General features: G+C 43.9%; 2 protein-coding genes across 7 annotated transcripts; both read left to right on the top strand.

The window, feature by feature from the left end:
• The first annotated feature begins 95708 nt into the window (after positions 1 to 95708).
• TMEM108 (transmembrane protein 108) lies at positions 95709 to 246591 on the top strand. Of its 3 annotated transcripts, none has more exons than XM_057431575.1 (5): positions 95709 to 95803; positions 163266 to 163347; positions 234762 to 235874; positions 244696 to 244847; positions 246253 to 246591. In XM_057431575.1, the coding sequence occupies exons 2-5, from the start codon at positions 163308 to 163310 to the stop codon at positions 246373 to 246375; spliced, it is 1428 nt and encodes a 475-aa protein (XP_057287558.1). In that variant the 5' UTR covers positions 95709 to 95803; positions 163266 to 163307; the 3' UTR covers positions 246376 to 246591. The 3 variants fall into 3 exon arrangements, with proteins under 3 accessions (XP_057287558.1, XP_057287556.1, XP_057287559.1); XM_057431573.1 differs by having other exon boundaries at positions 244693 to 244847; XM_057431576.1 differs by lacking the exons at positions 95709 to 95803; positions 163266 to 163347 and adding an exon at positions 228495 to 228842 and having other exon boundaries at positions 244693 to 244847.
• Positions 246592 to 250537: 3946 nt separating this feature from the next.
• On the top strand, positions 250538 to 271674 carry BFSP2 (beaded filament structural protein 2). Of its 4 annotated transcripts, none has more exons than XM_057431580.1 (7): positions 250538 to 251015; positions 259283 to 259365; positions 261115 to 261271; positions 263535 to 263696; positions 268914 to 269045; positions 270404 to 270624; positions 271435 to 271674. In XM_057431580.1, exons 1-7 carry the CDS (start codon positions 250560 to 250562, stop codon positions 271436 to 271438), a joined length of 1215 nt encoding a protein of 404 aa, XP_057287563.1. In that variant the 5' UTR covers positions 250538 to 250559; the 3' UTR covers positions 271439 to 271674. The 4 variants fall into 4 exon arrangements, with proteins under 4 accessions (XP_057287563.1, XP_057287562.1, XP_057287561.1 ...); XM_057431579.1 differs by having other exon boundaries at positions 268884 to 269045; XM_057431578.1 differs by having other exon boundaries at positions 261115 to 261322.
• Positions 271675 to 272584: the final 910 nt, after the last annotated feature.

The raw sequence follows: 272584 nt of genomic DNA, 5'->3' as shown, positions 1-272584 counted from the left end.
TCTAAACAGAAAAATTACACTCCTTCCCTATTGCTTCGTAGAATCATAGAATAGTAAGGGTTGGAAAGGCCCTTAAGATCATCTAGTTCCAATCCCCCTGCCATGGACAGGGGTTTCCCTAGTGTTCAGAGATTAGAATAGCTTCAGCATCTCATTTGTAAACTAACAATGGCTGCTTTAAGTCATTGATAGGGATAATTCAGAAAGTAATTACAGAATCACAGAATTATTGGGGTGGGAAGGGACCTCTGCTACTGTCATCTAGTAATTGGTTTAAAATCTTTGTCAGTCACATGGACAGTGGGATCCAGCACCCTCAGCAAGTTTGCCACCAACACGACACTAAGATGTGTGGTTGGTTGATGCACTGGAGGGAAGGGATGGGATCCAGAGGGACCTTGACACTCTTGAGAGGTGGGCAGTGCCAACCTCATGGAGTTCATCCAAGCCAAGTGCAAGGTGCTATGCCTGGGTCGGGGCAATCCCAGGCACAGCTACAGGTTGGGCAGAGAGAAACTTGTGGGTCAAGATAGAGACAGTTTAGTTACTGAAAGAAAGAAAATAAGAAGGAAAGAAAATAGCATCACTCACCACCTCCTAGACAGCAGCTGTTTTCTGGGAACAGCTGTGCTGGAAGGAAAACCCCTGGGTTTTGTTGCTGAGCATCGTCTATTTGTCAAATGAGAACCTGTACTTTTTAAAGGTCCTTCCTGACTTCAGCTGTAACAGAACCCGACTACTTTCCATCCCTGAATCCACATAATGAGGAATACAGTACATTGGCTGGTCCTCTGACAAATTTACTCTTCTACCTACCCCTTTGGGGTCAGTATGCAGTCTGTACTCCTGATCTGCAATGGAACAACTACTCTGCCAATGTTCTTAAAATCTGCTGGGCTACAGTTTAAAACCATTTATGTGGCATCTGTAGTGGTATTGCTTTTGTCTTTGATGTATCTATTGTATTACTACATGTTTTATTGTTGAAGATTCTTACTCTTGATTTCATTTAATTTTAGGAGTTGCTGGTGACTGTCAATGAACAAAATCTAATGATCTGTCCCATTGAGAAAAGTACAACTGCAGGAACTGGCCCTCTGAAAGAAGGTTGGTGTTTTAACATGCATTTTTAGGTTCAGTTCCAAGTCAGCAGGTGTTCATTTTATATGACAGTGTATCTGATATGTATTCCTGTAAAATTTACTATACAAGATCAGGATGCAACAAGATGAGAGGGAACTGAGGAAGATTTGAAGATAAAAGGTTGCTGCAGATTGACTACCCATTAAAAATAACACTTGCTATGATTAGAATGAATGTTGATTGTGACCTGAAAGCAGAAGATGAATGAAAAGCAGCTGACCCAACTTCTACATAACATCCTTTTTGTTAGCTCAGATGCTGTAGTTACTTATATATCTTGTATATAAGATATATAAATCACTTATATATTTATACATACCTTATGTATAACCTTGTATATATACTGTATATATATATATATATATATAAAAGGCGTATATATACCACAGGCATATGCAAAGTATGTTAGGAGCCCTTCATAAATCACTATTAAATTGTTTGTGCCTGCACTGAATCAAGTTGATAAGTTTTTATGATCTCATTCATTATTCAAAAATATCTGTGTCTGATGGAACATGATTAAGAGAGTTCTACAGAGGACAGTGACAAGATGCAGTATGGTAATTTTTAAAAGATTAGTTTTTGTCCTGGATTATATGTATTTTTTGCAAGGGCATGTAGTGGTAGGAGAAGGGATGATGGCTTTAAGCTGAAAGAGGGTATATTTAGATTACATATTAGGAAGGAATTCTTCCCTGTGAGGGTGCTGAGGCGCTGGCACAGAATGCCCAGAGAAGCTGTGGCTGCCCTATCCCTGGCAGTGTTCAAGGCCAGGTTGGAAAATGAAAACTTTGATCTAAAATGTTGCCTGCTATTGGGCTGTTCTTTATTAACTTGCTGGCAATCACCAGTAGTCAACCCTGTGCAGGGAGTGCAAGCCTGAATAAGCCAAATGACTGATCTACTTACTCACCTTCTTTCTATTACATGAGACCTGATGTAAACCACAATGAAGTCAGGGAATTTTTCAATTGAGATGATCTGTTTTGAATCTGGTACTCTTGCTGTTCCAGAGAAGCCCGAACCTGCTAGATCTTAGCTTTGAGCATGACAATTACTTTGTTGTCTCTGCCCTGTTAACGCCTGCATTTCATTCATGACAGGCATCTGCCTCTGTCCTTCTCTGAGACCTTCATGCTAAGCAGCAGCAGTTCCATGATTACCAGCCACTATGACTGATGTGCTTCTGGAGCTGAGGGGATGTCTGCTAGATGGTGGGCAGGTAGAGATCTTCTTTCCTTTTTCATGTGACCCAGCATGGCTGGAGCAATATCCATCATTATGACTGGCTTACACCTTGCACAGTCTTTCTGTGACCTGATGTACAACTGGGGTTTGAGTAATTTGAGGTGTTGTGAGTGAGTACAGGAGACAGAGTAACTAAGAAACTCATTACAGTTCATCATTAGCTCAAAAAGTTGGAAATTCACATTCAAAAGCAAGACTTTGTCATAAACTTATTTTTTAGAAATAGGACTGCAAAGTCTGTAGATATGTGCTGAAAATCCCATCTAAACTCTGTAGGCACGTTTATGAGAGTCTCTAATGCATCTGCTTTTCGCTTTCAAGCTAAAAATAATACAACATACAGGTGGTTAATTGTAAACTGCCTAACAAATTCAACCTTGGGGCATAATTCTGAGTTCAAATAGCTACTGAACTCACTGTTGTTTCACTCAGTAAACTTATTACAGGCTGTCAAGCTAAGATTATCAGCTTCTTTCAAAAATCTGTTTACTGAGAGACCTGAAATTCCCTGGAGCACAGATGATGAATATCGTAAGGAAGGAGAGGACTTTTAAATGCTTTTAAATGCTCCCATAGCTTTACGTGTCATAACCCTTCGCCACTAGAGGACACCAAGACCCAAGGAAAAAGGGGGTGTCTGAGGCGGAGGGAGAAAAGGAGAGAAACTTCTTGCACAAGAGTTAGGAAATTATTAGTTCAGAAGTTACATGCTTCTAATTTCTAATAAAGTAGTTTATAACAAAGTTTCTTAAAGAATTGAGACTATTTTGGAAGATATTTCCAGGCAAAATACAGATGAGACAGATAAATAAAAGCTGAAGCTTTAATTTAGTGGTTTGCTATCAGTCATAGGTAATGACGTTATTTGCAAAGCACAGTACTGACTAGTTTTGAGAGAGCTGTACACTGTTCCATTAAATTCATAGATCATTTTGTATTGATTTCAGTAAGAATAGGGCTTGGCTTTGCAATCTGAAGTAACTGGTAGGTGTTCTGATTTTTGACAAAGGAGTTAGATATCCTTATGTAGGAAGGCTGTTGCAGTCCATTATCTAGAATGGAAATAAAGATCTGAAACCACTGGAATCTTCTGTCGCCACAAATATCTATTACTTTAACCATGTTTATGTTTGTAACTTGTAATACAAGGACTGTTTCAACATAAGCTATAGGAAGTGGATTCAGAACAATGCAATTCATAATTGGAACCAAACTTTTCACCTTCATGGCTTCAGTGTGTCAGACAAGTTAAACTCCCTTAATCTTTATGGCAAGTCACTCAGTGATGTTTCTCCATTAAAAGCTTTGAACGACCTTAGTTTGTCAGAACTCTGAAATGAGTTTTAGCTGAAAGTTCCACAATAAGTTATAATCCTATCAACAAGAGAGCTCTTGAACATCCATTTTATCATCACTGAATTGTCACTGAACTGAGAAGGATTTTGATGTCAGATTTTTGCGGTCTCATGGCCATTTCATTCCAGACCAATTGGATTAATACTGTGTGTGGTCACTGTGCTGAGGAGCAACTAATCTTGCTCACCAGAAAAGTGGGGTGAAAGGGAGAGAAATGTCAAAATAAATATAAAACTGAGAGATATTAATGATAAGCAATTGTTTTGCTGTGCCCTTTATTGCTTCAGCCTAGAGCCACAGTACTGCAATAGTGCATAACAAGTGATGAATATAGAATATGCTAAAGAGGGCACCTATTAATTTGTAAGATCACTTAAGAGTGCTCTTTACAAAACCTTCCTGTGCTAGTGGGAATGTGAAACTCAATGGTACCCAACTGAAATTCCCTGAGTACTTTCATGTTCAAGGCCAGGTTAAATGGGGCTTGGAGCAACCTGGTCTAGTGCAAGGTGTCCCTGCCCATGGGTTGGAACTGAATGATCTTAAGGTCCTTTCTAGCCCAAACCATTCTATGATCCTATGTTCTATTGTCTGTGCCCAGAACATCTGCCTTCTTGGCAGAGCTGGATGTCCCAATAGTTTATCCTAATCTGTACTTGCAAATTAAGCATCCTAAATCTGAACAAAATTTTCTTCAAAAACAGAGGTGGAAAGGGTGCTGCCACCCAATCCGAAAGGTTGATACCTGAATGGGTTCACTGGCTTATTCAGACCACAGCAATTAGATCCTGCACCTTTTGTTTTCCAGAAGGCTGCCCGACCAAGAGGCTGTAGGGAGGACTTGTCTCAAACCTTCCACAACTGTCTGGGGAGAGCTGGATATACAGTACCTCATACAGGAGATAGTGCATGGTTTTGGGGGCCAGAAAGAAAGAACTAATTGGATCATAATTCTCTAAGTTGCTGATTAGGACTCCTCTCCCCTTCAGCAAGCTAAAAAACCAAGTCTTCTGTCTCCAGATGTACTCATCTATACCTATATGAAGTTGAAATGAACTCTTACTTTGTTTTAGATGTCTGACTTAGGGAGTCACCTGAGATCTCAAGAGTGATCAGGTATAAAACATAGCCATTCTTCATCATTCCTTTAGGTGGCTATCATCTTTGTTCAGCCTGTGGTACAATGGGACTGTCCCCCTATAGTGCCCAGAGCATTCAGACATTTAAAGCCACAGCTTGCACAATCAGGGCAAAAGGCTTAAGAGTTTGGTGTGGCAGTACTAGAAGATGCCATTCCTCAGTCTGTTTCTAGAGCAACCTTTATTCAATGATGCAAATGGCTTCAGTTCACTATGGTATCAGTTTAGCAGTGTCTAATCCTGCCTAATCTGTAATCATGTCAGTATTTACTTTGATATCCAAGGGGCTAACCCCTTCTACTATTTTTTCTTGTGGTTGGTGTCACGTTTCTTTCCATGCACAAGCAATTTTGCTTTTAGGAGCTATAAGGACAGTCACACAGATTTTTTCCTGCCTTGATCCAATACAGAAGAAATGATGTTCATATCCTATGAGAAGAAGGTTGTTCAGAAATCGCCATGTTGCTAGGCTAATGGTAGAAGGCATAGCATGTGGGATGCTAAATCCCAGCTTTAAGAAGACACATACTAGAAAGCTTCCCAGTTGTTCTTAGCATGTACATTTGAAACTGATTTTAGCTCTGAAGGGTCCCTACAAAGTCTTGATGCTGTGAACTCCTGCCTTCCAGAGGAAGGTCCTTTTCATCTAGCTGCAAATTAAATACTAATTTCTTTTGGTTTTCTATTGATGTCTCCATTTTAATTGGGTAGTTTGAAGTGCTCATTGTTGAGGGGGGCTGCTACGTTGTATTACTATCTTTCTGAGCAGGATATCATTTCAAGTAATTAATCTGGATAGTGTGGAAATTGTTGAAATGAATGAAGAATCTTAGGTATTTTCCATGGAGTTCATGGTATTAGAAATTACTTATGTGCTATATGAGTTTTGCATGTATGAGCTGAATCTGACAACCACAAGATGTAGAATTTTATTTCTAAACCATTGTGTGACATTTTTGTGGAGTCAGTATATATAGTTTCCTAAAACATTGCCTGGGCTATTGGGTTAGCAGGAGTTTTTAGCACTTCATTGTATATTGTGTTGAAATTCTATATCTAGGACGTGCATTGAAACCAAAGGATGTTCCTCTTTTTATGCAGCAGCTTCGAAATGTCCTGAGGCTATAACTGACTGGCACACAGAGAGATTAGATAACCATTGCATAATAGGAATGCCTGGAAAACAGTAGAGCTGCATATATCCCTTTAAACATGTGATTTGAAAGATGTGACTCGAATGAAAAAAGGCTTTGCGGTCAGGTATATATTGAATTAAGTTATACACTGAAACTGTGTTGTGGCATTGCTGAAGTGAGAGCAATAGGCTGTAATATGGCAAAAGTTAATTTTTCTCTGGAACATGTGAGGCATGCCATTACAGTAACTCCTCTGGGAGTACTTTAGATTGAAGGTGGAAAGGTCTGTGATTACATTCCAGGTTCATGCCACGATTCATCTTACTTCAGGAGTTTTGTAGCAATGAACTGTGACCAGAGAGAATGGGAGGAAGGAAAAATACCTTGTCTGTAGTGCAAAGAGCAGAAATGTGCACTTGTACAGTTTCTAATTGTATGTCAGTTGGAGCTTATGTATCCACATTTGGAGTGGCTTCAGATTATGAACTGAAAATATGTGTCTGGAAACACGTGGTTGTCATCTGGTGAAGATCTTCCAGATCTGCTGGAAGCCTGGGAGTGTGGAGTATCTCCACAGTGTCAAGTGGTACAAGTTCTTATCAGGTAGGTCCCACTGGCTGTTGTATAGGGAGATATGCTGAAGATTGCTCACTGGGCATGTGCTAAGAAGTTCCACTGTGCCTTTGTCTGAGTTGGATGTTGTATGAAGTGTCAACTTAACATACATCCATTCTACAGATTATCAGTTTTGGGCCACTCACTACAAGATGACGTGCTGGAGCACATCCAAAGAGCAACAAAACTGACGCAAGCTCTAGAGAACAAGTCTTATGAGTAGCAGCTGAGGGAACTGGGGTTTTTTAGCCTGGAGAAGAGAAGGCTCAAGGGGGACCTTCTCACTCTCTACAACTGCCTGACAGGAGGTTGTAGTGAGGTGGGTGTTGGTCTCTTCTCCCAACTAATAAGTGTCAGGACAAGAGGAGTTGGCCTCAAGTTGCACAGGAGAGGTTTAGATTGCATATTAGGGATAATTTCTTTCCAGAAAGGATGCTCAGGCATTGGAACAGGCTGCCCAATGTAGCGGTGGAGTCGCTGCCCCTGGAGGTATTTAAAAGACTTATAGACTGGTGCTTAGGGCCATGGTTTAGTGGTGGACCTGGCAGTATGAGTTTATGGATAGACCTGATGATCCTAAAGGTCTTTTCCAACCTAAATGATTCAATGATTCTGTCTGCTCAAGTGCAGTGTGTCTGATCCATCTGAGAGATACTGGATTTACAGAGCATGCTTTACAAGCTGCATTGTGTCCTTAGTACTTGTGTCTGGGAAACATGACAAATCCTTTTTCCACAGCAGTTCTATTTGTATGCTTTCTGTACCTGAAACTCCAGCTTCTCTGCAGTACACATTGAGGCATTTCACAATGCGTAAGAGATTACAAGTAGACATAACTGAAACTGTCCTGAAGACTTCAAATGAACGAACACAGTACATAATTTGTTCCTTCATTTCTGAAGAGCTGTTTGCCATGCTGTTTCTTTCTTTCCACAAACTTATTTTGTCATCTTCTCTGGTTTCATTCCCATCCCATTCCACTTTGCACCAGTGCATGCAACAAAGGAATAGTAAGACAACCAGACAGCTACTAGCAGGGCCTCTTCACTCCTGCTGCTCAAGTGTTGCAACAGCCAGTCATTTAGAATCACAGAATCCCAGACTGGTTTGGGTTGGAAAAGACCTTAAGAGCATCCAGTTCCAACCCCCTGACATGGGCAGAGATACCTCACACTAGGCCGTGTAGTCTAAGGCTCTGTCCAACCTGGCCTTGAGCACTGCCAGGGATGGAGCATTCACCACTTCTCTGGGCAACCTGTTTCACTGCATTCCTGTAAGTACTGTGCTGCACTATAAGCCTGACTGCTGTCTGTGCTTCATCTCTTTAGCTCCTAATTCAGTCTCCTGCCTCTTTATAAAACAAAACCAGAAACACCACCCCCACCCCTCCTCACTGGGCTGTGGACATCAGTTATGGTGAAAGAAGGGGAAGATAGTGAGATATCTTTTTAGCTTGGGGTCAGCGTAGATAAGAGTATCTTCTGGCAGCCATAAGACTGGTCTCATTCTCTTTTTTAGGAAGCAGAGCACAGGTGTTAGAAATCACTGGGAAATCAATGCAAAGTTCTTGGTGGGAGGTGCGGTCTTGAATACCTGCTGGTGTCTCAAGAACATCAGAAAGCTGTCATTGCAGTCATTTAAAAAGCTTCTGCTCTGCACAAAGCCAGAAAGCTGCAGTGAGAAGAGACCTGATTCCCCAGAGCACTTTCTAACAAAACCAAAGCAGGCAAAGTCTTTTCTACATTTTGCTACTTGTATTTTAAAGACCTTTTATATTGACTTCAAAGGAAAAATATGCTATGAAACACTTTTTCCACATATTTATAAACAGCAAATTGTCGCTTGATTCTTAACTAAGATAAACAAGGCCACGGAATGCATAGCTCAGACCTGTTAAAACCACACTGCCTTTAAATCAGCAGAAACATTTCACACTGCATCTTCCAGACAATTTTGCTGGAATTCCATCTGGCAATGAGACCAGTCTTGGAAGCAGTAACCCTACCTAGCTTTAAACTCTTCTGTGTCAGAGCTGGCCTTATGTTCACAATACAGCTAAATAATGAACAGCACCAATTGAGTGACCTTTATTGAGTAAACAATTTCTTGCAGTCTCTGGTGAAGCCTTTCCATTGACATGACTTCAGGTTGCGTGACATGTTAGGATAAACGTTACTGATATCTAACAATAAAGGAAACATTCAACATATTACTTGATTTCCCCATCCTCCCTGATGCCTGTCACTTCATTCTCATGCTCCTGCTAAAGAAAAGCTAAAGGCTACTTGAAACACTCAGAGTTTTCCATGAAAATTAATCCATCTGGAATTCTTCCTGCTGCACTTACGTTGTTGTGGTGGGTTGAACCTGGCTGGACACCAGGTGCCCACCAAAGCTGCTCAATTGCTCCCCCTCCTCAACTGGACATGGGAGAGAACATACAACAGAAGGCTGGAGTGTTGAAATAAGGACAGGGAGAGATCACTCACTAGTGACTGTCACAGGCAAAATAGGCTCGACTTGGGGAAATCACTTTATTACCAATCAAATCAGAGGAGGATTAGAAGAAATAAACTCGTCTTAAAAACACCTTCCCCCCACTTGTCCCTGATGCTTCTTCCTTGCCAGGGAGGATTCCTCACACTCTTCTGCTCCAGTGTGGGGTCCCTCCCATGAGGGACAGTTCTCCATTAACTTCTCCAGTCTGAGTCCTTCCCAGTGGCTGTAAATCTTCACGGGCTGCTCCAGCGTGGGTCCCTTCCATGGGGTGCATCCTTCAGGAACAGACTGCTCCAGTGCGGGTCCCTTCCATGGGGTGCGTCCTTCAGGAACAGACTGCTCCAGTGTGGGTCCTTCCATAGGGTGCATCCTTCAGGAACAGACTGCTCCAGTGTGGGTCCCTTCCATGGGGTGCGTCCTTCAGGAACAGACTGCTCCAGTGTGGGTCCCTTCCATGGGGTGCATCCTTCAGGAACAGACTGCTCCAGTGTGGGTCCCTTCCATGGGGTGCATCCTTCAGGAACAGACTGCTCCAGTGCGGGTCCCTTCCATAGGGTGCATCCTTCAGGAACAGACTGTTCCAATGTGGGTCCCTTCCATGGGGTGCATCCTTCAGGAACAGACTGCTCCAGTGTGGATCCTTCCATGGGTGCATCCTTCAGGAACAGACTGCTCCAGTGTGGGTCCTTCCATGGGGTGCGTCCTTCAGGAACAGACTGCTCCAGTGTGGGTCCCTTCCATGGGGTGCGTCCTTCAGGAACAGACTGCTCCAGTGCGGGTCCTTCCATGGGGTGCGTCCTTCAGGAACAGACTGCTCCAGTGCGGGTCCCTTCCATGGGGTGCATCCTTCAGGAACAGACTGCTCCAGTGCGGGTCCCTTCCATGGGGTGCATCCTTCAGGAACAGACTGCTCCAGTGTGGGTCCTTCCATGGGGTGCATCCTTCAGGAACAGACTGCTCCAGTGCGGGTCCCTTCCATGGGGTGCGTCCTTCAGGAACGAACCGCTCCAGTGCGGGTCCCTTCCATGGGGTGCATCCTTCAAGAACAGACTGCTCCAGTGCGGGTCCCTTCCATAGGGTGCATCCTTCAGGAACAGACTGTTCCAATGTGGGTCCCTTCCATGGGTGCATCCTTCAGGAACAGACTGCTCCAGTGTGGATCCTTCCATGGGTGCATCCTTCAGGAACAGACTGCTCCAGTGTGGGTCCCCATGGGGTCACAGCTCCTGCACTTTCAGAAGGGTGTGAAAGCAGAATATCAGCCTAAGAAGGCAGCTAACAGACACATGAGGAGAGCACAGATGGGATGCAGCGCTTGAAGCCCACAGGGAATGAGCAGCAGAACTGAGCCTGCATTTTCTTCCATGATGGTTGGGTAGAGGCTGTGCTTGGTAGCAGGGTCTGATTTTGTATTTCAGTGCAGTCCTGTGAATTTTTATGACGTTCAAGGAGCTACCTATTGAGTTACTCACACCTTGGGGAAATTTTCACATGCTAAATGTTTGAGTATCTTGCTTTCTTATAGCATGTTTCTACTTCCATTGTGGGAGAAGAATTGGAGTCTTCTTTTGTCAGTTATTTAAAGCAAACTGGTGAAAAACGGGTATAGAAAGCAATCAGGTCTGTGCTAAAAGTTCCCCTCTCCAATTCTATGTTAATAAATGGGGAATATTCTTGTATCCATGGCAAATTCAACAGAGGAAGTAATTGGCCCTTGTGTGTGGCACATAAATTATTTCTTTGTCAACTTGAAATGTAAGTTTATCAGGTAAAGGTAACTGGTTTAGACATGTTCATGCTTCTGGTACCAGTCTGGCTGTTTAACCCCTTCCATAGGTCTGTTCTTCATGAGCTGTTACATGCATAATTTATGATTTAGTTTTTCAAAGCAGAAAATTCTGCACATTGGGCTCCATCTATCTTCCTTTTAAGCTTTGCTGCAGAAAACTTAAGGATAGAGAGAATCAGACTGTGTTAATGGATAAACCTGCACATAGCGAGTGACTGAAAAAGCACTATACATCCCTGCAAACCAGCACTGTCACTTCACAGGTTTCCAGATGTGTGGAAAGGATGTGGAATGGTTTGTTTGATTTTTCTAGCAAGTGATGCGTGTATATTTGGTTACCAGAGACATGTAACATTCATCTAAAATAAGCTGTGCAAGACTCAGTCTATTTGGCAGGATGCTTGTCAGGTGGCTGGATGACCTGCCAGAGCTCTGGAACAGCTGAGGTGTTACAGGAGGACAAAAGGATGGTAAGATGAGGAGGCTGTAGGGGAGCAAAGGTGGAAGAAGGAACCTGCCCTGGGGCACCACATTTGGATGTAAGGGAGGAGGTGAGAAGTGGATATTAGCAGAGCTCCTCACAGCTACACTTCCATATGGTTAAGCATCTGTGTGCTTGCTCCTCTCAAAAACACATTTTCCTATTAGAGCTTGGAGCGGATTTATTCAGAGCTGCGCTCCAGGCCATAGCATAATGAAGCAAAGCCTTGCTTTGTACTTATGCTGTGATGTTTCAATTAAACACCAGGTAAAATATTTAAAAAGCTTCTGGGTGACTTAGAATTCTAATTTACTTGCTCATCAGATTTCTTAGAGCAATGTTGAATTGGTCTTAAACTCTATTTGAGCCAGTGGGAAAATGAGGCCTAAATACCTGTACCTGGTGTGTATCCATGTTTCTTTATTTTAAAGAATCCTTGTGTTTGTTAGGAAAGGTAGCAAATGAGAATTACTGTTGTTATGCTCTATCTTTAGATCACTCAAGCTGGCTTATGAAGCTGAATAGCAAGCAGTAGTATTGGCAGAAAAGAGTAGGAAATGAACTAAAAGTGTAAAGGAGAAACCAAAGGGGAAAGAGATTGAAAGCCCTGAAGATGTCTTCTTAATACATGATTCTTTCCTAGGCTCATAACACCACCACTGAGCAGACTGTTTTATTGTTGTATCTTCAAAGCCTACATGGTAATTCACACTACAGAGACTGCAGAACCTTACCTTGTAAATCTTCACTTATCTCTGCTGTAAATACTGTGTTTGCTTTCGATGAAAGAAATACTTTTGGTGTGTGTGCTACTTGCTTTTCTTTCGTTCTTTCTCTTCAGGCACTCTTGCTTTACTTTGCTATAATGCTTTAGCTAAGCATTTAAAAATAATTCGTATTGAGTAGATTTGAAACTGAAACATGGAATAAATTTGGAAGGGTTTAGGAGGATGATGACATTTTAAAAGCAGATAAGAGCTGTTTGCTGACACATGTCATTACTAGGTGACAGAATGTATTGGTTAACAAAGTCATAAAGAATTATGAGCTTATATTATATTTGGATTTAAGCTGCTCTTCTGGGCTTTTGGTCCTGAGGTAAAATATATTTGCTTTGGATATAGTTTCAATCGCTCTTGTTTTTGTCTATTTAGATAGAGATATAAGGCAGAAGTTCTTTCCCTGTGAGGGTCCTGAGGCGCTGGCACAGATTGCTCAGAGAAGTGGTGAATGCTTCATCCCTGGCAGTGGTCAAGGCCAGATTGGACAGGGTTTAGAGCAACCTGGTCTAGTGGTCTAGTTCCTGCCTGTGGCAGGGGATTGAAACTGGATGATCTTAAGGTCCTTTCCAACCCAACCCATTCTATGATTTTATGAGCCTATGGTTCTGTGATTTGTACCTAGTACAAACATTACTGAAGCATCTGTGTACACATCACTCATCCATGTCTTTTCTGCAAGGCTGGTACAGCTAGCACTGCTAGCAATCCACAGCCTTCATTCTCTAGGCCTTCCTGTCTTTATACAGGAGTAATTCCTGCAGATCAGACCTAGCCCGAAATCTGTGAGGAGAGAACAGTACCAGAAATGACATTTCACCTTGGAATGTGGCTGTGACAGGAAAGCACTGTCTACTGTTTATGTTTCCACTTTTGCAAAGGAAAAGCACAGTCTGGCTGTAAATACCTCTTCTACATATTGTGGGGGAGGGATGAAAATGAAAGTATAGTATCACACATGGCACCACTTTCATCACATTTCAAGATTCTTTAGGAAACCACATACTTCTATTTATCCACTTCTTTCAAGAAAAACATGCTTGAATGAAGATAAAAAGCAGAGCTGAATGTCCCTTTTGCTCAATCAGATTTTACTCAAAACCCTCGTTTGTGGGACAGTGTTGTACTGCATCAGTGTACTGCATCACCTTGTTGTACTCCATCAGTGTACTGTACCCCTTTCTAAACCCACTATTCATGTAGCTATATAGATTGTAGCCAAAAGAAGCTGAATCTCAAAGAAGTGATTCCTAAATGTTCCACTAAGATATGTACTCACTTTGCAAAGCACTGTGCTTTCGTAACAAAGCAGATTAAAAAATAAAAGCTGCCTGTCAAGAACTCTAGAACTTTTTGCAAAAATACCAAGAAACACTGGAAATATCACTGAATGTAGTAAAAGGCATAAAAAACCAGAGAGAACTGCTTTTCTTTGAAAAGAGAAGTAAGGAATTCTGTCCTCTTCAAAAAGAAAAGGTGGGATTATTTCAGTTACAAGTTCACATCATAAATTTTCCAGAGAAAGTGTAATCCTCTGTTAATGCAGCTTCTTTAACTTGACAGTACAAGGTTTGGTTTGAACCCAGAAGCCTCTTCTGGAGTTTTAATATCTCCCTGAACAAGCTCAGAATAAAAAGGGAAGTTCTTCAGAGGAGACATCTCACCAGTTATTTTAAGCCTTCCAAAAGGAGCTTCTGCAAGTTTCATACCTCAGGTTTTTTGTATTTGAAAAAGCCCAGACTTGTGAGCATATCTTTTTGGAGAACAAGTCTGGTGAGGAATGGCTGAGGGAGCTGGGGGGTTCAGTCTGGAGAAGAGAAGGCTCAGGGGGGACCTGATCGCTCCCTACAACTGCCTGAGAGGAGGTTGTAGTGAGGTGGGGTCGGTCTCTGCTCCCAAGGAACAAGGGACAGGACAAGAGGAAACGGCCTCAAGCTGCACTAGGGCAGGTTTAGATGGAGCTGAGGAACAATTCCTTCCCCAGAGGGTGCTCAGGCATTGGAACAGGCTGCCCAGGGCAGGGCTGCAGTCACCGTCCCTGCAAGTGTTCTCACAGCGTGGAGACGAGGCCTCAGTGCCATGGGTTAGTGGTGGCCTTGGCAGTGCTGGGGAACGGTTGGACTGGGTGAGCTTGAAGGGCTTTTCCAACCTGGTTGAGTCTGTGATTCTTTTTCCTTACCTTGGGCATATATGCTTCTAAGTCTCTTTTAGAGTTACTAATGATAAACTTGGACCCTATTACGACAAGCAGGAATGTATATAACTCAGAACCGTGTTTCCTGGGATGGCAAATTTTGCGTTACTCAAAATCTTCAATCAGCAGTAGAATTTTTTTAATCACTTCATTTCCTTCAATCACAAATTTGGGACTAGATTCAAGGACTGCTGTATAATACCTTGGAGAATTTGATTTCCATTTACAAGACTGTAAATTCTTTTCAGGTCTTAAAATGTTTCATTGTTCTCTGCATGGACACTGGATCTTGATAAAGAAAGAAGGGGATTGGGGAGGTGATGTGGGTAGAATTTAGAAACCGCTAAATGAAGGCAGAAGACAGAGTGGCATGAAAGGAGAAAAGTGTAAAATAAATGAGATAGAGGACAGAGAGGAGCATGCAGTTTCAGAAAACAGGAAGAATGTATCTGACAGACCAAAAAAGCAAGTGCAAGGGGCAGAGCTGATTGATTGGAGAACAATTTGCTGCATGGCACATTTTCATCAGAACCCAGCTTTGCACTTAGGCGGCCAAGCCCTCAAGGTACTCTGGCTCCATCCAGTAAAGCTGGACTGGTGCTGTCTTTCTTTTGCCTGGTTCTGATTGGGAGACAGGAAAACGAAGACATTTCTGAGGGCAGACAGGCTATGAAATGTGTTTTGAATAATGCAGCTACTTCTACAATGCAAAATAAAACTTATCAGCTTAGTTACTATGCCATGTAGCTAGAGATAGATCTTGCCATTAGGTAACACAACAGCTGTATATTTGCTGTGATTTATTTTGTTGCTTCTGGTAGCAAACACTGCTACATCATAGTGCCAGATTGATGTCTATAAAGGGATTTCTAGCTCACAGAAAATGTCATTATTCCACTGACTTAACTGCTATGTCGCAGTTTTAGTTGGGGGTTTGGCCAAAGTGATAGATGGTGCCAGGAAGAGGAACAGGAGTGTGGAGAAAAAGAAGAGTGATGAGTGGTCTTGTTTTTACAAAACATCCACTGATTTCAAAAGTTATTAAATGATAGATGCATGCTCCCATCTTATTGAGTAGCTCATTTACTTCTGTGTGCCTGATCAGAGAGTCCTGCACAGTTAACGTATGTTTCCATAACTTAATCTTACTGAAGGAAATCCTTTCAAATGCTTTTTTGTTTTATGTCAAGCAATGATTATAGTTGTCCATTGACTCAGAGAAACAATCTGCTGGCTTGTTTTGTAGTATTAATAACTTCAAAGTGACAACAACATAGTTCCATTGCTAAGTTTCCCATCCTAATTTAATAGAGATATAGTATTTGAACTTCTGGGTTTGGATCCATATCAACTCCTGTTTTTTCCTAAAGTTTCCAGAAAAATGGTATCTGGAGTTTCTGTAATTTCTGACTAGTATCAAAAGTCTATTTGATAATTTAGGTAGCAATTGGTTATGAATTTCTACAGACATTTCTGAGTTTTGAATCAAATCCACTTGAGATGGCACCTATGAACAATCACTGATTGTAGGAGAAATACTGAGCTGCAGTTCATAGACTCATAGAACTAACCAGGTTGGGAAAGCCCTTTAAGCTCACCCAGTCCAAACATCCCCCAGCACTGCCAAGGCCACTGCTGCCCCGTGGCACTGAGGCCTCGTCTCCACGCTGTGGTACTTGCAGGTACGGTGACTGCAGCCCTGCCCTGGGCAGCCTGTTCCAATGCCTGAGCACCCTCTGGGGAAGGAATTGTTCCTCGGCTCCAGTCTAAACCTCCCCTGGCGCAGCTACAAGTTACATCAAAACTGAAATGAATACCCAAAGTTGAACACAGCTAAAAAAAATTGGAAAATAAAAGAAAGAAAAGCCATCATACTGTAGGTAAACCAGCCCATGAACAACTCTTTCTTCTTTCAAGCCTTTAAGTGCATGTGGGCTTTGAGCCTGGTCTAGTGAATGGTTTCCCTGCCCATGGCAGGGGGTTGGAACTGGAGGAGCTTTAAGGTCCCTTCCAACCCAAACCATTCTATGATTCTGGGTGTCTAAGAAGGGAGTTTCTCGTGTGTATGCCTGTCCTGCTGATTTCTAGGGTGCCAAGGTCTTCAGGCCAGGTAAGGATACAGACCATCATTTTGACCCAAGGAAGGACAAGTCAGCAGCCCTACTCTACAGTAGTTTGTAATAATATCCACTAGTAAGAAAACAGCTTAACTTAACTGCATAGGCTTATTGACGCCAAATAAATGGGTTAATAGACTGGTTAAGAGGAATGGCTCAAAGTCCCCAGATTGCTTGAATACCAAGAGCTTTTTTCATTGATGAAGCAGATAAAATTGAAGTTTCCTGACTTGTGCTGACATTAAAAATGAATGATAGCTCTACAGAGCAAAGTGCCAGCATGAGAAAAAATTACGTATCATGTATTGGGCAGCTTTTTTTCTTTTCAAATTTAAGATTAATTGTGTTTGACCACAGTCAAGGACAGTGTGATTTTCAAACCTTACAGGTATTACTTGCAGCAGTGTTGGCAAGTACTTCCATAGATTCTGGTTTGTATTTCTAGTTACCATATTAGAGTTTTGATAGTTGCATTTTTCCTCTACTGGTGTTACCCTTTTTGAAAGCTGCTTCCCCCATCATCTGTATGAAACAAAAGCAGTTTCTGCTGCTGATTGTCAAGGTTCTTTATTCCTGTATTTTTTAACTGCATGGAAATAATTCAGCCACATACAGCAAGCTTTTGGCTTTCCAGTGAAAAGTCACTCCATCAAGACATTTAATAGCAAGTATTTAACAGGAGATATAGAGGCACTGTTATACTTAAGGCTTATACAGGTACCTAACTTCCCAGGGGACAGGAATAGTTGAAGTAGAGAGTATTTATCTGTAGTGTGTAAAACAAAATACATGCATACAACCTTTGGAGGAAAAAGGTCTCATTTTACTTTGATTTTTAATGCCAATAAAGAAGAACCCAGCCTCTTGTTTTAGGCGTCATCTCCTGTAAATGGCATACAGCCATGGCTAAAGAGAAATTAAGAGCGGATTTGTTTGAAGACAGAAACAAATTCTGAATCCCTTCTCTATGAACTGTTCTTTAGCCCTCTGTACTTTCTAAGGTGCAATGATCTTTGCTGCTGCTGTCTTCGAATGGAGAAGTGAACTTTTGAGGGGCACACAGAGTATGTGATTTGTAGAGCTGTTATCAGAAGGCTTGCAGAGTATGTTCACACCTCGTTTACAATGAGACAGCTTCCCTCTGAGTACTTCCCTATTGAAGTTGCAGTGTTGTGTAGTGAGAAAGATGTGAATGCCAGATAGTGTTTACTGAAAGAAAAATGCTTATGCTTTCCATCATGCTGAATAGCTTTTTGCTCATTTCTGAATTATTCTTCTGCATGTCCTGAAGCCCTGTGCTTAGCTGTGATCACTGTGATATTTCTCCACACTGTATTTTATTGGAAATAAACCATCTAATTTAATACTTTAAATAATGTAGCTTGGAGGCTGTGTCAATGCTGGTATAAATTAGATGGACTGGGAGCAGCCATTTCATTGCAGTGCCTTCAGTCTTCTTAAACATAGTTTGACCTAAGGGGAGAGCTACAATTTAACAGTCACACACTTACAGCATAGGAAAGAGAAACAAAACCCTTTTCAGTGCCTTTTCAGTGCAGAGCAGTTCGTGCAAAGTTTGTTCAGCATCCCTGTGGAATTACAACTGTGAGGCCTTGACCTTCTTCCTAAATATGGTAGCTCAGATCTCTGCATCCATGAAGAATCCTTTTTAGGTCATTGGTGTACACCTGAGTGCCTTTCTGTTTATCATCGGGCTAGTTGTTTTGAAAGATCACAAGAATTTAACTGAATTAAATCAGTCTTTATATACTTCACAAAGACAGTGCAGGTTAAAGAAAAGGTTGCTATCACTAAATAAGATCAGTGTGAAGCTGAATTTTTAATCTTGGTTCAAGCAATGATGAAGTGAAAACAGTGCCATCCTTGATTTCAGGTTCACCATTCATATGTTGCTGTTTCTGCCTGCAGAGAGAAAGAGGGAAGTGATCATACTTGCAATATTCTTTCTTCATCAGGATAAGCAGGCAATTGTACCTGCGGGCAGATGACATCTACTAGCTTGTATCTAAGAGCGAACTGGTACCCCTGCTCCTTGACGAAACACAGAATGAGCTCTTTGCAAGGTCCCTAAAAAAATGGTTTATTTTGGCTTTACTGTGTTCTGGTGGTTCAGCCACATACATCTCTTGTCCATCTACACTTGTCTTTATGTTTTTACAAAGAGAGGCTTCAAATAGCATAAGTAATGTGCATTCAGAAGTAAGCTACAGTACCTCAGCATAAAGGAACATTGAATTACCTTTGTTTAAAACCATAGCTTGTACAGAAGAGTATAATTATTTGCAGAGGGGATATGGAGAGTCAGCAGCTTCCTATTTGCAAAGGAGCATTTTAGAAATAGATGGCCTTAGTTGTGTAACATTAAGCACTAAGCAAAGAAACTATAGATTTTCAGCTCCAGACCCTCAGACATAAAAATACATTTGAGAAGCTAGGCTGCAGTAGTGAGAGTGTTGTTATGCTATGGCACCCATTTTGTTAGGTACTGTGCAAACAAAAAAGAAGAAATGTATTTTTATCTAGTAGATTAAGTAATAGTTACAAGTCAGTGTATTATAAAATGGGTCTAAATGAAGTCCAGAAAGGGAGGACATGGAATCAGTAGGCTGGTTTCAGTCAGTTTGATGCCCCTGTGTTAGCACAGCATCAGTTCTGTGGAGGATGCCTAAGCAAAGACAAATGTGAGAACAATGAGGCAGCTATGGAGATGTTGATGTTAACAGATGTCCAAAGTATCAGGGACAGCAGGGAAGGAAGCACAAATTATTTTGGTGTTTGCTTGCTCGTCTGTTCATTTAGTAAGCCTAAAATGAGTTCAACATTGGCAGATCACTATCTTAGTAAGAACTGTTTGATAGGGGAGAGGTACACATGCATGTTCTGGAAATATGTATCAGTCTTTTCTGACTTCTTTTGCAATAAAAGAGGAGATCCAGTGTAAGGATGCAAAGAGGCAGCTCTTGTAAATGAACTTGGAAAATGGCTCTTTCATCAGCTTTCTGGATATGTACGAGCAGAGACAGGTTGCACTGATCAGGACCAACGAAAGGGAGGTTACAGTATTGAGTAACAGGTAATGAGATCCGGATCCTATGGTTAGACAGCATGTACAGAATGTTGGAGGTGGAGTGGAGCTTTCTAACTTGATTGAAACTTACATGTAATGTGGGTGTGAGGATTTTAGAGGGAAGTCTGACTCAAAAGTAGTGATCAGCTGCTGTATGTGAATACTGATGAGAGACATTTAGTGACTGGTAAAGGAAATGCAAGGGAGAGCTCAAAAGAAAATGTACGAGTGTTAGTTTTAGCCCTGTTGATGAGTGGATGTCTGTGAGATAGAAGGAGGCAGTTGAATCATCCAGTTTTGCTAGTGTTAGTGACTATTACGGGTGACTGTATGGTTGTCCAGTGTATTCTTAAACAGTCTCCAATGCTGGAGCTTCTGCAACTTATCTACTTGGTCTTTTTTATTGATTCACTACCTTTGCTACTAAAATGTTGTTCCTAATGCCTAACCTGAATTGGTTTTACTGCAGGTTGAATGTTCCCTTCAACCCTTTCTTTAAAGACTGATGCCGTATTAGCCACATTCCATTCTTCTCATGCAAAAATGATACAGTCACTTCGTTCAGCCCCCAGTGGAGCTAAGAATATTGGATTCTTAAGTTTATTGAGGTTCAGTGTCAGTGTATATTCAAACTTTTTCTCCATTCCCTTTTGAGGACTGAGGACACTGCCATTTCTTAGAATCAAAGAAAGAGTACAGCTTGGATAGTACTTTTGGAGGTCCCTGTGGTTCAAACCCCTGCTCAGAGTAAAACCAACTTAAATCAGGTTGCTAATGGCCTGTTCAGTTTTTAATATCTCCAAGAATGGAACTTTTGTAGCTTCTTTGAGCATCCTCTTTCAGTGTTCAACTGCCTTCCCAGAGTAATCTTTTTTTCCCTAATACCCTCCTATGAAGACCAAGATGGAACTGTAAAGTCCTTTCAAACCCAAACTGTTTCATGATTCTGTGTTTTCTAGTTCAGCCTCCTCCAGTAGCTGCTTCCTTTTATTAGAAACAAGGAGCATTTGTGCGTAGTTCTTTTTGGCCAATGCATGTCAAGAGCTGACTAGACAAATCATGTTCCTTCCCCAAGAGATATTTGGGCATCCAACATCCCTCATTCCCACCACTCATTTTGGCTTGAATTGTTTTGTGAAAGGCCTACAGAAATCTTGGTTTATCTGATTTTGCTGATTCGGTTTCATAAGTAAGCTTTCCAGAAGATATCCCCTGATTCTTTTTCCTGTTCCTTCTTAGACTTCCAGTGGGTTCATCCACATTCCAGACTTCAGAGCAAATCCTTCATGTGCAAGCCAACATCACCTTCTATCTTTTCTCTCTTCTATCTTTCTGAAACAAACTAGATTAAATGCAGGGCAACCAACTGAGTTATACCATTGGATCTCTGCTTTGCCATATATTTCCCAGCTGTGATCATATGCTAAGATCTCTATAACCTCTTGGTTTTTCCCTTAGCGTGCAGACGTCGAAGATGATCAGTGATTTGTGGCATTTCCTCCTTTTGTCCTTCTTTTGCCTTCAGCCATTTGTTCTGACAGTGTTTCTTTTGCCCATAGTGTTGGATAAGTATTAGTAAAACTGGATTACCAGACACTTTTTAAAATACCGAGTTAGGAAGCAGAGCAACACATTTCTCACAAGGTTGTGTAGAAAACAAACTGTTCCCATCCAGTGGGTTTTCTTCTGACATGACCTGTAACAACTACAGTTTGTAAGGACTCACTAAATACAACAAGTACCGAGACTGCAATACAAAGATGGATTACAAAAGAAGTTAAGTGTAAGTGCGTTGGTAGTCATGGTGAGAGTTGATATCTCATGTTCCAAAAGGGTGATCATGAAGAATACAATGCTTTCAAGCATTTATTACTCTATAAACTGCACCCAGAATTTTAAATGGAGAGCTATAATCCTGTGATATTGCAACATATAGGATGGGTAAATTGAATTTACACGTATTTATTTCCAAGCATAACATGAGCAATAAAATATACAAGTACCATGCAATATGAATTGCACAAGCATGTTTATTGCATAGTTAAGGGCAAAACATGCCAAAGGAAGCAAAATAGCGTAAGCCTTAAGATTAGAATTACATCTGTCAGCAGGGGAAGTAGTCTAAAAATGGCTGCCTTGAAAAGTATTTTTGTCCATAGATGTTTAACATGAAGGTCAATGGGGACTCAGCTTTTGTTTAGCAGTGTAAAGTGGGTATTGTTTGGCTCTGATAGGCAGGGTTCCTGTGATCAGAAGAGATGATTTTAGAAAGCCAGGATTTGAGTACTGAAGGTTAATGACCTCAGTGTATTCAATTTCGTGTATCCACAAGGCAATTAAATTGAGTCTAAGACTGGTTTTAGTAGCTGCTGGACATTTTCCATTTGAGAAAGCACTTCTAGTAATTTCAGGGCATCAGAAGCCCAAACAAAATGAAGAAATTTAACCCATTTTACCCAGTCTGAGTGTTGTCTGGGTTCATTGCTGATGAAACCATCTCACTCCTGCTTCTCCTAGTTAGGTTAGGTTTGGCTGGAGAGAAATCCCTGTGAATGCAGTGCAGGGGGTGCTGGGCTGTCTCTGCTCCCATTGAAGTCCAGTAAGAGCAGAAATATTTTAACTGCTAATCTTGATCCTTAGCAGTTAGGATTAGTCTACTTCAGGCTTTGCTCTTATCTTGAGAAAGGAATTCTGGTCAAAGTATTTAGTGAGTGTTTTTAGGCCATTCTGGTACAGGGCATCTGCTTTCTGACTCCCATTTACTTCTGCAAAGAAAGTGCTCTCCAGGCAAGTATTTGGAGTAACCTTCATCTTCTCTGAAGTTCAAAAATCATAACAGTATTAGAGATAAATAGCATCCTTGCAGCTAATGTTATTGAGGATAATATTCCATCTTCATCCAGGAACCTTGTTGCAGACTAATGATACTAATTGGCGGCTCAAGGCGACTGTCCAGTAGCAGTCAAGGATGACTCTATCCTTGTCACTCCCCTTGACCTTCACATTCTGAGTGCTTTCTTCTAATGGTCTTCTACTGAGTTTGAACATCCTGTATTCCTGTAAGGATAACTTCTATGTGTAATATATACTCACGGGTTCACACGGGAAAAGTTCTTGTAATACTTGAAACAGGAAAGAAAGTTTCTTCTTCTTTGATTGCAGAAGTGGTCTTTTTATTTCCAGCTTCTTATTTGATTTTCTTGAAAGACTTTGCTAGCTGTTCTGGAGTACTCACTGGTCTCTCTTTCAGGTACCAACACCTGTTAATCACAGATGTACGAGTCGTCTATTTCAGGTGTGAAAAGGCTGTTGTGATCTGTGTCTAGCTGCTCAGAACACACATGTTTTAAGGAGCATCACCCTCTTACAGTCAGTCTTTCAGGCTTTAACAGCTTGCTGCTGTTGTTTCGTTCCACAAGCTTAGTGATGAGTTCTGCACCAGCAATAAGTATTTTCTGAAGAATACAGTGGATTACTAGAATCAAATCCTAATATAATCCTGTATTTCCTATAAAGAAACTGTCTGCGTCTTTCAATGTCTACAACATGTTTTTTTTGACGTGTGTCACATCTCTTTTGATCCTGATTTCCCATTTATACTGTAGCTGACAGGAAATTTGTAACAGCTACAAAAACTATTCTCGTTTGTTCTGTACTTGGAATGCCACTACCTTACTTGTGCGCAGCAAATCTCCTCTTTGATATTCCCTGCATATATGTTTAGTTTCCGTATATTTATAGATACGGAGATATAGTTCAAAGGGTTTAGAGAGTCAGTAACAAGACTTGAAATTTGAGGATGTACCTCTGTTGTAAAAGTAGATTATTGACTTCTAGCAAGCAGTTACTTGTTTTCTGTCATTCCAGTGTATTTTAGGTAATAGCTAAAGGAAATACCAGGTGTGCACCACTGCTTTGATTTTGGAAGGGTTTTATATTTCAGACTCTTCTCCCCTCTGCTTTCCAGTTTGGGTGACATTTTGTCTTTGTGATCTAAGACAGTATACTGTTTTGAAAGATTGTTTCCATAAACCAGTGGTTTGGAAGGCTTCAGTCGCTCATGTAGCTATCCATCTATCGCACACGTTAATGTATTGTCACCCCTTTATGTTTCCTTTGAGCAAGTGGATGAATTGCTCTGCTTCTAGTTTCAGAGTTATGTTGGTGGAAGCCAGGAGAGCTTTCCCTGTTTCTGTAAACTGTCAGGAAATAATTTATGTGATGATTATTACAAAATGAGTCATTTGATACAAAATGCTTCACTTCATGTAAATTATTATAATTGGATGTAAGTGACAAATTGTAACCGCGTTGAACTTACGAAGTTACATTGCCACTGAAATTGGTCCCATATCCAACAGTGATCCGTAACTGCTATATGCTCAACATGGTACAGCAACAGTTCTTTGTAAGGTCAATTGTTACATGCAGCCCTCAGTTAAATTTTTGTCCTATTCAGGGCCATTTCAAAAATGGCACTGACTGCTCAGAAACAGAATCCTGTGTTCTGGTTTCTGGGAGAACTACAGGACTTATTTTAACTGTTTCACGGAATGGCAGTTTTCACTTCATTGTGTTTTGGCCATCTGCAGTTTTACAAATACAGTGTGTGAGGCTTCGTTTTTTCAGGGAGTGTGTCAGATCATCCGCTTATAACTTAATTGTGGGTACCATCAGCATCTTGCCTGCTTCACTAGTTACCAATCTGCAGCAACAATGTAAAGGGTGAATTTAGTTCTTACACTGTCCTGAAGCTCATGACAACAGTTAAAAGAAAATATTCTATTAATTACAATGAAAAAAAAACCAAGTTGTTTCATTTTTTTCTGGGTGGATGGGGTGGGCAATACCACTGTTTAGTTATCAGACTTCTTTCTTGCATGATAAAACTAATCCTCTATGTCACTTCGGTTTATAATGTATTTCAAGGCTAACTGTTTTATGCCCCTTACAATGCTGTGAGTGCAAACCCATTATTGCTCTGTTTCTGCAGCTGTGTTCAGCACCATTCTGCGTCTTGGAGAGAAGAAGATACAGAAATAATTTTGCAGACTCTTGTGGCTTTATTATTTTAACTCTTCGAGTTTTGAAACTCAACTCTCTGACAAGAGAAAAAGATGAGAAAAATTTCTTGTCTACTTTCCCATGATGAGTGCTTGAAAGTGACTTCATTAGAATCATAAAATGGTTTGGGTTGGAAAGGACCTTAAGATCATCCAGTTCCAACCCCCTGCCATGGGCAGGGATACCTCACACTGGACCATGTCACCCAAGGCTCTGTCCAACCTGGCCTTGAACACTGCTAGGTATGGGGCAGCCACAGCTTCTCTGGGCACCCTGTGCAAGTGCCTCAGCACCCTCACACTAAAGAACTTCTGCCTTATATCCAATCTAAACTTCCCCTGTTTCACTTTGAACCCATCACCCCTTGTCCTATCGCTACAGTCCCTGATGAAGAGTCCCTCTCCAGCATCCTTGTAGCCCCCTTCAGACATTGGAAGCTGCTCTGAGGTCTCCACACAGCTTCTCTTCTTCAGGCTGAACAGCCCCAATGTTCTCAGCCTGTGAAAATTAAAGTGAGAATTAAAATAGATAAATATTAGTGAGAATGAACCCCACACTTAATGTGGCTGCAGCTGAATAAACAAGCTACTCTTTCAAGCAAGGATAAACTTTGAAAGTCAGAGGAACTTTCAAGTCAATGGAGACAAATTCATTAAAGCAAATTTTGAGGAGTTGTCCTTGCCATGTGAGGTGAGAAAAATGACCATCCATATATCACAAGTGACCTTAGTAATACAGTTGTCTGGATAGGGACTCAAGTATTACATTGCAAAATTTAAGACATTAGTGTGAACTAAAACTTAAAATCAGAATTCTTAATTCATTTATTACATACTTTATAGTTGCAGTAATTGAAGTACAGCAGAAATTAAAGCCATCATTTGTCTGACAATCTTTAGATGAATCTTTGCAGTTCCCCCTGTTGATGGAGATACATCACTTCTCACAAACCGCGGGATGAAAAGTAAAGTGCTTCTTACCTTCCCCCTGGCAAAAATGAGAGTTGCAAAATTCAAACAGGGCATTCCATTCATCCTTTGCACTTCTCTTGTGTATGTAGATGTTGGACAGGACAACAACAGGTTATAGAATCGTAGAATCATAGAATAATTAGGGTTGGAAAGGACCTTAAGATCATCCAGTTCCAACCCCTCTGCCATGGGCAGGGACACTTCACACTAAACCATGTCACCCAAGGCCTCGTCCAACCTGGCCTTGAACACTGCCAGGGATGGAGCATTCACAACCTCCCTGGGCAACCCATTCCAGTGCCTCACCACCCTAACAGGAAAGAATTTCCTCCTTATATCCAATCTAATAAGGTTATGACCGTATTTTCAACAGTATTTTAGCTGTCTAGTTTTTGATTTGTGAGTTAAAAGCCTTAGTTACGTATGGATCTAAGAAGCAATTCTTTGTTTCTTGCACTGATTCAATATTAACCGTAAGATGCTGCTTTACTTGAAGGAATACTTAATGTGAGAAGGAACTGTCATGAGTAAAATTGAATGGTATAATGGAGCATTTATTGTACTGTTGGTAGATGTTGGTATTTTCAAATCAGTTGGGGCTTCCGGAATACAAATAATGGTGAATATAGAAATTCTTACTCCCACTTGCCTTTAATTGAAAAAAAAAAGAGTATTAGATTTGGATTTAGAAATGTTTCTGCAATATTTTCATGAAGTAATGACTGTTACAAAGAAAGCTGTGCTGTAGGAGATAAATCTAGTCACCATGTAATTACATCGCAATCAGATTAGCAATAAAGACTTCATTTCCATTTTTTGTAATAGAAACCCCCACAAACTATTTAGATATTTAAGAGCTCATCACTAAAATGGTCTAGATCTCACTTTAAAAATTAGAGCTTTTAGCTTCCCTCTTGCAGTTAGACTCTCTTCTTCAGTCTACTAAATCCCTGTCAGATGGGAATCTTGAAACTGTTCTGTGTTGAAACTTGCTTGAATTCCATTAAGATACATAGAGGATAATTTTCTTTTCATCCCACTGACTTGTAGCAGTAATTTTAAATTGTAATTCTGCTCTGTCTCCTAGTAGGGACATCTCTTTACTTTCTGTGAAACATTTTCCTGCGTACTTACTCTCCTTAGTCTGTATACTTAATGTTAACACAGGAAATAGTGTTCACACAGGAAATTAGTGTGTATTAGCTGTTGAATTTCAAATTCACCTGTTAGCTTCCTCAGCTAAACAAGGCTAGAGAGGAACAAAACACCCACCTTCAGGTGCATTTTAAAATTGAATTTGCAAGTCAAAAGAGTCTCCCATCTCCTTCCTGTAATTCCATGAGCTGTCACAGAAATGAAGGCAAGGAGGGATACTCTCCTTTAACCCATCTCTATGCAAATGCCATAATTATAAACGTTCTGACCATTTTCACATACATTAAACATCATATACACCCACACCATATTTATAGTGCATCTAAATCTAAATATATGCACGTATAGGCTCTTTTATATGTGCCTAAGATATTATCTATATCAAAAAGATATAACGTAAAGTTTTAACTTGTTTCCTCATGGATTTCAGGATGTTAAAATGATCCTCATTAGAATCAAATCCATTTTGATGTGCATGCATACATATCAGTTATTGAATTTTAGTTATGGTTTCATTCCAAAATTAGCTCCAGCTCTCTTTCATTCTCTCACAAAGATTGTTACATGGCTGGTCCAAACTCCTAGCAAAGTCTGGCTGTTTGAAACCCTGATAGGATCATGCATCTTCAGTCTGATCTCAGTTCTAATGTGATCTGGGTTACAATTTTTAGTAATCCAGAACAAATTCTTCTTCCAAGATTGGTCATTCAGTTGACAACAGACAAATTGTGAGAGTCTTGTAAACGTGTGGCTCTCCTGTACTCTCTTAGAATTACTATTGGAAGAATTTTGTATTTTCTAGAAGAAGCTGTGGGATTTAAGGTCTTTCTTTTGCTGGCATACTGAATTTCTAGAGCAGAAAAACACCAGTCTATGCTATGTGGACTATACACAATATGCAAGTTCTATTTCTTCCTCTTGGAACCATATGTTGATTGTTTCTGTTATCCGAACAATTGACAGTGTAGCAAGCAATGGTATATAGCACAATTGCAGTCTATTCAGTAGGTCCTGTTTGGATTTTGATCATTCAAACACACTCTCAGAAAGGACAAAAGCAAGAATAAAACTTGGTTTTTGGGGTTAGGTTTAAGGAAAGGGATGTTTCTGTCTATCTGCAACAAAGGAAGGAGAACTGGTTACTACTTGCAGCCTTCATAGCTTCTGCAGTGTGCAGTGACGGGAGGGCTCACAGAGAATAATGCTGGTGCCATGAGGTTGGGGGGGTTGGATTGCTGCTGCAGGGGACATGCAGGCATCCTGCACTGGAACAGAGTGTGCCACGTGCACTTGTGAACAACAGAAATGAAATGCAGAGGTATGTGACAGCCCTTTGAGGCTATAATGCCTTTTATTCATGCAGCACATCATTTTAATTTGTAAAACCATTGTAAGAGCAATGTCAGGAGCTGCCAAATGCAGCTATCAGTCAGAAAACAGCGCGTACTGCTTAGCTGTATTTACCTGAGGCACAATGGTAGATCACAAACATCTTGTAAAATGACCTGTGAAAGGCACGGTTGTTTGTACACTAAATTAAGATCATGGCATACAAACTGCTTTGTTTCAAAGCAATACAATGAAAGTTCTGCCTGTTTTCATGTTGTCCCTATGGATGTTGCTGCTTCTTAGCTATTTATAATTCATTTCCCTTTTGTTCAAAAGAGGAGGAATTAAAATATAAAAGGGCAGCTCAGAAAAGGAGGCTATGTTCTAAACATAGTTGTAACAGGAGGAAGCCTGGTGTATAAACTCCCCTCCAGTAATTACTTGAAAATAAATAGTGAATGCCTTAGGCAAGGAGAGATCCTGAATTCCTCCTGGAAAAGAAGGAAATGATGTTATCCTGTGGTGTTTCACTCTTCTGAAGCCTATTTAGAATTTGAAAGAGCTCCTGAAATTAAAATGCATCAGTCAGAATGCAAATGCTTCAATCCTAAACTGAACCTGAGAGCCAATACCATATTCAAAGCATCTGAAGGGCATCATATGTAACATACATAGCTCAGCAACCTTACAGTAAAGTGTGAACATGGAATGAGCTGAACACAGCAGTATGATTTTAGCTCTTAGCTGGATTCTCTTCATCCAAACAAGAAAGGGGGCAGGCTTGGGAAGAAGTTGAGATAAGCCTCTTTCCATGTATCTGTGGAAACCATGTACTTAATTGAGGAAGAGCCATCACATGTTAGATGAAGGGTATCTTCTTTTCAATAGAGCCCTTCATCCCATGGCTTCATGAGAACTCTGCTGTCTATTTGCATTGAACTTGCAGTGGTGTTAGGAAAAGTCCTGGGTGGAAGATCTGCCCTGACTGCTTTGAAAATAGCCATCATCATTGTTGCAGCTGTAACAGAGAACACGACCATCCTAAGGGCCTGGACTCATCATGACACAGTCAGTATCTTCTGCAGTCGTGGTTGTTCCCACTTATCCACTTCAAAACTGGCACTTCAAAATTGGCAGAGTATTTACTTAGCATGTGATGCACTGGAAGGAGTGATTTAGACACATGATCTGGGGCAGAGAAGCTCGTGTAAGTCTATGTAGTGCTTCTGAAAGCAACTGTACTTCAGACCAGAAGTACTCCATTGCTGTGGTCCTCTGTTCCCTTTGGGGAATATTACACTAAAAAAGTGAGGATTGAAACAACTTAATTGAGAATTTTTCAGATTTCTTCTTTGCCTGGCAAGATGAGGGACTGGTAAACACAGCACTGAAGAAAGAATGATATGGGGAAGTACCAAGGGTTGTAACATAACAGGCCTGAGCAGAAAACAAACATGTAGGAGTGGAAGGAGATGCTGGAGATGCTCTTTGTTGGTTTGGTAAGAAAGGATAAGAAGGGCAACAGGGGAATAGGGGAGCTCGTGTGTGGTCACCCAGAGCTCTGGAAAAAATGTAATTAAATGAAGCAATTAAAAAACCTTATCTAACAAGAAGTCATCTACCACTGAATATCGTCTGCTTGGTGGGCTATGAATTCAGAACCCTCAGGGCGTATAAGAAATCCAAATGATGTCCATGGTAGCTGATGTTGCATTGGGGTCTCAATGTAACTGACAGATATGTAAAATCTCCTGAAGACAGACAGCTCCCCACTGGCTCTGCATCTGAGGAAGGTTCCTGTGCAGTGCTTTAATTAAGGTTATTTATTTCTCTATTATGATGATTGCGTTTTAATCGCTCGTGAAGCACCCCAGGGGTGGAGGTACCACAGAAATATGATTTGACAGTAAATAAAGGGAAAATGTTGCAGTTTTAGAAGAGCAACCAGCAGCTATACACTTCTGATGCAATTGAAGAAGCAAAGCAGAAATGCTTCTTTAAACTCTTTCACACCTTTCAAGTAAATAATGTTATCTGACTAGTCTATTTAACAGTGACTGGCGGTGTAACTCATAGTCTTGTCCACATCTTTGCTTAACTGATACACTAGCTAACCACATGGAAGCTGTCTGATGTGCATTTCCACTTGGAGAATGTAGTGGGACCTTTTGTATAGGGTCAGGGACAAAGGTCTGCCCTGCTTGTACAGCTTTATATAAGCCTTATGCTTTCCTTTGTCGTCTGAGCAATGGTTTTGCAGCCAGGTACTCAAGTCCCCTCTTTATACTTCTGTGTATCTCTAGTCACATGCACAGATTATTGCAGGTACAGATTCTTGCTTGTGGCACAAACTTGTGTTTTCGTGCATAACAAAACAGAATCCCAGACTGGTTTGGTTTGAAAAGGACCTCAAGATCATCCAGTTCCAACCCCCTGCCATGGGCAGGGACACCTCACACTAGACCATGTCACCAAGGTCCAACCTGACCTTGAACACTGCCAGGGATGGAGCATTCACAGTTTCTCTGGGCATCCTGTGCCAGCGCCTCAGCACCCTCACAGGGAAGAACTTCTGCCTTAGATCTAACCTGGCCTTCCCCTGTTTCAGTCTGAACCCATCACCTCTTGTCCTATCGCTACAGTCCCTGATGAAGAGTCCCTCTCCAGCATCCTTGTAGCCCCCTTCAGACACTGGAAGCTGCTCTGAGGTCTCCACGCAGCTTCTCTTCTCCAGGCTGAACAGCCCCAATGTTCTCAGCCTGTCTCCATACAGGAGGTGCTCCAGCCCCTGAGCATCCTCGTGGCCTCCTCTGGACTTGCTCCAACAGCTCCAGGTCCTTCTGATGTTGAGGACACCAGAGCTGCACACAGTGCTGCAAGTGGGGTCTCAGGAGAGCAGAGCAGAGGGGCAGGATCACCTCCCTCAACCTGCTGCTCTCCCTGCTTTTGATGCAGCCCAGCACACAGGGGTTCTCTGGGCTCAAGCGCACACTGAAGCTGCTCATGTTCAGTTTCTCACCAACCAACCCCCCCAAGTCCTTCTCCTCAGGCTGCCCTGAATCTCTTCTCTGCCCAACCTGCAGCTGTGCCTGGCTTTGCCCTGACCCAGGGGCAGGACCTTGCACTTGGCTGCACTTCATGAGGTTGGCATTGCATTTAGCTAAAGTGGTGCTTTAGAGGTTGGGTGGTTGGTTGGTGGTTGTTTTCTATTAGCTATTTGTGCTATTTAATTCTTGATTCATAAAAGGTTCTTGTGCAGGGAGAGAAATAGTTTTTTTCTTTTTACTCCAGCTTTATTCTCATCACTTAATTTACAAATTTAGAAAGTGATATTTTTCAAGATATTTTGAAGCTGGGGTTTTTGGTTTGCTTCCAACATGGCAAATTGTTCCCTAAAGGAAAAGAAATAATAATAATTGAAGCATTTCTACAGCTTAAATTATTTGACATTGTATAACAATTTGAAATCCATTTGAGCTTTTCAGGTTTTAATATGCACTTTAATTAGGAAGAGATTTGGCATTTTTTTTTCACACAAAGACTTAAAAATAAAGGAATATCTCACTGGGATTATAACCAAGAAGTCTAATTCTGTCTATCTGGAGATACTTTTACTCAGCAGTCAACATAAAATCATATGTCTGATTTTCTCCATCTGATTATGTTAAGGCTTGCCACATGCATTAAGAAGCATGGCTTACTGTCCAAATTGCAGCTGGTGTTCTGAGCCTGAAGAGTACTGGTGCTTCTTATACCTGTCCAGCCACTTAGGAAGTTCATTTAAACTCTGGTTATGGTCATGAATTGGGTACTTTTGCATCATTTTGTGGTGGGATAGTTCTGTGTGGTTTCTGTATGTCTCAGTAATACTACGGTTTGATACTAATCCATAATTTGAAACTGGCTGCTTTGTCACTTACTTTTTCAGAACTAATTCCTGTATCTCAGACAATGTTAAGATTCTGCATGTGAGAATGTCCACTTGCTGCTAAAAACAGTATCACTGTTCATATGGCCACACTTTGCTGCACATATGTGAATAGCGTTCATGTACACAAATCGAAACTACATCTTCCAAAACATTCCTTAGATCTGCTCCCTCTTTATCTGCCTCCACTTTATCTGGCTGGCAACGCATCAGAAAGGATGTGCTACTGTCTGGATCTCCTCAGTCTCTAAAGAGAGTAAAAATCCAGTGGTGACAGGTGTTTTCTATGCTCTTTGTTACACCTGCATGTCAAACATCCATGTGAATGATTCTGTTGTCAAAAGTATTTACACTGATGCTCTCCCTTGGCCGCTCAGGAAATTGGTACAGAGCCAGCTCTTTACCACTGGGGATTATCTCCTATAGTTTGAGGGCTATAGGTTCAGGGTAGCAGGGACTTTTTAAGCTATTTCTGCATCACCCTGTGGTTATTCAGTCATTGAATGTTATTAATTTTCATATGAAAGCTGACAAAAATTCTTCCATCCTTCCCCCTTTGGTTTTTTTGCTCCATTTTACCTGTTTCCCTTTTTGTCTTTGTAAGCTCCATAGTTTCTTTCTGCCTCTTCCTCTGGTCTCTCTTCATCTTCCATTTCCTCCTACCTGTTCTGTTTCCATCCCAAGCCAATGCTGTCCAATGCAGTGTCTGCAGTACTCAGTCAGCTACATGGAGACGTACATGAGACAGCTTTATGCTAGCTGATTTGGGTATAGACAGTACTGTTTCTATTTTTGTCTAAAAGACCAAAGAGGTACCCAGCTCTTCACCAAGTACTGCCCATGCCATCATTTTGTGCTACTGTTGGTGTCTGAGCTAGCTCCCATGTGTGAAGGCACAGTGACTGCATTTTAGATGCACCCTGAGTGTAATGCATCAAAGGTTCAGGATATTCACTGCCTCTAGTTTTCAGCTGCTTAGTTATTTCTTACAGGAGAAAAAAGGCACCTAACTTAGTAAGGAGCTACTGGCTTTAATCAGTTACTTAGATGTCTGAAGGGGGCCTCTAAGGATGCTGAGGAGGGACTCCTCATTAGGACTTCAGTGACAGGACAAGGGGTAATGGGTTAAAACTTAAACAGGGGAAGTTTAGTTTGGATATAAGGAAGAAGTTCTTTACTGTAAGGGTGGTGAGGCGCTGGAATGGGTTGCCCAGGGAAGTTGTGAATGCTACATCCCTGGGGGTGTTCAAGTCCAGGTTGGACAGAGCCTTTGGTAACATGGTTTAGAGGTGTCCCTGCCCATGGCAGGGGATTGGAACTTGATGATCTTAAGGTCCTTTCCAACCCTAACTATTCTATGATTCTATGTTTTAGTAACTTAGACCTGTTTATTCTGCAGGAGTCTTAAATTCTGCAGGAATCATGGCATCTGCAAGGCCCTGACTGTATTCTTCTCAGCTGAGTATCTTTAAAGTGTATTCAGAAGGGTACAGATAGGGAAAATTTGAAGGGATTTGAGTTTTTTATTGATTGATAATTTATGGAAATGGTTTCTGAGCTTGAAAAAAAATGAAGTCACAAATGATGTTATAATTATCAGATATTTTATTCCTTTCCCACCATCGCCTCCCATTCAAAACAGAGCTTGATATGAAAGCATCTTTTTTGATTTATTGGTTTGTGCACCTGCATCATCAAAAGTTTCAACATCACTTTCAGAACGTTCACTGATGCGCGGTGTCTGCTACACGTGGGATGGACAGGGAGAAGGCATCGTGCTTAGCAGTGGTCAGATCTATAGCAGACTGCATTAGCTTTAATAGGAGTGGATGACATGAGTGGCAACATCAGCTAGACAACCACTTAACTCATCTGAAATAAACTAGCTCAAAGCAGTCAAGGATAGAGGTGATGCTTGATGGAATTTATGCAGTAACTTTAGGTAACGGTGGTGTGATCACAGTATCTTACTCATGACTGTACGAACAGTGCAAGATGCTCAGGGAAAAGAGCCTCAGTGTTTGGTAAGTCAGGATGTTTCCCTTCAATCCAGTATGTCATTGCCTTGCTTACCAGTAAATCTCCAACCAGCAATTGCTTAGTTACGTCAACATGCACATTCATTTCTCTTCTGGATCTTCTGTTTCTATAGGATTGGAATAGTTTAGGAACTTGGGTCAGACAGGGGATAAGGAAGCACATCAAATACATTGATTATTGAATGCCTGAGGAGACAATTGGAAATTACTTTGTGGAAGACTAGGTTTGTGTGAGCTTAAGCTCTGCAGCAGAATAACCCTGGTACCACTTGTTTGCTAGATTGCATTTGTGCCTGTCTCTGCTCTGACGGAAGTGCACTCTCTATTTTGACCTAGCCACTATCCCACTCAGGTTTTTCTGCTGCAGGGTCAGGATTTTATGCAACTGTGGTTTTGTTAATTTTTGTAATGATTTCATTATGTTGCTAGTAGTTCTATTTCATATTGGAACCCAAGTCCAGTAATGTATTAGAAACGCCATGGCAAATTACATTAACTCCCAAGTGCATTTAGCAAATGGTGGTATAGTCTTGCCTTTAATTAGAAAGACCTTGAAGGGTCAGTGCATGAGCCATGTATGCTCAAGGTGGAAATTCTTTTGAAAAAACATATTTTAACCCAGTTTAATGGCAGGTCAGCTCCGGAAGAATAGAAAAGGCGCATTCTGTATGCAGAATGAGCACAGAATATGTCTGATTCTTTGTTATCCTTCTAGGTTTTTAAAAATCCATCTACGGCCATCTACTGAGTGCTCTGGGCACTCTTGATGATGGACTAAGAATTACAATATAAGCTTTGACAAAACACTTCTTACAAACGTATCTCCATGTTCTCACAACTTCCTTAAAATCTACAGAAAGGAAGGAAGGAAAGAAATATGGGCTGGGAGCAAATTAGTCCATTTGATGTCTGGGAAGTAACTACTTCTTTCCAATTACCATGATCCTTTTGAAATAGTGCCATTGTAACCAAGAAATACTCATAGAGGTAAGGACAGGGCCTGTAGGTGTTTTGAGGGAAGTGGTTTGATGTGAACAATTTAAATAAAAAAAACCAACAAAACTGTCCAGAAATATTGGGTATCATTTGTGCTGTTTGGTCATGCAAGCTTTTTTGGGTTTGTTTTTTAAGATCTCCTGTGGCCCTATAGAATATTAGGCTTAAGTTTTTTCTGTAAGTTACGCTGAATTACCTGAAGTACGTGAATTCTTCTGCAAAGATCTATGTTGCGGGAAACCTCTGTGTAAAGTGCACCTTTAAGCTTTGAGGGCCACAAGGATGATCAGGGGCTGGAGCACCTCCCGTGTGAAGACAGGCTGAGAACACTGGAGCTGTTTGGCCTGCAGAAGAGAAGCTGCGTGGAGACCTCAGAGCAGCTTCCAGTGTCTGAAGGGGGCTGCAAGGATGCTGGAGAGGGACTCTTCATCAGGGACTGTAGGGATAGGACAAGGGGTGATGGGTTCAAACTGAAACAGGGAAAGTTCAGGTTAGATCTAAGGCAGAAGTTCTTCCCTCTGAGGGTGCTGAAGCACTGGCACAGGGTGCTCAGAGAAGCTGTGGCTGCCCCATCCCTGGCAGTGTTCAGGGCTAAGCTGGATGGGGCTTGGGCGACATGGTCTAGTGTAAGGTGTCCCTGGCCATGGCAGGGGGTTAGAACTCGATGATCATAAGCTCCTTTCAACCCAAACAATTCCATGATTTTATGATTCTATGATTCTTTTTTTTCACCTTAAAATTTAATAAATCTCTTAAATCCTTATAAAAGAAAATCCTTATAAATGAAAATACCTGGTCTGCAGCTTTCAAGCTAAGTCTGCACTTCAAGCTAAGTATAACCATTAACAGAAACAAGATTTTACAGGTACCCAAAAGTCTGCAGACTTTGGCCACGACAGCTTTCTGTCTTGGACACACATTTCGCTTCCTTCTTTTAAGTGCTAATTCAAATCCTCTAATTCCGTAGAATTGTGGCTCCAGCAGCTCCGTGTCCTTCTTACGCTGAGGACGTGAGAACTGCGCACAGTGCTGCAGGTGGGGTCTCAAGAGAGCAGAGTAGAGAGGCAGGATCCTCCTCTTTGACCTGCTCGTCATGCTGCTTTTAATGCAGCCCAGTATATGGTTGGCTTTCTGGGCTTCCTCTCATCCATTTTCATAGCATACAAACATGAGTGTCTATGATTGTTTAAAAAATAAACAGAACCTATTTCAGTGCAATGCCTCAAGGTTAGTTTGGGCTAGCCTTCCTTTTGCCTGTTTTTGCTTTGTCTGTGTGTGCCATTGTCCTGTTTTTGTAATGTCTCTACAAAAGACACAACTTGTTTAAACACTCTTTCAAGCCTCTGCACCCATAGAACTGTGTTAAATGTTAGGCAACAAGGAAAGCCTGCTTTACTGTTAGTCACACATTAAGATTCCAGCTCCCAAAGCTACAAGTTTTCTCTGTATCTTTTGAGCAGAAAATTTGGCCATATGTGATACAGTTATTAATGAGAGATTTGGGGGGGAAGGAAGAGTTTCTACTCAGGAGATTTTAGTACAGGGTGCTGGAAGAACTAGATGCTAATCCAGGCTTATTTGTGATAGACACAAGTCACATTACACAAAAATAATGCTTCTGGGGTCCAGAGATGTTCCTTTCTAAACACCCGATAAGTAGATGAGATGCATACCCAGGCAATGCTTAAAATAATTACAACTGGTGGGTGAATAGTGACAGTCAAATGCCAGTTGTCCATTACCTCTCAGGAATTCTGTAGGAAACCAGGCATGATTGCGTTTCTTTCCATAACAGCATTCATTTCTTCTCACATTTTGATGCTGTGTTTCACCAAGTAGTTCCTTGCCTGTAAAATGAAGATAATTTTGAGTTTTTGCACTCTTCAGTACAGAAAAGGCTGGAATCCTCGTGTCTGGAAATGCTCGAGTCTGGAAACTCAAAATATCTCATGCATCATCTTGTCCTCTAGATTCTCATAGCATGAAACTGTCATTTTGTTTCCGGATGAATTTGCCTTTTTCAGTGGTTCAGAGGTTTTATTCGGTGAGCTTTACTGAAGAACATCATCAGTGGAAAAATTAGCTCTCTTTTTTACTTAGCCTTTATTTAGGTAAGGTCACTTTTGACTTGTTAAAGGCTGCCAGGTGAAGATCTAGTTGAGATTTCCTAAAAGGCATGACAGTGAAGCTTGTTTGAGCTCTTTCCTTTTCCAGTGCTCCTTGCTTCTGTACTGCAACCTCCTTTGTGAAACCAGGTTTCTTTGAGACAGGCTTTTCTTGTGTAGGTGGCTTGAGGGTATTTTCAGTTGCTGTTTGCAAGCCCAGCTGTGGGAGTCTGTCATTTGCATCTTCTGATGTTGGACTAATCAGGAGGTGTTTTCTTGTTGTGGTTTCTGTTGCATCCTGCTGGTATCTGTTTTCCAAAATTCCCAAATGGAATTTACAGTTGCTGTATACTTAGAATTGCTGTAACAGACTGCTGAAATCCTCTACTGAACTTCTACTGTTCCTGCAGTCCTTCAAATACAGAGATTTGTGCAAAACTGCTGAAAAGTAAAACAGCTGTTGTAGTTGGGACACATTGTCATCGTGAGACCTGATCAAGTCCAGTGGTAGAAATACACTTATTCATGTATATGCTTATTTCTCCATCCTTGGCAGTGTTCAAGGCCAGGTTGGACAGAGCCTTGGGTGACATGGTCTAGTGGGAGGTGTCCCTGCCCATGGCAGGGGGTTAGAACTGGATGGTGTTAAGATCCTTCCAACCCAAACCATTCTATGATTCTATATTAGCCATCCCAGAATTCATAGTCAGTAACAGGCCTGTATCTACTTGGATGCTGAACACATTGGCTACCTTTCTACTTGTGAAACAACAGTTCAATATTTTCATGCTTTTCCAAGTCAATGTAGCTTGGGCAGCTGCTCATATATGCTTTCAACAAGCAAAGATGCTGCTATAGATACATGTCTTCAGGGATGTTTAGAAATGTGTTACCAGGTTCTCTACATGTCTGTAAGCAGCGCCTGAAGCTTTAGGACTATGTTTTCTATACTTTTTAGTAGTGTCACTGTTTCAAAAACAAATATGAGACTATACTGAGAACACAGCTTTGTCTTTGCTTGTGAATGTTTTTGCCATGAGAAGAGTACAATCTATGCATGTGAAATACCAGCAGCGTTGCCTCCTATGTGCTGCTGGGTAAGAAGGCGACACTTTGAAGATTGTAATAGTTTTGGCAAAAGGTATTCTGTTGAGCAACATCACAGGGTATGGAAAGACTACATGCTGTTAGGTGATGGGGTTAATTGGTGTGTAACAATGAATGCAAACATCTGACATGCTTTGAAAGTAGAGTCATGCTATGGTTTTGGTGGTAGATGTATTTAGAAGATAAAATAGACAAGCTTTGAAGAAGTTCAAAGTGGGTTTTGTTTGAACCACATCTAACAATGATGTGTACCTCATCTGAACTAGATTAGCAACCAAGAAAATACTTTTTTCATGCTGCTTCCATTGAAAAGTTCCATTAGAATTAGTGGCATTTGTACAGGGTTGTTTTGGGAGGAAGAGGGAAACATGCTATCTAGTAAAGATGATTATTTTCTTACCCAGTTCTAGAAATCACTTTTTAGAGTTGTGTCAGTGTTGATCCTTTTCATTCCTCGTGGCTCCCCTGCCATATAGGGTTGGTCTTCAGTGAAATCCATGGGGTACAGCATGGATCCCATAGTGTGACTTCATACTTGAATATTGCTCTGGGCATTGACTTTTCATAACTCTGCTTCTTATTAGAGAAAAATATCATTAGTAGAAGCCAACTGTCCTGCTTAGCTTTAGTTCATTGTTATGCGGCATGTTAATGCTAGAAGCAAGGCCTTGGTGGAATTGTTCTAAACAAGACCAGATGCTTATACAAGCATTTCTTAAACTCTGACAATAGGGATTGCTCAATTCCATCAGTCATCATTCTGTTCCAAAATCTCGTGTGTGCAAAATACAAGTAACAGGCGATTAAAAAAGCCCCCAAAGCTTTAAAGGAAATCTATGTGTAATTCTTGTTACAGTTGGGTTGAAGCTGTTGTGTAAAGCAGTTGTTCTTCCGTTCAGTTTGAATGAAGGAGCAGTTAATTCTCTTTTGTTCAGCCATAGCAGAAATAAAAGCTGAACGCATAAGATAAGGATAAGAATAAGCAGAAACCTTTTAAGGTAAACCTTTTGGTGGGAAATAACAAAGCACATGCAGGAACTAGAGTTGCTGTGAGGAAGGGGAGAAGGAAAAGGAAATGCAGCTGAATCAAAAGCAAAGAAGCCAAAGTCATGATGACCTTTGAGAAATTAAAGTCTTGGGTTGAGTGCTGACTGCAAGAAGGCAGGGAATTCCTTACTGGGGTTCAGGGAAAGAGGGGTTTATACTCCTGAGTTTATATGTTAATGAAGTTACACCAAGGTATTTGTGCTCCTATTATGAGTTTTTCCTCTCCAAGGGACTAATCTGAAATCTGCCAAATTTGACTGTTTCATCCAAGAAGTGGGCAGCAGTAATCTGAGCCAGACCCTGACCAGCTGGTGACCAGGTATTCCAAGACAGTCTTCTACTAGTAGCTCAAAAATGACATTCAAGGGTGTATGGGAGATGTGTGTTTCTAGTTGTTGGCTTGCCTCCAGAACTGGCTGCTTGGACTGTGGAATCAAAATGAGCATTTGGAAGATCTAACACTTCCCACTGCAGAGTGCAGATAATATGTCTGCAATTAGTAATTTATGCTTGAGTCCATTGAGGAGGCCAGCTAGTTTGTAGATGAAAGTTGTAACAGCAGGGAACTTTCCACTCTTTCTAGGCTGCTCTGCACCTTATCAGCATCAGTGAGGGGTGGGGAAAACAACCCAGTTTTGGTTTTGTGGCTTCATTTTTCAGCTGTCAGAAGCAGTTATATTTGTTGCTTATAAACTGAAAAATGCTGACAGAATAAGTGGATGGATCAGATTTGCTATTCTTGTAAACGGGTACAATTCCATTGAAATTAATACAGTAGCATCAAAATTACCTCTAAGTATCCTTGTACTGTTAAGGTTTTCGTATGCTATTTGGAAATGTGACCTTGCAATGGGAATGATCAGTTTCTTCTTTATTTGCATCTCTTTGCCATCTCATTCCTGTATTTGCAATTGAACCTGGCTGTAAAACTATTTGAATGGTTGAGATGGTAATTTTCCAGGTTGAGGAAACCTTTACTTCAGTAAAATGAGTTCAAGTTGAGTAAAGTCATCTTTCTATGCTAGTCAACACTCAGAGTGTTAATACCTGCAAAAATAATGACACTAGAAGAAAACTGAGAGAATCTATGATTGATACTAACCCCATGGTTGCAATAGTATCACTTTCCCATTGAAACAAAGGGAGAAGGTTCTTAAAAATATATTCCAGGTAAGCCTTTCAAGTCAGCTTTCCTGTCATCAGTACAGATAACTTGTCTGCTTTCTGAGCTAATCCTGATGTTTTTTTTCCCCAGTCAGCCAAGTAACGTGGCTACTGAAAGTCACAGAGACCAAATAGAACTCTGTTAACTTTCAACATGTAAAAGCTGAGGAGTGCATCCCCTGCCAGCATTATACTAGCCTAGATGAAAGCACAAACACTTATGCTAGGATGCCAGCTTGCCAGCAAAGGAAGTAAGAATTAAGATGCCTTTTGGGAAATCTGGAAAGCTGTAATATTGGAGACCAAGAGGCTGATTTGTCAAAATAGGTGGGATATATAAAGCAAATAATGAAGGCATAAACCAAAATTTACTTAGACTAAGAAGTGCTGAATATGAAATTCCTCGGTTACCTGTATTAGATATTTGCAGCTTTGTGCAAAACTTGGGCTTCCATTTGCCTACCTCAGTGTTTCTATAGTTGTTCCCTTTTGTACAGACTTCTTTAGGATGCGGGGCTTCATTAGAGTGGCAACCTTTCTAACCGTGAGACTTCAAGGTGTACTTCTGTGATGTAGTGTTTTCAGTTCTCCTGGAACCACTTCTTCACTTTGCTCACCTCTTCAAGGTACCATTTCAGAAATACTCCAGATAAAATAACTTGACAAAAAATGCCCAGAAGCACATCAGCTGGTAAAGAAGAAATAACTTAACAGATGTTACCTCTATGGCATGTAGGTCTTTCAGAGGCAGTTTCACCTACGTGCTGTTTCTGCCCTAATGGGCAGTTTAAGAGTTCCATCACATTTAACACCTCCTTTCTTGACAGTCTCTTTCTTTCATGTCAGACAGTGAAGTAAATCCTTTTGTGAACACAGAACCTGCAAATAAAGGAAACAAAGCTATAGGGATGCTGGGGGTGGACTCTTCATTAGGGACTGTAGTGATAGTTCAAGGGGTGTTAGGGGGGTGAGACACTGGAATGGGTTGCCCAGGGAGGTTGTGAAGACCCCATCCCTGGCAGTGTTCAAGACCAGGTTGAACAGAGCCTTGGGTGATATGGTTTAGTGTGAGGTGTCCCTGGCCATGGCAGGGGGTTTGGAAGTGGATGATCTTAAGGTCCTTTCCGATCCAAACCATTCTATGATTCTATGAATCCTGGGGAAAAAAAAGTTATAAAGTAGTAGCAGTATAGAAGTGACCGGAGCTGTCAGAAATCCATTGATAGAAGAGAACAGTTGCAATGAGAGTCTGGACTTCATTTTTCCAGCAAACTTTTCTTGTTGTAATTGCTATGTTTGGAGTTTTTAAAATCCAATATTGATGAAATTGGCACGAGTCTGACATCTGCTGCTTGTTTTTCCTTATAAAACAGCTCAACTACTCCTATGTCTATGTAAGAGACAGATATTTTACAAACTGTGAGCCTGTATCCAGACAGGAAAATGAGATGTCTTTTCATCTTCAGTATATGCAGAGATGTCTGGAATTGAAACAGACACAGAGGAAAAGAGACTGTGAGTAATTCCTGTCTCTCTTTTGTTAAGATTCAGACAGCTTGGTCAGCAGTCAGCACACATAAGTTGAAGAAGGGAATTACAATCAAGACACTCGTGTTCTCCCATTCAGCCCAATACAATTAAACCCATGTTTATTCCAACATACAGCTCCAGAAGCGATGGGGAAAGGAAACCAGAACCCTAGTGAAGATGCCAAGATGAGCATAATTAGCCATGTTGTCTTTTCAAATGTTACTTTTGTTTAAAGACTGTACTGTTCGTAACTCGGTTTTCTTTGGAATGCATTAAGTAGAAATTGTTTGTACAGCTTTCTTTGGGTGATTATGAAAATATTTGTTAGAAAATGACCTGGTTTTTGGTTAACCTAATCTTTGTGGCATTTATTGCATACCTGGCACTGTGGTATCTTAAAACTACCTCCAAAAGTGACTGAGGAAGTTCCACACTTGAGCAGAGGCTTCATCCTGACTCAGAAACATGCTGTTTGCTACAGCACATGTTTTGCTTCCTGTAATGTGTTGGCTTGTCCTAGGAAAACTTGCCAGTTGCTTGAGAAGTGGCTCACGGGACAGGATGTACTGACCCAAGGTAGCATAGAAGTTGCAGTTGATGATTACTTACTACAGCCAGGTTCATCATGACGTATCTTAAAGTTTTACTTCAGTAGTATCTTGTAGATGGTGTGTAGACAAAGTGTTTAAAATGTTGGATTTGACATTGTGGAACATACTCATTGGGCCTTTTTTAAACATTTGATAATTTGACATACTGCTTTGGTTGACTTGTATCTGAATGTCCAAACCATGACCTTACCTAAAGATCCAAATGTGGTGGATCCTGCAGAAAGAAGAGCAACAGTATCCTACTTCTATGTTGGCTTCAGCGGAAGGATTGCGTATCTCTGGCTTAAACCATCACTATCATCATGATAGCCCCCTGGGACTGCTGTGAAATACAAGTCACGGGCTAACATGACATAGAGACCTTCAGTTTAGGGGCTAAAGATGGACTCAGTATTTTTTGATGTCTAGAGTCTGAGGGTTGGACTAGAAGATCTGCTGATGTTCCTGCTTGTCTTATTTGCTATTTTCCTGCCATAGACTTCTGGTATCTTTTTTCCCCTCCCATACTGGCTCTTTGCATACAGTGAAATCCTCTTTGCCCTTTTCTTCTGAATATTCCTATAAAGGATGAGAACCATTTTGAAGTCTTATTTTTCTCTACTCATAACTTTGTTATCCTTGAGGTTCTTACCATTAAGAAAGGTCCTGTAACATCTTTATCTGTTTTTAAGGCATAGAAGTTCTTCCCTGTGAGGGTGCTGAGGCGCTGGAATGGGCTGCCCAAGGAGGTTATGAATGCTCCATCCCTGGCAGTGTTTAAGACAAGGTTGGATGGAGCCTTGGGTGACATGGTTTAGCGTGAGGTGTCCCTGCCAGCGGCACGGGGGATGGAACTGGATGATCTTAAGGTCCTTTCCACCCCCAACTATTATATGTTTTTTCTTTATTCTGTTTCTCTATATTGGTTTTGGGATGAGATCACAGAACATTGACAATCAAGATGCACCAGTGATTTAGGTATTAACATTAGTTTTTATAGTATTCTGTATTTCCTTCCACCTAAAGTCTTATCAAGATTTTTAGGTACCGGCTGCATATTGAGCAAACGTCTTTATTCAGTTCTTCTTGATGACTCCTTAATTTTTTCTTTCCACCAGGATCTTATAACTATTTCAGAAGTTATCAGTGCATCTGAGGAGTTTAAATTGTTCTTTCCAGTGTGCACTACCTTGCAGTTTTCTACATTCAATTTAATCTGGTCGTCATCTCATCCAGTTGCTTTGTTATAATAGGTCCTTGTGGAGCTCTTCAGAATCATTAGCTCAAAGGTTCCTGAGCATTTTATCCTGCTGCCTTTCCTGTCAATAGTAACATGCAACGCTTTAGCAGGAGTTAGGGGATCAATATGCTACCCCAAAGGGAAAGTCTTAGGCAAGCTAACAGAAATAAAACCACTAGGCAGCCATATATGTTATGATTAAAAACACGTTCCTCTTATTAAAACATGACCTTTTTTTCTATAGGCTTTTCAATTATGCCTAACATAACCATATATTTTTGGTTGAACTTTAGCTGACCATTCAAAAGGGTAAGTTGCTATGGAAAATGTATGGTTTTCTACATGGCATTGTATAGGTCTCTGCCGTGAAAGTATAGTCACAATCAACACTAAAATATATTAATGTGTTTGAATAACAAAGCGTGCTTCCAAGGGGAACATCAAGGAGATGTTCATAAATTCTGCATAGGCCCTATTAATAGACCCTATAAATAAACAGATGCAAAATATTCCTAGAATATGATAGTATTGAATGATTTCTGGCTTGCTGGATGCTGACTCAATCTTGATTCATTTGCAGTGTATGTTTACCCTTATATCTGAAGTACCTGTAGTACCATATCAGATCCCTTATTGCTCTTGGCTTTTGATGGTTTTCTAGCTGACTTTTCTGGCTTTTGAAGTTTTTACTTCCTTGCATTTATGTGGCGATGTTCTGCTCTCACTAAGCTTCATGGTACAGAAATGATTCTATTTTGAACTTCTGAATGAAACAGTTATTGAAGGTGTTTGGGCAAGCGTTTAGTTTCCATTGTAAACTGAGGCTGTTCTCTTTCTGGTGTTGTTCTTTACCCCATGTTCCAATCCATTTGCTGATTGATTCAGAAGAATCTTGAAAACTTTTTAAAGGGCAAGTTATTCTAACATGAAAAATAAAATTCACCCCAACTCCAGGCTTCAGTTCTGCTTTAAATAAACGTTTGAGACAATCTGCTTCTCGCTATGTAAGATTATGCATAGTTTAACAAGGTTATCATCCAGTAAACCACTTGGAATTAATGTACTTTGCAGGGCATTTGCAGTCACAGAATGCTGCATGTGTCTTTAAGGCCAAGCTTATTTTTTCCCTACTTGTGCATTTCCCTACTTGTGCTTTCCCTGCTTGACTGCATTTGTAGTCACAGGTTGCTAAGCGTGTCATTAAGGCCATGGTTATTCTTTCCCTACTTGTGCATCCAGTATTAGTAATGAAATTAAATAATTGATTTTGTTAATATTTTCATTACCTAATTATACATAAAATCAAATCCCGGAGGTTTTTATCTATGGAATCATGAACCTCCCATCACATCCATATTTATCACTCACACTAGCTTAAACCCGAATGCTGTGTGGTACAGGTTGCCTATGTAAAAAGGAATAGAAGAAGGTAGAAATTAAATCAAAATGGTGTTAATTGCTAATAAATGCAGGATGTGAAGCTGGAGTGACATTTTGTTCATAGGTAGAGCCAAGATTCATGTTATTTGGCTGTTTATAATGTCTACAAACTTGCTTGCCTTTACATATTGCTTCCATTTTCAGTGCTACAAAATGTGGAGGTGGAAAATCAGAAATTCAGTGTGATGCCCTATCTTCTCTATCTTCATCCTTGAGATAGCAATAGCAAGAAGCTGTGGGAGAATACTGTGTTTGACAGACTCTTACTGTTCAGATAAGCTACTAATTTGCCTCAAATGCAGGTGAGGAATCATATAAGGAAAGGTTGTTTCTTACTCCAGATGCTGGCTATCCCCTCACAAATAATATCAAGATGTAGACTGAGAACACACAATTTTTCAGACTGTCAGAAATGGCAGGATGTCACAGAGCAATAATGCACTCCCTCTCAAAAATGCACACAAGATGCCAGTCAATTCCTGCAGTAAAAGAACTGTCTGCTTGCCCGTTGTGAACAAAGCACCAAGCCACAGTTCACAACTGCATACTAGATGGGAATATTTTTCTTTGCTATTTGAAATAACAGCCCCACGAGAACTCCGTTCTGTCTTTCATGATTAAAACATTTCTACAGAGGGAGTTAGAGATTGAAATCTATTCATTATGGAAACTATTTTCATGTTGTCGGAGCTTTCATGAAAGATTCCAAGTTTCCACACCATTTATTAAGCAATAACATCACAAGAGAGAAACCCCAGGAATATTTTAGATTAGAGGAAATCTAATAAGGACTTTCAGAATGAGGGTGAACATGTTGTGCTGGAGATTTGCAAATGTTTCAAAGAAATCTTATCATGGCTTTAGAAAGAGGGAATGGTCCCCTTGCCCCTCCCTACCACACTATCCACTGGGACCAAAGTCATATCGTTGCAATTAAATCCAAATTATTATGAGTCATATGGTGACTTTCCGTTCAGTAAATGGGAAACAACAAGGATGTTGGAGCAATAGTCAGCGAAAGGATTCACTGAACTGGAAAATGCAGTTTGACTGTAAACTCCAAATCATTTGAAACCTATGGAGATGCGATGATGGGCTTTGCTGGCGTTTTATGGAGCGGCATTAAAAACTGTCATCCGTTTAACAGTAATTCTGCTGGAATACAGCAAGTGAACAATGTAAAAGAAACCCAAGGGGAAAAGGAGATGAAAGTGTGGTTTATTTTGCATTTGATTGCCCTGTGCAAAGGTCAAATGTAGCCCTGTGACCCACTGTGTGAGAAGCCCACCTCTTTTTCCAAGGGAAAGTAAATGATGCATTTTCCTTTCTGTGACTAACACACCAATATCAGGCAGAGCTGTGCTTTAGTTTTTTGTTTTATCCAAACAAAGAAGAAAGAAAGGTACTGGGAAGTTTCTCCCTTGCTTATTTGTGCATACTGTGACTTCGGAGCTTGGAGAAGAAAAGGACTGGAAATCCTTTGTGCCCAGAACTGAGGCAGGGTAGAACTGATTGACTGCTGTTTCACCCACTGAAATGTACTTCAGTCCAAGTCCCAGTGTGCTTGTGGAACCTGTCAAATGTCCGTGATTTCCTGAATGTCCACCGTTGTCTAAGTGGAGCTGGTAGAAGCCTCCTAATTCCCTGAAATCGCTTGGGGTGATGAAGAGGACGATACCCTTAACACACGGTTAATACATCATTCTTAGCTGTGTTAGCCTAGCTGCTTTGTCAAGCAGGGGCTACATTTCTTTCTTCATTTGTTCTGCTTTAGTCTACTCCTCTAAAATATCACCATTTCCTTTAGTTCAGTTGTTTTATGGGAGAGCCATCACCAGTAATTCTTAAATGGAATGTGAATCATACACACAGCATAGGAGAAAATGGCTTGTGCCTGTTTCACATAGATGTTTGGGGTTATTTTATTTTATTTTATTTTAAAATATTTTCTATTTTTTATTTCTTTTCTGCTGTTTCATACTATTTTATTTTACTTTCGTGTTACTATTAAACAATTACTGTTTAAGGCTTAAGATTTTCAAGGACTCGGTAAGAGAGATCAAGCACATTTTTTATCTATTGCCTTTGGCTTTACCTCTTGGGGTTGCTGATCTATATTTATTAATTCGCGTTTATTTTTAGCATGTGATCAGAAAAATCTCTGCAAAATCATTTCGAAAAGATTAATGTGTGTGTAAGCGTGAGCGTGTGTAGGGGAATATATGATGGACCTTTATTAAACCATGCATTACAGTTTCATTTCTCTCCTCTGGTATGTTCAAGGCATCTACAGACAGGAGCTTCTTTTTTGTTATTATCCACCTGTTCTGGATGCTCTTCTGCCTATTAAAGTCTCCCATAAGAAGTAAATTTCATCTGGAAAAGGTAATGTTTGATAAAAGGATTCAGCATTTGTCCAGGGTTAGCTCAGTGGCCAGAAGGCTGCAGCTACCCAGCCTGAGGCAGGGCTGTACAGGAATATCTGTCTTAGATCAAATGCTAGAAATTAAAGAGTTGCATTCACCTAAAGGAGGAGCTGTGCTAATTATCATTGCTGAGACCAGTAGAATATGTGTATAGCATGAGAGCAATAAAAATGCCAATAGGAACTCCTGCAAAATGAAACCCGTCAGAAACATGCCATTAGCAGTCAGAGGCCCCCTTCAACTGTCCCTGGTAAGTTCCTGGAACTGGTCAGTAATTGCCCAAATTGGCAATCTGTTTCCTCATAGAATCATAGACTTGTTAGGGTTGGAAAGGACCTTAAGATCATCCAGTTCCAACCCCCTGCCATGGGCAGGGACACTTCACACTACACCCTGTCACCCAAGGCTCTGCTCAACCTGGCCTTGAACACTGCCAGGGATGGGGCAGCCACAGCTTCTCTGGGCACCCTGTGCCAGCGCCTCAGCACCCTCACAGGGAAGAGCTTCTGCCTTGTATCTAACCTGAACTTCCCATTTCAGTTTAAACCCATCACCCCTTGTCCTATCACTACAGTCCCTGATGAAGAGTCCCTCTCCAGCATCCTTGTAGCCCCCTTCAGGCACTGGAAGCTGCTCTGAGGTCTCCACACAGCTTCTCCAGGCTGAACAGCCCCAGTGTTCTCACTGGGGACTGGAAGGCTTTAAAATCAGATTTTGAATTTTTTAGTATCTGGGCCTGGGTAGAGAGCATGTAAAGAAGAACTGAAAGGAGGAGGAGGTCATTAAACACAGGCGGCAGAATTAAAGATCAGGCTGAATTGTCAAATGTGCAACAAGTCAACAAGTTTCATGGTGCTTTTTACTACCATGTCCTTTGAGGCTAGGATGGAACCCAGCTGCTCCGAGCTCAAGAGTTCCCAATATTCCTCAGCAGTTGTTAGTAAGATTGTGGAAAATGTGGTCACATGTAAATGGAAATAAAAGCCAGAGCATAAAAGGAAACTTTTTGTTGTGAACCCCTTTCATTCTGAAAGCTGTCAGGGGCTGAGATGAGTTGCAGAGATGACAGAAAGCTTGAAACAATATAAATGATGCTCTTCATAATTAAGAATTAAAGCTCTGAAGCTCCTTCCCCAAGGCAAAGAATGGTTCTGAATAGGTCATTTTTGTTCCACAGGAAGTCACCAAGCACCCTTCTGCCTACCACTGTCCCTATCAACATATGAGTCCAGTGCTTAAGAGGATAGAATGTTTAATTCTGGAATAGAGTGTTACTGCACAATTACATGAATTGAGAACATCCATACCACCCTTTAATGTCTCTGGTTTCCTAAGTCCTTCTGAAATGGGAGCAATCTGTTTATAAGATGCAGGCTTCATTAAAAGAAATGACTCTTTGTAAAGACCATTCCTAGACATCAGCATCTTCCCTGTGGCAGCTTAATTACAGAGTAGCATACCTAGTTATGACTAATTTCTTATATAAGAATGAGGACCCAAGATCAAACTCACACCAAAACAGAGATATCCTGCAGCCAGCTCCTTTTGTTCTCAAGGGATAAAAATTCACAGGCTAACTAATAAACTTCATTAGAATTTACCATTCTGTTGCTAGAAAGAAGTACTTCCACAGTGAATGATTGGAAGGTAGTGTGTGTGCTGGTGAGTTATTTGTCTCCTTAGCACATATCACATTTAAGTACATACTCTTTCAGCCAAGGCATGCCACACAATGAGGGAGAGTACCCCACAGTAGTAAGATTCTATAACCTCTTATGTGGTAAGTGGACACAAAAGCCAAAGGTTAAGTTAGGATTTCCTTGTGGCAGAGCAGGATCTGCTCTGTCCTCATCCCCTGAACTCAAACCAGGTGAATACGGTGATGTCTTCCTGGAGGTCTGGTCTCTGAGCACTCTGAGCTATGGATTTCATTCCAGTTAGGAAATTCATCGTGACTTCCCAAAAATGTTTCTTTGTCTCACCGGGAAGGGCAAGAAGAGAACTGGGGCTTCAAGGTAGAAGTTTCTGACCCAAAACAGCTGGGGAAAGCTACCACAGAAGCAACTACGGATCTGGAAAGGAGCTCATCCAGGGTCCTGGCTTTTACAGTGCATCCATCCCATGATTAGTTACTGCTCTTCTGTTGGTTTAGCCGAAGTCAGCTGAAATTTCCCATTGACATCTCTGACTCTTCTCAGCACTTCAGTCAATAGGATTTGTACTATTGATCAGAATGGGCTTAAAGCCAGGTCCTTTGTTTTCCTGAATTTATATCTTCAAGTAGGAGCCAGAGAGGCTGATCTGTCATCACTAATCTGCAGAATGCAAGAGGCTGTGGAGAACTTTTTCCTTAGCCTTTGGGTCTCTTGTAATCCCTGGCAACGCAGATCTCAGACACTGTGATATGATCATTGACGCTTTAAATCTCAATCACAAAGTAGACACTAAAGAGGAATGACAGCAAAGTGAAACTGGGCCCAAAATGTTAATAGAAAACACGTGACCAAAGGTTTCAGATGGATTATTTGTGATTTGACACATAGCTTTTCTTCCATGTAATGGTAGACATCTGAAATCCAAAGATGTCCAAATGAACCCCAAACATATCCATTTTCAGTTGCTGAGACTTAGGAATTCTGTATCTGAACTCTGTAGCACAGCCCATCACCTCTCTGTTGCCTTTCTGAGTGCTCAGAAACCTATCCTCCAGGCTGCAGGTTCTGTGAACCGCTGTATCTAGTGGCACCACATCTAGTGGCATGCTGTTGCCTGTCACAACTTGACTGGCCTTAAAACAGAAGTATCACAACATATTTTATGTTAGAGGGACTTCAGGAGGGCATATGGTCCAACACCTCCCACACCAACAGCTTTCTTAAAGTGGAGGCAAGTTGCTAGCAGAAAAGATCTTTGTGGAAAACAGTTTATATACACAGTTTGGGAAAAAAAAAGACATTTTGGGTCCAGCCCTCAAGAAAAGAAGGTGCTCAGCATCTTAAACCATTAGATCTAGAGCTGTTATGGAAAGTGACATTTATTTCAAGTGAGCGTGTTCGCAGTATCCCAAGAAAAGGGACTTCCTACTCACATTCAAACTTTCATGATGTTCCATCAGTAGATGGTGCTGGATTTCAAGTAAGTGTTATAAAAATAAGCTAGTAAGCCCGGCAGATAGACTCATCTTGGGAGTACAGATGAAAGAGATGCCTTATGTTTTAGCCACATGTGAAATATATGGTATATCTGCAAGTTTCTGAGCTATGGAGTAATTAAACAAAGTACAAAAGAGAACAAGAAGCATTATCCAGCATCCAAAATATCAGCTAGTTTATTTTCTCCGTTTGATATGTTTATTAAAATAATCCAAGATGCGGAAGATGCTGTGTAACGCTGTGATTCTCAGCAGGATATTGGGTATTTTTTATTAGTTCATTAAAGTTTTACACTGTTACCTTTTTAATTGAATATATTTTTAATAGGTTACAGATAAACTGATCTGCTGTTCCCATTTCTAGACTTTAAGAAGTCTTCTCAGTAGTGGTCCAAAACTATTAGTTGATAAAAAAAGAATGCAAAGACTGCTCATGGTATTAGCACGTGAGCGGAACGGGCTGTTCATAATCTCTGCAGTTTCATTAGGACTGGAAGAGAGTGAGTTGATTAACAGCTATAAACTTATTCATAGGAAAAACCTGTACAAGGTCTATTTTCATAGAATAGAATCACAGAATCATAAAATAGTTAGGGTTGGAAAGGACCTTAAGATCATCTAGGTCCAGCCCCCCTGCCATGGGCAGGGACACCTCACACTAAACTGTGCCACCCAAGGTCTCATCCAACCTGGCCTTGAACACTGCCAGGGATGGAGCATTCACAACCTCCTGGGGAACCCATTCCAGTGCCTCACCACCCTCACAGTAAAGAATTTCCTCCTTACATCCAATCTAATCTTCCCCTGTTTAAGTTTGAACCCGTTACCCCTTGTCCTGTCACTACAGTCCCTAATGAAGAGTCCCTCCCCAGCATCCCTATAGGCCCCCTTCAGATACTGGAAGGCTGCTCTGAGGTCTCACACACATGAGGTCTCTCACACATTTCCCTCTCACATTAGGTCTTAAATTAGTCCGACAAACATAAAACTCTGTTCCTTCCCATCTCCCACCTCAGCATGAATCTTGGGATAGCTTAAATACTTATGTTGGAGTTAAAATAGTGTTTAGTGTGAGATGTCCCTGCCCATGGCAGGGGGGTTGGAGCTAGATGATCTTAAGGTCCTTTCCAACCCAAACCAATCTGGGATTCTATGATTCTAGGATTCTAAAATCTGGGCTATAGAACTAGTTTGTCCTTCTGGAAGGAAGCAATTCTTATCCCATCTGAAGATGGACTCAGACACAGGGAGTCTTACAAGCAAAAAAAGCTTTGCTACATGCACATTCCACTTGCAGCCTCTGTACCATTCTGCTTGCTAGGACAAGTGGATGTTTGTGTGCTTGTCTTTCTTGTACTCAGGAACCCAGAACTGGACACAGTGCTCTGGATGGGGCCTCGCAAGGGTTGAGTAGAGGAGGAGGATCACCTCCCTTGACCTGCTGCCACACTCCTCCTGATGCACCCAGGATACTCTTGTATCCTGGCTGCAAGGACCAGCTCATAGTTAATTTATCATCCACCAACACTTCTTCTCAGCTGAACTGTTCCCTAGTAGTTCGGGCCCCAGCCTGTATGGTATATATCTTTAGATACATACCTAAGCTATGTATCTGAAGTACATCACTGTTCTTTAGAGGATGTACCATTATTACAGTGCAGAGGTATCCTCTGCTGTGCACAGAGCCTATTTTGATAGGTTCATGAGCCGGTGCAGAGACCTTGACAAGACCTAGAATTGTGCCATAGGGTTTCTTCATCAGAACACTTGGGTATTCAGGTTGTACTGCGGATCTACCTGGCTGTGGAGCAAGCACACTCTTGCAGAGCTAAACACGTGCCTTTGATTTCAAGGGACTTGCGTCTTCTGATAAATGATGCTGTGGATCTATAGCCTTTTCTAGAAGCTGTATCTGGGAACATTTTCTTCTCTGAATAGATCTTATCCAGCAGAGTGCTGTTATTGTGAAAATAAGTCTTCTGTAAAGATACGTAAATCTTACCTTTGAGTACTGTTTTGCAAATCTGAAGATCACCTGGGGATATTACATCCTATTCTAGGTGGATTGTGAGCTTTTCACTGTTGTATGCCATCCTGCCTGTCTGAACTGCATAGGCAGATAAGAAAGAAATTGTCTTCCCTTTCTCCTCAGTAAAACTATCATAATATGGGTTTGGGAGGTATGAAACGTGTCCTCACATTAGTATCTTAAGCCTAAGAAAGCAACTGGTTAAGCAGCAAGGATTCAAAACGTGCTCGACTGCAATGTGTAATGGTTGATTCACCGAGCAGTTGACAGACATTTTGGAAACTCCAGAGTTGCCCTTACATTGAGGTTTTTTTCCGTCTGAATTTGCAAAATGTAATTGCTTTTCAGATCTTGACATGAAGAGGGAAGAGTGGTTCCTGATGCCATTTTCAGGGAATGACATTGGAAAGGCGTTAGCAAGGTTTTTAAACGTACGGTTCAGAAGACAGCTCTATGCATCTCAAAATGTAATATGGTTTTAATTAGGGTCTCCATTTCAGAACATACATAACCTCTTCCTGCAAATCAGCTGTCCTTAGTGAACCACTCTCTACACGGTATGCATCGTAAAGCCAGATTTTTGAGAATGTGTGATTTTGACTTTCTGGCTGCAAGCTTTTCACTTTCCACCGTTATTCCCATGGGATGCTAGAACCCTCAGCTCCCCCTGCCATTCACACAACAGAGCTCTGAGCATACTTAGGTTCTTTGATTAAAAGTTTGTTCCTTCGTTTGCTTTGTGCTCCCAAAGGTTTTCCTTCCAGGCAGCTCGCATTCATTAAAGACTGTGTGGAAAACACATGGGACAAATGTAATTCAGCACTGCCGGTCCAGAATAGCAATGCACGTTCAGTGAGAGCAAGGTGCAAGACAGTTGGCTGCTTGGGAGCTGTAAACCATCAACAACATCTCCAGAGACAGCACAGGGTATCAGAAGATAACGGATCTCTCTTCTGTAGAAACACAATGACTTTAAAGGTTACTGTACAGGGTGAAATCACAGCATCTCTTTAACCATTACAAATCGTCCCACTACTCTTGAGCTATGTACAGTATACAGTGTCATCTTCATCCCATTGCTTATTTCAGATAGTTTCAGATGGTTTAGGGGGTTTCTGTTATATGCAACAGAAATGGGCTTTGGTCCTGTTTCTGCATTTACTGAGACACATGAAGTGTTTCCATCCAGTTATGTAAAGGGCAAATTGGATTCCAAAAAAATTAATGACTGTTATTTGGTGTATTTAGTAGTAAGTGAACTATCATCTCGTGTAATAAATACCTCATTAATAGCTCGAAAGTCCTTTTACATGTAAATTAGGAATGAAGTATAATGCAATTATTCAACTCTGCTCTAAAATATTTACATTCCTTAATTGAAATACAACTACAAGGTTGGTTTGCAACAAGCTATTGTAAACGCTACTTAATCCTTTAGACATGCAGATTTCCTGATAAGGTGATTCCACAAAGGATGATTGATCTTGGTGAAAGAAATTCTGCCCCTATTGCCCAAGTGACTTTAAGGAACTATAAAATTAGGATATTTATTTTTTTTAGTGTAAATTTTACTGAAGTTCTGTGTTTTCATTCTCCTGCACTGGGCACTGGTGAGGCTCAATGTCTCTCTCTCTAAGAGAGACATTGAGGGGCTGGAGTGTGTCCAGAGAAGGGCAACGGAGCTGGTGCAGGGCCTGGAGCACAAGTGTGATGGGGAACGGCTGAGGGACCTGGGGGGTTCAGTGTAGAGAAGAGAAGGCTCAGGGGGAACCTGATCGCTGCCTACAACTGCCTGACAGGAGGTTGTAGTGAGGGGGGGTCGGTCTCTGCTCCCAAGGAACAAGGGACAGGACAAGAGGAAACGGCCTCAAGCTGCCCCAGGGCAGGTTTAGATGGAGCTGAGGAACAATTCCTTCCCCAGAGGGTGCTCAGGCATTGGAACAGGCTGCCCAGGGCAGGGCTGCAGTCACCGTCCCTGCAAGTGTTCACACAGCGTGGAGACGAGGCCTCAGTGCCATGGGTTAGTGGTGGCCTTGGCAGTGCTGGGGAATGGTTGGACTGCATGAGCTTAAAGGGGTTTTCCAACCTGGTTGAGTCTGTGATTCTATTTTCCCTTAAAGGCTGGAATTTCTTCTCTATGGCAAGAAGTCATAAAAAATGATATATTTTATAAAAGTACTTGTCCTGAGGAGTTACACTAGAAACTGCAAAGCTATTTTTAATCAATATGCAGCTACCTGAAAAGTATACACAGTAGACATAAAAAGGGAAATTAGCCATCCGTAGGTATATGTAGAAGCTTTTGTTGCATTTTTTCTGTGTTTGCAAGAGAAAGAGATTTCTGGAGCTCATGATAGGGCTGATTAACCTATTATCCAGCCTTTCATTTGCAGCCTGGATCCTCAGCAGTAGAAGATAGGACTCAAAATGAAAGCTGCAGAAAGCTCATGAGTCGACAGCAAATAAAATCCCAAGTCATACAAAAGCTTGAAGCATCCTAAATGCAAAAGACAACCATGAGGGTTGCTGACAACCACAGGTACTCCTGGGGCTGATTTGTCACTGCAGAGACCTCTAGTGAACGGTTTTTAAGCTTTGTTTTGTTTCATAGGTATTTTTTAACCTGTTTTCTTAGGAGAGATGGATTGAGAGACTGCTTTTCCTTCTTCCCACAGAAAGGAGAGGTGATGGAAAAGGTTGTTTCAAGCCATTTTTGAAAGAGAAGGAATTGGAGTTTCGGGTGTGTGGTTTTAGGACCAGAAGGGATGCAACCTTTCTGAAGTCAGAAAGATCTTGTTTAATTTTTCATCTTACTACATATGTCAGTTTTGTACCCAAAATTTGCAATGAACAGCACAAATATTGCATTGTTTCTACTTTGGAAAGTTTTTTTGGTATCTGTGAAGGCCATTTCTCCTTTGGTATTATTGAACCAGCCACTAGTGTTGGATGGGTTAGCGTGAGGGCATTTAACTTCCTCCTCATGCTACCAGAAGGAGTCAAAGACCCAGGAATAGGTCACAGAAACCTTTTATATGTTGTCATCTAAACTGAAACCAGGATTGCTTTTAAGTTGTAGGGACGATTGTTCTGGCCATTTAAATCATAGCATGCTATATGCAGCTGACATTTCTCTGCAGTCCCACATTTGTCCTGTTCTCAAGAACAAATTTACAGCTCCCGTGCTCTTGGACATGATATAAATAAAAGGAGAGAGTGAGCTTCTAGGGAGTATTGAAACTAATGTAGATAAGTTTGCAAAGAATCCTGCGTGGAAAAATGGTATTAAGAGAGGTGGAGACCTCTCTACAGTGATCTCTACAATGATATTCGTAGGATTTACCTGTTTCATCCATTTCTGAGTGGTGCATCTCAGCCTTTGAATAAATGACCAGTGGACCTTTCTCTTGGAGGCCAAGGCAAGAGTGTGATTTTCCAGGAGTGAAACCCCAGAACCTTCACACTTTAAAGTTTATTCTCTCAATGTGTGTGCAAGTTAAAATATTCTTTAATCAAAACTAGTCGTAGTGGCAATAAAGGCAGAAGAAGAGTTACACATCATGTAGCTTGGGCATTTAATTGCTTTCTCAGAGCTGTTCTTTAATATTGAAGAAAGAACCTAAGGAGTCCTAAGAGCCCTTTTTACCAACTCATTGGTTTCTACAGTTTATTTCATTCCTTTTAGAAATTACACATATGTTGCCATTCAGTTATGCGTGCTGATGAGAATTTTCTGTGGTTTAGGGCATAACTTCCCTAAGTGAATATAGGGGAAAGCTTTCATGCCAAGAAGAACTTTTTTGATGCCGTGGCTTTGCTGAGCTGCAATGTCATGATATATTAGACACCAGTAAACCAATAAAGATTTCTTGGTACAGAGTAAAGCTTATAAAAGGAATATTAAGAAATGTTTCTTTCTGCAGCAGAATTGGGTTGATGGATACTTCAAAGATCATAGAATCACAGAATCATAGAATGGTTTGGGTTGGAAAGGACCTTAAGATCATCCAGTTCCAACCCCCTGCCATGGGCAGGGACATCTCACACCAGACCAGGTTGCTCCAAGCCCCGTCCAACCTGGCCTTGAACACTGCCAGGGATGAGACAGCCGCAGCTTCTCTGGGCACCCTGTACCAGCGCCTCAGCACCCTCACAGGGAAGAACTTCTGCCTTAGATCTAACCTGAACTTCCCCTGTTTCAGTTTGAACCCATCACCCCTTGTCCTGTCACTACAGTCCCTGATGAAGAGTCCCTCTCCAGCATCCTTGTAGCCCCCTTCAGACACTGGAAGCTGCTCTGAGGTCTCCACACAGCTTCTCTTCTCCAGGCTGAACAGCCCCAATGTTCTCAGCCTGTCTCCATACAGGAGGTGCTCCAGCCCCTGAGCATCCTCATGGCCTCCTCTGGACTTGCTCCAACAGCTCCCTGTCCTTCTTATGCTGAGGACACCAGAACTACACACAGTGCTCCCAGTGGGGTCTCACACCAGCAGAGCAGAGGGGCAGGATAACCTGCTGCTCACACTTCTTTTGATGCAGCCCAGTGAGAAGGATTCATCCTGTTGAAAGTTCCGAAGTGCAGTCGGGCTGTAATCATCATCTGTATTTGCTGTTTTCTCTGCTTCCAGCATCTTGCTCTGGTAGAAAGCACCATGTTCTCTGAAACCATTGACTTCAGTCTCCCATGGCTGGTCATTTGATGAAATGAGTTTATTATGTGGGCTTCTGAGTGAGAAAACAAAAACAGCAATAAAAAGCAAGCAGATTGGCAGTTGCTATGGCAATCCCATCCTTTGCTAGGGTTTGATATAAGTCTTAGGAGCTGGGGGAAATGCTCGGAAATGGTAATTAGTTTTTTCAAGGGAATGTAATTTTCCATTGTGAGCAGAGATTACGAAGTCAGTGGTTTAAATGATACAACTGGAATCTAAATTTTCTATTATCTGTTTCTTAAGGGGGGGGGGACACATTTTCTCACCAATAAATGTATTGTTATCTGCAATTCCAATTAGGCAGTGTCCAGTTTCCTTCAGATTATTGACTGTTTTCCAGTGTACCTTAGTGACAACTCATCACAATATTATCTGAGCGAACACAAGCCCAATCAAAGTGTGTTATTTGTTGCAAGAAGTCCATTAATTTCAATATAAAGCACGGTGCTAAAATAACTTGGATTTTCCGATATCCTAAGAGGAAATCATTGAGTGGGTTTTGGGACACAGCTTTGAGGGATGATCTCCAGGGAAGTTCCTGAAAATGAGAGAAAGTTGCAACTCTGTGGTATTTATCCATACTGTACAGTTAGTAGATAGCAAAGGACTTCCAGAATGGAAGTTTGATGCCAAGCCATGTTTTTCCTGGGACAATGCACATACTACTGCTGCTAAGCTTATGGAACACCTCTGAGGATTGGGTAGACGAATGGATTAGGCAATACTACGTTTCCTATAGCCAATTACACTGGCTACAGCACAGACATCTAAATGCTCTTATTTATATACTGCCTTCTTACTCTGAGGCTCTCCTAATATTAAGACTTACGAAGCATTTTCTAGTAATGGATCTGTTATATTTGTGAGGATGGATATTGAATAGATTTGGTGGTTATTTTGGAAGTGTCATACCGAAATGATTTTGGAAGTGTCATACCCAAATTCCTCTCTAGATACTGCAGCACAACCACAGCACACCAGTTGTATTTCATTTGCTGTCTGTTTCCAATAGGAAGTAATGTTTGTTCCCATGAAGAACAAGAGATTCCTACCCTCTGTTTTAATACCAGCACACTTAGAAGAAATAGTAAACGTTCATCATTTGGGAATAGCTGCATTCAATACCCCGTATTTTCTAACACAGATGTAACACTGAGAAACATACTGCTGTTGCTGTGAAGACAAAAGAGACATGCTGGGCAAGTGTGCTGAGAAGACGATGTTTAAAACCACCCACAGACAAAAGCATGGAGTCTAACTAAGAGCTGGCTCGCAGGATAGGCTGGAACCAAGCTACAAACTCAGCCAAAGAATCCTCTGGCTTTGTTTTCTCTTCAGGTTTTAACAGTAATGTTTAGAACCCCATTTGAAATAAACTGTCATTGCACTTTAAAGGGTATTTTTTAAAACGTATGACAGCCAAACCCAGTCAAATTCTGAGTTATGCTTTTGTTTCATGCCAGAGTAGTATTCTAAAAGCAACTTCAAAGCAGAGGGATACCGTAAGTCCCTATCTTCCTAAGCCACAACACAAAGGAGAAGAAATTAATTCATTTCAAGGAGGTACTTCAAAGGCTGAACACGATTTCTTCCTCTCTTGTTAATACCGCTGGCTTCTGGTTTACACAAAGGAGAGAAAAAGCAATATTCGTGTGTGCTTCAATTAAGAGGTACACAGGAGTATTGCACACCTGTGTGGAGAGAAGGCTCTTCATGCATGTGCATGCATTCTCCTTCTGCCTCCTTATTGTCACCAAGTATTCAAGGGACCTCAGCCCTTTAGCTAAATGATGAAAAAGGCAGTGTAAGTAACCTGCAAGTGCTGCACAGAGTCATAGTTCTGAAATTAGGGGATATTACTCTAAAATTCCCATATGCTTGCAGCATACTTGAAGGTTTCCAGTGAGGACTAGACAGCATTCTTGGAACAACTTATACCCACTTGTATTTGTTACAGGATATTAATTCACCTCAGAGATGACCCAAACACTTGCATAACCCATTTACACAAGGCTTTGTACCTTGGTCTGCTCTGTGGGGAATGCCCAAGCATCACTGAGGGCTACACTTGCCTAGTAAGTGACCCCAAATGTAAAAGCAGATGTGTTCCCTCTTGGGGACTGTGGGCTAGCAGCAACAAACATGTTACACAGCACTTTGCAGCTCTGAGAACCCATTAGAAGATCTCACAAAGAATATTTCCCTTACTAGCCTAAACCTAGTAAGAGGCTGTGCTCTGCAGAGGAACCCAAGTTAGAGTTTTAAGACACTTGGCAAGAAGGAATTGAGGCTTCTCAATCATATGCAATCAGCTGCAGGGGTGTGTTCCTATCAGGAGCACAACTCATGCATTGGCATCTTCCTTAGTGCCCTAAAATCTGGCAAAGCAATGCTTCCATTCATTGAGCTTGACCCCGTGTGCCATGACAGGGGGATGGAAGCATTCAGAGCTGTAGCGTGCATAAGCAAAGAGGCTCAAATCCTTCTGCATCCTCTGTGATAGAAAAAGAAAGAAGAAGTAACAGTGGGGGAAGTGACAGAGACAATGGGTGGAAGAAAATGGAGTAGTGGGAGGTGTTCTGGAGCATCTAAATGTCTCGATGCAAGAGCACCAGCTCCTTGACATTATCTTTCCTGCCTTGGGTAGTGGAGGTTGCCAAAGTGAAACATGGATTTTAGCAACATCGGGAGAAACAAAGCAGGAACAGGCAGCATTTTCACACAGGCATTTACTTCCTGAGTAGTTAAGCCTTTTTAGTTCTGCAGGTTTCTCTGTGCTAATGTAATGCTGATACAGTTTGTCATACCTTTACAATGTGGTAAGGTTGGAGAGAACAGGAATTTCACAGTAAATGGAGGTACAGTGAAAGTGCCTTGTAAGGTTCACACCCCATATATCAATGTATTTAAAAACCCAAGTAATTTTGATGATATCTTACATTTTAATGTATTAGTTAAAATATGGTTCATGGTCTAAAATTAAACAGCCTAGGGTGATCAGATGGTAGAGGATAAAATATTAATCTCATCATAATTACAGAACTTAAATATAAAAGACTGAAACCTGGTAATGTTGCATTTTGAGAAATAAAGATTCTGTTGTAAATCTGGATCATGTGAGTAACTCATATATAATAACATATGTAATCATACTTTAAAACCCACTCTAGGATTTTAAAAGACTATTTCCTAGCCTTAATACATGCATTTTGTGTTGGTTTCAAGTTTTTCCTCAGTAAAACAGGCAAACTAACAGTGCCCTTTCACTGAGTGGTGGCATTTCCATATTAAAATGTACCTTGCAATGCATATTTTGATATCATGTACACAAATTTGAAATCTGGGGGGTTTACAATAGTACTGCATAAGTAATGGAAGCAAATGCTTCCCTCCCTGCCAAACAGAGAGCGGAAAACCCTCTTGAAGTCTAGCCAAGGAAGATATGAAAAATATCCTAGAGAAGAGCAATCAGAGGCAAGGTAATATCAGTTTTCAAACAGGCAGAAGGAAGCTACAAGAAGAGATATTCTGGGTCCATCCACTTTGTTATTCTAAATGTAGTGCTCTCAGAGGACACGAAAACGCCTGTAGTTTGTACCAAGTAGCAGCAATTCACCTTCATTATGTATTCCTTCACCAGTGTAGTGGACAACCCAGGTACGGCAGTTCTAAATTATGATGACACTATGGCTGGGAGCTATATGATGGAAAAAACTGTTATGAGACAACAAGAGAACCTGCTTAACTTCAAATGAAGACAGCTCCCATTCTACCCGTGATTTACTATTAACTGCAATGACATCAAGGTTTCCTGACTCAACTTCTGAATCACAAATTTCTGCCCTCTCTATGGCTGTAATGTTATAATAGTATTTTAGGTTGGAGAAAGGAATATAAGAAGCATGTCCAAATAGCATTGGGCAGGTTTGTTGTAAGTTTGTCACGTGGCTGTTGGCAGAGGATCACAGACCAAAATACATGTAAGCAGAAACCTAATTCGGACTTCAAAAAATGCTTTTAAGGGAAAGGATGCAGTCAGATAAGCATAAAGACACCTAAAGGCAGCTATTGTCAAAGACTTCAGCCTTTTGCTGCCTCTTTTCGAAGTCCAGAAGGGATGGGTTAAGCATCAATTCTAGTAGATAAATGAAAATGGTAAGGGGTGTTAGATATAGATCCCTTCCCTCATTCTATCTTTCCATTGTTGCAGATAGACACTGTTCCCCTGGAGCACTCTTCTTTAATTCTGTTGCATTTACGGTGCCTCCTTTTTTTGTCGTGTGAGCAACTCCTTCAGTAATTGCAAGAGCTTCTGGGTCTGGTTTATACAGCAAATCTCATTAGACAGGTGACACATTCCTGTCTGGGAGGTCTAGAGCAGTGACTCCTTAATAATATGAATCATATTATGCTCCTCTCATTCTGCAGGATTGGTATGTCATGGTTAGAGCAGACAGCAGTGCTCCAGGTCAGCCAAGCACAAGGGAGAGACTTCTCTTTTGAAAGCATTTTGATTGTAGTATGGACAAAGAGCTTTCACAAAGGTCCAGGTCTCTGCCTAATTTTAGACATAATGAAATTTGTATGAATAAGAGGAAGGTAGAAAGAGAACACACGGGTGATAGGGACTCTTCAGGTCACCAGTTTATTGAGCTAAGGCGTGGGATAGAAGTGTGTAGGTAGATTTTCTCCATTCTTCTTTGCATTGAGTATTTTGTTAGCTATGTTTGTGCTGTTCTTGTTAACCTCAGAACAAAGATTGGATGACCAAACCTCTAGTAATATACTCGTCCTTGCTATGTTGTTTGTTACAATTTCAAAATGCATAGGAATGTTAGGTCTACTAAACACTGAATTCATTTCAGCTCTGATGAGAGTTTTGTGAGGGTGAAGGTAAACCTCTCCAGCAAAGTAAGGAATGAATTCCTTTTAGTGAAATCAAACAATAGTTCTCAGTTTAAACACGAAATGAAACACAATTATATAGACATACTTGCAACGTAGGAAGTAGTGACCATGCCATCCTCTCACAGGAATTCATGTAAGCAAGCAGTGCAATAATTGTGCAATAATTACAGAAAATCTTTTGGTCATACCTGCAGAAAACATGCATTACATGGATATATATTTTTAATTTGCTCTTTTGTTAGGGCAAGTTTAGGTTATTTGTGCATCTAAAATCAAGGTTTGGGGCATTTCAAGCTCCTCTCAGCCACAGGTGAGAACGCTTCTAGTCTTCTGATAAGAAAGAAATACTTTTTCCAACCTTGAAGAAGGAAATGTTTCATAAGAACCAATGTAGGAGCACCTCCCATATGAAGACAGGCTGAGGAAGTTGGGGCTGTTCAGCCTGGAGAAGAGAAGGCTGCGTGGAGACCTCATAGCAGCCTTCCAGTATCTGAAGGGGGCCTATAGGGATGCTGGGGAGGGACTCTTCATTAGGGACTGTAGTGATAGGACAAGGGGTAACGGGTTAAAACTTAAACAGGGGAAGTTTAGATTGGATATAAGGAGGAAATTCTTTCTGTTAGGGTGGTGAGGCACTGGAATGGGTTGCCCAGGGAGGCTGTGAATGCTCCATCCCTGGCAGTGTTCAAGACCAGGTTGGACGAGGCCTTGGGTGAGATGGTTTAGTGTGAGGTGTCCCTGCCCACGGCAAGGGGGTTGGAACTGGGTGATCTTAAGGTCCTTTGCAACCCTAATTATTCTATGATTCTATGACATATCCCATTTTGAAACATATATGTTATATCCAATTTTGAACCTTTATAAGAGCTAAAACATGTCGGTTTCAATTGGCAGTAAGTATTCTGGTTCTGCTTATCTGCAGTGTTATACATGCATTTAAATAAACCTGGAGAAAGAAATACATGTACATTGCCTTTTGTAAAAGTAGTGTACAGAACTTGCTTTCTAATTTGGGGAGGAGGAGAAGGCTTCATTTTTGTTGTTTTTTTTAGTATTTGATATTGGCCGTCGATGAGATTGTCATAACATGTAGTCAAACATGATGCTCTTTCTTTTAGTCTTGTCAACAAAGCAGATGGCATTCTACTCTTCATTGTTTCTCTAGTTTTCTGTTCCAAATGCTGTAAATTCGGTTAAATTGACCATCTTCCTTGTATCAAGACTGATCTTTTTAGTAATGAGGTATTTGAAAAGCCTCCAGCAACTTTGACTCTATTCTCCTTTTCCTCCTGGTATAAATCAGCACAGATTAAATAATAGAAACCTACCCTTGTGTCACAGCTAGCACTGAAGGTCCTAAGCTGTGTTTTTCTGGTGGTGTGAAGAACAGGAGAGTTTAAGGAACCCTTTCCTACCAATAGGAAATAAGAATTCAGCCTTTCTTTCCTCTGGCAATGGGTTGCTTGTGAGGTGAGGATAAGTGGAAATGCCCTGACCTGATTATCAGTTCCTTTCATGCAACCCATTTGAACCCCTTTCAGTTTTTGGAATCAGGAGTATTAGTTGTGCACACCCCAGGTGACAGAGCAACTGTGCACAATGGATTTCTGTAGCAGACATGCATGTGGCAGTATTCCTGCTTCCTTGCCTACTCCATAATAGGTAAAACATGATTTTGTGTCCCATGAAACACATCCAGCTGTTAAATAGTGGCAGTTATCAGGGCTAAATCCAAAGCTATAGCTGCAACAACACCAGCAAGAGGGAAAAGTTTGCACCATCTCCGTTTGTAGACAGTCCTTTGGCTATTCCCCATCCCCATACCAGAGCAAGTAAACTGCGGTTAATCTTAACATCAGCAACCTGAACCAGAAATTAGACCTTGTCTGTTATTTATGAGGATGGGTGGAAAATAAATAGTCTTTCTTAACATTAAATTGCAAATTTGGAGAGAGAGATGCTGGGTTTGAACGATGTGACACAGAGAAATAAACCTTACTGCTCTCCCAACTGAACACATCAGATTCTAAAGGCATAAAAATGGTTTTGTGTCCTGCGTCCCCTTTGGTCTTACATGTTAGTGCATTTACTCTCCATTATTTTACAAGAAATGAAAGTAAAACTTGGCTATGCTATCAAGATGGAAGAAGGAAACCATTAGCCCTAAGCCTCCTTTCAATTGCACCGATGTGAAGGAATAATTTCATTGAAATCAATGACATTTTCCTAGTGTGAGACCTGCTGACAGCTATAGGCCCTCTACTAAGAATATAGTAGAGTAAAAGACAGTTGATGGATTTGTTGCTCACTGGCTGCAGTGGCAACACCTGCTTTTCCATTGCCAGCATCAAAATACTAGGCCACAATAAAATCTGCTGCTTGTACAGCTCCCATTGCAAACCTGATGCCTTGATATGAAGGAGAAAATATAATGTGACAATAAAGTGGTTGTCTGCCATTGGCATATTTGAAGGAGCTCTTATTTAACAAGAAGAGACATTCTCTCCCCACTCCATGGTGGGTTCGGTTCCCTCCTTCAGCCAATGTCACGTTTAAAACCTTGTTTCCTGAGTGATGGTAGGAAGATGAATCCTTTTGCAAAGAAGTAAGGACAACTTCCCTTAACTGTGCTCCAGGCTGCTTTCCTTGTTGCCATCACTCTGCAACCACTCTGTATGAAATGGTCCATGTATACAATCCAGAGAGCCAACTTTTGGAATGTGTTGGAGGCTATTGACCCTGGAAAAAATAAGCTAGCATTTCCATTGAACTACTGCCTGGAGTCTTCTCACTTCTGTGTTAGAGATCATTGTCTGCAGAGAAAATCAAGGTTAAAAACCAGGAGAAAGGGCTGGGTACGCATGTTAAATGTAGAAGAAAAGAGCTTCTTGCATATCTCAAAGCTCTCTCTGGGGATGCTGATGTAAACTCAACCAGAAAGTCCAGTTTTTTAATGTCGGTGATGCAGCACACTCACAGCTATGCTTCCAATTTTAATTGTCATGAGTCATGCTGGCTTTCTTCTTTTCCCTCCTTCTCCCCTGTGTTTTGATCTGGTAGGTTTTTAACTCGGTGTTTTCCTGTTTTACGTTCCTTGGGGAAGCTGCACTCGGGAGTGTAGCCTGGAGTCATACAACTCTTTATTACAAGATGTTGCCTGTAGGAGTTTATTATTATCAGGTCCTGCTCCATTGCATACTTTTCCCTATGCACTGCTTCCATTATGGGAGAATTCATTAGCTGATTGACTCTCTCTCCTCATGGAGGCTGGTAATGTCAACTCTCGATCTAAATCCCAATTCAACCCCATGTTGTATGGTCATGGAAGAGCAAGCTAAAGCTAGATCTGTACTGAGGGATAGCGAGATCAAGCAGGAGAAAATTGGGTCCTTGTTCAAGAGCTACTAATTCCTTATGTGCAGCACAGTGTCCTGTCAAGGTAAGTGGGTAGGTTCCTCACCCACATAGTAGGGCATACTTCCTTGAATGAGAAGTCTCCACCAGGGACTACAGCATGTGGAGCTACCAGCTCAGTTAGAGCTGTTGTGGGAAGTGGTGTGTAAGGGCTACATGGCTGAGAGGTACTAGGCTACTAACTAGCATTTTATGGTGATGAGGAATTACATATCAAGGAGGGAGTTACCTTTTCTGCTGCCATCTTACTGCTGCTATGAAGCAGCAATGAAAAATAACTGCTAAGAGGGTTTTTTAGGCAAACTGCATATAAGTTTCCCCTAAAATAGAAAAGAATGGTAATTTCATTAGTCTTTCTAAGAGCTGAGAGCCCAAGGACAGGTAAAAACCAAATCATGCAGATTGTCTAGGACTGAGCTCTTTCTGTATGCTTTGTAGACTTCTGATCTCTAAAGACATGTTGGGTTGCCATACAGAAGAGGAGGTTCAGTTGCTTCCCCATCAGAAAGGTTTGTTCAGCTGCATTCTAGTGGGTATTTTGCCCCATAGTTTGGGGCTGTTCACCAATAAAATCACTTAAGCTCCAGATACATAATCACCAGATCCATCTTGTATCCAGTGTTTCAGGATCCATAAGCCATTTGCATTTGAAATGTTAGTAAATTCTTAATCCATCTGCATAATTTTAGACTGGCTGCAAGGTTACCAACTGCAACCTTTGGTATGCACTTGGATTTCAAAGCTATGTTGTCAGTATCATTCCTTCTCCAGGTGTACACAAGTTACTGACCTAGTTCCATCAGTTTAATAACAAAAATAAGGTTGTGTGTGACTATCAGGTTTGCAGATGGTGGCACAGAGGATATTAGCTGAACTCTCGCTTATATTTACTGCTTAGCAAATATAGTCCACTGTAGATTGGAAATATCCTTCTCCCTTTAAGTTTCCTTTAGTGCAACCAGAGTAGATGTAGGCTGATAAACAGAAAAGGCAGATTGCAGGATGTTAAAAGGCCTTGAAATAACCTTTGGAGCCTGTACAGAATGATGTCATAACTATCATATATAAGGTGCCATATATCCATTTTGTACACAACTGGTTTACGTTTCCTGCTTAAAAAGTCCTTTAGGTAAAAGTTTTGGAAGTGAATGCCTATAATCTGACATTTACACCTGTATTCAGGCACATCAATAAAAGTACACGACTAAATGCATAAATAAGGGTACTCGGTACATAGACTCAGAACTTACATCATGACCGGTGAGTTGTAAGTGACATTTCTTACATAGAACAGCTACAGCAGGTCAGACAAGAGGGCAACCTTTTGGCAATGTCTAATAGCGGGTGCTTTTGAGAGAGTATTAAAAAATGACATGCATATAGTGACACTTCTGTTAGAACATCCAATTTCTGTCTGTTGAACACATCAGGGGCACCTCTTGAGTTGGAGTTTGCATCTATAATAGCATTTGATAGCTACTGAAGGATTTTTCTTACATGAATTTCACTAGTAATCTTTTGAATCCCTTCATAAATGTGTTCTCCCGTGGCCACGAGTTCCACAGCTGAATTATTTACTGTGTTAAATTGTTCTGCTCTTTTGCCTCTTCTTTAAGTCCATACCTTTAAAAATAGTAGTGTGGCAAGCTCAGTCCCTCCTGGACTCTAATTATTGCTTCAATACTTCAAGAATTAGTTAAGAGTGTACAATTTCCACTTGGAAAAAAACATGGCTCTCTTCTTTCTAATAGTTCTTTAGTGCTACCTAGGCTAAACTTCCTTCTCATGCAGATACCCTCCACTAGCAGCCAGGAGGCAGACAAAGACAATACCATATGTCACTTGGTAACGTTCCCAGGTGGTAGGTAAATGATTTCCAAACACAGGAACAGATTGGTGATGTTTTAGACTCTTGTTCTCTAAGGAAAACTACTTCCCATTAAGCTCACTGTTGTAAAAGCCAGTCGATGTCTTCAAATATTCCTTTCAAAGTTATTTATCGCAGTGCTAAAATTAGAATGTATCTGAACATTTCAGACAATTTAGAATAAAGAAATGAATCCTCAGGAGGAGAATGTATTGCAGAAGCCCACAGATCTCTTCCCTTTCTAATTTCTGTTATAGTGTCGTTCATGCTTTTTAAGATGTGTTTCTGACAAACAGGAACCCTCTGATACCTCTTAGAGATGTGCAAGCAGCCTCTTCAAGTGAGAGTGGTGTACACCAGTACCTCTGAAATGTCAAGGATTACCTGTCCAATCTGCACAGCAAATTTTAGGCACTAGGTGAGAAATACATTTGCTGCTGGCCCTAGGGTGCCAATCCTACCAGCCCTTCTTAATGCTGCTTCTTCACAGTTGTGCTCCTCTTTCAAACTGCTTGTTAAGGAAAAGATCATTATGGCACAAGTATCTCTCCAAATATTGAACAGATAGTTCATCCTGAAGATGAACGGATAGTTCATCCTGAAGATGAACAGGATTCCAAAGCAGCGGGGCATGATTTTTCTCTCCTTAAAAATGTCACAGCTGTCTAAAAACTAAACCTCTGTATCAAATTTATCAGTCTAAAAAGAATTCCTCACCTCCATACAGTGTATACGCCACTGAAGTTAGTCCAGCAGTTTTTAGGTTTGGGGGGGTGTTGTTTAAAAGAATTGACTTTTGGGAAAAGAAAGTAAATTTGAAATGTGCCAATTTTGATGGAAAAATATTTACAGGTTTTCTTAGATTTAGGATACAGACTTGTGCAACAGGGGCACGTGAGATGAAGAAAGATCCCACAGCAGCTAACAGCCACTGACCAAGGCTAAGATCAATTCTGGTTAAATAAACAGGATCTTGTATATGGAACACGGACTCAAGCAAGTGCTGACCTGTCCTGTGTGTGCCTTATACTACAGGCAGGGAGTCTCTCAGACTCTCCAGATTCAGTTATTGTGCTCTGTGTAAGAATTCACTGCTCTTGGCACCACAGTCACAAACCCTTGTGGTGGTTAGATTTCTCTCTTGGTTAGAATGAGGGAGACTTAAGTTGCTTTTCAGTAAGGGCAGGACAGTGGAACTGTGCCTCTCACATGTAAGGTCTTGTTTGCCTGTTCAGCCTCTCATTCTTCCCAAGAACACGCTGACAGTTCTTTTTAATGAGAGCATCCAAAGACTGAAATCTCAGAACTTCTCATGCATTCTGGTTTCCTGACCACCTATACCAAAGCATTCACTAAAGGCCTTCTTTTGTAGAGGCCATAGGTTTTAATTGTCAAAACCACTGCAGTCTATTGGAGAACAACAGCATTGTCGTTGTAGTTATTGCTGCATCTAGATAGACATGGTTTACTCCCCAAAAAGGTTTCTAAGCAGTGCAGTGAACATGTGAAAATATTTTCTGCAATTTATATGGCACATGCAGTCTGCAGTACAGGAGAGATGTTGGAGTGGTTCAGTATGGGATGATCCTCGTGACTTCAGCACTCCACAGTAAATAAGCCTTCCCCTGTTCCTACTGCTTCTTATCACATTGTCAGTCATGTTCTTTCTTCTCTGAGTGCAATACCCCAAGACCTTTGTTTCTTTCTCTATCCATCTCCTTTAATAAAGATACAAACCCAATATGGTTAGAGTCACATTTTCTACCCATTGTATTGATTGATTATTCAGCACAGACTCTGCTCCTTCCTCCATAACTTAAATTAATCCTTAGAGGAGAGCCAGAATAAACTCATATCTTCAGTAAAATGCTAGTGATGTCTGCACAATGACACAACAAGGAATGAGAAATAAACTGTACATAATCATCTTCTAAAAACAGCACTTGGATTGCTCAGAGCCAGCTGCTGACTGTCCACATCTTGGAAGTTTTACTGGGTACAGGAGTGGAGGTCACTGCATTTTTTATCAGTGTCTGCGTGACCATGGGATGAGAGAAATGTAATTTGGCATCACTTCAGCAGAAGGACATCTGGTTTACAGATATTATTGCTGTCCTAGGAGATATTTCTGAGCTTTAAGGTGATCAAATTTCACTTAGTACGTAGACCAGGGGAAAGTTGGCAGCTTATAGACAGTACATGAAACACTTGTCATCTACTGAAAAAGCAGTAAAAATGAATTCCTTTTTTCCTCTGCTTGTCTGCAGATGGAAAAATTATTTTTCAAAGTATTTCTGTGCAATAAAATTCTGAGATTTTATTTCCTTGTCTATCTTATTTTACTCTTAATGCATCTGGGGCTTAATCTGTTAAGGTAGTTAAAATAGAAAGGTAAATGAAATGACATTTTATACCAGGCATGCACTGTGATTTGGGCTGAGCTGAAAAGCCTGAATTGGGTTTCACACCCAACTCTCCTTATGAGTCAAAGAAAGATGACGACACTGGCATCACGAGTCCTGGAACAGCACACTCTGGAAGCAAAAGGCAAGTGTGATGGAGAGAAAATAGCAAATTTAGCTTCAGAGTTTGGATCTGGTATTTTGATTCAGATCAAACTCCCTTATCTCTTAACGTTCAGTTCAGACATGTTAGGTATTGCATACCCTGTTGTTAGATTCCCAGAAACAAGGCAGTTCCCACTAGCTGCTTTCCATTGTTTCATACTTCGCTCCCCATCATAATTTTCAATGAATCTGCATTACAAACTGAAACTTGATATTTAATGGAGGGATAAACTTCCCTGTTGCTACTCAGATATTGAATTTAAGGCATGGGAAATTGGGTAGTCTCACTTCAGTACATTTTACCATCGACGGTATCTCTCAGTTTACTCCTTAAATAGTGATGGTTGCTGGAAGCTGGATCAGAACCTGAAGTCAGTTCTCATTTCTCGCCCTTACTTAAGCAACCTTCTCTGGAAATCACTGTGATATAAGCAAGCAGGAATTTAAGCAATACTTCATAATGAGGTCTGTTGGGAACAGGAGCAAGTGTGTGGTACCAAAAGGCAGTGCTGGTTTGTGTTACCTCTCAGCTGGGCCTCGTAAAAGCTACTCCAAGCAATGACACATCTCTGTTAGTCTCATTCTTATGCAAAGCCAGTGGAAATGCTGTATGTTGGATAAATCAGTGAAGATAAAGATGACAACAGAGCTGTGAAATAAAGCAGTAGGCCGGGTGCTGAGAAAACAGCCTGGTTTTACTCCATTTGTAGCTGTGACCAACTTAAATCATTTCACCTGCACTTGGAATTAATTAGAACCTTAAGGGCTAACCAGTACTGAATAATCACTCTAATAATCTACAACATGCAAAGGGCAGTAATATGTACAGGCTATAAATAACTTGGCAGACAAAACTTGAAGACAGAGACTGCTTATTGTGGTTTAATAGAAAATTACTACCTTTTGATCCTTTTTACCTTTGATTTCTTGTTGAAGAGAAGATAGCAATCTCACATTAATATGCTGCCTTTCACCTCAAAGCACATCAAAAAGGTGTATACACATAGTAGCATGTGTGTACAATGTACATAAATTGAAGGCTTTTATTTAATAGGAAGTAGCGAAAAGATGGAGGCTTAGAGGACAAAGTGGGGAAAAAAACCCAAATAACTGTTTTAAATTTGTTTAAGTTCCTAGAATGTGATTATCCAAGTTGGACTGGTTCTGGGAAAAGGATTCCCGACCTTTTGTGGCCATGTAGCACTCAGCATTTCTGGTTTATCAATGCAAACCATCATCTTTATGACAGTATGGTTGCGCAGACTGGGCACAGATCCCTTTCTGTGGCCTCCACGACAATGGAAGCAGTCTCATCAAAACCCTTGGGATTTTCAGTGACCTCCAAAGGCCAAAAGGATCAGTTTTGTTTCATCATCTGAGTAATAATCATGTTCTTCATCATGGTGGTGAGGAACTGTGTAGGTGCTGATGTGGCACAATAACCGGCAGTTTCCTGTGGCTTTGGGCTGGAGCTTCTACTGTCCAGCATGGTGCTGGCCTCATCCTCCTGAGCTTGTGCAAACCAAAGCCATAGCTTCAGGTGTGCCATAGAAAAGAAGGGTAGAGATTGAAGGGTAGAGATTGCTGTGTGCCAGTAGACAGCATTTAGGAACAATTCCATCATTCCTTACCTGCAATAAGCAGCTGTTGTGGTCCTCGCAGTCAGAATAGAAGCAACAAAGTATGATTGCACCAATAAACACACCAGAATACATAATACATAGGCAGGGAGTTTACAGTTCGATGAAATCTGTCCCAACCTTCCTTTCTCCTCTCGACTTCAAAGTGTTACTCTTACGAATAACGGGGCTAGAAAGGTGAGCAGTAAATAGTATTTGCTATTGTCCTACCATGTAAATCGTGCTTTACAAATCCTTTTAATCTTGGTTATGTCCACTGCACTGTTATGGGATGGTATAAGCCCCGCCAATGTCAACCTTGATTACAAAATGCATTCATTTTCTCAGACGAGCCATTTCCCTGTGGCATGGGCAGCACTTGAGCCAGGCTGGTTTCCCCAGGGCCCAGGGGAACTGTTATCTTTGGGCTACTTTTTCCAGTGGGTAATTTGTCCTATTCCTGTGATCATAATAGCCAAGTTGTTTGTTGTTGGGGTGTTTTCCATTAGCATCATGAGTCTCTTTGTTCTGTAATACCATCAACCTGAGACTGATTTTGCAACCACCAGTTCAGTTGTCCAACAACTCACCGTAGTCTTTTGCATAGTAAGTAACTTCGTCCTTTAGTAAGAGCTCTGCATGGTAAATGTAAGATTGACATAGGACACACTCAGACAAATGAAGTCTTCACTGGCTTGTCACTTACATGGATAAGAATTTCTTGCTTTCACCAAGAAAACACGTTATCAAAAGCAGTGGGCCTTCAGTGGTGACAACTTCTGTGATCACTGTGAGGGTAAGGACATAGTAGCCAAATGTCTTGTATTTTATATAGACAGACTCAGAAATAGGGTGGCTTTTAGTTGAGAGTTAGTAAAAAAAATGTCTTTAATAATGTGATCCCTTGATGGTGCAATGCAGCATCCAGAGGGTCCTTTGGGCCAGAAAGGTTTTGACACAGTTCATGAAGGTGAATTTGTAATAAGGAAACAATACCAACCAGTGGTGGGGCTTAGGGGCATGGCTATACATGAGGAACTGGAGCCTAGTCAGGGGCACCAAACACGGGGAAATGATGTGCTCCCAAATACTCTGATTTGTGGCTGCCTTCAGAGGTGCTAAGCTGCAATTAATTTTGTCTTTGCAGATGTCTGTGCCTCTCTGGGTGTTTTTTTTTTTTCATTAGGCATTATTGGGAGGTTGGCCTTGTCGTTTTGCTGCAGGACAGAGCTCAGATACCTCTGGATCTTCTCTTTAAAACTATGAAAATCATTCTGAGTAGCAGACTGTACTGGGAACTGTCACCAGACTGTTTTCCTACCAAACTTCCTACCAGTCTTCCTATTGTCTTTTTCTAGCTGTGAGTGGAGCACTTGCAGAGCAAGAGGTTGTGGAATAGGCCATGTATGTCTAACTAAATTCAATGTCCATCTCCTGCCTCCCTGGTTATCTCTAATACTTTAGCAAGTGCTTGGGTTTTTGTCCTCTCTTTGCAGGTCTTCCCTTTTCCCAGACCAGTTTCTCAACATTTCCCTCATTTCCCATGTCTTTCTCCCCAGCTGTCACACCCCATATCACTAAATTCAGGCAGTAAGCATCTCAACACCAGAATAACCTGAGAGAATGTAAATCAGCACAAAGCAGCTCAAAATCTGTCATGATTGCAATTTATGATGCCCAGCGGGCTGAGCTTTGGACCTCGATGACAGTCATCTCACAAGGAAATGTGCAGCCAGTTGTGGGCACCAATACCTACTCTGTAACAGTCTTTGTAAGTAACTACATCTATTGTTCAGTTTCAGGGAAATTCAGTGTTATCTCTTGATCATTTTTCTTACTATCCCCCTCTCCTAATTTCCTAGATAAAAAATGGAAATGCCTTGCCAATAAATCCTCATTATTTGAAGTGCATGTGCAAGGCATGAAGAAGTACTCTCTGCGTGTCGTGTTGGGGTGTGTGTATGACAGAGACAAAGCTTTTGGAGAATGCCTTAAACCAGCTAATACAGTTGAGACAAACAATGAGGCTTCACGTTTGTGCCTGGAAATGTGTCCCTTTTTCCTAACTATCATTTGATCTAATAACAAGATGTGTTGTGTCTGTCCTACAGAACTATAACAATGCATTCTTTATGCATCATAGTTTCCCCAACTCATGACTTGCAAGCAAAGCAAACTCATATGCAGTAATTAATCTGGCACTGCAATCCTGTCAGCACAGAGGAAGTCTGAATGACATGAAGGAGTGGATGTGAGAGACTGCACTCAGAAACACCCAAGTGATTCACTGAAAACTAAATGAAGATTTAAGAATACACCTGTTCATCAACCCTGAGACAGCAGTGAATAAATGTGTTTCAGGAATGAGCCAAAGAAAGTGAAACATATCCCTCTTATTAGGACTGGCAGGAATAAGAGCAGAAGAAATAGTGCAGTGAATTGCTTACTGCCTGTATTGGACTGACAAGTGAGTTATCCAAACAAAGATGGAGAACATAAAGTGAACCAAGACTTCTTTTTATGCCTGATGGGGCAAAATCTGCATGCTTGACTTGACTTAGCTCTGAGCATGACCTATTTATAACCACGCTCCTGCAGACTTAGTGGAAACCTCCTGTAATCAGATGTTCATTGCAGCATCTGGCCTTCAATCAGGACCATGCCTTTGTCTCCTACAGTAGAGCAATGCACGCAGTCAGGTCCTTGCAATGGGAATAGATGTGTCAGAATTACGACCTTTCTTTCCAGCAAAGTGGGTAAAAATCAAGAGATTTGAGCTATAGCAATCTGTCTGAAACGTGCAATTGGAGGTCATCACAGTTCCTCTCTGATTTCATAAAGGTTTATGTAAGCTCAAAGCAGGACTACATAATTCTATGCAGTGAAAGCCACTATTGCTTTCACGCTGGATAGGTAGCAAATTGATAATAGCAGTCTGTGTGTGGTAGTAATTGAGCATTATTAACACAAGCAGTAACTCATATTGCTATCTTCCTTTTGAATACAGAATTCCTTGAGATTATTTACCTTTCAAAAAATAAAATCCATTATTCTTATGAGATAACCACTAATGGTTTGCCCCAGGCCTTTCAAAGTTATGACAAATAAATAGGCAGCATTCTTAGGGCCATGCAAGTAGTAGTAGCATTTAAACCCTGGCAGATGATTTCTGAGGAACAGGTTTTAAAGCGACAATAAACAAGGCAGCCAGGGAGGGCAGGGTTGTGTTTTAACATCCAGGATGTAGCAGCTGACAAAGTTAAAATGAGAGGTGGAATTCAACTGCTTCTGGCTGGTAGAGCAAATGGTAACTCACTTGTATTTTCCTGTTAAAGAAACGCATCACTCTATCAGCATGTTGCTGTTATTTCCAGTGGTATAAACTGCACATTCAGCTAGGCAGAACCTCACACTGAAACTCTGAGCCTCCAGACTCCCCTGTGTCCTCTTGCTGTACTACAGCCTTTAAAATAAACCCTTGTTCATATCAACGTTTGTAAATCTGTCCAGGTTTTGAACAAATGTAGGGCTGGTTTTGAGTTCTCTTCCATAGCATTCTCCATTCAAACAGGAGTAATGTGCAGGAAAATACAAGTATACTCATTTATATTTTGGTGACCTTGGGCAGCTTTTTAAGTAGGAAGAAAGAGAATCCTTCTTCTAGCAGAAAACATAACATACCTTGCTGAACAGGAAATCCCTCCCGGGTCATCCCCTTGAATCATCCCAATTGCTAAATAGATTGGTGGTAAGACCAGGAAACTTGGTATGACCTGTGTTTGTCTATTTAGGGGCTCTTAGCGATAGGACAAGGGGTGATGGGTTCAAACTGAAACAAGGGAAGTTCAGGTTAGATCTAAGGCAGAAGTTCTTCTGTGTGAGGGTGCTGAGGCGCTGGCACAGGGTGCCCAGAGAAGCTGTGGCTGCTCCATCCCTGGCAGTGTTCAAGGCCAGGTTAGACACAGGGGCTTGGAGCAACCTGGTCTAGTGTGAGGTGTCCCTGCCCATGGCAGGGGGTTGGAACTGGATGGTCTTAAGGTCCTTTCCAACTCAAATCATTCTGTGATTCTATGATTTACTTCTGTAATCAGAGTATCTGATAAAAATGGGTAAGCATTGCCTGGTAGAGCATATTCTAGGTGTGCTTTTATGCAGCTTCTTTTTTCATTAAAGGTGCTTATGCACAAGGATTCATAACTTTCATATTTCAAAAATATCTGCTGGATTCCAAAGCAGTCTTGAAAATGAAATTTGATTTTAAGCCAGATGCAAGCAGGAAGCTGTCTGCTTGAAAGCCAGTACCAAACACACAGGGGTTTTGCAAGGGCATAATGTCCTTCAAGGCAAAGAAGGCTGATACCTTACATTTGCATCTTCTAAAGGGATTATTTCTTGCTCTTTCTATACAACTCTCAGCACTGTTGCTGGTCTCATGACTGACTGGTGTAGCTCCATGCTATTTTTCGTATTTCCTTACACCTTCATTGCTCAGTTCTCTTTAGTTTTTTTCACATTACGGACAGAAAACCTGTCTATTTGTATGTCTGCTATAAAGTCATTAACCGGGGCTGTTTGTGTCATGGAAAGAGACAGAACTTCAAAATGGGATGCGAACTTTAAAGAGGGCTGTTGCCCTCCCGTATTTATATTCCTTTTATTTCTTAAGTCTTCCCTGTCCTTAAGTCACAAAGTTGGCCAATTACAATTACACTCCAAAAGAAACTGTCCCTAACAGGTTTTGATCTAATGCAAAAGATCTCTCAGCTTTCATGTCATTTCCCCTTGTAGTCAGGGGCATTAGTTATTTAAAACCAAGTAGTTATTTTTAGTCCTTCTACTGAACAAGATAGGAAGAAAGCAACAGTTATAGAGAAATTGAAACCACTTTTGAAGCTGAGAGAAAAATGTTGCTTAGAAAGCAAAATGACGTGTCTCAAATACAGTTCCTGATCCTTGGAGTCAGCAGCAAGGCCTATATTGATGTCATCTGGACAGTACCACTGCGAAAGGTCTTGTGATGCCAATGCAGATGCTGAGCATGCTGCCTAACAGGTTAGAGGCATTGGAGTGGTACCCCTGTTATTTACAACATGGTATTTCTAACCTGTGCTGGTAAAGGGGGCCTATAGGGATGCTGGGGAGGGACTCTTCATTAGGGACTGTAGTGACAGGACAAGGGGTAACGGGTTAAAACTTCAACAGGGGAAGTTTAGATTGGATATATGGAGGAAATTCTTTCCTGTTAGGGTGGTGAGGCACTGGAATGGGTTGCCCAGGGAGGTTGTGAATGCTCCATCCCTGGCAGTGTTCAAGACCAGGTTGGATGAAGCCTTGGGTGATATGGTTTAGTGTGAGGTGTCCCTGCCTATGGCAGGGGTGTTGGAAGTGGATGATCTTAAGGTCCTTTCCAACCCTAACTATTCTATGATTCTATGATTCTATGATACTGAGACATCTTAGGGCAACCACCCAGAGCAGAAGCAAACTTGCTTACAATACAGCAAGAGGCTGTCGTGTTTTTCCTCTAATATTCTCCTTCTTCAGTAATGGATCCATGCAGAAGAAAGAAAGACTTTCATTTCTTTAACCAAAATTAAATCAAGCCTTAAAAACAAATCTGATTTTTAACCCTCCCAAACTGTAGTTCATACAACTGCGCTCCAAGCCTTTCTTATAGTGATCTGAAGCTCACGTCTGAACTTCAGCACACATTTTATTGGCAGATACAAAGGAATTTGTTCTGGAATTTACCTTGAGTAAGAGGGCAAAATGCTTTTCAGGAGCTAGAAAACTACACTTCTCTAAGTATATTCTATGAACATCTAGCATATAAAGAGCACAAAGAGAGAGCCAATAGCAGCAACAGCAGTAGAAAAATACTGGCACATCAGTGTTCTGTAAAGCATGCCTGTGTCTTTCCTTTTGAGTTCATTTGTTCTTTATAATTTCTGTGGTCTTCAGAAAGACATTTGACAGAGCTTGTCTCTTCAGGCTGAATTTTCTTTTGCCTGAGTGTATTTTGTTCCCCATATACTCTTTCTTGCCCTGGCTAGGAGAGACAGGAAAGAAAAATCAGGAGGAAACAGAAGAATCAGTTCTAGTTTGTGTTGCTAGTGATAGAATCAGAGCTGACTTTAATATGGGTAATGTGAGAACACAGTTTTTTCCTAACACCGAGGCAGGGAAGCTTCCATGATTGGGAAAACGTGTAGTGAGTAATGGAAACATACGTATGCATATGTGTATGCATGTGTGTGCATGCAGCTGACAAAGAGAAACGAGCTCCTTCACTCCTTTAATAAATGGAGAATGGCAGCTCTCCATTAGGTAAAGCATTTCTTGGAGGAGATGAATAAACTAGTGCCTAGCGAGCCATTGGTGAAGGATGAATAGGACTGAGATGAGGCAGGTGCCACACTGAATGGCACTATAAACCAAAGGGTATTGAATAAATAAAGTCAGTGGTTGGAAGAAGTCGATTATTAGTTGGCTAAAGTTTGATTTTCATCTATGATGAGGCTGAAGAGACCCATTGGAGGTTGAAAGGGTAGAGGAAGAAGGAGGCTAGAGATTTCTTACTGAAGAAGCAATGGAGGATGAACTCCAAGGATTTAGCTGTGTGGTACAGAGGTCCTAAATAGTTAAAGCTGGCAGCTGTAGGGGTTGCAAATGATTACGTCAAAGCTGAAATGTGGTCAGTGTCTCCTAAAACAAATTCAGAGAGAGAAGAGGAAGTCTGAGCTTTGGAATACAAGCACGTGTCACATGAGGGCTAGAATTCCTCAGGCACATTCTATTAGTTGGTGTTTTACACATTTCCTTTGGTTTCTGTTCGTTTGTTCTTTCCTCCAATCCCTCCAGCACTCACTGCAGTGGGAAAAACGACTCATGGTCCTGCTTTAAGACAAAGCACATTGAAAAAAGAGCAGCACTAACACAGCCGCATTCTTTGTGTCTGAATGCAGCCAGAGCCTTGCATTTCCTTTTTCCATGATTTATTTTGAATGGCAGCTTAGGAAAAATGAATTATACCTGAGGTTCTGCTCACACAAGTGCAAAACTCAGTCACCTGTTGCCTGTGTAAATCTGTTACAACTACCTGCACGTGACTTAAGTTGAAGCTCAGTGTATTTAGAAACTCGGACATAACTGTGCAGTCCTAAGGGACTGAGGCTTAATAAGTACTCATACTTCTTCCCACTTTGTCAGTACTACAATATTGCTTTCTTATTCCACTGTCTTAACTTGTATGGCTTCACTGCTCAAGTAGAAACTCATTGACTAGAAAATGAGCTGCTTGCAGTTGGTTCTATAATGTCTGCCTTGGAGGGTAATTTTTAATAATATAAACCTCGTGAAACCGCAGACATTTACATAGGAAGAGGGAAGAATGAAGCAACAATTTCCATTTTGTCTTCAAGAGAACCAGTGGTATGTAGGGACATTGTATTCTTTGTTTCTGTGCCTGCAGCTTTTAACCGAACGCTTTAACATTTGTGAAGTCCTTATTCAAGCAAAATGATTAGCTTCCAAGCCTCAGAATACGACCGTGGGCCTCTAAAACCATTACGATCATCTGCGTTGATGTGGTTTAGGACTGTGAATTGCTAGAGGCTGGTTAATAACAACATTGAAATTTAGCATTCAAAACAGAACCAGATGAATAGATTGAAACCCTCCATTTTCCATGTTCAGCAAGGAGGCTACAGGGCAGACAGCAGGACTATGAACATGGTCCAAGAAAAATCCCTTGCTTTGGAGCAGAGAAGCTTGCCACTAATGCCGCACAAGTAGTTGATCAGGCACATTGATGAAAGAGGACACAGATGCTATGTTGGAATTGAGATGCCAATCACATTTATTTACTGCTGCATGTGTGCGCATACACACACACACACATCATTCATCTGTTCTGTGAATTCAAGTCATGGCACAACATCCCTAGTGAGGGATACCCAAGTCCCACTCTGCTTGTTTCAAGGGAAAGGATCCCTGCTCCTATCAGTCCAAGCTCAACATCTAGCAGGCTGACTCCTCACACTGCAGCCACAAGGCTGGCGGAATCATCACTCCAAATTTCACAGCCTATTTTCTTTCCAAGGATTGGCCTGTTGCCATCCCAATGCATTGGGTTCTGTTCATTTCAGAGTGTGACCAATGTTCAACCCACGTTATAAACACAGTCACCCATGTTTAGGACCTTTTTTTACTGGAATTAAATAAGATGCCAAAACATTTCCTGATCCATCCTTTCCAGGCAAATCCCTATATGACTCTTGCAAATATCAATAATTGTGCTAGATGCACTGAGTAATTAATTGCTTTGAGGTCAAGACAAGGTGGATGGTTGTGTTTCCTTTCTGTGTCACCCTCTCCCAGTGATGGGAGCTTGCCAAGCAGCCAAAGACCTGCTTAGAGGTGCTTGCAAACCTGTCACCCTGTGCCTGCATCTCATTGACAGTGGGAAGGTTGTTCTGAGTCCTTGAGGAGCAGTGCATCACCTGAGCCCAGTGCTGTCCCCGACATGAAACCAGAGTATGGCACTCTGTGAGCCTTGTCTCTCAGATCATAATGCTGTGTCTGGCAATTAATGGCAAAGTTAATGAATACAGCTGATTCACACACATTGCCAGGTACATAAATATCCATGGGATATTCTAAGGATGAAGCAAATCTAGGATTTGATGGTGGCTCGTATGGCAGAGGTATGAGCTGGTCTTCCCACAAAGTCAGACACCTGAGGCCATGGGAAATGAATGGGCAGGGTTTGTGTAGGAGGTTGGCCCTTTTACAAGAACCTTTTACAAGCAGGGATGAAAGCAGCAAATGGTAGGCAAAGGGAGGATGGCACATGGATGGAGAACAAAGAGCGTTTTTAACCCCCTGGAAGATAGTAAAGGAAAGAAAAAGCTCTCTCTGAAAATGAGTTTTTCCCTTATCTATGTAGTAAACAGAACACTTACACTCTGCGCACAAAAGCAATCAAAAGCAATCAATAGAACAGAATCCACATGCCAGGGTTCAGAGGGTTCAGTGCCATACAGATTTTTACTTATTTCTTTTGTTTTTTCTTCAAAGAAAACACCATATTCTGTTTTGTCCACACTCCACATTTAGTTTTGCTGATAAATAAAAGGCAGATACCTTGGCCGTACCTTACACTTGGCTGAAATACTTGACACCTCCATTGCAAGTCCTATTTAGGGAAAAAAAAACCCAACCCCTTCTTTTTCTTTTCCTTGACAAAATGAGGAAAAAATGTTGATGTCAGGACATGGAGGCTCTTGTGGAAACCTTTTGGAAAGCTGCTTTGACCAAGGGATTTCCAGGAATCGCAGCAGCAGACAAGTAACGCACCAATAAATCAGAATCCTACAGTCTGTTTTGTGACCAAATACACTTAAAAATCTCTCTACAAAATGCTAACTTTTACATGGCTGAATTTATGGCCCTTGAAAAACAACGATTACACTGTTTTGTTAAGGAAGTTGTTCAAATACTCTCATCCAGCTATAAACAAGAGATCCAGCAGGCTTCAAATCTTAGAATCATAGAGCTAACTGGGTTAGAAAAGCCCTTTAAGCTCACCCAGTCCAACCATTCCCAGCACTGCCAAGGCCACCACTAACCCATGGCACTGAGGCCTCGCCTCCACGCTGTGTGAACACTTGCAGGGACGGTGACTGCAGTCCTGCCCTGGGCAGCCTGTTCCAATGCCTGAGCACCCTCTGGGGAAGGAATTGTTCCTCAGCTCCATCTAAACCTGCCCTGGTGCAGCTTGAGGCCGTTTCCTCTTGTCCTGTCCCTTGTTCCTTGGGAGCAGAGACCGACCCCACCTCACTACAACCTCCTGTCAGGCAGCTGTAGGGAGCGATCAGGTCCCCCCTGAGCCTTCTCTTCTCCACACTGAACCCCCCAGGTCCCTCAGCCGTTCCCCATCACACTTGTGCTCCAGGCCCTGCACCAGCTCCATTGCCCTTCTCTGGCCCCGCTCCAGCACCTCAATGTCTCTCTTGCAGTGAGGGGCCCAGAACTGAACACAGGATTCGAGGTGCAGCCTCACCAGTGCCCAGCACAGGGGCACGATCCCTGCCCTGGCCCTGCTGCCGCACTGGTGCTGATCCAGGCCAGGATGCAATATATTTTCATTAAAAAAGAAATATAGTGCCACCATGGCACAGTGCAAACAATTTCAGCAGACACCTGTATTTAAAATCTCACTTCCCAGACTTGTAAGTTATGTGCCAATTAATTTTCATTACAAAGCAGTCCCAGCCTTTGAGGTTGGAAATACAGGAGTTTTCCTTTTCTTCTTGAAAGGCACGCTTCAGAAGAAGGCAGAGCTTAACAGAGCTTAGTCTGCTTAATTTGGGAAATGAATTAAGCAAGTTTGGAAGCTGATTGTATTTCTAGGGAGTTTTACATTTATGAATCAGGTTTGCACTATCCTCTCAGGGCAACTTTTAGCTTAATATAACCTTTTGCAACGTATTGACAGTCTGGATGTTCACTGGAAGTTTCATTTCTGCTTCTGAAAAGCTCTTTTACAAATAAATGCATCCAACCAAAAACTGCTGCGTGCTTCTCTAAATGCGGACAGAACAACTCCAGAGGAAAGGAGAGGTAATTTAGGAGGAAAAGGCAAGGAAAATTCCAAGTTGCCTGTTTTTTTACATGACAAATGGTGAGCAGAATCCCAGGAAATCTGTTAGTCCTTCTGAGTGAAATCATTAAGTGTAGAAAGGCTATTTATTGCTGGGCAGATTAAAAGTAATTAGCAATTATAAAGGAATCTGCAAGGCTCGTAATCGTAATGGAACACGAGTTTAGTTTCTGGACAGGAGGGAGGTTCTAAATAGAAGGGAAGTTTCTATCTGTTGTTTATTGTGAAAATAGCAAGCTCTATCTTTTTGCTATGATGGTGATGATCTCTCCAAAGGCCTCCTGGATTTTCAGCATGATGCTGACACAGTAACAACAGCCCTAATGCCAGTTTATTCAAACCCAAGTTCAGGATTAAGCACTTAGTTAAGAACATTGAGCAACAGATAGGAAAAGAATTGAAGAGATCACTACTGTTGTATCTAATAGTTTTTTCATAGCTAATCAAAACTTTCCTTGCATTTACTTTTAGTTTCATTTATGCATTCATTTGTGCCATTACAGTCATGATTTTTTTTTCCTCTGTTTCCAAGAGCTGAGCAGAAGGTACTTCTGAGAATTAACTGACACCACTCGGTTTCCATGAGGTGTACATCTGGCTTCGAGACTAAATTCCACCTATTTGAGCCTATTTGCTAGGTTCTTGCAGTAAGCAAATCTTTTTCTTGTTTAAAAAGTCTATTGGTTTAGGTATGCAGATCTTTTTAATGAAAGCACTCACTCAAATTTACATGAAGAAGAATTGCTTATGGGGGACGGTTGGAGGATACACAAATGCCCAAGTAGCTGTTGTGGGGTGCAAAGCAAAGTGCAAAGATGCTCCTAAGAAGTTTCCAGTTGTCGTGGTTTAAGCCCAGCCGGCAACCCAGAACCATGCAGCCGCTCACTCACTCCCCTCCTTCCTCTACCTGCTCCTGGAGGGATGGGGAGGAGAATAGAAAGAATGTAACTCCCACAGGTTGAGATAAGAGCAGTCCAGTAACTAAGGTATAACACAAACCACTGCTGCTACCACCAATGATAATAATGATAAGGGAAATAACAAGGGAAGAGAATACAACCGCTCACCACCCGCTGACTGATACCCAGCCCAACCCGAGCAGTGATCTAACCCTTCCGGGTAACTGCCCCCAGTTTGTATACTGGGCATGACGTGCTGTGGTATGGAATACCTCTTTGGTCAGTTTGGGTCAGGTGTCCTGTCTCTGCTTCCTCCCTGCTTCCCCTCCTCCCTGGCAGAACATGAGACTTAGGAAGTTCTTGGTCAGAGTAAACATTACTGGGCAGCAACTAAAAACATCTGTGTTATCAGCGCTGTTCCCAGGCTGAAAGTCAAAACCACAGCACTGCACCAGCTACTTAAGAAGGAGAAAAATCACTGCTACTGCTGAACCCAGGACACCAGTGCAAAGCAATTTACCAGGTGATCACCAGGGATCTTTAACTATTGGAAACCACTGGAAAATACGACATGAATAACGTCTTATTTTTTTACATAAAGGTGGTCCTGGAACATTTCTGTCAACTATGCAAACTAGGGAAACACTTCAGATGAAGGAAAAGGCAGCAGCAACAAAACCCTAGAGTCTATAGGACATGTGAAGACGTGAGGTTTGTTGAAGAGGTTTAGGCATGCCATGAGAGGAGGTCTTCTCAGTCACTTGCTGTCCAGTGTGCCTAAGTTTCTTCCCTTCTGTGCCACTGCTGTTATTCCTGACTCTGATACACACATGGTAAAATGGATATTTAAGCCTCCACTGTTTCAGTGTGATGTGGAAACCCTTCAAGAAGACAGCGCCTGCCAGTAGTGACTGCTCAAACAGCAGCAGGAATCTTTTATGGCTGAGGGCTTCCTTAAACTAGCTTTCTCTGTTGACATGTTGTAAGAAATGCTTTTCTCCATGTAAACTACTTTGCCTGTGTTGAACAAAATATCTCTATTTTACATTGAGTTACCAGTGATCACGCTCAGAAACGTGCTTCATTAAGATGCAGGTGAGGTGTGTATATGTCCTCAATGCCTCTGGTTTGGAGCAGTCTCTTCAGCATATTTATAAGAAAAACATTCCTATTTTGAAGCCTGGCATCCAGTGTTTGGAGAACAGAGCTAAAATAATTGTGACAATGATTACCATTTTATATTCTAGTAGCCTCTTTTCACATGCAGCCTGAACAGCTGCAGTCTTACCCAAAGAACAGTATTCTCAAAGGCTTTTCAATTCTTCTCCAAGCCTTAAGGTTTTATTTGTCCCTTTCTGAGAACATTTAAAGCTTTGGTAATCTCTTTGTTTTGTTGTATTTTTAGCATATTGCTTCTTTTCCATCTTTAAGATATTATTTGCTTAGAGACTTTCGGTATGTTCGTGCAAGCAACACAAGAACAACTTTCCCCTATTAACACTACCTTTTTGAGAGCCCATCTTGTTATTGTGCATCAAAACAAAATCTGTGAAGGCTGTCCTCAAAGTAGCCAATATGTAAGCATGTCCTATGTGTAAATGACTTTGGCATTCATCTGTGATCATCTTTTTGGTTCTTCTGCCCTTCCTTTTCTCTTCTTCACGAGTTCTGGGGTGTTCTAAGATGAATGTCAGAGACAGAAAAGGATATAAACCCCCAAATACGAAGTTAAGGGGTTTGAATTTTGTATGCTTAATGTTAGATTTCCAGGACCATCGTGTATAAAGATTTAGGTAAACCTTATTCTCTCTTAGAGCTGCTAGGTATTTATAGCTTCTGTGATTGCCAGTGATGCAGGTGAATGCTCAAGATGCCTGAAAAGCATGATGATCAGGGGACTGGACCTCCTCCCCTTTGAAGATAGGCTGAGAAAGTTGGGGCTGTTCAGCCTGGAGAAGAGAAGCTGCATGGAGACCTCAGAGCAGCTTCCAGGGTTTGAGAGGGCTACAAGGATGCTGGAGAGGGACTCTTCATCAGGGACTGTAGCGATAGGACAAGGGGTGATGGGTTCAGACTGAAACAGGGGAAGTTTAGATTGGATATAAGGAAGAAGTTCTTTACTGTAAGGGTGCTGAGGCACTGGAATGTGTTGCCCAGGGAAGTTGTGAATGCTCCATCCCTGGCAGCGTCCAAGACCAGCTTGGACAGAGCCTTGGGTGTCATGGTTTAGTGTGAGATGTGCCTGCCCATGGCAGGGGGGTTGGAACTGACTGATCTTAAGGTCCTTTCCAACCCAAACTATTCTATGATTCTGTGATTCTAATTAAATGTTTTAACTGTGGATTCAGAGACCCAGTGTTAAGCATAAGCATAAATATAGAAGACAGTAAGAGAACGCTCTCCTGCCTGCTGTCATTTGAGCTGCCCATCAAAATTAGTCCTGTGAATGCAAAATGAGAAGCATTAGTTTGAAAACTTTCTAAAATGGCTCAGGCCAATGTAGTGGTCCTGAAAGTCCAATATCTTCTATATTCTTCCCAGTACTTTTACTGTTAGTTTACTGAGTCTGTATGAGGTCTTTCCTTCTTTCAAGCTCCCTTATCTTTCTTAGCACATGAATAATTTCATGACTTTGTAAAGACCTGGAAATGAATTAAATTTGAGATGAAAGGAAAAGAGATTAATAGTGAAAAGGAAAAAGCTTTCTCCTTCAAAAATGTGGCTCTCATACTACAAATTCACTGCCAGTGCTTTTCTGGGCAGTATTTATGATCACAGATGTTTATAAGCCGAGGCGCTTATGTAAAAAGCCCTATGTGTTTAAGGGATAGGTTTATACCTATCCTTAACAACTCATTTCCAGGTTTTATTTTTAGAACAGTGACACAATATTTTAGTATAATTCATTAAAAACTTAATAGGCTGTTAGCTCTCCAGTTGTAAATGAAGCATGTAGGAGGAGAGGGATTACTCCTGTACAGCTCATGCAACAGGGAATAATTACAGTCCTCCTAGAATAAGAAGGGTGTGGAAAACCTCTGTGTAATAAGTCCTGTATACTTTTGCCTTCCAGTGTGTATTTAAAAGCTCCTGCTGGATGTTTGTTACACACCTTACGTCTGGCCTACAGAGAGAAGGAGTGGTTACAGGCATGGAGGAGTCATCTGTGGATCCTCATGGCGGTAGCTCTGTTGGCAACAGAATTACTGTCCAAGAGGGCAATTTTGCTGGGGTATGTTTTGAAAAGGACGCTGAAAAATTTGGGATGCATTTATTTGCTGGCTGCAGTTCTGTAGATTTGCTTGGTTGCTTTTATTGTACCTCCTAGTTCTAGCTGAAATTGGGAGCTCTTTGAGTCTGTGTGCTGGTTTTAAGGCTGTGTCTATCCCAGAGAGCTTGAAGTCAAACTGGCCCAAGACAGGAGAGAAAAAGAGGAGCTTGAGAAATGACCTGGCTTTTCAGAAGAATGTGCTGAGTGGCAAGCTTAGGAAGAGAAACTCAGCTTCCCCTGGCTCCTACATGAATGTCACATTCACGCTGGATCAGCGTTGCTTATGCACCTCATTCAGACTCTTTGAAGCTGATGGAGATCTATCAGGCTTCAGTTCTCTTGAGTGCTGAGGAGTCCTTCAAGGACAAAGAATTCATCCCACTTAATAACTTCCATCCATTTTAGAAAGACAGATTTTACTTTGTATCTAAACCAGTTTGATCCATGTTCTGTATGCACGGAAAGCTGCCATTTATTTGGGTTTGGAGCTCCCTTTTTCATTTTTCATTAGGTACAAGGATGAATAATGTCTTATCCTTATACAACTCCCATGAGGACTTTGAAAAGGTGTTATAACTCTAGTTGTAACATCAACATGAATTTTGTCCCAGTGAGAGAGAAATTCCAGTCGTTCTCATTTGCTCTTTATTATTACTTATGAATGATAGTGCCTCAAAGGAGCCGAGCTCCCTGGCTTTTGACGGGAGACAAGCCATAACCTCTTTTTAAATTGTACATTTCTTAAGAGGCTCAACTGTAGCCTTCTGAAAACATCTTTAACCTGTGAAAAACTACTGCTGGTTAGTTAAAACCAAACTACTAAACTGCCTTAAAGCGGTTACCCTCAGGTATGCCAAACACACACAGGGATTTCTCTGCAACATGGTCTTCACATATGGTCTGTGCAACCCTTAGGATAATGCTTCCTCAGTAGCTGAGATTTCCTCTGGAATAGCACCACGCAACTATAGAAGACAAAGCTTTTAGAGAACAGAATGACTTTCAAAGGTTATCAAAGTGGATGGACATTCTGCCAAACAAATCCTCTCTGTGTGGTGCATAGGGGTGCTTTTGAACTTGGGAGTGTTACCTTCTTATAGGTCAGGATAGGTCAGGAGGAAGATGAGGCAAACAGATGCGCCTTTTCTCTGGACCGAAGCTTTATTTCTAGCAAAAAGAAACCTGCGCTTCTTGAGCTGAGATCAACTATTCCATTTCCAGCACCTCCTCTGCATCTGGTTCATCCTGTCAGATCAGGATATGAAGCTGTCTGTTATCCACCTTCAGTAATATTCCTCTACTACCAACTTCAGAGCAAAGGCTCTGGAATGGGATGCTGAGTGACCAGGCAGCTGGGGAGACCTTGTTGTGGCCTTCCAGCATTTAAATAATACCTAAGCAAGATGGGAACAAGCTTTTTCATAGGTTCAGACTAGATATAAGGAAGAAATTCTTTACAATGAGGGTGGTAAAACACTGGCACAGGTTGCCCAGAGAGGTGGTGGATGAACCATCACTGGAGACATCCCAGGCCAGGCTGGATGTGGTTCTGGGCAACCTGAGCTGGTTGAAGACGTCCCTGCTTATTGCAGGGGGTTGGAACTGGATGAGCTTTGAGGGTACCTTCCAACCCAAACCCTTCTGTGGTTCTATGGCTAATGAGGGAAGCGGAACAAAGGCTTGACATTTTCAGTGAGCGGTAGTGCATAGGGTAAGGCACTAAACTGGAAGAGATCTGGGCTGGGAGCTGTCACTGTTTCCGGGCCTGCATTCCAAGGCTCTATTTCTTTTGGAGCAGCCGCACCAACACCCCTAGAAGCATTCCCTTCCCTACACCCTAACTCAGTGGCGGCAAATTCCCCGCGGGCATCTCTTCCAGCCAGCCTCAAACCTGTAGAGCTCTCCGGAAAGGTGTCAGTAGGAGTGGTCAAACGGCACCAGAATTCCCAACAGCCCACTCACTGCCTGTAGCAAAAGGCAGGGAGCAAACCGCTGCAGCAGCCACCTGTAATGTCATCTGAGCGCCGTGCTCCTGCCAACAGCTTTTGTGTGCGCTTAGCCTTTGCAACCCCCACCCCCGAACGCCGGCCTTTCCCTTTAGGCGCAGCTCCCGCTATATAACCCAGCGCAGCGCTCAACAACGCGGCTCCTCATCCACCCCAGCGGCTCCCCAGTGGCCCGACGGGGACCGGGACCGGGGCGCCCCCGCCTGCCCGCCCGCGGGGCCCGTTCCCGGGGAGGCCGGGCCGGCGGGAGCCCCGCCCGCGCCGTCGGGGGAGCGGCAGCGGCGGCGGCGGAGGCAGCAGCAGCGGCAGCAGCAGCAGCAGCGAGCGGCTCCGGTGCCCGGCCGCCGGCAGCGGAGGTGAGCGGCTCCTGCCTGAGGGGCTACGGCGCCGGGATCGGCGGCACCAGCCCTGGAGTGGGAGATAGGGAGGGAGAGGATGGGGCTCCGCTTCTGCTTGTCGGGTTGAAGGCGAGCGCCTGCGGGTTCGCGCTGGCAGCGGTGTGAAAGCATTGCGCTGTGGCTGTCCTCCTGCGTCTCGGTGGGCTCGGCTGGAGGTGAATAAGCAGTTTCAGGGGTAGGCACGCAGGGGGAAACTCGTATGGATTGTTTCCACTCTTTTTTGAATAAGAGGAAAGCTGTTAGGGAAGGTGACATTAATACTTAGCATCGGATGAAAAGCATTGCATCTCTTGTAGAAGGCAGGGTAATTTATTTTTTACAGGCAGAATATCTATCTGTATCTGTCTATCATCTATCTATCTACAGGCAGAATATCTATAGCTATCTGTCTATCTGTCTATCTACCTAATCTATCCGTCTAGAGGAGCTACAAGGTGCTTGTCACAGCCAGCGAGCATATGCTTGCTGAGATGCATGTTGGCAGCATACAACCCCAGGCATGAGACTGCTCCGTATCGTAACCAACTGGGAGCCCCCTGGCTTGCGTGTTGGATTTGGAGTAGAGCACTGCATGGAAGGCAGCACCCTCTTATTTTTTAAGCAGGGCTTGAAGCACAGCTGGTTGTAGTGCTGTGATAGGCAGTACCTTTCTCTAGGCGGTTTGTGAACCTTCATCAATTGCTCTCATATAGTAGGAGGGACCAGAAGACTGTTTGAGGAACAGATTTTAAAGCATAGATTGACTAGATGGGCTGTAACAGATAAACCAGCAAGGGATACCGTAGTTAAGGATTGAACTGACTTCTGCAGGAAAAAATAGGAAGGGAACCGAACCATGCTATGAATAAATGGCTGTGCTTGTGCAACACAACTATGAGGTACATAATCTAACAGAGAAAATCCACCTCTCAGCTGCAGAAAGCAGTTAAGGTCTATGGAGGGAGTCCTTTATATGGAGAGGCTTCTGTGGAAAATGCTGCTAATTGAAGCAAGTGGGATCAGTCCCTCTTTATCCTATTGACAATGTAATGTTTAAAAATGACCCCTTGACTGCCCCAGGAGGTAAATCAGCAGTGGGAATGTGTGTCTGATGAATGAGGCAGTCATTTTACAGCTGTCTTGGGGGAGGGAGGGCAAAATAGTAGATTGAGGAATGCAATTCAAAAGGGAATTTTAAAAAGCTGTAATTTTCTTCTTCTGCTTTGCTGCAGCACCTCTGGAGGACAGATGCCGCTGTTAAATCTGTATGAAGTTCCAACTCTTCTATTTGCAGAGTAGTTTTAACCAGATAACTTGCAGGGATAACAGTATGGTAACAGTGACACTGCCTGTGTCTGAATAGATTCTAGGGACTTTATTTCAATGTCTTAATTAAACCTAAATCTACACATGCATGCGACTGGCTATTGCTTACTATGCTCTTGTCCCAGAGTGACCTATTCTCCTCTGGCTTATGTGGCAGCCTTACTGTAAGTCCTCATCATAAAGTAATCGTTGATGGAGACACAGTGAAATTATTCTGATAGATTTGTTATCAGCTCTTCTGGCTGAGGGGGACCAAGGTGAACATCAGCCTTCCAGGATCTGAAGGGGGCCTACAAGGATGCTGGAGGGGGACTCTTCATCAGGGGCTGTAGCGATAGGACAAGGGGTGATGGGTTCAAACTGAAACAGGGCAAGTTCAGGTGAGATCTAAGGCAGAAGTTCTTCCCGTGAGGGTGCTGAGGCGCTGGCACAGGGTGCCCAGAGAAGCTGTGGCTGCCCCATCCCTGGCAGTGTTCAAGGCCAGGTTGGACACAGGGGCTTGGAGCAAGCTGCTCTAGTGGAAGGTGTCCCTGCCCATGGCAGGGGGTTGGAACTGGATGAGCTTTAAGGTCCTTTCCAACCCAAATCATTCTATGATTTGATGATCACCCATTCCTGTAAAAACTATTTGGTACTTCTGAGGATTTGAAAATGGCAGAAATACCTTTAATCCTATTAGGACTGATGGAATTCACCCTGTAAACTGATGTTCTCTAGATTAATGCCAGATGTGGAATAGTCTGAACTTTAGTCTTTCTGCTGGAGAGATTAAGGAAAGAGGAAGGCAGTTACAAGTGTTACAGTGGTAGAGATGCAATTATAGGATTGTATATAGGATCTGCAGTTACAATAGCATGATGCAGAATAGTATTAAGCTTATTACTGACAAAGCCTTTTATTTCTGCTGCTAAAACTAATGTGCCAATATAATGCTAAAATAGCTGCAGTAATGTGCATACATTAAAGACATTTATGTATTGACACTGACTGCCTTAAGAAGTTGGAAAACACTGGGCAATCTTTCCTCTATTGGCACCAGGAGGCAATATTCCTAAGTGCTTGTGCTGTAGCATCTGTTCTGGTGCTGCCTTCCTTTGGAGGTCTTGCCAGGGCTGAGTTTCGCCTTACCAGCTGAGCTGAATCAGCACAGATTGCATTTCTTCATAGGCTACAGCTGCCCATAGTCAGAGTTGAGCTAAGCTGAATCCCTCACTGGGCATGTGACAGACCTCCCTTGCTTCAATAAAACCTGACCAACTCCTGCTTCAGTTTAGCTTGTTGCAGTAAGCAATTCCTTCTCTGAGAATGGTAGCTAGACCAGGGGGTCTGGCTGTGCTGGAAACTGGATTAAGCAATGGCCAGGTAAATAGAGGCTATTAATGTACCTAAATTGTTGTGTATATACTTGCAAATGACTTGTCCTGGTTGGAGTTAATGGCTCTGTGTAAAAACTTGTGCTGAGTGGTTTTGTGGAGTCCTTATTTGTGGAATAGATGAACTGGTGTGCCTGGCTGTATTTGCTAAACAACTCAATGAAGTAATAACCGACACACTTGCATGGTTGTGGCTTTTTTTGCATCCAAAGCTTAGCTGCATGGTGGGCACAACTAAAGGCAATGTGGTGCCTGCAGCAGATCTCCTTTGAGTGAATTTAGGGTGAATTTATGGCTGTGATACGGAAGATGGTTTAGTTAAAATTAGGAGAAATTAGTAAGCCAAAAGCTATCTTGTCATTTCCTGAATTACTCCAAGGAAACTATTAGACAACACCATTACTGTGGGGTAACTGCCTGTGGCTCAACTGGAGGCATGTGCATGTGTATGACCACAAATATACAAAATAGGAACAATGAAAATTGCTGTTAAGTTTCCAACTTAAAGCTTCAGAGTTGACTCTTACCTGACTCAAGACTGTAGTAGTATTCAAAAGGAATAGGAATGAGACCAGATTGTAATTTTGGACCTATTTGTAATCAAGTTTGTTGTAATTGGAGCTTCAATTAGAGGTACTAGAACTCAGAAGGTTAGAGGTGTTACCTGTAGATCATTGATGAAGATGTGGTAACTGTTGCAATAAGGAATGATGGGCATGGGAAGAATGATCCCTCTTTTGCTGCTGGCTGAGTGAGGAACAGGATTATGCAGAACTCTTAGCCACCTGTGAGTAAGAATATGGTGCATCTCTGCTTGATAATGGGTAATCCTTGCCACTGATGACAGTATATGTAATCCATAGCTAAAGCACTCATTGTCATCTTTTGCTGATGCAAAATGATGATGTTATCGTTTGCTGATAGCATTCCCTGAAAGCAGTGTATGAACTGTCACACTTACAGCTTTCCTTTGCAAAGCTCTCTTGAGAGCTGTGTAAAGGTCCAACTTGTTAATGGAGATGAATACTCTATGCTCTCATCACTCCTTCTGCATCAGAAAGGTTTTATCCAATGTGCTGTAAGACTGAGGGAAAGATTTGCCTAATTAAAATTGGTTTGGCTGTCTCTGGGATCAGGATATAAAGGACAAGACATAATGCCACAAGTGGGCAATGCATTAAATGCTGCAAGCAGAGTTACTGATCTTAATGCAGACAACAGCAACCACGGGAGCTCTTGCTTCTAAGAGATGTGTGATTCTTAGAGTAAGAAGCACCTCTGACATCTAGGTTAATTTTCCAAGTCATCGTTTCATCAGTCCATTGCATCCATGAAGGGTGGAGCCCTCAAATGAAGTTCTCGTCCCACTGTTCAGAATCAGGTTTTCAACTTCACCATGTCAATAGCATACTTGTAAGAACTAAATAATTTGGGGAGCTGGGCCCTGTTTACAGGCTCACAGAACAGCCGAGGTTGCAGGGACCTCTGGAGGTTGTGTGGTCAAAACCTCTACAGCTTCTCTGTGTGACCTTGTGTTGGACCGTCCTCACAGTGAGTGTTTCTTATATTTGAATGCAATAGTTTATGCCTCGGTTTGTGCTTGTTTCCTCTTGTGATTTCACTGGCCACTCCAAGAAAAGTCTGGCTCCATCTTCTGTACTCTCCCTTCTTTGTCACAAGGGGCATGCTTCTGGCTTATGGTCAACTTGCTGTCCACTGGAGCTCCTAGTTCTTTCTCTGGCATGACTTGGTGGCTACCTGTCCTCACCTGCAGGCCCTGCTCTATCCAATAGGTCTGAGATCACAGGAAGATTTAATGTCTTAATACCAGATTTACTTATTTGGAGGTATTTGACATGATGCTGGATTTTGATTTAGAAGAGTGGTACAGCGTTATGCTGAAATCACAACACGAGCGTGATGTGATGATTGTAAAGTACAGTGGAATCTCAATACAACCTGATTGCCCAGGCCAGTGGACATGCTCCACTGCAACAAAGAGGGAGGTTTTCTCCTAAGTAGAGAGGTTCCATCCAGCGATTGAATGAAAACATGGAAATGTTCAGAGGGGCTGCAGAGTGAGGCATTCTTAGCAGTTTTCCTTAGCGGTTTGCATTCTGATGCTTCATTTCTAAGAATCAGTGTTGTCTTTTTTTCCATGATAAGTCATTGTAGCCAGTACTTATGAAGGACAAAGCTTGTACTTCATTGAAATCGAGTCCTGAAAGTTGTCAGGGGGAAAAGGAGATCCTGCATATGGTTGGGAGCTATCTGGAGATTCAGTCAGTGTCTATAGGGTAACTGTTCATGACCTTTCAGATCTGAGACATGTCTGCATTGAGGAAGAGGCACAGCTTACTTGAAACATCTTCAGCATCAAGGCATTTTCTGTCTCCATCAGGAGTTTCAGGTTTGAATAGCAGTTAAATCAGGTGTACGTTGTGCCATCAGTGTGTGACATGCCCGCTCTGCCATGGAACATGGTGGGAGTTTTCACCAGGATGCAAGGTTACAGGTGGTTAATACGGTCTCATTGCTGCTGATGTTCAGGCATGTGGAATGAAGTGAGTTAGATTTCAGTTTTCCATGGTAAAAAAGGAGATGGTGGGAGAGAGCAGCCTAGGTAAAGTGTGTGTTACAGACCATATATACAGGAAGCTGTGTTAACCTTTGAGAGGCTTGTAGAAAGCAGAGGCAGTTTCTAAGCAGCAGTAGCCAAAATGTGGAGAGCAGCAGGTGTTATACACCCCATTTTCTGTGCTGTGGTACTGGAGCTACTGTAAGTGACTGCTGAAAACTCATAATAAAACAGTTGAATGCTTTGAGCAGTTGAACACAGCCCAGTCAGATCTGAACTAGGGAGCACTGTCTGTCTGCCAGGAAATGGGTAACTGCACTCTGTTCAGTCAAACTTTCATGGAATTAAACTGTGGTGAAATCCACCATGGAAAAAGTGTTCTGCTTATGGATCCTGCATACAGGGGATCAGGCTAGCAGGTGCACAGGTAATGCTCTACATGCTGTACAGGCTGAAGTGGGAAATTAAGCACATACAAGTGCCTTCCCCCATAAGTCTCACTGATAGAATCTGCAGTGGCTAAGCAGAAAACCTGGTGCTTGGGTTTGGATGACCAGATTTAGGTACCCAGGAGGCACCGCAGCTACAGATATGTTCAAGGAACCTCACTGTGATTCCCCGAGTAGCTCTACCAAAAAGTCCCTCTGACTGACTTTTCCCACTGTCCCACTAATTCACGCAGCTCCTGAAAACCTCTGAACAGTGTCCAAAGGCACTTTCTGGGAAGCAGGGCTGGGGTTTTTTGTTACCTTAATTGCTGAACATAAATCTTGGCCATTCTGTCAACCTCCAGTGTCGCAAATCAGCAGCATCCCTGTTCCTGAGCTAATATCAAAATTTAACTCAACTGAAATTAACTCAGTCCACAAGAATTGACCTTTAACAAATCAAAGAAAATGACAATTCAGAGATGCAAATCAGGCCTTTTCTTTGTGTGCAGTAAAGTGTGTGAATTCCATAAGGCAGGAACATGTTCTTCATTAGATGATATACACACATGGAACGTAATACTCTGGAAAGTCTGCAAAGAAATCTTGGAGTCCTCTACTTACATTCCCCCAAATCAATAACCTGCAGAAGTATTGCGGTCTGTAATCCATTACACTGAAAGCTCTGGAGAGCAATAGGAGCCACATGGCACAGAGCCATATATATTTAAATTGAATGCTTTGTGGAATGTGACGAATAAACATCTCGGACTAACACACCCACTTCTGTAAATGTACAGGGCGCAGAAGCTGGAAGAATTGCTATTACCAGGAAGATCTGAACCAATGGACTGTATGGATATAGATATGTTTGAAGGCATCTGCTCTTCCCATTACAAGGTAAGACCCAAAGGTGTTTTTTTTTCCTGCTGGTTTAGTTTCTCTTCGGTGCAGTGCACTTCTCTTCTGTGGCACTGCCCAAGATGGCAAGTGAAGCTTGTTTTCTGAAGCTAATAACTGTGGCCTGCAATGAATGTGTAACCGAACTATAATCAGACCCAAAATGTTTCAGCTTTTGAAAGTCAATGACAAATGTGGCTCCTCAGGGCCTGTATGATTTGAAGAGTTACTATGTAAAGCATCTGTTCAGATAGCTCTACAGGTTGTCTATTTTTAGTATGTGCTAATAGGAGACCTTCCCACTCACCTAAGGCATCTTTTTTATGTGCTTATTAATTGCTGTAGATTGAAGTAGGTTTGAAACCTGAACTACTTCAGTGTGGGATCTTAATCGGGGGGAAATGTCTCTCACTGGAGATGCAAGTTAGGCCATTTTCTGTGTGGAGTCTTGGTGTTCTTTCCCTTTCAGGATTGCTTTATGGTTTGCTTACAGAAACTGCTGCATTTTTCTTTCTTTTCCTATCTATTTCAGCAAAAACTAATCACATTGCCCTGAGCCCAGGGCGGTGGAGCGCTTGATGCGTTCTGTTGACATCTTTTGCCTGAAGCCTGGGTATGCTGTCACTTGTCCTGAGTGTGTCCTTTACTGAGCTGTTGTCAGGGAAGGGACAAAACTGGGGTTTTCCATATTTTATTTGGAACCGGTAGAAACACGAGAGAGAGAAATGAGGCAAACTAAGTTTAAAGTCAAGCCTTTCATTTCCAAGGTGAGATAGCTCTGTGTGGCTGAGGGATGGCTGCGTGGGACTTCACATTATAATGATCCTGATCAAAGCAGGATTGCTACAGAGCAAATGCATACCCACAGCACCAGCTCTGTGTTACTCAAGAGCTCAAATCAGGCAGCTGTGCAGTTGCAAAAAGGGGCAGTTACAAGTGGTCTTGGCTGGTCTCAGCTTTAACCAAGAGAGGACTTTCACCTGAAGTCACTCCATTTTCACCAGCCAGTGTTACATGATGAGGGAAGCATCTGTGCTGGGGCAATGCACTGCTATTGCTTCTGTCTGTACAGAAATACTGGACACCAGTGTTAGCAGTCTGCTGTTCTCATAAATACCAGTCCAGTGTTATCAGTCTGCCATTTCCAGGAGCACGAGATGCTCGCCTCCAATTCTTTCGTGGAAGAGCTAAATGGAAGGGATCCTCTCCCTAAGGTGGGGATTGAACAGACTCTGGCACTGCATCCTATGGAAACAGGAGATGCTTGCTGACATAACGGGAATAAAATGTACAAAGTACTTAGAAAATGCAAAGATAAGCACTAGCAAATACAACTTGCAAGGAAAAACACACTCAAACTTTTGAGTGCTTGGGACATTCCAGTAATTTTCTGTAATGGTTGTTATGGAGGAATGCACATAGACTGTGAGAACCAGTAAAATCTGGTCTAGATAGCAGACCCTTCTCTAAAGGGTTCATTTCCCTTCCCAGATGCTTGTGTAACCCTTGGTATCTGTACACAAGTGCTCCAGTGGTATCTGTATTGCCACCAGTTACTGCCAGCTTCCACAAGTAGAAACGCTGGCCTGGCTCGTGCTTTCTTGTTTGAGCTTCTTGGCACTTACATGTTACAAAATCCCCAGCTTTAGTGCAGATCCCTAATACAATGGAGGGGAGGGGAATGACAGCCTTGGTTTCACATATCTGAAATGGGAATGGCATTTTGTGTTGCCACCTTGCCTGCCTTAATCATGTCATTCTCTGAATCGGAGTGTCTAAGTCTGTACTTCCTAGCATGGCAGTTAGCCCAGGCCTCTGGCTGTTGCGTGGCAAGTAATCCTTCCAAACAGGATTTGCATTCTTGCAGCAGCCGTTCTGGGGATAGAGGATGAATACATGGAGGCAGATTCTGCTTCCCCAAACATAGCTCAAGTCCAGCCATTCAGAACACGAGTCAATGACAAACTGACTTGCTCATAAAATGACTCCCTTCAGAAAAGACCTGGTGGCTAGGGAAAATGCACAGGGGCAGAGCGTTTGCAGTGTCTTTAGTTAAGTGGATTTATAGGCACTTATTCACAGCAAAAATGTTGTTAGAGCCTGAGAGTTGCTTTGTTAGGTTTCATTTGCCAAAGGCTGTTATCCCTGCAGAGTTGTCGTGTGGAAATGGGAGCTTGCAGCCTAGCTACTTCTCTGTTCTGTCTTTGTCTTCACTTTAAACTTCAGTGCTCTTTCAGTGCTGTGTACTCTCTAATGTATGTGAGATGGTCTGCTACAGCGACTCTTCAATTTGGGCTGTAGGATAGACTAAATAACTGGAGGTAATAGTGGCTTAAATCAAAGCCAGACCTTGATTCCTTGACTTTTATACTGTCATTTATTTGTGGGCATTATTCTTGATGGCCTTCTAGGTATGCTTATCCTGTTCTAGCTGAGAAGGTATAGAAACATCAAAGGTAACTTAGAAAGTGAAGGAACAGACTATGTTCTGGTTTATACCCAACATGGGTGTTCTGGTATTAACAGAAGCCATGTCAGCTTCAGCTGTTTTCAGCAATCTAACTTTGGAATGAAGGCCTGAAGAAGCAGCACCTGGAAACTTCTGGGAAATCATGTATTAATGACTAAAAATGTCCATCAACTCATAAAAATGTTTTGTAACTCTTGATGGTTTTCTCTGCAGAACATAAAGATGTATGTGTTTGTTCTTTGTCTTGAAGCACTGGTGACTTATAACTGCAACATTTCTTTGCAGACTTCAGGACAGCTGAATCAGAACCAGTTCGTTTTTGTAGGAGTCCATAGTTCACTGAAAGGTTTCCATATGTGAAAGATCAATTTATTTTATCTGACTTACTCCTGTCTTTCTCCTTTCTGGCACACTGAATTTGATGTTCCTATTAGTCACTTTTACTAGTAGTGCTGAGGGACCCTAGGTGCTGATGAGGCTTCAGTTGTGCTGGGTACCACACCGGGTCCAACAAAAGTTGCAAATGCACCTTTCTGCAGAGGGCTTATGATCAAGGAAGCAAGAAAGATTAGATGGGTTCAGACCCAGGAGCACAGGAGAGCAAGGCCTTTTTCATCAGCATGGTAAGCAATGGCCTCAAGGGCCCTCAGGCAGCCGTTTACATGTGCAGCTCTGTAGCCTGGAGGTGGTCGAGAATCAAAGCTTTTCATCCTTCCAAGTGGAGATGGATCCAAAGGCTTGCCTGTACTGTCACCATAGTACTCCTGTGTTGTTTTGATTTGAATGGGAGCAGTTTGATTTAAATCGGCTCGGAAACAGGAGGACTTCTTGCAGAAGCCTTTCCCTTTAGGAAACCAGGGTGATGCACAGCTTGCCTGTCCTGCTGTGTAATTTGTCCTGACATTTCCTGGCACAGTAAGTTCTTATGAACTGCACTGACACTTGACCTGTGTGACATAATTGAAAACACTTTTTCATAATACTTCCACTTGAACTGAAAGCAGCCAAACTGTCTTTTCTAATTTCAGCCCTTTTGATCCCTTGTCCCCGGTGGTAAGTTCTGCTTTGCAGTGTTTCCCAGTACTGCCTGAAGTGAAAGGTTGAGATAACAGCTAGCAAGCCAAAGTTTATCCCCAGCTGCTACTCAAGAGCGTTCAAAAAGTCCTTGATCCTTCCTGAACTAAATCCTTATGGGCTTAGCTTCAGAAGTTAACCCTGTCAAAGCAGACTTTAAGAGATAGAAGTAACAGAGCCAACTAACAATCAGGTGTGTTTGTGCTTGCCTCCATTTGTTACTACTAATATTGGACATCAGTTGGTTTTGTTTGTGTTGATGCCATTGAACATGCTGATGGAATTCAGTATGCATAATTCACTGCACTTGATGATCTGGCCCTGACAAGTTTATTATTCCTAATAGTAAGCAATAACATTCCTTTTGGGGTGGTAGGAGACCATTATGTGCAACATGGGTGAAAAAAGCCCTATGGGTGGTGAAATGCAGTCGAGTGTGGTGGGAATTCACCAGTAAGGAGATTGGGAGCGTGACCTCTGGTTTAATAGCTGGTATAAAAGTAAATTGGTATATTGTGTAAAATCAGCTGGGCAACCTGCTACAAATGTAAACTTGCCATGAGACTAATTTAAGAGGGTCAATAAGTATGGGCAAAACCAACTGGGTACATGGTTAGGTTATGCAGGATGCATAGTGTTTCCTCTCATTCCTTGTCAAACATAGAAACAAAAACTTGGACACTTTTAGGTCTCGGCTTATTTAGCCTTGGGTTCCTTACAACCTATAACAAGTCCTGGTTTTGAGGGCAACCCAGTATCAGCTATGCGAGGTAAGGAAATGCCCTTATCCAACCCCTGGTACAGATGGCTGCTGAGATTAGCCCAGGATCATGCAAAGCAGAGAACTAAATTCCACTCCTAAAACCAAGTGCCAGACCTGGCTCTTCATTCAGGGCTCTTACACCAGTGGGCTGATCTTTCTGCAGACTGAGGAGGCCATGCCATTCCTATCCTTGATTAGATTAAGGATCAGTCTGTTGAGTTTCAGCTGTGTGTTTCTAGGTCAGATTTAAAGTGAGTGAAAAGGTTGTGCGTCGTTTCAACTTTTTGCTGTTCAGGAAGAGAACTGAAAATAGTAAATGGAGTAGAGAGAGCTATAGAAATGCAGGAGAGACTCAGTTTTGGAGCTCAGCTGCTTACAAAAAAAGAGGCCAAACTGAACTTTTCAAATCTGATCTCTCTGCAAAGGTGAGGCTGCAGCTGCGACACAATCACCTTGGGCTAAAGAAGTCTCTGTAAATAAAGATCCTCATCCTGGAAATCAAATCAGTATAAAAACTATTACAGATGTCCAGAGTGACTTGTGTGTTTCTATATCTGCACTGTTAATGACAAGTTAGGTTATGAAAAGTGCGCTTTTAAAGCTCTATTTGTGGCAGAAGACTTTTGTTTCTGTTTTTATCTTTGTTTTGTTCCTCTCTACATGCATGTACCGATTGCTCAGATTTAGTTAGATGTCTACTGCTTGAGCAAGCCTTTGTAAAAGCAAATGCAAAGTAAAACCCTTTTTGAAACGAGTGCCTTTCAGCTCTTTGCATGCCAGCAGCTGCTCTAAAAAGTCAAAGGAATGCTCAGGAGTAGGAAGGCAGAAGCACATCATGTGAAGTTTCGCAAGTGAAAGCCAGCATCCTCTCCTGCACATAGCTGGAGTTGTTTATAGCTGCAGAGAGCTAGCTGAGTGCTGAATAAAAGTGCTTAGAAAGTGGGGAAAGAGTTTGGCTTCTAAATGTTCTATAAAAGCATGTTTTCATGCATTTCGGTGTGGGGTCCTGATTTAAGTTGTTGGCATCTTTCTAAAGGCGTATTGAAAGCCATGGGAAAATGGGATACATGATAAACTATGTCAGAAAGAGGAATGGTGATTTCTTTTGCTAGAGAGCGAGACAAAGTTGGTCTGGAGCATGGTCTTAAGCACAAGGTCTGATTGGGGGTTTTTGTATGGCTTTAGCCAAATTACCTAATTTACCCACCTTAAATCTTTCCTTTGGTTAAATGGAGTAATGGCATTAGCTTTGTATGACTTTGGGAATGAAATGGGGGGGGGGGAAATCATGTGCAGTTGCTGAAGATCTGTGTTGTTAAAGATGTAAAGTGCTGTTATCCTATGACTTTGGTCTAGTTTGAACGACCCAGTCAGCAGGCAGCTTTGTCTAGACATCTGAATGAACTACCAACAAAGTATTTAATCTCCTAAATCCCCTATTGGGGTTGTCTTTTGATTACCTCATTGGCATAATTCCTGCTTTCTTTTATAGCTATTCAGAGCAGAGATGGTCTGATCCTGGTTTAGAATGTTACATTCTCTGTCCCAGTCATTTTGCTGAATGCTCTGAAGAACTGTATGTTTTGCTCACCTAGCTGCCTCTATGGCTGGCTTTCCTTGCTCAGCTTAGCCAGATCTTGGAGGTAGGGTATATTATCTATAAATTTGAGGTGGTTCATCTGCTTTGCCTTTTATGCCGAGTCTTTTCCACACCATTCTCCAGAAGAGACTTTCAAAGCCAAGAATGACTTTAAGGAGTCACCTTGTACTGTTCTCCTTTCTGATTTGACCTGTTAGCTGCTGCTGTGTTACCATCCGGTGGAGGCAACTGTTCACCAAAAACGGTGCAGGCAAAATCTTGTTGCCAGCTCTTTGCTTTACATTGAAGAATGTTTTGCCTGTCACGGGAGGCTCACTGATTGGCAGTTGCCGATTCCTCTTTTCAGATCTGGTCTTCATGTCCTTATGTCGAATCTCTCTTAACGTGCTACTGTCTTAGGTGCACATCATTACTTTATTTCCTGATTCTGCCCTGCAACCCAGTAGCTTTCAGAACGGAGGCTGTCAGGTACCAGTTGGCAGAAACCACCAGACCACTCTTATTTTGGACTCTCCTTAGCAATGTCTAACACAGTGTTCTTCAGGTTTCTGTTTCTTCGCAGCAGCTTACATCTTCCCTTATCTCTCAAACTCAATATGTTCATGTCATGCCTTGGGTTTCCCCTTTGGAAGAATTTGACATCTTCCACCTTTCCCCTTAGGCTGTTGAAATCCTTCCTTCATCTTGCTGTGCCTTTCTAGGTCAATTTAAGTTGTCTGCTTACAGGTGATCAATCTGCTTTTATCCAGCTTTACACTAAGTGGGATCTTCTTTGTCTTTCTCTTCTGGGACTCTGTCACCTCTTGAACTTTTCCTATGTAGAGAAATGAGAACATTCTGCTTCTTGGTCACAAAAAACCAAACATATTTTCATGTTGGTAGTTAGCTTTTTATTGTCTTGCCTCCTTTAAGATCAAATAGATTTGCATGGTGTCTCTTCATCTACAAGGAAATGTAGTAGCATTCCTAGTCTCTTGTGCTAAACTTACTAGACAGGCATGTATAACACCATACCTGCCTCTTGCAGCTTCACTTGCATGAAAACGGTGCTTTGTGCTCCTCATGTGTGTACGTAACTTCCCAGTGACATTGTGTTCTTTAAAGTTTCTACTCTTGTTCCATCCAGCATCTTTTATAGTTTAATGTTGCTGCGCTCATGATTCAAGTTGCAGGACACCTGATTTCCAGGTGTGGAGGTGTGAAGGAAATTGGGAACTCGTTAAAGGAATGTTGGCAAGAATGGAGGTGGCAATTTTCAGTCCCTCATCCAGCAATAGGGTGAGAAATCTGAATACCGGTGTTCTCTCTGATGTAAGGGGCACCGCTTATCTTCAGGGAAAGTAGTAGTGATAGGACAAGGGGTAACAGGTTAAAACTGAAACGGGGAAGTTTAGATTGGATCTAAGGAGGAAGTCCTTTCCTGTAAGGGTGGTGAGGCACTGGAATGGGTTGCCCAGGGAGGTTGTGAATGCTCCATCCCTGGCAGTGTTCAAGACCAGGCTGGACAAGGCCTTGGGTGATATGGTTTAGTGTGAGGTGTCCCTGCCCATGGGAGGGGGGTTGGAACTGGATGATCTTAAGGTCCTTTCCAACCTAACTATTCTATGATTCTGTGGAAAAAAAAGAGCAAAATGGAGTGACCTGAGCCTCATGCTGTACACATGGCAGATCAGAACTGAGCAGTCCTAATGAAATAGCCCTTTCTTCTCTCCTCACATAAGCAGCTTCTGGGAAAGAAGTGTTGTCATTTTTTCTCCTGCGCTGGTAGAAAAGTGATGTGATAAAACCTGTTAGGAACACGTTCCTTTAAAAAACTTCCCTAGAGTGTTGACTCTCAAGTATGAAGACTGTCTGCACTGGTCAGTACAAACGTTCAGGTATAGAGGAAGCCATTCTGCCTATTTTCCTGCAGATCTTTCCCTAAAGATCTGCAAAACATTTCTAACTGCTTCAGATACTAGAGGCACAGGCTTCTCTAAGCTGCGTGTCTGTCCCAGTGGAGCAAACGGGAACGTGGAAAGGTGTAGGTTGAACAAATGTAGTTCCCCGAGGGAAATTTGTCTTCATATCGAAGATCCATTTCTTAAGTTCTTGTAATTCTTCACAGGGAAAGAAGTAATTGAGTGCAATTGAGGAGAATGGTACTGCAACTTCCATCCAGCTTGCTGTGTACCAGGCTAGTAAATGCACTAATTTAGAAAGCTTTTAGGACCTCTAAAAACCCCAGACATAGGTTTTCGCTCAGTGTAATTCTGATAATTGCACTGGGCAGCTAGCCATGACTGATTTGAAGGCTACCATTAGGACCTGTCCACTATCATTGACAGCAACACATCTTCTCTGTAGCGGTGTATTCCCATGGAAGGTGTGATGTTGCTGCGCAGAGGTGTGTTTGGGACGTGCTTTAAGACTTGTAGATGAAAGCTCTTCTGTCTGGAACATACAAGGTGTTAGAATATCAAATGGGTAGAGGTTTTTATCTAAGATCAGAAATAGATAATTGGCTACTTCCCAATATGTGTTTAGTTTTCAGGCTCATAGAATCATAGAAGAGTTAGGGTTGGAAAGGACCTTAAGATCATCTGGTTCCAACCCCCAGTCCACAGGGTACAGTGTCCCAGCAGGGCTTGATAAGGCTTAGCTTTGGATGCATGGCTCTCAGCAGTGAGTCTTTCTCAAGAGAAGAGGTGGGTTTGGATATCAGCAACTGATAGTACAAAAGCAGTCTAGCACCCAGTCTGATAGCACAGCCGGTTTGGTTCCGAGGCAGGAGCTCAGGAGGCAGAGTTGGGGAAGGTGTTGAGGGAGTGGGAAGAGAATTTTCACACTCTTCACAAGTAACATAAGCTTTTTTCCTTAATCTAATATCCTGAAATCTGATGGATGACAACCCATGGGGACATCGAAAACCTGCCATTAAGAACCTTTTACAGCAAATACTCAGTTCTATTGAAACAAGTGGAACATGGCTATTTTTCTGCCAGCTACCAGCAGCAGTGCTCTGTAGCTGTGGCGTGCTACCTTGCAGTGATGACTAGGCTCAGGCTTGCTGAGTGTGTTGTGTGCCTTACTTAAACTTCACAATATCCTTCTGAGGCAGTGTCTGCCTTAGGCCAGGCAGTGCTCGGTGAGTAGTCATAGTGTCATTAGTGCAGCTATTGACAAGTATGATGTTGGCTAAAGTCATGGAAGCTAGCCTCATCACGTGTCATAGATCCTCTTCCCAAGGTCTTAATGCTATGACAACAGGCATGCCCAAAATAGAAATCAGGAGGCTCAGCTCCTGGGAGGGTGATTTCATCACTGGGCAGTGTTTCCTCCCTGAGGACCTTGTGCTGTTTGTCTGCTTTAACCAACCTTCTTTCTACCTTTGTTGCAGAGAAACAGTCTGGCCCTAAACCAACTTCTAAGTGAAGGGTAATTGCGCTCATAAATCTCTTCCACAGGGGGTTGGCACTGTCTTTCTTTTTAAGTTAGCTATACTAGAGATCATACTGAGCTGATGCTTGCCGTGCAGGCTGCAGTGCATGAGCATTGGCAACACTTGGGCACCTTCTTTGACAGAATGCCCTTACCAATGTGCAAGGCAAGGTGGTTGTTAGTTTGTTGAAATACAGCCAAAACACCACCACCATCTTTTGTTTCCCACCCGTTTCATGACCCTCTTTTCATGTACATATGTTAGAAGCTTAGAGGCTCATTCTCGAGAGAGCCTGCACAGCTCCACTATAATATGTTGGGTCTGTCACATCAGGTCTAATACAGGGTTTTCCCTACCATTATAAAGGGAACAGAACTTGCAAAACATGACCACCAAAGCAGGGTTCAAGCTGATTCCTTATCATTGAAGCTTACTGTCTGTAGCTGGCAGCTGGGTAATCATGTAACTAGGCAAAGGTCAGAAGTAATCCACCACTTTGCATTCTGGCACTGCAGACCTTTCTAAGTACAGTGACTAGCTGTGCAGGGGGGTTCTGTTTGAACCTCCCTCATAGCACCCACAATGTGATGGGAAAATCAATGAACAAAAGCTTAGTTTCTTACTTTGAGAGGGATTGCCTGATTGCTGTTGTTAAATAGCTGGCTTCTCACTGCTTTGCTGCAACATCTCCATCATCCGAAATAACAGGCTGGCCGCAAATACTGATCAATTGCACAGAAATGAACTCATGCCATACTGCTGGGTGGGTAGAGACAAGAACTCTTAAAGAGATACAAGATCATTGCATAGATGTGGAGTGGCTTCTGGGATGTATCCCGGGCTGAATTGATTTTCACTCTCTGTTTCTGTATTTTGGACGGTGATTTTTTTGCTATATATGTAATATGTGCTGTATCAGGACTGCAGAAAACAGGCTACAGCTGAAGTATTTTTGAAAGAAGCATAGGGAATCAATGGAATAGGGATGCTGGGGAGGGACTCTTCATTAGAGACTGTAGTGATAGGACAAGGGGTAACGGGTTAAAACTTAAATGGGGGAAGTTTAGATTGGATATAATGAGGAAATTCTTTCCTGTAAGGGTGGTGAGGCACTGGAATGGGTTGCCCAGGGAGGCTGTGAATGCTCCATCCGTGGCAGTGTTCAAGACCAGGTTGGACGAGGCCTTGGGTGATATGGTTTAGCGTGAGGTGTCCCTGTCCATGGGAGGGGGGTTGGAACTGGATGATCTTAAGGTCCTCTCCAACCCTAACTATTCTATGATTCTATGAAGTAACCTTTCTATTGAGTTAATCATTGAAATGGTGTTGGCTATATTTGTACAGTTGTACTCAATGATTTGAACAGAACAGATTGGAACAGGACTGGTCGCAGGAGTATGACAAAGACTTAATAGCAAGGAAATAGGGTTTATTAGAAACTCCGTGGTCCTGCACTGACCCTAGAGAACACTGAACTAAGCAGGACCTCTGTTGGCCATGGTGCTTGTTTCTTGACTCCAAAACGATAAAACTCCAAAGTGTGGATAAAGTTGTTGTAGAACGGTCTTCTCCAGAAAGTGTTATTTATTGGGATAAAGCAGCTTTTGGTTTCTGTTTCAGAACTGTTTGAAGAAACACGATCAGATATTCCCTTCACGAGTCAGTATGAGATTTTGGCCCTGTACTGTTAATGATCATAGTTTTAATTGCAGTGGTTTTGCAGTGTCTTTAGTTGTAATTCTTCTCTTGGAGATGATATATTTTTGTTGTTTTCTGTAATGCACAGCATTGTTTAGCGTATTTGAAAATTCTGATTTGCCCAAACTTAGGATTTCTTCCGTCATTTTGCAGTGCAACAGTGGTGGTTTGTTACCATACTCTAGCAGTCTTCTGAAGAACATCATCTCTCGATTCCTGCATCACTTTAGTGTATTTAAAAGGCTGATATGTTATAGTGTACTTTAGATCAAAAAAGACCTAATGAACACTCCAAGAACATCAGTGACAAATGGCAGGTAATAGTAAATCCTCTCCAGAGCTTTTTTTTCTCCACTCTCTAGTTTTAATAGGAAGAATTCAACTATTAATATTTTTATTCTCCTTTATTCAGTGAAGATATAATTCAAAATATAATAGCTAACTGCAGAGTGCCAGAAAAGTCTAAGATAATAAATTACCTTGAAGACTATACAACTTTCTAGAGCTTATTCTTGATTCAGGATCATATAATTTCATAGCTGCATACTTAGGCCAATGTTCTTTCAGATATTCTCCCACACTTACTGCAGTAGGTTGGCTTTGGTCAGTTTACTATTTGGTGTGAACAGGAGTATCAGAATCCAGTTTCAGGACTAATTTATCTGTTCTAGTCTGTTAAAGGAAATACCAGCAATTTCAGGTCTCTCTTCTGAAAAATTAATTGTTACAGTGTATTTACACTGTTTTCAATTCACATAATTCAACAGTAGATGATGAAAAAGATCATAGATAACATGATTCATTGCCATGCCAAAGCAGGATTGTTCCTGGTGTCGTATTTTATATTGCTTTGCCCAATACACTCTTCAGTGACTTGAAAGACAGATTGCCCATAATTTCCTCTTTCTCCCTAGGTAAGGTTCAGGTTCTTACATGACTGGCAATAAGGGGTTTGTTCTTTGTTGCAGTAAGCAGTTCATCAGTGTGGAATGACACTTGCCGGGTTGATAGAGATGAATCTATGTTTATCACGTAATAATGGAGCAGTTTATAAAACCTCAATGGCTAGGTGATGAAATTGGAAGAGAAAGCGTGTGACCCCTTGACTTACAAGGGTCTGAAAAGGTGGAGGCATTGCTTCTTGAACGTTAACCGTGTAATCGTGCAACTGCATGGAGAAGGCAGCCAGCCAAATGGGTATGCTGCAGGTTATATACTGAGAGATTGTAGAGGGAAAAGATGTGCTTTGCTGGAAGACTTCTGCCTCAAGTCAGCGAGACTTCCTAGCTCAGGCTCTCACTGCTTGCCCCTTTATAGCTGTACAGAGTCTTTCCAGGTGGTTTATTAAGTGGTTGTTTTTAGGGCTCAGCAGTAAACATGGGGCTTTGCATTTCAACCTCCTGGGAAAACTCTGTGGTGAGTAGGTTGTCAGCCAGGGGAAGCTGTGGGTTCAGTCCCATGTTGGGGAAGCAGCAATGTTCTGTAACCATACTTACTAACCTCCTTGTAGTCTGGGGAGAGGCTGCTCTCTAGTACGAGTCCTTTCCTTTTTCATAACTCTTAATCTACATAGAATGATAGAATGGTTTGGGTCGGAAAGGACCTTAAGATCATCCAGTTCCACCCCCCTGCCACACCTCACACTAAACCATCTCATGAATAAATTGCCATTCTAACCTCATCCTACAAAGTCATCTTAATCCAGGTGAAGCTTTTCCTTCCTCCTCTCTTCCTTTCCACAGTCCACCAAGTCTTAAGTCCTCAACTAAACCTTTAATTGTATATACAAGATTACTTTGATAATGTTTATTAATTTCCAGATTGCATTTGGTCTCTTCCATAAATAATTCCCAGTGTGAAAGTGTTGCAAGTGAGCTCCTTCTTTGAGTGGAAAGTTTTTCTACTCTACTCATTTAAAAGAGCAAAATGCATAGAAGAAGTATAAAACTTCAGCCTCAATAGCTCCTCTTGTGAATTAAGCCAGGTAGCAGAAGTGGTTACTGAAGTATGTACAATCCAGCATTTATCCTGCTTGAGTAACAGATCCATACACTGAATATTGTTTTTCCTGTCTCTGGGGAACTGAATCTTCTTGCCCATCCTTCTCAATTCTGGCCAGGTAACTATCTCTGTAGGATTAAAAAAAGGAAACCCAGAAAGGTTTATGCTTGGCTTTAAAAAGAGATGTTGGATAGTCATTCCCATTCGTCCTTTTTGTTAAGGAATTATGCTGACACAAGCACTTCACTCATGAAATAAGAAGAAAGGGGTGTGCATGTGGCTTGGCAAGTTGAGCAAAGGGAGGAGGTGGGGTTGGAGTTCCCAACTTCCCAGCTGAGTGACTGATGTGCTCTGTGACACAAAGTACCTTTGCTCTCCCATGTGCCCATCCATAAGAAGGTGAAGTTAACTGATTTAATAGAGAGTTCTGCAGGTTATTTCCGAGATGCTTCGAGACCTTTGAATGAGAAGAGTTACATATACATAGGTACAGCTGTAGAAATAAATGTAGGCATGCACCTCGGCATAGTGCAGTTCCAGAGCCCAGCATTGCTGCCACTGTGGAAAGGACTGGAAGAACCCCTCTGGGAGCTATGATTCTAAGTCTTTTTGGACATTTACTATATGTTACTTTGGCTTGGCAGCAAATGTGGGGTGAATCTCAGCTTAATACATCAGAGTTCTGGAGGGAAGAGGGGGAAGCCTGGGGAGGAGGGGACATCTCTTGAGGGTTTTTAAATCCTTTTGTGCTCTTACCCTGTCATTAGGGCCAAAATGCATTCTTTCTGCTACAGTCCTACCTATTTACTCAGTGTTATGCCACAGGCATTTTAAAAAGAAAGATTCTCAATAGCCAAGGATTACATCCTGAGGGGAAATAAAAGGCTTTTTCAAGCATGCTCTTCCTTGAAGACAGAATACTGGGTAGATGGGTGGCTGGTCAGCTTCAGGATGGCACTTCTTAGATGATTATAGCAGCTCTGCTCTGAACACTTGTTTCTCCTCCTGCTTATCAATTCCATTTGCAAATCACTCCATTTTAAAACCATTTAATGACTCTATCTTAAAAACTATTCAAGTTATAGTGATCTGCCAAAAATAGTACCACTCTGCTCTTCCACAGCACCAGAGGACCCATTCCCCTGGCTTCTATATGTTTTTTCCTTTAATTTCTTTTTCCTTCTCTTCCCTCAATTTTAGCTGTCTTTTGTGACGGTGATGTTCAGATGGAGTAGAAAGTGAGAAGGAAGATAGTTCCCCTGATGTATTTTTACTGCACAATTGAGTGAGAAGCCTATTTGTATAGGCAGGTGAGAGGTAACAGATGGCATGAAGGGGGACTGAAGAAGCCATGAAGGTACAAGGGAGCAGTAGTTCTCAAACATAAGTAATGTTGTCAAAGCAATACACAGGGAAAGGAAGACAGCTGGGGACCTAAGGCAAAGTTGGTCAGAGCTTGAAAATGGATTAAACATCTGTCTTCCCAGACAGAGCATTCTCTCTGGTGGACTTGATGATCTTAAAGGTCTTTTGCAGCCTAGTTGACTCTGTCGTTCTATTGTGAGTGGCCCATGGTGAGCTGCTGGCTACTGGGGGCAAACCTTTTGCTTCTCCACGCTGAGTGAAAAGACTTAGGTTTCTGGATCAGAAGACATCCAGGCCTCTCAAGTATTTCAATTCATGTTTCTTCTTGGATGATTGGGATGGAGCCACAACCTGTGCTATGCCATTAGGCCGTGTGGTAAGGGATTAGCCACAGCGCTGCAGCTGGAAGCTGGAATGTATATAGCAGTATGGCTGCATCAGTATTAATGAACAGAACAGTAGAATAGAATAGTTGGGTTTGGAAGGTACCTTCAAAGCTCATCCAGTCCAACCCCCTACAATGAGCAGGGACCTCTTCAACTGGATCAGGTTGCCCAGAACCACATCCAGCCTAGCCTTGAATGTCTCCAGGGAGGGGGCATCCACCACATCTCTGGACAACCTGTGCCAGTGTTTTACCACCCTCACTGTGGTGAATGTGGCTGGCAATTCCAGAGTCGTACTTGGACCCAGAGCACAGGTACGTGCAGCTAATCCCTATAGAATTAAACTCTTTCAGCTTCTAGAGGACAGTCACATGCAAACTGCTTGCTTGGGGTGGTATCTGCGCATTGCTGACTCCCAAAGCGTGCCTGAGAATTGTCAAAACCAAGCCAGTGACCATTTGAATGATTTAGCAGCATTGATGGCCGATTTCCAGCACCCAGAGTGCAGTGGGTTGGCTTTCTCTAAAGGGTATGGAAAGAATGGGAAAGATGATGTTACTGCGGCATGTAGACATAGGCAGTGAGGATGTACAGTGAGACACATTGATGTTGACAGTGCCACTGCGGTGGTTTGGGTTGACTTTACCCCACCTTCAGGAGCTGAATGTTTTGAATGAGTTTTGCTTTTGGATGGTTGCCATTCGCTTGAGCCTGAGGAGCTCAGCTGGCAAAGTGAACAGGGATGGATCCCAAGTCACTTTCCACAGAACTGCTGCAGTTTTTCAGCCCTCTCTTCACAAGGGAAACAAGATTTTTGGGGACTTTATTCCATGAGGATGAGCCATAAAACAGGTCTTAAAAGAGGCACTTTTCTGTTGCCTGCCCAAGGAATTGCACTTGCCAGTGCTGTTATATGAATGTGATCCTAGTGCCAGTTTGCAGCAGTGCTGTAAGCAAACATATACTGTGCTTTATTTCTAACTAATTGAAGTCTAGTTCAGGCATGAGTCATTTATACACCAGAATGATTGATTTGAAATCAGAGACAGGCATTTCATACTGAGGTCTGCTGCCTCGATAGTGCAACTTATTGTCCCCAAGATCTGGGGTTGCTTCTCTCTGAATCCAAGCATCTGTGACATTAATGGTGCTGCATTTTATAATTGGCACTTGATAGTTTAAGTGGATAATCAGCTAAGACATAAATGCAGCTTACCAGGAAACAATTGAGAATTTAGGATAATAAGGCTGATTAGACACTGTTTTATGCCAGGCTCATGCTAAGATAATTCTACCAAGCTGAAGTTGTGCAAATAATGCTGTAAGATGCAGTGGTCAGGCATAGCTCTTCAAATATGTTTGACTGCCTGTCTTTGAGGTAGTAAGCTCCTGCTAGTGTGAACGATTAAATGCTCCTCAAGTCAGGATTCTAGGCACTGGTTTGCTGAGATCTTTGCAACTTCTTTAATAAAGAAGCTTGAAAACTGTTAATGATGTTCCATAGCAGTCATTGTTTCAAGTACTTCCCTTCTGTGTTATCTAGGCTTAATATTTTAGACTAAAACACGGCAGGAGGAGCATCTTGTCCACATAAACCTGTTGGCATTCATTTGGAATACTTGTTTGCTGCTAAATCAGGTGTTAATGCTCTGCAGAGGAGGGAACCACATGCATTTCTCTGATGCACAAGCACAAGACTGGGAGCTCATGACTTGTTCTGGCTCTCAATTCAGGGCTCAAGCCGTGGAACCACGTGGCCCACTCGAGCTCTTGGGGGAGAGGTGAACAAATAAAGCTTTAAATTGCTTTCGTGACTACCAGGCAGGAGGCTTCATGGGGACCAATTTAGTCTCTGGCACAAAAGATAACAGCCTCATTGCCTGGGCAGCAGAGGGAGGTGATGCAGCCTAATGCAGCAGACATCATCGCTGGATATAGTTTCTCATGGTGTTGTTTGCAGAGACCACTCACTCTTGTGTCCCAAAGGCTCATTCCAGCCCTGTTCCCCATGCTGAGGGGATTGAGAGGGCTTTCTCTTGAGGGTGCACTGCTTCCCTGATACCAGGAAGCACTTCCACTGAGCAGATGGAGCTGTCAGTGTCTTGTGTTGTTCTGGGACTTGCTAACCTGAATCATTTGGATCTGTTGGTCAGATTCCTCTCTACTTCCTAGGCTTGTAGAATCCACACACTGAGCAGTTGATGCTGTCTCCAGCAGTGCCGGCTAATCCCCCGAGTGCCCGTTCGGCTTGCCCTTGACAACTTCAGTGTCACAGGCGCAGCAGCTGGAGCTGTATGTTCAGGGTTGGGTGGGATGTGTTAGACATATGCTGTGTGTGTTCAGGGCTATTTAAAGGATTAACTTACATGAGCCACGCAGCTGAACTTGAAGGCGGTCATCCTCATTCTGTGCTCCACCACACTTAAGTACAACATTCATCATATTCTGTGTTTATTTCCCCCCCTGAGATTCAGTGTGGATGGGGTGGAATAATGGAACAGCCTCTGTGGCTGGTTAGAAGGGAAGGAATGAATTCATTTCCTCCAGGGAGTGAAATGCAGGCAAAACTTGCTTGATACAGGCTCTGGCAGAAGCCAGCTGCTCAGTCTCAGAATGGCTCAGAATGAGCTGCAGTACGGACTTCCCTTACCCAGGGAAGAGATCAGGTTGAGGGGCATAGGGGCTTCTGGGGTTATGAAGGTACAAGGGAGAGAAGATGACTGTTTAGGAAATAGGCTACTGGTGAAAAGATGGGTCTTTAAAGCAGTCTGGTGGAATGAATGCTTTTGAAACAACCTCGCCAAATTTCTTCATCTATTGTCTATATATATTGGGCTATTCTCTTATCTCTTTACAACAGACTTTCTTTTCTATAATGGTACTTCCCCCTTGTACAATGAGGGTCATTTCACAATGTCCTTTTTTTGTCCAAGGATAGGAGATTTCATGTTTTCCTTTCTTTGAACTTATTAGATACAATTTGTGGTTCTTAAGATAAGATTTATTACTTAACAATACTTTGCTTGTAGAAGTATGGCAAAAGTGTACATAACCATTGGCCAAGAGGAGGTTTTGCCTTGATGCCAAAGTAATTTGTGTGACGGGATAGCTCTGGTCTCTTCAGAGTTTTGTCACTTAGAACCTGGCTGAGTTGGTTTGAGTGGTATCTGGTAAAATGGGCATCATCCTTAACCCATGGGAAAAGACACTTCACGTCCTTGGCTTACTTCCTAATAACATCACAGTACCGTTTCCATCATGGTTAGAAGATCCTGAAGAGTTTGGAGCTATGTCAGTGGATCAATGGGGCTATGAGTCAGGAAGACCGAGATACTGATTTCTGCCCAGTTTTTGGGATGCCAACTGTACATCTACCTGCCCTCCTATTGAGCTGTTATTGCTACCTGGGCTATACATTAAATGTCTAATAGATGAGTTTTTCTTTCCTCACCCCCCCATCTTTCTGTGAAGTTTTATTTGATTTTGCATGTATTTATTCTTTTATCTTGCATCCAGCAAGATAAATCCATCTGAAGAGCAACTGCAAACTGACTGGAACTCAACCATGTCCTCACACAGCGCTTTTCCAAGGAGACCTGGAAAATCCCACTGCGGCAGCCACAGCCCAGCTGCACATCTGAAACCCCAGTGCCTCCATTATGCAGTTTAAATAATGAAGTAGAGCCTCAACTGTTTCTATTGCAACCAAACAAATAGACACACACTGAGCATAGCCCTGCTGCTATTAACTGATGAAAACCACCAGAAAATGTCATATTTCATGGTGCAGTTAAAAACCCAACAGCCCTATATCAGCATGGCTGTCACATTTATATTGTAACAGTGGTTTATGATGGCCACAGTTTTTATTGATGACCTTTAGTACCCATATAAAATATGCTTTCTTCTAGCAACTGTATTGTCAAACTGACATTGCACACAACCCTGTTCCTACTCCTCATTTAAAGCAGCTTTTCAGAGGCATTTCACCTGATTAGGTATTGAAAAACCAACCAAACCCAACAACAATCCTCTCCATTAGTGCTAGGTTAAAACTATAAGAGGAGAGATGTCAGGTTGGACAGGGCCTTAAGCAGCTTGAGCTAGTGTGAGGTGTCCCTGTCCATGGCAAGGGTTTGGAACTGGATGATCTTAAGATCCTTTCCAACCCAAGCCATTCTATGATTCATTTCTTATAGCTCCCCTCACAAAGGGCATGTGGCACTTAGCTTCATGGAAAGAAATGTCAAATCCAAACGCTTACATAGCACAAACTAACCCAGCTCACACTAACGACCACAGCGGCTGTTGTGTGAGATTTGGGAATGATCTCAGCTTTGGTAATGAACTGAAGACAAATCACTTGAAAAATCTGGGCCTTGGCCTTGCCCTTTCAGAGGGAATAAGCTAAGCTTATGTTAAACAGCCATTTCCAGCATGGGTAGCCAAAGACGGTGCTAAAGGAGGGAAGTTTTGTTAAGTTCAGAGAAGCCAAATTGGCACGACAGTCAATAGGATAGTGGGGTTTTTGGATGATTTTGGCACTTAGTTCTGTGTAAAGTTGGAAATACCACGTGAATAGTGTTCCTATGGAAAAACATAGTATTCTATTTGCAGCCTGGCAGGAATCTACAAGCTGGGTAAAGTGGAAACCAAAGAAGATTGTTTGGATTGCCTGAGGAAAGCTTGTTCCGAGTGCTGGACTATGTAATCCTCCACATTAAAACAGCCCCATTATTCAAGTATGTGTCTAAGCTAGTAGGCTTTGAGGAAAAAATCCTCCAAGACTGAATTGGTTTAGGAATGTCAGCTGGAGCTGCATCCCATCTTAGGATGGGAAGTTATTTGGATGTTTTCTGGTAGGAAACCTCAATTAGTTGGGGAAATAAATTATAAATGCCAGGTATCTTTATGGATCTGTAAACCTATTGAATTTCCAGTCAGAATTTGGTCTTAGTTGGGATAAGAAATAGAGCAGGCTGGATAATCTTTCTAGTAAATGGATGAGCAGTTTTCTAGGAGGAAACAACTGACTGATATTTACCTATAGAAGTAGTTGGTGTTTTTCAAGGTCTCTTCCTTGACCTAAACAATGAGGGATGGATCTTCAGAGCATCTTCTTCACATCTTCTAGTAAGAAGTAGCGTGCCTCTGAGTGGATGCCTGGCCCTTACTGTATCATTGCCTGCACGCATGGAGCGGTTCTGCTTGTTTCCAGTTGTGTTGAACTTACTGCATGTTGTTATGCTTAACCCATAGGGCAGGTCTTATGCAGTTAATCTGGGCACCCGCAGCTGCCAAATTCCTTTTAGATATGAGCTGGTCCTGTCTGATCAGGGCTGTTCAGTGTCCAGAAATTCCAGGCAGAGTTGAATCTTTCTGGTCCTTGTCTGTACAACTGTTCAAGCAGTATAAAAAGGATGTGAAGAGGGAAACAGTAGGCCTGTCAAGGTCATCTCTTGTGATAGGCTTCGATTTCAAAGCAGGGCTGGTAATTCTGAAGCTTCTGAGTATTGCAAGGAATTGCCCAGTCACCTTGGCTGCATGCTCCATCCTGTTGCTTGTCTATGTATGAAGTTCATAAATATGACCATGTAGTTCACAAATAGGATCATGTTCTCCCTTTCCAACTTCAGTGTAAGGTTGGTGTGGGTTCACCTGGAAAGCTGAAGATAAAAGCAGGCGTGGAAAGTGGAGTGACAAATAAATGTTCTTAACTGTTTTGTCTGAGGCAAAGTAAATGGGTTACTGACCTTTTCTTGCTTTAATGATCTGTCTTCCACCTCTTATTCCAGGAAGCTGTTCTTATCTGCTGGTACTCATGACTAGCGAGCATTATCCTGGACACTTGGATAACAAAGAGTTGTTTATTTGCCCCATAAGCAGCTGCAGTGTTGTAGTGCAGCCTATGGGGATGAGAAGAGCACATGATGGACACTAATTGGAAGGCTTAGACAACTAAGAGGTACCTGCCTTGAATGATAACCTTGTGCTGTGCTCCACGCAAGGTCTGTAAGATCAAGGCAGAAGCCCTCACTGAGAGCTAGGATACAGAGGCTGCAAAGAAGTCAGACGGTCCTTGAAATGCTTCAATCAAGGATGAGTGGTAGACGTGCTTCTCGACTGCATCTGCCTGTGGAAGGAGTTTTGTTATGCTGTTGGGGAGCTGTAAGCTGTGTGGTGTCAGGTCTGCATTGCAAATCCTTGTAAGTTTAAGGGAGAGCTAATCCTCAAGACTTGAGCAGGGTGATTTTTCATATATGATGTTCTGCAGAGACTGCTTTGTAGATGGTTCTGTAGACAGCTGTGGACTTCACAAGCATAAATTGGTGGGCAAAAGTGAAAACCAGACCTCAAAAGTACAGGATATGAAAACAGTTATGTCACTATGAGTTGTAAAAAGAAGCTTAGTGATAAAATGTGTCAAATTCTTACTTTTCCCTTTTGGAGCCAAGCGTTGATTTTAGAGGGTCATTCATCACAGCAGTGACTTTAACATGAGGGGAGATGGTGAGGAGGCAACAGCCTGATGGAAAATTACCTTGTCATTCTCATATGATGGCATCATCTGAGAGAAGGGAACTGGAAGAAACGCCACGTGCACATCACAAGATGCATTCTTGTTGTAGGGACTAATGCAGTGATGTTTGCCATCTTTCCTTTGCAGTGCTGCCTGGCAGACAGGCTGCTCTCAGGAGCAGTATCTTGGCTTGCAACAAAGGAAGGGTTGCTGGATCTTGGTTGCTTTTGATAGTTTCACCAGTAGACACCATTTCAATGTCTACTATATTGAGACCCTGTATTTTCTGTGTGTCTCCTTGAAAGGAGTTGTTGCCCCAGTCCTTCTTTTTCCTTGTAGATGCACAGCAGCCTGTGATGAAACATAAATTTAGACTATTGTTCTGTGCCAAAAATCTGTTCAGTGTTTTCATAATGCAACCAGAGTGATTTTAGGCATGTGTTTCTTTTCTCAAACCTGCTTACAAGTCGTGTTCGTGGCCTAAAGAGCACATTGCTCAGTGTACTGCTTGGCCATCTCTGTGATACCCCTTTTCAAATGTGATGTTTTGCGTCTGAAGATGGAAACGTTTTAGCCTTGGCCTTTCACAGCGGCACATTCACCAGAGGTACCCACTTTGTAGATGAAGTATAAGGCTAGATGTAAGGGAGCAGTTGTTTGTTTGGCTTCTTGCTCTGTGAGCATAGGAGTCCAGGGAGAGAGAACTGGCATCGAGCTGGAGTGTAATGGCTGTGTGGCTTTTCAGGTGCAGAATGACAGTGCAGGAGCCTTCAAAGACAACGGGCATAGAAATACAGGGAGCCCAGTTGTCAGCACGAGCAGGCTTTTAGCATGGGGTATTTATTCCCTTAGAGGACTATTTTGGGGCATGTAGGGAAAATGGTATCTGTTTTTAATAACATATGCATAACAGGTTTTCTAACCCAGTATCTGAAATGCAGGTCTTGCTTTCACGGAAGTGCCAGGGTTAGAGCCTCATGTGTTCCTGTCCAACAAAAAGCCCTTCATTGCTACGTGTGCCTCATTTCAGTATGAAATACTGACCTCGAGCCTTGCTTGTGTTGCTGCTTGTATACCCTGGCAGCAAAGTAGCTGTTGTTGTGGCTGCACGAGCAACAAAGGAAGCCTTTTACCATCTGTCATGTCATACTTGGAGTTTGCAAGATCCAAGCACTGCCCTCCTGGTGTGATTGACTTCAAATCATGATTGACATTAATAGCTGTGTTTAAAAGTCAAAAAACCAGGAGCTGTTTCTGCCAAGGGGGGCAAGATTGACTGATGCTAAACCCATTACAATAACTTAGTTGAGTGCAGGAGTCTTGGTGCAGTGACATTTGAGAGCTCTGTTTCAGCACTCGCAACTGCATCCTGGCTGTGGCGGGCTTGCTCTGATGCTTTGCATTTAATGCTGTGTTTTGGGGGGTGGAGAAGGAAGGAGAAGCGAAGAGGCACCTGTAGAGGAAGTGAACAGCCTTTCTAGACAGTTGTCCTTTTACAGAGTGGGGGAGCATAAATGAAGCATAACTCTTAACACATTGACTTTACCCAAGTTTGTGTTTTGTAGATGGTCATACCTCCCCTTTTTAAGCTGTGGCATGCTGACATGGGAATGTACAGGGAGTTGAGATGTTTTCTGCATCGAAAGATGCTCTGCAATGGCAGTGAATCTCTAACTGTTGCAACAGGCTCATTACATGCTTGAGAAAAGTGGACTTTTCAATTAGCCTTGCTTTTGTCATTCATGCCTGGTGCCTTTTTGTTTAATATACGATAAGTAGATATGGGAGATGCAGCCAAAAAGTTTGGATTCAACTTTGAAGCCAAGCTAGCAAAATATACTTCAGCCAAAAGGAGGGGGGAAAATTGGCACACTTGGATGACCAAAGCTGGCAGAAGTAAATATTGCAGTGGCTTTAGTTGCATTGATTACAAGAAGAAGGGACAACTGAGAATGAAATCTAAAGGACAACAGCTGTGGCCTGAAGAATCAATATATTAGAATAAGTTGTGTAAAACAGCTGCTGTAGCTGCAAAGCATGTTCTTGCTGAGGATGTTTTTAGAAGCAGGTATTGCACTTGAGAACTTTGCTCTTCTGGTCAGTGGTTTTCCTCCTTCTGTGTATTTTTCATAATCCATCAGCAAGCTAAAGGAAATTGTGAAGCTGTGGGTTGTTTTTTTTTGTGGTGAAATTCCAGATTTTTCAGTATTCAAAACAGGACAATCTCAGGGTTAAAAGAGTTACAAATATGTAAGTTTATGGAATAGCTTGTGGAAACAGCAAGCCATGAAAAGCATGAATTCTTATGGGACTATATAGCAACGTGTTATGCGAGTAGAATCGTAGAATCCAGGACTGGTTTGGGTTGGAAAGGACCTTAAGATCATCCGGCTTCAACCCCATGCCGCAGGCAGCGACACTTCACACTAGACCAGGTTGCTCCAAGTTCCATCCAGCCTGGCCTTCAACACTGCCAGGGATGGGGCAGCCACAGCTTCTCTGGGCACCCTGTGCCAGCGCCTCACCATTATGGTCATAAATATTAAAAAGGTGAAAAAGGAGTTCGTTTTGATCCAAGTTGGTTTTACAGCTGTCAAGTGTGGCGTACAGGGCTTGTGCAGTCACAACTACAAGCAAACCAGGTCAGTTACTAGTTGAAGGTTTCCTATTCAAGAACATGCTAATGCCAGTATGAGTTGACTTCTGGTGACAACACTGTGGTCATGGTGCTGGCAGTCTGCAGATCCCTGGGTGTCACTGAGCTACTTCTAAATGTCCTACAGCAGAGAGCAATGTAAAATAAACCTCCTGTCAGGAGGCTTAAATTTGCCTGAGACTGTCTCACCTCCATTGGAAAATATCAAGGGGAAGGGTCTGCAAAGGGAGAAAAATTGAAAATCACCAGACTACACAATTGTGCCTGTATGTTTATAACAAGGAGCTAATCTAACCCCAAATAAAAGCTCTCAGGGTGGCTTATTTTAACAGCTTGCTTCATGTACATATGGAAGAAGAAAATGCTTTTCTTCTGGTTTCTTCAGATGAAAAACATTTAAGTTTTAACATTTAAGTCAACTGGATGCTGACTTGTGGGCCAAAAAAACCATCTCTCATGAGAGCTCTCCTACATGACTGAGCTGTTTTGAGCTATTATAGCAAACAGACAGAATGCTTTTGTGGTCAGCTATCGGCTAGCAAGGCTTTTAAATCAGTTATTTAGATATTAAACACCACCTTGGCACAACTGTTACCTTCTAGCAATGACTTTCTGAGTAGATTGCACTCCAGAGAGAAAGGGAAGTGTCTGCTGTTAGTGTGATTTATGCTCCAAGTGTTGTGTATAACTTCAATAACAATATTTGCATACTCAATCCTAATTCTTTGCAAGCAAATCATTTTAGCCTTTAAGTTACTTTTGCTTACATGATGTGCAACGTGGTTAACATAGAACAAGTGTTAATGGATGGAGCTAGTTGCTACAGAACGGATGCTTTCGCAGGCAGACTCTATGCAACTGAGGTTTCATGTATAAATTTATGTTTGGATGTTAAATGCTTTCTTTTGTCTAGAGATTGAGGTGATCACATGTATAAATGCAGACTATTAAGTGAAAGTTTGGTTCTAGACCATAAGAAAAGAAAGTACTAATAGGCTAGATTTCTTAGGAGGTAGCAGTGTGATGAATAATCTGTTGGTTTACCTTAGTAGTCTCAATGCATTTGAGAGACCTCTTGTCATTTTTTAGCACATGCATATCCTAGGGTAGTTGTTTTAATTGGCTTATTTTACATTTGTGTTTGAGTTTGAATCACAGAATAGTTAGGGTTGGAAAGGGCCTTAAGATCATCCAGTTCCAACCCCATGCCACTGACAGGGATACCTCACATTAGACTAGGTTGCTCCAAGCCCCATCCAGCCTGGCCCTGAACAGTGCCAGGGATGGGGCAGAGTACTTGTGAGCTTTGGCTTTTCTCAAGGTCCTTTTAAAGAAGCAGGTTACTATAATGTTGAGGGAGGCTAGAGCTATAGACTCTGTACTTTGCATGCATGAAGAACTCGGAGTAACAGAAGGATTTTTGCATGTTATCCTGTGTCTTCATTCAAATGCCTTCTGCTAAAGAAAGAGCTTGTGATGGGAGAGGGGACTTGGATCTCTTTGTTAGTCATTCATGTGGTTATGTCATATTGCTCAATCAAGGTCTTTTCCTTAGCCCTGGTCAGCATGAGGAAAGTATTGTCTGTGGCTTGTCTGCAACATGAGGGTGGTGAGGCACTGGCACAAGTTGCCCAAAGATGTGGTAAAGGCTCCATCCCTGGCAATGTTCAAGGCCAGGTTGGACAGAGCCTTGGGTGACATGCTCTAGCGTGAGGTGTCCCTGTCCATGGCAGGGGGTTGGAATTCTATGATCTTAAGGTCCTTTCCAATCCGAACCATTTTATGATTCTATGTCTTCCTTTTGCATGCTGTCTTCTAATGCCATAAGACAGTATCACTCTGAGGATGTTAGATGGAGGATTCCCAACATATCCTCATAAAATAAAATCTTCAACTTCAGAGTGTCGCTGGCGACTCCTCACTGGGAGAGGAGTGCTCTAGAAATAACTGTTCCAGGAAGAAGTGCTTTCTATTCTTGTATCACCAACCAAGTAGAAAGTCATAGAATCATATCAATTGTGGTTAGAAGGGATCTCCTGAGGTCACGTAGCCTAGCCTCCAGCTCAAAGGGGGCTACTGCCATCAGTAGAGCCGGTTAACTGCGGCTGTCCCTTGGTGAGTCTTGGAAACCTCTAAAGGTGGCGATTCTGCACCTTCTCTGAGCAAAGTAGCCCTCTCTAATCAGAAGGTGGAATTAGGCTCTTGAACGGTAAGACCTACATCATTAGTCAGAACACTTTCTGGGTGTGCTGAAGGAAATGTATAAGTGCAAATTCCGTGCTTTAACCACTTTAAAACACAGCAGAGGAATTTGAAAGTCAGTTATATAGACACAACAGCAGGCCGGTGTAGCTCTTCTGAAGAGAGCAGCGTTTCTTTCCCTCGTTTTGCTGATCGTGTCATGAGGAATCTGAAGCAGCAATCGGAACCAACTGGAGCTTAGGCAGTGTTTTATCAGCACAACAGTAATGGATTTGTGGTTAACAGCATATCGACCACGTATTTTAAGCGCAGTTGGCAGTTTTCTCCTTTGATCTGTTTGTAATCCCTTTTCGCAGGCTTTTAAAGTAGGCCTTCTCAAATTACATAAACTGCAGAGGGCATCGTGTGTTATGTTATGCCAAGGTGAGCATCTCGTGGTTAGTATGATGCCCTTTCTTCATATTAGGACTATGAAAACAGTTTGATAAATACTGTAGTTATTACCTTAAAGAAAGGGCAAGAACAGAGTCAGGAGTAGGTCAAGCTGGCCTGAGCTAGGTACCACAGTAATTGGTTTGAAAATATATGAAAGACTTGGAACAAACCCAACAAAACCTGTACTGGGGCATGGATGTAGTCAGTGGGATTGCTTTCACAAGTAATTCCTGATTTCTGCTAGGAATGAGACCAACTACACTGAAATAACAGCGATGGAGACCTTTTGAGATACATTGTTGGCTTTGCTGTGTGTAGAAAGTCATCAAGATTCTTTCGAGCTAATTTCCACTGGGAATTGTGTGTGCCTTTTGCAAGCCAGTTTCTCTGTGTCTTAAAGCAATTGCTCATTCTTGAAATTAAGTTGTAACTGTTTGATGATGGAATACACGTGGAAATGTGCAATATTAATTACATAGATACGCAAGATGTGCCCAAGACACGTGTACCTGAGGTGAGGTCTTGCTTTGTGCATCACTTCTCTGGTGAGCCGTGCAGGCCCGCTTATCCAGAGATGCGTGACTTTCTCCCGTATGAAGACAGGCTGAGGAAGTTGGGGCTGTTCAGCCTGGAGAAGAGAAGCTGTGTGGAGACCTCAGAGCAGCCTTCCAGTATCTGAAGGGGGCCTATAGGGATGGTGGGGAGGGACTCTTCATTAGAGACTGTAGTGATAGGACAAGGGGTAAAGGGTTAAAACTTAAACAGGGGAAGATTAGATTGGATATAAGGAGGAAATTCTTTCTGTTAGGGTGGTGGGGCACTGGAATGGGTTGCCCACGGAGGTTGTGAATGCTCCATCCCTGGCAGTGTTCAAGACCAGGTTGGACGAGGCCTTGGGTGATATGGTTTAGTGTGAGATGTCCCTACCCATGGCAGGGGGGTTGGAACTGGATGATCTTAAGGTCCTTTCCAACCCTAACTATTCTATGATTCTATTTCAGAATTTGCAGGTTGCTGTGAGCACGAAGTGGTTCAAAATGTGTTCTCACATTTTCACAGAGGCAAGTTCCTGCCCTTCCAGGGCTGGTTGGTAATGCAGTTACTGTGTAGAAGTAGATAAAAGATAAATGAAGTGCCGTCGCGTTTGTGACGGGTGATATGGGGGAATAAAACACTTCCAGGGCTTTCATTTGTGCTGCGTGGTGTGAAATGGATGAGGAATGGCTTCTTTGTTCAGTCAAGGCTTTTGTTATGAGGCAGATAGGTCACCAAGGTTGGCTTAGAGTGAAATCAGAAATGCTGAATCCTCATTGCTAGCCAAAAGCAGGACTAAGTGAACAGTAGTTCGTTCCCAACAGAGAAACACGTAATGGCATAGAACACACAAACTTTCTGTTTTATGAGAAAACCTAGGTAGAGGACTTTGTTCTCATTGTGAATAGGCATCATACTTGATTGTATGTACAGTCATCGATGTTCAAGGTCTGTTGGTGTCATTATTGGCTGTATTGGTGTCATTAGCTGAGGCCCTTCCTTGCAATCCATGCCAGCCCTGTAGTACCTACATCCCTTTATTACATTGAAAAGTAATGACTGAGAAGTCTTTCTTTCCAGCTCTCTCCCCTCCCTCTTATGGGTTAAGCATTTTCTGTCTTAAGAGATGAATCAATACAAATGGCTGAAACTCCTTCAAATGTACATCATGTTTCTTTCAGTTAAAGGGTTTTTTTGATGATAACACTTAAATTCTATTATGTAGTTAAGAATCCTAACCTTCCCCTAAGGTAGGTAGGTAAGATTCCCTTCATTTACAGCTAGCTAAACTGCAGCAAAGAGATAAAGTAGCTTGTCAAAAGCAACACAGCATCACTGACAGAGCAGAGCCTGGGACTTACAAGTTTCTAGTGTTCGCTGGAGTGCATTTTTGAATGACTGAGCTGCTGTAGCCTGACATCATAATATGCACATGTCCTTTGCATGTAGTCACACAGGTGAATGAGAACAGTGTATTCTGTATTTGTTGCCTGTTTTTTCATGCCAGTCACATTGTTGTTCATTTAACCAGCCCCTGTTGCTGATGTTTTTGTTAGCCCCTTGTGTATTTTGGCAGGTTTTCTGAGTTCTGTGTCACTGATTCACTGAGAATGTCATAAATTGCTAACAAAAGGGCAAGAGTCAACCTCAATAAATCCCTTCTTGAGGTATTTCTTCATCAGATACAGATCTCTGTGCACCATGTATCAAAGACTAGTGGATTGCTTGGTACCATAAATCAAAGCTGTGATGGAATGAGTGGTGAAATTCTCTGAAGGGTTGAAATAGTAATCTAATTTGCCTGGTAGGGCTCCTTTTAAATATGTTTGTTTACCCCGTTCCAGACTATCTCGATTGATCATTGTTCACCGCTTTCCTTCCTTTTCTCTTTTGCTACTTAAAAGTTACATTTTTTGTTTGTTTTCTGAAAACAAGGCAAATAATAGTTTGTGCATAAAGAGCTGTGCGGAGCATTCCCTCTCTGATCAGAAAAAGATGGAAGGAAATCTAAAGCACCAAGTGGTCAAAACTGACAAAGGACAAATACTGCACATATATGTAAGCTCATAAATCATGTGCAGAAATAGAATCATAGAGTAGTTAGGGGTGAAAAAGACCTTAAGATCATCCAGTTCCAACCCCCTGCCATGGGCAGGGACACCTCACACTAAACCATCTCACCCAAGGCTTTGTCCAACCTGGCCTTGAACACTGCCAGGGATGGAGCATTCACAACCTCCCTGGGCAACCCATTCCAGTGCCTCACCACCCTCACAGGAAAGAATTTCCTTCTTATATCCAACCTAAGCTTCCCCTGTTTAAGTTTTAACCCGTTATATAGTAAAGTCACAAGCCCATGCATGCTTCTTCGCAGTCACTCCAGCTGCTCTACATTCAGTCTGTTCACAGTTGTGTTTATGAACATATTGACTTGTCTGTGTGAGCAGCAGGTGCAAGGAGGTGATCCTGCCCCTCTGCTCTGCTCTTGAGGCCCCACTTGCAGCACTGTGTGCAGCTCTGGTGTCCTCAACATCAGAAGGACATGGAGCTGTTGGAGCAAGTCCAGAGGAGGCCATGAGGATGGTCAGGGGCTGGAGCACCTCCTGTATGGAGACAGGCTGAGAACATTGGGGCTGTTCAGCCTGGAGAAGAGAAGCTGTGTGGAGACCTCAGAGCAGCTTCCAGTGTCTGGAGGGGGCTGCGAGGATGCTGGAGAGGGACTCTTCATCAGGGACTGTAGGGATAGGACAAGGGGTGATGGGTTCAAACTGAAAGAGGGGAAGTTCAGGTTAGATCTAAGGCAGAAGTTCTTCCCTGTGAGGGTGCTGAGGCGCTGGCACAGGGTGCCCAGAGAAGCTGTGGCTGCCCCATCCCTGGCAGTGTTCAAGGCCAGGTTGGACACAGGGGCTTGGAGCAACCTGGTCTGGTGTGAGGTGTCCCTGCCCATGGCAGGTGGTTGGAACTGGATGATCTTAAGGTCCTTTCCAGCCCAAACCAGTCTGGGATTCTGTGTACATCAAGACTTAGGGGTTTTTTTTTCCTTGTGTCAGAGGTGGGGAAAAAACTGGTGTGATATGAGGTTGACATTGCATGGTAGATCCATAGAAAAGAGACACTTGTTCTACATGTTGAATGCTGGCAAAATTAAAGGTCCTCCTAGCTTGTAGGATTTCCAGACTCTCTGAGCTGGAGCTGCAGTGATTAAGTCCCTACAGTGCTCTGATGGGAGAAGGGGAGAGGCAGACATCCCAGACACTGATAATCACATTAGAAGGCCTTCATCTAGAACTATTAAGGTTGCATGGAGTTTGGTATATGGAAAGCATCCAGCTGTATGTGCTGTTGGAGAGCAGCTCAAAGACTCTTCATGTTTAGGAGAAGACTATTAAAAGTAGCGTATTGTCCACAAGGACAGGTCCCTTGAAGCCTTGATATAATACATTATGTCTGGCCAGTGAAGACAGAATAATTAGACATGATCCATGATGTAACTTTGCTTCCTGCATTAAAGATTGGGCGTGGAGCATTGCTGTTGGTCCAGACAGCTCGTGACTGACATTGGTTGAACTCTGCTGTCTAGCCAAGCCGTGCATGGCATGGCAGAAGGTGAAGCTTTCTGTCTCCCTCCTCTTTAGAACTGCCCATGTTTTCACAGACCCAGGAACAGGATAAATCTTACAGGGATGTAAGTGAAATTCTTCTACCTCTCTTCCCTCTGATTACATGGTCACAGTCACAGCTTAATCGTCTCCTAGCTGTGTGATGTGAGAATGATTCAACGCTACAAATTAAAGCATTCATCCTTTGGTGTACCTCTTGTGACATCTGCTGCCCATCTGACACTGTATTCCTTGCCTTGTACAGTGGAATTCCAATCGCATACACACACACACATATACTAAATCACTTTTCACTAAGCCATCTCTGGAGTGGGAGATGGAGACTTTAAAGCTCATGTCAGGGTTTCAGAAGAGTGAATCCATAGGAAATGGCGAGAGGACATCTGCAGGCTGGCACAGCGTCGTTTCTCAGTGAAGAATTAACACTTGGCCATGATCTTCCAAGATTACTTCAGGGTTTTTTTTCAGCCTGTGCCTGATTTTTGCACCCCCTCTGGCCCTTGGTATCACCCCTTGTTTGTCTGCTCAGTCCTGCCTCTGAGGTAAGTCTACCACCTATTGAATCCCCAATACTGTCTTCTGCAATAGCTTTCCATCCAAGTCCTGACCAGTTCCAGTCCTCCTTTATTTAGGAGACCTGACAAGACTGGAGCCTTCTCTGTCATGCCCACAGGCTAAATCGCCTTCCAAGCAGTCACCAGAGTGTCAGGAGGCAGCAGCCGAGCAAGAGCTTGTACCTTGCTGTGCTGATTCCTTTTACGCTGCAGATGCATCTTTCCAGAGTTCAGTTGTCAGATGCATTTTTCCAGGGCTTGTCAACTTGAGTGGGATGCAGCTGCCTTCCATCAAAGAGAATTTCAGGCACTTGAGGATAATAGAAAGAAAGAAGCAGGAAGAACTTTCAGCAAACACCAAATTGGAGCATGATTGAGAAGAAAAAAGAAAACCTTCCATTCAGTTAATTGATTCCTTGCAGCAGTTTTCTTTCTTTCATTTCTGTGCAAGAATACTATCGAGTGTAATAAGATTCATCCCCTGCACAGTAGTCGCAGGAGCTTTTAAAAGCACTGGCAGTGTGCTATTTCCAGCTGCCTCCTCCCTAGACACCACTTCACCTTAATAGTTTGATAAGGTGGAAAACCCATAGGCACAACACTTGCCATTTATTCCTCTGTGTTTCACGGTGTGTTTTGTGATTAAAAGCCTGCTCCAGCGCCCATGGAGATCCTCTGTTGAATGGACTTTAAATAGGACTCCCTCCTTCCAAGAACTAAAACTACCACAACCCAAGTTTATTTGAGCCCATGTGGCTCACTGATCATTCCTGGATGCCAGCACAGTGGAGCTATAGCATTTTACCTATGCAGAGTTGAAAGGCCTTGAACACCATTGCTGAAGCTTTCTCTTTTAGCTTCTAGGGGACTTCTCTTATGTAGACAAGAAGAGCGTGTGCAGATGGTGAAGCAGCTGAGCAGGATCACTACTAACCTAGCACCTTTTCAGGCATTCCCTCACCATGCACTGAGCAAGCATCTCTGTCTAGAAGCCCTCGTGTCTTTTGGGCTTTTTCACTGTAAGGCTTTCCTTCTTTAGCAGTTTTCCTTGGGATATTATTACAGACTCCTGTCTGTAATAATTTTCAGTGGTACCATATCTTTCAACCAAGTTCCTGAATATCACATGCTGCAGACTGAAGCTAAGCATTGATGATATCAAAGTTTAAACTGTGGATCCCCAGAATATAAAGGGTTCTCATTTTATGTTGCCTGTAATGAAAAATGCATGCAGCTAAGCCAAATTATAAGGTACATAGCAGCCCCAGTTCTCCCCCTTTGCTCTCCCAGGAACTGATCTAAGTTATTGTGAGCATTGAATCCCAAAGTGTGGGCTATTTCCCTTCAGTGGTAAAGAAGTAAAGCTGCTTATGCTTGCAGATCTTTCCCTTTGGATTTAGAAAGGATAATGCTTTCCTATTCAGGCACCATAAATGAGATAAGGCATCACCATCAGAAGGCAACGGTAAAAGGAAGGAACAAAGGTTAATCTTACACTAGCTTGACATTGCCTGGGTATTAGGAATCCACTGTCCCCTGCTCGCTTTCTACAGCATGAAGAGCAGAGGCCTCATCTTGTTCTGCACGAAGTAGTCATTTGTGGCACTTACCCTGAAGCTCTATGAGCAGTGAACTCCTAATAGAGCTTGAAATGCTCAGCCATTGTAATGTGCCATTGGAAAGATGGAAATGTCTTCATTCCTGCTAAGAAGATATGCTGAATGTGCCCAGCAATGAGAACAAAAGGTTCTGAAGTGGATGAAGCAACCGATATGTTTTGCCACAAATAGCGTCAGCACATATAGGGTGACTATATTGCTCAAGAGGGTATATTGAAGCACATGGCTGTTCATGTGTGGATACATATACTCCTGTGTTCTTTCTGTTGGTATTCTTGCCACTCCTGCACAGTGGTCCCATTTTCAGCACTTGTGCAATAACCTTGATCTGAACGGCATCTAGTGAACGTAGGACTGAGAGGAACTGGCATCAAAACTGAGACATGCTTTTCTTCCTTGCAAAATCTCCATTTTTCTCTGCTTACCAATCATCCTTGGGGCTTCTCATGCAAATGTCGATAAACTTGCCCCCAGTTGGTGAGGACCAAGAGAATGATGATGGACCAAGAGTTCATTGTGTGCTGCGGATGGCAGCATCTTGTCCATGACGTGACTGCAATGTCTAAGGGAGATCTGATTTCCTCAGGCACATTGGGAAAAATCTGGGAAGTAGTTGGGCATTTACAAAAATAAATCTCTCTACTCTTTGAGTAAGGTGTTAGCCAGGAAAAACAACTTAACTGGATGCTGTATGTGTTTTATTTCCCCTGGAGCATCATTTGTTTATGCTGGACAAAGAATTTGCATAACTTTAATAGGACTTTGTATTAGTTTGTGATAAATAACAAAATACCAATGTATTCATCATTCCAAACATTACAGCTATTTGCTTTACAAATGATTGATAAAATGCCCTGATTCAGACTTGCACACCCACCAAGTCTGAGGCACAGCATTCATACCAGTTTCTCATCAGGGATAAGTAATTGGCCAATTAAATCACAGGCTATGATATCTCATAGACTGGCATTTAATCAGTAATATCTAGCTCTGAACAATTGGATTCTTAATGGAGGATAAATTAAGCTCTGGCCTTTGCAGTTACCTTTGTATGGAGACTTCTGTTTTGAATAATGAAAAACCCAAGTTTGTCAGTCAGATAGGGGTTTAGATCTCTCTTTTATCACAGATGTGTTGCCAGACTGGGCTCCACCTCTACATGTGTTACTGAGAAGGCATTACCAGCTTGGTTGTTAAAATTATGCCTGCCTTCTTTATGGCTGAATCCTGACACCTTGAGAGCAGGAAGAGTTTTGTCAGTACAAGGCCTGCATGACTTGATTTTGAAGCTTTCACAGTTTACCTTCCCCCAGTAGTTTTGGCTTCTCGGGGTAATAGTTGAATATTAGTATTCCAGTGGTGTCTAGAGGGTTTGAGCTGTACCAGCGCCCCACTGTATTGTAGTTGCTGTATAAACCCATAGTGGGGAGAAGTCCCAATTCTGCAGAGACTGTGGTATAAAAGGTAAGACAATAGGTAGCAAAAAGGAAATGGTATCTCTGTTTTTCAGATGGGGTGTCACCATTCACAGGGGGTAACAGAACAGTAACACTGTTTTCAGTAGCGTGGAGAAATAAAGCGGTTGGCCAAATGTCCTAAAGAAGATCCCTGTCAGAGCAGGGAGTGAGTGGAATTTTCTTGAGTCCCAGAGCACTGCTCGGATAAAAAACTAATCCTCCTCCTTTGTGATTCCTGAACAGAATTCAAGCACACCTCTGGTAGGCTGGAAGCTGAGTAGCGTTCTTTTGGGAGATGAGAAGAAGCTATGCCGAGAGGGTAAGGGGCAGAATGTCAACAGGGATCATAAACAAAAGTTTTTCTTTTGTCCCTGTTAATAGCTTATAGATACCTTAGCAGTGCCACCAAAAATGTAAGAGCTGCTTCTGTTTGGGCATCGAGCACCACCTCATACTTGGAATAGCTCTTTTTAGCACTCGAGGTTAGCCTGGCTGCTTGGACTAGTAGGAACGAAGCAGGTGAAGTGTGTGTTTGAGTGCAGAGTGACCAAAGTTGTGTATTGGTATTTATGCTCCTGGGTCACGTTTGTGCATTCCTATGCTGGCAGTGGCTGTTCCTTAACTCGGGAATGAATGTTTTTAGGAAAGTCCCTCCCTGAAATAGGCACCAAACTCAAATGCTGATGTTTATATTGAGCCTATGCCCATTTTTCCACACAGAGGCAGGGACTCTAGCAGGGGAGGTACAAAACACAGTGAAATCTCCAAGTTCCCTTAAAAATAGGATCATAAAATCATTTAGGTTGGAAGAGACCTTTGAGATGATCAAATCCAACCATAAATAAAATCCCTTTGTGAATTTGAAGAAGCCTCTCTGCTGATAAAACATGGCTCATCTATTCCTCACCCATCCTCTGGGTGCAAGTCAGACAGCGCATTGGCAGGAGCAGTGATAGGACCATGAAAAGCCCTGCCTTGGGTTACATTCTCCACTGAATCCATGGAGCAGAACCCAGCTTCCAGTAGTGAGGAATTTGGTCTGATGTCTTTTGGCAGATGCAGGGAAGGATGAGGAGGGCAGCAATGCTACTTCTGTGCTACAGGAGGGGTTTCCTGATGACAAAAGCAGAATGTCAGCTTTGGTTGTGGTAGGGCCCTTCCCAGCCCATCATGCAAAAATGAGCTGTCGAGTGGTTCTTTTTGGCTCTCTGTGACCTTTTCATACATTCAGGAAGGAACAGACTTGGCCTTTAACACCACATTGGAAGAGGTTGATTGCTTTTTGGGAGGGAAAGTGCCCAGACGCCATCAGGGGATAAGTAGTAAGCAGCTGGTGAGAGGTATTTAGAACAGAGATGCATTTAGACATTAAGTTTTAGCTGTTGCACTGATGGCCTTCAGCCTGGTTGCCTTAATGGGGCAGTCTTGGCAGCACAGAGTAGGAACACCTACAACTGTTGCCTTCCCCAGCCCTGGCTTGGACACAGTGTCATTTGAGATGCTTGGACATCTGCTGCCTGACATTGCTCTTGTGAGCACTTGCACTCATTTTCAGATAGTTGCATATGGAATAAATGCAGAATTCCAGGTGTGAGGGAGCAGAAGCTGCAGGTGAACACCTTTGCTTCCGCAGTGAGCAGTGAGCCGACTTACTTCCAAAGAGCTGCAGAGAAATGGGTCTCATCTGTGGTGCACACTCAGCTTATGTAGTCTCTGAAAGCAAAGCACCTGCATTTAGTCTGGAGAGAGTTGACTCTGAGATTTATCAGGGCTTCTGTTAACTGCTGGTGCCAAACAACGCCGAGGGAGGCACTGGGAGCTGTGTCACTGGCGAGAGACATTGGTGTTATTAATGTAATGCTCTTTAGATTGTTTAATTTGGAAATTCAGATGTAATCAAATGTCAGCCTCGTGGTCCAGATTCCTAAATGAAACATGAACGGCTTGGAAGCTTTTCCAGAACTGCTGGTTGCTGCATCAACCCTGCAGTCACTTCTGTTAGTTGTAGAAGCAACCATTTTGCAGCCACCTAATTTGGCCTTTGCTACAGGAGCTGAAACAGCTGCCTTGGGGCATTCCAAGCCCATTTTCCATGAGAAACCTGTGTTTTCTAATAACATCATCAAAGTCATTTTGATGGAAGCTGAGCAGGAGTGGTAGAAAAACCAACGAAAGGAAGGGTAATTCCCATTCTCATGATGGCATTCATTTGGTCTCCTGATCTTGGTAGTTGTCTGCTTAATGACTGTTGTTTCCTTGATCCTCCCCAGGGTATTCACATTTGTCTAATTTGATAAGAAATGAGTCATGCAGCTTGGGCATCATCATTGCGGAAAAGCACCTATGGAGATCTAAATGTAAACCCTAGGATTTGCTTTCCTGGTTAAAGTCATGCTGTGGGACTCCATTCTGCAAACACTGTGCTGTCTAAAGTTGCTTTGTAACAGCTTTGTGGGAAAGAGGAAGATGAGACTTGGACTGTAAATGTGGATTGTTGGTTGTTAACAGATGAAGCTCTGGAGCACCTTTATTTGATCCATACTGGAATTAATGGTGTAGTATTGAACGTGTCTGTGTGCTACAGCACTGCAGTCTGGTTCCTTGTTCCCAGCAGGGCTTGCATGAGTTGTGTGCTCCTGAAAAGCTTGTCCCTCTTCTGCATGGGAATGCTTCACAACTGAAATGCAGGTCATCCAGTTTCCATCCACTTCTGTCCACCCTGGCCCTTTCTGATGGCACTGAGGAGGGGCTGTGAGTCAGCAGCTGTTTGGGATTAGAGTCTAAATGCCATGTGTCTCCCCTTGTCCCCCGAAGAGCTGAAGTCTTTTGAGCAAGGGCTTTGCATGAGCCCATTTCATCGCATAGATGCTTGTGTTATCAGAAGAATTTTCTGGACAGTATAGGTTCTGATTATTTGAAAACCAAGGACAACTGAAACAAATCTATTTCATCATTTTGTAAGGTAATTTAAAACATGATTTAGTCCTTACTAAACAGTATAAAAATGAAATGGGCATTAAATTCAATCCTTTAAAAATAACAGTTGGCACCGTGCTAAGTCCAAAAGGGCTTACAGAAACACACTCTGCTGCTCCTCCCTTCCCAGGATCACAAGCAATGCAAAGCGCTTTGGTCCGTAAATAGACTTAAGAAGTACCACCAGTGCTTAGATTTTTCTTGCATTTGTGCCTAGTCATTCCCTGGGGTTTAGCTTCTTTATTAGATAGTATTCAACAGATAAATCGACTTCCCTTAATAAAACCATCTGGGTGTAGTTCACTTACTCTCATCCTGGAGTTACTGGATGAAAGACAGTTACAGTTGGGTTGTGTTCATGCAGGATGGATTTTGGCCTGACCCATATACTCTTTACACTGAGAACACCAAGACTCATCTCCCACATCTATTCAGAGACTTTCAGCAGTACCCAAACCATGCATTCTGGTTTGAGTAAGAAGTGAATCTTTAATACTTTAGAGAGGTACTCGGGATGCTTTGTTGTAGCAGTTGGGTATTGATGGGACTCTTGGACTTGTCTGATCTGTTGCAGCAGGATGTGACTGCGATCTTCTCACTCTAGGCCAGTAAAAGTCTGTGTGTTTGTGTGTAAAATGTGACTTCTCTGGCTTCAGCTGAGCTGCTGAACAGTTTCAGAAGCCAGCAGAGAGCTCCTATTTACCTTCTCCTCGGTCGCTTTGTTGTTTCTGACCCGTTACTTTAAACTTGTTTTAGCCTGATTTCCCCTCAAATGTGACTCTGCCTGGTCACTGGTACCTGCAGTATGTGGAGCAGAAAGGAAGGGAAAGGAGGAGGGAGAAAGGCAGAGGAACAGGAGCTGACCCTGTGGTCAGAAACAGACGGTAAAGGGGTATGTTTGGGGAATAATACCTTGCTTCTGAGAATATCTTATACCTTTGTTATTCTGTTTTTATGGGTTAAGAGTCTGCAGTTAATATTGCCTAGCCTCCGTAACAGCTAAAATGTGTTCTTCCTAGTGCTGTAGAAAGCTGTGTCCCAACAAGTGTGAAGCAAAGCGTTGGAAAAGCCAAATGACATCCTGAGTCCTGAGCAAGGCTTTCCTTTTTTCCTGAAGAGTAATGAAATCTGAAAACCAGAGAAGAAAGCTGCTTTGGCTTAGTATTTCTTATGTTAACGGAGCCTGCTCAAGGGCACTATGGGTATGCTGTGAAGTGGATGTACAGAAGGGGTAATTTCATTTTGTTGCTGTTGTAATGTACTGGGCTTTTTCCCAAAACAAGAGTAGCTGGCATCTCTCAGTACAACTGCCCAGATGACGAGGAGGAGACTAAGCCTTTAAATACAAGATCATAGAATCAACTAGGTTGAAAAAAACCCCTTTAAGATCATCAAATCCAACTGTTCTGAAACGGAGCATCCTGAGCCAGTGTTAGACCTGATGGCTGAAGCCACAGCCAATCCTAGAGAAATCTAGAGGGTCTCAGATCACCTGTATGTACCTGCTGAAGACTTTCTGTCTTGCCTACTTATGTATTCAGTTGATTGAAATGATACATATATATGTTTTAAGAGGATTAACATTTTTTGTGACTGGAAGGATTCCTGGTCTCCTAACACATTGACACCACCTGGCAGCCAGTTCTTTTCCTCTGTGTTTGCATCTCAGCAACATGATTTTTACCAAGTGCCACACTGTGTGGGTAGGATCTTCAAATGCCATAGTTAAACCCCTTGTCTCCTTTATGACTTCTCATGTTTGCAAGGCTGGTTGCCATCAGTGGTTGTGAATGATTAACGGTCTTGCTGATTTTTGCTTGCCATCAGACTGTCAAGCTAGGAGATGACATGCAATCCTCATGTAGAAATGGAAGGGAAAAGGTTCTTTGTGGGTTTTTATTTCTTTCCTTGTTGTAAAATAGGTGGAAAGCTGAATGGAGATGAATGGCATCACGAGTACCAAGGGCTGTGTTTCGAGAGTATTTCATTAAGCCACCCTCTATGAATGAGTGGATTTCTGTTTTACTCAGAGCATTTGGAATAATGATCTTTCACTTGAATATTTTGGATTTTTAGGGAGCTCCTTTAACTCCATTTGGCTCTAATGGGAGTTGAGAGGGCTCAACTTATTAGAGGAGGAGTGCTCTAAAATTATTCCTTTATGCGCAAGACTTGCAATTTGGGATCTGGCTGTCAGTGGTGCTGTATTCAGTAAAATGAGCTGGAATAATAGCCAGAGCAGAGTGATAAAATTTATTCTACTAGCTCTCATACATATACTGAAGATTGGCATGGAAAGCTGTATTTTGCCTGTGTCAGATGGTCTGGCAGTGAACTGAATGAGAGAATTCACTGGCATGATGCTTGGGTATTGCAGGCAGTACCTGGCTGTGAAGGCCAGTCACCCTGTCTCAGCTCCCTAAAGTTGTAAAACATGGATCAATTTTGTTATTCAGATACTGTAAGACCTGGCGTGTGGTCATTGATGCTGTATGATCAGTTAGCTCTTATCTCCACCCAGGAAGTCTTAAAGCAGCTTGCCATCTTGGTAGGACAGTGTTACTGGGCTGTTCTGGGTTAGAAGTTAGTGTGGCCTCATGCTCTGGGTGTAAAGCAATCATGTAGCTTCAGCAAATCCTTCTGATGGCCAGATATTGCTGGGAAATTTCTCGTTCTCCTTTGGGAAGAAGATGTTTGGCAAAACGGGGGCCATGGTAATTGGATATAAGGGTTCTTAAAGGCACCAGAACAATGTGAATAGCTTTACTGGCTCAGAAAACTGTTTGTAACTCCCATCCTAAAAGCAGCATGCATCAAAAGTGACGATTGAAAACAGCCATCCAGTTGGACTGTTTCTTTTGAACACACTCAGTATGCTCCTAGACATGTGTCTGCCTCTGGTTGGCATGATGTGGCATGAGAGATCCCCAAGAAGGGGGCCTATAAGGATGCTGGGGAGGGACCCTTCATTAGGGACTGTAGTGATAGGACAAGGGGTAACGGGTTAAAACTTAAACAGGGGAAGTTTAGATTGGATATTAAGGAAGAAGTTCTTTACTGTGAGGGCACTGGAATGGGTTGCCCAAGGAAGTTGTGAATGTTCCATCCCTGGCAGTGTTCGAGACCAGGTTGGACAGAGCCTTGGGTGGCCTAGCTTAGTGTGAGGTGTCCCCGCCCATGGCAGGGGGATTGGAACTGGATGATCTTAAGGTCCTTTCCAACCCTAACCATTCTATGAAGCAAAAGTGCATTCTTCCAGGTATTACAGTGTGCTTGAGAGAGGAAGAACTCAGTGGCTGCGGACGCATCAGCTGTAGCTGGAATATTAGTAACCATCAGGAAAGCCTTAAAAACAAGCATGGAATTCTGCTTTAATGAGGTTATTGTGGAAAGCAATGTCCTGTAAGAGCCTGGTTTTAGACACTGCTACTAGGAAATCCTGTAGATGACAATGAATGTTACAGAGAAGCCTTTTGCATGGGAAAAGTGGACTTTGGCTTTTGCAATGCAAAGTTATGATCAGGCAGTTAAATAGCTGGGTTACTTGGGTGATGTACGTTGCACTGCTGTGCTATTAACCATTCCTCTTAGTGTAATGGGTTTAAGAGTTTGTATTTAATTGCATCCTGAGGCCTAGTCTTGTCCTTGTGTTAGTTAGCAAGGAGACCAAGAGCTGCAGGACAGAGCATATCGCTTTAGTGTAAGAAATCCAAAGACTCTGTTAAAGTAGCTCTTTCTGTTATGAGTTCTTCTATATTGTGCTTTGCATCCTTTGAACACGACCAGGATTTATCCCCCCTAACCCCTCCCAGTAGCAGTGTACATTGTGAGCACCATCTATGTCCCTTGGCTATGGCTGAAAAATAAAGGAGAAACCAGTTGTAGCTATCCCTTCACCAGCGGCAGCACTCGCTGCACGCTGCCGTCGCTGTTTGGCAGGCTCTGCAGCTCCCTGCTCAACAGCTGCTACAATTACATTCATTTATTTATGGTTACGGGCTTGCATAAGGAGTGAATTCAGGGGAAATTTCCATTTGCATGGTACACCTGGAAGCGTTAGTCAATGCACAGACTCGGCCACCTTCCCTCTGTGGATGCAGAAGCTGAAATACCACCCATTCCAGCCCTGCTATAAACATCTTTCTTGGCCATGCTTCTGTCATCGCCTCACATCTGGGTGTTCAGTGATCAGCCCCGATGAAAAAGCAAGCCAGCTGGCACAGGGTACATCTGCACTAGCGTTTTAGTTTGGTTTAGCAATCTGGTTTTGATGTGAATCCCTCCAGTTGTCTGCACGTCTTGTGCTTTCATTCACAGCAGTCGTGGTGCTTATGAGCTGGGATGCTTTTGGAGGAAATGAAACAGAAGGTGCACCCAGTGTATCCAAAATCTAGTTCTTATTCAACCTGTGGGAGACTAAAGTAAAACTAGTCCCAAGTAAGCCACCCTGAAATATGTATGGTGTGGTTACTGGGTTCTTAGCACCACAGTTTGTCATACTGAACTATTGCTACTGGGCTACACTACTTGCTCAGTAGATGTTGACTGGGACTACCAAGCTGGGTAGAGCAACTTCAGCTCACACTTTCATGCATCTCTACTCCTGGATGGAGGACACCATATTCAAAACAACCTTGGTGGAGATGGTGGTGGTGGTAGCTTCAGCAGCCCCCTAAGTACATTCATTGCTGGGGAGAGTGAGGTCCCTTTCTCAAACACCAGAAGCTAGCCAGGGAGGAATGCCTCCTTTGTCCTACAGTAACTGTGGTCCTTTGAAGATGGGTGGTCCATATGAATGCCATAATTCATTTTCATTCCTCAGTGAAGAAATGCCACTGCCAGGACTCTGGATCTGTTGAGGGGTGGAAGAGTAATTATGTTTGCTTCATTTCACATGCTGTTAACTACAGAGAATCATAGAATGGTTTGGGTTAGAAAGGGACACCTCACACCAGACCAGGTTGCTCCAAGTTCCATCCAGCCTGGCCTTGAACATTGCCAGGGATGGGGCAGCCACAGCTTCTCTGGGCACCCTGTGCCAGCGCCTCAGCACCCTCACAGGGAAGAACTTCTGCCTTAGATCTAACCTGAACTTCCCCTGTTTCAGTTTGAACCCATCACCCCTTGTCCTATCCCTACAGTCCCTGATGAAGAGTCCCTCTCCAGCATCCTTGTAGCCCCCTTCAGACCCTGGAAGCTGCTCTGAGGTCTCCATGCAGCTTCTCTTCTCCAGGCTGAACAGCCCCAATATTCTCAGCCTGTCTTTGTATGGGAGGTGCTCCAGCCCCTGAGCATCCTCATGGCCTCCTCTGGACTTGCTCCAACAGCTCCATGTCCTTCTGATGTTGAGGACACCAGAGCTGCACACAGTGCTGTGAGTGGGGTCCCATGAGAGCAGAGCCGAGGGGCAGGATCCCCTCCCTTGACCTGCTGCTCACATTCCTTTTGAGCTGCTGAAGACAGTGCAGGCTACAAATACTTCCTGAGTAGCAGTGTTTATTGCTGCCGCTATCTGAATGAAATAGGAGAAATTATTGCAGTTACATAGGTGGTAAATGATCAGCAGAAAACCCACGCAGAAGATGCCCCACAGCAGCTGAGCAAAAAGCTGCAGTTGCAGTTCATCCCACTGGCTGTGTAGTGAGCAGTGTATTTCATCCTTGCCAGGATGACTGGGTGGTCTTTTTTTCTTTCATATTCTACAAGAAAACTCTCTGGTAGCCACACAATACCAGTATTCTGTTACCATAACTGAAGATCCACTGTATTGCTAGAAACCCACCAAATTAAATGTTGCAAACAACCATGGTGCCGTTTGTCTGGCAAATAGTGCTTGGTTTTCTCAAGAACCATTCCACATGCAGAATTAGAAATGAGGAAATACACTGCATGGTTATTAATGCTCTAATACTTGAAACTACTTAGCAATGAACATGCAGATCAAAGGTTTGCTTGAGAAGATTGAGCTTTCCAGACAGGAGCTATCAGGAGCAGGCTGGAGCAGTGTAACAGAATGCTGTCGGATAAACCCCCCACTGATTACATTTCCATTAGTTTTAAAATCCCTTTTGTGTTCAGTGTAGACGTTTTGGTGGCTCTTGTATTGCAGGTTGAATGTGACGTGTTAACACTCGATCCTTTTCCAAAAATTGGCAGGGTCTAGCTTTCCATTTTAATAAATACACTTAGAATTCCAGTAGCCATCACTTAAGGAGAAAGCAAAGATATTAGTTGATTTCTGACTGTTACCTTAGATGATGAAAGAAAGAAAGGGCTTCAATAATCTTCTCTTTATTGAAACCATACCCAAAAGGGGTACTTCAGAGAGGTCAGGTATTTGAGACCTTGTTTGCTATAACTCACGTGAGTGATAACGTTGTATTGCTGTTGTGATGCGCATTTAATGATCCGGCTCATCTTTAAAGCCCGAGCCTATCTTAAGTACATTTGCCATTGGAGACAGAAGTAGTATTTTATGCCCCAAAATTACATAAATCAAAAATGTGACCCTCTGAAAGTCAATGACAATTATACCAGAGATTTTGAAAGTGTCAAAACTTGGCCTCAGGCTTCTTGGGATAGATGTGTGAGCTTTGGAAGATGAATTGGAACTCCAGCTCAGTGCCATGAAAAGGAAAATAAAACATTAAGGGTCATTTGCCTCTCGGGGGCTTTTTAGCATTTAATGCACTCAGCAATTTGATAGTATCAAATCTTCTGCAATGGTATGCTAGTGTGTATTACCATTTAGTGTTATTGAAAAGGATCCATTAAGCAAAATACTGATTTTTTTTCATTGCAAACCCATCATATTTCATTAGAAGTAAATGTGTTCCCCTTTGTGCAGTGTTACTGAAGAGCCTGAATTTCGTCTTGTGAAGCTCTCAGTTGAAGCAAATTAAAATCCCACAAATCCTACATTAGTAAGAACAGAAACTGATCTAATGCATTCTTTGTGTTTCCTTGATGTATAACATGCCTTTATTTCTGTAATTAGCACAAGTATAAAAAGTAGCACATATTAAGGCAGTAAGCAGTGCTGTTTAGAGCTTTGACTTTGCTCATGGGGAGGGGAGTGCTGAGTACTGGCTTAGTTAAATGCGTAAGCCAAGGAGTAGATCATCAGAACAGAGAAGCAGGTTTCAGGAGATGCTAATGCTACTTACGTTAACAACCCTCCGTGTGATACAGAAAAGATTCAGCTCTTTTACCATTGCTGGTTTTGCCTTTTGCTGCTAACTTGCAAAGCTCCAGTGAAGGAAAAGGTCACCACAAGATTGAATCCTTAGTGTGTTGGGTTCTTTCCTTCTTTGTAAATAAAAAACAGTGGTTTAGATTCCTCCTCCCTATAACCCCCCCCACACACACACCCCTCTTTTTATCTCCTTCCATCTTCACTGCTACCACTTTCAACCACTTTTGGGTCTGCTTGGTCTGTCTTTAATAGGTCTAAGCAATATTGGGGTGGATTTCGAGCATGTATAAAAATCAGTGTGGCTCCACTGATGGCAGTAGACATACATTGACTTTGACCAAACAAAGAGCTGGTATTTTATTTTTCCAGCGTCTGTTCTCCCAAAAAGATGCCTGAACCTTGACTGAAGTCTTACAAAGATGCATTTAACACCGCTAGATATCAAGAGGTGCTTTCAAAACAGTGCGAGTAAATAACAATTAACAGAAAGTATAATATGCCATAACAGAAATGCAACTGTATCCTCTATGGCTAATTAGCAGTTGAGAGTCAGATTTTTACATTTAATTTGGGTGTGAATAGAGCAAGTCTTTGTAATTGAAGGTTGTCAGAAGAGGAGATTTTTAACAGCTAGCTTTTAATTTATAAGCTGATTTGTGTGTTAACTGGTTCATGGCCACCGGAGTTCCGGGTGCCCCTAAGCCTGTGGGCACCCAGCACGCTGCCCTGTTTTAGCTGCAAGCCTGGAGGCACCATCACAGCAGAGTCTGTTGTCTTAGCAATGAAGTGCTGGGGGTTACATACAGCGAAGAGCTATGTGTAGCAATTTGGACACTCAGAGTGCATCACAGCCCCCTGGACATACCCGAGGCATGTGGTGAAGCACCTTGAGAAAGGCTGAATGATTTGTGCCTACCCGAGCTGTGCGCCAGTGGTGCATTAATCCATGCCTTGTATGGGTTCATTGGTGCTGAAGTATCAAACTCTCATGAAGAGGTGAATGTGTAACATTAAAAACGAGGGGGTTTGTAAGCGATAGGCTAGCTTGCACCTGAGGCATCGTGTGTGTCAGAGCAGAAAGGGAGCCTTTTGGCTGGTGACAGGAGGTATATTGAACTTTTCGGTTCGTGCTGTGGTCAGTTGGTGTGATCTGCTTTCCACTGTCTTCTGTTGGGCTGAAGGTGTCAGGGAATGATTTATCCTAGAACTTCTAAAAACCAAATCAAAAGAGGTCTAAATCTGCTGGGTTTTCTGCCCCATTTTGACCTTAAATTCAATGGACCATGGTACCATTCAGTGTAATAGTAGCATGTTGGCAGCAGCTCTGATACATGGAAAACACTGAGAGAAGAGCCTCAGATGGTGCCATTAGCTCAAATTGATGAAGTGCTACTTGCCAGCACCCTGGCTATGTTCTCCTGAATTTCAGACATGTTTACTCAGTTCTTACCCGTACATCTTTGTTCGTGTAGTGTCATAGTTTGAGTCTATTTGCTTGATGACAGAGCCATTGCAACATGATGTTGTGCGCAGACAACTGATGTTGCAGTGCCTTTAACGGCATTTTGTCGCTGCATGTGAAGCTTGCATAGTGAGTACTTCTGGTGGCTCAGAGCTTTGGGGTTTGACCTCTTAGGTGTAACTTACAGCAAGCCTGGGAATTCAAAATGCAACGAGCTTCGTCAGAAGATACTTAACGCTGTGTCCATGCTGTTGGGAAGATGGAGGGATGTGGGAACACGGTGTAAGCTCCTTTCTGCAAGGTCTCCACACTTGTGGGGAATAGGGTTTGCAGATCTGGGGAGAGGGTGGTTCTCATGCTGTATGAAGGGCAAGGACATGGGTTCTTCCTGGCCCCTCTAGAGCACTTGGGTGGGAGGGGAAGGTACCTTGGACTTCCGTAGGACTCTTACTCTATCAAGAGACAGAAAAAACCCTTTGTTTTCTCTTTGTTTTCTCTTCCTCCATCTTCCTCTGCATCCCCCACGTAACAGTTGTGAAAAATCTTCCCTTATAAATACACTTTAAATACACATCTGTATATTTAGGTACGCACAGGACTGTACATGGGTGTTTCTTGGATTGTCCCAGGGACGTGCAGGTGGTCAGGAGGTGGAGAGCACTAACACATAGCAAACGACCCCATTAACTTTCCTCTGTTAGCCTAAACAATGCCAGCCCTGCTAGTTATTTCTGGAATGTGTTACAGCAGAGCCACGTTCAGCACACCAGCTTTGTTGCTAAGGAATAGTGGCAACCAGAGGGGAAAAAAAAAAGAGCTGATTTGTAAGCTCTTCTAAAACAATGTCTGGAGGGATTTCCCTCGGGAAAAGGGAAATCTAAAGGGGCCAACAAGAAATCTGGAGAGAGACTTGTGACAAGGGTGTAGGGGGAATGGTTTTAACCTGCCAGAGGGGAGACATGAATCTTTATCTCTTATCAGAATTGCAGTGTATTCATGTTCAGGTATCACAGCTTGGCTGGGGGAAGGTTTGTAAACACAGACAAATGTGTCTCCTCTGAGCATAGGGGGTCTTTTTGTTTCAGGAAAGTAATTTGTCCCCTTCAAATGGTTCTTTGCATCATGTGAATTCAGTACTCAGGGGTGGCTCTGGCTCAGCACCCCAGGTACATGGAGCTTCTGCTTAGCCAAACAGCTTTTACTTGGGCAAGGGAGAGAGATGTTGTCTTTTCTACTGGGTGGTGGGTGGATCAGCACCTGGTCAACAAAGAAGGAAGCCTAAGGAATAAGCAGCACAGAGTTCTTCATGTCTGCAGCCATCCATATGAGTAGAGAGACTCTGCAGCATCCTTTAAAAACCCAGCACAGTTACTTCCAGTGATGATTGTCCAGGCAGGCCATGGGTTTGCCGCTGTTGCTAGTGAACTGCGGTATCCCTTTAGTGCCAGCAATAGGTTTGGTGCCTAAAGCCCTATTGCTGTAGCTGCTGTAGTCTGTGATGGTCATTCTACACGAACCTGTTAGCAGTAGGTTTCTTAGCTTCTGTTCAATACCTTGTCTGAGTTGGAGCTTGCAACAGCTTTCTGGAAAGAACAAGGAAGAAAACATTCAAGTGAAGAAGTAAATTGCAAGGGAGGAAAAGAAATCTGTATTTGTCAGCTGCAAACATCATCTCTAAACAATTGGCTTAAAGCCTCTCCAGCAGCCAGGTACAACCTATGCCTGTAATAGAAGGGTGATGGGTACTGTGAACTGCAATTGTCAATACCCTTTTCTCTGTGTGCTCATGGGAATGGTCAGAAAACTGGATAACTGTGATGTTAATACCTAGAGGCAGTCATATGAATTGTCACTCAGTGTTACCTCCTTCTTTTGCCTTCAGAGATGTGCAACAAAACCTATCTGCTCTCAGTTCACTAGGAAATCTTACAAACTTCGGACAAGAAACTGTTTCTACTTCCCTTTAGCTAAAATATCTATTTTTAATACCACCAAAATTAAAAAAAAACAAAAAAAACCAGACTATAGATTGTGTCTTTTTTTTTTGAGTATTAGTGTCAGTTGAAATCCATAAAGATGGTTAAAAACTGTCTGCTTCTCTCGACCCTTTCATTTGTAAGGAAAGAAATGTGCCAGGCTCAGCAAACAGATGTCCATGTCATAACAGCCATCATCACAGTTGGCTTGAAATGTTGTCTGTGTTGTAAATGCATTGAAGAACTGGAGTGGAGTTTTACTTCTCTTGGTCTCTTTAGGTCAGACCTGAGAAAATAGCAAAGGAGAGAAGTAACAAAGCTTTGCATGTGAAGTTGTATTGGGGTTGAAATCCTGTGTTTTCCGTCCATGTCCTTTAGGAATATGACGTTATTAAACCAGACATGTAACCAAAAAGATGTAGGCAGTGTTGTTGTGCGATTGTAACTTTACTCACACCTTGCTCAGCCTGGAAGGGGGTTGCGTTACGGATTTAGTGCAAAGGAGCTGGGAGAAGGAATTCAGTTTTATCCCCAGCCCTGGCACAAGCATGGGATCACTGTGAAGGAGCGAGCTCATCAGAACAAGGGGTTGATCTAAATGCTTTTGGAGTTTGCTTTTGCGTATTTGGGGAGCTTTGTGCAAATTCTGTCACTGACTCCCATAAGTCGGGCTCACTGGGATCTAGCTGTATAGTTTTCACATTCAAAGGCTGTACAGTTTCCTGAATCCTGGCTTTCCATCCTTTCTCTGGATAGCAATTCTGCAAGCCAAGAGTAAATTTACAGACAAAATAAGGTGTTTAAACCAATACTTAATTGAGGAAGAACTTTGCTATGGGTGGTATAATTTACCTGCCACCGGCATATGCAAGGCGAGAGGAGGATGCTCTGGGGGTACTTTTGTTCCTGAATGGGTTGCAGGTTTGCTAAAGACAGCGACATCTGCCAGTCAGCATTGCTAAGTAGTATCTCACTGTAGGATGATGCTGAAATGCTGAAGTCCCATTTCATGGGGTATGGGGCAGTTTGGTGCATATGCAAAGAAACTGGAAGTACTTTTAGTGATCTCAAATTGGACTTTATGGGGAGAGGAGCAGGTGATTTTAGACTTCTACTTTGTTAGGGTGGAGTCCTGTAATCAGAACTGTTGCAGACTTCTGCCTCTGGTTTTCTGTAGGACTTGATGGTGCCACAGGTGAAGTCTGCTGGGGCATTGGCATGGGAAGGATCTTTCCTCACAGTCCTAAAAGTAGTCCTGTAATGTTAAACTAGAAGTGTGAGTTTGATCTGTATAGGGAACCTCGCCATACCCAAAGCTGTGCTGCGCTGTACACGGCACGGGTGTCTTTTGGTTCTTGTGCTGTGCTGTGTGTGTAGGATGGTAGGGGTAGGCAGAGGTGTCAGGAAAACGTTTGTCTTTCAAGAGCACTGCATCCTGCCTGCTTATAGGGAAATGATAACGCCTCTGATAGTTATAGTGAATTTTTTACATTGTTAATTTCCATGGCAACGAGAATAATCTCATAAATATGGGATTATTGCTTCAGGATCAAAGAGGGAGGGAGAGCCTGGGCTGTGAAAAGGAAAGTTCCTTATTTAAACATCTCAGCAGCCAAAGGAGTAACAGAACAGCTCTTGAGATCTGAGCAGATTTCCCTTTACTTATCCATCACCTGCGAAACCAAGCCTTAAATATTAAGCAAATAAAGGCAAAAATGCCTGGCTCTTTTACTGTAATAGCTTGTCAGCATCGTTCACTACTTCTGGGTGCTCAGCAGATAGTGGAAATAATTGCAGTTGGAGCAATAAAGTGTATCTGAAAGCAAGCCCCTCTGACTCTTAGCTATATGGTGGCCTCACACGGCTAGAGGGTTAGAGCCCAAAAGAGTAAGTGATATTGTCGGGTGTTGTGAGAGGAAACAACACATCCCAGACTGCTCATAGTGAGGACTTTAGTGGGAATATTTCTTTTCAGCAGGCTGGTTTTGGGTGGCAGCAAAACCACACATGGGCTCCCTAAAGAATCCTGGGTGGGGGTCCACTGCAGTTTTCCCCATGGGAAAATCACTCCAAGCATCTCTATGTCCTCTGCTTCTTTTCATCACATGTCATTTTGAAGCTGTTTGTCTCCTGCATACCTATTTACACATCAGAAAGTTACAGAGGAAATGTAGGTTTATAGAAGGGGCTCACCAGCTGCCACTTCTCCTAAAAGAAAAGCTGCAATTTAACCTAGCAATTAAGCAAAAATTTACTCTAACGTGCTGCTTTCTTGCATAAAAATCCCTCTCAGCAACTCTGAAAATCATCTCCAAGAAAGGTAATAGAATAATTCCCAGCATCTTTGATTTGGAAAAGCCATTTTCTGGCATGATTGATATTTCCTTTGTGTTAGCATGGGAGGCCGTAGAAAGAGGAGTAATCTCTCTAATGGGTGTACTCCACGCTGGTGCCTGGGGTCCATGATACATTTGTCAGGCTTTAATTAAAGCGCTGGAGTGGAATTTCCACAGTAATTAACTTTTATTTGCAGTTACACCATGTCTCTCATTTCTGACATGGGCACTTTCCCGTTAGAGAGAGAAGCAGCAATCGGCACAAAGAAGAATGCATGTGGAAATGAAGAGTAACTTAAGAAACGGCTTTGTATTTGCCCTGAATTCTGACAGGAGACAAACCCACTTCTTCTTTCAAAGCTGGTTTGGTGTGAGCTCCCTAATATGTTTTCTCTCCTTCATGAACACATAGCCCATTACCTTGGTTACCCTTCCTTATGCAGTGTCCAGTAATAAACAAGCAGCTTTTGTGCAGGAGTCAACACGTAGCCTGAATCCAGGTGACGAGAGGTCTCTCTCATCACGTCTTGCAGAAAGGTTTTGTTATCTTTTGGCAAATGTGGACTTTTAAGTATGAACAATATATGGAGCCTTGGGTGACATGGTTTAGTGTGAGGTGTCCCTGCCCATGGCAGGGGGTTGGAACTGGATGATCATAAGGTCCTTTCCACCCCTAGCTATTCTGTGATTGTGTGTGCTAGGGAGGCTATTGAACCATTATCTGAGACTCTTCAGTTCTGAGCAAGATTCTTCACAGCAAACATCACAGGAGACTCCATTCTATTGCCAACGGTGGGTTTGGACTGCAGGAATCTGTCTCATTGAATGTACAAATTACTTTTTTTAATAAGAAGTTAGGTACTTGAGCCTTCTCTTTGGATTTCAAGTATCTTTCTCTTCCACTTTTAATTCATGTGGTTTTCTACTTGCGTTTCACGTGTGCTGTGAAGTACTGTTATGTAGGAGCGCGAGTAGCAAAAACACGAGACATTTTTAGTTGGCTTGGCTTAACAAAACAGCCTTTCCCTGAAAAGGGAAGCACAGACCTGGAACCCAGTCCTCTTCTGTCACAGCTGCTGTATCCATCACCCTTTGACAGACCCACTGAGCTCCAGCTGAAAAAATGAAGGGGTTTTTATTCCACTGTTGCAGGCTGAAATCTCTGCTGCTCAGTGACTAACTTGTGATTTCCAGCCTGAACGCATTCACAGCTGGCTCTCACCAACCTTGGAACTGGCTTTCTGTAATTTACAGCAGTATCTTGTCCCCCAGATTCTTGAAGTGTGTCTCTTGTTTATAAACTGTGGATCTGGACTTGCTGCTATAGCTTTGAAACCGATGATGGGATGGTCCCTCTGAATGCAGTACTGCCAATAAAGAAGCAGCTAAGAATAGTATCGCTTCTGAGATAAAGCACTAGAGGTAATTAAGTAGACCAGTGTAGTAAATCAGCGTGGCACTTAAGGGCATGACGAAGACCATGAAGAAGAAAGGTAATAAATTGTATGGTGAGAAATGCTAATTGATCTTTGTTTGCAATTTCAAGCAGTGTCTCCAGATTTCATTTTAATGTTTCTTGTGAAGTGAAAAGCAAGTGAAGAACTGAACTGATTGTGATAGCATAGAAACGTGGAAGCTGGAGAGAGACATGGGCTATTCAATCACAAATCTCCTGTGAAACTGTTGTGTCTGGCAGTATATTTCCAAGTATTTTGCCTATTTATTTTATAACATACTGGCTCTACTCACGTCACTTGTCTTGGAAGACTGTTCTGCAACAGAATGTGTCTGGGTACTGTGAAATCCTTTATGGTATTTTCTCTATATTTTGTCTTTCTTAATTTGTCTTGATTCTTCCCACTGCTGCCATCTCTATACTACATGTGTCTGTGCGGTGTTTATCCTCTGTCTATTAAAACTGTTCCTTGTAATTTCCCCAGCTCTTTGATCAGTTTTATCTCTGAGCTTACTTCAGTGCTAGCATCTGTTCAAGGCAATACTGTGCCTTGAACTGAGGACCATAGTTGCAGTTGCTCTAGACATATTGTGGAGAGGAGTCTCATGTATATGTTCCGTTGCAACACCCACTTGGAAAAGAAGCTTGAGTTTTAACCTGAAGCACTGGTCAGAGACTCTGGAAGCCTTGGTTTGTTTTCTGATCCTGCTCAAGTCCCCCAGATCTGCTATTGGACTAACCAGTTAAGCTGGAATCTATTTTAGATGGTTGAAAAGAAGGGGAGATGGAGCCTTGCCTCAGGTCTGCTGTGAAGTTGGGTGATAATTCCTCCAGACACTATGGAGTCTTCCAAAGCAAGAATTAATGTGCATGGGCCCTGCATTGGCAGAGAGGAATAGGCACTGATGGGGTCAAAACTCATCAACCATATTTGCAGCACTGTTTGTGTGTGATGTGCTGTATTGTACACTGCTGCTGTTTATCATTTTTGTTGTTAGTGAATTGCCAGTGTTTCCCTCTTCATCTGTAGAGCGTTTATGCCATGAATGTATCATTCATTTCTTCCCGGATCTGTTCGTTTTCCACACAGATCTATTACTTCATGTTTTACAGACAAATCTCTTACCAGGAATAGGGTTTCCTGACTATTAACTTGCTTTGATGGCGTTTTGCAGGCCAGTGCGAGTTCGCTTTGCTTCCTCCTACCCCAACCTTGAATGGGAAGCCTTGTAGCTATCTTAGCTATGCTTGATCCAGTAAGCTCTGTGAAGAGGTTGGCTTTATTCCCTGGAGCATAGCACCACACTGTGTGGTTTTTGCCTTCAGCCAACTCACATCTTCAAGCAAAATGTTTGCCTTTAACTGGAAAAGGCTGTGTAGATATAACACAGATGTTCAGAGCGTGTCTGTCTTGCCTAGGACTGCGAGCTCTTGGCTCCTTGGGGAGATACTTCTTTACATGTAGTTGGTATCTAGGAGCAACAGTTTCTGACATTCCCAAACCTTTAAGCTGTTTGAAGCCCTGCTATTCACACAGTTTTTATTATGCTGTATATCCAAGATGAGAGCATACTGTAGCATTGGCTGGAATCATCCCATCACATGCGAAAGCTTTAGAAGCACCTGCCCATCATCTACAGCAGTCTGTCTTGACTCTTACTGCAGCCAAACTATTGTCAACACAAAAGACCTTCAGTTAACTCAGCTACTTTGCATCCATGTGCCTGTGCTTAATATCTCTGACAAAATGTGTGTGCATTTTTAACAGGGAATTGCTTGGTTTAATGCTGTCCAGAGCATTATTTGTTGATGGTTCGACCTGGGTGTCCCAGTCAAGAAATAGAGCAAGGAAATAGCTACCTGAGTTTCAAAGCTCTGTGTGTTGGTTTATTCTCTTCATCTAAATTATAAGCCAACAGGCTGCAGAATCAGTCTGTGTCTCTTAGTTTGTCCTGCTGGAGCTGCTCTGCCTCAAATAAGTAGTTCAGTGTTCATAGCCAGAGAGAACCAGAGAAACTCACCCTGGCACACAGTGGTGAGGGCACTCACATTACACACAAGAGACTCAGGTTCAGGCCTTTGCTGGTTTTATAGCTTAATTATTTATACAAAATGGAAAAAAATAGCTGTAGCACGGCAGTGAGGGAAGTGTTATGTTAGAGTACTCAGTGGAGTAATGGTTAAAGCACTTACCTAGGTTTTGGGTAACTAGCTTAACCACCATGCTAAAGGGTGGAGCCTTATTTGTGGTTGAAATGCCACTTTCTCATCCAAGAAGAGTGGGCAAATATCTGAAGCCTAAAAAAAGTAATAGAAACACTGGGGACAGAAACACATGTAACTGGTCTCACTGAACAACACCCTCGGTTGTACATACACCCCATCAGAAAGTGTCAGCATCGCATGTCACTTCAGTTTTGCATTTCCACCACTGACTAATCAGAGGATGGGGTAACACCGCATCAGCTTTGCTATCTCTGCACTATTCTGGGCCTGTGAATTAAGGCAGTAAATAAAATACAAGCCAGAAAAACTTTGAATTCCTCCTTAGGCAACGACTCTCCAAAATGCACGAGTAGGTGAAACTGGAGTAAGGAACTCCATGAACACCTTGAATTTGCAGTTTCTGGCTAGTGCCATTCCAAAGCCTAAATACAAAGGATCTGTACATATTTTAAGCTCACACATACACATTGTCCTCCTACTGACATATATAATGCCATTTGCATGGTCAGCCTGATATACGGATAGACTCCACAACTTGTTAAAGTTGTAAAGTAGGTATGCTTTATTCAGTGCTGAGGCACATGGGGGATAGCTCCTAGCTCCCCCAAAGGCGTGTGCACCTCAGCGTCGTTTCCCTCTTTACATTTATCCTCTAAAGTTACACATATGCATGAGGTTGCACAACATGCCTATACATATTCATATCCTATCCTCGCTTCGTATTACAATGAGCTAAAAGGTCCTTTGTGCTTGCGCGGTGCCTCCTGGTGGTTGTGGGCGAGGGTCTCAAGATGAAGTAAACGAGTCTTCCTGGGGCCTGAACTTTTCACCCCTAGTTGTTACACACTCTCCCTGGAGGCTTGGTCATTGTCCAAAGCACAGAGCCAATTTCAGCCAGCCTAGGCATCCAAAGGACGGGAATCAAGTCATGGTCCCTACCTCTTAACAATAGCTATGTCCTTTTGTTCTAGCATACACGGCGAGTACAGTAAGCATGAACATTGTTAAGCAAGCAGCTTAACCCTAACCCCCTGTACATCGGTTAACCCATCGCATCAAGCCTGCTTTAGGGGCAGACAGTTGTCAGTAAAAGTGTCACAGACGCTAGGGAAGATAAATCTGAATATATAGGTCTCATCTGCATTCATAGTACAATGGGAAAGACTGACAGAAAGAAGATGTAAGGAACGGGAGCTTGCAGAAGGCAGCTTTTGTGCGCTAGGTTACTTAGGCAGCCGAATATAGAGATGTGTCCTGTTTCTTCCCAAATTCATGATGAGAAGGATTATTCAGAGCTGCAGTTAATTTGTGGATACTGCAGAGGTAGTGTATTTTTGGTGGATTGCAGGGAGAACTGGTTCATACAGATGAGTTATTAGGGGGCAAGATTTTCTTTCCAAGTGAATAATCAAGCATTTGCATTGCTCTCATAATGTCTGATATTGACCTTTCCCAAGAACAGAACATCAGATTCAGTGGACCACTGCTTTCTCCGACTGTGCCCTCTTCATAGATCCAGTGGGCTGTGATCCCTAGGACAAATCCCACCATTCTTTGATGCAAGAGGTTCTGTTTTCTCAAGAAAACGTGACTTTATTTATATAAAGTCAGTCTATCTCCCAACCCTACCAGACAACACCAAAATTCCTCTTTGTCTGCATCATTCCATGTTCATTTAGCATTTGTTCTGCTGTGTTACAGCATGCTCCTTGTAGCCCTACCTGGTGGGAATAGATGTATCTACTTCTTCTTCAGAAATGCCTTGCAGGGCTTTGCAACTTGAAATGGGCTATTATCTACTGAATAACAGATGTCTTCACAGATTAGCCTCTCGGAGTCAACACACAGTCACACCACACAAAAGATGATGATTAGCTAGTTGAATAACAATAGCCAAACTCCAGTGCAGATGTCCAGAAAACAAGGGAAAGATCAGGCGCTTCTGTTTCTATTTTTCCGAGTTCATTACATACATTCATTTTTACAATGACATCTTAATGTTACAACTGCCGTTATGCAGCTTTCTCTTTCAAAACCTCTAACTTAGGGGTTTTTTTTTTCCAATGAAAATAATGTATTAATATTTCCCCCAATTTCATCCCAATGAAAGACTTAATTCAGTTTGCAGACAATTAATACAGTATTCTGTATGCGATTGTAGTTAATTTCCTCAAATATTTTTCAGTTCAAGATTTGCATTCATATCTTTCAACATGAACGGAATTGAACTCTGCACTGATAAATCCATAACACACCTCTGAGTAGCTATGGTCCAGCAAAAAGCAGACAGAAGGGTTTTCTGCATTATTTGGAGGGAAGTATGCGAAGAATCAAACACATTTATCTACAGGACTTTCTGTTCTTGATAGTTTCATTGCTCCCTTGGAAAGACTTAAGTGCCTGATGTAATCTGGGAGCTCTCAGAGTCTTTCTGAGTGTAGAACAGTAGAGGCAAGGACTCTGTTGACCTTGAGTGTGGTGAAGTTTGCCGGCTGCCTCACTCAGTAAAACTGTTTAGTTGCCATTCAAAGTGGAATTTCAGGCTGTAGTGGTTTAATTTCACTAAAAACAGTTCAATCTCTGAGGGAAAAATAAAGAGGGGGGAGGGAAATAATGTTTAATGAAACTCCAGTAACTTCTCTTATTTTGTGGGACTTCTGTAACACAGAGCAGGAAACTGGGCTTTATCAGGCGGAGAGGAGGATGCGGGACAAAAGCTAAGAGGGGTTTTTATAGTGGGAGTCAAGGTTAAACGTTTTTGGATTGTAGTGGAAATCTGCCAGATCAGACTGCGTTCTGGTCTGAAGAATCCTTCGCCATGTAATGTGTCCTTAAGTTTGGCTGCTCCTAGGATGTTGTCAGTAGGGAGTGTGCTGCAAACTGGGGATTTGAAGGTTGTGACCCTGGGCAAGGTGGTTGATGCCGGTATTGCAATGATGAAGAAAGGACAGGGCTGGCATTTGGTCTCCATGTAAGGGAAAGTAGAAGAGGGACAAAGGAAATGTGGACATCAAGTGGTAAGACAGAGAGGGTAGGAACAGAGGGGACCTGAAGAGGGACTTTGAAGAAGAGGTGGAAGCAATACAGCAGAAACAGAGGTGGACAGGGTTGGTCTGAGCGCCTAAAGACTCCAGTTCTCGTGGGGGTTTTAAGGGTGTCAGTAGGGCTGTGGGATGCACTTTCTGAGCTGGGGTCTTTTTTGCCCATTTTCCTTTTTGTTTTAATTAAACTGTGTAAGTTACACTTAAAAGCCTGTTAAGGGCGCAGAGCAAAGCTCTCTTAAATAAGGAGAGATTTCAGTCAACACTGCTCCGATGAATCAATATTGTATTTTATCTTAGTAGTTCATTATGTCACCCCTTCCTCCCATGACTGTACATCATTCAGATCCAGCTTTGAAGCCAGTTATTCATTTCCTGGGGAGCACTTTCTGTGGCTTCATTATTGCAGCATGTGAGTACTTTACAAACATGAATGAATTTATCTCCGCCGGTAAGGCGAAATGACATTGTACACCAGGGAAAACAAGGCACAGAAGCATAATGTCAAGAAGGGACATTTAATTTAGGTGCTCAACTTGGGATGTTTGTGCCCTCATTTTCCAGAGATAGTATCTGGTTGCCCTTTGTTCTGGAGTCTGCTTTCGCCGAGTCCATCACAGTTGGAATTGCTCCACGCTGCTACAGATCAAAGCGCAGGTGGTTTGTGCTCTGCTCTAAGCAAACAAGGAAGATGCAGTTGATTGCCTGGGCAGACTTTGAGTTTTGTGACTTCCTTGGCATCAGGCACTGAGGCAGGGAAAGAATCCAGTTCCCCAGGGCAACTCTCAGCTGCCCTAAGCATGACCATGGTGGTTCTCCAAGCTCTTACCTCATTCTTATCGGACTATCCTGTGCCATCGGTGGCAAGGCAGAGATACAGCGAACAGCAGGTTCCTTCTTGATGTGACCTTGACTTACTGAAGCTTTTCCAATGAGTGAGGGTAGATAGCAGACAAAAAACCCAATGGAGGTGAGTTTGTTACTTGGATTGTCACAGTGTGTACAGACTCTAGCACTGCAGGTAAAGATGTCCCAAAAGGGCTCTCATTGCTTTTTATTGTTGCCCATCTTCTGTAGCTCTGTCATGGGAATTGTAGCCCACGGGAGTAGGGGCTCCTGAAGCAAAAGAGGAGGCTGCCATTTCATTTGAAAAGGATCTTTCTTTGCATCCCTGAGCAGCCTCATTGCTCAATTGCATGAACTGATACAGGGCTGAGGGGGGAACTGTCTTGTATGATACGCCTATGGCTGGGCATCTCCCATCTTCTGTCCTTATAGGGCTGAACTCATGGCTCAGAAGTGACTTGCACTCAGAAGAGACAACGCGTTTCCCCCAGCTTCTTACAGCTTACAGGAGCAAAGCCATGGTGCACTCAAACAGGGCAAGGAGAAAGCAGTCCCTGCTTCCCTGAAAGACTTCTCTGTAGTAGAAAAACAAAAGGTCAGGAAGATAGTGGTGATTTTCACAGATGGGAGTAAGGTTCCATTGGCTTTCAGTATGAGAGAGGAGTCTCACTGAGGTCTGTACCCACAAAAAGTCCTGCTATAATAATCCAGTGCTCTCCCAGTCCTTTCCTGCTCAGTGCTTTACAGCAGGCTATTCTTCCCCTTTTTCCTTCATCAGTTCATTTTCATATTCAATCACATCATGCAATGCAGTCATTGGAATTGTACTGGGTTTGCACTTGACAGCCCAGAATATGATTTAGTCCATCTTAGTTGCAATGTGGGAAAAGAATATCTGAAGTTATCCTCCGCACATTTTAGCTGAGGTAATGTCAATTCATTAAATCTGCCTATCAAACATGAAGTCTCAGGGATTCTTATGCTTTTCTTGCCTATGCTGCTACTTACCTCTGGTAGAAGGAAAAGAACAACCCCCTTGAAACAGTGGCCTTTGCTTGCACTGCTTCACAAATCCTGAGCCAAGGGCTGGGGTTTGTACTGGAACAAAGCTCCCATCAGGGTCAGTGGGTATTGTCCAAGAAAGAACTTGATGCTTCTGAGCACTAAATGAGACTTTTCACTAATCTGTTAGAATAAATTGTGCATCTGAGCCTAATCTTACTTGGCACCAGGATGTGTTTTCAGATGCTGCTGTTTGAGGTTTCCTATATTCTTTCATATGTGTTTTCTTTTGGCTTGCTTGCACCTTTATATATGTCAGTGTTTGAACCTTTTGAAGGAGAGAAGATGAGCTGTTCACCCAGCAGCAGTCTGGCTGGCTGCACAGAGCGAAAGGGGAGAAAATAAGGCAGTGATCAGAGTGCTAAATCCTCTCTAAAGCTGCAGAGCTGTCATGCGGAGCTAAATCTCAGACAGTGTAAGGTTAGCACATGATGGGCCCTTATCTCTCCTTCTTTTGCCTTCAGTCCTGCTCTCCAAAGCCTGAAGTTGTTGACATCACGTTGACACAAAGCAGGGCATTATTATTCAGAGTTGCATAAGAAGTGAATTTACATTGAGTAAACCCAATAAGCTTCACTGCTCTGACATTTAATTTTCTTGGAAACTCTTTGTATTGAATCAGGCAGGACTACATACATTTGCAAATGAAATGCAGTGTTTGCACTACAGTAACCTTGTACGGACAAGAATGTCTAATTTGGAACTTAGCAAAGCCTGTTTCCTGCCACCTTCCCCCAAACCTCAGGTTTTATGGGGCTCTATTTGTTTGCTGCCATGTAGAGTTTTCATTTTATTCCCAACCCCCTATGGCAAAATGTGTGTGAAATATTCTCCTATAAATGGGGTTGTTATTTATGACCAAGTCACCAGTTGCTTGGCCTTATTCTGTGGGAGGCCACTTGTTCCTTTGACATCAAACCCTGGGGCTGAAAGTTGAGGGTAAATAAATGGTGTCCCCTGAACTAGACACAGTCATAATAAACCCTTAGATGAAATGTCAGCTCTAAGTGAGTGTACTCTTCTTTCCAGCGTATGCTGATCAGCCTTCCAAAGCAGAGCAGTCATGTTTCAGAGCTCATTTTACCTCCCTTCTCTTCTTACCATATTGAATGTCTGATTATAAGAGGGGTAGTAAATGGCTCTGTTAGCAGGAGGTTTAACCAGGGAGACATAGGTCAAGGCATCATGTTGTTCTTTGCGGTGTGTGATTGCGTACATGTGTTTATGCATCCATCCAAATCTGCCCAAGGTGTTACTTAGAGCGTGGGTTGTTACCATTTCATAGAAGAAGCTACTTTAGACAGACTTAGTCTTTGAAGCGATAGACTTTATTCCAAGATGAATGTGTGCTCTAAAATAGCTGTGTGAAGGAAACAAGCAACCAGTTTGGTTTGTCTGGATTGTCCCAGAACTGTCACCCTGTCATGAGAGGCTAAGAGGATCATACAGTCATAGAATAGTTAGGGTTGGAAAGGATCTTAAGATCATCCAGTTCAAAACACCTGCCGTGGACCCGGACACCTTCCACTAGAGCAGGTTGGTGCAAGCCCCTGTGTCCAACCTGGCCTTGAACACTGACAGGGATGGGGCAGCCACAGCTTCTCTGGGCACCCTGTGCCAGCACCTCAGCATCCTCGCAGGGAAGAACTTCTGCCTTAGATAACCTGAACTTCCCCTGTTTCAGTTTGAACCCATCACCCCTTGTCCTATCACTGCAGTCCCTGATGAAGAGTCCCTCTCCAGCATCCTTGTAGCCCCCTTCAGACACTGGAAGCTGCTCTGAGGTCTCCACGCAGCTTCTCTTCTCCAGGCTGAACAGCCCCAATGTTCTCAGCCTGTCTCCGTACAGGAGGTGCTCCAGCCCCTGAGCATCCTCGTTTCTCCTCTGGACTTGCTCCAACAGCTCCATGTCCTTCTTATGCAGAGGACACCAGAGCTGCACACAGTGCTGCAAGTGGGGTCTCATACCAGCAGAGCAGAGGGGCAGCATCGCCCCCTTGACCTGCTGCTCACGCTGCTTTTGATGCAGCCCAGTGCACGGGGGGGTCCTGGGCTCAAGCACACACTGAAGTGGCTCATGTTCGGTTTCTCATCGACCAACACCTCAGATCCTTTTCCACAAGCACATGAGGATGTCTTTAAAATCCCCAACTGATATTTTTATTAAAATACCATTGTAGACCTTGTTGTTTTGGTTAGGAATTTGTGGTCTTAAAAATAACCCCTAAACAGTACGGGTTACTAGTAAATATATTAATGCACCATTGAGACTGAATGGTTAAGAATTCAAAAGGTTGTTAGGCTTTCCTGCCATGCTTTTGTCAACTATAATAAAATGTTTCTTTCAATCTTGGGAACTTGTATGTGTCTGTTATTACCTGTCATTGTGAAATTAGATCCTTATGCTGTACGTTATGATTAGAGCTGGTTCAAAACACTCTATCCATCCAAAACTGAAATGGTAATATTCTTAAACATATATTTTGATAGGAAATCTAATATGATTTCACCTTAGAAAAGGTGAAATGCCAGACATGTTTAATAATTTTTTTCTCTTTTTTTTGCTTTCCCTTTGTCACTGGGAGAGGCATGCTGCTATAAATAGGGAAACAAGGAAAGACAAGCAGCAAACACCAGCTATATACGTACATTAATATACGTGCTCAATTCAAAAGCGCACCAATGAATTTATTACTTTTTATCTAACCTTTTTGGCAACTGAGGTGTTTATATTCTTCCGAATTATGTGATCTTGTTTGATACAATGGGATGGGTCACAACCAAAATACACTGATGGGGCAACGTGAAATGATTGGAAGCTCTTGTTCCTCACCCAGCTTTGGTTTTCGGAAAGGCTGGGTTTAGGGACTGCATTCAGCATCTGATGGAGTCAAAAGAGGGCTATGTTGGTGTCCTTCACTAGCAGTTATTTCTTCTGTGCTTTATAGATGGAGATTAGCCAGAGAGTTGAGAGCCAAATGTATGGGTTGTGGGCTGGCCTCTTCTGTACTTGTCTTACATGAGGTCAGTTGAAATTCCCCTGGAGATGGTCCAAAACTGAATTAGCTTATCTTGACCTTTTCCTTCTTGCATATCCCGTTGATCTTCTTTATCTTTACAGTCTCTTGAGGAAAGTTACTGAAAGGGACCCTATTTATACTTGAGGTTTTCAGAGGCAAAACCCAGTGAGGGAGATTTTTGTCAAAACGATTACAGGCACCTTCCTTCCTTAGCTCTCATCTTTAGTTCGCTGTAGATCAGATAATGGTGATGCGCAATATTAAGCCTCCTTTGTGGTGCTTGAATAAGGGTTGTTTGTTTAGCTGGGTAATTGTGGTGTTTACTAAAGGGAAGATGATTTTGCAGTTAAAATGTTACATTGAGATGCTTCCATCTCTACTGCAGGTTTCTTTTCAAATCACATAGGGCCTGTGTAACCGTGTTTTCAGTGCTATAATACAGGTATGTTTGACAGCAAGGCGCTTGCTTGTGTTTTTGAACGCTCAAGCATCTTTATGAAACTGGTATTTTGGTCTGGGTTTCAGAGCATGCATACTCCTCTGTTTACACCTGATGCTTTCCAGTCTCTTGAAAATTGGACTCAGTCAATCATCCTTAGGGATATGGTACCATACTATAAGAGAGGGAATATAATACCTTCTCTTTTGCACCCTTTTTTCTTCTCTACTTGAAGTATTTACATTTAACCAACCTGAATAACGTGAAAAGCCTGATTTCAGCAGCTTCACAAAGGTACACCCCTTGACTCTCCAGTGTTTATTACAGTGCAGGCAGAGCTGTTTGCTTACCTGTTCTTTACATTAAGTCCTTTTTATTGTGTACCCTACACAATAGGAGCAAGGGAACAGCTTAACACAGATGCAGAGAAGTTAACCCCATAAACCCTGCGATTGCTGTAGCTGGACAAAGCACTGGCTGGGATTCCTTTGTACAGATGTTGCCATCCTCAGTGTCAGTGTTATGAGCTGGAATCAACAGTGGACCTTCAGCCCATTGAAATTCAATGGAGAGAAACTGCCCTACATAAATGATGGGTCTCTTCCTTCCAACAGAGGTGTTTTATAGATGTCACAAGCACCCGACTTCAGAGGGGGCAATCTACTTGCTGTCTACAGAGGGAGTAAATCAAATGTCTGCATCCATGCTGTGGATGCCCTCAGGCCAGTGGGATGCTGTGGGGGATGTGGGAAAAACATGCTGTAACAAGAGTGACGTGCAAATTGAGCTTGTTTCTATGTCCATTCCCTGCAGTGACTGACAAGAAAGAGTAAGGCATATTTTCTTTATTTTCCCAGCAGTTATAGATGTATCTTAACCAGTGCAGTTTTGTGTGCCAGGGAGGTCTTTTAGCAGGAGAGCTTCCAATGGTTCCAAAGTTTTCCTGTCGAAGAGCAGACAATTTGCACTGCTTAATGCTTCCTGGGCACAGTGCGGAGTGTGAAACGCTCATTATAAACTTGATGTGATACGAAGAGATTTCCTTTGGGTGTGCTCCAGTAAGACCCATAAAGAAAACTTTGGAAAATTGCACAACTTCATCTTAAATCCATCATTTTTCATATTGTTACGTGCAACAAAGTTGCATCATCAACAGTAAGTTTCAAATGGCCATTAGGAACTGGAAAGAAGTAACTCTAAAGGAAATATTTATGTAGCTAGGCCTTAACATATTATTATGAGTTTTCCAGTGGAAGTAAATTGACAAAGCACATATTCACCTGTGTGAGATTTCCTGGCAGCGATTTGAATGGCTCAGGGTGTTTGTATCTCATATTATTGTGAGGTAATAGAGATTTTCATGTTATTCAAGTGGCAGAAGTTACTTCCTCCAGCTGGAAAAATGGCACCGTGGCACTGAAAAGAGAAGAAGCCTTTTTAAACAACAGGAGGCAGATGGGAACCCACAAGCCCTTCTGCAGCAATAGGTTTGTTGTAAAGTAAGGGTGTCTAATGGCATTCTGTCATGCCTTAAAATGAACCAGCGTTAGGTTACTGTAGATAATAGGCAGTGACCTGTGGGACTGTCATTCAGCTTTCATCTCTAATAATTTGATCACAGGAACCAGATGGTGAATTAATTTGGAACTAATTGGCAAGAGTGGAAAAGAATTTTTTTATGTGTGGTAAAACTGCAGCAAAACAATACCTAACTTATAAGCTGCATAGCTTAAGTCGTGGTGTAGGAGGAAAGCGGAGCAAAGGAACTTCTGTTACATAAATGCTACTGCATCTGAATTCAACCATATGAAGGTTTTAAAATGCACACAGGGGTCTTCTCCTTTCCACCCCTAATGCATATGAAGGACCAAATTCTAATTATCCTTATAGCTAAGTCAGTTTGATGCTGAGGAAGATGTTAGCTCCTCAGAGCTCCACAGAGATGAAGGATGAAAAGGAGAGGCTTCTTCTTAATCATCTTGCTCTACAACTAGACAGACAGACAGACACACATAGGGTCATGTCTGTGCACTCGTGGGAACAAGAAGCAAACGGGGCAGTTGATGTTTAGACTTCTGTCCCACTGGAGCTGCCTTCGAAAGGATTTGCTAACGCTTTATAACTAGGAACGAAATCAAGAAATAAAGTCTCTTGCACTATAAATTGAATGTGAAGGATGCTCAACAGCCCAGTGCTTTATAGTTGTTCTGATCTCCATCTCTGGGACTTCTCAGTTGTAACCATGTGATGCAGAGAGAAGAGATGCTTTGGGGTTGTTTTTTTCCTGGATGGAGTGAGATTCTCTGCTTCTAAATCCATATTACAGAGGATGTAAGTCTTGTCTATGCAGAAGAGCATGGTACTGTCTCTGGTTCGGCTCCTACCTGACTATTCCTTATGCACATATGACAGGTGTACACAATGCCAGCATGGTTCTGATCAGCTGTGATGTCCTAAGGGTAGATCCTATTCTTTGGAGAACTTAGGAAAGGGGAAGGTGTACACTTCTGAGGATAATTATGGAAGTAGATGTGAATTGCTCTTGAATCTGCAAAGACGGATCCATTCCAAAGAGTACTAAAAGTGCTAAGGGCAAAGGGGAAATAACTATCAAAATGCTGCACTCAGGATGTTATAAAGAATGATGGTGATGGTGGTTTGTGTGTTCCACACAGTGGGAAATAAATCACAGCAGACAGTGTGGCACATGTTGAACAAGAACACCGAATTCCTGCTCTGAGCAATCTTATCACTGCAAATTAATTGTGTTTTTATTAGCATCCCCTAAAGCTTCTGGGGCCATCAGTTTTGCAAAAGAGCAGCTGGGTTGTGGAAGTAGGCCACTGAATTAAGAAACAGATCACGCAAACTTGGAAACACAAAGTCGCCCTTAACCCCTGTGTAGTTGAGGTGCGCTTCAGTTACCCTCTAAGTGACTAACCTGTGGGAAGCAGCGGGTGAAGGCCTTGGTGGTGGAATTTACACTGGGTGAGTAAGTCCTAGGGGCAGTCCCAGCTCTCCGAGTTGCGAGGAGGCTCTACTCTTGCAATCTTGTAAGCCACTCGTTGAACATCATGGGACAGTAGGATATGGAAAGGATCAAGGCTGTGTTTTCTTCCCTGGGGATTCAACAGGGATTGAAGATGGAAGAACTTCTGGGTGTGTCTTTTCCTCTTTGCAGAAGCAGGAATAATACAGTTGAAAACTGTCAGTGATGCAGCTTTTTCTTCTTTCCAGCATGATCTGTAGAGGAGAGAAGGCAGTCAGAAATCATTGACAAAATTTGGGCGCTTTATGTGATGGAAGTAGCGTGTCTTTTGCTTGTCCCTTCTTTTGATTACCCTTTTTTCAGCTGCTTTATTTCATTCTCCTGGTTTCTCTTAGACCAACTCACAAAGAACAAGGATTGTCCATTGACTGTTAGCTTTGCCTCAATGCTTACCTTCTGTTCTCCTCCATTCCTTCTTTAATTCAAGGCCCCATAAGGAATTTTTATTCCCATGAGACATAATGAATGGCTGGGAGCTGTCAGCTCTTTTGGACTCTTTTGTCTTCTATTCATCATTATGTCTTCATTGTTCTCTTTAATTTAGCTGTTGAGGGGATCACTTACTGTGGAAGACAGTATTGCTACCCATCCAGAGGGATTTCACACATCTATTCATCATCCCATGTAAGATAAACTATACATGAAATATTGTGCACTAAAAAGTGTCCATTTCTGACACCAAATGCTTAGCTGATATTTTGCACACAGGCTAGACATGTGACACATTTTCTGCAAACAAATTTTCACCAACTTACCTGTTGAAGATGGGTCTTTCTAGACTGAGGTTGATTTGAGTACAAACTGGAACTGGCTTTATAGAGAAAAAACACCCCAAAGTCAGAATTAGGCCTTTATTTATAGAACTATACAATCACGGAATGGTTTGGGTTGGAAAGGACCTTAAGATCATCCAGCTCCAGCCCCATGCCACAGGCAGGGACACCTCACACTAAACCATGCCACCCAAGGCTCTGTCCAGAGGGTTGCTTTCATTTAGGAGAGCACACCTTGCAAACCCTGACATTTCTGCAGGTTACACAAATGTTTTTAAGGTCCAATTTTAAATGCAAAGGAAAGCATGAAAGAGCCAAAACCCACGTCTGTGTACATGAATTTCCATGTCTAATAACTTAACAAAACCCAAGCATCTCTTGTTGCAGAACTCGGGCAAGAAAAGTCACGATCCTTTTGAGGCTTCCCCAGAGAAGTCAAACATAGTTCTGTTTTCACAAACTGTTCATCATTTATTCAGTTCAGAGGTGTTATTTATTCATTTTACTTGTTTATTTTATGTCTTCATGATTGCATTTTAAATAGGCTCTGAAAGATTTATATGAGGGCATGTTAGAATGACTCAGAAATGTCTCCAGGAGTTCAGAAGATGAAATTATGTTGTCCTGAAAACTAGAGGCCACATAAAATGTTGTTAGTGACTCCCCAGGTGGGAAAAGGTGGGATGGTCGGATATTTTTGCTATATCCCATTTTCAGTCAGTTACAAGAGTTACGAGATTCCCACCTACACCAAGATAGATGAACACCACTTTAGGAGAACACAGAGAGGATTCTCCAGTTGCTGCAGCTCTAGCTTTCAGCCCAGGTAGCTGCTGGGGTAGGCCAGGAGGTGATGAGCTGGCTAGCATGATGCTAACAGTTGCCAGGACAAAGCTGCATTTGCTCCTCCACTGAGGACCCTTTCTCCAAACTACAAAGCCTCTTGTGATACTGATTTTATCAAGTCAGAGGCACGACGTGAAAGTAATCCTCAGTGCGTGTATTTTGTATAGTCTTGAGAATTCTTCCCCTTTTTGGCCATAGCTCTACCCTTCACTGCCACTCTGTTGGAGAATTAAGTCAAGCAAAGCTCATTTAGGCAATTTCCCATTGCTAATCAATACCATTTTCCTGTGAAGCTTCATATTATTTTGTGATCAATAGGTGTAACAATAGCGTGTATCTTCTGCAATAAATCATTTTCTTCTCCTTTTGATTTTTTTCGGACAGAATCATGAATAAACTGGCAGACCAGCAGGACCACATGATACCATGAAGAGAAGCTTACAGGTCCTCTATTGCCAACTGTTTAGTAAGTAAATACTGATTTTTCTTTCTATAAGAAAGGAACTATTCAAATCCTTACATATTTATGCAAGGCACGGTTCAGGGAGATACTTAACCATGTGCCTTGCTTCAGGTACCTGGAGAGCCATATGGAAGTTAAATGACCTTGTTAACTGAGGTATTTGGAGATGTATTTAAAAACCAGGTTGAACTACCAGCTGATTCTGCAGAGTTGCACAAGAGAAGTGATTTGCTGTGCCTTGGGACTGTGAGATGTAGAAACAGAGGACGGTGGCTGGAAGAAATAATGCAGTGGTTTTTGTCTAGTTCTTGGTAGACAGAAGGAACCCATCCCACTTGGCACGTCTGGTGATGGTCTCTCAGTATCTATGAATGAGAGAGGGGAGCTCCAGACTCATGCAGACCTAAATCCTATGTCACTTCCTGAGATGACTAGTTTCTTTTTATTAAGTTTTGGCTTAGCATGCATGGAATGAGTAATGCAAGGACCATTGCTTTTATTGGCATGTGTGAAAGGTAAGTGTAACAAATATTTTAGGCACTGTTACAGAAATCTAGTTAATACTGTATCTTGGCTTTACTTACTGCCATCAGGGTATAACGTGGGAGATTGTTTTGCTCTGCTAGATTGACTAGTGTTCCTATTCTTAGTTACAGCTTCTCCTATAACATAGGAGAAACTCAGCTGTGTCTTCATGGCATCCAAGGGTTGATTCTGGAGGTGCACCCAAGATTGTTTTGCTCCCATAAGCATAGAGCTAGGCCAGATGTGTCTACCCAACCTTTGATGTGTCCAGAGCACACCTTTGGCTCCAGAGGTTGGCTGCGGTGCTATGAGGGTAGAGTTCCTCAGGGAGGGCTCTAAACAGAAGCCCACTGACAGCAGTTTTACAACAGCTGGGGAGCCAGAGTACTTTGTCTCATGTTTTATGTGTTGAATAGTTAACTTATTTCTATGTTGATCTCAGCTGCTGGACCAATGTTAGGGTTATTGTAAAGAAAATACTAAACTAAATACATCTCTAATAAGATGGTAGGACCAAAGGAAGTTATACTCCACATCCAACCCATCACAGTGTTGGGTCTTCCTGTAGTTTTTTAATTCCATGCTTCCCTGCTTGGCATCATTCCCCATTGCTATCCCTGCTGCTTTAAATTACTTTTTTAAGGTAATATGTAGAAGATCTAGACAGAATATAGCGAAACACTGAAACGGAAGAGGGAGAGATTAAGCAAATTATACACACACACATATATGCAGCGTGAAGAAGAAACAATCTTGTGAACTCCATGATGTGATTTGCAAAGATGGATTCGGAACATATTGTTTTTACCGACAGATAAACAAACTGCTTTATTTCCAAGTGCAGCAAAGCTGTGTATGAAGTGTAGTTATCATTAACACATGCAACAGCTAAAGCTATGGAAGAGATATTTTGGGCATCTGGAATGATTTTTTCTCACTTGGCTGGTTTGTAAGAAGCCTATGGCAAGATCCACCAAGTTACTTAATTTCTATTAAATCAGTTTTCTTTTAGATGCCCTCTAGGTGTATTACTTAAGCTCACCTTTCCCCCAGTTTCACCACAGTGCTAAAAACAGTCTCCAGAGCGTGCATTCTGAAACCAAGGAAGAGGAAATGACTTTAATGTGCTTCCTGTAACTGTACTTCATGCTGTAAGACCGGCCCGCAGCATGGTCTTACTTGTTTCATTTGCACAAAAGAGGGAAAATTGCTGTGACTATACAGAGAAGAAATCACCCAAGCCTTCAGAGAGGAAGTATCAGGAGAGGGTGTTCTTCTTCAGGCTGATTCACCAGTGTCCTGCATGTGCTCACCTTCCTCATCTGCTGCTGCAATAAAGGGGTCCGCGGTGCTGCCTTTCTGATGGGGCAGCCTTTTCATCTTGTCTGCTGTGTTGTGAGTGATCACTTGAGGCTTAGGGCTATAGAGAAGTGCCCTATGTGTGTACTCTTGTACACGACTCGAAGATGAGGGTGGCTTGAATAAAAGGGTTGGTGGGTTTTGTAGCAACAGCAATCATCTGGAGAGACAAAACTCTGTGCTTGTGTGAGTGTGCCTGGGGCTAAGAAATGTAGGAAGAAGCAGTTTCATCTCTAACCTGGTGTGTCGTTACGGGGCTTGACACGTCTTGGTTCAGTCCCTGGGCCAGGAGTGGCTGCACTCATCTGGTATTCATTTCCACCTCTTCACTTGGGCTGTGTTTAGCTGTGTCTGTGCAGTGCCTGCCAGTGGGACACTCACACTTACAAGGGTTGCTTGGCTTTGGGGCTACAAGAGAAGACTTAAGTAGATACTTGCCTGATATACAGACTGGTGAGGTTTGTTAACTGTACCTTTAAAAGTCAGGGCCATACCTAAGTAAGATTGTAAATGTGGCATACATATTTTGTTCGTTTTGTGTGTGAATTCTAGCTGAGTTATGTAATCAGTCTGTTGCCATCCATATTCTTCTGCTGTGCTTTCCAAAAAGAGCATATTCCACCCATTTATGCTGATCAAGAATAGTATGTGTGAAAATGGCACTAGCAGCAGCTGCTCTTTTGAATATGGCTGTATCTGGCTTGAATCTGATCCCAGTTGTAAAGAGGTAGACTTTGTAAAAACTGCAGTGCTACGTTTGGGACAGGGGCTCTGGGTGATGCTATTTTACCTCTTGTCTATTCATAATTTATGAATAAGCGATTAAACACATGATTTAACTGTAAAGAAGCAGTGCTTTCAAACTGTATCTTCAAAGAGACTATTTCATCTGAAATCTCTCAGACCCTTTGAAGTCAGTGGCTAGATTGAGTCGATGAGGACCAATTAAAGCAAAACATGTGTCCACAATTTGCTGCCATTTGTTCTAGGCGCATCTTTATGGATGAAGTTTGTTGCCTCCGCAATGATGAAGATGCAAATGCCTTTCCCATGAGGCTGAGCGATCTCCATCTTTTATAAAGACCTAATGTGATGATTTGAGCCCTCCAGCATGAGCCACAATATGTCTGCATTCTCTGTAAGAAAACATGAACGTTATAATTTACCAGGCATGCGCTGTTCACTGAGGGCTTCCAAGTTGCATATAAACTAAGGGGGAATGTGGTAACTGGTGAAGCCCTTGGCACACAAGCTGTATACGAGGCTTTCTTCTTCACACATTTATTTTTCCTGAAGAATTGAAGGGCTTTTATTTTGTGTTTACTTACAGCACTAGTGTCTGTCTGAGGACCTGTCACCAGAGCATAGAATCATAGAATAGTTAGGGTTGGAAAAGACCTTAAGATCATCCAGTTCCAGTCCCCCTGCCGTGAGCAGGGACACCTCGCACTAAAGCATTTGGAAGTAAATGCCAGGCTGAGTGTTTCTTCATGCCATTATCACTTAGGTGTTCCCAAGCAGCACTCTCTCATCTCCAAGCTCTGGCACAATGCCCAGTGCTACCAATAGAAAGAGTCTCCTATGTACAGGCTTGCACCACTCTGCAGCAAGCTGAGTGAAACCGGCGGTGTGTGGCTGTGCCTTGTGATGCAGGCTGGCACACATCTTGTGTCCCCTGCTCTGGAGGCAGCTCACCTTCCTCGGGTTTAACTTTTGATTGTCTCTTCAGGGAGCTCACCCTGCACAAAGGTTAGGACAAGCCAGCGCTCCATTCGGGTCTGAAGAGAGTCCGGGAGCTCATCATTCTTTTCATGAGCGTTTGAGAAGTTGACAAAATTCCTCTTTTAGAGAAGACCCAATTCTCAGTGCCTTCTGAAAGGTGCTGAGCAGCGTTATCTGCTAATGCCTATGGCCTCTAACAGGAACCCGCACCCACCAACTGCTGTTTATATTGCCAAGTACCGTCTGTGGATAATTACATGGTATTAATAAGATAGTATGCACTGATGGCTCTTTTGTACAATTATACATGGCTCATGTGTAGCCATAGTGGAGAGGCAAGCTAACAGTACAAAAAGACTACTGCCAGAGGAAGAATAACCTGTTCTGTGTCCATAGCAGTAGATAAGACATGAAGAAATGCATTTATAGAGCAGGTAGCTTGACGTTAGACATCAGGCAAAAATGTATTAGCAGGTTAGGACACTGAAATGCTAGAGCAGGCTAGTCAGGAGGATTTCAGTGTGCCCCTGAAGCACTGAGTGGAAAAACCCCATCTCTCAGTGAGACAAAGGTCATCTAGATGATTTCAAAAGCTCCATCGCACCTTCTGATCCTGTGACCACTAGGTACTGTGTCCTTAGCGCAAATGAGCCTGCTTGCTTTGTCAGAGGGCTCTCAGCTTCCACAAGCCATATATAATTAATCCCTGCGGTAGAAACAGAGAGCTGACATATGCTTAAAGGTACTGGGGATCACTTGATAGAGATCAGCAGAGTCTGCTCCTGTCATTCACGAGGCCTCCCAGGGAGAAAAGGAGACAGCATTTGTGTTGTGCTCTGTTAGGCTGGTAGGTGTTAGCTTGAGCAGAGAGAGCAGCAGGGAGCGGTTATCCAGCAACAGATTCCATCTGATTTGCTATGAAATTGGGCAGGTAAACAGCCTCTGGGTATGTTTCACATAGAAAGCTTTTTGGGATACTCACTGGGCTGGAGCATTTGTGTTGGAGAGTCACGTGGCTTGGTAACAGGCTGCCCATCGGGCAGCTCGCAGCAAGCAGTCCATCAATGCTTGCTTTCCCCAGAATTCAATTAAAGGCTCTTGCTTCAGTTTGTCAGCAAAACCTTTGCCTTCTTGAGAGAAACTGCAGCCTCCTATTTTGTGATCCCTTCCTGGAAAACAGACCTTTTGAAAGAGAGCTTTACAGGCAAAGCGATGCACTTGATAAAGAAACTAAACCTGATACGTGTTTTTTGATCAGGTATAGGCTCCACTGTCTTTGATGTGCCCTTTAGTGAGATCTCAGCTGCACACACACACAAAACAGCAGGTTCCTGCTTGCTGCCTGGCTGAGCACAACTGTGGGAAGCGGATGGCTCTTGTGATTCTGAGCCTGAGATTGTTCCCATGAACAGGTTGCAGTGTTCAGTGTAGGTTTGCTGGTTCCGTGAACATTCTTGCCTTTAAAGACATTATAGTTCAGTTGCATTTCACAAACTCATTGAAGAGTTTGAGATACAGGTTACTGGGGAGGGGATGGTCCACTCTGTTCTGCCAAGAGAAGATACAAATTTAGGACATAGTAAGCCCCCCAAACAACTAGATGTTGTGAATACTTCTCCACTGCCTCGTAGATTTGCTGAAGCACAGGAAGATGTGGAATTTCAGGTCATCGGGTAAGTCCTTGACACTGAATTTGGGATAAAAAGCCAATAGACAGTGATTATTATATTAGCTCTTTCTACTGGCAAGCAATTTGTGCCTTTGCACATATCATTTGATCATCTGATTATATTCTTGGCATTAAGTACCTTCAATTTTATGCTTAGACTGGTACTATTTGCACAAGAACCCTCTAGATTTTTCAGAGTAAGCGATAACATAGATGACTTCCCAGTGCTTTTGTTCATCAGCCATCCACACACCAGCTGTGGGACATTATGTCCATGACCCTTATGCTGGAAACCCAGGAGATCTTAAATAAGTGCATAGAGATATGGATGTTTACCCAACTTGGAAAATGCTGCAAGGATTTGGTTTTGAAATTCCTTTCTGTCTTGATAAAACAATAATTGGAGAGGTCAGAAATGAATCCACAATATTATTTCCGTCTTCCGTGCTGAATTATTTGTGGTTTGGACCTGAAGCAGTCCCCACTGTATGACAATGTGTCTGTCTAATCTTCTGTTTTAGATTCAGTATTGTTTGCCTCAGGCCTTGAGAAGAGAGGTTTCAGAGGGAGAGTGAATAGGCAGGAGTGCAAATTTGACTCTTCCCTATTTTCTCTTTCAAAAGTCTATTCATCCATCTCCAATAGAAATGAAACTTCAAGAACAAGGACGTAGCAGATTGTGCAATTTCATGTGTGTCTTTGAGACTCAGTGTCAAGTGGAGGAAGAACTGTTGCTGATGTGCGGACAGGAGCCTAGCAACCATGAAATCTCAGTCCTATTGAGTTCAGTGGCAGAACTCCCATTGACTTTAGTAGGATTGGGGGTTTATTCCCAGTTTTCATGTCCCCACCTTGCTTTGATACATTGCATTGTAAAACAAGAATATCTCCTTCCCCAAAGCCTTCTTTTCTTGCTGGTTGTGCTTATGAGACATTGATATGTTTCGGGCAATGTTCTGATGAAGCCCTAATCCAGCAAAAGCAGTTAAATGTGTAAATAGAGCTCTTAGCACCAGGCAGACTGCTCCTACAGCAGCCACTAGCCATAGGCTTGAATCGCTCTTGGGCTGTGTTCCAGTAATTTGAAGGAAGAATTACTTCAAAGTAATTCAGACTAAGTGTGCACAGCAGGTCAAAGGAGGTGATCCTGCCCCTCTGCTCTGCTCTCATGAGACCCCACTTGCAGCACTGTGTGCAGCTCTGGTGTCCTCAGCACCAGAAGGACATGGAGCTGTTGGAGCAAGTCCAGAGGAGGCCACGGGGATGCTCAGGGGCTGGAGCACCTCCTGTATGGAGACAGGCTGAGAACATTGGGGCTGTTCAGCCTGGAGAAGAGAAGCTGTGTGGAGACCTCAGAGCAGCTTCCAGTGTCTGAAGGGGGCTACAAGGATGCTGGAGAGGGACTCTTCATCAGGGACTGTAGCGACAGGACAAGGGGTGATGGGTTCAAACTGAAACAGGGCAAGTTCAGGTTAGATCTAAGGCAGAAGTTCTTCCCTGTGAGGGTGCTGAGGCACTGGCACAGGGTGCCCAGAGAAGCTGTGGCTGCCCCATCCCTGGCAGTGTTCAAGGCCAGGTTGGACACAGGGGCTTGGAGCAACCTGGTCTAGTGTGAGGATTGGAGCTGGGTGATCTTAAGGTCCTTTCTAACCCAAACCATTCTGTGATTCTATGATTCTGTAAGATGTTCCTGCCAGCACACATGCTGGTGCCTAATGTCCATGAATTACCCAGTGCCTGTGACTGCATTCCTGTGAGAAACACACGAAAATGGCTGTTAGATACTTAATATACATTGTTACTGATGTTGCCCCATGTGTGAACTGCCGTGCACAGGAACACACAGCACTTGGGTCAGTAGCAGAGAAATATTTCTATCCCCATGTTTAGGTGCTGGAAGTTTTATCTGTTAAATGTCTTTGACCGTTTGCAAAGCCTTCAAACTCTTCTCCCTGCACCCACCCCTTGGCACTCTATATCCCGTTGTTAATGAGGGAGGAAGAGCTAACTGTGGAGGTTGTGGCAGCTTCAAGCACTCGCGTGTGTGTCCTTTGTAGCTCACTGCAGGCTGTGTAAATAATTCAGGAGAAATAACACCAGGCTCATTGCAGGCTGTGGAAGCAGTTTGGATGAAATACATCTAAAGCAAAGTCTCATCCAAGCATACGATGGGTGTTGTCCCTGTCCCATCGCGAAGTAGCAAAGATATAGACGGCCTCTCCAGTTCAGGTTCTCCAAAGAACTTGAGTGTATGCCAAGATTTGAGCACATTTAACTCAGTGAAGGTGTTCAAAACTCCCCCTGCAGATAAATCTTGCTGTGAAATATCATCTAAGTTAGCCTTTGGAATGAAGCCATTACTTCTCAAAGCGGCGCATCCGGCTGGTCTTCATTTCGAAGATAGGCATCTGCAAAACTTCCTTGACAAATCAAGGCCTATGCGTAATTGGTATGAATGTACTGTTTTTGTATTATTTGTTATTATTGGTTTAAACTGTGTATATTCTCTACTGCCTGAAATCTGAAGGGCAGGATGTAATCCCAAGGTCTGGGAAAAGCCCATGGTCTCATTTCACATAATTTGTTCCCTCCCATTATTCTTGGATGAAAGGAAGATTATTGTTATATCCCACAAAAGATGTATGAAAAGTGACCTTGGTAGAAAGAATACTCTCCCCCTGCTGTAGTAACTTAAAACCACTCCTCTTTTGGGTTCAAAACCAGTTCTGGAAATGAGGAATTTTATAGCTCATCACATGTCTTCAGCTAGGGAAGTCAGGGAGCCACAGCCCCAAGGCCTGTTTTGTTGGGGTCCCCATGCTGACTGGTGTGTCAGTTATTATGTGCACCATGAGTGCCTGGGAGGAACCCACTGCTCCAGGCTTCGTAGGGACAGTGCAGCGTAACCCCACCAGCCTTCCCATCACTGAGTTTTTCTCCTATACTGTGACAATGACGTGGTTCTTGAGCTACTCTTTTCACTCAAGAGCAGGCTCCTGTCAAATGCAGGGACAAGGATCTCGGGCCAGGTTACTTGGTTGGGTACTCAGTGAGTTTTCCTAAGTACCTAAGTAGGTTATGCTGCTATCTGCATGGTGGCTAAGTGGGAAACTGCTGCAGGTGCCTTTAAGAATTGCACTAGGTATGTCTCTGTGATAGGGAGTGCCAAGATACTTTGGAAAACCTGATGCCTTTTCTTCTAATGTAAGGAGAGCAGACTTTGTTTCAAAACTATGTGATACTGTGCAGAACATAAATCTGTTAGTCATCAACTGTAAAGCAAAAATCAGTGCTTACTGAGACTGAGTTACTCAGAAAGAGAAAAAAAAGGATGGGTCACTGAACCAAGTGCACATCCATAGTTCCTAGGAGTGGTAACAAATGCTTCTTAGGCAGCACTTGATGAAGTCACCGTATTGTGCAGACACTCATTAATTCATTTGGGTTCCAGTGAAATTATGCAATTAATCTAAGCCTCCAATGTAAAATGTTATAGCTGATGAGCTGATCTGTCTCGTGCACTAGGAGATGCATTCTGTCCTTTCTATGCACCCTATTTACTCTATGCACTATGCATTCGGTTCACAAAGAGCAGCTCTTGTGTGTTCACACTGCCATGGTCAGTGTTCCTTTCATAATATGTTGCTTCCTAATTCTGTTATAACAGATTCCAGCTGCTAAGAGAAGAGTAAGGAAAAGAAACCTTTCTTTTATCCTGTCAGGGAAGGGATCATCAGGAATGAAGCAATGCAAGGGGAGGGAGAGATAACTTGGATATGCTTCTTAATAAAGCAGGTCTATTCATTTCTTATTGCAGGTATAGTTACAATCTGTGGGTGTATTTCATGTACCTATTTAAAACACTTATGCTGATCAAATGGGTGCGTACTCTGTATTCGCTATACTGTTCTCACTCTGTACTGCTGGTGCATATAGATATCTTTCAAGCCACTGCCATCATCAGTGGAAGCACACGTGTATTCTGTGACAGAATAAAGCATGCTCTGCATAGAAAGCTTAAATACTGCCTACATGGAAATGTTCAGTCCATACAACAGACTCTGTCTCATTGGGGTCTTTAATTCATGGAGCTTCCTTATTGTTAGAAAGGGAACAAGGGGCTCTCAGTGCTTCAACATGAAGTTGCTAATTCTTTATGCATTTGAAAAACAGACTGCTTCCTGAAGTTAGCATCTTATGGGAAGAGGAACGATGACATTGCAGGACCTTCTAAAATGTTAGGTATCACTGACTCCTTTAGAGGCTACAAATTCATTGTGGTATCAGAGCTTCTCATTGCTGAGGGTGTTAATGATTAACATAGAAGCACCACAATTATGATATCAAAGAGAAGAAAGTGAAGATAACAATGAGAGCACCTGATAAATGGACAACAGTGTGCTTGCAACTCTTGTAGTAGAGAAAGAGTTAATTCAGAGCCTTAAAGCACAGGGAGAGAAAGAAAGTGGGTTTAAACCCTGTGGTCTTTTGGCCTTGTCTTGGAGGTAGAATGGACCCATTTTATGTCTTTCACTTCAGTAGTGCTGGGGTTTGGCAGTGCTGTTCCCTTAGAGCAACTGGCCATTTCACCTAGTTCAAAGCCGGTTTGTTCTGCCTTTTCAGGAAGGAAGAGCTGGTTTTCTCATCAAGGCCATATGCATGCCTGAGAGCCTCATGTTAAATCCCTGCCACGGGACCTACTTCTTAATGCTGAGGTTGTGAAGCATAAAGTTAATCACATTACAGTCTGTGCTGCACAGAGGTGCCCTGAAAGATATTGAGGATGAATCCTGCACCAGAGAAAGAGCAAGAGGTGCTTAGGGAATGGGGATGCTCCAAGTCTGATTCCTACGAGTAGAAAAGGAGGGGGTAGTTTCTATGGCTTAATAGGAATGGTCACTAGCAGCTCTTTTCTAAGCAGAGCATTCCCTTAGGAGAGAGATCATCTACAAGATAAAGTAACAGGATGCTGGCCTCAGCTATGTATTTTGGAGTGCATCTTTCCTGGCCCTTGGGACATTTGTGACCGGGGCCATTAGTTTACAAAATCACTGCAAAGCATCTGTGTGATTGACAAGGAATCTGATATAAATCCTCTGGCCTCTGAGATGGAGTGGAGACAGCATAAGACAGTGACTGCTTAGAATAGATCATCCAAGGAAGGGCTTCTACAGGAAAAAGGAAGGTCATCTCACCTTGTAGCTTACAGAGCCGGAGAAATCCTGGGGTGAGTGTGCAGTGTATATAGACTTGACTAACTCTTGTGTCAAGTCTGTTTCAGAAATCAAAGGCAATGCTGAGAAAACTGTCTTGGTCTGGATCATTATGGTCTGGAGCATGTCTGTAAGCTCCGGGTATTAAGTGTCTCCCAATTACAAGGCATCTGTCTTCACTGGCCTTTCTTGCAGAAGGTGATGATGCCACTTGGTGACTTCATGTGGTTCTTTGCAGCCCTGAGAAGGCCAGTGCTCCCTCCTGTGCATGTCAGTGCTCATGTAGAATAGGCAGGAGAGTCAGAGAGTCACAGAATGGTTTGGCTTGGAAGGGACCTTAAACCTCATCCAGTTCCAACCCCCTGCCATGGGCAGGGACACCTTCCACTAGAGCAGGTTGCTTCAAGCCCCATCCAACCTGGCCTTGAGCACTGCCAGGGATGGATCATTCACAACATGCTTGGGCAGCCTTTGCCAGCGCCTCACCACCCTCACAATAAGGAATGTCTTCCTTATATCCAGCTTAAATTTCCCCTGTTTAAGTGCAATTCATTCCACGACTCTTTCAATGTAAGGCTGTACAGGCAGTGAACCTGGCAGCAGGGAGAGCTGTGGGGATGCCATAACACCAAGCCGAAACCAGGACGTCTAGTTCAAGGTGCTTCACTCCTCCCAGAGCAGCATCTTTCCCACAGTGGTTTTCACTGGTGCATCAGAGTTTCCAGCATCATTCCCCTGGTTTGTAGGCTCTGTGGTGACCCAGAGCTACATGGCATGGTTCAGCATAGCAGCTTGTGCTTCTCTGGGCTCTAGTCTGGCCGTGCTCCAGAGGAGCCCCATCGCAGAAAGAACAGCTTGAGGGTTACATTCCATTAGCATAAATTGCCAAAGGCCCAAAATATGCTGCAGAGACACTGCATATCAAGCTTCAAAACATGATTCTATGATTCTTGCAGCTTCTTTGCTCACTCTGTGGAGGACAGAAAGCTTAGAGCTCGTTTTGTCATTCTCAGAGGAGGGCTGCTCCTGATGCAGCTGCAAGAGTAAGTCCCTGTCTGCCTCCCGGTATGGGGGGGATCTTGGGCTCTTGTTGCTGCATTTCATAGATTCATGCATTTCTCAGTATCTCTTGTTGCTACATGGCTTATGTTTTGAACTGTACGCATTTTGGACTAGGGGTTGACAGTATTTAGATGTGTTGTACAGTGCCGAGCATACATTTGGCTTTTAGTAATTATAACAGTTAATAGGAAATACCATATGGCTACAAATATTGAAACTCTCCAAAGAATTGTTGGGCCATTTATTTTTTGTGCATATGAATGTGTGCCTCATTTAAGCCAATTATTTTTCTATTAACAGGCATTGGTCGTGCCATCCTTCTGCTTTTATTTTTAGGCATTTTCAGATTATTACAGAAAGTGTGAAGAATGAATGAAAAAAAAAAAAAGGAAATCTGTTTTTCTTGTACTTGTCTTTTAAAATTGAATTTCCTGCTTGAATAATGCTACATTTAATCCTCAAAGGGATGAGTCCCCTACAGGGAATGTTCTCTGCACCCTCAGGTGCCTGCTGTCAAAATGTCAATGGGTGGGAGATGAATCAGAATGAGTCAATGAATCCAAATGCTCATTTGGAAATCAGGTGGCGTTTGATTATGATGTTACCAGCACCTACCTTAATATACTGAATTACAAATGGGAGAGTTGTGGAGTACAGAGATGTTACTGTCCGATTTTAATGTGCAAGCTGTGTTCTGCTTTTCAGACAATCCAGAAGAGCTACGAGTGTCCCTCTTACTCACTGTCTCGTGGCTTGTGGGAGGCTGGGAAATCTCAGTCTTCAGCACTTCCATTTTTAGGTCTAGCTGAAGTGATGCTTTTCAGCATGGCTTGGATAAGCGTAAAGCTTCTTGCGCTGTGGATTGAAAGGAATCAAGCTTTTTATCCATGGAGGCAAAAGATCACAGGAGGGTTGGAACTGGATGATCTTAAGGTCCTTTCCAACCCTAACTATTCTATGATTCTGTTGCCAAACTGCATATTGTGTGTCCCTCTTTTGGGACTGGAGGCGTATGGTCACTGCCTGGGACAAGAGTTTCTGTTTCTGTTCAGTGACTGTATTGACAGGAGTGGTATGTTGCTGAGCTTGTGATCAGCTGCAGAGGATGCATCAGTTCTGAGCAGCAACATTCACAAGGGAATGAAACTCAGACCAAGCACTTGGCTTCCCTTGGTACTTAAGTCATCGAAGTAGTATCTACAGGTGATTTTTAAAGTAGGGCATGAGCTTACAGAGGTGTTTCTTCAAAGTCTAGAGTGTTTATTACTATAAAGTACATGACATTTAGCCACAGTGATTGTGAACCCGTTATTCCCCTACCCTGTCTCAACCAGTACAGAACAGGTCTCAATACCTACAAGCGTATTATTAATGTTACTTTGAAAAGCAGTACAGTTTTGCATAGTTTCAACATCCTTCGTGTTCCTGGCTTTGGAACATCACTCTAAAACTCACAGTGAATCTTTTGCTATTGAAACACATGAATTTGGGGGAAACATTAACAAAAACACTTTGAGAAATGACAATTCATCCTGATGCTCAGTGGAGCACATTCCTGCAGTCGGGAGTCCCTGGCAACCACAAGTGCAAACCTCTTGAATAGAGGCTTCTGAAAAAAGCCAAGGGGGGGAAATCTCCTGTTCTGGTTTTTGCCTGTGGTGCTGTCTCCTCCTGTTGGAAGCTTCCATCCTGCGGTGTGCTTTGTAGGAAAGACAGGAGAAAAGCAAGCTGAAAAAGGCCATGGGAGGGAGGCATTATGTCACGTTCTGCACTCTGCTTTTCTGCTGCATCCATCAGCTCTTGTGCTAAGGGGAGAGCAAAAAGACTTGGTAGAAGGGGAGAACCAAGAGCATTTTGTTTACAGTCAGGGCTAACGAGACAAACGTGCTAAGAAAGATTGTGCAGCACATGTGGGTTTCTCAGTCATGGGGTGAGTGAGGGTGGGTTCTTCCTTCTGCTTCTCAGTGCCAAGCAGTTCTTCACCCATCCACCTCCTGCTCTTGAGCCACAAGCTGGCCCTGCTGATGTTTAACTCCTGCCCAGCCCCACGGTTCCATGTATTTCGTTGCTCAGCATCTACAGCCAGAGATGAGGTACCAAAAGAAGCGCCTTTACAGCCAGAGCTGCCCTGTTGGCATCCTTTCAGAAACTCCCACCAAAGCAGGGGAAGAGCGGAGCAGGCAAGGGGTGCTCACCCAGCAAGGTGGGGAAGACTGTTTTCTGATCACTGCGATTCCCTGCACGTCAAAGCTGTAGTAAGAATGAAAATGAAGCTGTTCTGTGAGGCTAGTCATCTGTGGCTGCTTTTTCAGAGCAAAACACGTTGAATACAGTGCATCTGTGCAAGAGTAGGAAACAGTCATGAATTTGGCAGGGAGAAAATGTTCCCTTTATGAAGTTATGAGCTGCAGTGGTTTCACTGTGACAGCCCTATAATGCACAAGACAGTGAACTGAGAGCTTCTCAGGTCTGGAAAACTCAAACCTGGTAGTTCTGGACTGAGTTCTGGCAGAATGTTGTGGAATCCTCGGGTAAATGAGCTTTAGAGATTTACATTCTTAGGTTTGCTTTTCTGAGTAAGCCAATCTCTATTAGTGCAGCAGGCAGTATTTTTTATGCAGCAAGTGTAGGATGCCAATAGCATTATACTTGTCATTATACAAGATCAAAAATGCATTCATTTGTAATGCATATTCCAATTTCAAGACCCTGTTAATTTCAGTGAATTGCAGGGTTTAGTCTGAAGGACAAGGATTTTAATGAAGATATAAATCACCAGACATAAGCACTGCTTTTGTCATTTTCATATATATAATCAGTAGGTGCATTAGAGGTTCACTGATACCATTCATAGTGCTTCTGGCCGCTACTGAGGATGTATTTCCATGGCAGGTGTGGGGCTTTGTCACTTGTATTAAGCTGTAAGACTTTGGGAGCAGTAAGGATCCAAGGGGAGCCAGGTAGCTCATAGCTTGCTGAATTTGCCACACATTTCAGTGTTTTACAATATTCATTTATTTTGATTCCATTACTCAATCCATTTGTCCAGCGTTCAGCATAAGAGGAGTTCAGCCTGTGTGCCATACACGCGTTAAACACATCTGCTTCCCTATGGTGCAGTCATCAGGCACTATATATTGTTAAGGTACTACATATAGGGCAAGGTTGCATATGAATTCCATCAATCTTGTGGTTTCTTCTCCTTCTCCAGATCTGTTTTCATTTGTAGAGGACCTTGGTTGTCATAGGAATGTGGTAGGATTGTTCACCAGGAGAAGGGGAGATGCATAGCTTTGCCCGTAACTCATTCAAGACATGCCCATCCGCATCAGCAAGGAGCACAACATGGAAAGAGTCATCAGTGAGTTTGTGGTTGTACTACATTCTGGTGAGGGCAGTGGCATTTCAGCATTCCTATTTACAGCCCAAAAGCCTCTACAGACCCCAGCAAGAACCGGGAGCCTGATTTTTAAGTGCTCTACAGACATAAAGGCGATGGATATCTGTGAGTGAGCTTTACACCCTGCTGTTGTAATCTCATGGAGAAGATATATTGCAGTGATACACTGACAAAAATACTGCAGACCTTCCCAGGTGACTCGTGTGGAGACACTGAAGTTACAGCCTTTGCAGAGAGGCAGGGGCTAAACTGTAGAAGGAATGACTAGTCTTCACCCCAAATGAGTGCTCCGTGGCACAGGTTGGAGATGATGTAAAGGAGAGACCTTGGAAATGTCTGTCTGACTGCTGTACTTCTATAGTATTCCTGCCAGAAGCCTTCTGGCTATTTATTCAGCTTTGAACTGAGTTATATTTGTGATGACTTCTCTCCACAGCCAGTTTTTGTGGAGGGGATTTGTGAGGGAAGGGATTAATGGTTCTCTTTTTTAAAAGGAGGTTTGCTTAGTTCTTAGTCCATGTGCTAAAAGCACCCCGAGGCTGTTTTTAATGTATGTTGGGATAGCAACACTCTACACCACTGCTGGCAGTGATGGAACACCTGCAGTTTTCTTTCCTTTAGCTTTATTTTGTAGCATTTGAATGAGAATTAATCGGACCCTGAGGAGAATGCTGCAAAGTTTAGGTAGAGTTGTGGCTACCCAGGCTGCTTCCCTCAAAACACCCCAATGTCTGTCCATTTCCTGTGCTGGCAGTCTCTAAATCAAAGGCTTAGCCTGAATGAGTGAATGGAAGGTCGGGCTCAAGAGAAGATCCAGAGTGTTTGGGGAAGAAAAGAAATAGCCCAGAACTTCTCTTCTCTAAAAGCTGTTATTATAACTGACACAGCAACCTTTTGCATGCTTTGGTAAAGAGGCAAGTGCAAGTGCAGGGCAGTGAATAAAGCAAGAAGTCCCTCAGTGCCATGGGTTAGTGGTGGTCTTGGCAGTGCTGGGGTAATGGTTGGGCTTGATGATCTTAAAGGTCTTTTCCAACTTGGTTGATTCTGTGTATAATGGGAATGTGGAAGCAGTGGGAATGAGGACTGTTTTGTAGTGCTGTTTAGGAGGTATTTCACACAAGTGAAGGAGAATGGAGCAGCATGAAACATGCTGCCTTGACTGTGTTACAAGAAGGATGTCACTGAAGGGAAATCCTGGCATACCCAGTGCTCTGAGTAACATTTCCAGGTTTCAGTCTGAGCTTTCATATTTCAGTATGTGAGCTGCTTGATACCAAATTGTTTCATTGCCATAAGGAACAAGTAAAAGTAGTTTATTCATAATGCTTCTACAGGGTTTAAAGATCACACTCTAGTAGTGTAAGTGCAGAGTCACACCAAATTTCTTTAATTCACTGAATCAGATTGGCAGTGCACAGAAATCAGTGCATGATTAGCTCAATGTAAGTGCATGATTAGTTCATTATCACTCCTCTAAAATAAGTTACACTATTTTATATGTACTTTCTATATTATGTATTTATGTCTTATATTAGTAAAATATGGAGAGGGTACAGGCAAGAATGACAGATATAAACTAATTACTTATGTAAGCTGTGACTGGCTTTCTTGTGCCCTACTGTCAGGGTTCGGATTGTTGAAAACACTGTTCATTCTTCAAACCTTTTGTATTAGCTTGGATGTGTACAGTGCATACAATATATAGAATCATAGAATCACAGAAGGGTTTGGGTTGGAAAGGACCTTAAGATCATCCAGTTCCAACCCCCTGCCATGGGCAGGGACACCTCGCACCAGACCGGGTTGCTCGAAGACCTGTTCAACCTGGCCTTGAACACTGCCAGGGATGGGGCAGCCACAGCTTCTCTGGGCACCCTGTGCCAGCGCCTCAGCATCCTCACAGGGAAGAACTTCTGCCTTAGATCTAACCTGAACTCCCCCTGTTTCAGTTTGAACCCATCACCCCTTGTCCTATCACTACAGTCCCTGATGAAGAGTTCCCTCTCCAGCATCCTTGTAGCCCCCTTCAGATATTGGAAGGCTGCAGTGCGGTGAGTTAAAGAGCACAGTGACTACGTTCACTCACAGTGTTCATTCCTGTTTTGACAGCAGAGTGATGGGTCCTAGTAAATAGCAGTTAATTTAAATATATTAAAACCTGGTAATAGTAGTAAAATTTAGGTTCCATTTAATATCTTTGCTGGGGATGCTTCTTGCCCATGATGTCTGTAAAAGCTTTTAAGTAGTTAAGCAGCTGATGTGCTGTGACTGGTATTTTTTATGCCAAACAGAATCATTTTCTAGTGTCCTGTTGTGAGTGAATATATTCAGTAAGCTACAGTGTCCATGAGCTTGTTGTTTTATTCTTCTGTTAGACATAATTATAAGTTTAGGACATACCTGCAATGCAAAAACCCACTCCTGGATTAGTTGGTTACATTCAGAGAAGTGAAGACAAACAGTGAAGAAAAAGCAGGTTTTAATTCAAGTTAGGACTTGCTTATCTTTTATTCACAGTTTACTGCAGTTAGTAAAATAGTGATACTCTACTGCAAACCCACTGATTTAGCAGAACATTTACTTGCAAAACTTACAGCTCATAGATATGTCTTAAAGCATCTTCTTAAGGATGTTCCTCCTGTTTTCCACATCAGTGTAGTCTCACAGGAGCATGTGTGGAAGGTCTGTGCAAGTCCTTTTCCACATGCAGCTACTTGCATGAATACTCACACTGAAATCCCTCACGTAGCTCTTAATTTATGTTCTGTTCCTTTGCAGCTTCTTTCTTTTGCTAGTACAGTCATTTAGGCATGGTCAGAGCAGCGCTGGTGCCATCAGCTCCACATTCTCTTCTTGGTTGCTTTGACAATGTAATTTTGAGGAGAAATAAATCCATTCAGCAGATCTTCTTTGGGTTTATACTGGTGTTAAATGTGTTTGAGGCCCCTCCAAGCCTCTTCCAATGAGGAAACTGATAAAATTAATGATTTTATTATTTTTCATATTCCTTCCTTGCTACATTTGCTTTAGATTTTGCCTGTTTACAGTAGTCCTAGATAGTAAGGAGCTATCTAAGTTGGTTGGCTGTCATGTGAGAGACCAGTATCAGACATCTGGCAGGGGCAGGATGCTTCATAGGGAAATGATCCCCCTGAATGATCCAATTTTGCAGCTATATGAGTGGTGCAACCCAAGGAGGAAAGTTGGATGAGTGACAGATGGATGCCTCTGGTTGACTTCTCTGTAGGTGCAGGAGGAGCAGATGGCAGGCACTATAATGTCCAGCCATATGATTTTATGGACCTTTGGCCCCACAGCATGGCTCTGAATAGCAGTAAGTAAGACTGGCATCTTGTGAGTTCCTTTTGCATGGCACAATGTGTTTCTCTCAGCAGAGCAAAAAGAAAACCAGCCCAACCCAACCTCTCTGTTGTGCATTGCATCTTTGGCCATTCGGACGCGGATGCAGTTATGAACAATTATGAAGACTAATGTTGTGCATTATTTCTTCTTTTGAGGCTCTCCTGGTGTTTTGTGCAGATAAACCCAACAGCTTGTACCTCATTAGTAAGATCAGAAATGACCCTTAATGACTTCTATGCGTGGTGTACTAGAAACACTTGTTGTAGGTAAAAATGGGTAGTGTAACCAGATGCATTATTAGTTTCTTTGCCTGTTTTGTGAGTGGGAAGCTCAATATATGCAGGGAAGAAACTTACAACGTACTTGAATATCCTCAGTGAGCTGGTGGCAGAGCAGAGCTGGAGTGGCATCTCCAGTGCATCCCATAACTGGGGGCTTTTAGTGCACCTGAGCTGGAAGCTGGGGTTTAGGTGTGGTAGGGGGGTTGGACTTTGGGTAATTCCTGTTTGTTGAACGTTTTTGGTGAGCATTCACCCCAGATTTGAAGCTTTCCTCAAAACATTTTTTTGCCTTGACTGGACTTTGCTCAGATGGTGACTTGATCAAAGCAAGAGAGTGATGAGCTGGTTGAGATGGCTTCCATTTCTCTGAGTGATGGCTCGGTAGTTCTCGTTCCTTCTCGGATGAAGTAATGCCGGATCATGAGCAGACATTAATCTCTACTCAGAACAGTTTGTAAAATGGAAAGAAAATGAATCCAGGCTTTTTTTTTGCAGCTCTTGGCTTTCTTCTTCCATAGCTGAAAGAACTGAGTGTTTTATAGGAAGAGCTCCAGCTCTTTTATGACTTCAGCCAGCAAGAAGCTAAAAGGCTGGATACAGCAAAGTGGTTGTACAGTCAGGGCATAGTGAGAAGGCTAATCTGTGGTATAACAGAGCCCATGGACTGCTGGGGAGCCCTACAGTCTCCACATCAACAGTTTGCCCACGGTAATGGAATCATATAAGGAAACCTTAACTTCAGGAAGCTTCTTCCTCTCACTGATGAACAGATCCAACCCTCAGTCTCTCACCTTTCAGGAGCTACTGGATAAATAGGGCTGTTTATGATGAATAGGGTGAAGTCACTGCAATCAGAATAGTTCCTCTCAGGCACAGCATTGTCAGGGTTGTGCTGCCCATCCTCAAGTGCCAGAAACAAGGGCCCAAAAGTTGAGAAAACCTCTACTTTTATTATTTCTAGTGATGAGAAGAGTCCCGGTGCATTCAAGCAGGAGAAGGGGTCATTTTTCAATCCCTGTACACACACATGTGCAGTAACACCCTGAGTCCTAAGGCATTCGACAGCTGAACAGAGGGGTGATGAGCAAAAGCATTATTTTACCCTTGGAAAACAGAAATTATGTAGGAATTGGCTTACACAAAATGGCAGGGACATCTGGTAGATCCCAGTTCAACGCTTGAGGTCCTGCCCAATGCTTTAGTGCAAGTTCTTCAATCATTTTATCAACCAGTCCAGCTTTCTGAACTAGGGGAAATGATCTGGTGATGGTTTAGCTCTCCGGTCTTCGGGATTGGAAAAAGAAATGAGCAGCAAAGAGTAAACAGCTTGATTTTTACTTCCCTCAGTACCAAGTCCTGCAGATAGCTGCTCTGTAAGTGATTAGCACTCTGCTCACATAGGGAGCTTATCTTCTGGGGAGGCAAAAGTCCCCTGCTGATTCCACATAATCACTCTGGCTTTAGGAGGGAGAAAAGCAACACGTAGTTTCTGTTCAGAAAGGAAGGCTTTGTACTTATCACGGATGTGGATGAACTACAGTGGAATGATAGTGCCTGTTGAGCACATAGTAGGACACTGTTGCTTGCCCAAAGGACAATGAAGTACATGTATTTATTCCCTTTTTAGTGCACAATGAAACCTTTGCCCCTGCTCTTCTGTGAGACAGATACAATATAAGTAATAGAATGTAATGTAATATGTAATTAAATATATAATGTAACGTAACATAGCATAGTGTAGCATAGCATAGCATAACATAACGCAATATAAAATCTAATTCCAGAGTATTCAGCAGGTACAAACTGAAATGCTCCTGTGCACATCTTTCCTCACTGCCCCTGTGAGAGATGAGATTGCTCCACTTTACAATTTTCATCCTATTAAGCATCTCAGATTCAAATCCACTTTGGTTTCATTGGGTTTTTTGGCTATTTTTGGGGTGCTTACTGTATTATGGAGAGGGGGCATTGACAGAGTTTTTTTCTCTCTCATGTGTTTTTGTTCTCATTGTGTGGATTCTCTTTGACTCTTGCATTTGCTGCTTAGCTCACTGATGCTTGCTGCTGGCATTACCATGCCAAGTGATGCACAGCCAGCAGGGATGTCTTGGCTTAAGCATGGCAGAGCAGGGCTGAGCTGTTCTGAGTAACTGCCTCCACCCCAACTTCCTCAGTTAAATCTCCCATTTCACCTTGAAAGACGTCATAGAATCATAGAATCCCAGACTGGTTTGGGTTGGAAAGGACCTGAAGATCATCCAGTTCCAACCCCCTGCCATAGGCAGCAAACAGCAGTTGACTTTTCTGAGCACAGCATCCTCTGTGAGACAGACTCAGGCCTGCCCCATTCCTCTACTTCCTATTGGTTTGCAGGTACCAGCTAGACAAGCTTTCATGCTGGTCTTTCAGGATCACTTGTATAAAACCCTACACTTGGGGTTTTGTGCCATATGTGCATGAAGATACAGGCGTGATGAAGACCTAGCATGTATGGGGAGAGAGACTGAGAGAAACGGGGTGGCTTATCAGCTGAGGAGAGATGTTCTGCTCTGGCTGCGGCGTCTCCAGATGTGCTCGGCGCATCAGGAGTATGTGAGTGTAAGATGTTCAGCTGTAGCAGGGATGATCAGGTACTGTAACTGTGAGAGAAGGGATGCTTCTTCTAACCTTATGCTTAGGAACTATTAGGTGCCACATGGCCAAGCATGATCATACTCATTAATTTGATACCCTGCTATTAAAAGCTGATTTTATAAAGCTGCTTCTTAGCACAGAATCACAGACACTGGGAAAAAATATTAGGAGAAACAATCTATTTTTACACTGCCAATTGTCTCCAGATGTTCCCACATCACATTTTCCAGCCCTTACACACTCCTCTCTTTAATCACACCTTGGAGTTTAAAGTTCCTAAGGAATAACAATTTAAGGTCTGTTCTTTTCTCTCCCTATACCCCATGATCATGCAGAACATGAAACCTAAATATAACACAGGGCTAGAACTACATGGAAAAGCCCCCGTATTTTCTCCTGTCATTTCTTTTTTTCTTCTCATCCATATACCTTTGGGTTTGGTATTGAGCTCCATGTATTTCACATTGACACATATCTTCCACTCCTGGTGCATTGATCACGTGCAGATGTGGATGGTCAGATATCCTAGTGTGTACAGAAATTGTCCAGAGAAAGAAGATACATATTTAGTGTCTAGATACATCTAGATATAATATATGTAGATATATACTAGATATAGTATCTAATATATAGTAAATAGAGAACATCTTTGGGGACTTTTGATACTTGATATTGATTAAAAACCTGATGAGGAGTGAACCTCCCCTTTCATTCCTTCTTTACACAAAGCTGGAAGTAGCTTGGGGAATCTTAAGTAATAACAGATTAACATATTGCTTCATATATATAATAATACTACCTACTGCCAGCAAAAAGCATGTTGCACTTCTTCCTGCTGCTAAGATGATGAAGATCTTAAAACGATGGTGTTGAATTTGTCAGCATTAGTATTCAGAGTGAACACAGCTTTGTTCTGATTCATATCACTTCCAGAGCTGGAACTGCTGCTTATGCATTGTGCTGGTCACATTTAGAAGGGGTTTTTGTTTGTTTGTTTTTCTGTTTCTCTGTACTAGAAGCAGTGGCAATTTGAAATCAAATCTCAGGCAGGCATGAAGCCAAGTTGTGACTTTAAAACCGAGGCATTCCGATGGCTCTTTCCATCCTCTCTGAGCCATATATTCAGCAGAATTGGGTTATTTTCTTTCCTTGCGCTCTTAATTCTCTGACTGCAAAATCCCACTCACTGATTCATTGCTTCCTAACGTGCCATGTGTGTGTCTGCCAAAACTGCTGTGGTGTCCCTGTACAGGCCAACCGAGAGCAGGGCACCAGGTGCTAGTTCTACAGTGAGAAATAGGAAGTGTGTATCCTCATCCACGTACCTTCACCTCCCCTCTTAGTGAATGTCTTAAGAAATTCATTCTGGGATTAGGCAAGGGAACAGGAGATCATGGTGGACATACCCCTCTGCACAGATAGCAAAGCAGTTAGTTCCAGTATAAGACAACAGTCAATCGAGCTGCTCTGCACAGAGCCCAGTTGAGGTATGCCCAAAGCCGATCGCAGGATGTGAGCCTCAGTTTGAAACCTCAATACTCTTAGAGCTTTTCTTATTTAATTATTATTTACTATTTGTTTCTTTTGTAGCAGCTCTCCCTCCCTTCATCCAGCAGAGCATTCCCATTGAAATCAGCCAGGCGATTTGTGTAAACGTGGCAGAATCAAGCTTTGGAATATTATAAAGAAAGAATCCATTGATGGGCTGTTTTTTCCTCAATGTAATGCCAGCTCTTCTTTCCACCTGAAGAGACTGGCTGTCCCATGGCAACTGGAATCGAAATAGCATTTTTCAGTTGAAACATCCTAAAGAGACTCCTAACAATGAGGCCCACTCAAGACTGATGCGGGGTGGGGGGGGGTGGGGGAAATGGGTGTTTGGAATACAGTGCTCTGACCATTTTAGACAGGGCTATTTTCTGACACAGTGGGGCAGCAAGTCTCTGAAAACCCAACTACAATCAGGCAAAGAATGAACTTCTGCTTTATGGCTGCTACATTGAATTATCACTGGAGGGAAAAAAACACCGAGCAGCTTACCCAGACATCGATTCTCTGTTGTTGTCAAACCCCAGCTGTTCTGTGAAGAGGAATAGTGGGGTCAACACATCGCTCTTGTTCCACACCAGAGAGGATCAATACCTGCAGTATAATTTGGGTACTTGTAATTACAAGGGCTTGGCAGCTTTGGCTGCAGGTTAAATGAGAGTCAGTGCCAAGGTAGTGGAGTTCTTTTCCCTGACCCCTCCCCCCCCAAATGTTCAGTTTCTGCTTCTTTTCTAACAAGAAGGGATCTTTGATTCCTGGCGGTTTTAAATTGCATGCCCTGCAGGCTGGTGGGTCTACCGAGGGTGGGTGTGTGGGGTTAACTCTGGCACCATTTACACCAAGGCATCGCGTTTCTTTGCTTCTCACGCCGCTTGTGATTGCTCCCGTTTTATAATGTCAAGAGGAACAGATTCTGTGAGCCATGGTGGGAATGGGGAAAGGCCTTTCCAATGGCCAGGACTGATTTCCCTTTCATGAGAAGGACAGGGCTGAGGTTTCCATGTGCTGGTGGGCAGATAGCAGCTCTGCAGTCAAATCACCAGTGCTCCAACAGATGTGCCAGAGAGCTTTCGGATGGATTGCTGCTGCTCCTGGGTCTCAAGTGCTCTCTTGAAATTCTCATCCATATCAGCTGTCACTGTGGATTAAATTGTTCCTGTCCTTCAACGGGATGAGCTGGAAGGTTTCTTCTGGACCTGTGTGCATGCAGACAGCCATGCCTTCCTAACTCTGCTGAATTACTGCCCTGTCGTGAGCTAAGCACAGGTTCTGCGATAGACATCTTGCCCCTGAGGGCAGGCATTGGCAGGAGACATGGTTGCCCTTGAAGTGCTGTCCTGCTGAGCACTACTCCTTCTCTGCAGGTCAAAGTGCTGTTACCACCAGAGAGGTGGAGGGCAGCAGCACAGGTTTGGTTCATTAATGGGACTATGGCTTTGAAAGGAGCTGTCGTGGCTTTGTGCCAAGGCCAGATGCAGACAGCTTCCCTGGCAGTGCTTCCCTGCCCAGTGGGCAGCCTTTGCATCCCAGGTCCAGCTAAGCTCTTGCTAGGCAGGGGAGCAACCTGGGATGGGGGTTTCTGTTTTACTCCAGCACTGCTCGGCCATTAGCATCGATGGGAGGAAGACAATGGTACCCAAGATAGCTCACTGGGACCAATTGCCATTGTATTGCCAAGACCTGCTTGACTGGCCCTGCCTAATGCAGACAGCATCTCATGTGAAACAGTACAGGTGCTACTCTATATGTTAAAAATGATATTGTGGTGCTAAACAACATAAAGTAAAAGCAGCATGGTCTGCTGCCCCAAGAGAACCCTGTGCTGGGGCAGCTGGAGCTCCATACACTGACTCCAAAGAGCCCAGAAACTCATGTAGTGAGTCCAGACTGTGGTGATGTGTGTGCATCGTTTTGATTTCATCAGCTCAGTATATATGGGCACTGCTGAATGGTCCAACTTAAATAGCATTAAGGAGGGGAAAAACCTGAGTCACATTAGTTTGTGAAAGGTGAATGCTTTCCCTGACATTCAGTACATTTTGTGCACAGGAAGTGTCTACAGACTGATCTTCTTATACATACTCGCTGGGTGTATGTTCATGTTGGAAGTTCTATATTATGGTAAATATTTCACCCTGAATTACAGGGAAGAACAAGGAGATTTCTTGCTTTGATCTCCCTATCTTCTCAAAAATCTGATATCCACCTAATAGCTGATGTGCATCCAACAGTTTTCCCTGCCTTTGGAACAATGCAGCAGCTCCAGAAATTCAGTTGCCTGTCACAGCAGTACCTTTATGTGGAAGGCCTTAAAGCACAAGAAGATATAAAATGAAAAAAATCCTGATCTTCAAACAAAGATCCATTGTTCATTATTACCAATGATGGAAATGGGAAGAAAATCCCGGCTCACCCTTGCAAATGAGATTTATTCTCCTGCCTTCTCTTTCATCTAAGAAAAATAGCATCCGTAGCAGCATTTAAAGATCATGCTCTGCATTGACAGAGAAGGAAACGTGCCACCCAACAAATAATAGATACAACTGTCAGCAGTACCCAAACCCTACCATTTTTTAGAGGTCTGTCATCTCAGAATTCACTAGATTTAGCTGGTGAGACCAGATGAGATAATAGACGAGCTATAGACTGTCCCTGCTGTGGACAGCTGGTAAAGTCATTTCATTTTTAGCTGGAGATTTATCTACAGACTTTAACAGACCTGAATACAGAAGCAGGGGAAAGGATTACATTTATCTATCCAAATATATATGTATAATTCTTGCATATTTTAAAGAATGAGAATTTACATATGGGTCAGGGAGATTTCAAGCTTGTGTTGCTCTAATAAGATATAAATTGCTCAATATATCAAATTCATTCCAAAATTGAAGGACAGTGCGAGCAACATAACCTCAGCTCTTCCATATGGATTGGGAGTGAAGCTGTGCAGCAAAATGGAGATAGCTCTCAGTAAAAATCCTGGTTTAAGTTTGATGTTTCTGTAATCTCTCTGCAGTCATGGGATACACAACTAATTGATTGGGATGTGGGGGTTGTATTAACACAGAAAATCCACCCTGTTTGCACTGAAACGTCTGGTATTGGAATTGTTTTGGATCTTCTTTAGCTAGGAATGCCTAGGACAGGCCTTTCAACTAAATATATGCAACAGAATAAGGCAACGATGTTTACAGGAGTCCCTTGAGTCTAAATCAAGGCATTAGCAATCTTTATTGTAATAACAAAGAAAGGTGCATCCCCCCTTGGCAAATTCCTGTTGTTTGCTTATTTCATGTGTGGCTCTCAGGTGTTTTGTTTGAAGAACATTGATTGATTGTTCTTCATTAACAGTCATGTGGTATTGAATGAAAAGAGTCGAGTCATGTTTGATATACTGCCCTCAAACCCCTTAAGCTTAGCACATCCATCCTGGTTGTATTTTTCCCCCACTGCTTCTATTCATTAGTTTTAATGGCCACTTTGAAAGCTGCATGATTAGAAGCTGATTGTGCTTAGTTTGGGTTTTTTTTTCTTCCAAATGAGGAAAGAGCTCTTATATTGTAGGAACCAGCTCATCCAATTTAGTACATCTAACGCTGACTATATCTATTCTGATACTATCTTCCTGGGAATAGCCAATATACTAGACAATGGGGAACAGAGTCTAGGAGATTCCCTAAGGAACGACTCCTAGGTTAACTTTGCTTAATGACTGACTTTCATCCTGAAATAAAAGAGTTTATTGTTCCATTTTAAGCTATTTAGATGAGCAGCACAAAGTCTTTTTCTCCACATGGAGCTAAATTAGCTCTTCTTTGAGTCTTATTAAATTCCTCTTCCTGCAAGAATAACACAGACTAATTGTGGTCACCACCCTGTTTCTCTCCCCTTCTGTTCAAGACCAAATTAGTGTTATTTCTGCAGCATCTCAGTTTTCACATATCTTGCTATTCTAAATGTATTATTGAATTCCCAGACAGAAGAAATAGGAATGGTAGGTTTACCTTTTCTGGCTGTTACTGTGCAGAACTGTTTTGAGATCTCTTTCTGTGTGTGTCTTCTCTAAGCTTCGTATCTTCAATTTATCCATGTAAAAACCTTGATTTCTTTAATTATTATTATTAACATCTTTCACATTGTGCTTCAGCTAGAAAACACAAGGTATTGATAAACTGGGGGCTCGCAACAGTACCTTTTAGCTGATCGTATCTATTCCTGATTCAGATACCTACACTTCTGCTTCGGCAGATTATTGATGACTGAATTAAGGAGAGCAGGACAGGTTGTGATTTTGCTTGGTAATTGTATAAACAAGCTATAAGCCTCAGGAGTGAGATTTTAGCAATCATCAGCTAATTGAACTGAAACTTATAACTGACTGGGGAGGTGTGACCTCTGCTTGAAGGATGTAGTCCTGCTCCTCCAGCGTAACCACAGTGCTGCTGCTGGAGTCCTCAGTTCCCATGCTGCCTGTTGTTCTCTGGATGGTGATGCTGGACACATGCGTCATGCAGCACTGACACAAAGACACTTTATTAAGCCACTTCCATCTCTGATGGAAGTAAATACTACTGCTGATGCCCGTTGTAAAGCCATCTGTATCAGCTGAAAAAGTTCTGCTGTTGTTGCCACCTTACAGGCCATGATTCTTCAGAGCTCTGAAAGAGAAATCAGTGCCAGCTACTAGGTAAACTGGAAAACAAGCTGGTCTAGGGGTGCCCAATATTTCCATCTCCTTGATACTTTCTAGCCTTAAAAAATGTGGGAAAAGCTCAAGAATGTGACCTCATTGTCACAGGACACCCTGCTATGGACAAGCCTTTTAGGTGATTGATCTCCTGCTCTGATCTAGGATGTTTTGAAGCACCCCCAGTTTGCACTCTGACCCTACATGCAGTCTCGTCGCCAACCCATGCAGATGGCAGATGCTTTCCAAGAGGCACATCTATATGTGGATTTTGCTAGATGGATTTTACAGGAAGGTTTCCTGGCTCACTGCTCTCACCAAATAGTCTCCTTTTTTCACTTTAGCAAGATCTCACCTCTGGGAGATGCAGCTATTTCCAGCTTCCATCTCTCCTTAGACTTGATGATCTTACAGGTCTTTTCCAACCTACTTGATTCTATGATTCTGTGAATTCCCAAGTTACCAGAGGCTGTGAGACAGCTCATTTCACAAAAGCAAGGTCAGCTCTGGAGCAGTATCTCACACCAGATGCTATGATGTGCTATATATGCAGCTTGGGGCTCTCAGCTTGTGCTGGTTTAAAGTCAGATGCCCCCAGCAGCCAGCAAGGTGCTCAGCAATCCCTGGGAACCAGAGCCAGGAGACCTGAGCTTGGAGCTACTGTTATCAACCGGCTATCAAGCATCTTCTAGGCAAGTCTGCTCCGAAGTGCCAATAAAATGACAATATTAGCTCCAAATAATGATCAGTTGAGCACTGTGTCCTGTTCAGGCCTGCATCAAAATATTCTAAAGCTTATTGATGCATCATGGGTTTTTTATATGGGTGAAGGTAGCTCTACTGTAGATCATGGGGTTAGTATCAGAGCACCAGAGCAAGCTTTGAAGCTTTTCTCCTCTGCCCAAGACAATTTATCCTATGGTCATGTACAAGCAGTAGCACACTGACGGATAAACAGTGTTCCTGCTGTGTCCTGTTTGGGAGCTGTAATTATTACTCAACAAATGACTGGATACCCTGCTGGGACAATATTTAACGTTACCTCAGGTGCACAGGAGCTGATTAATTGAATGTTCCTGTATGCAGGCATCACATTTCAATAGGATTTAATTGTTTTGTCTCCCCTCCACTGGGTACTTGGAGGGCTTTCTTATTGCTTAACTATCCCATGTCACGATCTTTTTCAACTAAGGAGGAGATCTAGCCCTTCAGAGACCGTCTGGGACCGTGACTTGGCTTCTGTGAGAGTGTGCATCACCTCAATTAATGTAAATCATAATGGGTAGTTCTTAGGCTGATGTGACTGAAGGTTTTCCTCCCCATCAAACCCATACATCAGATTAGTGAAGCCATTTAAAATGACTCTCAGGCACAAAAGAGACCAGTAATCAGGGCACTTTAGCCTCCCAATCCAAATGAGTACATCTGAGGTAGAGCTTGCCCTTCATATGGTGGTTGTTGGGATCTTGCTAATCAGGATGGGTTAATGGCAAGATGAGTTTGGACTGCTTGTGAGTTAATCCACAGCAAAGATCTAAATTAGCTGTCTGAGTATGGAGAGCATTAGGAGATTTTATAAACCTTTAAACGGCTCGTGCAGTTCATGTTTTATTCTGCATTTTAAATCAGTCTCATGCAAATCAGCCCCATGGGAGGACAAGGGTTAGTTAGATCCTGATTTCTAACCTGCAGGTTTGCTTAAATTGTGTTTTTCCGGTACTAATTTACAGTCCTGGTGTATAATTCTGTAAGCAGAACCTCAGATGGACTAAAATGTGATCGTTTGCACTAGGAGAGCACCGTCATTTGGCTCTGCCTAAATTTATGATGCAGTAAAGGAAGAACTATTTTTGTTCTTTCATTTTGCTTTATTTGAGGGACTTCATCCTGCAGAGGAAGTAGGACCGCAGATAACAAAAGATAGTTTGGAACTCCGTTAATATCATTTTGTTAAATATACTCAGAGTTGGTTTTAGTGTCTGGCTGCCTAGTGCTGATTTCTAGTGCTTTTCATGCAAGTGGCTGCATCCCTTGTTATGAATGTCCTGATGTCCCTGCCCATGGCAGGGGGTTGGAACTCGGTGATCTTAAGGTCCTTTCCAACCCAAACCATTCTATGATTCTATGGTTTCTTAACTCCAATTTCACTCATGTTGTTACCTGGATCAGTTACCTTAAGGTCCATGGTAAGACATGTACCTGCACTTGTGTGTGTGCTGACTTCATTGTTAATGTATCTCAGCCACAACTGGAAATTAACTGCACGTACATGGAAAAGTTAATCTGATGAGCAACTCCTCTTTCTTCTTTTCCCTTGTGCTCCTTAAAGACCTTAATTAATCTCAGTGGAGAAAAAATAATAGCACTTAAACAATAAGGTTTTGCTGAAGACCCCGGGGGGGGATATTTTTTAAGCAGCTCATGGTGGTTCAGTAATATGCAACTCATTTGAATTCAGTGAGAGCTGCATGGCTAAAACCATGCAAAGCACTTTAACATTTGCACATACAGCAATGTGCATGTGTATTTTATGTACTTTATGTATGTACGTACATAAAGTATGAACACAGCTTGCATTCAAGTAGGTTTTCACCCCACATCTTGTGCATGAAGAGGCATCAGTTCCACTGAAATGTTTAGATAGGAAGATGTCATAAACGTATTGTGTTTTACTGCTGGCACCTTCTGAGACATGGCACAAGGTTGGTATCTTCTGTCTGACCCAGTATCTTCCTTTATCTATAAACTTACCCATGAAGTCTTCTAACTCTAAACAAGTAGTGTTATCAGTTTCCTGATTTCTTGGGTGCCTAAAGCATAAGTGACTGCCCTTAGCATGGCCTCAGAGTACTGTGTGTGATTCATGTCATGTTACTCTGCCCGAGAGCTCTCTGCATGTCAGTGACTGGTTCTCATTTAGACTAGCAGTCTAGGCTAGGTCAGCATTTTCATTCCAATTGGGAAGATCCTTTTGAAGTGAATCTGCTGCCTGTCCCCACTTACCGCACTTTGGTTCGCATCGTGGAGCTTTCTCAGTGTGCAGCAGTTTGATCCCCAGGGATGAAACTAGGCTGGATTCTGTGCCCTGGGAGCACACTGTTGTACCCCAGCTGCTGATGGCTCCTAGAGCTAATCGGAAGTAGCCCCACAAAACACAGAGTAGACCTTGGGTCCTCAGCACCTCCTGCTCTACTCTAGAGCTCCCCACATATTGTACCACACTGTTTGCTAAGGTGGACTTTGGTGCTTGCTTCTGAAGTCCTCTAGTGCTCCAAGTCACATTGGGCTGTGCATGATCTCCACTTGTAGTCAGCATTCCTGAGTGAGATAGGTGTCCCCAAACCAGCCACAGTCTCAAGCTTCGTGGCCGCACCACGATCATTCCATAGCAAAAACATTGTGGCTGTAAGATTGCGGCATATACGTGCCCAAGGCAAAATGAAGGTTAGAATTTTCCCTTTGGAACTGGGTTTGCAAGAGACTGAATGAATGAATGTGCAGCTCTTCCTGACACTGGGAACCTAATCCAGAAGTCATCCTGCCCATGTTAAAATCTTGATTACAAGCAAGTGAGGAAAACATCATTTTGGCTCATGATGCCTTTATTTTGATTTGCTTAGTTCTTGGTTTTCATGTGCTCTCAGGTGATGAGGCCCCAGTTGCAGGTGTAATTACTCTAGAAGACTTGGTCAGAATTCCTCTCGGTTCTTCAAACCCTCTTGCCTGTGATAGGAAATGCGGTCAGGTTAACTTGGTGAATGCTTGAAATGAGTGAATAAACTCCTACTTTGAGTGTAGAGGACGGAGGTTCAAAGCAAATGGTTTCATATTCAGAGCTTAAAATAGAAATGCTACATAATGAGTATTGAAGGAGCAGGGGAAAAAAGCCTCCTTTCATTGTGTGGTGAAATGCTGAGTTCTTTCAACTTCCCTTGCAGCTATTCTGATGTTTATATCGTTCTATGTTTTAAACCACAATTTAGATTTGATACTATGCCACAGGAGATGATTTATCTTTGACTGCATATTTGTACTTAATCTATTTAACAGGTTTCTGCTAGCTCTGTCAACCATAAACACAACTGTATACCCTTACACAGATTTGTTTCAGTGCTCGTGGCTGTGTGATTACCTCTCCTATCCTTGCTTCTGTAAGCTTTTTTTTCAGCCATAATGGCTTACAGCTTGGTTGTGACTTCTCAAAAGCAATTTTTCTATGCACCTGATTATCCTGTTGGGAATACGGCACCCTCCTTCATCAGGAAATGCATTCCGCGTATACAGCAAAACTGCTCTCCTAAAACACTTCCCACTGCTACTGTGTTTAAGTACCTTACAACACAGTGTCCAGTTCCCAGCTGGCTCTTTGTGATATAAAACATCAAGCACATTATTTTGCATAGTCTCAAGTTGTGTAAATATACATGAAATGGATTGCTCAGGCAGGTCCTGCTTTTCCCAGCCTTGCTCCCACTCAGCATGTGTTTAACATCACACCTCTCGAAGTGGTTCCAGCTGGTCTTCATCTTATTCAACGTCTCTCATGAGTACTTCAGACTATTTATGCTAGTATCTACACTAGTAAATTAAGTATGCCTGAGAACAGCCCTGAGAGCTGGTGACAACTGGCACAAAGCTGAGGTTTATGGGCATCTCTAGGCTTGGTAACTGAACGTGGGGAGATTCAGGCTGGATGTAAGGAAGAAATTCTTTACAGTAAAGGTGATAAAACCCTGGCACAGGTTGCCCAGAGAGGTGGTGGATGCATCATCCCTCCCTGGAGACATTCAAGGCCAGGCTGGATGTGGTTCTGAGCAACCTGGTCTGGTTGAGGATGTCCCTGCTCATTGCTGGGGGTTGGAACTGGATGAACTTTGAAGGTCCCTTCCAACCCAAACTCTTCTGTGGTTCTATGAAACTCTCCCAGCCTGCAGAAGAGGCTGGCTGGGTCCCCACTGTGCTCAGCAGTACCAGCAATATGCCTGGAAACCTTTTTTGCTTCTGGATAATTTGGATCCCCAGGACCTGGGGATCTTCCCGAGTCTTCCATAATCAATTAGTGTAGGCACAGCTTTATTCAGTGTTTGTGTGCTCTTTTCTAAGGAACTTAATACGTACAAATCTCTAAGCCAGATGTGCAATGTAAGATTCATTGCTCTGAGATGGTAAGATTTCCCTGCATTTCTGATGGAAACATTTACAATTGTTCATGCTGCCTAGTTGTCATGCCAGTGCCAAAGTGCTGGCAGTGTAAAGGGGATAGAAGATGGAGGAGACTGCATAGCTGTTCTGTGGAGCACTCCAATACTAAGCAAAATCAGAAACATTGGACTTGGAAATCAGCATTGGTGCTGTGTGGTAGAAAATGGCTATGGAATTACTCCTTTTAGTTGACTTACAGTGCCAAGTGCCTCTGGAAATGGACTGCGCTGGAACCCAGCGTGAAAGACTCAGAAAAGCCTTGTACCCGAATCAAGAAATAAAGAGAAACAGGCATATATGATTTGATCAAGTTTGATACTGGAGTAGTATTTAGTAAAAGAGCTCAATGTAACCATTTTTGTCTCTTGGATGGGGAGTTTGCGCTGAGTTGGGGAAGAAACTGTTACTTTCACTCAGTCTACTTGAGGAACTGTTTTAGTTGCCAAATCACTCTTTTCAGTAGGGAAAGAACAGAAAAAAAAAGGAAAAAAAGGCTTTAAACACAAATAATTCTCTCTTCCAATTCAATTATTTTAACACCATGCATTTTATAGAAGTAAGTTTCCATTGATTAAACAGTATGGAGCGAGCCAGAAAGTTCTGACTCCGTTTTTTGCAGTGATGGATTGTAATAATGCTTGTTCCTCTTTGAAGTTAAGATATGCCAACTGAGCTTTATCTAATTTAGGCAAAAGAATTGCAACAGCAGCAGTTTGTTGTTCTGTTGTGTTGCATTTTTGGCCCACTGAAAAGGATGGTAACAGGAGCTGGTGGTGGGTTTTGCTGAATGAAGGAATAAAAATGCCGATCTCTTTTGGGTGCATTCACCTGTGTTCAATCATCTTTCCATAAGGAATGAGATCGGCTGAGAGAGATGGAGACTTTTTTCTGCCATGAAATGCAAGTGAGGAGATGAGTTAATGTTCTGCTGTTAAACATCCTCTCGATAGGGAGCCTCTGCCTCAGTTCAAGATAATAGACAACGAAGCTCTAAGACAGGAGCAATTGAAATGACATTTTAATCAACTCTCAGGAGGGAAGGCAGCATTATATGAAACCATTAATAGAAGAACAGCAATGTTTCTTACTCCATCATTTGTGTGCATTATGCCTGAACAATCTGATGAATTAACAGATTATCTCCTAATTCATTCAAACACTCTTCTGTGATGCTTTGAAAAAAAAAACCCATCCTGCCTTCATGAGCAATAGCATCAGAGAAGAGTCTCTGATCACTGCATTTCAAATCTGATAGAGGGGTGAGGGTTGAAGGCGATGCAAATGTAGGAGGTAGTGTTGTTCTCACCGCTGTGTTGTGACTTTGAACAGAGATATTTTGGCTCCCTTAGACTTTTACACACCCTGTCAGCGTCGCTGGAAATACCTATAATCTGTGCCTGCACTAAAGACCTGGCTCGGAGCCCAGTGAGGGGGCTGTGCTTTCGTGTGCTTGTTCTTCCTCCAAAAAGCAAACTCAATCAGCAAACCGTACCAAATGTAGAAACTATTGAGTGTGAGGTAGCAGTGACAGAGACGGAACGGTCAGTGTGCTGTGCTAATCCCACTCCCCAGGCTGTAAATGGGAACTGCTGATTAAGAACAGCCAACCCATTTGCTAACTCCAGCTCTAAAAATAAGGTGTGCTACAAATAGCAAATTAATGGGAAATGGATCATGTGGAATGGGTCAATCAATGGAAATGGAAGAGAAGACAAATGACATATGACTTTACTTTTACCTTGCCTAATCAACTTCATGCCCATATGCAACCAATAAAGGGAGAGGGAGAGATCACATTAATACAAATTAACCAACCACTCCTCCAGCACCCTGAGGAATTAGTGCAGGAAAGAGGAAAAATGTTTGACATGAAAAAAGCTTGTATTGCAAAGAGTCTTGGTTTAGCTGGAGTAGAGCAGCTATGTGCTTTAGATTATCCTCCGACCCACCAGTCTGTAGTGAGGAGATACTGGGGAAGGGGGAAAATATGGGCAGGAAGGAGAGGGGGTGATGTCTAAGGAGCTTACACTGAACAAGAGGAGATATCAAAGGGTGACCTGTTTCATTGCTCATTGCCATTACTGGGTTTAATTTGCGATCGTGGTCTCACCTCACATGCTATCCCAGTGACCGCTTTGGGATTCCTTAGGGTGAAAGCAAGGGAAGAACTTTACCTCTTCAGGTTGAGCGACGTTAGTGAGATTTGGAGGAAACAAGGCAAAAGTAGAACTCCTCAGCTCAGAGGTGCTGTCGTGCTGCGGCGCGGGTCAGTGTGAATGCCTGCGGTTGTGCTGTCTTGTGCTGAGTTCCCTCCTCCTCCTTCTAGAGGAGAAACAGCCAGGTTTGGCCTTTCCTGGGATTCAAGTGTCTGTGTTATCGCCAGCACCTGGATATGCAGCTCTGGCATGGCACGGCATCCCAAGGAGAATGCTGTGCCTGAATCTTCAGAGATGCTCTTGTGTTGTCAGCTTCCAGTTTATGTTTATTGGCAACCTATAGCATGTTGCCATGCAGCTGGTATGCAAGATGGGGAGAACAGAAACAGCGCAGTTGGGAGACAACACAGCAGCAGCAGCAAAACACACGTTTTGACGAGAATTCCACACGGAAACAGAGCAAAGCAGAGAACCAGTCTCCCAAATGATTACTTTTGTGGCAAACCTTTCCTCACACCTGAGACTTCCTCTTCAACAAACTACAGGTGTAACTCCTCACTATTGACTATAAGGAGTTTGGCAACCTGCAGGCACAGGTCTAACTTGAAGATAGCCTTGAGTGCTATCATCCTGAAGGGAAGGATTACCAGGACTGCCTTATCTTTGCTTTGCCTTTACTGATAGAGGTAGCTGTCATAGTCCTTAATAGCTCTAAGGCAGCAGCATCCATCAGCTCAGGGCTTTGGCCAGGACACCGCAGCCATGCTTTGCATACACAGCAATGAACGTTAGAGCACAGGGTACTGATTTTCAGGACAACAGCAAAGTATGCTACAGGATACTTTTGTGATTAATGCATAATTGGTTTGGGGTGCTGAGGTATATTCTGAGGGGAGATGTTTGGGTTTTTTCCTTTCCTAAGCATGCCATGTCATTTCCCAGCCTCTTACACTGGTAATGCAGCTTAACCTCCTGGTTGGCTTTCCTTCCTGGACTCCCCGCTCTTCCACCCAGCAATGGCTTTTTGGCACAACATCCAGGTCTTAAGGTGCATGTTTTCTGTTTTAGATGTCATGGCAGTAGTTCATGAGAGCTGGGCATTACTCCAGCAGATACACCCTAGTGATTCTGAAATCACTGCCTGCTTCTTCCCACTGACTGCGTGCAAACTACTCAGCATGCCTTACTCTTCTGCTTCCCACTAACTGCATGCAAACTACTCAACGTGCCTTACTCTTCTGCTTCCCTCTGTCTGCAAAGGACTGCAAATCAGGTGCATGCCAGGAAAATAGACAGAAGTCACATTTGAATTGAATCTCTTTGGAGAGACTGGAGTGTCAGAAAAGAATAGCAGGTCAAAGGCAACCTTGGCCCCCTCCAGTGTGCTTCAACCTCTTTGACTTCAGAGATGCCTTTTCTCTTCACTGCTTGGTCTTGTGTCTCTACAGTCACCTTAAGCTCTGCTTTGTGAAGGCAGGATGTTGGCAGTGCTCCTTGTCTGGATCAAGCAGTACTGGTGGAGAGTCTGACTTAAGTGAGTACCACAGCCTTCCCATGGGAACAGATTTGGGCTTTGCTTTTGAAAAAACGGATGTCAAGGATCAGATATATGGAAAGGCAAGCAGTTGTTATGAAGTAATTTAGTCAGTAAAATAAGTGGATTTCACATCCCCAGCTGGAGTCATTGCAGTCCTAAATGCTTAAAAATCATTAGTCAGGCTCTGAGAAATCCTGAGATTGTCTTAAACAATATGAGATTAGGAAATGTATTTGTGGTTCATTTAGTTGCCTTTCGATATCAAATCATTAGAGGCTTAGGTGGGTTAGAAACTGTCCTGGGTTCAGCAGCAGCAGTCATTTTTCTCCTTCTCAGTAGCTGGTGCAGTGCTGTGGTTTTGACTTTCAGCCTGGGAACAGCGCTGATAACACCGATGGTTTTAGTTGCTGCTCAGCAGTGTTTACTCTGACCAAGGCCTTTCTGAGTCTCATGCTCTGCCAGGGAGGAGGGGAAGCAGGGAGAAAGCAGAGACAGGACACCTGTCCCAAACTGACCAAAGAGGTATTCCATACCACAGCACGTCATGCCCAGTATAGAAACTGGGGGCAGTTACCCGGAAGGGTGAGATCACTGCTCGGTCTGGCTGGGTATCAGTTGGCGAGTGGTGAGTGGTTGTATTCTCTTCCCTTGTTATTCCCCTTATTATTATTATTGGTGGTAGCAGCAGTGGTTTGTGTTATACCTTAGTTACTGGACTGCTCTTATCTCAACCCATGGGAGTTACATTCTTTCCATTCTTCTCCCCATCCCTCCAGGAGTGGGGGTGAGGAAAAGGGGGGAGTGAGCGAGCGGCTGCTTGGCTGGGCTTAAACCATGACAGCAACATACTTTTATTAAAAGTATGCTTTTCAGTGGAGCTGCTTCCGGGTTTGAAGAAAGTCACAAAACATGGCAGGAATTGCTGAAACAGTTCCCCTAGTTTCAGTCTGGGATGGGAGAGCATCATCAGCTTTCCATGGGTAAGTGCTTGACTCCCCTAACTCCGCAGGCATCAAGGCAACTGCTCCAGATTTACACCTGAGCGTGTGAGACCAGAGTTAGAGAAGACTTCAGCTGACACAAAATATTTACCTTCTAATTCCCTCACATCCCTTCTCATTTTCTATGTCAGGCAGCAGTGCACAGCGCAAAAAATGCAGTATTATACAATGAATAAGTGCATTGTATTGTTCAATGAGTATGTGCATTCATGCACTCAGGGTCATGTTTTCTGCAGTAAATATGATTCTTTCCAGTTAACTCCATTTATATGCTGGCGTGAAGCATACAAAATTGAGGATTTTCCTTTGAGATATTCACGTGTCTTCAAGAGTGATAAAATCTGTTACTTGCTGTAATCCCTAAGCAGTGGCACTGAGGTAGGTTTTGATGAGCACAGTCTAAAAGAATCTAACTTCCTTATTGATACAAAGTGATTATAACTAAATGTGCAGGAGTTCTAATTACAATGTCAGTGTAGTGACAGTGACGTTGAGAAGATGGTTGCACAGTCATTCCTTTTTAAATGTGTCTCTTCTTGGCAATTGGGGTAATTCCAGATTTAGGAGGATTAGAAGAGCCATATACCCTAAATTCGTTCTTGGAAGAAACTTATTGTGCCATTGCAGTGAAACCAGAGGCAGGGTAATGACAGATAGAGAGTTCTCCCTCTCTGAAATCATGTCTTGTGTCTTCTGGAACATCTTCACATCTATTATATGTGTGGCTAGAGAGAGTGCAGGCTGCCACAGGTGCAGAGACGACACTAGAGTGGAGGGATGATGGAAGAGTCCTTCTGATGGAAAAAAAGGGATGCTGCTTATGATAAGACAGTCTCCTACAGTAAAACCTTGCCTGCTTTTTAAATGGGACTAATGCTTTGGGGCAGCTCAATCTAAAACACTGTGAAGGTTGGGGAGTAAGTTTTTAGAGGATGGGCAGTAGCAGTCTGTGTGGAATCAGGATGCTGTGGTGCTTCTGACACCGATGCTCTAGCCAGAAGAGGGGTCAGGAGATGTGCCTAGTGAGTTTGCTTCCTTTCCTGTTAGGGTGGTGAGGCACTGGAATGGGTTGCCCAGGGAGGTTGTGAATGCTCCATCCCTGGCAGTGTTCAAGACCAGGTTGGACGAGGCCTTGGGTGATATGGTTTAGTGTGAGGTGTCCCTGCCCATGGCAGAGGGATTGGAACTTAATGATCTTAAGGCCCTTTCCAACCCTAACTGTTCTATGATTCTATGATTCTATTTCCCTCATTTTGCTTCGCAGAAGACTGAGAGAGTTGGAGTTGCTCATCCTGGAGAAGGGAAGGCTCTGGGGAGACCTTATTGCAGCCTTTCAGCTCTTAAAAGGGGCTTATAAGAAAAATGAGGAGAGACTTCTTAGCAGGGGCTGTTGTGACAGGACGAGGGGTGATGGTTTGAAACTAAAAGAGGGAGATTCAGGCTGGATGTGAGGAAGGAATTCTGTACAATGAGGGTGGTAAAACACTGGCACAGGTTGCCCAGAGAGGCAGTGGATGAACCATCCCTGGAGACATCCCAGGCCAGGCTGGATGTGGTTCTGGGCAACCTGATCTGGTTGAAGATGTCCCTGCTCATTGGAGGGGATTGGACTGGATGAGCTTTGAAGGTCCCTTCCAACCCAAACCCTTCTGTGATTCATGACTCTTTGATTCCATGGTTATATGCAGCACATATGCTTGTGCAGGCCAGCAGAGGAGGTGAGGCGGTGGCAGTGCCAAGCTTCTGTCCCCCTCCATGTGGCAGGCTCAGCGCTGCCTACCCACACCAACAGGATTTTCTCTGATAGCTGTACAGTGTGTGGCTCATTGCTTCTCCTTTAAGCAGCAGTGTGTCATTACAGCTGGTAGGAAAAAGCCCTCAGAACAGGAGCTGAGAAATGAGGTCCCAGGGTAGGATGAGAGGGAATGGCCAGTGCTATGGGGTGCACCACACACTTAAGGCAAACCCTGACATCTCATGACTAGTTTGAATAACAGCCTCATCATGTATCAGAGTGAAGGAATGACGTGTTGCTGTGTATGTCATTCCTGTTCGTCCAGTACCTGTTTCTCCTGCATAGGGGGATAGATCACCATGCACTCACCATGATAATGCACCAAATTACTTTATAACTTCTTCCTACCTTTTCACATGTCCAGTTCTTGCAATCTCTTCTTTTAAAGCGAGACAAAGTCACACCTTAACTATACTTAACCACTCTTAAACAGTTGGACTTGGTGATCTTAAAGGTCTTTTCCAACCTAGTTCATTCTGTTCACATTCTGATACTGAAATCCTTAGCTCAGGGTAAATTTCCTCTGATCCCAGTGCAACTCTCATTTGGGGGATTGAGGGTTAATTCCTTAACATAATAAACACTTGCTGTAGTGGGTAGATGCGGCAGAGCCCAGTGCTGTGCTGGGAAGCCTTTGGTTCAAGGTGGTGGTAGCACAGCCCTGCCCAGCCACACTGAAGCTGAGGCCACATCCAGTGTGGCTGGAGCCGAACAGGAGATCCACGGTCTTCTGCCTGCCCTGCACTGGGGCATGTCTCACCCACCGGGCTGGTTAGCTTATAGGTGTGGGCATCCCCTCAACGCAAATCCCATTCCCTTAAGAATGCCTCTTGTTTCTAAAGGAAAATGTATAAATGACAACATAAAGAGCAAGCCAGAAAGTGGTAATTTATGTCCCGTGCACATGTGCAGCGTCACTGATAATGTTGCCTGGTAACAGAGGAAGGGATGGCAGAGCCCTGCCAGGAGCCAGCCGCAGCCTGTGAGTCCCCTTCAAGGCTGAGGCTTTGCCCAGGGGCAAGAGAGAGCCCTACAGACAGCCCTCTCCTCCTCAGAGACCCCCATATGCAGACATACATGCATACATACGTGCATCCACACATTGCTTTTGGGGCTGCAAAATGCCATCCTGAATAAATAAAGACAAGCGCTCCCTTTTCATCTTGTAGCAGACACTTGTGTTTTGCTGTAAGGTGCCTACAAAGGGCTTTGACTAGCAGTATGTTCCAGTGAGGAAAATTTTCACTTCCTAGTCCTTTGATCATGATGGCATGGGGAGGAGGAAGCAGACTGTCTTCATTTCTGTAACTGGGTAGGGTGCCCAGCTTGACAAGAAAAACAGTTCTTACCTTACCAATTTGCTTTCCATGACCTAAAGAGCATTAGAACAATTCATGCATTTGTAAGTGCAGTAAGAAGAGGCTTGAAAAGAAATGGCAAATTCCTCAGGAATCAGCATTCTTTTTCTCCCTTTAGCATATTCCATTGGATGAAATCTGTTTTCCTAGGTTTTCTTTAGTGTGTTTTCCATAGTTAAAAGGCTGGTGTCATTTTGGACTCCTCCGGCAGTGCATAAAACTGTTAACTAAAACTGGTATTCGGTCCATAAGCAGAAATACTTTATTACTGCACAAACTATCAAGGCCACAAGTATATACACTCCTAAATGCACACTCCTGGCAGGCCCCAGCAAAGATCTTGGGTTCAGCTACTCTGAGTCCCACCTAGTGCTGAGAACTGCATCAAAAGGAGCGTGACCAGCAGGTCGAAGGAAGTGATCCTGCCCCTTTACTCTGCTCTTGTGAGACCTCACCTGGAGCATTGTGTGCAGTTCTGGTGTCCTCAATATAAAAAGGACGTGGAGCTGTTGGAACAAGTCCAGAGAAGGGCCACGAGGATGATCAGGGGACTGGAGCACCTCCTGTATGAAGACAGGCTGAGAAAGTTGGGGCTGTTCAGCCTGGAGAAGAGAAGCTGTGTGGAGACCTCAGAGCACCTTCCAGTATCTGAAGGGGGCCTATAGGGATGCTGGGGAGGGACTCTTCATTAGGGACTGTAGCGATAGGACAAGGGGTAATGGGTTAAAACTTAAACAGGGGAAGTTTAGATTGGATATAAGGAGGAAATTCTTTCCTGTTAGGGTGCTGAGGCACTGGAATGGGTAGCCCAGGGAGGTTGTGAATGCTCCCTGGCAGTGCTCAAGACCAGGTTGGACGAGGCCTTGGGTGATATGGTTTAGTGTGAGGTGTCCCTGCCCATGGCAGGGGTGTTGGACCTTGATGATCTTAAGGTCCTTTCCAACCCTAACTATTCTATGATTCTGTGATTCTGTAGCTGGAAGCCCAGGGTAGAGTCCACCTCCAAACAACGCACATTGTGATGTGAAAAGTGCGCTCAGAAACAAAGGTTCCATCTTGCAAGGACAGAACTAATTGTATTGGGTGTTTTAGTGCTGAGGCCTCCCAGAGGTCAGAACAGTCTTTGCCTGCGCTTGAGTGGGACCACAAAGGATGTGCATAAGACACTATGTTATGCATTCAGCTAAATTCTTCCATGCTAGAGGTGCAGCAGAAAGTGCTGGTGGCCAGCACGAGCTTGTGGAAGTCATCTACATATGTATCTGCATAAAGTGATTTTTGCAATTCATTCAAGAAACTGTTTGTTTCTCTCAGTAATTCCTAAGTGCTGTATTAAAATGTTGATGGCACTGGCTGCAAAGGAAATAAAAGGATTTTTTTAGTGATGAAAAGCCTGTAAGTAATTAGTAGCTCATGCTTAGGAACCCATCCACCTGCAGCAAAGCCCCAAGACATTTTTAGCATCTACCTCTAGCTATTTCTTAGAGCATAGCAGATTAGAGTTAAGAAAACCTGTTAAACAATTGAATGCCAGCTTTTACAGTAACTGTAATCTAATGAAAGATTAACCCCTCAGAGCAGATCTATAGATGTTGCCAGTAGAGAGCTTTTTGACTGAGCTGTTAGATGTGTCCCTTTCATCACAGGCTAATGACTAGATAAAGAAAACAAGCTTATAAAAGAGTTTCAGAAGGCTTTTTTTATGGTTAAAAGAATTAATTGCCTCCAATCAAAAGTGGAAATATGAGGATACAAGGGAGATCTATTATGTGAAGGGAATCATAAAGACTGTTAGGAGAATTAAAAAGTTACACCACATACAATGCGGTACCTCTCACCACAATCCTATGAAGAGGAGAAATACCAGCTTTGGTTTTAAAGTCCAGCAACTCTAATTGAGGACAATAAAGAACACGAATGTCATCTTTTAAAGGCACTTTTATGGACTGCATTATTCAGAGGCCGAGTGCTCAATCCACTGAAAACCATTTTATGTTTACAATCCTGACCCATACAACTCTGCAGGAAGGATACGCAGCCCCGATTATCTTTAGCTGTGGTACACAGGATTGATGGATTTTGTGTTTGCTTGTGATTATCACAGGAGCTAAAAACAGTATTTCTGAGCAAGAGAGCTAGTGAAATATTACCTAGTGTATTGAGTAGCCAGGAGATTGGAGGCAAGGTTAGATACCCTGAAAGGTGCTTTTCTGCAACTCTGAAGCCATGAAGTTGAACAGCAGCCAATGCCTTTCAAAGGCTGTGCAGTAATGAACTGTAGAAAGAGGGATAGTTCAGTGAGATACTGCTTTATAAACAGTAGGAGAGAGTTTCTGGCTTGCAGACAAACTCCTTCCAGCATCGTGATGAAGCACGTGTCGTCTTCCAGCTGGGATGCTGCCCATTAGCATAAATCCAGACCACATCGCATTGGGGCTTCCACAGGAGCCTTTTGCGCTAATGACATGAGCAAATACAAATTCAGATAGCACCTTTTAACCTTATATGGCTTCTTTGTGTGCTTTATAATCACTAAACACAACTGTAATTACAATAACAACATGTCTGAAGAGGGAGTAAAATTAGGATGTGGAAATACAGTGCACCGCCACAAACCCGTGTCAGGCCAATCATCTGATCTTAGTGGGAGCCTCAAGCCGTGGCAGTCGGGTTGCTGTTAATATAGCTCCATGACTGCTTACACCGAGGAAGAAAACATAACCAGCAAAGCCTATTTATTGTCCCCTTCTCTGTTTGCTGTGGTCCTGCTATAGTGTTTTTGCCAAAGAGCTGCTGTAAGGAAAGGATTCAGGGGAGGTTGTTACGAATGGTGTCCTCTCCTGTTCTCAATGTAGAACATACCTGGTTTTGTGGGGTTTCTCTCTGAGCCTGCTCACTTTGAATGTTTCCTGATGACAATCTAGCAGATTAAATTCCAACCATCAGAAGTTTTGTTTAATGCTGTATTATGAAGCAGATTGAGCCATGGCAGCCGTAGGGAGTGACAGAGGAAAATAGGTAAGCACAGCAGGATGGATTTAGGTACCATCTGGCTTCAGGAGTTCTTTATTACCTGGCTTTTCTCATTTTCTCCAAATTACTTCTTCCAGGAAGGGATTACTTCCCTGGAAATCAGCTCACTTTGTAAGGTGCTAGAATACGTACTAACGTACTTGATGTGTTCACAGCTGATGATTTCTGTCTAAGAACTCACAGTTTGAATGGGGGTGGGGGAGAAAACTTATGGAAAAGTTTTTCTTTCACATAAAACAAAAAAAAAAATCTGTAATTTTGAACGCTTTGTTAGATCTGAGCTCTTTGAACCACATTTTTCCATCATTGTTCATCAAATCATTAGTTCCTACAAACTGAATCTGCTCCAGAAAAGGGAACAGTCAGCAAATAAAAGTAAAGAAGTTTCCTGGAGGGGATTTCATCCTGGGCATTAAAAAGGGAGTAAACTTGATAATGCCATATTTAGAAGCACATAGACCCCGTTTGCCTCTATTTTACCCATGGTTGGTCCAGCACGTTTTGATTAGCCAGGGGTCTCAGATAATCCTTTAAAAGTCCGGCGGGTTTCATTAGTCTTCAGGAGCCTATTGGGCCCAACTTGTTGGTTTGCAAAGCACCAAAATCAGATCTTCAGGAGACCTCCAGTGTGGTTTTGTTTCATGGGAGCTAAAATCCTCACTGATGGCTAAGGTATGGCTTCGTCCGAGTGGAGTATTTGAACCAGTTCTTCCTGAATGCTGTTATCTGCAGAACCACTTAATCTGGAATATAAAACCTGAGGGTGACCTTCTGCACAGCTATGAATGTCATTTACCTTACACCTGCAGTCTCAAGTGCCCATGATTTTATGGCAAAACACAGGGAAAACGGCTCATAAGGATCTCGGGTACCCAAATCTTTGTGTTCACTCGTATATCAGTACGTCTCCGTGTTCCGTGTCCCCCTGCCACATCTAGCATAATAACAAGAAGATGCAGTCCCAGAAACTGACAAAAATGCACGCCTCCAAGCTGCCAAAGGAAGTAAATTTGTCAGCGAAGCAGTGAAAGCATCATCAGGCTGAATCTCATGAATTTCCTAAGGCAGAGAATTCCACCAAACTGGGGCCAGGCACATTCCAGATGGCACAGATGGTTTAGCAAGTGACAGATTGGAAACAGAACCCAAATTATGAGCAAGTACATAAACAGAAATCAGAACTTCTGCAATAGGTAGGAGTCAAAGTCTGAAGGGTCTTCAGAAACAATAACAACACGTTAATTTTAAGCCTCCAAAGGTAGCCAAGTGCAATGCCTGACTAAAGATGGAAGATGACAGGTTGTGAGAAGAGTGCCCCACTTGTCAGGAGCTGCCAAGTTTGGAGAAGATTCTCAACAGAACAGAGAGGCAGGAAATGGCCCCCCAAATGCAGCTATAATCCAACCTGGGAACTGCAGTTCAACAGGTCAAGGTTTCCTTAACAGGCTCATTGCAAAAGCTGGATGGGCGAAAAACTACATTGTTACGTCTTTTCTTTTAATCAAGATGTAATTTTGGCTGACTTGTCTGAGAGCCAAGTGGTAGATGGATGAAAATATGCAAATCATAAAACCAGTAAGCACTCATGGCCATGTGAAGAAAATGTGTGAAAGCAATAGGAGCAATGCAAGAAGAGTCGGAAGTAAGAATATTGCACTATCAATAGGGGAGGGAAGTAAATCACAGCAAAGCTAACCCTCAGAAACAGCATATGGGGAAAATGAGAGGGATCTTAGCTCCGAGTTAAACAAAGACTGATTATTTTATACTCCAGTAATACAACTCACCATATGTGCACTCTTTAAATTGAAGACAGCAGAAAATGTTAATTAATAGAATAATAATGCTAATTGCATTCTAGGGGCAGCATAAGAATGTATGAGTGTGAAAGTACTAATTATAGTTTTGTGTGTATATGTATGTATGTGCAGAAATGTATTTATACACACAGACAGATAATACCTATGCATAAAATCTTCCAGCTGCCTCTCCTACCCTCTTTAAGCCATTGGTAATGAAGCCTCCAAACAGCCATCCTCTTCGTGACAACACCGTCATCCATTACTGATGAATCCCTGGATATTAAACATAGGGTATGGTCCTTATTGATGTGTGTGAATGGGTTTTGTGATGCAGGAGGTGATTTCTGTAGAGGCAGAGTGATGGGGAACATGCCCTGGAACTGGCATGCTCTCTCTAACACCTCCTAGACTTTCTGTGGCATTATGGACAAGGAGTATTTTGCTGGGAAAAGGTAATAACAGTAAAAGCAGTGGTGGTTTGCCCTTTCAGCCATGATAAGCTCTTCTCTGTGGTCTTTTTCCAGAGAGGCTGTGGACATACTCTCTCTTCCTGCTCTTTTTTATGGAGCTGAGTATGTTCCACCTCCTAAAAGCCACCAACAGCTGCATAACATGAAGAGGCTAGAGTGCTTCAGGAATTACACATCCATTCCCTTTCAGTTTTAGGGCTGCAGAGCATCATGTAATCTGATGGGGTTTGTTTATGCTTTTGCCTGGCCAAGTGCACTGAATGCGCATCCCTGGGAGCCAGTTCAAGCTCTGGATTTTTGCTGGGAGACTGTCTTACTGCAGTGATTGCTCCATAGTACTTCAATGCAGAGCTGTATCATAGCTCTCTGTCACTCAATGTCAGAAACCCATGTTTTCAAACAGAGTATGTGTGACCTATGAACAGACCATAAAATGTCTATTTGAGAAAATTAAAGGGGGGGGGAATAAGTCTGTTCAAGCTGAGTGTTTTTGCCTGCTGACCAGGCACGTCACCTCCTTTTTCATCCTTTAATCTGCCCTATCTGTAACACCATCTCTGTACCGCCTCCCTGGTTTCTTATTTCCCTGTCAGTCTCTGCCCTACTCTTTGCCCCACTGCCTTTCTGAATCTCTTTGATATTCAGATTGACTCAAATATGCTCTCAGATCAAGCAGTGGGGGAAAAAAGGCAGTCATTTAAGTCACAGAGGCCCATACGCACTATAAATCCTAGACAGGCACTAGAGGTTTCTGCCTCCCCTTCCAAGCATCATTGGAATGTTTTCAGGGTCCGATGCCTCCTGCCTCCTCTGTTCTTCCTGAACAAGGGAGGAAAATCCCTAATGGGGAACACAGAGACCCCAAAGCCTCCTGTCTCCTGTGATGTGCAGCAGACGTGGGTTGCACAGGAAGGAGGGGAGGGAGCGCTGCAGGGGGAGATGTGTGCTCTGCTCCTTGGGTGTAGGTAGGCAGCGAGGCTGTAGCTTAATGAATCAGCTCGATCTGAAGAGGGGATCATGCAATGCCCCTAATTGGTTTCTTCTGAGCAACTGTAGGGCCTAGATCAGCGCCTGGGAGGCAAAGGAAAGAGTTGCTCAAAGGGAAGACAAGGCACTGGCTGTGGTCACTAGAGAAGCAGGCATCACTGTGTCCTCTGTTTAGAAAACAGCGTTTAAAACCTTTGTGTGCCACCATCTGTGGAGGTGGCAGTGTTCTTTCACTAGAGGGCTGGGCAAGATCCACCAGGAAATGTTCCCAGTGGCTGGGAAATTCCCTGTGTAATTCCATGGATGACCATACCTTGCTCCTGCTGTTGACTTCAAAGGAACCAAAGAGACTTAACTGCGTTTCTGTGCGTACAGAAGGGTGGTTTTGCCGGCGCTGGCTTTGTCAGAAACCAAAGGGGGTCTTCACACCAGGAGCAGATTATCTGGCTTTATTTCCTCTGTTATGACTTAATTTTTTAAGTGATTTTGTTCTTTCCCTTTCCCAATTCCCCTTCAGATCCTTGATCCTGATGAGTACTTTCTCTCTGACCTCACAGTCTGTTGCCATGGAAATTCAGCTTTGGAACTTCGCTGATGGATTAGGAAGAAGACAAAAGATAGACTGGGTAGGAAATGAACCTTCATTCGTGAAAGGGGCAAGACTTAGGTCGTGGCTGTACTGCTACCGAGCCTGGAAATGAAGTCCTGACTCTGGATTTGCTGTGCCATGCCTGGGATTAGGCTGTGGCCCAGCTTGCGTATGACAGCACTGGGAAAGGGTACAACCGGCAGCCCAGTGCTGGAAAAGGGTGTTCAGTCTGCACCTTTGGTCACATTTTGGTGTCTGGCAGATGAGTGCCAGAGCTTCATCAGTGCACAGGCCTCTGCTGGGAGCCAGGGCTGCAGGGGTTTGTGTGGCTGTAAATCCAACCCTGGAAATATATGCCAAAGCACACAAGGCTCCCTGAAATACTTGCGTTTCAGTCACAGGTCTTCAAGAAATCCTACAGTGAAGGGCTCTCTATTAGCAAGGCAGATGTCCATTGAATATTTTGGCTTATTGAGCCTAACATTTGCTGTAGAAAATTGGCCTGCTCACCCCTAAGGGATTGCACGATGGCTTTCCAACTCCCTTCACACAGCACATGCTGCCGAGGGAGAATGGGTCTGGCCAGGCACAGAGACATGCAGCACTTAGCTGAGCAGCTCCTGAGATCCCTGCAGCATCCAGGATGCTGGTTGACATTTAGGGAGAATCTTGAGTGCTTGCAGCATGTGCCCAGAGCACTGTATTGATGTCACTTCGCTGGGCGAGGGCCAAGCATCCAAAGGGCAGTGAGCTGGTTAACATGATAATCACGTCGCATCCCGCTCTCTCCACATGACAGAGCTTTCCATTCCTGCTTGTGACGCTGCCACATTTTTCTCTGAGGGCAAATGTGACTTAAGCAAAGTGGCAGAAAGGAAAGAGACGAGTCAGCCTTCATCAGGGGAAAACCAGCAATCTGTGGTGAGAAACAGTCATACTGGTGATGATAAACATCAGGAGCAACTGCCACCACTGTGGGATCTGTTCTGCTGTGTCTGCTAAAACTCTGAGGGCTGAGAACCCCTATAAGCAATAAGCTGGAAAATTAATAACCCGATGAGGAGGCCATGAGGATGCTCAGGGGCTGGAGCACGTCCTGTATGGAGACAGACTGAGAACATTGGGGCTGCTCAGCCTGGAGAAGAGAAGCTGTGTGGAGACCTCAGAGCAGCTTCCAGTGTCTGAAGGGGGCTACAAGGATGCTGGAGAGGGACTCTTCATCAGGGGCTGTAGCGATAGGACAAGGGGCGATGGGTTCAAACTGAAACAGGGGAACTTCAGGTTAATCTAAGGCAGAAGTTCTTCCCTGTGAGGGTGCTGAGGCACTGGCACAGGGTGCCCAGAGAAGCTGTGGCTGCCCCATCCCTGGCAGTGTTCAAGGCCAGGTTGGACACAGGGACTTGGAACAACCTGGTCTGGTGTGAGGTGTCTGGGTCCATGGCAGGGGGTTGGAACTGGATGATCTTAAGATCCTCTCCAACACAGACCAGTCTGTGATTCTGTGTTACCCTAAGAATTTGCCAGTACTGTCAGCCATGAAATGGCCTTCACTTTCCTCCTGCCTGGCGTTTTCCTTCCCAAATATAACCTTATCATGTAGGTGTCACGAAGGTCCTTTTCCTCTGTGTTTCCTGCAGGTGTGGAGAGACCTCCTTCAGGAGTCTCCAGCCATACTGGCTTCAGCTGGGTTTGTGCAGGCTGAATTTGGTGGTGTTGCTTTGAGCTTGGGAAAAGGGCTCTCAAATGTTCTGTGCCAGTACTGGGCTCATGAAACCTTGCTCCTGGCTGCTGCTTCTGATTTGTTTGTTACAGCTTGGCCTAATAAACAAGGCAAGAGGAGCATAGGGAAGGAAGAGGGCCACGATGCACTCACCCCACCTGATTTCTTCTTTGTCAAACAGATTACATTAGAATCACAGACTCACAGACTGGTTTGGGTTGGAAAGGACCTTAAGATCATCCAGTTCCAACCCCCTGCCATGGGCAGGGGTGCTTCACACTAGACCATGTCATCCAAGGCTCTGTCCGACCTGGCCTTGAACACTGCCAGGGATTTACCAGTTCTTTGGGCAATTAACCAAGAATTCCTTGCGTTTGAGTCAGGTGGTGTAGTAACATTGCTCGTGCAATACATTGCTCAGGCCATGCATTTCCCATCATCAGTCTGAAATGGAAAACTGATGGGTGTGGTATTTGACTGGCAAAGCTGCAATGTCACCAGCTGAACCAGAAGCACTTTCAGCTGGGTGGCAAAGTCCTTTCTTAATGTAGCTATACAATACCTCAAAAATATTTGTAATGGATGTATCTCCAGTTGGATCTAAATCCTCCAGCAAACTCTAGACAACTGTGTTGTGTAAAATGCTTTCTTTATACCTTACATCAGCTCCCTTTCAAACCAGATGCTACTTAAAGTTTATGGCATACTACATTACAGTCATTTACCATCATACATATTGTGTTCTTCTGTGGCATTAAATGTTAAAGGACACCTTTCTGCCCTATTTGAAAGGAGGGGGAGAGTAGAAAACCCATGTATTAGCAAAATTGCTGTCATTTATTTCATCACATCAAGGCAAGTACGGTTGAACTAACCAATCCATTACAAGAGAGGTAATACATCATTTATTATTTGCTGCTTGCTATGGCAAGCCATTGGGTCTGCACATACAGACTTGTGGATTTGATATGTGGAAAGCTATAATGAATGTGTAGTTGTGATGAGCAAAATTAATGCTGATATTTATTGCTCTACAGTGACTGCTATGGATCAACTGTTTCCCCCTCCCTGCCTATTTGCCCCACTCTGTACATGCAGGGAAGTGTTCCATCTATTCCATTTCCATCCCAGCTATCCCCCCGTGCAAGCCAGTCAGCTGGGGCTCCTGCCCCTTAGCAGAACAGAAACCTGAGGGAGGTTGGTTTGCCAGGCTCCCTCATGGCTTTAGCTGTTGTTGTGCCTCTGCATGAGGGCAGCTGTACAAAGATGCTGGCTGTGTGCTTCTCTCCCCACCAAAGATCTTCGTCAAATCTATTGGATCAACTGGAGGATGTCTGGCTGTGCAAAGCAACAGGGAAATTTGGCACCAAATGTTTTGAACTATTTTAACAACATATCTTATACTGGTGGATATATATTACCCTATTTATTTCTGTATCTACATACATACAAAGGAGTGTATGTGGTAGATAGGTAGATATTACTATATCCTTAAAAAGCCAGCTGGTTGAAGCATCTTGTAATAAGTCCTTTCATTTAAGCCCCTTCCCCATTCATTGCAGGGTCAGAGTGGGGCATAAGTGGGCTGGATCACCTGTGTCCTGTCCCACTTTGGGCAAGAGGAGTCCAGGACACCATGGGGACGCATCAGGCTCCATCCCTATGCTCCCAGGAGTTGCAGACAGCCCTTCTGCAGCTTCACAGGAAGGTTCCTTTGTCAGCTCCTGAAAAGGCAGGGGCAGACAGGGCAGCACATCGGATGTCAGGGCTTGGGTGGCTTTCCTTGTGTTCCCTGACGTTCCTTTGCATGCAGGCTCTAAGGTTCCTTTTGAAGAAAACCAGAAATGTCCACGATGTCCAAGCCTAGCTCTTCACAGTCACTTGTCTATCCATACAGCAGGGCATGCTTGAGGTTTGGTGTTCATAGCTTCTGGACTCACTAACTACCTATTCAGGAAGTCATCCATAAACCAAATTCACACTGAGTGATGCACCGCAGTCCCTGTGGTGCGGACATCATTCCTGTACTCCTAGTGCTGCCGTCTGGACAGCAAGAGCACGCTCCAGAATTGCTGAGGCCTGGCCAGAACATACAACTATTCCAAATGCACGTTCGAGGCATTTGAGCCCATACTAAGTCACCTGCCCATTGGAAAGGCAGGGAGAAACACAGGGTCGCCTGCCCACTAAGAATCACTTGTTTCATATGCAGTACAAGAAAATCCAGTGTAGTCTCTGCTGGGATCTATCCTACAGTATCCTACCAGCGACTGCTGGTCGATTCTCCTCCCTAAAATCTATCTGATCTTCTTTTCCACTTTAAAAATGCCTTTTTTTTTTTAGTTATATAAAAAAAAAGGTACTTCCTCATCCCTTGTCCCCCATGTCCCTGGGCAAGATTGTATCTGCTTTTCTTCTTTAATTCTCGCTACTATTGCATTATATCATCATGTTTAGGGTTCAGAATGTTTTTCCTGATTAAATTCCCCTCTTTTCCTGACTGCTGATTTGCAGATGCTTTCTAAGTACTATTATTCTGTTATTTTCAAACAAGAATGCTGTATGGACACTGGAAGCCTGAGTGGTAAACCTGTGATTAACCCATCTCTCCGCCTCTCGGCATTCCCACACCAGCCACAGTAGCTAAATGGGAGTTGGGGGTCAAAGCCCCATAAATACGCACACCCTGCAAGCCATTTCTACAGAGGAACAGCTTCACTGTCACACTTCATTTCTCAAAACAGCCAAAAGATAATGGGTCCAGATCTGCCCTCAGCTCTGATTCCGTAACCCCCGTGACTTCAGTGCATCACAGGTCCCTCGTGGAAAGGCAGATCCTGCTCTCCCTTGCATCTTGGTATGTCCTGATCGTTGTCAGAGCATCAGGGGGAGACTGAACCTGATTGGGAATCCTGATGGCGCAGGAGGACCCTGCAAGCTTTTTTTCTTAGAAGCATGAAGTGGCAGCCAGATCCTTGAGAAACTCCTGTCTTCTGCCCACAGCTCTTGCCCTTGATCATCACCATAATGCTGGTGAACTACATACGAGCGTTTCTGTCTCAGTATTTCTATTCTTGCCAAGAGAACTTGATCAGGAGCAAAACAAGTTGTTCATGGCTCACTAGAGCAGTGAGCGGTTGGAGCTTTTGACAGTGTGACAACTGAGTAATAGCATGTTTTCACGTGGTAGCCCCGTGTGATGTCCTCCCTGTCTGCCTGCTGTACTTGATGCCCTGTCCCAGGGAATGACATGTGAAACAGGGTACTTAAGTACTGTTCCATAAGCACTGCCTTTGGCTAAAGAAGTGCATGCACTTAGGCTGGTCAGAAGGTTTTCAAGTGCACATGATCTTTAGCAGTAAAGAGCTGACTAAATCACTAAACCAGCTTTTCTTGTCAGTCTGTGCATCTTACATGCAACAAAGAAAGCTTGTTTTTAAGCACCAAACTCATTCTCCTTCAGCCCTCCATTATGAGCAGTTGGAGTTGGGGCTTTTGCTTCCAGCGGCTCCAAGTTTTAACTGTCTATTTTGCTCTTATTAAAGCTGCAGAAGACAAACACGGGTGCAAGTGTTCATCAGAGAACGAATGGGCAACTATAGTGTCCCTGCACTAACTAAAGCAGTGAGGGCCCCTCATCCGATTGACATGTTTCAATGTGAAAGCCATAGATGTATTGGATGATGATAAAACCTTTGTGAGCAGCAGTGTGGGTCTGCTCATGCAGTTCCAGCTGCAGTCTGGGCTGCAAGGCTGGCCTTGAAATATGGGGCTGCCAAAGCAGGCGGTGAGTAAGGATCTGGATGAAGCCGTGCTGATGTTCCCAGTAGTCACCATGGCAGGGTTCTTGTCTGCCAGACATAAGAAACAGATTAAAATCACCTTAAACAGCCTATGATTACTTAATGCTAAGAGCAAAAACATCTCTTGTAGGAAAGAAGAGAGCCACAGGCCCACTCAGGAGCATGTAGGCTCTTAGAAAGCTGATTTATGATGCAGGCTAATCAGTCCTGTGGAAACAAATCACTGTTACGGCTTCGGGCTGATTTTACCCCCATTTTCCACTTGTTCCTAATGTTCTTGAGCAGGTTCCTCAGGTACTTGGTCTCACCCTAAAGGTGACTATTTTGAGAGCCCTCAGCAAAAATCAGACTGGCTGTTTTTAATGAGATGTGGGTATGAAAAGAAACCAGCTATTCCTATTTGTTCTGGCTGCAGCTTCTCTGCCCTCCTAACTCAGAAACAGCTGATGCTAGGAAATCTGAACTTGTCTTGTTCTATAGAGCTCAGTGATGAAGGAGGAGACAGAAGGAAACCAATTCAGTATTGCTGGAGTTGGGAGCAATTCAAGTCAAAGGCCAAATATGGGGTTGAAATACAGCAGTGCAGCCCCACTGAAACACCAGTCCGAGGGCAGGACTGATCTTGGTGTTTTGTACGTACTCATGGAGAGGTTTGTTTCCCCATCAGTGTTAAACAGGGTGGATGTCAGGTTTGTTCTGCACAAAATGCCCAGTTCCAGCTCTGATGCACAGCCATGGGCTGAAGTATCAATAATGGTCATTCAGCATGGAGTAAATACCTTGGCTGTGTCACCGGGGGGGTTGTGCCATGATCTGAGATAGGATTTGGCCACGTATCACAATTAACCTTTGCAGATAACATCATTCTGGACATGCTTCTTGTATCCAGTGTTGCTTGGTAGGAAAATATGCATACTCTGCCATTTTCCATTCCTATTTTTCTGTTCTCCTTTTTCTTTCCTCTGCCTTTCTCTCTGAGGGCACCTCCTTGCCCTTCCTGCTTCCTTTCCATCCTTAAAGCGATGCTCTAGGCCTGATGTCTGCAGGGGTTTCTGTAATGTCTTCCTCATTCTAGAGAGTGATAGTTAAAGAGTTAATGCTGCCATTTAAGTGTCAGTTTGGGGCTTTGACTTGATACGTTGGTGACAGGAGAGACAAACTTCCATTTCTTAGAAACCCAGAACACAAGCAGAGATTGCATCTCATCGGGATATTGTGGGATCGGACACATAAATCCATTGAGAGGGTTTGAACCAGCCTTTGACTTGGGCTTTTCATTGGGTGAACTTTGTGGCTTCAGGCAAGCTGAGCTTTTGCTTGAAATTCCACATGAATTCCACTTAAAATTCCACCAAATCTGCCTCTTCATCCTCAAATAAGCTGCTTGTCGCAGGAAAAATCACTGTCAGCTGTAAATGGTTAAGGGGAACAAACATGTTAAACCCCCTTAAAACCACAGTGTATTTACAGGAAGTGAATCTTTCCAGCCCCTGCTTGTTATTGTATCGCCATGTGCTGCATCAGGCAAACTGCAGATGAACAGCAGGTAGGAAATGGAGTCTTCCTACTCCTGAACCATCACAAGAAGCCTCCCCAAATGGCCCAGCCATCCCCTGACATCTCTTGATGTATTCTCTGCTTGGTCCAGCAGCCATGTGCCTCAGAAAGGCCCTCCAGGTCTAGATAGAGTCAGAGCACTCAATCCTTACACCTGGGCTGAGCTTCAGCCGTCGTGACACACATTTAGAGTTAAGCAAATGAGATTGTGGCTTCGCTTTGCATAAGCAGGCATCCTTTAAAATGGGTTTATCTTCATAAGCTGTATGCTGTGCATACATGATAGGGGATTTTGACATATGTCAAGGTGATTCCTCCATACGAGACGTTTTTGCCCAGGGTCTGTAAGAGAGATTGCCAAGGGGCCTCACAACTTCCAACAAATTAAAGTCCCTGATGCATTTAGTGGCAGAGGATCTACACTATAAAAGATTGCATTTTTTTTCTAATATGTTTATTGATAAAAAGAACAAATAATCAATATGAAATATATCTTATTCATGATATATATGATATGATTTCTAATACCAGCGTTAGAAATGATACTGCTACGCCAAGCCTTATTCCCCCACCACTGCTGCTACAGCGTGCTTGTGCCTGTGGGGACACAGAAGGGGTGCCTTGTGAGTCCAGAGGTTGCATCTTTGGACAAGAAGACTCAGCATAATCATACACACATCACAGAACGACATGTAAATGTTCATCACTAGCATCCGCTAGGAGTGGATTTGCATAACTGCCATCAGCAACTCTTACTCCATGGAGGGTGTGTTTGAGCATATTCATGCCTGTGAGTGAATGGAGAATGTACCATTTTGTCCTAAAAACATTATTCCTCATCTCCCTTCTCCTTCTGTCTACCCTTTCCTCCTCCCCCTTGCAACCAGTGTGTTTGTTTAAGGTTACTACCTAACCAGCACTGTCTCAGGAGGGAGGTGTAAGGAGACACATGCCCTGACACAAGCCTGTTAATGAACTGGTGCCTCTATGATGAGGCTGGAGCTTTGGAGAACTTCTCTGCACTGCTGGCTGTGAGCGTGGTGTGGAAACATCACGAAAGGATAAAGCACACTTGGCCTTGCAGCTTTGCAGGTACGGAGCCAGCCAGCTGTAGGGTTTGGGTTTCAGTAGGGCCAGGCGACTCTGGTCCCTTGCTCTGAAGTGCTGCAAGATGGTCAAGTGTATGTGTTACCTGTGCCAGGAACTGAAAACGAAGGGCTAGGTGGTACCTGCTCACACCACAAGTCCTGCTGCCTGCTTGCTTCCTTGCTTCCTTTCTTCATGCCTGCCTCCCTCTGTCCCACTGGTTCTTTACCTCCACCTCTTGTGGAAAAGTTAACCCTCTCTAGAGTTAAAAAGGCTGGAATCACGCAGGACAAGTTTTAGCCTCTTGTAGAAAAAGAGCTGAATCTTTACTAAAACTTAAAGGATTTTAAAGAAAAAATGTTTGCAGCAACCTGCTGGTTTCATCCATGATTTTTCTCCCAGGCCCCCATATGGGCTTTATGGCAGCAAGTAAGAAAACCCTGGTGCTATGTGCATCTGATGTTCCTGGCTCCAGAGCTTGTGATGCCCTCTCTTTCTCACTAGGTCGTTGTGGTTCTGAAGCCACAAAGAGAGCAAGATTCAAAAGGCTTCCCTTTCAAGCAGCAGTGAAGCAGAGCACCTCTCTGCAAAGTGACTCAGCCTGCCCTCGGGCACTTCTCTTTTCCAGAAACCAAGAGGCAGAGCTTTCCAGCTGCACCCTTTCCTCTTCATCCTCATCCCTGTCCTTGCGTCCCCTCATCCTCATCCGTCGCATCAGGGTCTGTGATAGGCAAGGTAAGTCAGTGCTATGCAGACAGTCCTCCTGTGTCAGAAGGGTCTTGTTGAGGGAGGTCGTGCTCTCTCTGTGCCTCCAGAACCACTTTAGAGGTGACTGGGCAGTAAAGAATCCGTGGAGATCTGCTCAGATCAAAGCTTGGTGTCGTTGTTTTGCTTTCCAGCAGTTCTGCATAATGTTTCACTTTAAAAACTAAAGATTTAATTTGTTTTCAGGGATCCTTTTTAAAACAGCTCCTAAGAGTTGTTGTCATTATATTCACTTTTTCATCACCACTGCCAAGAGTGGCTGCTCCAGTGGTAACAGGGTGTTTGTGAGACCCTGATGAACGAGCAGAGACAAGCACTTGCTCTGCTTCAGTTTGAGGCTGAGCCTTATATTGCTCCTTCTCCTCCTGTCCTCTGGAAATATCATATCTGGACTGCCTCCAAGCCTGAAAAGTTTTAGCCCAGTTAAATCATTATTGTGACAGTTCAGTGTCTCTTAAAACCACAAGCTTATTAGGGATCCATCATTTTGGTTGGTGCTTAAGTACATTCTTCCCTTTGGCCATCTTTTTAGTCCTTTCTAAGCTATTCCACATACATTTTTAACGTGTGCCAAAGGTTTTATATATAAAAAGAGGGAACGTTTGGAAACAGCACTGGGTAAGTTAGGTAGCATGATGTCATTTCAAGGAATAAGTCTAGATGTTTCCCCCCCCCCCACATGGTATGTGCCACGTAGCTTGGAAGCTCAGTTAATGCCTTGGACACATGTGTGGTAGGTAGATGAAAAAGCAAAGCAGCCAAGTGTGCGCCTGATGTGAAGCCTTTGACTTTAGCTGGTTACTAAACCCAAAGATGAACCTGACTGTCGAAGTTACATGTATTAGAAAAAGCCCTGTAAAGCTCCCCAGGCCCTGCTGATACTCATGAAACGTGTGTCTTGCTCAGTGTAGTTTTCCATAATTACTCGTATATGGATTTGCATTGTTCAAAGCCCTAACAGTGAATCTGCTGTGATGGATGTGCAGTAAAACAGAACTAATTGGAAGCATTAATTTAGACAGAGGCAGACGTTGACACGGAGCTCTGAGGACGAGATGCTTTATATTGCCATAGCAAGTCCACAGTGTTTGCTGGCAGTATGCAAGCTCAGATCACACCACCTTCACAAACAAATTGCTGCAAATTATTGCTGTCATTTTTTTCCTCTTTTTGTTTTATTTCCCTCCTGAAAGATATCTTGGACCCAAGGTCATCTTAAGGAAATAGTTGTAATGCAAGAGAAAAGTTGCTGTGGGTGCTGCTGTGTTTCTGGCAATGTAATTGACAGTGAAGGAGCAGGCAGGAGCAGCTCCCAGCAGGGACACTGTTGAATAAATATAATAAGCACGGCAGAATGGAGAGTAATGCATCTGCATAAAAAGATGCATGCTGTATGTCCCCTCAAAAATACTCTGTGCTTTAGGCCTGTAACAGCAGAGGTTCATGTTGAACTTGCTGCTCCCTCTTGCTTTATCTGCCTGCTCTCACCCTGGTCCTGGTTGAGGGTTTACCGTGTGTGATGCTTTTGGCACATGGGTGATGTCACTGACATCGGGTGGAAGCAGCTCTTGCTCCAGTGCCCAAAACAAGAAGTCAAATTCTGACTGCATCAAAATACAGCCTTATGTGTTGGTTGTCATCTGAAGCATTTCAGCCTTAGTTCATGCCACATAAGTTAGGTTTACCTGCTATATACAAGTTGCTGTTTGTCAATAATCTTGGGCCAAGCAGCTGTTTTCTGCATCTTTGGTATGCAAACACTTGGATTTTATTTAAATCCCCTATTTGCCTGAAACACTGATTTCCAACAAACCAGGTAAAGGGGGGAATTAAGCACCCAAGCACTGGTTGTGCTGAGCTGTCGTGATGGCTTCAGGTGGCCCACCCAGCGCCCAGATTTGAAGAGAACAAAAGATAAGCCTCTCTGTTCCTTTGACTACTCCTTCCAGTTCTTATTGGACATAAATCTTCAGATTATTTCATACTTCTCGTTTGGTCATTGGTCTTCAGTTCCCAACCACATTTTACTTCTGTTGGTTATCATAGAATCACAGAATGGTTTGGGTTGGAAGAGACCTTAAAGCTCATCCAGTTCCAACCCCCTGCCATGGGCAGGGACACCTCACACCTTGCTCCAAGCCCCTGTGTCCAACCTGGCCTTGAACACTGCCAGGGATGGGGCAGCCACAGCTTCTCTGGGCACCCTGTGCCAGCGCCTCAGCACCCTCACAGGGAAGAGCTTCTGCCTAATATCCAACCTGAATTTCCCCTTGGTTCCTTTATTTCTGTGTTCTCCTCTCAGAGTCATTTGTATGCTGCATAATCTTGCTGATTGCAGAGGAGTTGTCCTGGATTTACACCAGGGCAGCAGAAGCTACCATCTGTCCCAGTGGACTTCTCCTGACACTGCTATTTGTGGTCCTGGAATTGGTCCCTCAAGCAAGCCTTCTGTTATTTATTTCCATGCAGTCCTTTCAGCTTGTATTGAATGGGGCTGAAACTCAGCACTTTCTCTTAAAATTATGTCCTTCCTATAATGCTGCTTGATATTCCTTCCTCTCAGTGTCCTGACCTTTGCTAAGGCTGTAGCTAATACATTCTCTTAGCCATGGTAGTTAATGTTAATGCAAAGACTAATGTTCTCCTGCAGCTTTAACACTGATGTGCCACACTTAGTGCTCTGTCTCCAAACAGAATTGCTTTCCGATACGGCACTTTACTGGGGGGATAATTCTACTGCTCTGGTACAGTGACAGCTGAGGATGCTGAAAAAGAGAGAGGGGAGAGAGAGGAAGGGGAAAACGTAATAAAGTAAAAGTGTGACAAGACACTTATGTCAGTATTATCATTGCATTTCATGGGAATGTAACATCTGACTGCCACACAGCTCTTGCAGCATCTCTCTGTGGAGGACCCAGAGTGATGTTTAATTGTGGTTCATTCAGAAGGCTTGAACAGCAAGTTCTTGTTATCTTAGGCATTTCAGCCACTGACCTTTGTTCATGCCAGATAACTTGGGTTTAGCTGTCAAAAAACAGTGTAAGCTGTAAAACCATGTTATGAGCTATTTCAGAGATGAATTTGTCTTTCCAAATGCATCACTGGGTACATTTGCAGTTGCATCGTTTCTGAGGAAACAACCCTCAGCTGTGTTTGGAGTTTGTTGCTGATGCATCGGGAGGTCTCAAGCCCTTGCTGGGCTCCAGGCAGTCATACATATTAAGGGCAGTGCAGCAAAGCCAGGTGCTACCACTGAGATAGGCACTGAAACCCCCACAAATCGAACGTTCCCGTTACATGGCTGGCATTTGTGCACTTCCACCAGGAAACAAATCAATAGCCTTCAAGAGCAGAGGCAGTCGGATCACAGGGCTAGAGACACATCACACAGCAAAGCATTAGGACATTGCTCCTGTGATGCTTTCTCAGCACGGGGCACCCAGGCTGCATGTTTGCTGTAGAGGCAGAGGTGTCTGAGCACAGGGTGCTCTCTGCTGTGCAGCATCACGCAGCCATGCTGATGCTCCCCTCCTTCCTGGAGGAGAGATGATGCAGGGGAGAGGCAGGAGAAGAGCTGACTCTGGCCCCCATCAGCAGTAGCTGAAGAGTAAATACCATGCTTTGGGAACTGTGTAATAACCTGACTGAAGTGCAATGGAATGAGGCTCCCAGTGTAGCTGCTGGAGGGGAAAGCGGAGAGATAAGATGACCACGTCATATCACCAACAACATAACTGGTATTAACGAAACAGAAGTCAAGGATGGATGAACCCTGAGGCTGAGCTAACTTTCACGTCGAGAGAAGATCCCTGAAGGGCTGTGTGCTGACAGGGCAACACGGAAAAGCTGATACGTGCAATCTCTTCACAAGGGCTGTTGTGTGAATAATCAGAAGCGGTTAGGGTTGTCAGTCCAATTTCCTTCCAAAATAGAATTAAAGTGTGGAGGCGATGACATGTCAGGAATGGGTGAAGTAGATTCTCTTCTGCGTAGTTAGAGGCTGGTGGAACCAGAAAGGAGAGACAAACATCTAACTTGTGAGAATAACGCTGCAATAGGGGTTATGCTTCTTCTTATTATTACTATTATTCCAAACAGTGATTCTATGTTAACAGTGCAGAGAAGAGCATATATCAGTGCTAGCCTTTCATGTTTAAGGCAAGGTGAAATTGATGACCTGAGTCCACTGTGAACACTTAAACCATTGAATGTAAATGAGATTTCAGATCCGCAGTAGTTTCCTATGAAAAGACAGGCCTAGGAAAATAAAGGACAAACACGTGTTTGAAATGACACTCTGAAGCAGCACACACAAAGAGACTATCCAGATGGAAATGTGAAACGTTTTACTTTGCTGTGAACTACACGCATGCTGAATAGGAAATACGAGTTGCAGGAGTGAACTGCAGAGTTGGCAGAGCATATTTTTATAAAGTGAGATCCTCTTCCTGACTTCGTATGTCTTTCCACGTGAATTACTGATCCCCCTGACTCATCAGGTAATTCTGTAGCCCCATGCCATCTCATCCTTATGGGTTTTGCGTATGATATTGCATATCTCCATCTCATGAACCTAGTGCAGGAGCAGTTACATGGAGCGAAATATAAGCAGCAGAGTCCTGCTTCCATTAGCAGAAATTATATCCAGCTACTGCTGTGACCTTACTTATAGGAACGTTTGATTTACAACACCAGGTTGGACCATTGTTCCTTCCAGACCAATACCCAGCTTTCAAAGGATGGCAAAAAATCTGTATCTCAGTCTAATGGAGCAAACCCCATTTTCTTCATCTCTGCAGTGAGCAGCTGATACTTCCAGGGAGAGAATTTGATCTTTCCCTTTTATCTTGGTATGTCATAATGCAACCTGCACCCCTGACCCACCTGAGCTTCAAGCATGTACCTCCAGTTTCTGACCCCCTCGGGCCATCAGCAGACCTCATGGAGCACCCATGTGGCTCAGTGCAGCTGGGCCATGGTGAGCATCCAGGTTATTCTGAAATCAGCTTTAGTTGAAACTAGGTTCAACTCAGGACAGCTAAGGGGCAATACAAGCTTTTGTTCCAGAAGCCAAACGAGAGCTGTCTCTAGTCTATAGAAGAACGAACAGAAATGAAAAGTAACAGCTCACTTCTTTCCTTAGCAACGTGACATCCACTCCAGAGGCTTTGCTAGCCCTGTATAATCCAGCAGATAATAAAAGCAGCACATTACAGCCTTTCCAGCTGGTTTATACATAGCCTTATATCCTCAGGCTGTGCTCACAGGAGAAAATCTGGACATGGAAACTCTCACTGCCTTTTATAGCCCAAGTCCACCTTGGGGATTATCCCTATTCCAATGACCCTTTGTACCCACAGAGCCGGTCCCCCGTACTGGAAATGCTGACTCCCTGCATCCTGACCTGGTTTGGTTCTTACTTGCCCAGATGATAAACTGAGGCCGTGAATAACTACATAAGTCCCCAGCATTTGCTTACTCTGAGGCTCAGTGTCCCTTTTGCTTCAACTGGTCCAAACCTCAGAGTAAAGCCTTCCTGCAGGTAAATACAATGGTTACTTTCTAATTACGTGTTACCTGCTCACATAACAAATCGGTGCAAGCTCTTCATTACAAGCTCTCATTGGAGATCAAGCATAAGGGTAACCAGGCACTTGGAGGTAATAATGTGCTTGAAGGAGGCATAAGTAATACATCATCCAAATTACTTTCAGTGAGCAGATGAAATGAGTGCAATACCTTCAGGGTTTGTAGAAGTTAGTCAGCCTCTGCCTTGCTGTAACATCCCTTCTGGCTGTAGCATCGACATCTCTGCATCTGCAGCTGGAGTATTTAAGCACAGCTTTTGCAAATAGAGGAACGAAAAAGGCCTGAATCGTTGCAGCAGAGGGATCCATGAGTAAGGTGCTCTGCTCTGCTCTGCCTCCTGGCAGTCATCATACAGTGTGTTGCAGTATTTGCAATTAGCCATGGGTCAAAGATGGGCAGAGGGATAGACAACCTGTCCCTACAAATGTTTTCTTAGAAAAGGCAAGCTAAAAATGACTGTGCTGTAATGAAAGAGCATCCTGGGTCTCGAATAAGTGTCCTGATTGATGGGTAAGTCAGTGTAAATTAAAGCTGGAGGGTAGGTTTGGAAAAGATGTATAGTGTGGCTCTGGAATCAAAAGCCTCTGACTTGTTTGCCTCCAGCTGGGGTTTTGAAAGTAGTGCAGCAGGTCCAGGAGCTGTGGTTGTTTGGAAAAGGCTTGTGCATGAAGCAGTGGCTCCTGCTTCCTTGTGCTACCTTCCAGGCCCCAGACATCTTGCCTTGCATGCTGTTTAATTGAGAGACAGCAGCTCCTTGCTTCATCTGAATTAGTGCTTGCCCATTTACCCTCTAATATGGGAAAGAAAAATGCTTCCTAATGTGTTACCATGGAAGGGCTGTCTTGCTGTAGTTCACTCTTCATGTCAATGAAGTGTTGCTTTATAAGGTTTGTTGCGTGGTGCTCAGGAGAAACTGGTTCTGAATGGCCAAAGCAGTGGCATTTCCTCTCCTGGAAGGTACTGCAATAGAAAGACTACATTTCACCTTTCCAAACATCACTTTTAGTTATCCCTTGTATGAAGTAAACAAATCCTCGCTCTGCTTTATGATGATGCCACGTAAACAGATGGAGGGATACGAGGTGGGATTCATCTCACCTAATTCTCATCACCTGAAAGCTGGACATCTGGTTAAAGCTCATCATCCTCTATGTGACCTCTTGCTAATGGCAAGAGAGGAGCCTCTCTGGGGTACTAGTCAGTGTGTGGATGGGGTGAATTGCCTGCCAGAGCCACAGCTACCTTAGGCTAAGCATGTAACTTCCATATATCTGAAGTTACTCACTGCTCTCACTGGGGAGTTGTCAGAAACCTCTTGAAGATGGCTCTGAATCCTCCTTTCCCCCTTCTTATTGTTGCTCATTAAATGGATACCCTTGCTTAAGTCAGCATCTGTGACACCAACTGCATCCTCTCTTTGGTGAGATCCTATTTTAGCTTTCTATCAGAGGCCACAGCTATTTGTGTCATTGTTGAAACTCTTCAGAAGGTCCGGTGACATTGACAGGAGGTCTCTTAGAAGCCAGAGGTTCTGCAGTAGCATAAATAGGATCAGCAGCAGTAAGTGCAGGTGAAAGAAAAGCCAGCTGCACATCCTTTCTGTCTCCCTTGGCAACAGCATCCTGCCAACAAAAACTGCTGCCAAGTAAAGGCTGGAAAGGAAGGGATGTGCATTTGCAAAGCTGGGGCTGGACAAGCTTTGTGTGAGGGGGGAGCTGTCAGACCAAGGAATACTCACATGCTTTTAAAAGGGTCTTTGGTTTGTTCCATGTGTTTTTGGACAAGGGAATGCACAGAACCTCTGTCATTCAGAAGGCTTTTCATCTGAAATCCCAAATGATGGTTTCTGCAGTTTTGAGCCATATGTTTCCATCCATGACAGCACACGGGGAAGAAATCTGTGCGAGTTACTACTTACAGATGTGGCAAATCCTCCAGCAAAGGTTAAATACGTGGCATGGTTCTCTTGTTATGCCAGCTGCAGCTCTGTGCTAAATCATTGTTTCAGCAGCAAGCTCTTCATCAGCCTTGAGCTCCAGAAACTGCTAAACAAGCTGATATTTGTAAGGACCATTTAGTTTATAATTCACTAAATATCTTTATTTAGAAAAACCTTCAGACTGGAAACAGCAAGGGGGAAAAGTGAGCTGCAGATGGGAAGGAGAAAAGAACCATCAGCAGGAGAACACAAGAATGCAAAGCAGATCTCAGATCATTATAATTTGCACTTTGTCTTCCCATATCCTTCATGCAATGATTGTGGCTGTGAAAATAGAGTTCGTATAACTAAGGGTAAGATATGCTTGTGATATACATATACACCTGCCTAGCCTTCCCGTTAGGGACTTCAGTCAGCACTGGGGTCACTGTTGGAGGCCCCATAGCTGCTCGTGCTGCCAAACTCAAACCTATTGTCACAGCATCATTCCTGTCTGATTCAGCCACAGCATCAACAAAGAAGTCTGGTTGCAACATGCTTGTATCAAGACCTGAAAACAGAAGGATCTTCTCAGCTGGTGGGAGCAGAGTGAAGAAGGAACTGGCTTTTCTCTCTAGCAAAATACTAGGATTGAATTTTGTGGGGAGCCCATGTAACAAACTGCTCGGGCTGCTGCAGGGGCTCTGAATCAAAGCCTGAGTGATGGGGATTGCCCTGGGACTCCCAGGGGATCCCCACACCACTCTCAAGAAGCCCCTAACTTGTTGCTCTCGCACCGTTTCCCTTTTGAGGGATGGGTAGTTGGCTGCACAGGGCACGTTTGTGTGCTCGCCAGGCAGCGTGTTCTTCCAGACACCCAGCTGTGCCAGAGAGACAGGGGAAAAAAGAAGAAATGGAAGAAGAGAGGCAGGATTATGGCTTTAAGAATCACGGGATCTGTGAGCATCTTTATGGCCAGTTCACCACTGAGGAGTGAAGAAATCAAAACCAGACCATGCATTTAGATGCCAGAAGAGAGATGAGCCTCTGATTTCGTTCCCTGTATTTCCCTCTGACAGGAATATTAATATCATTAGAGGTAATTGAATGAAGTGGAAAGTCTGGTGGAGGCACAGAAGCAGGAGGTAGATGTGTAAAAGCCATCCACACACAACAAGCTGGAGGGAGGGCACGCTGCCTTGGAATGGGGACTGAGCAGCTTCCCAAGGGCGTGCAGCTGGGGTGCTTGTGGCTGTTTTGTTCCCAGGGAAGGAGCACTGCCAGCAATCCTCTGGCATCTGAATAGACCCGTGTCAGACAAACTGTATCTGGACTTGATGGGAAACCAAGCTGGAATACCAAGCAGCCCGTGGATCTGCTGGCAGAGAGGGGGTCTGGCTCCGTAAGTAATCCTGCCCTGCAGTGGCAAAGGTAGTCCATAAAGGAGCGAGCCCTCTCGCTGCACAGCCCTGCAAGACACGCCTGCCTGGGCTGTCTCTGCCCTCATTCCTCCAAACCAGTTCCAACAATAACAGCAACTCCTGCTGCAGCTGCCTCATTAGAGAGAAGATGTGTTTTGCCTTTCTCTGCTGAGGGATGAAGCTTCCCAGTCCGTGTGATGTGAGCAGGTGAGGATGTCTGCTGACAAGCCCAAATGATATTTCCAGGTGAGTGATTACCTTAAGCAAGTAGCTAGAGTCAGGCTCTTTCTTCTTATTACCCTCCTCTCAGTCATTACTGTTGCCCTAGATTGTCAGCAAGCCTTTTCACAAGGTTCAGCACCTCGGATGTCTGTGTATACTTAGCTGAACAGGGGATCTGAAGCATTCCTGTAGGATCTGTGAGTCTCTAGTGCAGTATGAGAATGAACTGGGAGCTGCCTGCTCTGCGACTACGCGATACTGTCCTATTTGTATCGCCCATTGTTTAACTCCCTGGAGAAATGGATTTTGGTTTATAGGCTCACTCTCTTGAAGTCCGTGATGGAAGTGCACCTTAGAGGAAGTGCTGGTGTTCTGCACTGGGTTTATGTGGTTAAAGGGCCGGGAAGTCTTGCCTCATGAGACCTGGAGCCGCCGTTACTGTTGTTGCACAGGGAGTGTCAGTGAGTGCTGCTTAATTTGTGTTTGTACATGTGATTTCCAGAGCTTCTGCTGATGCTGGCTTGTGTTACTGCAAATAGAGCTGTTAGTCTGCGTCTAATGCCCTGCAATGCCTCGTGTATTGAAGTCGGCGTTAATCAACCCAATACTTACAGAGGAAAGCAGGCAATAACTTGTAAATTAATACCTGGGAGTTCTGGTGTAACAGCCACTGAGAGATGGGCAAGGAAGAGAAATTTTCTATGCTGAGTAACCTACTTTTTGTTCCCTCAGTTCTGCCACCAATCATGGGTGAAATTTGCTTAACTCTTTGTTTGTACAAGGGCTGCTTTATTGTGAATGAAAATCATATTGCTCTGACAGATGACAAAGAAACCGTAACCAAAATGACCGTAACGAGAGGAGTGATCTGTACTTTCTGCACAGTTTCCATCTATTAAAGATTCATTTTACTCCTTGTAACGTTTGAGGTTTGCCGAGAGGCACGTGAGAAGTTAATAGCGTTGTGAAGGAAGCTTTCAGCACAACAATAACATTGCTGTTGCTTTGAACAGGTTTTGCACAGCCTTCTCTCACTGTTAGTAAGTCACGAGTGTTGGAAGCGGCTTCAGCATCCCCTGCACTGCCCGTGTGCCCCCAAGCCTTGGGTCTGGAGATAATGGTCCTTTGTAGGAAAGCTCCCTTTGCTTCTCCTGCCCACGGCAGCCTGAAATAATGAGTCCAGCAGTAGGGCTCCGAACAAAAAGCTCTTCCTGACTACCTAAAGCAAAACTGTTTGGCTCTGTTTGTCCTGCTGCAAGGTCTGAGGCAGCAGAGGCCAAAAGGGGTCAAACACCAGACTGAGCGCGTTCATTTGCTGTAAAAAAACATGAATGTGCAGCGCAGAAGTTTCCACTGTACCTCTGGCGGTCAGGACTTGGTCCAAAGCCTGCTAAAGTCATTGGGAACCTTTCCATAGGCTTCAGATCAGCACTTGGTTGTAAATCCAAAGTTTGTGTCATTTAAAGGGGGTGCCTCGGGGAGGCTGAACGCATGAGCTGACTCTGCCATGTCGTGCAAAAAAGGCTGCTCCCAAAAGTGCCCATGAAGCGGCCCATGCAGCACCAGCAGTGTTAGCTCCTAAATGAAGCCTTTTCATATTGTTCTGTGCCAGGACACTGACTTCTAGCAGGGGCTTCTGAGCTCCTGAGATAAAACAGTCAAAGGATGTCAGCTGCTGGGACCAGAATTGCTTTGGTTTTCTGGTCCGGAGGGAGGCAGTTCTGCCTCCTGCATGCAAATAAAAGGGCTGCGAGGCAGTTCCCAAATGTTAGGACCCTGCAGCCTGGGTGGGAAAGCAAAGTATTCCTAACCCCAACTTCCCTGAGACTCACTGAGGACATCGAGCAGTACTTGGAAACATTGCTGGATAGGAACTCCTTCATTTTCTTCACGTCCACTCCATTTCTGGGCTCCTCATGTGAGTGTATGATGGGAAGAAGCACTGTAGGGAGACGCTGCTGAGATCGCACCATGTTGTTAGGAAGGAGGCTTTATGGCTAAATGCACATCAGCATCTTCTGTGTACTCGTCACTGTGCTGGGCTTCATCCTTGAGTTCATTCATTCTGTGTTAATTCCCTTCTTGGTGCGCTATGCAAAACCAGGGGATGACACCATTCACACTGCAGGGGTGTCAGGTCAATCGGCCTTCTCATTAGGGTTGAATGGTTTTAACGGGGCCATAAAATGAGACACCGAAAGTGGAATTTGACACACAGCATTAAGAAGCCAAACCAGTTTGACCCCTTCTGAGCCTGAGCTCCTATGCCTTAGAAATGGCCCCTTGTGAAAAAACTTAATGGTGTGAACTGACCTTTGCAAATATAATTAATTATTATTATTTGCTATAATGTGCTTGCATCAGTCTGTGTTACCATTATGCCAGCAGATTGTAAGGACTGTGAGTCCTTAACCCCAAGGGCTTATGCTGTACGTAAGATCAGTCCTAACAGTCTTAGGCAGCCAAAACTGAAGGATTTTGGCAAAGAGCTGCTGGACTGTGCTTTGAACAGACCAAAGGCATCTGCTGGGTACCACCTCAGCTGGGATATCCAAACTTTGGCCATGACAACTTGATAGCAACCAGGTTTCATTCCAGTGGTAGCCTGATTGAGGGTGAGCTGAGGCACTGGGGGACAGTTGGCGTCATACCCACCATGGCCCTTTTCTGGGTGCAAAGCAGAGATAGAGGTTGGGAAGGAAGGAAAATGGAAGGGTTTGGATAAGTCCATTTCTGTGATAAACGCTTCCTGCAACTTAGTGGAGGAATTTAGAATACCATTTTCCTAGGCTTAAGGCAGAATTGACAAACAGGGCAGTGTAATATCAAGGACCTCAATATGAGTCCTACTTTGGAAGACATTGCATATCCTCAAGTGTTAGAAAAGTAACTGGGAGCTCTGGGCAATCAGGTCACTGCACATCCAGCCAGAGCATGCTTAGGTAGTGATGCAGAGCATCTGGAAATGCCAATTCCAACTTTACTTCTGCTTTCCAGTTGGCTGTTGACCAATTAGAAAGCAAATTAATTCTACTTGAAAGGCCACTTTGAAGTCCTTATTATTATCTGGTTCTCCCTATATATATATATAGCACAGGCTATTTTCACAATGATCTACTAAACTGAACAGTTTTTGAGTAGTTAGGGGCACAGATTAGCTCTGGTTGACACTGAAGGAGTCCTGTGGTCCATTCAAACAGTAAACCAAAGTCCTAAGTAGCTTATGGGCCACGCTGGCTCTGCAGAAGCTGTTAAAAGGAGCCTAGTGGACAAGCAAACTGTGACTGCCACCACCTGAGACAGCCAAATGTCTTGGGGGTCATTGTTTATTGTCAGATAAATGACTTCTGATGTTGTATTTCCTTTGAATAATTAGACTTTACAAGCCACCTACAGGTATTAGCTAAATGCATCTGGCTTCCCATGCCTGGTATGTGGTGACCTGCACAACAACAGGCTGCCCCAGGGAGATCATAAATCTTTGTAGCAGCAAGCTTCTGATTTATCAGTTTTGCAAGCAGTGGAGGTGGATGTTGGGTGGGTGTTCAGCCAAAGAGCAGGGTTTCTAACCCCAGGGCCCAATATGCAGAAGAGCTGTCAACTTCCTCATTCCTTGAGGAAGATCCTGAAGAAAAGTATTAACCCAGTAGAGATGTTTTTCTGCATGAGGTGTGAGAGCAGGTAGTTACACAAAGAACATCCCCAAATCTTAGCAGGCATTATAATCATTCCGATTTAGTGTCTCCTAAGGTCTGCCAATGCACTTTCTCTTGTGTGCTCAGAAAGCAGGGCTAAAGTTTCCTGAGCCATTATCTCCACACACCATACCCCAAATACATCATCATCCTTTCCTCTTTGAATTTGTTCTGTGGCAGCAACTTGTCTTGGCACGAAGTCTTAGCCATATGGACACTAGAATATCTTCTTTGACCTTGACCTCAGAATAAGCGCTACCACAAATGTGCAGATATGGTTCTCCTTTTCACTTCCAAGAGTGATGCTCCATGAATACAGCACGGTCTGCTCTCCTGGTTGCATCTCAGTGCATGGAATATGGTCTTCCTTTAGATGAGGTGTTCCGCTAAGAGCATGTTGTCTGCAGCTGGCTGGGACCTGGGAAGCAGGATCACAGGCGATGGTTTATTTGGCCTAGATCTTTATTTCAGGAATAAATAAATCAAAAAGCTAATTTTAGCATCAGTAGCACACACATTAGTAACACACGCATTACAAGTACCTCACATTACAAGTACATTGCTTGTGATTGTCTTTCACTATGTTACCCAGTCAATGGTTTCATTTTCTGGATGCTGGGAATTCAACAGAAGGCTGGGGGGGTGGGGGGAGAGATAAGGTGAATTTTGTTGGTTGAAGAATTCTGTGCTGTTCTGGTTCAGAAATCAAAGCTAGTGATCGAAGTAGAGGATTTAGCTGGGTTGGAGGCGTAGGTACTGCTCCTTTGGTCAGCTTTGCTGCATGTGGATGGGTGTGAATGGTGCACAGGATTCAGAATAAACACATTTCATGGCATCTGCATCTGCCCAACGTGCAACACAGAGCCCTAGGGCCCACTGGACACCTCGTCAGAGATCTTTTATTGTCTCAAGCCCCTGCCTTCCTTTTCTGCTGGTGCCCGTAACAGGTATTCTTCCCAAGTAGGGTAGAACCAAATGGCCTAACAATGCTCATGGGGGAAGCTGGCATGCCTGGGAAGGGTGGAGAAAGGGGCAGGAAGGTTCTCCACAGTCTTGGCTGGAAGGTTTGGAGTCCTGCAGCTTTGATGAACTCGTGTCCCTGATTTATTAAGACTGTGGCAACATTTTTCACCCTGACACTGAAATCCACACTAGCGCAGTGCTGATGGTGCCATCTGACGATGCTCAGTGGACTGTGCAGAGTGGATTTATTCCGTGTGCTTCCTAGTGGGCAAAGTTCCACATTACACTCGACAGCTCCAACATATGGAAATGGTGACTTGTGATCGATGTGGTCACTGCATGTCACACTAACTCACAGTGTATTAGCCCTGCATCCCGGGGAGGCTTATGCTACTGCAGCTGCCCATGTCTGTTATCCGGACTAGGGATAAAAGGAAGAATTGATGTTCCTGGTGGGGTGAATCTGGTACTTCATGACATGTGTGCACTGCAGAGAGTGGCAGGAGACAAATTTCATGCAATCCAGTTCCACAGCACATGTGAGCACAGAACAGGGTACCACCATTTGCACATGGGTACAAAGGGCAGTCGTGTTAGATTTGAGTCAGTCCCTTCATAGTCGCCTGACTTTTAAAGATGGCTGTGATTTTCTTCTTGTTTCTTTATGTTTTCTTGTTCACTTTTAGCATTTGGAGGTTGTCCATGTCTCATACTCCAAAAGAAGTGACTAGATTGTCTGAAATTGCTCGGTAAAGGGCAGCATGTATATAACCCAGGAAGCCTTCTCATCAGACATCCCTTCTTGACCTAATTTTCAGCAAGGGCTAAGCAGCTGCTCTCTCAAACCCCAGATTGCTTAATGACATCCAAGACTGGAGGCAGCCCAATTTAGGGTTTTGCAGCCAAAGGAGTGACTAAGGCCCCCCATAGTGATGCAGACATTGAGCTGGAGGCCTCCTGGACAAAACAAAGATGAAAAGATCTTTTGTTTCTACCCCTAAATGCTTTGTCTATGCCTATGGCACTTTAAAGCACTGTCCTGAGTCCATACTCTCCCTCTTTTCCAGATTCCCTGCGACCTTCCCATTCCCACCTCACCTCTTCCACAGCCATGGGGCCACCATGGATTTTCCTTTCCCTTCCTACTTTCCCAGAGAAGCCAACAAAGTTGGATGCTAACTCTGAATATGGAAGGTATCCCTTCCTGCCAGACGCACAAGCCGTGCCGTTCCCTGCCCGCTGGTCCCTCCCTGGTCTCACCCTCTCTCTGTGCTTCTCCCTCTAGGTGTTCTACTGATCTTGGCACTGACAGAAGAGCTGGTGTTTTCTGTTCAGGTACTGTCTCCCACTGTCTCCTCCTCTCAGGGCTTCCCGATGAACACTACCACTGTCACAGCCATGGGAACAACGCCTCGCCACAAAGACCACCACGCAGCAGAGCCCCTTCCCACGTCTGCTCACACCATGCCCCATTCCATCAACGTGGTGGAGAAAGCCCCTTCCACCGGGCAGAAGCAAGCGAGCAGCCCTCGCCTCGGCGACAAGGGAATGTATCATTTACACAACCAGAGTGCTTTGTACTCGGGACAGACTCGCCCCAAGGGGAAAATATTCCAGGTTTTCAAAGGCAACTTCACAGAGTCCTCAGAGCCTTACCTAAAGACGACCCTGCACTCTCCCTTCCCTACCCTGAGGAGCCCCTTCACAGACCACCCCTTTCAGTCCCAGACCCCAGCATCCGGTGATCCGAATGGCGTGGGGCTGGCAAGAACTACACACTCAGACCCTTCACCCCACCGCAGCCCCTCGGGAAGCCTTAGGGAAGCAGAGCAAGGCGATGGGGCCGAGCTAGTGCTGCAGGAGGCAGATTTTGCCACCACAACTGCTGGACCATCAACCGATCCTGAAGCGGTGTCGGTGCCTTTTAAACCTACCCACTACAGCGTATGGGATATGCTGAGCAAAAACAACTCTTGGGTAACCTTGAACCTCAGTACCAATGTCCCTCTGTTTGCTGGCCCTGGATCTGCAACAGCAGCAGCGGGGCACTCGGTTCAGACCAGTTTTGATGTCAGTGTCTCCTCCGCGGCAGCGGGAGACCCCAAGGGACCCTCTCCAACGCAGCATGGGACGGTGAGCAACGTGACCTTGCTAAGCACTGCTCTGTCTGCAGCTCCTGCCACCAGGTTGTCCAGCTCCATTTCCACCGCTGGCTCCACTGCCACTGGGAACTTCCTAAACAGACTGGTTCCTGCCGGGACCTGGAAACCTGGAGTGCAAGGAAACATCTCCCATGTCACCGAGGGGGACAAGCCCCAGCACAGGGCAACCATCTGTCTCAGCAAGATGGATATTGCCTGGATCATTCTGGCTATCAGCGTACCTATATCCTCATGTTGTAAGTTAACAGCTGCTTTGTTCTGCTTTCTCTTTCCATAAAATTCAGATTTCAGCCCATGTTTCAAGGAGGAGGTGGTGAGCTAACAGAGGAGGGTGGCTTGAGATGGACGAGGAGCAATCGCTAGATACGAGATCGCATTCACTGACGAAAGTGCTTCAAAATGCAGAGCTGAAATGTTTACACTCAAAGCATACTTGCTTTGTTGCTATTAGAAATCAGTCATTTTGGGCCTTCGTTTGTGGGTATAACACGAGGCTGAACAACTCCAGAAGGTGAAGCAGCTTTACTTCAAAGCATATAAGCTGGTGACCAAAAGGTTGTACCAGTCTTTAATCTAGGAACTGCTATATACTGCCCTGGAATTGGATTTAAAAAGCCCAGTGCTAACGCAGAGGATTAGTGCCAGTTGCAATGACTGATCCCTGAGGAAACACCGGTTTTCCAGGGCAATATTTCATTGCAGGCAGTTCATGAACTATCAGGTTTTAAAGAATGGCACGCAAAGTGCTGGCTTCCTCCGTTTGAATTCCAGAGAGCAGGAAGAGTTTGAAATCCTGGTCTTTGGGCACCTGCGAGAGCAGGGCAGGTTGGGTTCCCAGAGCTGGCTTTAGGGTCTCAGCATTCGACACAGGTACAAAACCCACTGGAGACATGATGAGAAAGCTGGGTGCTGGGTGTCCCCGGCTTAGCTGGGGTATGTTGGCAAGCTGGCAGTGTATTCTCTGGGGTTTCACTGGTGCGGGGTGTGATTATGCTGATCTGTCTGGAGTGGAACAAGAGCCAACATTACCCAGCCTTTGCTGCCTGAGGGAACATAAAAGAGGAGCAGCCACCAATACTGAGTATTAATTCTGTTACGTATGGCTCCAGGCTGTACTGAGGACATCAGCAAGGGGAGCTGACTGAGCCAGTCCTGCACACACAGCTTACCCCTCCTGCTGTCTCCTGTCCTCCCTGAGGCACAGCCTCCTGATCCTGCCCCTCTCCTTCTGCCTGGGCCTGCCCTGGCACCTCCCTGAGACACTTTCAGATTGCTAAACCCTATTCATTTTGCTCTTTGGTACTTTCTGTCCACCCAGGGAGCTGAATCAGGCTCAGACCTAGAGCTATGAGGCTGCAGGAATACACACCTGGAGAGGGAGCTGCACTAATCCTTTCCAGTCTATTGGGTTGGCTCAGCACTATATGTTAGACTTGTGCCTCTGGAACCATCAGTTCTGCTATTCCAGTTGTGGTTAAACACATGAGTGAGAGCAAAGCTTTAATCTAAAAGATGGACAATCAAAGAGACACCAAAGCAGAACTGTGAAAGCACGCTTCTGCAGCAGATGGGGAGGAGAACCTGGGATATAGCAAGCACAGGGTGAGAAGCAGCACTGTTTGATTTGCTGAACAGTGCTTTGTCTATCAATGAGGAAATAGAGGATCAAATAAATTCTCCCAAGCATTATTGTTTGGGCCAATATTTAGAAAGCAAACTGATCTAGAGAGAAAGCATTCAAAGCACTGTGTGCAGTTCTGGTGTCCCCAACATAAGAAGGGCATGGAGCTGTTGGAGCAAGTCCAGAGGAGGCCATGAGGATGTGCAGGGACTGGAGCACCTCCTGTACAAAGACAGGCTGAGAACATTGGGGCTGTTCAGCCTGGAGAAGAGAAGCTGCGTGGAGACCTCAGAGCAGCTTCCAGTGTCTGAAGGGGGCTACAAGGATGCTGGAGAGGGACTCTTCATCAGGAACTGTAGCGATAGGACAAGGGGTGATGGGTTCAGACTGAAACAGGGGAAGTTCAGGTTAGATCTAAGGCAGAAGTTCTTCCCTGTGAGGGTGCTGAGGTGCTGGCACAGGGTGCCCAGAGGAGCTGTGGCTGCCCCATGCCTGTCAGTGTTCAAGGCCAGGTTGGACACAGGGGCTTGGAGCAGCCTGCTCTAGTGTGAGGTGTCCCTGCCCATAGCAGGGGCTTGGAACTGGATGATATTAAGGTCCTTTCTAACCCAAACCATTCTGTGATTCTATTATTAAATACAAAACACAATGTAATATGATAGAACACAAGCACAGGAAGCATAAGCAGTTTGTAAACTGATGTACATCTCTGCCTGAAGTGTGCCATATATGAGCTAATAACTAATGCTAGTAATTATTATTGCTGTTATTGTTAATAATAACAACAATATGAAGAGTCTGTTGGCAGGGCTTCTAAGCCACTTGTTAAATAGTGTTTAAACTCTTATGTGCTGTAACAGAATGTGCTTGTTCTTGTAGTTGTAAGCTGTGCTTTGTAAGCAGGGTGAAAGTTATTTGGAATATGATCTCTAGCAGCTCTAATACAACTGAGCATTTACATTATTCCTGTATTGAAGTCCTGGTCTCAGGACCCGATATCCGAGGATGCTCTTTAGCAAGACTCTCCTTTTACAGTCCTCAGCCGTATTTCAGAGTGGAAATGAATGGTAGGCAGGCATTTAAATGGGCATTTTTGGGATCTGCTTGAAATGCCTCATCCAAAAGTTGTGCTGTTTCACCTGTGCCGTGCTGAGTGCTGTTGTACAGTCCGTGGTTATTCCTAGAGAGAACAAAAGCAAGTTGTAATACCAGGACTGCTTTTACCCAGGGGCACACGTGTCGGTCACGGCTCCCCTCTGTGCTGTACACCTGAGGAGCACTTTATTTCCTGACCCTCAGGCATCTGTGTATCTTCAGGCATGGGTGTGCAGGGTACATTGTACGGTATGGGGTGTACATTGTACAGTATACAGTGTATGGTATTGGATGTATGTTGTACACTGTACGGTATGGAGTGTACAGGACAGTATGGGGTGTATGTTGTATATTGTACACTGCATGGGGTGTATGGTGTAGAGTGTGCAGTGTATGGTATTGGGTGTAGGTTGTGCAGGGTACACCATACGGCATGGGGTATACGCTGTACAATGCACACCATACAATAAGGCGTGTAGATTGTACAGTGTATGGTATGGGGTGTATGGTACAGTGTACAGCATTGGGTGTACGTTGTACAGCACCAGCTACTACGAAGGAGAAAAACGACTGCTACTGCTGAACCCAGGACAACCGTGTATGGTATGGGGTGTACACCGCACGGTGTCGGGTGTACCGTGTACACTGCGCGGTGTGGGGTGTGCGTTGTACCGTGTGTGGGTGCACGGTGCGGGACATCTGAAGGGGACTGTCGCCACCTCCCGGGCACAAGCGCCTGCAGCGGAGGACAGGCGGCCCCACGCTGGCACTGTCCCTTCTGGTGTAGAGGGGCTTGATGTCGAGAGATGGGTGAAGACCACAGAACACTGGGATCTCATTTCCTCTTCAAGGGGTGAAAACGTTTCCGGTGAGAGGCTCTCGCAGCCTGCGGGCTTGTGCTGAGAAAGCGCTGTCCTGCTCCAGGCTTGGGATGCTGGAATGTGCAGGAATCTCGGGTATCGAGCCTCGGCTCCATGCTCTTAAATATCTGAGCCTGGCTCCCCAGGCGGGGAGGTTGGCAGCACACCTTGGATAGAAGCGGAGGGAGGTGAGGAGATGCAACCAAAGCCTATGAAGAGATGCAGAGCTGCAGGAGCCTGATTAACTGGCTGTTGCCTGGCAGAGCTGCGCAGTGGCCAGAGTAGGGATGCCTTTCTCCACATCCCTGCCCTGCATGAGGGGTGGGGGGGAGGCTGGAGAAGCATTTCTTATCAGGGGGCTTGTGGGGACAGCTTGTGCTGCCCGAAATCCTTGGAAGGGAAGGCTCAGCATGGCGCTGCAGGGACGCGTCCGTCCTGCTCCGACACGTGGACCGCTTGCTGTGATACCTTCTATTGACAAGCACTTGCTAAGTGAAAACCTGTGGCCATTTTAGCTTCCATAGCAGGGGAAGTGACCTGCTAGAGCGTGGCCACAGGAGCTCTCTGGAAGAAGTGCCTGGGATGCTGTGCTTCTCCTCATGTGCTTTTTCCATCTTTCCTGGCAGGAAGGACCCTGCGAGGGCTCCTCGTTGTGCACCTAAGAGCAGGCAGCAGCAGAGGGTTTGCACAGCATTGCTGTGCCCCGGCATCTGAGCCCCACTGAGGACTGGCAGCTCCCTCCCACCATGCTGGTGGCACAGCTCAGTGGTTATAAGCACTAGCCTGAAGACGTGGGCCTCAAATAAGAGATGGGATTTAGCCTCCCTGTCCTTATGGTACATGTTTCTTTAAGGACACATAGGGTTCTGAGTCCCACTGAAATCCCTTAAAATGCTAGCCAGAAAAGTAATTCTTCCAATAGGAATGTGTGGGCCATGTCTGCTACGTGAACCTGGGGAAATCGTTTCACCTTTTGGTACCTCACTCTCCTGGTATAAATAGCAGGGGTAATGTTACCTGTGCCATTTGAGGGTTGCAAAAAATGAAGGGTTCTGTATCACTGCATTCCTGGAAAAGCAAAGTCCTATATAGCACTGATAGCAGCATTTGTGGCGTGTCACAGTTGGGGTTGGGTTTGCGATGTCCTTCAGGCAGCCTTGACCATGTTTGTGCCCATGCATTCGTACATGTGGAGGTGCTGCAGTGAAGAGCAAGACGCAGTATGCATTCATTTAAAACCCCACCGTCCTGGTCCTTGGGCTCCCCGTGCTTGTGTCTCTGTAATTACAGAATGACAGGATAGAACGTGGGAGAACAGAGACTTGCAAATCAGATGCGCAGAAGTGAATCCATTCAGGCAGTTCTGCTGACACGGGAGAACACGAGAGGAAGGCTGAGCCCCCGAACGCCGGCGTCAGCAGAACTCAAAGAGTATGTGAAGAATTGCCTTGGACCTAACCCCACTTAGCTCACATTGCATGCACTGGGATGCTTTCCAGTATCAGCTCCAGCACTTGCTTCCTGGTCTGAAGCAAGAGGGATCCCAAGGCCTGAGTGTAATCCTCAGGTGTGAGCTCAGGCTGAGCTGGAGAAGAGCCTCCTGCCTCCACAGGGAAGCAGCTGTGATCAATAACCCACCCCCCTAACATCTGTATCATAGTTAAGCTATATATATATATACACACATACTATATAGCATATACTACATACTATATATATGCACATATACTCTCTATGTAGTATACTATATATACAACTATAGATGGCCACAGTGAGTTAAGGAAATTGAAAGGGACTTGAATCCTCAATATTGTAGTCATTGAGGCAAGGGTGCCGTAGCAACACAGTTAATGTTACGATCTGCAGGCATAAGGAGAAGGAAATTGCCAACCTCTGGTCTGAGTATTTCCTTCAGGTCTGTTAACGTCGTGTTCTGTGTGGGAAAGGGGTATGCTGCTATGCAAGATTGGTAAACTATTGAAGTGAGTTGAAAGGAAAGGGGAGACTATCAGGAAGTGGTAGGGAGTTGGTATGATCTGATTACACTGTGTTTATGAAGCCAGTATGAAACATGGGTATAATCCTGGTGGATTCTGGTTTTTAAAACATTGGAAGATTAGGAAAGGGCCTTGTGAATGGTTTAAGAGCTGGGAAATGCAACATAACCACAATTGTGTCACACTGTAGTCCAAGAAGAGGCTAAAGCCCACATGTAAGGGGTATTTCTGATACACAGGGAAAGCTTTTAATACAACAGGCAAAAGGAGATTGAGGAAGTGGTGGTTGAAGCTGTATTTAGACAACAAGGGGAGTGTGAACATGCCCCACAATGGAAAATGAGCATTCAAACAAACACTGTGGGAATGGGATGGATATCTGGAAACTCCATGTCCTTCAATGATGCTGGGTCTGAGATGTGCTGTACCTTAAATGCAGCTTGTGGTTAACAGGGCAGTGTCTCCTGGTGTGCAGGTGTTGTGCAGGAGATGTGGGTCATGAACATGTTCCCAGCAGCCTCAAAACCTGTAAAGCTGTGAGAACCTCATGTCTCCTGCTTGTGGGATGTGTTATGTCCTGTTCCAGTGCAGGGGGTAGGGGATGAACAACAGATAATGCACTTGTAGGGCCAGAAAGAAGCAAGTTGTCAGCTGCTCAGCCGCTGAATGCATGGATTGAAAGTCAGAGAACAGCTAGTCCTTTTCCTGGCCAGAGGGCTGGCCATCTCTGAAGCAGAGGTGATACATGGCAGCACTGAGCAGCAGCACTTTCTCCTCCATTTGAGGCCATCACATAATGCAGCAGGAAAGATAAGCAGGGTATTGCAGCTACTCTTTCTCCCCTCAGCTCTGTTGTTGGTGCTGTTGCCATCTCTCCCTCCCAGGCCATCTCTGCCCTCTGTGTATCTTCATCCATTTAATATAGCCTAGCTGCCCATTGCAGCTGCCTCTCTGGGAAGAGGTTTTTTGCTGTAATACACATAATTCTAATTGTGGGAGCACATAGGTCTCTGAGAATATTGGTAAAGCTGTACCCTGCTCCTAGGAATGTTCTGGAAAAGATCAGTCCTGTGCTAGTTACATTAATTTCACTAAATTATACCCCAAAAGGGTAGTCCACATAAGATGGAAATAGCCCTATTCCAGCCCTGCTGTCCTCTCTCTCCCTCTTAAATCTGTGCTTTGCTTTGGTAGACAGCCTTCTGCTAAAACATGTTTTATTCAGGGAATCTCAGGAGCCCATTTGCTGTGGGTTTCCATCCATTTGCTTGTGTGTGCTCTAAGGTTGGAGGCCAAGGGTGTAATTAAGGGAGAGAGCATTACTGCTGTAGGGCAGCCATATCTGCGCATGGCAAGGCCATTTCCTGCTGGAAGAAGAAGGGTATCTCTTGACTGTCACCAGCTTTCCAGCCCCTAAAACCCAAATGCAATGCTTCTCTGTCAGCAGCCACACCATTTTATAGCTGGAAAACCTCAGCACAGCAATCGAGTTGGCTTTACTGGGGTTCTCATATCCTCAGGCACATTCACAAATGCTCTGTGCCTTAAGGAGCACTTGTTGATGCTATACTTGGAAAGCTCCAAGGTCTGTTGGCTCTCGCCAGCAGTGGGGAGGACTAAAGGTAGGGCTTGCTTCACTTTCTAATCTTAAGGAAGGGTGGGACACGGAGAGGGCAGAGGCAAAGTAGGGATGCAGCCCTTGAGGAGGATGGGCAGTTCTGGTGGCCCCCATGGGGTGCCTGCTAACAGGCACAGCAGCAGGAGTCATGCTGTCAGCAAATGAAGTTACTGGTGACAGAAAGACTGAAGCAATATGAGTCAAAGCTAACAGTCAGTGTGATGATGACCTGCTTTTGTGAGACCTGCAGGAGCTAGTGCGGGGGATTTTTCCATTAGTTTCGGGAGAAGATTTATGGCCTCAGCTCACCTTGCCCTTTGAATGAGACATAAATTGCCTGAACTCAAACCCATCAGGGTTTTTTTTCTTAGTAGCTCATTATTTGGTTTGAAACAGGGCTCTAGCCTTGCACTGCTGTATTGCCACTTTACCCACAGCTTATGGGGAGCTGCAGTGTTTGTCAAAACACGCAGAGCAGCTCTGACCTCTCTGCAGTCTGGTCTCGCCTCTGGGCTATCATTCTAATCAATGATTTTGGCTGTAGCAGAGAAAATCACATCTTTTTCTGCTTCATGAATATTTTATCTCTTCTTTTCTACACCGGGGGCTTAGAAAGAAAGGGGTGAATTTACAGCAGGGCATTCCCTGGGTAAATCAGGTGGATCGCAAGCACAACTGGTCGGTTCATTCCACAGGTGTAAGGTAAGCACGCGGCTGATGCATTAACCCTCTGAGCAGAGCGGGGTACGTGCCTGGGCTTCTGCCTGAGCAAGGACCGGTGGGAGCAGCGAGTTTGGTACAGTGGGCTTGTGACAGTGCCAGGATCACCCGTCTGAACGGCAGCAGGGATGACTGAACAGAAAGCAGTTCCAGAAAACAGCACTGCGCTTTGTGTTCGGACCGCGCGCTGCGGGAGCGTTATCCCGTTATCACAGGAGATACCAGGGGAGAGCAGGCAGGTTCCACTTCGCCTTCCCTCACTGCTCTGCTTTAAGCTCAAATATGTCAGACTGCCAGAGCTTCGGTGTGCTCTACAGATAAGAGAAAAAGGCAGGCTCAGAAACTGCTGCTGCCCAGGGAAGTGTGGGGAATGGATTACACTTATCAGTAGATCCCACATCCCGATAGAGCTGATGGAGGCAGGCAGGAAAACCCCAACTCTGGGGTAAATGCTGCACTGGAAGCATAAGCTTCACATGTGTGACAGGTACCAGAGGGTGTCTCCATGCCACCTCATCCCGCTCAGAAGCCCATCTGGTCACTGATGTTCTGGAGCATGGTCACAAAGTACCCAAAATCCAGGTTACAAATGGAAGGTGCCAGAGGCAGGGATCGGTGTCACTTTAGCGCAGAGGCTTTTGGTGTTGAAGACGTGCAACTACCTGCATGTATTAATTTGGTGTCTGAGCCTAGGACACATCTCTCACTGCCCATTTGCTAATGTGCTCGTCACTGAAGTGTCTGAACACACTAGAAGCAGAAGAGATGTGCACAGCAGCATCCTTCACGTTCCCTGGGGAGAGTCCTCTGTCCTACAGGGTCTATAAATCCCCGCTTAGGTATTAAAATGCCATCAGCTACACCACCCTTAGCCAGGCAGCCACATCTTGGAGATTATAAACTCACATCAAAAGGGAAGCAAAACCTGATCTTTCTGCCAAGCCCAAAGTCTCATCCGCTTGGCCCAGATTCTCACGTAATTGTGTGGGGTTTGGTAGGAGAGAGCTAGATCTGACCAAGAGTGAATGGTATGAACAAAGGTCACCAGCCTTCCCCTTAAGTAACGTAAAACCCAAATCCATGGTACTGAGGAGTCCTTCTTGAAAGGAAATAACCACATTTTTGACATGTTTCCATTGACAGCAGTTCTGCTGACAGTCTGCTGCATGAGGAGGAAGAAAAAGACATCCAACCCAGAAAACAACCTGAGCTATTGGAACAATGCTATTACCATGGACTACTTCAACAGGCACGCTGTGGAGTTACCGAGAGAGATCCAGTCACTGGAGACTTCAGAGGTATGTGCACCTTCAGGGAAACAGCTTTTTGGGAAGGACTCACCCCTACACACGTATGTCACCAAAAGCGGATTGCCATCCTATTCCCAGCTGTTGCACGTGTATTCCATAATGCTGTGTGGTCATGGGAGTTCATCACCTCTAGGTGACTTTGTTCCTGAGTTTCTCTTCCTTTTGAGCCTATGGCCAATGTCTGCCCCGTACCACAACTGCTTAGGAGAGTTCTTTGGGCTGGCTTGTTCCTGACAGTCAGTCCTTCTGCTCTGTGTGCTGTGCATGTCCCACACAGCATCAGGTAAGGGGAGTAGTGGGACTTTATAATGCAAAGAAACTTTATGCTTTTATGTCTCAGGAGCTTCTTCAGTACCAGTTCTGGTGAGTGCTGCCAGGATGTAAGCAAGTGAAACATCAATGGGAGTGTGTAATAGGGGTGTGTACTCATCAGCCTTGACTTGAGGGATCTGACTGGTTCACTGGGATTATTCATACATGTGCAGGTGATCCTATGGGTAGAAATGCATCCCTGGCCTCTGAGACAGAGAAGATTTAGCTTAGTTCAGAGGTATTTAAAACTTAGAAACAGCGGAGAGTTTGGGTTTATGCTAAAGAGCTTTTCAGATCAGTTAGCTACCAACTCATCTCATTAGAGACAAACAAAAGCGTTTAGAAAGCAACCTCTGAGATGTGATTAAACAAGCACTCACAGCCGCTTCATTAACCCCAATCATGTTGCTCAAGCTACGGCAGGAGTTGGTCTAGACTAACCAAGAATCAAATGATATATTTACATATGTATATGATGTATATTCACGTATTCAAAAGCTGTCATCTGGGTCACGTCATCTGTCTGAGGAGGGCCACGAGGATGCTCAGGGGCTGGAGCACCTCCTGTACAAAGACAGGCTGAGAACATTGGGGCTGTTCAGCCTGGAGAAGAGAAGCTGCGTGGAGACCTCAGAGCAGCTTCCGGTGTCTGAAGGGGGCTACAAGGATGCTGGAGAGGGACTCTTCATCAGGGACTGTAGTGATAGGACAAGGGGTGATGGGTTCAAAGTGAAACAGGGGAAGTTCAGGTTAGATCTAAGGCAGAAGTTCTTCCCTGTGAGGGTGCTGAGGTGCTGGCACAGGGTGCCCAGAGAAGCTGTGGCTGCCCCATCCCTGGCAATGTTGAAGGCCAGGTTGGACACAGAGCCTTGGGTGACATGGTCTAGTGTGAGCTGTCCCTGCCCATGGCAGGGAGTTGGAGCCGGATGATCTTAAGGTCCTTTCCAACCATAACTATTCTATGGTTCTATGATAAAACATCAGCCCATTCCCCACACGTGCTGTACAGGGCAGCAGAGCGCCCCGTGTGCTCACAGCGGAGGTGCGAGGTGCTCAACCGGCTTCTCTGTCTTTGTCCTAGGACCACCTCTCCGAGCCGCGCTCCCCCGCCAACGGCGACTACCGTGACAGCGGGATGGTCCTTGTGAACCCCTTCTGCCAAGAGACACTGTTTGTAGGACACGAGCAAGTCTCTGAAATATGAGCCCCCAGCTCCCCCGTACTGCAGTTCCATCTCGACTGTCCCCAGATTATAAATAAATATATATATTATAAATATAGCCTTTGTGTAACCCTGAATTACAAGAAACGTTTTCAGCTTTTCTTTTCTCCCTCAGAATTGTCAGCCCCTTTTTTATAAGTGTGGTAAAACTTTACAGAACTGTGGCTTTATAAAATAAAGGTATTTCTAAGCAAAACACCTCTCGGGTGGACTGGTTTCTTCACTGTCATTTACAGCCTGCTGCTCAATATGCTTGGTGTGGAAGAGGATTGGGTAAGGCTGGTTTTGGGGCAGGCAGCATGTGCTGGGCACAGCATCCTGCATCCTACGTGACATCCCTCAGCCTGGCTATGAGCATTCCTGCTCAGCAGCCGTCCCTTCTCCTGCTGTAAAATGACTTTGGTCACTCCTTTCCTTTAGGAACACAAGCAGACAGGACCAGCTCCATTGCCAGAAGAAGTCCTTACAGCTTGAGTGCCAGTCTTCTGTCCTTTGTGTGACTCCAGTACTGCCTGAGCACTGACTGGGATAAACCCTTCAGAATCCTCTTTCCAGTAGGAACCAGCCAGGGTCAGCAGACGGGGAGCAGGAGAGCTGGGCTGAAGTGGGATGACAAGCAAACCTACTGCACCCATAGGATCCAGAGCCAGGCAAGACACGGGCAAACCTGTTGGGGTTGTCATGTTGCCTCACAAGTTTTTTTATGTTGCCATCTTCAGACTTAATCAGGGGAGCCAAGGTCCAGATTGAGCTCCAGAACAATGAGCATGGACAAGAATTACCTTTTCTCCTGCACAGATGCCCTAACCATACTACATGTTGGACTCAGCTGCTCCACTTGGCCTGGTGTGTGCAGTTCTGGTGTCTGCAGCATAAGAAGGACATGGAGCTGCTGGAGCAAGTCCAGAGGAGGCCACAAGGATGCTCAGGGGCTGGAGCACCTCCTGTATGGAGACAGGCTGAGAACATTGGCTGAGAAAACTGAAACAGGGGAAGTTCAGGTTAGATCTAAGGCAGAAGTTCTTCCCTATGAGGGTGCTGAGGCGCTGGCACAGGGTGCCCAGAGAAGCTGTGGCTGCCCCATCCCTGGCAGTGTTCAAGACCAGCCTGGACAGAGCCTTGGGTGACAGGGTCTAGTGTGAGGTGTTGTCGTGGTTTAAGCCCAGCCGGCAACCCAGAACCACGCAGCCGCTCACTCACTCCCCCCCTTCCTCCCCCTGCTCCCAGAGGGATGGGGAGGAGAATGGAAAGAATGTAACTCCCATGGGTTGAGATAAGAGCAGTCCAGTAACTAAGGTATAACACAAACCACTGCTGCTACCACCAGTAATAATAATGATAAGGGGAATAACAAGGGAAGAGAATACAACCACTCACCACCCGCCGACTGATAACTGCTCTGGTGTGAGGTATCCCTGCCCATGTCAGGGGTTGGAACTGGATGATCTTAAGGTCCTTTACAACCCAAACCAGTCTGGGATTCTATGAAGGGAAGTTTTGAGGTCAGGGTCAGTGTAGCATCGTTAACCAAGCACCTTGTCCAAGGGGAGTCACAGCTGGTACCAGATAGGGGAACTACAGCACATCTGGTCCAGATGTTCCCACCTGCCAGCAGTGTCCTGGTGGCTGCAGTTACTCAGAGCAACCTGGCAACTTCACTGCATGATGGCTGTAATGACACCAAGACGTGGCTCCCCCCGGGACCAAGGGGGCCACAGAGCCTTTGTCACCCTCCTTGCTCCCTGTCCCACATGTGCGCTTTACTGTGCCAGGGCAGACATCTGAATGGGGGGCACAGGGTGTCTAAAATGAGAACACTGTAATGCTATAGGAGCCCTCCTAGATATGTGGTTTTCTGCTCACATCAGGGTAATCCACTGCTTCCTTGCGAGGTGACCAGGGCAGGCAGGAAGACGTGGCTGTGTATGGACATGGATGGGAACTTTGGGAATGTATCTTTTCACAGTGAAGTAAACGCAGTGTGGTATCTGTGAGCCTCAGGATCAAATACCAAATGGCCTGGTGGAAATCATAGGTGGATTAAGAGAGTAAAAACTTCCCCAGAGTCTTGCCGAGAGCAAAAGCAGCCCCCTGAGGACCATCATGTCTGTTTCAGCAAGGAGGTGGGAAGAAAGAACAAGGATAGAGAGGATTAAATTCAGTTCTTTGTTTAGGAGTCCATAGGTTTAGGTCTGTTTGCTGTGCACGGGGCTGCTTTTGCGAGGCAGATGTTTGGTTTTTATTTGACACAAGCAAATACACTGAGGATGTCATGTAAGAAACACTGGAGGATTCCTCTCATTTAGCCAGCCCAACCTGCTTGGTCTAACTGCAGAATGCCTAGAGGCTAGGCAGAGATGCTCACCAAGCTGCGAGATGCTGCGTTATTCCCAAGCATCACACAACTGGGAAGTGGGGACCCAACTTTAGGCTGTCTCTCAGTTCTCAGGCTTAAAAAGCAAGTCAAACAAGCACCAGGCACCAATGCGGCGAGCCAGGATTAGGGTCCCACGGAAAACAGGGATTTCTGATTACATTCCGTCTCGCCAAAGCCTCGCCGCCACCCCTGTCCAAACCTACCCCGCATTAGGGCAATGTCCGACATCAGCACATTGCAGGCATGCCTGCAAGGATGGGAATCCTACACTGGAACAAGCCTGGCATCCTGGCTGGGAAGCTTCCCTGGGTGTAGGTAGAAAAAGCCGTATCCAACACTGTACAGTGAAGGATCCCACTGTACCATGAACGCATCCTATTTGCGTACTTAGAAACTGCCCACTTGGTTGCTGCTCGCTAAAGAGCAACGACTTCAAAAGCTGAGCAGGGCAAAACTGCCCCATCTCCTGCAATAAGTCTCAGGGATTGTTCTGCCACCTTCTTTCAGTTCACAGTTGCCTCACTTGGTGCCACGTTTTGCAGTCAAAGTGAAATGGGCCCTTTTTGAACAGACCAAGTGCAGCTGATAATGTGACATTAAACTGAGAAGGGGCAGACATGAAGGTGCTTGTCCCTAGTTAACATCTGCTGGGTTTGGGGCAATGTGCCTTGATCAGGTGCTCTGCTCTCCTGAGACCCCACTTGCAGCACTGTGTGCAGCTCTGGTGTCCTCAGCACCAGAAGGACATGGAGCTGTTGGAGCAAGTCCAGAGGAAGCCACAAGGATGATGAGGGGCTGGAGCACCTCCTGTACAAAGACAGGCTGAGAACATTGGGGCTGTTCAGCCTGGGGAAGAGAAGCTGTGTGGAGACCTCAGAGCAGCTTCCAGTGTCTGAAGGGGGCTACAAGGATGCTGGAGAGGGACTCTTCATCAGGGACTGTAGTGACAGGACAAGGGGTGATGGGTTCAAAGTGAAACAGGGCAAGTTCAGGTTAGATCTAAGGCAGAAGTTCTTCCCTGTGAGGGTGCTGAGGTGCTGGCACAGGGTGCCCAGAGAAGCTGTGGCTGCCCCATCCCTGGCAATGTTCAAGGCCAGGTTGGACACAGAGGCTTGGAGCAACCTGGTCTGGTGTGAGGTGTCCCTGCCCGTGGCAGGGGTTTGGAACTGGATGAGCTTTAAGGTCCCTTCCAACCCAAACCATTCTGGGATTCTATGGAGCCAAAGCACAGAGAAATCCAGAAGCTGCAGCAGGACCGAGGGGGCATTTGAGGCTCTGCAGCAGCAAAAGGCTGCTCGGCTCTGCTCGGCTGTGGCCCTGCCAGCTCCTCAGCCGTTTGGGTTTCACCACCTTCAAGTAACATCTCGCTGCAGGAGACTGCCTGGAGCAAGCACGAGTGCGAGCGGCCAATGCACGTGTAACGTGTGTCGCGATACCTGTGCGTGCAAGGGCAGGAAATCACCGGGCTGTCAGCGTAGAAAGCACCGCTGGTATTTCAACACGTGTGTGGTGCTGAATGCTCGCCCCGCTGTCCCTGTAAACACCATTGTGCTTTTCACCGGCCACATTTGCAGCAGCAGCAGCAGGGAGATTTCGCCTGCAATGGGATTGCTGACCCAGCGCCCTCCCGCACAATGTGTCGGGTGCTCCCGCCCAGCACAAAGCCCTCGTTCCAGAAAGCCGTCGCACAAAGCCGAAGCCCCCGGCGAGCCCCCGACGTGCTGGGCTCGGCACATCCCTCCCACCAGTGCGGGCCGAGCTGCGGCACGGGCCAGGCCGGAGCAGCACCATGCCCTTGCCGAGGCGCCGGTCGTCCTTCCTGGGCCAGCAGCCCTCCGCCTCCGCCACCGAGAGCTCGGGGCCGCCCGGCCGCCGGCTGAGCATCGGCGGTGCGGGGAGCCTGTCCAGACCCCCCGGTGTCTACGTGGGCACCGTCCCCACGGGCGGCGTGAGCAGCTTGGGCACCCGCGTGTCCCGCAGAGCCCTGGGCATCAGCAGCGTGTTCCTGCAGGGGCTGCGCAGCTCCTCGGCCGCCGTGCCCTTGGCCGCGGGGCTGGAGAAGGGCCGGGGTCTCTCGTACGAGAGCCTCAACAGCTGCTTGGTGGAGTACATCGAGAAGGTGCGAGCGCTCGAGCAGGTGAACCAGGAGCTGGAGGAGCACATCAGAGTGTACCTGGACAAGAAAGCGGCCAGCGTGGGCAGCTGGGGAGCGCTGCGGGAGAACTGGGAGGCCATCTACCATCAGGTGAGAGGGAGGGGAGGGGGGGAGAGCTCCAGCCCCGAGCGCAAGGGTTGGCTGGTGCTGGTGGCGAACGCCGCCTCATCTCAAGGGCTTTGAATCCATCTTCATGGCAGTTATCGTTTCACAGTGTGCTGCGGAAGGCGCCTGTTGAGCGGGAGAGTTGCCTTAGGCAATACACGGGGGCAATTGAAATGCAGCCCAAGGTGCTGATCAAAATGGGGGGAAAGGGTGTTTCTTATGTTTTGCTTGGCGGTAGTTAGGACACTGAGCATCAGAGTGATTAACAGAAGACTGCAAGGGCTGGGTCAGTTTATCCCTCACCTTATGGCTAGCACATTGGGTTGGGTTTATTTATCAGCAACTCAGGTTTTTACTTTATTCCCTCAGTTGCTTCATCGCCTTTCCAAAAGGTCTGTTTATTTAAAACCAGTAATTGCTTGATAATAACGGCTACCAATGAGTGGCTCCTTTCCTTCCCTTCGTCACCCCTCCACCATTCCTTACTCCCACCTTCTCCATACGGCACAGGCTGCGGGTGGTCCGGGAAACTGCTTATTGCAGGGGTGCCAACTGGTCTTTGCATTGACCCTGTGGACAAAACCCAGTTCCTTTTGCTGGCCAGGAGGACTTGTGAGTTGATGTCCTTGCTTGCATGAACACAGGGCTCTATCCGCTGAGTTCTCGGTGCGAGTCCCAGCTTCCCAACTCCCAGCCAGTGGAGCCAAAGAGCTGGAATCCCGAGTCTTGCCCATCTCTTCCCAGCAGGCACAGAAGACACCATCTTCAGATGGTCTTCTGCAAGCATGAAGGACTTAAGTTCCCCAGGACAAACATGTGTTTTCCCTTGGGCTGTCCCGAGTTTCACACTGGTGCAGGAAGAAGGGTGCATTTTGATGGTGTGCTCCATTTTTAGGGCAGGTCTTCACCCAGAACACTACAAATGGCATCCAAACCCTGAATGCAGAAGGAGAAGCTGTTATACAAAGATCATGTCAACGTGTGCTCCCAAAAAACATGCCCTCAAAACTACCATCCCCTGGGGTAGATGGAGACTGATGCGAGATGGGGGGGTTAATGCTTTGTAACCATCCCATGTTTTCCTGATGAATGTCCATTTTGCAGTTGTAGACTCACTTGTAAAACCCACCAGAGCTTATGGTTAGGACCAAAGAAGTAGGACTGTAGGTGTTTTAGGAAGGACCGCTTGATTTTTCTCCTTAGGAAAGCCCAGCATTGTAGAGCTGATGAACCGACTCATGTAATGAGTTTTCACCCAAATTGCTTTCCTTTTAACCTTTCTTTATAGCGTCACCCTGCTGCCTTGCCTCTTGTATGAGTAAGTAAGAGCAGCTCATAATGAAATTGAGCTTAGACAGTAGGCTTTTCCTATGTAAAACCAGCACAGTAAAGCTATGTAGTAATAGCATTTGCAAGTGTCATAGAAAATAAAAGATTAGCTTAATCCATACCTATTTAACCGTTAAAATACATAACGTTTTCTGAATTACATCACTTTACTGTGAGGGTGCTGAGGCGCTGGCACAGGGTGCCCAGAGGAGCTGTGGCTGCCCCATCCCTGGCAGTGTTCAAGGCCAGGTTGGACACAGGGGCTTGGAGCAACCTGGTCTGGTGTGAGGTGTCCCTGTCCATGGCAGGGGGTTGGGACTGGATGAGCTCTCAGGTCCCTTCCAACCCAAACCAGTCTGGGATTCCCAGGGAGCCCCATCTGTTCAGCCAAGAAGGATGCCCAGCAACTACAGCCCCCTTGGTGCCATTTGCATGGAGCAGCTGTGAGAGTTTTGGGGTGGAAGGAGCAGCCACTGGGTTTAGCCCAAATGTGCATGGTAGGAACCGGTTTTGAACAAGAATCAGCACAGAAACACACACAGCTGGGCAGGTGGGGTATCCAGACAGGAGCCCTTTCCTCCTGCCACGCTGGTGAGAAGACAATGATACAGCACATAGGGCTCTCCTGGTCCCACAGTCAGAAATGTGACGGGCTCATCTCCACAGTGGGATAGAAGAGACCCCAGTGGTCCTGAGGTCCTGTTTCCCCCCTACCTTTCCTGGGGTGTGTTTTGGCATCCCAAATGTCAGGTGGTTTTCCTCCCAGCAATAACAACTGAGTGCCAGTACTGAACACAGAGCTAGGGGGGAAAACGTGACAGCGAGAAGAGAAGGCTCAGGGGGGACCTGATCGCTGCCTACAACTGCCTGACAGGAGGTTGTAGTGAGGTGGGGTCGGTCTCTGCTCCCAAGGAACAAGGGACAGGACAAGAGGAAACGGCCTCAAGCTGCACCAGGGCAGGTTTAGATGGAGCTGAGGAACAATTCCTTCCCCAGAGGGTGCTCAGGCATTGGACCAGGCTGCCCAGGGCAGGGCTGCAGTCACCGTCCCTGCAAGTGTTCACACAGCGTGGAGACGAGGCCTCAGTGCCATGGGTTAGTGGTGGCCTTGGAGTGCTGGAGAACGGTTGGACTGGGTGAGCTTAAAGGGCTTTCCTAACATGGTTGACTGTGATTCTAAAACCCACTCGTGTTGCACCACGATTGTCAGGGCTGTTACTGCAGCAGGGGAACACTGACAGGAGCTGAATGATGGGAAGCCATTATCCCGCTCACAACATCGGTTCTCTGCTGGGCAGCTGGTTTTTAGCAGAGCAGGGGGACACACACTAACCGGGACAGGCAGAAAATGGGAGGAGCCTTGCAGGAAATGAGGGAAATGGGAAATCCTTCTGGAGAGGAATTCATGTGAAAGAAATTCAAATCCATCTCATTTCACCCTGGGCACACTTCTTTTCTCCAGGCTTCATCCCAGTGTTCTTGTGGAAAATCCCATCTCTGATCGAATGTCTTTCAGGCAGGATAGGAGGTTGGATGTAACAGCAATTCCTTCCCCCAGAGCAGGGCAGCACCTGGGAAAAGAGGGTGCTTGAAATACTCTCAGCAAGTTTATAGAGAAGAAAAGCTCAGCCTCTGCGACCGTTCAATTACAGCTCTGTGGGACACACAGATCTATGCTGTCTATGAGCTGGCATGTAGCATGGTTCAGGTCACAGGAGAAGGAATCGATGTCCTGGACCAACTTGATCACTGCTGTGACTCCTGTGCATGGTTGGGAGCGCTTGAAAAATCATCACCATGGTTTTTCTATAGAGATACTTCTATGTGCACCTGACCTTACCGTCAGCATTTACTCAATGTTAATGTTAAGCCTGGGGAATATACAGGACTGACAGCCTGAGGACTCACATGCAGTGATTTATTTCGGGGGCCAGGAGAGCGGCTGGGTGTTACCTGTAACACAGTCCAACACAACACAGTGCATGAGTAGTGTATGGAAATGTGTGGAATGGCACAACAAACTCCCACCAAATGACATGGAGCTTGATCAACCACCGTTACAGAGGATGGCAATAGATCAGGTTTAATGGTATCGTCTCAGGCACCTCCAAGAGCACAACCTTGGACTCCCTTCACCTGCAGATGTGAGGAGGAGGGCTGAGGTTTTCTCCTTGTGCTTAGGCAACACTCCAGGTTTTACAGAGTGTTTCTTTAGAAGGTATCCTGCTTTAAGAACCAGGCATTCTCTGATGCAGTCCTGTTTACTTATAAAGTATTTGATGTACAAATGAAGTCGTGCTTTCCTGGATGTAGCAGGAATCAGCAAAGAACCCATCAATCTTCCCAGCCATTCCAGGTATTACCTTTACCAAGGTGGTGTTACAAATGCCACTCTTGCTACCTTTGAATCGTAGACTTATAGAACCAACCAGGTTGGAAAAGCCCTTTAAGCTCACCCAGTCCAGCCATTCCTCATCACTGCCAAGGCCACCACTAACCCATGGCACTGAGGCCTCGTCTACACCATTTGTGAACATGGAGTTTTCCTTCTTCAGGCCCTGAGAAGAGGTTCAACATGGAAAGCATGACAGTGTTCTGCTCTTCCTGCTTGGCACCTGAGCAGCAGACACTGGGTTGCATGCTTCTGGCCTGGTTTAGGCATGAATTAAAGTGCGTTGGAGGTGATGGGTTGATAAGAACTTCCTTCTGTGTGTGGAAGGAAAGACCAGACCGGCGTCTTCTGATCTTTCTCCAGAGACACATCATTTGCTTTAACTGAACTTAAAAGCCAGATGATTCTCCACTACATGAATAATTAAACCATGCGATTCATTATCACAGGTCAAACCTGAGGCCACGAATATGGCTGCATTCAGAAAGGATTTAGGCATTTATAAGAACGGCAAAACTATTTAAAGCTATTTAAAGCATAGCTAAGATCTTGAAAGGCATAGTAAACCTTGCAATGCCAAGCTTGGTCCCATTAAAGGTTGCCAGTCACCAGGGATAAGTTCTCCCCATGTGTGTCTGTTTCACATCAGGCTTTGAGATGAAGGCTGGAGTCTGCAGTCCCTTGAAGCAGCTGGTTTTCCTTGTTGTCAGTTGTAACACAGTAAATGGGCCGGGATGTTGATGCAGATTTCTGATAAGGTTTTTATCCTAAAAATCAGAACTGCATTTGCATGTCCATAAAACCCCAGTGAAATCAAAGAAAATCGTTGCTGCTCTCTAGTGAAGATGCTTTATACCACAAATAGTGTTAGTTCAAGAGCCGAAAAAAAACCACGTTCAAAAGGTGTATGCACATCACAGCTCCGAGTGTTGAACACAATGCGTGACTTAGAGGAGCCCTTGTTAGTAATGATATTTGCATTTTTATAACACTTCCCATTCTGGCTGTTCAAATGGCACAGGAGCATCAGTGACCAAAGCCTCCTGTAAGTCCTGTGAGGCAGGACAGTGCTGCCTTCTGCTTTATGAACAGAGAATCATAAAATCATGGAATCAACTGGGCTGGAAAAGACCTTTCAGCTCTTCTCCACACTGAACCCCCCAGGTCCCTCAGCCGTTCCCCATCACACTTGTGCTCCAGGCCCTGCACCAGCTCCGCTGCCCTTCTCTGGCCCCGCTCCAGCACCTCAATGTCTCTCTTGCAGTGAGTGGCCCAGAGCTGAACACAGGATTTGAGGTGCAGGAGAAGGCGATGTCTAAGTGCCTGCAGCATTACAAGCCCTCTCATTCCCAATGGACTCAAAGAAACGTGTTTCCTAAACCGCTGCACCGTGCACTTCAGTGCGTGTGTCAGCAAAACGCTGCGTGTTCGCCTCCCGCTGTTGATTGAGTTCAATCAAACCAAAGGGCCGCTAGATGGGACTCTCACATCCCTTCTGCTGAAGCCTGGGAAAGGGCTTCCACAGCCTGTGCAAAGCACAGTTTCCCAGGATACCTGGTTTCTGCATAGAGGCTACCATGTCCTATTTACCCTGCAAGTCCACTGCTGGACTTGGAGCATACTCAGCTGATGTCCAGGAGGGTTGAAAGGCTAAAGCCTGCTGGCTCCCCCCACAGCCCTCGTTTGAAGCCTTCCGAACATGAGGCTTTGTTATACTGTTTATACAGTTCAGGTCTGTGTGCAGCTTTGGAGAGCCCTGGTCTTCCTCCCTGAGTATTTGGCATTAGCTGCCGGCCTATGGCAGGGGAGTCAGGTACTGACCAAGTCCTCAGGAGCATGGTACCAGGGTTCCACTGTGGGGCAGGTAAGAAGTCACCTCAAAGGCCTCAATAAACCCACAGGATTTCTACTGAAAAGCACTTTTAAAAAGCACTTTATATAGGGGCAGGAATCCAGGCAGCGGCACATCACCAGCTATTCCCTGCTTCTGCTCTCATTGCAGCCCAAGAGCCATCTTCCACTGGATTCAGCCTCTAAATGTGGCCACCAACATGCCTCTGAGTGGCACCGTGCAGCTCACAGCATTTAATGTTGCTTTTGCTCGTGGGATGTTCCAAATTCCCTCAAAGACATTCATTCTCATCAGACTTTAAGTCAGATTTGGGCTCACTGATGGGTTTGTCCTGACAGGGCAGGGCAAATCACAGGGCAGCTCCCTGATTTGAATCAGGAAAAAGAAATCAAAGCTCCTGTATGATCCACAGGGGTGTGAGTTGACAGGAATATAAAACATTGTCCATAGGGAAAAGGAAAGGGAAAAGGAAAAGGAAAAGGAAAGGGAAAAGGAAAAGGAAAAGGAAAGGGAAAAGGAAAAGGAAAAGGAAAGGGAAAAGGAAAAGGAGGAAGAAAACAGTTCAACCATTGAGTCTGAGTCAAAGAACTGCCTCTAGCTCCATACTGCTGCCATCTAAAAACTGAATGTATTCCCTCCATCCTTCAGGAGACACTCAGATCTCCTGGTGCACTGGGACCCGAGGATGGCAAAGCAGCATGTCCCCAGTGCCGCAGAAGGACAAAGAAGGTGTTGGGGTGTTAAGCCAGTGCTGGCAAAGTGGGGCTGCAAAAGAGCAGGGAGAAGGAAATACGGGGTTGAACAACGAAGAAGAGCCTGTTCTGTGTGCCAGCAAGCACATGAAAGTCTCTTGTACCTGCGTATGGCCCAGCAGGGCTGGCTGGTGTGCCCTGAGATACCATCTCCTTGCCCATACCTATGGCTTTTGTAACATCCCTGGCTCCTGCTCTCCCTTCATTCTCCCATGCTGAAACCCATTTCTGCCCAGCAGCAGTGTTCTCAGGCCTCTCTCCTCTGTCTAGATGCTATTTGCATGCAGCGTGTTGGAACTGCCTGTCTCTGATGGCCTATCCCTCTACCCTATGGGGTGGAATCGGCCAAGAAATCCCACAGGAAAGAGAAATTGGCCGCCAGTGCAATGGTATGAGATCTGTTTCCTTCGGAAGCCAAGCGCCGAGCTGGAGCTGGCAGGAATGGAGCTCCAGCCACAGCCACCTTCCCTCTTTGTTCCTAAGAGTAGGTGAGAAGCAAGCAAACCACTTCTTTTAACTCTTTAGAAGATGCAGAGTGCTTTTAACGTCATGATCCATTATGCACTTCCTAATGTGCGGAATTCCTCCGGATCTCTCCTTGTCAGATGCCTTCATAGATTTCATATTTGCTTGTCCCAGACATTTGGAGCAGTAAGCCCTTTTTTGTGAGGATGAATACTCATAACCACATAGAAAAGCTTCAGCCTTGCATGTTCACCTTCACCCCATCACCAAGCAGCAGGCTGAAGGGCAGGTAGGACCGTACTAAGGCAATGATCCCACTTGTGGTACTTCAGATAACTTGCAGGATGCAGCCTTGATGTCTCCACATGACTTGGCCAGTTTCACCTCAGGGCAGCAGAACACTTTGGGGGATTTGTGATCTCATTTGGTTGCAGACTCAGTTGTCTAAAGAAAGATTTCTGCTTCAAGAACTCTCCCTTTAAATCCCACTTAAAAAGCTGCTTTTATTCACGTGGTGGTTTAGATTCAACTGCAAATCTCCATGGGTATGTCCTGAAAAAGCCCAAAGAGATGCTCAGTTTAGCTCCTTCAGAGCGACATCACGGACCATGGGAAGGCTGGAGTCCTCAGATAGCTGTTTGCAGGGGTGAACTCTCTGGTGCTAAATTCCACATGGTTTGGGTCACTTCCATAGCTCAGTGCACATGTGGTCTTTTTAACCCTTTTATCATTTTATATATCCTTGAATCACAGCAAGCTGTTAAGTCACAAGCCTCTCCGCTTTGCTTACCCCTCAAGCCTCTCCTGGGCATTAAAGATCCACCCCAGAGCCACAGCAATGATAGCACAGCCTTATTTGCTCAATCTTTCCAAAGCATTTCCCATTCAGTGCAATAATCTCGCAGGACCCCCTGCTTCTCAGGTCTCACACGTATCACAGGAGCTTACAGGATCCCATCAGAGGAGGAAAACGATGCTCTGGGAGCTGAGGACGGCTCGCAGGCAGAATAAGCAACAAGTATTCCTTGGCTCACTGAAGAGGACAACCCCGCAGAGGCCTGCTGATATGGGAAGTAGCATAGGAACTGCATAAGTGCTGCTTAAACTGTACCGTGAAAATATAAGTGGGACTTAAGCGATGCCCGTACCTCGCGCGCTGGAATGAATTTTGCCCCTTGCCACCAGCTGATGATCACAATAAATGTGTTTCCACAGGAAGATGAATGCTGGGGAGGAATGAGTTTGGTGACAAATTACAGCCTCTTTGCAGAGAATTTGTGCCTTTATAGGTACAAATGTAATTGATTACGCTATCTATCTGGAATGAGTCACTTGAACAGCCCTCGGCTAGAGGCTTGTTTTCAGACTCAAAGCTATCCATCTGCTTAAGACACATGTACAGTGCACGTAGTTAGGTGCTGAAGCTCCTCATTGCTTGAGCTCCGTTGTCTCTTTCTTCTAGGTGGGCGAAGCAGTCCTCGAAAATGCTCGTCTTATGCTGCACACCGAGAACATTCAAGCCTGTGCTGAAGATTTTAAAGACAGGTAAAGTTGTGGTGGCACCAACTGGCCACATCCTTTGAAACTTTACCCTGGCAAACCCCTACTCTGTGATGGAGCAATGCTTAGTGAATAGAATGGGCTCATTCTTTTGACTATTCATAGAATCCCAGACTGGTTTGGGTTGGAAAGGACCTTAAGATCACCCAGTTCCAACCCCCTGCCATGGGCAGGGATGTCTTACACTAGACCGTGTCACCCAAGGCTCTGTCCAACCTGGCCTTGGACACTGCCAGGGATGGAGCATTCACCACCTGCCTTGAGAGGGGGGTTGTAACAGCAAAATAATTCTGATGCTAACATTATTTGGGAATATTTTTAAGGTTTAAAGGAACATAAATGTGCACTACAACATTACGCAAGCTATTCTTTGGCATACAGACACTGGTCTCTTACTGAGAGGTCAGTATTCATTCACATTTGGGTTGACATTTAATAAAGGCAAAATTTCCATGTGCTTTTTAGTTGTGATTTTCAGTCCCACATAAATGGTTTGGGAAGTCACGACCATTCTGCTGCAGCAGCTGACAAGCAAAAACCACACCACTACACATGTCCGCGTGGAAGTGTTAGATAAGAAAACAAATGGGCTGCACTGGTTTTCCTCATCTCTACTGAGAGAAAGGAATAGCAAAAGATCTTAAATACTGGCAAACTACTTGTTTGATGTCTTTTTGTTCTCAGAGTCTGATATTGATGTGCATGAGTGCATGCAGCTCTTTAGATTTGACTCAGCTTCCAGCTTTTCCTCATAATGGACTCGTTCATTTTCAAATAGATTTTTGCACCATCTGACACACAAACTGTGTTTCAGACTCATTGGGCTTTATTTCCTCTGATTTTTATCATCCCTCTGGTATTATTTTATTTAAACATATCAAAAAGAGCATTAATCCTGTTCTGAGGTTTGCCTTTCATTTCAGAAAGGTACCGCTCTGCGATACTCATTTGACGGCTTTATGTCCTACACTTGCGGTGTAGGCACGCAGTTTCCATCACAAAACCAATGTCAAATCAACCCACTGCATAGGAAAAGCTCCTGATTCTCACCAAGGAGATTCATCACATCTTCAGTGGAAAGCCTGAAATGAAAAGGCAGAAACAAGAGTGATGCAGCAAGCAGCGCTGTAGAATAGCAACAACTGCCTGACACAACCTGTTCCTACCACGGCAGCCACGGTTTAGAAACAAGCAGCAATTCTAGTTGACAAACCAGCCACTCAAATCCCCTTTTTCTTTTGATACTACTACATCTTAAGGATGGGCTGGGGCCCTGGAACATAGACCAGACTTCCGTCAGCATGTCTGTAGTAACAGTAATGCATTTGACGTGCAACGTGTTTTCTTTAACCATAGCTCTGAATAGTCTTCATGTCGATGAAGGAGCAGTGGTTCTCATTTTACAGCCAAGCAAATAGAGAACGAGCCACCCGTAGTCATACTGTATATAAATACCATATGCCTCTCCGTGCTTGTTCAGGACTCCTATTGGGCTGTAACCACGGCAGCGCAGAGCGCAAAAGGGCCTGTTTTATTACACTCTGAGTTCATGAAAGGGTCCTTTGGCAGTTAAATTCAAGCACAGTGAGACAAGGTGAGAGCAAAGTATATCTTCTGTGCCTCTGTCTGGGACACAAGGCAATTAGCCCAAATGGTGTCATTGAAAAGAAAGCAGGTTTTTCTCGCTGAACTGTGCTGGATTAAGGTTTTGGGGGGGTTTTGTGTTCTCTGCAGGTATGAAAATGAGCAGCCATTCAGAAAGGCAGTGGAAGACGAAATTAATTCGCTATATAAAGTGATTGATGATGCTAATTTAACTAAAATGGATCTGGAGAGTCAGATAGAGAGCATGAAAGAAGAACTAACTTTGCTGTCAAAGACTCATGAAGAAGTAAGTCCAGACTCGGGACACTGCAAAGCCAATGTGTGCCTGTTTCATCCGGTTGGTATCATACATCTAGTGCAAACCAAGCACTAAAAAGCTCTGCCTGTCATGTCTGGGGCTGGGGATTCTTCTGAAACCCGCTCTTATGTCTCTCTCTCTCTGTTAACTTCAAGCACTAACCTCTAAATTGCTTGCCTTTAAGTCTTAAGTCTTTCCTGCCTGATAAACATGACATGGAAGAGGTGTCACTTCTTGCTAGACACCACACGGTGGTCACAGGGTTGCACCTATGTGGACATCTCACCAGAGAGGTCTGATCCTCAGCCAGAGATGTAAAGAGTGTGCAGGGAACAAGCTCTGGTCCTGCTGCACTAACACTGAACATTATAGCCAGGTCCTTCTGAACATGCCCTGCTTGGCTCAGCGAGCTGCTCAGCTCCCACAGCAGAATCTCTCCTGAGCAACACACCCCAGAAGCAAGTCAGGGGGACAGGCAGCTGGAAGGGAAGCCCATCATTACCCAGTCTTGCAATGCTTTCCCACTTACTCATCACATTCACCAGCACTGTGCATGAAGGTGGTTTATTGCCTTCAGCAGGGGTTTCAGGATCAGATCCACATCACCCTCTTTACTGATGGCAGTTTGGATATGGAGCTACTACTAATTGCACATAAGGGGCAACAAGCAAGGGTCCTGATGCTTCAAAAGTTAAAAGGGAGATCGGGTTGAGGTGGTTCATGGAAGCAAGGCACTATCCTGCCTTACCTTTCTTCCAGGTTATTTCTCCAACCACAAGATTCCAGCATCACTGGCAGGTATATATGGACTTGGCTTGCCAAGATGAAGTTCCTTTATCCCCTCCCTGCTTTCACAAGTCTAATCCCAAGGCTGGCATTGTGCAGAAAATAACCTATGGCTCCATCAGTGCTGCACAGCACGAGAAAGATGGAAATAGTTTTAGATAAGAGGGAAAACAAAACATTGATAGAAATACACAGGATCCCCTTTAAGCCTCTGTCTGTGTTCCTGAAACCAGAAATGCTGGCACTGAGGCTGTTCTCTGCCCATAAATATGGCATAACAAGGACACCACCTTCCCAGCAGCTTCTCTTGCTCCACATTTAGCCAGTGAGGAGCCCGTGCAGGGTAGAATGATGTTCATTTCCTTACCCATTTGGAGTATCTGAGCAACCTCAGCACGGACCTGGTTTTCCCATGGCAGCAGCACCAGGGGAAGCTGCTCAAGAGAAGGCAAAGAATAAAGGCTGGAAGCAACTATTGCCATTACTCCAGCTGAGCTGTGGCACAGTGAAGTCCCAAGGACTTTCCTGAAATCATTCCAACTTTGCATTCCTCCAATCCATGTCAAGCTCCTGTGAACACGGAGTGAGCACATTTGAAGGCTTTCATTCTTAAAGATTCATAATTCATGTAATTCCCATCCACTTTCCCCCAGTATTGTCACTGTCAGAGGCTATTGCTTACAAATACAGTTAGCAGATGGCTTTATGCTACTTTTCATTTTGCTCACACCAATAGGACATACAAACAGATCGATGTAAAAGGCCTGTGGTGCCAGATAGTTCAGATACATGTGCAAACCTCATTTATTCTTGTGTTCCTGAACACAAGGTACAGCTGATGGGCTACCTTTAAGTTCTAGACACAGCAATTCTCTACTGCTTACACGGTTTTGGAGCACTTATAAGTAAAGAAACAGAATGCTGCCATGGAGAAGGAGAGTGCTCTTCATCTAACATGCACATGCATAGAAGCACACAGGTGGCTCACAAAAGATTCTTTGCACGACTTGTGTCTATGTCGTTGCATGGTGCAGCAGAGAGGGAAGAGCAGGGTTTGGTTTGCTGCAAGCTGTTAGTTCCTTGACCCAATGTCCACACTGCAGCCTTCCTGGCAGCGCAGTTGTGCTGGGTTTGGGCCCCAGGTTTGCAGTGTGCATGTGTCAAGCTCTGACTGCTGGAGAAACTTGCCACGGTGAGGGCAGTGACTTGGTGCAGGGCTTCAGCCTCCTTCACCAAAGGGGAAACGGCTTCCAGTACCCCGGAGCTGAAGCAAGACTCCCCATGAGGAAGCAAAGGCAAATCCATATCTGGCAAAGAAACCCTCCAGTGCATTAAATCATTGATGTAGAGATGCCTTTCGGGGCCAAATGTAATGATTCTCTTTGTTGGCACCAAGCAAGCTCTTCCTCGAGCCTCTCTGAAGTCAATGGTTCAGTTCACTTTCTGCCTGTCATTTTCGTTCAAGGATGTGAAGGTATTATACAAGCAGCTAGCGGGATCTCAGCTGGAAGAACTGGATGTTCCCCTGGGAAGTGGCCTGGATGACATCCTGGAAAAAATCAGGATCCACTGGGAGAGAGACATTGAAAAGAATCGTGCTGAGACAGGAGCCCTGCTTCGTACCAAGGTAAGCACAACAGCACCACAGGTTTGAAGCAAACACCAACCTAACACCCTGCAGTAACTTTGAGGGTTGGGTGTTTGGTTTCTCCTTGAAACAAAAATGGTCTTAAAAATCTAAAGGGTTTTGGTCCAAGTCCATGGGAAAACACACACAGAGTGTGTGGCTCTCTTGGGAGGCAGAGGTAAGCAGTGGTGGGAATGACCCTGCTGATACCACAGGTATCTGTGGGAGGCTTCAGGGGCTCTGAAATGTTGGCCAAGGAAAACAGACTTAGAACCATAGAACCATAGAATGGTTTGGGTTGGAAGGGAGCTTTAAAGCTCACCCAGTCCAACCCCCTGCAAAGAGCAGGAACATCTTCAAGTGGTGGCCCAGAACTCAATCGGTTGATACCCTTCTCGCTAGGGCCGCTCCTCTGCTGAACACTTTAGAGGGGTCTGTAAATCAAAAAGGTAATACATAATGCTCTCTACTAATTACACAGACTCCTCATGGATTCCTCCTTACTACTGTATCCTTTGGCAGCAGTGGGAAAGCTGGATACTAACTCAGAAATGAAAAGTGATGAGAAGAGTAATGATCATAGATGACCATCAGGGAATGATCCTGTCTGTTAGCAGCCATCTCATCCTGCGGTGGCTATTACAGCACAGCATGGCACAGCAGATCATAACTACGTTGGGCTATATGTAATATTTATGTGTAATATATAGTAAAAGCACACACACCCCTGTTCCATGGTACAAAGTGGGGGGAAGTGAAGGCAAACAGCAAGAAAAAAGCCAAAACTGTGTTTGCAAACATATATGCAAGCTCTGAGTAGGCGTTTCTTTTCAACAGAAAGAATGAAACTGTGACAACAGTTGATACCAAAGGTGCCAGGGGACGCACAAGAAGCCAACCAGAGAGAGGGCCCATCAAGTCTGTGGCCGTGCCAGACCATTACTAAGCAAAGTCTCCATCAGGTTGTTCTGTGGGGCCCTGATTTTCAGCCCCAAAGGACATCAGTGACACATTAATAAGCTACGTGAGCCTGGAGAGTGCCTCCATGCAAGGCACAGGCAGCCTTGAGAAGCCAACCCATCCTCAGAAACCTCCTGAGCTATTCCCACAAAATCTGTTCCTGGTTCACAGACAGGTTTCATGCCCCCGACACACCAAATTCCTCAGTGTCCCCACTTCCCTGTGTGGCCTGGTCTGCCTCCTCCTGTGCAAACAAAGCCCCACCACTTCTTCCTTCCTATTTCTTTCACACCTTCCAATACCTGCTCTTGCAGAGATATCATTTGAGGACAAAACTGCCAGCTCATACTAGACTGATCATTGGATCCCGCTCCCGTGTCTTTGATGCCTAACCTATCCCTGCTCAGCCATCCTACCCTAAGCTCTCACTAGTTTAAGTTCTTCCTGCTTTGCTTTTCTGGCAAGATCAGTTGTGGTTCTGATCACGTTCTGGTATGACATTCTAGAGGGTTTTGTCCCCAGGTATACCTCTCATTAAATCCGCATGATGATGTATCTCATACCTCATGCGGTTTTATATCTCAGGCAGATGTATTTAGGTTATCACTATTTATACTGGTAACAAGAGCTCAGCTTTTTTCAACTTGTACACTTATCTTACATGGCCAAGTTGCATTACTTGGTTACTCACACTGTGAAAAACCTGCTCTTACTCTTGCAACAGCAGAGGGAGAGCAGTTCCCTCCTCTTTGCCACTTCCTTCAGTTTCTCCCTGTGAGAGTTTCCTTGGTCCCTGATATTTTAACTTCATTTCTCAGGGGGCTGGAGTACAAAAACAGGCTGAGAAAATGAGAGAAGAGTTGCCCATTGGGTAACAGCACACCATTCTGTGCTCTGGGAGTAAAGAGCGATCAGATAATAAAATGGGAACAAGCAAAATGAATGAAGTTACAGACTGGATTCCTCTTTAAATCATGAGCTTAAGCTGACATAGAAAGCTCCCTGTAATTGTTGGAGCAAGTCCAGAGGAGGCCACGAGGATGCTCAGGGGCTGGAGCACCTCCTGTATGGAGACAGGCTGAGAACATTGGGGCTGTTCAGCCTGGAGAAGAGAAGCTGCGTGGAGACCTCAGAGCAGCTTCCAGGGTCTGAAGGGGGCTACAAGGATGCTGGAGAGGGACTCTTCATCAGGGACTGTAGTGACAGGACAAGGGGTGATGGGTTCAAACTGAAACAGGGCAAGTTCAGGTTAGATCTAAGGCAGAAGTTCTTCCCTGTGAGGGTGCTGAGGCGCTGGCACAGGGTGCCCAGAGAAGCTGTGGCTGCCCCATCCCTGTCAGTGTTCAAGGCCAGGTTGGACACAGGGGCTTGGAGCAACCTGGTCTGGTGTGAGGTGTCCCTGCCCATGGCAGGGGGTTGGAACTGGATGAGCTTTAAGGTCCCTTTCCAACCCAAACCACTCTACGAGTCTATGATTCTATAATTCTCAGTACCCACTCTTTGGTGTAGCTGTGACCAGCTGAGACCAAGGTATTTCAAATGATGTCCTAGCACTGACTTACACATCAGGGCAGTATTTCTGTTATTCTCTGACTCTTGCCCTTTTTGCTTTGTTTCTGACTGGAACTGCAGTCTTGCCTGGATTTCTCAGGGATATGCAGGCACCAAACCATACCAATTTACATACATACCTAAGGGGGTTTCACATGAGACTTCCTTAGATGAGACAGTAACCTCAAAACTCAAGCCCATTGGTTTGACATCTGCACTTTTCTTTGTCCATAATGCTCGAACCCTTCTCCGAATTGTCAGAAGTGATTTAAACCCTTGTAAGACATGCAAGCTCTTTAATATTCTTCCCTGAAAAATGCTTTACTTAACGACGTGGTGCTGTTCATTCACATAGCTTGATTCCACACATCCACCCCTGCTCATTGCTTACCTGCCCCCCATAAACCCTTCCAGTTCATGATTCATCCCCAACGCAGTAAAACCTTGAGGCATCAAGCTGTTGAGCTTCTGTCATAACGGAGCTAGACCTTAATCCTCTTGATGTGCTGTCTCTTGACCAGCTGTTGATCCATGGCAATGCTCTGCTCTGAACACACAATTATGTGGCTTCCTCTGTGGTCCCATATAGTCCATCTCATGAAAGGTTCTCCCTTGCTTTGCTAATACGTTCCCAGAATTATTCAGAGCTTATCAAAGCCACTTTCCCCCTGCAGCTGTCATGCTGGTCAGACCCTGGGTGATGGTGTTCGATCCCTAATCATCCTTTAATTCTTTTGATTCCATGAAAAACAGACTAATGAGAGAGAGATTCTGCACAACGCCTGGCTCAGAACTGTACAGATGGGCTTGAAATCCACACATCCCCAGGCAACTCAGGCACCAAGCTGATTGGTAAAGATTTAGGAGGATGATTTCATCCTCTCCCTTCATTAATCCAGTTGTTTGTGGGCACCACAGTTCAGTATGGCCTTTGCTTTGTGGAGCCTCTAAGGAATAGGAAGAGCAGAGCAGAAACCACAAACTGACAAGGGAAGAGGGCACGAGGACCATGTCTGAACTTCTCTATAGAAGGAACCCCTAGGCTGAGGTTTCTCTATAGAAGAAACCCAAAAGTGAGGGTCCAGCAGCACCCTCCACTTGGACTGTTGGTACAACTCAGCTGGTAATCTGTAAGGAGGTTAGGGAGCCCCTGCGTGTACCAAAAGCTTTAGAGCTCATTCAGTGTGTGCTTACTTGCTGTGTAATCCTTGGTATTTAGGGCCCATCTACTCCATCTGCCTGTTGTATCCTTCATATCGCTAAAGTCAGGTAGCTGTGACTGCTTAGGGTATCTCTTGGAGGAGATTCAACATCACCCGTGGTAAAGGCAAGCTGGATTTATAGGTAGCATTAGGGCCACCAGCAGGGTAAATGTGAATGAGAGATACTAGGCTTCAGGTAATGGGTGTAGGTTATACGTATAGGAGCAAAAGCACCCTTCTTGCCCTTTAAAAAGAGGTATTATAGTCCTCATAGCATAATAACACGCAGGCTACACTTTCAATGCAACTTAAGAGACACAAATGACTCCAGAGTGGCAGGTCCAGGGATCACTAGGCTGGGATCATCAGGACTAGTGAGGTGAGATTAGGTCTCTCTGAAGCACAGCCTCTGTGAAGGACAACTGGTGTTTGCATTGAAATTCACCCTCTGCAATACAGCTTCATAAAGCCTAAATTCTGTTTGAGGTTAACCCTGTACTTAAATGACCTTCTGCACCTGAGATGATTTCGTTCACAGTGACCAAGGTGTGGGGTTCACATGACGGTACCAAAACCATCCCCTATAAAAACTAGTTCTGATGCACGGTCCCAGACTTACTTTAAATTTGTTCTTATTTGGGAAGAAAATGCATGATCAGAAAAGCAGGACAGGGTCAAGATGAACTTTCTGAGTGGAACAGAGCTATTCTGCATAGTTTAACGTCAACCAGAAGAAATGTAGGTTTTGACTGAAGAATTCCATTTGCCAGAGAGCCCAGAGCTCTGGACTGAAAACCTTGACCTCAGCCCTCATTAAAAGCTATAGACACTTCTGGTTTGCTAAGGTACATTTTCCTTCACCTCATTTCAAGGACCCTGACCTAAACACGTATAAAAGCCCACAAGAAACAAGAGCATGAAATGACATAAGAACATCTTAATTCAACTTATCTTTCTGACTTGTGTGAGATGACTTGCTCTGTGACTCACCGAATCCTAAGTGGGAAATCAAGCCACGAATACCTCTGAAATCCAACAGACTAAGTGAAATCACTTTGCTTCTTAAAAAAATTATAGCATAATTCTATTCTATTCTAGATCCTATATTCTATATTTATATTCTATATTCTGTATTCTATATTCTATATCATATATATAGCATAATTATATTAATTATAGCTACAAGATGGAGAATTACAGTCACATTTTCTTTTTATAGGTCATTTTAAATGTACTAGTATGAATGCTGAGCAGCTTTTGTGGTCAGAGATAAAATATACCCACTTAGAGGTATAAGCCATTTTACAGTAAATGCATCGAAAAGATGGTAATTTTGACACTAAGAAGTATCCCAAATTGTTCAACTGAGGGCTTTAAAATAGAAGAACGAGATGTAAAGTCAGGATTGCCATGAACTGTGTAAATATTAGCTGTCACTTTGGTTCGTAAGGAAACTAACCCATCATTTGAGTAGGTTATGATGACAGTGGCAATCCTTTACCAGCAGCAGGCCGAAGCGACCGCGGCCGTGCGAACCCAGGAGGAGGAGCTGGTGGAGGGCCTCAGGACCGAGTTCCATGAAACCGCCTGCAAAATACAGAGCTTGCAAGCAGAAACGGAATCCTTGAGGACCTTGGTAAGTCGGGCTGGGGGCACTGCGTGCAAATTCAACGTGCCTTCTGGGGAAAACCCTCCCAGCTTGGGATAGAGACTTAGGAATAGATCCCGTTTTCCAGTGGATGCTGTTTCCAGAGATGCCAGACCTTTCCGGGTTCCTCTTGATTGACGTGGTGCACTAAGCGTACCAAACCCCAAATGTCAATCTTCAATGTCTTCGTACTCAGCAATAATTGCTGGGTGGGCAGTACTTGACAACGTGAAGAACACCTGCACCTTGTAACCAAAGTAGTTCAACCTTTGTCATGGTAATAGACATTTTGCAAAGTATCTAAAGAAAGGAATTCTCAAAATATTCCATCTCCACTTAAGCATATTCAATAGAGATACTGGCCAAACCTGAATAAAAATCCCTATGAGGCATATGTGACCTACTTGGAGCAATCTAGTGGGTCAGGGCTCTAGAAGGTTAGGGGGGGGGCAATAGAGCTGGTTAATATTCAAGCATCACTTCCTCCAAGCTCATGATCAATACACTCCTCTGAGTAAGAAATGAAGCAAAGCAGGCAGGAGCCCTGCAGGGATGAGCAAGGAGCTTCTGGCAAAACTCAAATAGAAGAAGGCGGTTTATGGAAAGTGAAAAAAGGGACAGGCCACTTGTGAGGGATATAGGAACGTTGTCAGAGTATGCACGGGTGCGATGAGGACAGTTAAGGTCCATTTGGAATTACATCTGGCAAGGGATGTCAAGGACAACAAGAAGGGTTTCTTCAAGTCTATCAGTAGCAAATGGGAGACTAGGGAAAACGGGGGCCTGCTGCTGAGTGAGGTGGGGGCCCTGGTGATGAAGGATACAGAGAAGGTGGTGTTACTGACTGCCTTCTTTGCTTTAGCCTTTACTGCCAAGGCCAGCCCTCAGGAATCCCAGATCCTCAGGAATCCCAGAAAGGCTGAGAAAGCAGGGCCCGTTTAGCCTGGAGAAGAGCTGACTGAGAGGAGATCTTACCAATGCATACAAATATCTTAAGGGCAGCTGTCAAGAGGTTGGGGTCAGACCCTTTTCAGTGGTGCCCAGTGATGGGATAAGGGGCAATGAGCATGAAGTGAAATAGAGGAAGTTCCATCTGACTGTGAGGAAGAGCTCCTTTCTTTTGAGGGTGTCAGAGCACTGAACAGGCTGCCCAGGAGGGTTGTGGAGTCTCTGGAGACATTCAAACCCACCTGGACACATTCCTGTGTGACCTGCTCAGGGTGGCCCTGCCTTGGCAGGGGGTTGGAATGGATGATCTACAGAGTTCCCTTCCATTGCCACCCATCCTGTGTGACTCTGTGATACGAAACCTGACTGTTTTAATGTCTGCTGTCCTGCCCTTACAGAAGAGGGGTCTGGAGAACTCTTTATATGACGCCAAGCACTGGCACGACATCGAGCTGCAGAACCTAGGCTCTGTCATTTCCAAGCTGGAGGCAGAGATGGGGGAAATCAAAATGGAAACCGAGCAGCAGCAGCGGGATCGTGAAAATCTGCTGAGCAGCAAACAGCAGCTGGAGAAAGACATTGCTGCGTACCACTGCCTTCTGGATGGAGAACACAGCAGGTACTGCTCCTAAAAAGCAGGTGTGCCACAAGGATGGAGAACACGTGCTGCCTGGGAAGGGGTTGGGAGGTTGCTGGGAGCAGGAGGACTAGGAGGGTTCTCGTGTTTCATAAGGCTGGGTGGTAGATGGTGAGGTTTGGAAAAGCTGCCAAATGGGAAGAACACCTCAACCCCAGTCGTTCAACTGCAGATTCCTAATGTACTGGGGAGATGGTGGTTTGCAGGGAGGATGAGGTTTAGCAATGCTCCAGTAGATCATGAGTTTCACTTCCCTGAACATTTGAGATGCGAGATTAAAAAGCTACTACAGCATCTGGGGGCTACATTAGCCGCAAAGCAGCTCTTTTGTTTCTTGCCTTGGGTACATTACGCCTTCCCTCCTCCTACTATTACACAATCCTAATACTAAAGCTGCTATCCTGAGGAAACTCCCTTTCTAAGCACACCAGTGCCCCTCAAAGTCAGAGCACAGGACCTGGCACTCTGACTGTACCTTTTGTGAAGAAACACAGTTCAGACTCTTGACATTTGTCCTCTGGGAATAACCTGTAAATGCCTTTAGAGTGGGTGGGTTGCTGGGTTGGGCTTTTATAAGAACCTTAATCACCATTAGGCATGGAACCTCTGAGAATCTGATGCAGAGGTTTTGACTTGCTCTTCTAATCAGGTCAGGGAGATTATTTGTTATAGTAGGATCCCGCTGAGGTTGATGGGATTTCAGCAGCTGAGCCGAAGGCAGGTCTTAGTTCAGCAATTTTCCTACTTGTAGTAGCGACCGGTTTATTTCTATCTTCTCTGTTTTACTTTCAGCTGATTATGAAACTCCCAGCCCACAGAAGACCACTGCCATGCGAGCGAAAGATGTCACTGCCCATTCTGTTCATGGAAGCTAAAAACCCAAAAAGCAGCCTGCTCTATTCAGTTTGACTCAACAATCGAAGTAGGTTGTAGCTTGAACAACTTTATTAGACCCTCCTCACGTAATTGCTTTGCTTACAGATTCCAATTTACTCATGTTGTTAAAATTATAATAAACATACAGAAGATCAAGGGGGTTGTTTGACTTTTATTTCTCCTTCTAATATTTGGCATGATAGGATTAAGAACATGGGCCCTCCACTTCCCAGCAAGTAAACACTTTCTTTGCTTGGCTCTTTCTTGCTATCAGCATCCTTTAAGGCAGGTTGGCCAAACTCCCTTTGAGCAGGCTCCCAAGCAGCATGAACATGTGGGTGACCATAGGTAGTTCCTCTTATTTTGATGGTATCATGATGAAGATTTTGCCCTCTTACCCTTCCTTCTATTTTAAACATTGATATATTCATGGTGTTGCATGTGCCGTATGATCATATAAAGTGCCAAGATGGACCTGCCCTTTCAGAGATAATAACAAACTTTGGCCCCTATTACACAAAATGTTAGAATCCCAGCCTGGTTTGGGTTGGAGGGGACCTTAAAGCTCATCCAGTTCCAACCCCCTGCCACAGGCAGGGACACCTTGCACTAGACCAGCTTGCTCCAAGCCCCATCTAACCTGGCCTTGAACACTGCGAGGTTATATATAACATATCTAACCTGAACTTCTCCTGTTTCAGTTTGAACCCATCACCCCTTGTCCTGTCACTACAGTCCCTGATGAAGAGTCCCTCTTCAGCATCGTTGTAGCCCCCTTCAGACACTGGAAGCTGCTCTGAGGTCTCCACGCAGCTTCTCTTCTCCAGGCTGAACAGCCCCAATGTTCTCAGCCTGTCTCCATACAGGAGGTGCTCCAGCCCCTGAGCATCCTCGTGGCCTCTTCTGGACTTGCTCCAACAGCTCCATGTCCTTCTGATGCTGAGGACACCAGAGCTGCACACAGTGCTGCAAGTGGGGTCTCACAAGAGCAGAGCAGAGGGGCAGGATCACCTCCTTCTACCTGCTGGTCACACTCCTCTTGATGCAGCCCAGTATAAGGCTAGCT

The sequence above is a fragment of the Pezoporus wallicus genome, unplaced genomic scaffold (assembly GCF_028554395.1).
Source record: "Pezoporus wallicus isolate ANWC-B61680 ecotype Strahan unplaced genomic scaffold, APGP_CSIRO_Pwel_v1 scaffold_11491, whole genome shotgun sequence".
Classification (NCBI taxonomy): domain Eukaryota; kingdom Metazoa; phylum Chordata; class Aves; order Psittaciformes; family Psittacidae; genus Pezoporus; species Pezoporus wallicus.
The sequence above is the reverse complement of the archived record's forward strand: the minus strand, read 5'-3'. Positions and strand labels throughout refer to the sequence as shown.

Coding starts and splice junctions, on each gene's coding strand:
- TMEM108 (XM_057431573.1), top strand. CDS start 163,308: ATGAAGAGAAGCTTACAGGTCCTCTATTGCCAACTGTTTA. Junction 235,875..244,692: donor CGTACCTATATCCTCATGTT/GTAAGTTAACAG, acceptor TTCCATTGACAG/CAGTTCTGCTGACAGTCTGC. Junction 244,848..246,252: donor AGTCACTGGAGACTTCAGAG/GTATGTGCACCT, acceptor TCTTTGTCCTAG/GACCACCTCTCCGAGCCGCG.
- BFSP2 (XM_057431577.1), top strand. CDS start 250,560: ATGCCCTTGCCGAGGCGCCGGTCGTCCTTCCTGGGCCAGCAGCCCTCC. Junction 259,366..261,114: donor GCTGAAGATTTTAAAGACAG/GTAAAGTTGTGG, acceptor TGTTCTCTGCAG/GTATGAAAATGAGCAGCCAT. Junction 263,697..268,883: donor GAGCCCTGCTTCGTACCAAG/GTAAGCACAACA, acceptor TCATTTGAGTAG/GTTATGATGACAGTGGCAAT.